At 39.0% G+C, this 239746-nt stretch overlaps 3 protein-coding genes across 3 annotated transcripts; 1 reads left to right on the top strand and 2 right to left on the bottom strand.

Annotated features, from left to right (window-relative positions):
- Nucleotides 1–36839: 36839 nt before the first annotated feature.
- Nucleotides 36840–141375, bottom strand: aacs (acetoacetyl-CoA synthetase). The gene is made up of 18 exons (XM_039771573.1): nt 141168–141375; nt 137261–137364; nt 136268–136388; nt 126139–126252; nt 107368–107465; nt 101499–101613; nt 101149–101230; nt 100801–100951; nt 98388–98468; nt 95731–95855; nt 77543–77607; nt 76373–76495; nt 60882–60995; nt 60445–60570; nt 46838–46907; nt 46416–46474; nt 43717–43919; nt 36840–39321 (listed from the first exon to the last, which is right to left on the bottom strand). The coding sequence occupies exons 1-18, from the start codon at nt 141286–141288 to the stop codon at nt 39184–39186; spliced, it is 2010 nt and encodes a 669-aa protein (XP_039627507.1). The 5' UTR covers nt 141289–141375; the 3' UTR covers nt 36840–39183.
- A 16381-nt stretch (nt 141376–157756) lies between these two features.
- Nucleotides 157757–166261, bottom strand: LOC120540639 (bri3 binding protein). The gene is made up of 3 exons (XM_039771570.1): nt 165937–166261; nt 163999–164101; nt 157757–162264 (listed from the first exon to the last, which is right to left on the bottom strand). The coding sequence occupies exons 1-3, from the start codon at nt 166126–166128 to the stop codon at nt 161849–161851; spliced, it is 711 nt and encodes a 236-aa protein (XP_039627504.1). The 5' UTR covers nt 166129–166261; the 3' UTR covers nt 157757–161848.
- A 2256-nt stretch (nt 166262–168517) lies between these two features.
- On the top strand, nt 168518–239141 carry ppil2 (peptidylprolyl isomerase (cyclophilin)-like 2). The gene is made up of 20 exons (XM_039771565.1): nt 168518–168698; nt 169077–169126; nt 171109–171154; nt 173370–173432; nt 173780–173831; nt 191529–191580; nt 194027–194118; nt 194757–194846; nt 196040–196115; nt 197442–197602; nt 202620–202695; nt 206836–206942; nt 211380–211469; nt 213458–213491; nt 218329–218446; nt 221196–221252; nt 226479–226551; nt 227560–227622; nt 234435–234577; nt 237468–239141. Exons 1-20 carry the CDS (start codon nt 168667–168669, stop codon nt 237577–237579), a joined length of 1587 nt encoding a protein of 528 aa, XP_039627499.1. The 5' UTR covers nt 168518–168666; the 3' UTR covers nt 237580–239141.
- Nucleotides 239142–239746: the final 605 nt, after the last annotated feature.

Here is a 239746-nt window from a genome sequence, read left to right as displayed (position 1 = left end):
GTGTATCGAGGTGATCACCATCGATCAAAGAACTGTCACTTACCGAATGGTTTCCATGCCCGAAGATGGCACCTACCTTTTCTATTCTCTTTGTTACATATTGCAAGGCCATATCAGGCTCACTCTTGATATCCGGAGGAACATTGTGTCTTATGTATTGAATGACTGGGACAGGTTCAAGATGTGGACTGATGACGGTACAGGAGATAATTATACTACACAGGAGCACTAGAAGAGTGAAATGCTTAAGCCCTTCACCTATGGTTCTGCATGTGAGTTGATGGCTGCCGCTGAATTGTTAGGTTGTCGCTTTCAAGTGTACCAAGATGGCCAAATATTTTATACCTTTGGACAACCACCAGTGCCTCTTAAACATCTTAGATTGACAGGTGATGATTTCAATAGTGGACACTTTGATGTTTATGAATGTTTAAACTCTCAAAAGCTGGATGTGAAGTTATCGATGAAACTGGTTGTATACTTACAACGCTTGACAGATGCCGAATGTCTCTTCAACACAAGTCCTACAAATACTGTCGTAATTGAAACAAACCATGAAACTCAAACCGATTATGACAGCGGCAATCAAAACTGTGAGATTTGAAACATGATTACTTTTCACATGACTGCTACTGTACGTTGTATGCTCAAGAGTAAACTCAGCGCACAGCTTGGTCATATTACATCCGGAGGGCTGAACTCACAATGTGGTACACAAAGAGATCCTTAACAAATAATTATTGGTATATTTTCCCTCAGTTTAAAAAGGTTTAATTTTCTTCTTAATTAAAATTTTAAGGCAGTACTTCGCCGCTGCGAAGCGCGGGTATTTTGCTAGTTCTTTATAAACCTTATGCTGCAATTCCCCCAAGATAATATTTGTTGTTATACTTTAGGGATCCCCATCTCTACTAAAAATTAAAATTTAAGGTTTGGTTTATTTTTGAATTTTATGTAAAACAATACTACTATATGTATATATCAGTATTTTAAAGCTATTGCTACTTTAAGTAATTAAATACTGTTTTAGAGAATAAGACACAATACTGTTCACTTCAAAAATGGAGGCACTTTAATGAAAAGCCATAAAATAGAACTAATGTTTTTGTAGTGGTATCTTAAACTTCACTGGGATTGAAAACAAGAGTTCTTTTGCTCTTAGTCACGGGGACAGAATCACAACAAATCAGGGTCAGTGTTCATTCATCCCTAACAGTAACTGTACCTTATACTGCCTTAAAATTGAAAACTTTGCTAACAATATTGCAGTTGTGGGTCTCATATCCATTGACAATGACATCTGCTGCCAAAGACAAGTAGACTTTTGTAGCATGGCGTGACTGTAATAATTCAGAACTCAAGCTCATTAAGGCAGACACCCTCCTGCTTGTCCCCATATGGAATTCAATGGCTGGACAACGACCATAAAACAGTCATTTAAGTTTTTCGGGACCTCCTCTGAAGTGGGATAAGAACATCACCTCTATAATATATTAGGAAAGTAGATCAGAAACTGTTCTTCCTATGGAGGTTTAGGAGTGCAAACATTTTTGATCAATCATAAATAATTTTTATCCAGCCATTGCCAAGAGTGATTCTGAATAAATCACAGGCTGGTTTCATTCTGCATCTTCCTGTTCCTTGACCAGGCTATGGTGAGTGGTTCACTTTGCTGAAAAGACCACTAGCTGTCAGCTTCCATCAATAAATGATTTGTTCATTGCTAGGATTGAAAAAAGACTGAGGAAGACAGCTACAGACAGCACTCCTCGCTCCTAAAGAAATGTATTCCACAGATTATCAAAACCAGAGGCAGCATAAGTCCATTGCCATCTGAGTGGCTTCTTCTCTGTAAGCATTCAGCTCCTTAACAAACGTATTCACATGTAACCCTTTGTTGGATGTTGTTACCATAGCCCAGCATGATTGACAGCCTTTTTATTGTTTGGTATTTGATGTCACAGCACTGAGGGTAACGTTAGTTTCCGCTTGGTTGATATATTGCCAATAAAGTGTTTTGAGCCTAAATTTGATATTTAAGGGCAGAAGAGAAGGAATGCCTGATACAGACCGTGCGCAGCTTGTGATCAGTTCAAGACAGCAGAATTATGTCCAAATTAAGCCCACCACAGCGCTTGTCATCTTTTCAGTAAGGCAATCCAACACAACAGCCATGGATGCATTTTCTCCTTCATAGTTTGGTCCCAGAAAACATAACTGACTCACATACACCTTGCTTATCTCACAGATTATGCGATTTCGTTGCTAGGAAGCAGCATGTGATATACAAAGAGAAATGGACACAGTCCTTGCTCATCCCACTTTAAAAATAAAAAACATTATCTGGACCACAAATCAAGAAAACTAAGAAAATATCAGGTGGTAATAGAAAGCTAGCAGTGACAGCAATTATAACAAACGTACCCATACACATAGAGTTGAGCTTTAAATATAGTAGCTTACAAACAAAATGGGAGGTCAGTCAAGAGTCTCTTGTCATCAAGCAGCTACACTTGAAAAACACTTTCACAAACACAGTCAAATGCTTTCAAACTTTACTGTATGTGCATTTTAGTCAGTCCATTTATTCAAGTTGTAAATCTGCTTTTCCTCATTACAAAGTCACAGGGGGCCAGAACTTATCCAAAACCTGGAGATACCTGATCATCACATGGCACAACATAATAACTTAAAAAAAGACACTTTAAAATAGCAGACTGCTATATTGTATGTTTTATCCTTCTGTGACAAGCAACATCCTTGAAAATATCATCTAAAGGTTTTGCATTAATTGAAGCCTTTTTATTTTTTATTATACAATATTGCCAAAATATATTAAGAGATGCTAGACTTCCTAGTACTGCTTTAGAGACTTATAAAAAGCAATATAAATATGTACTGTACTTGAACTCTTTGAGTATGTGTGAAATTCATGTACAGTGATTTTTTTGCTTGTGATGATCTGAATTGAAATTTCGAAATCCTTTCCTTATATAATTGGGGACTGATATTTTCTGTCAAAAATAGGTAAATAAACCTTATGAAAAACAAACAGGTTAACACAATGTGACAACAAATGAAGATTACTGCCACTGCTTCACAGCTCCAGGCTGAAGAAAGCCAGAGATCATTAATATATAGCATTCCTCATTTTGACTCTCCAAAACACTCCCCATAAACAAATAAGCATTTATGTACCTAGGAATAATTAATAGGCATAATTAAGTTAATTATAAAGCTTCGCTATAAATTATAACTACCACAGCAACTCACAATCTGCATTTCCCAGCTTTTCATTTTGTACTAAGAGAGTAATAATCAACTGATTATGCATACTGTTACAATATATCTTCAACATGCAAAATTTGCATTATTGCTGTGTAGCATATTATTTTATGTAATCTATAACATTTCAATGTATTAAAATATTTCCTACATATTTGTGTTGCAACATAAAAAAAACATTACTACTTAGTAAACAATGTCAAATTTTCCAAATTTAAATGTAACGTATCAAACCACAAAAAGTGCCTTCTCCATCATACATTATGGAAACGTTGTGCTATGACACAGAACAGGATATTTGCTTGCAAAATGCGAAAATGTTATTTTCCTGTAGAAATCATAGTGCAGAAAGCTGGAGTGTTACGCAGTAGCATATTCTGAAACAAGAGATGAAGGAAATCAAGTGCAGCTACTGAAGAAAACAGGAAAGACAATCAGACAGGGTGAATAAAAGGCAGAGCAACAGGACGAAAATGGTGCTTGGCGAAGCCTGGAACACAGTCAGTCACACTTGAGATGTAAGTGGCTGAGTCACAGTAATCTGTTCTAAAAGCACAGTTGTCATACACGCGTAAAACACAAGCAGTGGGTGCGGTGTCCGAAGACGAGAGGGAACTACATCACTCACTCGGAAATATTCAGTATTCAAAAAAAAAACTTCCCAGGCTTTAAAATATTGGAGCTCAACAAATTGTGTAACGAAATGGAAGAATTATATGTGGTTTAAAAAAAAGAGTAAATTTTCCATTCTCGAAATGTGTTGTAATTGTGCAAAAAGCATAATCAATACTAATTATACTTGTACAGCAATATTTACTGAAAGAATGTCGCCGAAAATGAATAGCATTTTACAATGGTAAATAACACTTGCTACATTGCATGCACATCCAGAAATGAAATTGTCAGTTATTACTTTAACAGCCTCACATCAAACAGACACAGATACACATACACACATACCGTATATACTCTGAAAGGAGTTCCATCATATTCAGAAATGCCTACAAATGTAAATCCAGTGTAAATTCATAGTCTAAATTTTAGAGATCACAACAACACTAAACGTTATAACTGAAAGATCTGCAAGGAAAACAAAAATATAAAAACAAATAAATGTGTTCACTTCCAAGCTGAAAACAAGATGTACAATTTCAAAATGATTAGAATAATGAATCTATATTCAGAACACTGTTGTTTTGACAATAGTTCTTAAACGGTTTCCTGTGCAATTATGACCTGTTATCATCACAAACGTTACCTTTATTTATGTGAATTGGGAAAGAGAAAAAACTACAGCAATACTTAAATTGCTCTGGGATATGAATCACCTAGCTCACACATCTGTGTTGGTTTGTTTTGTTGAGTTTATTAATTTGATCAAACCAACCTGATGGGCCTCAGGGATAATATCTCATTCTACAGCTGTTGCTAGTAGTGCATCAATCCTACATAAATCCTGCATTTTATGTCAAGATGAAGCACATCCATGTCAACGAACACCAAAGAATCTTCATATCCATGACTGATATTCTTATTCTTTAGTGAAGGTTTGGGCACTGGTGTAAATGATAATAAAGGATTTGAACCAGCGAAACAAAGTACTACAGAAGTTGTTGTACAGGGTGGTCCAGATCTAATTATGCAGATTCAGATCGTCTGGATGACTTTGATTTATGCGGGGACAATTCCAGTTCGGCGCAAAGACGATTCTTCATGTCATCAGTTCTCACACTTCTCGATGGTCCGGGATTTTGCAGGTGATTTTATATGTAATAAACTTAATAAGTTATGCCGTAATGAAATTTGCACAATTAGATCTGGACCACCCTATATAGCAAAATCAATATTCCAGTTTGTATCACTGGATGGTCATTTAGGAGAGCATGATTACACTAAATGAGTAAAAGCAGAGAAAATAGGAATGCAGAGACAGTTTAATAATGAGCAAAAAAATCAAAACAAGACAAAAAAGAAAGGGGCAATCTAAATGTGAACACAAGCAATAAATGCAATGGTGAAAAACTAGAGAGGAAACAAAGAAAACATCAAAGAATTTACTCAATGGAAAATTAAGTTGAGCCGGAATAAAACAAAAAAGTCACTTAAAACAAGCCACAGGTGACCAGAGATGGACGACATAATCAAAATGCAGGATAAAACATTTAAGGGAAAACTTCAGGCCAAAGTAGAAATATCACAAGGCTAGTGAAGCCATGTGTACAGGACTATGTTTGATTAAAAACAGCAACATTAAATGAATATTAATCATGTCTTCACTCACATTGGGCTCAAGTGGCTTTCAAAATGCAGTCATGCTTAGTTACCAGGAGACTGAAATTAATTTTATTTTCAGAAGAACACTGAGCCAAGCAACAGTTGACTCAGCAGCTCAGCCATAAGCAACCACTAATTACATTGTTAAGAGGAAAAAAGCATCCAATTATAAAGATATAAGTCAACTATACTCTAGTTTCAACAAGGAGATGATAATGGAAAAAGATACACATCTTTTTCATTTAAATAATATACAACAGCTTATTTTATAAATCATAATATACAAAATTGAGTGGATAACTTATTGAAGTACTTTCTGATAAAGAAGTATTTGAGTAAAGACACTGTGACATGTTCTCATGGTGTAAGCAACAGTGGCTTCAGTGTTTCAAAGTGAACAATTCTTATTCAGAGCCAGATTCCAGTCTTTTTTTTATTAAAGTGTACCTAAGTGACTACCTTGGCAACTGGCACTGCAACCTACTGAAAACTGATACTAGACTTTTAAACTAGGGAAGGGTTTAAACTATTGAAAATACAATCAATCAATCAATAGTGTCTGCTCAGAATATTAAATACTACGTCAATAATGTACGTTGCAGTGCACTAGGTCCAGGAAATTAAAGTCTTGTGAAGGACTTTATGAACATCAAGCAACTGAAAGAAGCAGTGGAAAACAGGGACGCATGGCGAGGACTGGCCTACAGACTATCCAAAGGCCGGACATGACTGAATGGACAGGAGGGAGGAAAGATGCAACAATCACAGCCCAATCCCCAATTTCTCTTTTCCCAAAAACACTGAAATATGCTGTAATGTCGTCGTTACTCTTACCTGCAACAAATATAAATAAATTGTTATTTAATTTTCAAAAACACTTTTTTTATTTTTGAGATTCCCTATGCGAGCACTAAGACCACCGCACACATATACTCTTATTTTATATTTACTTTTGATATTTCCTGATACTGACAATATGTCACCTACCAACTTCGAAACATTGAAAGTGTAATTTGTTCAGGAAATTCTTACTATGCTTATTTTTAAATTACTGTTGAAGTCACTGTACTAGTAACAATAATAGCAGAAACTGAGATTAAATGTTTTCAATGTATATACTGCATTTCTACAAGCAGACCATTTACATTAAACACTGAATATCTGCAATAGCAGCATCTCACATCATTCTGGGGGACTCCCTGTGAGCCTAAACTGGAAGATGCAAGGATGTCATTTAACAACATATGTAGGAATCAACATGTATTGACACTTAAGAGTCCTTAACAACACGCTTCTAATATCCTGCAGTTAATCAATATCTGAATTTACACACACTCAATCCACATACACATGACGAGAACAGGCAGACCCCCAAACAGACACAGAACACATTATCGTCTGCAGGGACTCATGGCACTGGGTAAGGATAATAATAATAATACATTTTAGTTATATTAGCACCTTTCCTATATTTAAAGCACTTCACAAATATTCAAATGAATATAATATGAGTAAAAGCAAATAGGACATTACTAACAAAGGATACAAACTAATATCAAACATTAAGCACCAAATAATAAATATCTGAAAGTCAAAGGTCTGAACTAAACAAGCACAAAAAAATAAAACAAAGTCGTGAAAAAAATAACGCAATTTTTGTGTGATTACATGAAGGAATATAAATATCTCTATTATAAAAAAAAAAACTCTTGGAGAGAAACACAAGGGCATCGAGACGTGATCTTCACGTTAACATCATGGAAAACATTTAAAAGAAACCGCAAAATGAAAGAGATTGGCCACAGAGCGCCTTGCGGGGACCTTAAACATGAGACTTTGTGCCAAGAGATTGACTCAGGACCGTGTCAAGATGACGTGGAACATGAGATTCTTGCAAGACACGCCCTACTTAAAATCAATATCAAATAAGATTACGGGCAGCAAAACATTCAGTCGACTAAAGGATCTGAGCACACATAGGTTAGGTACATTGGCGATCCTGAATTAACCCCTAGTGTATGTGTGTGTGTGTGTGTGTGTGTCCTGCAGTGGGCTGGCGCCCTGCCCACGATTTGTTCCTGCCTTGTGGCACCGTGTTAGCTGGGATTGGCTCCACCAGACCCCCAGACCCCCGTGACCTTGTGTTAGGATACAGCGGGTTAGATACTGACTGACTGACAAACATGAAGTGGGTTTTGGAAATAAATTAATGGATGGATGAATAGTATCATATCTCATATTAGAACACCATTATAGAACATGGAATCTTTCATTGTGAAACCCATTCAAAAGTATTTTCCACAAAAGAGAATTATTTTCATACCCAGTATCTGCAAGTACCCAAGAGTGAGATGGTTGCAGTGTTCCACTGTTGAGTTAAATCTGGGGCCTTAAGGTGTACAATCAGCAAAGATCCTACATTCTACATATATTTTTTTAGATTCTTATTTTTATTGTAGCCTCGGGCTTGGTTTTAAAATTGGGCACTCAATATCAACATAATGACCAAAAGGGAAAAAAAAATAAACCTGCAAAAACAAATCCCAGTTAACATGTATCTTTTTCAAGCCTTGTCTGTATTTTATAATATCATAGATAAATTGTAAAGCTGTTTTTGCCAGAGCGTTCAACGAGAGGGATACTGTAATCTCTGAGAAAAGTAAGGAGCTTTGCAAAGCTGTGTTCATTTTGTCTCTACTGCAGTAACACACTGTGTGCCAAGACTAATCAGTGAAGTTGTTTGATACAAAGCACTGCACAATATGTAATAAGATGTAAGCAGCCAACGAGTAATCCCTCTTTGCTTTTGTGAAAACATGTTAAAATACTACAATTACAGCTGATACAAAGTAAAAAGAAGAATTTAGCAACACATTTGTGCCCACACATATAATCACATATATTTTCACTCACATTAATCCAATTTTGAGTCACCAACTAAACTAACTAACTGTCTTGCAGATAGGAACAGAAACTGGGATCCCTGATGAAAAGCCACACAGACACAAGAATAACACGTTAATTCCCAGGCTAAAACTGAAACTCGAGTCCTTGAGCTGTAAGTTACACTGTGCTGCCATGTGTCCACACATTAGACATGTAGTCTTAAAATGTGGTAAAGCAGCACTGTGGTTTAGTGTTTGGTGCTACAGCCTCATGAAGATGTGTGAATTAAATTAATTAATGACTTTAAGTTAGACAAGAGTGCTGACATTCAGTAGTAATCATACTGGATCATGAGTATTAGTTGAGATACACCAATTAGTTAGTTAATAAATTAAACAGAATAAATAAGTTGCATGTAAAACACAATAAGATGAGAGATTTTGTTTTCTTAAAGCTCAGAAAGTTGTTTAGATAACTTTCACGACCACATTTCTGTCTCCAGTAACATAACTGTCGTGAACTTGGGATTCCTTGCACAATGTCACAAGATATTGCAAAATGCCCACTATAGGGGAAAACCATCAATCCCTAGCTAGTAATGAGAGGGCAAATTTTGAATCCTTATAAATAAAAATATTTATCATACAAAAATGGCGTATTAAAAAAAGCTTCAAGAAGCACAAGAGGCCAAAAGAGTTGCCTGAAACAACAAAGACAAACGATGTCCTATTACACAAATCCAAAAAAATTGTCAAAATACAGCTAAGGGACAGAAAAAAACGTAAAAGAAACTCACCAGTGCCAAAGGAATCTGAACCCTGACTGAAACATAATAATAACAAAGCAAGAGAAAATGCTATGCATTGTGAGACCATGAGAGATATAAAAAAGGTCAGGTTATGCATACTGTATGTACAATTTTTGAACATCTTGATGGGAAGTTTGCTGTTTTGCCTATTCTTGAAAGAAGGTTTATGTCCAAATCCACATTCAAAGTGTTGAACAGACTCATTAAGTAAAAGGTGGGAAATACTACAACAGGATCTACAGCAACTGATCCGACACAAACTGCAACAGGCATTGGTAAATGAAGGATGAGCTGTCAAGTCAATGTGTCTGTTATCAGAAAGAGTACTGATACTCTGTCAAAATTAACTAATCAATAAGTATTCCATTAGTAAGAAATTACAGAGCATTCACATTTGTGTTATCAAGAAATCAAGCTTTGTCTACAATTACTATTTAATGCATTAGACTTCAAACCACAAGCATGCCATTTAGTTTCCTCATTTGATTCACTCTGTAGGAGATTCAGGGAGTCACCGAGGCAGCCAGTATGTCTTCTACAAATAATGTACAGGTATAAGCTAGCAACTACTGTATATGAGAGGTCTGCACATGTGAAGCATCTTGATATGGTGCTCAATACAGAAAAGCACTGACAAATGAGAAAAAAACAACTGCATAATTTTAACACCCCATCATTCTCCTGGACTCAGGTCCTTTTGAGGGGTCTAAATTGACCAGCCCTAGTAAACATTCCCTAGGTTTATAATTCTACACTATCTGTAATTTTTTTCTCAACTTCTGAACACTGTATATTTATACACTGGAATACATAAAAAAGGCATGATATCAATAAAATATCTATAAAAGAACTATTTTATTCACTGTGCAACAGCTTCTGAACCTACTCCATGAAAGCACACATGCCCTTTTTGTTGCAGAAAGTGTGCCTTGGTGGCTAAGGCATATGACTGAAAACCACAACTATGCTGCTCAATTCCTGACCTTACAATACTTTCACTGTGGAAGTCGGTAAAGAACCCTGTGTATATGCTCAGATATGTGCTCAATTGTACCTTTCCATGCAATACCAGCATTTTCTACATCTATATATATAGTAATTCACTAAGGCAAGACACCCATGGAAAGCACTCCGGAAGGGGCATGGATTCACTAAGCCACAGATAAGTAAGACGCCCATGGCGCACACAGGAAGAAGCCACGCCCACCAGCTCTAGGACCATAGTATACGACGACAACTCGCAGAACCACGCCCACCAACTCGGACGCGACAACACAGGAAAAACGGCGCCATTTATGTTCGTCTGTCGTAGAGTCCACATGCAGCTCTGAGCCACGTTGACTGTTCATAGAGGCATGTTTCTCGCGGAAGTGAATCGCTATATGCAGCGTGTAAAACAGTTTGCGAGGGGTATCCCATGGTCTTAGACTCGGTGGCCGGGTCTCTGTCAGTTGCTCTTGTGACCGGGCACATGACCAGGCAGTGTGTATGCTTCGAGCGCGAGGGTGGACGCGTCAGGACCATCTAAGAAAAATCATGTCGCGGATGTGAATCGCTGAATGCAGTGTGTAAAACAGTTTGTTTGTCGCAGATGTGAATCATTGTATGCGGCGTGTAGAGCAGTTTGCGAGGGGTATCCCATGGTGTTACAGTTGGTGGGCGGGTCTCTGTTAGTTGCTCTTGCGAGCGGGCACATGACCAGGCAGTGTGTGTGCTTCGAGAGCGTGGGTGGACGCGACAGAACTATTTAAGGAGATTCATATTTGTCGTGGATGTGAATCGCTGTATGCAGCGTGTAAAACGCTGAATTGTATGTTGCCCTCTCCAGAGTTACATCTTTTCATTCACCTACAGTCGTATACACAATAAAGTAAGCAGTCTTTAAAATCCGAGTTTTCGGTTACAACGCACGACCGTGTGCACCATAGCAAACTGTTTTACACGCTATATACAGCAATTCACATCCGCGACAAAAATGCGTCTTCTTAGATGCTCCTGCACTTTGTACACACCGCCCTCCCACCTCGCTACTACAGTGGTCGGGTGTCTTGGTTGATTATATATAGAAAGGCAGCCAAAACCGCACAGAGCAATGAAAAGTCTACGTGAGTCACAGGTGCATCTGCACTGTGCAAAGACTCAACGACTCGAGTGACGAGTTGGAGGTGGGCACATGAGTGGGCAGTGCATACTGGACGAGAAATCAGCAGACTAGCATGACGGAGGGAGCGGAGTGGACGTCCTTCTCCTCTCCCCCCCGTTCCACCCTCCGCGCCTGAGTTTATTTTAAAATACAATTCTGAAGTATCTGAGCAATATTTATTTATTAATTTTAAAATACTGATTGACTGATCGACTGTATTATTTGTCCTGTGAGTCTGTATCCTTGTTTTTATGTTTCTGCTGCTGTATGCATGTGAATTTCCCCATCGGGTTAATCTAATCTAGTCTAATATTATAATAATTATCATTATTATATTACTAGGGGGCTTTGCTCGCCAACCCCTGTGTTTGGTTTTCCGGAAACACACTTTTAAGATTTTTTTTTCTTTGAATTGTTGCTATTTCATTAGTTTCACTTTTACTTCAGAACTTCTGTAAAAACAATATTTGAAATCTTTTGAGTCCCAATATGCTGAATCTTTTTAATGAGGTCAGTGAGACATGTGTTTAATGACTTTGTACCATAATTCAGGATAGGTTTCTCTGTATGGAATTTCAGCACAGAAAAAACGACCTACATCATCAGCAGTTAATATTTTTTTTTACAAAGTAACCAATAAATGCATGTCCGGTAAACTCCATTTTTGAAAAAAAAAATTCTCAAGATTCAAGATTTTCTATTTGTCACATGCATAGTTATACAGGACAACGCGCAGTGAAATTCATCCTGATCCGCTTATCAAAAACTGTGCAAAGTTAGAAGTATATCAGATTAACAAAAAGTCATAGATTGAAAGATAACAGTATAGTAGAACATAATAAATAAGTAAAATGATGTGAATAAAGTAGAATTAAGTGTTAAGGAGCAATAGTGCAGTGATTATTGTGCAAAACCAAAGTTAGACAGGTGCATAGTTAAATGAGGCAGTTTGCTTGCGCTACTTTTTTTTATATTTTCTAATTTTCCTACTTTCATATCCTTTAACTTTATCCACATGTGTATCGCGCCAACTTTTTTTTTGAGCCTTTCTAATTCCACTGCTTTCATAATTTCTAACCTGCTCTGCATGTGTTTAACATCAACGTTTGTAAATGTCTTTATGAAGTTCTACTTTGTCTTTCACTCTCTGTCTTTTAATTCTGAGTCGGATCGGACATGTTCTTTTTCAATTCCACTTGTTCCAGGCTGATAATTACTTTCCTTATTTTCTGAATTTGCACCTAGATTATTCTTTTTCTTTTTTGCTCTTTTTTCTCTCCAACACTTTTGAGTATCTTTTCTCCGCGCTGTTTTCTTCTTTGCTTCGTTGTCTACATTTCATTTATAACGTATTGTCCTTATACGCTTTATATGTGCTGAGAGCCCTGGATTTGTGTGTGCTCAAATCCTTTGCACGACCGGGTGTTTTGCTGCCCGTGATCTTATTTGATATTGATTGTAAGTAGGGCGTGTCCTGCAAGAATCTCATGTTCCACAACATCTCGAGACGGTCCTGGGTCAATCTCTTGGCACAAAGTCTCATGTTTAAGGTCTCCGTGAGACGCTCTGCGGCCAATCTCTTTCATTTCACGGTTTCTTTAAAATGTCTTCCGTGATCTTAACGTGAAGATCACCAGGACAGCTACCACACTTTCTAGTAAATTCTGAATATTTGTATTTCACTAACAACATCAGAATTAAAAATAATTACTTATATCCTGTAACTCTTTAAATACTGCTTTCTTCACTCATTAGGCAATAGCTCAAATATGTACACATATGTAGGCCCTTATAATATTGTGAACAAAGATGGAAAAGACCAATCTAAAATGGACAGTAAATAGACCTAGGACAGGAAAATAAAGAGGAAGCAAACCCCAAGACAGTGGGTGAAAAAACAAGCACGGATCTGACATAACAAAGTCAGGTCGAGCCTGCAAATAACAAAACAAAAATGTTAATCAAAAATCATGAATCAATAAACTGAAGCTAAAAGTCCTAAGCAAAAATCAGGATTTGAATCAATGACTATTTTAAAGTTTGGAATAGATTAGTTATTGTTTTTAATTTTTACAAAAGCTTGGGTGCAGAACCACATACACCACCATCTTATGTAGGGGTAATACAATGACTAACAGCAACTGCCTGTCACCTTGAATTGACAACTGAAAAAACAAAAGCAAAATGGAGACACGAAAACAGTAAGGAAAAAAATATCAAAATATACAAAAAATTGGGTAGTCATAACACATAGAAAGTGCTACAAAGGCGTATTTATGTTTAATGGCAGAGCTAGTAAGCTCTTTACTTCACATGTACATATGGTTCTTGCAGACCTACATTTAAAGCTAAAACACTGCAAGCAAAACTCAAGTGGGACAAAATACAAATAGTTTTCCTTTACTAAATAAATGTTGGGTATAATTCATATGAAAAAGCTAGCATTAAAGAGATATGTGATATTGAACATAAAACTAAGATGGGTATAAACAATTATATTTCAGAGCTGTTGAGATCTTTTTGTTTAAATTTCAGATAGCTAAAATATAAGACTTACAATAATGATACACTATACCTGCAGGAAGTCTTTTACAAAGGAGGTGCTGATCTTAAGTATCTATTTTTTGAGGTTCTTTTTACACTCAGTTACATAGTAACATAGTCTGTTCAGTTGCTGCACTGCAGTTTACAGTTTGTAAAACTCATTATTCACTCTCAGTTTGATCCTGAAACAATCAACATAACCTTCATGTTTGTGGTGGTACACTTTTTTGACTACTGCACATTTTATTACACCTTAGGAGAACAGACTTGGTAATAAATATACAAGCAGAGTAATAAAGTGCACACAGCCTACAATGAACACTTAAACCAAATATAATCATCTTTATTTAGAGACAAGATGTCCCTCCGCCTAATGTAAAGTACGGGCTCAAGTCAAAGGCGCTTGCAAACTGAAAACACACAGGATGCACCTTGAGGTGTTGGACTGGCTCCCTCAAGCCTGCAAAACAAATTCATACAAATCTAAGCAATGAGAAAATCTTTGGCCCTGATTCCTTCATCTCCATTAACTTTACAGCTGATCAAGTTGTATATCTGCCATTTCCCAGATTCTTTAACTGGTAATATCAATTATCAAACAGGCCTTTGACAGGGAGGAGTGGGCTTCAACTTATCCAGCAATCACCTCACTGTTTTCAGTCACTGGGCATTTTCTTCAGTGCTGGTCTCCTGTAAATTTTTATTTACTGAAATATGACTATTTTATTTTTGGTTGCCATTATACCTGACCCCTCCTTTGCCTTGTGGATTTCACAGCCCTTTGATTTATCCCAGTAACCTGAATTTCTCCCTGTTCCTAGAGCTACTTGTATCTATTTCAATAAAGCACTTTGTTGAGTTTACCGTTTCCTCTCTTCTGTCTGTGACCTTGATTTGTTAATCCACAACTCCTGGTAATGCAGCAGAAGGAATCACTTCTTCAGATCCTCCCTTTACTCTTAAAAGCATTAGTCCTGTGCTCAGACTCCTTCCTTTGCAGTTTCCTTTCTCTAATAAGGCAGCTAACATGGAGCAATGCATGGGAAGTAAGTTATAAAGAGTGTATGGTTTCACAAGTGAAAAAAAACAGAAATTGTGATAAGCTATTCTACTTCCCTTAAAGCTGGACGGACACTACAAGAGTAAAATTTAAATTACTATTATTAAGGCTATTCAGCTGAGGATATCATTTCTTTCATTAGGATAGAATTCATTACTTTAGCAATGAGCTCTGCAGTCCAAAAATACTAAATGGCTGCATAGCCAGGACCAAGGAGTAGTTAAAAATAGCAGTGAGCCAATCCATTATCAAAGCTAGCTGTGCATTCTTTAATATTTTGAGCTCTTATGAAAAGACATATCTGCTCACAATTTTATTGCTAACCGTCTACTTTAAATATGGAATGCCTGTCAAAAAACAATGATATTAATTCAGAAGGCAGCTCTGCATGGTGCATTCTAATGTCAAGACTGACTGCCATTCCTGCAGCTTTCACCCTGGAGAACAGAAAATCCCAGCTTCCTCATTAGAGCTACTCTTTACGGATTAAACAGATATTTTAGTGAAGTGCACATTTACTGCTTCTTCACATTGTAATGATTACATTATCCTCTTAATATTTCTCTTTGCAAAACAACACTCTAATTTAGACCAAAGGTATAGGACATTTTGTGCAGTACAGTACTGTAAATATTATACAAACAAGCAGTTGGACCATTAAATTATCATAGGCACAACAAAATTGTTACCCTTATCCTGAAAGGCACATCCAAAACCATGCAGTATAAAATCTGTATGGCGCTGAAGATATTCAAACTAAACGCAGCTGCTTTATAGAACTCGACTTTACGGTTTTGGTATGTCTATTTCAGAGAGCTGATTTAACTTCAACCATTTATGCTTCTCTCCCTTAATAACACAGTAATAAAGTGCTTACTTATCAATAACTATTTCTTTTTTGCATTAGTGCAGGGGTCCTCAATTACAGTCCTGGAGGGCCGCAATGGCTGCAGGTATTTGTTCTAACCCGATTAATTTCATGGCTTGTTAGAGCTTTAATTCTGCTGTCAGGTCATTCTCATATTCTAGATTTTCTTCCCCTTTCTAAAGATATCATGCAAATGATTTGAAGGCTAAAATGGATGAGTAATTCTCAGTCCTTCACTTTTTTCTCTTCACTTTCCTTCCAGGTATTTTATTAAACCCAATACTGCATGATAAATACACACACAGGTGTAAATGGTAACAAGCTAAATGGAGAAATGCTGGTCTCTTTTGTCATTTGCATGTTATTGGTAATTATGAGCAATTAAAAACCAAGAATACAGCTGTTTAAGACTAAAATAAGCAATAAGGGTTCAAAATCTTAATGAGCGAGACAATTAAAGTGAAGCACAAGTGTTACTTGAGCAATAAGTGCTTCTTATTAAGCAGTTGGGTTGGAGCAAAAACCTGCAGCCCTCCAGTACCGTGATTGAGGACTCCTGCATTAGTGAGTAGCTGTAGGGTGCAATTTGTGGTGGACACATGCTACAGAAATGCCAGATAGACTCTCCAAAATGTTTCCAGGGCATGATCCAACCTGCGAACGTTGCAACCAAGTCCCAGCCTCACTGGGTCACATGTTCTGGGCCTGCACCAAATTAACATTATTCTGGACAAAAATTTTAATTACCTTTCAGACAGCCTTGGACTCACAATCCCTCCTAACCCATTAACAGCTGTGTTTGGGGTTCTTCCAGAGGGGCTTAAAGTGGAGAAAGACAAACTAATTGTGATTGCATTCACTACACTGTTGGCACGCAGACTTATTCTGATAAACTGGAAGAACCCAAACTCTCCTCTTAAGTCAGTGGGAAACTGATGTGTTATATTATTTAAAATTGGAAAAAATCAAATACTCAGTTAGAGGATCCGTACAGACTTTTTTCAAAACATGGCAGGATCTAATCAACAATATTTTAAAATAAGTTCATAAAGCACAGAGAATTTATTAATTTAGGTATTTTTACAAGCCTTAAATTTTACGTCATTTGGCTTGCTCTCTCTCTCAAGGGTGGGGATCGATCTGTTCTTAACTCAATTTTTCTTTTTGTAAAAACTTGATTGCTTTGTATGGATTGTAATAAAATTAATAAAAATAAAAAAAATAAATAAATAAATAAAAAAGAAATGCCAGATAGTGTTCTGGGCATGGACAAATGGGAGACACTGGCATTGCTGTGTGGGCCATTATTTAATTAATTCTTGTTTCCACTGTCACACTAGCGAGAGACAGACAGGGACAGTTTGGGAGCATACACTGATATAGGTAGGGGTGGCTATATCCTTTTAATGTTGACATAACCACAATGTAACAGTTTTCTTTAAGGTAACTACTACCCCTTTTAACTGGATTCCTACCTTCATTAAGCATGCTGTAATTTAATACTTTCTAGTCGTTTGGTGTCAAATGTTTTGTAAGACTACAACAATTACATCTGTATAACACCAGCTCAAATTAGATTCTACTGTCTTGTATTTAACATTTTCAAGTCACTCCTGAAATTGTTTTGGGCATTTATTCATCAAGTTCTTAATAACATGAGGTGCTGTCCCATAAGTTACCAATTATATAGTATTAATTTAGGGAAACCTCAAGTGATTCATACACATTTCTAGTACAAGGTCGCAGGATATTCGGGAACCAAACCAATCATTCTGGGCCTCCTGACAGTGAACAATTCATCAAATGTATACATCTTGTGAGAGCGAGAATAAAATGAGAATAAAACCTGGTTCTACACAGTGCTATTGCCAGTGTTTATCTGGATCCCATAAAACATATTAAAGTAAGACACTCTGCCTAAACAAGGCAGTACTAATGGATCATTTACAGGGGAAGAAATATAGTAAAACAAACCAAACAAACAAAGGTTTTATTTGAGCTTTACTAAGCAGGACTATTCTAGCAACCTTTGAGGTATCAATCATTCTTCCCCAGACGCTACACAGTCAGGCCATCTCAGGCTGTGCCATCTTACTCCAGCGTGCTACTTTCCACCGTAAGATGCAGTAAATAACATGCTGGAGTCACTACTAGGGCTCACAGTCACAAATGCAACAATAACGTCCATGGGATGTAAAAAAATGACCTCTCTGACCCTCACATACTCTATGGATTCACCTTGCACTAATATTTCAGAGAGCAGATACACAAAAACCCATGTCTATTATGTGCAACTCAATCCAGACATGGAGAGACATCTTTCCTTGACATGGGTTAGGATGCTGCAGTAACGTAGACCCTTAATTTATTTATTTTATTAAGCCACTGCTCAACTCATGGTCCCAAACATGCCACCAAAGCAAGTTTCACCCATGAGGCTATGACACCACTCCTACTTAAATAATAGCAGATAAAGCCTGACTGTCATAATCCCGAATTATTTGCTCCCAGCTTTAAAGTTGAATGCTTTGGAAACGCCACAGCTGGAAATATTTAAAAAAAATTCACAAACACAACACACAGGCCCTTCATTTTTCAAATGAATAGTGTACAATTTTTTAAAAAGTTATGTTTATTTCTTTTCAGCAAAGGGAGTAATACTTAAAAGTTTTAGTCAAGAAAGGTACTTCCTTTGAAGTTTATCAACATTTAAATGTGCAGAGCCCTTCTTTGAAGTGTAATTTCAATTTAGATGCAAAAAAGCCTGCAGCACATCCAAAGTAGGAGAAAAAGGACCTACTGGCTCTAAATAATTTCAATACCATCATTTCCTCAGATTTGATTAGAAATGTCCTTTAATCAGAATGTGTGGACTTGAGGAGGGTATCTATGGTGTTACTGCAGTTATCTTATTCGGCTGATGAAAGTGCAAAGCTCACAAAGAAAAAGACAGGGAGTGAATAGGCATGGACTCCAAGACTGCGAGTCTCTGCATGCTAACCTATGCGACACAATATTAGTCACGTCACCACATCGACTTTTACAGACATTTTTTGCTCCTTATTTCAAATACAAGCCATAAACTCATAATGATCAAAATAACATGTGCAATAAAACAGACTTTTGTGAATGCAGTTGCTCATCTTTTAAAAAGAAGCTCATTAAACTCAAATAATGACACTTTTTCCCACAACACAAACACATATTAGTTATTTTTTACCTGCAGTCTAGGCAGATCAGGTAACTTCAACAAGTCTGTGAAAGAGAATGAATTTAAGGCACTGAGCATTGGACTTTAAAAACGGTTTAGTTTTACAGAACATGCAGGATACCTTAAAAGAGTACTTCACCCAAAAATGACCTTTTTAAATATTATTTACCCTATGTGTTTTGTAGTGATGACCAGGAACTATTTTCAGTCTCATGTTTTCATGAAGAATAGACAAAAAAACGTTTATTATAAAATACAAGCCAACAGTGACCCATGCTACACAACAACAAACAATATGAAACATGTCCATTAAATAATAAAATAAATGCCATATTACTCCTATTGTAGATTCCAAATTTCAGTTTATGCAGCTGTTCGCTTACAACATACAAAACCATGCATTTTTTCGTAAAATATTGTTAGATACAATTGATAAAAATCAGCACATATAACAAACAGGAAACTCAAGTAACATGGTACTGAGGTTTAGAATTGAAGATCTACTTCTCCCCATCATTTTTTGGTCAAGAGCCCTGTCTTAAATTTACAACCTCAGCCTCTATGAGCATAGCGTTTCCAGTTTAGGCCCTGTGCTGATTTAACTTGAGGTTTCCAACAATATTTTAGCACATCATGCATGTGTTTTGCATGTTGTGAACAAACAACTGGACAACTGACATATGGATTATACAACACAAGTAACATGAGATTCCACCCATGGATGTTGTGGTGATTAGGTGTTATGAAAAAACTACCAAAATTGGTGTAAGGCCTCCAAAACATTCCACAAATGCAGGCCAGCTGCTTCACAAACCTGCCCAGAAGGGGCCCAGTCCAATTTGGCCTATTCCAACTCCTAACTGCTGGTTGCAGGCCTCAAAACTGAGAATTAAACTTAAATAAGTATTAGAGTCATAAATATATCAATATTGGGTTGTGTACTAAAGGGCAAACAAACTATAATATATATATATATAGGACGGTTCAGATCTAATTATGGAATTTTCATTACGCTATAACTTATTAAGTTTATTACATAGAGAATTCTCAAAAAATTATTTTTGTTGCCGATTGATGGCAGCACCTGCCCTGTAATCCAAAATGGCAGGGAGACAGTTGTCAGTTGAACCGCAGGTGCGATGTATTCGCCTTTTCATAATTGCATAATTAGATCTGAACCACCCTGTACATACATATATATATATATATATATATAAACAGTATATCCCCTATATATATATATATATATATATATATATATATAAGATTTATAAGAAATAAGATATATATATAACAGATATATTAGAAACAATAGAAAAATAAAAGCAAAATGCTCAAAAGAGTAAAAATAGGCAAAAGGAGTTGCTTAAAAGATAATTCAAATGTAAACAAGTTAAAATCACAAACACATAAGATGTAATCCTTAAACATAAGAAAGTCACAGAAACAAGTAAATCCAAAAAATAGAAATACTTAGAAATATTTCCAACATAAGCACAAGCACAATGATTTCATGATCTGAGTTTACTCAACCCAGGCTATTAATAGTGATGTCAGGGAGGCCCCTTCACCTGGGGCTCCACCCACAAAGCACAAAGAATGGAGGCACAGTTAAAGGGACAATACCCAATTACTATACCCAGAGGCGACTGGGCGGTCTCATGGTCTGGAATCCCTGCAGATTTTATTTTTTTCTCCAGCCGTCTGGAGTTTTTTTTTTTTTTCTGTCCTCCCTGGACATCAGACTTTACTCTTATTCTATGTTAATTAGTGTTGATTTATTTTTCTTACTGTGTCTTTTATTTTTCTATTCTTCATTATGTAAAGCACTTTGAGCTACATTTTTTATATGTAAATGTGCTATATAAATAAATGTTGTTGCTGTTGTTGTTATGAACACAACACTAAATACATAAAATTTTGAAGCATAGTAATTCAAAAATGACACCAAAACACAACATACACATGGTGGTGGGGGGTGAACCAAAACATTTCAGGAATTATTAAACAAAAAGCCTTTAGTACTTTAGCAATTCCCTCTAAGTCACCCTCAAAATACTCTTATACGGAGTGAGATCTGTCAAATACAGGAGGTGTGAAGCAAAAACCACATTATTAGAGGTCAAAACCTCTTTGACTGACAATGTAGTATATGCATTGTCATGGTGCAACATACAGTTTTGGGTGTGCCACTTCTCTAGATGTTTTCTTCCCAATGATTTCCAGTAGATGCCTAAGCAGTTTCACGTAATGTCACAGATTAATTGTCTGTCCATAGGGAAAAAACTTTTTATGAACAAGACCTCTCCATTGTGCCTACGTGACCACACTGTAATACCCAAACTATTCTGAAGTGACATTTGCACTGTTTTGTGTTTTTTGTATCTCACACTCTCATACACCTTTATCGTAAGAGCATCCCTTATCTACGATGGAGCGTTTGATCAGAAGAAAATATGAAGCTGGTTTTAAATTAAAAGTCGTTGAAGTGGCGAAAGAAATTGGTAACTGCGCTGCTGCAACAAAATTCGATGCATTTGAGAAACTGTTCCGAGATTGGAGGGGGCAAGAAGATGTAAGAAAAATATATAAATAACTTAAGTGTCACAATTTTGAACTGGCGTATAAGTCGGGTTTGATTTTATGATCAATTTTTCGGGTTTCAAGAAACGACTTACAGTATATGTGAGTATATACGGTATATTATTTTTGCCACAACAGAGCTAAACAATGTATATATGTTAAGAAAGCTTGGAAAAAGAAAAAAAAATTGACATATAATGCATCTAATTTATCATTTACAATGCATCTAATTCATGTTGCATTTTCAGAGATGTTAATTCTTTCATTCACAAACGTCCATGCATCTATTTTTTAAATTTAGAATATCTACCTTAAATACACATTACTGTAGACTGAATAGTTCTTCCTCAACCTACTATAGTTGCATATGTTTGGAGACAGAAAGATAACAAGAGTTCTCAAACATGGAGCGAACAAGAAAACTCCACTGTCAAAATTTAATAAAATTAACAGCAAAAAAAGAGCATTACATGATACTTCAAACACTTGATAAATACAAACACTAGGAACAATTCCCAAATGTTACAAGAAAGTGAATGTCTATAAAAGTTGGGTTCACAGCATTGATTGCCAATGGCAGCTTTCCTTTAAACCAGTGATGTTCATCTCCACTGAGCATATGGGAGAAAAAAAAGTAACATTATACTGTTGTAAGAAAAACAAATATCGTGGGTCATTGTGAATAAAATCATTGATTAATGATTTCACGGTGAAACCCAGAGAGATATGTATCAAATGATGCTTTAGGGAAAAAGACCATGTGCTCTCCATCTTCTGCTGCATGTCTCAACTCCTGAAATTTTCAAGATCTTATAAGGGACATGGCCCCTCACTTACCAAACTAACACATGGCATCAGAACCTTTGATCATTCACCTTAATTTGTCCTGCCAGGGACCAGTGCTCATCCCCTAAATGGTTACATTCAATGTGAACATAACTTCTAAATTTGTAACAAACTACAGAAAATTATGAAAAGCACAACAAAATATCATCATGCACAATTAGGTTATGAATTAATTAGGTGTAAGTGCTGGCCCATGATCGCTGCATTATCTCGAGCACAATGAACTGCATGATGTAGACAGATTGCATTTGAAGAAGTGGGTGTTTTTTATATCATACAGAATTTAAATAAAGCTCTGCCTCAGCCAACTCCAAGGTTGTCACAGACTTGTGGGAGCATAACAGCTCATTACCTCTTAGCTGTATCATATTTAGTGGATGTTATTGCAGCCTTATCAGACAGCAGAGCAAGGAATGGTTCAACACTTAAATCACAAACGATAAAAAGAAATAAGTGGGAAAATATCCTGCCTGCAATACATATTTTAAAATACATTTTTATTTATTAATAAGAACTAATTGTTAAGAAACGTCTCAATGGTTTACATTAAACATAAATACTAGTAATACTTCACTTTAGTTCACACATCAATGTAATTTGCTTTTGAGTGGTTTCTTCCTTGTTCCTGATGCAGCTGAGATAGGTTCTGTCCTACCACAACCCACCTACCAGGAGGGGACACTCACTCACATTTTCCAACTTATACACACCAGGGAGGAAACCCCTTTGTCATCCACCATCATTCTGCAAATCCTCACTACTCATCCTCTTGCTAGTCTAGCCCTTAACCCAAACGCTTTTCCCAACTTCATATTCAATAGAGTTCTTTAGATGAGGTAGCTTAAAACCTTGCTCTAGGTTCAATGCAAGCAAACCTTTGATCCTGGGACACCAGACTAGAACTCCCCGAAGAGCCCCCAGGTGTCCCTACGTCTCTGATCCTTATAATGCCCTTTAAAGAGCTGGGTCTCCTATGCTGCCTTATCTGCCAAAGAGGGAACACAAGCCCATAAATTGCAGGCTGGTACCAGGTGCCCTTTTGCAGGCAGTAGGTGTTGTAAACTTTTGCCTTCCTTTCCAAACCTCCTACAGATGACTGCCTTACCTAAACATATTTAATTTAGTAAGCTGAACATGAGGGATGTACAATGCTGTACAAAAACTAAGGTGTGCTAAAACAATAATGCCTACTGACTTCTGACAGACAGTGGTACTGCCAATGAGAGCCAAGTCTAATTGCACAAGTAGAAGGACATAACAAATGTGAACAGTAATTTCCTAATGCACCACAAATAAAGACATTTCAATTTCCACGTATGTATAGAGAGACCATGGGCACTATCTCCTCCAAACTTAGGCTTTTCTGATATAATTAGGACTACTTCATCACTTGAGGAACTGCTTGTCTCTTCGCACCAACCAGAGGGTGCCCTTGCCTCCAACAATCTCCTGCCTGTCAGGTGCCCCCATAAAGCCAGAGAGAGCTCAATGCTGCTAGCAATTCATCAGATTTGCCCATACCTCCTTGGATATTCAGAGATACCACTTAAGCAGGCAGTGTGCCTTCAGAGGCTGACAGTAAATCACCACCATAAAAATAAGGAAAGTTAAAAGCAGTTTATGTTTTAAAAATAAACAAAACTGTTGCACAGAACTATTGCCATTCTTGTTATCTTGTTTTTCTTGTTAAATATGGATCTACGGCATTTACAAATGTCCTGGGGGATTTTTTTTCTGGCTCATAGGAAAGGGGCTGGTTAGTCCTTCAAAGCTCTAACAATGAGCCAGACGTCACCAGCTGCCCGCTCCAGCTGATCACATTTACACCAAACAAACAAAATCAAACAAACTTGTACAGGAATCCTCAGGAAGTCATTCATGCAAATGCAATTCCAAGTTAGCAAAGGATGTTTGTTATCTAAAGAAACAGTTTCATTTAAGGAGATGTGTTGCCACGATCCTGGAACGCTAGAGCATCTATTTTATTTCTATTCCAATTATGCCTTAAAACAATATTTAATATATCTGACACTTCTTTTCCAAGCTGACTTCCATGCTGTGAACACTATTTGATTTACAGAGGACAACATATATTAAACCATGACATCATGTAATGTTAGAAAATTAGGATTTTTTTGTTATTGACACTTAAATTGACTATGTCACTGTAGTTCAACTGAAACAAATCCCCTTTCAGTAGGCCTAAGTAAAACTATCAATTTTCCGATTAATTGGTTCAATATCGATTCTTAAGGTCTCATGTTCGATTCCTCTCTGAATCTCTATCCTCCTGCTCAATAACTATATGTAGACTTTTGCTTATCTTTGTTTTTGGCATTCAATCCAGTAGATGTTGCTAAAGCATGTGTTAAGGATTTCTACAGAGAAAATACTTAACTACCTCACACAAAATAGTGTGTCCTCCTCAACTGAAATCAGCGCATACATTTACATTTGATGTATGGACCTACTGCGGATTCAAACAGTGTACTGGTAAAGAACGACTGGGTAAAAGCAAAGCCATGTGTAAGCTGTGCAACTCAGAAGTTCAGAATTGCTGTATCACAACAAAATGCAGAAATCATTTATGCCAGCATCACCAAGAAACGTATTCTCAGTTGACATCCAAACAATCCTAAACAATCTACACTGAAGACGGCGTTCATCTCCAAGCTTCCATTTAATTCTCATTGTGCCCAAAAATAACAGAATCTACAGCACTCTTTATCTGTAAAGATATGAGACCCTACACTGTTGCTGAAAACTAATGCTTTTGACAAACTATCAAGGTTTTGGAACTACAGCATTCTATACCAACCAGAAAGTTATTGTACTGAGGCGCTAGGAAGATCTTAAGCAAAGCATCACCGTGTCTCTCAGGCTGGTGGACAAAGTAGCATTAACTTACGACAGATGAACATCCAGGGCAGTAGATAAGACAACTTGGCACCTGTGGTAGGTGTGTTGCAGACAAGAGCACTGCATGCCAATCTCACCTCGAGCAACCTCACGGTCTGTATGCCAAACTGTCAAGATGGCTGGCTGTTGTCCCAAAAACCTTTCTATCATCTTCAATGCATTGTTCCATTGTGTGACCGCATCAATCCCAAGTTTATGTGCTGGCAAGTCTAATAAATGTTTCGTCTCTTTAATCACGTGACTGTTAACTGTTCATTATTAATCAAGTATTGCTTCTTAAATGTCATTCCATGCTTATGCATATGTTATGAAGTCACTACGTAGACAACCCTTCAAATAAAGTGTTACTGAAATGTGTCAGATTAAATTAATGTTTGCTATGCATGGTTAAGTAATCTCTAAAAAAGTCAGCGCATATATCCATGCATGATAATTCAGTCAAGATAAAATCGATATCAAATCGGGACATCAGTGCTACTGCCCAGCCCTAACAGATGGGTCCTTTGGCCATCTTGCAGGCATGTAAACAGGTGCAGGGTAAGCAGCTCAGCAGGCAAATGCCTCCCACAAAAAATGAAGTAACAAATAATTTGTGCATCTTTGAAGTATGAAGCAGGTTCATAGTGAAGCAATCCTATTAATAAAGTACCAAGTGAGCAACTCTGTCATTATGAAGATTTGAACTCCACTTATCCTGATGACGGCCAAAGGTCACAATCTATAACGGAGATCTCAGCCTTGCAGACAGACATTGATATGCACAATGAGAGCCTGTACTAAAATGTAACACGTTTGTTTCTCTGAAGAAAAGAGTTGACCGATCACCAACTCCCAGAAAACATATCTATGCTAGTAGCAGAGGCTCACCATGCGACTTGTACTTGTTGCAGCGGTTCACACAGACCTATGGTGTATAATGTCGGCAAGGTTTACCCCACCAATGTGAACTGTGTAAACCAGTCAGCAATTGGATGGATGCTTAAATATGTATCTGTGACGTATTCAGGGAGTGAAATCAAAGTCTCTGACCCTTTCTAAGATCTTTGTAGAACACGGTACTAAACAATGATTCATCATGGCAGCATTTTGACTCCTCTAACTGCACTGAAATTCTCCGGTCTTGAAGACAAATCATTTCTAGACATGACTTTTGTTTTCTGTTCAACATGTGGTGCTGCTTCTTCACTATCATAAGGCATTTTATATGTAGCTCTTATTTATGTTTTTCTCACATATTACTGTGTATCCTGGAGTAATTTATCTACTTGCAGTTATGCATTAGTGCAGCACCGACTGTCTTTTGGTACTAATACTGAAAAATGGCTATGGCCATCATACTTTTGGAACATTAGTATTGACTGCTACTGAAACTATTGGTTCTTCTGACATCCTTACTCATGAAAATGACGCCATGGCACTTGAAATCAAGCCCTGACCAATAACACTGGGATGACATTTTGTCTCCATGTATGCATCAGTGTTGGCTGAACCTGCACTAATATTACGATGCTGAAACTCTTCCAAGCATAACATGTTTTTAAGGTTGTGTCCAGTGTAAAAGGCCTCACTTTGAAACAACCGCTACCCTTGACTGAAATGTACAATAATGGTAACAAATTGTTAACAGTTAAACAGCCATTCATTTATCTATTTTTTGTTACAATTTACCTGTTAAAATGCTGTATTCCATGTTTGTTGTATGGTTCCTCAATGTCTGCATCCCTACCAAAATGGCCGCTGCATGTTGCACTGCAAGTGGGCAATAGGATTTTACTCACTAACAAAGACCATCTTGGTTTCAAAGGTCAGAGTATCTATCCAGTCAAAAGTGCAGGAGTTTGCTTTCAAGAGGTTACACGTTGGTCTCTGTGTACTGCAGTGAATACTTGATAGAGCACTTGCACTGTGAGAGTTTGCAGATTAGCAGCCGCCACTATTACAGCATCTGTTTCCTTCTTGGAGTGTCATGTAGTGTCATGTCATTGTTATTCAGCCGGGTTTTTGAAATGCCCAGTCTGTCAGCTTTCGAAAGAGCAGAGGTCTGGCTTCCTGCTGCATATAGAGTTGCCGCCGTAAACTGCAGATGATTGCTTGATAAGACAGTTTATCTGTTAATAAATGCATGCCAACTGTGTTTGTCCACAACTCAGTAGTGCATTTTCAAAATGGCAGTTCCTTCTCCAAAGTATTTACTTAAATCCTTTACTCTCAAAAGAACCCGCACATGTTACTCAGGAATGAAGCACACATTTTATTAGCTTGCCCAAAATACCTTGCCAGCTATAAATGTATTTGGACTGTCAAATAAACGGTTGCTTCTTCGTGTGCACCTAAGACATCTTCATTACATTACAGAGAGTTGTATAAAAAGAAAAAAAAAAATTCTTTACCCATCCTGTTAAACTGTTTGAAAAGTTGTTAAACCAGCTGAGTGTGTCAGACTTCTTTATCATAACATGTTTTGAACAATAAAGTTTGTGGAAGCAGAAAACTGCAGAAGTAAATAAGGAAAAAGAAAACTTGGGACCATCGATGAGCAGTCCAAAGGTTTTTAGTGAATCAAGTCAACTGACTGAGCTCATGAGACAAACTTGATCTGTCTGCGCTTATTCAGGACAAGTACCATTCACAAATATCAATAAAATGATCCAATATTACGATTTATGACTGGTGCCCTTTTATGCTATTAAAATGCTACTTCTTTTGCAGTAATTACTCACCTTGTATTTAAGACTACCATCTTGGCTTATTCTCTTCCCTGCTTTTTTGGTGTTTACCTGTAGAATCTTCTAAGTTGAGAGGCAAGTGGGAGTCTGGGAAATATGCAAATGTAAACATTCCAGTAGGCTACCAAGTCTAATAAAGAGGTACACATTCTTTAGGCCAGCCTGATATGTGCAAAGCAAACTGGTAAGAAAAAGTAAAAATAAATAAAGAAGGCTGGATATGTCCAAGGAAAGCAACAATAATCTACATTAAATAGTACATATTATATGCAGGTAAATATATTTCAATATAATTCATTAATGCATGTATCTCTCAGGTTAGATACTTATGTGGACTAATGAATTTATTCATTTGTTAATCCCCTAAAAAATCCTTACATCATATTATCGTCAGAAGAGAATGAATAATGAAGCAACCCTGTTGTCAGTGAAGTTTATTCTTCATATTTAAGCCAACATAAATTGAAAAATGTTTGTGTGAAAACATTATACACCAAAACAAGATGACAGCTAAGAGGCATCCTTTCCAGAGCTCAAAGGCCACACTGAATGGACTCAACTTAACTCTCCACAACTCTCACTATACAAATACAAGGACCAACAAGCACAAGCAGCAGCCCCCCAAACCTCATACTCTTGAAGCACCTTCCACAAGACACCATGCAGATACATCTTAAGGTATTTCCAATTCCACAAAGTATATGTAGATGGGGATATCAGAACAATGTAAATTCTCAAATAACGGTGCAAGAAAAACCACAGCAGAAGCCACATTGCTCTTCCCGGATTTGAAGCTCAGCTTTTGAAATGAGCCTCCATTCCAGGAGAGGATGAAGAGCGTGACCCCTTGGTGGATGGAACACACCTTCTTATTGCCATACCGGCCTTCCACATAACACCCCGCATTGTACAGCACATTCAGCAGTTTGGGACAGCGCTCGTCCTCACTTGTACCCTTGCCATTAGGCAACTTTATAACCACCACAGCAGCTCTCGCTAATCCTCATGGCACTACCATATCCACAAGAAGCAAGTTTCTGTCAAGGTGCTCCTTTCACCTCACAACCTTCTCCTCAGGTGAGGTTAATGTATCCCCACCCTTGTAGAGAACAGTTTAGGTCAAGGCCCATTAATGCTTTCTAGTTTGCCAGCACATCTCTGATGCCATCTGAAAGTCTTTCTCCCTGGAGTCACTAAACTCCACCCACACACTGGCTATCACTTTGACCACTGTTATAGTTGCTGCCTTTTTTCGGGTCTGCCAGTATGCTCGGTCCAATCTGGAACAATCCTGCTAACGTTATACTTAAGGCCACGGTCTTCAACTTGACTGCTCCTTTACCACTGATGTCTTAACAAATGGAAGTCTGGTGGCCGCCACTCCTCTCTGTACACAACAGGTGCCTGCATTCAAAACAGGCTTAAGGTACAAGGGCCTATGAGCTCTGACAAAGCCACAGGTGTTGCTTTTATGAGGTATAAATATAATAAGTTTCTAAAGAGACAAAAAATGTTTATAATTCCGCTGGTTAAAAGTAATTATGTAAACAGATGCAAAAAACATATAGCACCTATATATAAATAGATAGGACTCAAATGATACAGCCAAATATATATCACATAGTTGCAATCATGACCACTGCTATGACTATGTTAAAAATCTACACAATTATTTTGTTTTCAAACAAATCACTATTTTAACTCAAAAGATAAGACGACTCGGATATCCTGACAAGAACACAATCAAAAATCATATTTCTAGCTTTAAGTTGAAAACAATAAAACAGCGTGAAGGGAGGGGAGATGTAGTCCACCTGGTCTAGTTTAAATTAAAAACTGTTTAATACATATTTTAGTTCAATTTACACCCATTTTATGGACAGATTAAATGATTTCAATCTATTCATTTGTTTAAAAAAATAAAATTATTTGCAGAGCAGAGTAAACCAGAGTGAAAAATAGAAGTTTTCAGATCGGTTTTGTATAAAGCAATAAATCTGATAAATACGTATGTGGCTTAAATGTGACCCACTTTGATTGCTTGAATTGGAATCTCCCTGAAATGTATACACCTTTACTTCATTGTTTATGCGCCCATCAGCATACCTGTGTGTTGAAAATCAGATGGGCTACATAGTCTTGTGGAGCTGCTTCGTCACTGGTAGTCACTCCTATCGGCATTCCGAAATGGTCATCCCCAAACAACCCCCCCGTTCAAGACGGTGAGCCATCACTCCACACAGTTTAACATTTATTATACATATCACACACAATATGAAGATACATTAAGCACAAAGGAAATACTCGTACATGCTGTGGAACTTTAACAGTTTTATCAACAATAAAACAATTTCATTTGTCCAAATCATAATGGAAAAAAGAGAAAGACGGTAGTACTACTACTACTACTACATTAACAACACACAAGTAATATGTCAGTTATTTCGTAGATGTTATCCAGCAAAGGAAAAATGCAATTAAAAGCACTACCGTTTTGCGGGTATATTCAATTTATGCAACCCACCGAGAACTGCGCTTCTTCAGTTTTGTTTCTCCGAAAATATACAAGGCAAACTTTAATACTATCTTTTTATAACAGAATTATAAAAAACAGAATAGTAAAGTGACATAAACTGGACGTAATTAACTCCGCGCTCACATTTCAAGTTGAACCATTATTTGAGGATTGCTGCTTAATGCCCGGCGACAATCCCTGAATGCGCTGCTGCGGCTCTTCACGTGCGCGGTTTAACGCTCCTTGTCCGTTTGCCAATGCTGTTCCATTACCAGTTTGTTTAAACCCCTCGGTGGTCACGGAATGAACGCTCTGTGGCTGTTTAACGCCACTACATGCTCGCCGATTGTGTCGATTTTCCAATTAGTTTCTAAATATGCCATTTTGTCTTCAGGGCAATTAAAACACCCAGCACGTCGTTGTTCCTCTTCATTTGCCTCTACACAATCGGGCTCCGACCTATCGCACTTTACAACCGAATACACATTGCTCTCAATTGTAAAATTCAATTAGGCACTGAAAATTTACTAAATTACCACCACTCGAATACGAAGCCTAAATCACATACCCGTACCAGCTTCCGACGAAGCGTCTCTCGCGCTCTTTTCTAGACAAGCAGTCAAGGGAGGCGGCGAAGGGGCGTGGCCTCCGCCTGTCCATTACAGGTCGCGGTTTGAGTCAAACTGTCAAACGTGCGCGTTGGCGGTCTACTCGTATAAAGCCCTGCATTTTAGATACAGCATGTTCGTCGGTGCGACCGAATGTTTTTTAAAAGCGCACGTAAACAGCTGTGCATATTTACACCGACCAAACGTAAAATACTCGACGGCAGCTGAAAATATGATGAGAAATCATATTACGACTACTTGGGGATCGCCTTCAAAAGTCTCAGTAAACGTTGGGGTAGTGTGGACGATTAAAGGCAAAACAGAGACTAACATCTGTATTTTTAAATGAAAAGACAGTTAGACGGATGCAGCTTTAGATGTGGTTATGAGTGGTGTGTTTGATTTTGTTTTGGAAATTTACAGTTTGAACAGATTAGTCAAGTCTCTTTTCCTGCATAATGAAATTCATACTTGTATGTTTCCTCTTACAGTTGATCAAAAATCAGTGCAAATAAATACATGCAGTATATTCATACGGTATCTTTACAAGTATTATATACTTTTATACACATTCTTATTTTATATGCCTACTTATGGTGTTTCTTATACTTTGAAAGGGTGAATTTTCGTTTCACAAAATGTCTTAGGCAAGAAAAAGTGTAAAAGTATTTTCAAGGACTGCAAGTGAGAGCCTCTTCTTAGACCTGGGCCATTTCTGCTGGAGTCCCACCATTGCTCGATTCCTGGCCTGCCCTGGACGCGGCCCTGTCACACCATCCTTTAGTGATAGATTTGCACTTCTTCTGCCCATGAAGCTCATAAGAGCTAATCTTCCTCTGGCTCATTGTCCCTTGACTCTCTCCCAGCAGCACTTTTAATAACCTTGGCTCTGCTCTTCCCATTCCAGCCAATAAGTGGCCTCAGGAAGGAGCGGGTTAACAAGGTGCATCTGATCAGGCCCCACAACGCTGACTAATGGAGGGCTCCTGTTACATTAAATTTTATGAAGCCACTCTACTTTTAAATATTCAGTAACCACAAGGAATCTGCAATCAATATTAAAGAGACGTTTGCAGATCAAGGGTATAGCGGCTGTAAAATTTGATTTTTTTTATAGCGGAACCTTCAACAGGGCTCTGTACACTGCAATTCCTAAAAGAGGTCGTTTTAAAAAATGTATATCTCAAAAAGACATTAAGTTTAAATTAGAAAAAAATTTGGTGCGTAGACTGCCAAAATATTTTATACAAGTACCAATTATAGTCTTTTTTTATAGAGTTGCCAAGGTTAAGCAATTAGATCCAGTGTACTAAATAATCCCTGAGTCAATTTCAAGAGCTGTCCTTTTTCAGCCAATATTACCCTTATAATTCATATCTCAATTTAACAGACACCCGCTGCTGGCTCGAGGATGTGCTTACTGCTGACTTATGCTGCGCCGCGTTCAAACAGAGTTTTGGCAGACCATCCGAGCCGTAAAACACGACTCATTCCAAAATGTTAAAAAGTTGTTCGTTCTGGACCAGAGGCGACGCCTTGTCCCAAGGCCTTGCCCGTATTGTGTATCCTGACTTGGCGGGTCTCCTGGAGGTGGTAGATGTATAATTTGCCTAAACGCTGCTGCCTTCCATGTTAGTGCAGACTTTGTTTTTTGTTTTCTGCTCATTAAATACATGTATAGCCATAAATAACCAGCTTCTTCCATCCATCCATTTTTTGAGCCAACATATTGAGAGCAGGCTACTTGGACCACTGGGCTCAAGACGAGAACCTGCTCAGAGCTGGGCACACATGCTGCGCCATCATTTTTGGACAACGGGAGGAAAGGCACAAGAACAAGCAGACTCCATGTTCCAGCTCTGAACTGTCAGGAGGCAATGCCAACTGTTCCACCACCACATAAATATGCACACAGACCTCAGACATCTATAAGGTTCTATATTAAAATATTATTATTGTAATTTAACATACTGTGGTGATGGTCCAGGTGCATGGGCTCCACTCCTGAGTTGTTCACCTTTTTCAGGAGATTTGCCCATTGTCACTGTGACTGTGTATTCAGGGGTCCTGCCCATTTCCACAGATGTGCACAGACCTTCCAAGACTGGAAAAAAGAAAGATAAAACTACAAAAGGCAGCATCATGCAGGCTACATTTGTCTTGCCATATCTCACACATCCAACTCCTGTTTTGATCTAGTTTTGATCTTGCGGTCAGTTAGCATTACAGTGACATGAAACATCTCAAGCTGATCATCCATCCGTTCCTAAACTTGCTTAATCAAGCCCTGTACGGCAAACACGCTCATGGTTTCTGGTGAGAGCGACATGAAGGTCAGTGGCTATCTGCACAAGGAAGTAGGGGAAGAAGAGTTCAAGTGAGAAGAAGATGCAATCAGGTAGGAATACAGGGTGATTCAAAATGAGCCGACACTTTCCAAAGGAGTCATGCGCACATGTGGTATCACCAAAATGTTAGTGCTGAAGGAAATTAAGGAGCATGTGGTGGCAGCTGTGTCAATGGCAATATGCTACAAAGGGTCTGGGATGACTTGGACTACAGGAACAATGTGCGCCATGGGTCACAAGGGCAAGGGCAGCATATTGAGTGATTTGTAAGGTTCGGGAAAAACTAAGAGAGTTCCTTTAGAGTACAAATTGGTTTAGACGTTGCGATCATATGATAATTAGTCACCGTGTAATACATTTGTCCAAGCATTCAGTTCTTTTTGAATCACCCTCTAGTTAACAGCAGAATGAGACAATAACAAAGTCAAAAAGTTATAAGTAACACAGAGCTGGAGAAAAGAAACAACTGAAGTGTCTCAAGAAGTACATGAACATGGCCGCCACCACCATCACCATGGCCTCAGCGATTGCTGTGCAGGGTTCTACTGCTGGCACCAAATGGAAGTAGAAGGGGGGCAAGGCCAGCCTCCTGACCACTGCACTTTGTTGCCCTTTTTCTAGTTCCTCCATTACTTTCTTTTAGTGTTTTCAGTTCCCTCTCATTTCATTAATAAGCTTCAGATCCTCCTTTCAGAGGTGTGGGAAGATCACTCCTTGATTGTTCAGGTGGGCAACTTAAAACACTTTCTCCAAAAGATGTGAAGAGGCTTGTGGGATGTTTACTAAGTCTTTCAATAAGCTGGAGAATCTTGTTGGTTTGAGATTTTAACACTGCTAGATGCAGGTAATAGAAGGATGGATGTTGTGCTAATTTTAGTAAATACATTTGATTTCCCCTCGAATCTCACCCATGAATATTTCAAGAATGACTCTTTCTCCATTTGTAAGCCCACAATGTTATTTTAACATTCACTGCTGATTGAACTGGTGATGAAAATTAGAAATATGTCCAGGTGATCAAGAACAGCAAAGAACACTGAAATGACACGCTGCCCATGAGGATCAGAGCAAATCTCGTCCTATGAACCCCAAACTCAGTTCAGCTGACAAAACAAGGGACACAGTGGACTTACACATTTCAAGAGTCCAAAGAACGAGAGGGAAAAACATTCAATAAACAAGATGGGTCAGCTGCTTTTCTATTTGAAAACATACATCATCTAAAACATTTCCTGCCAGGCAAAGGCAATACATGAAAATTGAAACTCAATGAAGTCAGACAAGGCTGCAGTTCCGCACTGTGGCCACCGTCAGTCAGCCCCATGCTGGGCCACAGCTGTGACCGTCCTCCAAGTATCTCTGTCCTCGTATTGTTGCCCTGAAACATCAATATCACCGAAAGGGTCAGCAACTGCTCTGGACACTAGAAGGCTTGGAAAAAAAAAACTTTAGCTGGCCGACACGTCCTGCAACGTTAAAAAGGGAGCTTTATTATATGTTATTCAATCGATAGCTCATCAATATGCCACACGGCATTGCTATCAATCAAACCCGGAGACATTAATGTATTACCAGGATATTAAATCAATTGTGGGTGCTACGATCAGACGTAGATTTCTGCACTGATGGACAGCCAAGGTGTAATTTGTCTTTTAATACCTGTCAATATGATGCATGTGCCAGACTTTAAAAGTTGTTTATCTGTTCCTTGGGTCGGTGAAAGCTGTGAAAGAGCAGCATAAACAAGTGGGATTCACTAAATACCTTTATAGAGATAAAGCATTACTTTAAACAGTGGGAGACATTTTCATTTTCTTGAATTTCCAATTACAACCAGTAGCTGACCAGCAAAGAGGCGATAAACGAGTGCAATTGTGAAATTTAGATTTGATTGCTGCTGCTAAAATTCCTAGCTAAGAGACTCTATGGGTCAGTGATGGCTGACTGCAGCGAGGCAGGAGCCTCCTCCCGATGGGACAGCTGTCATTTGTCAGTTAAAGCAGGAAAACGTTACAAGGGAGACCATAATCACACCTCAAGAGCAACTACGGTGTGGAAGACGTTATTTATGTGTCTCATTGACCCAAAAGTTTCCACCTGTTTAATCTTTCTATATTATTTATTGTATATATGTGTGTGTGTGTGTATATATATATATATATATATATATATATATATATATATATATATATATATATATATATATATATATATATATATATATATATATATGTGTATATATACACATACACATACACACACACACACACACACACACACACACACACAGTATATATACCAATCAGCCACACCAATACTGTGTAGGCCCCCCTTGTACCACTGGAAGAGCTCTGACCCCTTTAGGCATGGACCCCACAAGACTTCTGAAGGTGTCCTGTGGTGTCTGGCACCAAAGATGTTAGCAGCACATCCTTTAAGTCCTGTAGTTTTTGAGGGTGGGTCTCCATGCATCAGACTTGTTTCTCCAGCACTTCTCAGGAATGCACGATTGGACTAAGATCTGAAGAATTTAGAGGCCAAGTGAACACCTTGAACCCTCTGTCATGTTCCTTAAACTATTCCTGAACAATTGTTTGAAGTGTGCCCGATATGTATGTTTATGTATATACTAGCTATGTGTGTTCTTCAGGACAAAAAAACATTCCAAGACTCCTAGCAGTTTTCCTATATTTGTGAACTTGGAGGGGTGTCAGCTAACTCTTTTAAGAGTTACTCCGTGCAGAGGATGTGGACCCACCTGTGCTTGCTGCCCCACTTATCTCTATCCTGGCATATGAGTTCTATTAATCTTTGTCTCAAGAAAATACCTCCAGAGGGACAATATTTTTAGTGAAAACTTCACTGAGGTGAGGCGGTACGGTGGCGCAGTGGGTAGCCCTGCTGCCTCGCAGTAAGGAGACCTGGGTTCGCTTCCCGGGTCCTCCCTGTGTGGAGTTTGCATGTTCTCCTCGTGTCTGCATGGATTTCCTCCCACAGTCCAAAGACATGCAGGTTAGGTACATTGGCGATCCTAAATTGTCCCTAGTGTGTGCTTGGTGTGTGGGTGGGTGTGCCCTGCCCGGGATTTGTTCCTGCCTTGCACCCTGTGCTGACTGGGATTGGCTCCAGCAGACCCCCGTGACCCTGTGGTTAGGATATAGCGGGTTGGATAATGAATGGATGGATGAAGGTGCATAAAGTTACTGTGAGGGCCCTTTAGACTTTAGTTCCTTTATTGCCTTCTTGACAAATATATAGCAAATGTTTCCAACTTTTTAAATGAATTATTTAAAAATAAACAAGCTTTACATATCATTCACAATTATAGTAACAAAATGCAGAAACACAGAAAACACCTTCACTTTAAATAAATTGTGATTTTCCATTTAAAACCAGTACAGTAATAGTTCTACTTTGTTAAGAATATAATGTGAGCCTTAAAAAAATAATACATTCTACATACCACATTTAAAATGATTCCTTTTTTCTTAATATTATGATGTTCATCCCTAACTAGGACGACATTCAATGGAATGGATGGTTTATACATGCAAAGACAATACAGAATAAAAGGCGGCCCTGTGCTGGTCCAGTGCTGCTCTGTCTTTCTCTGGTAGTCACAGAGCTGTTCGAGTAACCTTGGCCCTTACTAGTCAACGCCTGTAGTTTGAATTTTGAACCACTTAATTTCACTTACTTTGACTCTCCCACAGTTACTCATGAATAAATACAAGCTTCGACTCCTAGCCTAGAAACTGATTAAGTCAGGCGTCACTCCCTAAAGCCTCGAGTCTTACCGGTGGAACTTACCCAGGAAGGTCTTACCAGCCAGTCATGGTGCAGTCCTACTGATATACACGGACCAGCTTTAGAGATATTCTTGTCAGAAAAAAGTGGCCTTGACGTAGAATCACTTTAGGAGGATTCAGCTTCTGGGTAGATTTGTAGTTATTCTCAGTAATCAAGCTTCAGTATATTGGCTCAGGTATAGGCAGGTTACTTTCATCTTACTGTGGATCAGGCAGCTTGGGTTAACTTCCAGTGTGAGTTAGATCCACTTAACCTTTGTCTATTTCATAGTTCTTCTCTAAGTCTGAAGTGGGTAGGTTCAAACTGGGTCAAGCCCTGAGCAGCCAACATTCAGTTAGACCAAGGTTATTTTGATCCTTCTTCACTTAGAAGCCTTTATCAAATTCATATAACACAGGGAAAGCAAAGCTGACTCCACAGCTGAGGCAGCCTAAAGTTCCATACAGTGTACAGACATCTTAAAGACACAGAACAACTACATGATTTCAAAAGACAGATGTGGTAATTGAACAAATACTAGACGATTAATGGAAAGCCTTTCACCCCACTCGGTGTGCGCCTCCCTAAGCATCAATCGGTCACGATGTCATTCGGCTACGGGTAACCTTCAGTACGGGTCAAGCTAATGAACCCAGGGAGCCTGAAGATCTTTATGGGCACTAAAAGACAGATTGCTTTCTGGATAATACTAATTTGAAAACGTGTAAACACTCAGAATTTGGGAAAGGGCAGAAACTTGAAGCACAAATCTGGGCCCCTTATTGTCTGTCTGCCCTGAGCAACTCCCCTGCCCCGTACTCTTTAACTGCATTTGGATCTTAAGGTTACAATGCATTAACTTTCACTGGTCTTGTCTTTTTTTGCATTCACAGCAAAATTCTGCACTCTACTGAATCTTTAACACTTGTCCTCCGCAAGAAATAAACTGCTTGGAAAGCTGCCCCCTGTTTTCTTTTCTGTTTGAAGGCAGGTATGGGATGCCAAAGTGACTATGAGGTCTCAAGTGTAAAAAGGACATACATAAAACCATTAGATATTCTTTGCGTACAAAGGAAATATGTCTGACTTAAACCAGTTGACACGAGGGTTTCCGTGAGCATGAAAAAAACACAATAATTATATTCAGTTCTGGATGATGGTGAGCCTGGCAAAGAATGGGCCTTCAATTATAATGTGGTTATTCCATCTAAGCACTGGGGAAAGGAAAAAAACATATATATTTATAAATATCTCAAGCCTTTTCTCAGGTGTGTTGCTGGCAGAAGGCAGAATTTCTCACAAGAATCCAGCGGTTCAGGATAGAGAGGGAAAATAAATCTGTTTCTTGAAGCCACTTAAGAGAATGGCCAACAGCGATTAGGAAAGTCAGCAATGGCCTCTGAAAGTAAGGGTACACAATCACAATGGCTTCTTACATCTGCTTACATCCAGGGATGGCCATATATATATATATATATATATATATATATATATATATATATATATATATATATATATATATATATATATATATATATATATATTGTCACTTGTTGTCTTCAAGGAATTAAAGCTTATGTAGTATGTATACATGTATATATGTTGTCCCTTTTTAGTGCCTTCCAGGGTCACCTCAAGACACCACGCCAGCTGTGATGAAATGTTCCATGGTGCGCCGTCCCTCCTTCTCCACATACTTTCACTTTTGTCCACAGTCCTTCACACTCCATCCTTACCACCCCTGAGGATTTCTCCCCACACGGCCGATCTTCAAAAGTTCTGCAGCTCAGGAATGTTCTTATACAGGTCCAGAGAGTCAGGGTTGGAGAATGCACTGCGCTGTGTCACCTCTTTACCCGCCACAATCTGTTTTACTGCCACCTCAACCTTCTTCCCACTTATTGTGTACTGAAAAGAAAAGAAAAAAAAAAAAAAAAGAACATGACCCATGATCTCCTGAGGAGTTCAGTAGTACAAAAAAACAACGTTAGAGCAGGACCTTTTGTTGAAAATCACAGATCTAACCCATTACCTGACTGCTGCTCAGTAACTGCCAGTATATTGGGGCCTCTGATCACTCCCTCCAGACATTATTTTATGTCCTTTGCAACTTAAGGGTGTCATTCCAATTGTCAAAGTTCTCCACTCATTTTGTTTAGTCACCATACAGCGTCACACAGGGTTTGGGCCTAAGCTGGCAGTATTGTTTATAAGACAGAAGACGCTATTGGAGGGCCACCAGACGCACTGCTCTTCTCAACTGTGGTAGGAAAAACAACGGCACAGCAGAAAGCCCATGTGAAATAGTTTTGAGGAGCAACTCACAAGCAATTTGTCTCAGTGAGTTTGACAAATGACTTGTGAGCTCAAACTAATCAGTTCAGCAGAGTACAACAGCAGTTTGTTTCACAAGGAGATGTTTGAGGTGCGTGTGTCAGTACGGCCCATCTTGATTTAGGATTCTTGTTCACATCTTATATGACGCTTTCCAAGTTCAAACTGAATTATTCCCGGCAAATGAGAACGCTGTCACTGATGATAGTTTCATTCGTCACACTACTACAATACAGTAACAACACATTTATATCATATCAATTGTTGTTTTGCACAATTTATTACTGAAACTGTTTTAAACAAAATATGTACACATAATATCAAATTGCTTTGTACCTCTAGCAAATTAGTCACACAAAATGAAACCTTGAAAATACTCTTATTTCTAACAATTGTTTGCCTTCAACTCGGTGTCAGTAGCAAGACTGAAACCCAACACCTCCGAGTTTGAAGTGAAAGGCCTTAACCACTACACCACACCAAATCAATTCACTTAAATGGGTAGATTGGATAAATGAAGTCAGTAAAGTGAATCAAGAAGGCCATTACTACCTTGAATCTGCGCGAAATGTAAAAGCAGGTACCAGAGCTGGATGTCAAAGCAGGGCTCAGGCTATGTGAGCCGCACCTCACTGCTGTGTCCCCACTCAGGCTGCCAGACTGATGCCTTTAAGCTGTTCTTGCCCTCTTCTCACTGCTTTTTAGCAGGTTCAGTTTTCCTAAGCTGTATTACAGAAAAGCACAAAAGCAGTTTGGACAATGGCACATAACAGCCACCCGACTGGTGCTGGGCTGTATTTTAACCTAAAAAATAGAGCTAGTGGCCCTTCACATTTGAACATTTGCATAACAGTCCAGCCTTCTTACTCAACATGCTGCACAGAATAATCTCAGTGAATTTGGCCAGAAAAATAGCAATGTTACAGGACCATCCACTTGCCAGCTGGCGGTTTAAAGTTCTGGATTTGATTCTCAAAACTTCAGACGGGAAATGAGTGCTTCAAAAAAATTAATTTGGTAACTGCACAAGTAGCACATCGTGAACTCACCGGGTTCTGAAAAAAGACTACAAAAATCACAAGGCAGAGAAACCAAAGCCTTTGATACATCTCAGCAAAAAGCATCGTCCTAAATCAATTTGGCCCAACTCCACTACAAAATCGCTTTCACCCATAACTGCTAATAATCTGCTGAGCTGATTAAATGTGCCACCAATAGGCTCAGCGAGGAGGTTCAGCCACACGGACAATGGCGCCACAAATCGACCGCCACTTGCTTTCAGACCATTAATTGACAGATCAGGTGCAGCGTTTAAAAGGAAAGGCAGGGTGCGCATTATTTTCCACGAAGTCTGCTTAAATATTTCTTGGGACAAAAAGTTATTTTATTGATGTTTTATCAGAAGAGGAATTATCTAGCTGAAATTAGTTATGGATTTTTTTTTCTGCTGTGTGTCTGAAGCTGATTTCTAGCATTGGCTCAGCAGCAGGCACTTTATTGTTGTACTGAAAGTTTCTTACCAACCTAAGCCCTTGTGTTCAAGGAGATGATGCCCCCTGGCTGGCTGGCACACAGCTATTTCAGACATTTGCTTATGACATTTCATAGATGTGGGATAAGATGGCGGATCAGTGGTTACCACTGTTGTCTCACTAAGATTTAACTTTCATTCCAAACAGGATCACTTGACTGTGATGACTTTGCAGGTTCTCTCCATGTTTTCCTCACACATGCCGCTTACATTGATGGGTGACTTTCAACTGGTCTGGCGTGCTTCTGTCCTTTGATGTGCTGGTACTCTACCCATAGTTGGCTCCTGCCTTGCACTCACAGTTATCAGATTAGGCCCTGTCTCCCTGAGACCATGGATTGGAATAAATGGGGTTGTGAAATGAATGGAAATTCTAGACAAGCAACAAGAGGAATATTTTCACCAAAGTTACAAAACGAGGTCACAGGTTCAATTTCAATGGATGTCTGTTAACTCGCCATGAAAGGCATGATACAAAGTAAAAAGGAGTAAGTCAGAAAATTGGGTTAAGGGAAAAAAAAAATGACATAAATAGGCTAAGCTGGATGGAGTGGTGACTAAGACACTGTGTCACAGAGTTGGGAGTTCAAAGGTGACCTGCTCACCTCCTGTATGAAATATAAATGTTCTCCAAGTGTGTGTGTGTGTGTGTGTGTGTGTGTGTGTGTGTGTGTTTGTGTGTGTTTGTGTGTGTTTTTGGGTTTGGGGGTATTGGGCTTTATTCAGGTATTACAGTTTTCCAATGTTAATTAGCTCTAAATTCCATATGCTTTGTAGTGAGAAGTGAAGCAAAATGGCACCTTTTATTGACTAACTAAAAAGATTACAATATGCAAGTTTTCAAGGCAACTCAGGCAAGATGTAACCAATAAAAGGTGTCATTTTGCTTGATTTCTCACTACATTCATAATGGCTAACATGGTACAACACCCTAGTACCCATGTACTTTGCAAAGCCTTCTGCACAGTCTTACTGGAAACAATTAACTAGATGAACAGGTTACAGAATGGAAGGGTGGCATTTATAGGTTTGTGTGTTTCTTGTATATCTGTCTTCAACACTGCCAGAGATTGCTTTATTTTCTTCAGTTCCACTTCCTGTGTGATCTGTCACATCCAGTTCCAATCAATTGTAATTCTTTACTGGCTGAAATGGCATAATAAGGAGAGTCAGCTTTCCTCACCACCATCTGTCAGAGTCTGTGTACAGAATTAACACTGAAACACGGGCATAAATGGGCAAGCCTGTAAACCGGTGTGCGGCTGCAGGAAACTCTCGGAAACAGTTGTGCTCTCAATGGTGCCGTCACCAAGGCTGACCCCTCCTTGCCCCCTATCTGATCTCCTTTTTTCTGCCCCTCTGTGAGTTGATGCTAGGCATTCGGAGATGTGGGATGTCGGACTTCAAAGTTGTCTTGAAGAAGAGTAGCAGACTTTTAATAAAATCGCAGAACAAAAGGGCTAAAAGACCCTTCTCGGCATTTCTGTAGCCTTCTGCGCCTCACCAGAGCAGTCATGAGCACTGCTAATATTATTCATATTTATTCAAAGGCTTTTGAAAATACTCCAGGGCCATGTCAGTCAAAAATGTGACATTATATATGCATAAGAGTTGCTTGGCTGGCAAAAAATTGCCAGAAGCAGAAAAGGCACAGAGGTAGTATGAGATGAGGAAAGGGACAGACACAGGTTATGTCAAAAGAGAGGAGTGTGCCATGGTGCCCAGTAGTTTCTCAAGGGGCTCCAGAATACTCTGGCTATGAAAAGCAGTCCTCCTGTCATTGGTCATTTTCATTGCTTATTTGTGCTACAATAAGGAGTCTTTTATGTATTAAACAAAACTGAATCCTGACCTCTGGGGTAAAGTGTATGTTATAGGTCATTATTTTTATGTAGGGTGAATCGTTTCCAAAAGTTTAGAAGTAGTCTTCGCCCAGGATATTTCTGTAGTTCTTGTGTTCTAGCTCGACAAGTCTCATGTGCCATGACTCAAGGATGCAATCCTAATAATGTGATGGCAGCTCTACTACAGTATATGGAATTACAAGGGATTGTGTGCTACTAGATGATGAGTGGTATCGCACTAACAGCAGCTGTAGGTCACAGAGGTCAGTACTGATAAGAACACAAGAACCGAGAGGGGAACACTCAACCCATCAGGCGTGTTTGGCAAGTTCATCCAGACACTCAGTTCTTAAACCAGATTATGTTCTGGAGAGTTCTGCTCCAAGTACTTGCCTTTGTACTTTATTCCCGATTCCCAGGTTCTATAGTGTAAAGGCACACTCTGCCTGACGTCCACCTTAAATGAATCTCCCTTAATTTCCAGCTAGGTTCCTCAAGCACATGATTCACACTTTCACTGAGAGATTTGCGCTTTATCAGTTCTATCACTGCATAAATGCACTCAGGTACTATGTCACTGATCTATCCACTTACCGGAATATCTTTGGTTTCAAGGATGAGGGCTGGTACATGGCGAGCAGAAAGAGCAACACGAATGGCAGTCCGAATTTTGCCTACTAAATCTTGAGAAAAAATCTGCTTAGGCCCCATCTTCAAAAAGAGGATAACTCTTTCCTCTCCATCTTTGTTGTACTGGGGGATGCACAGACTGTCGGACACCTCCTCAAATGCTTCAACTGATAAAACAGCAAAGAAAGACACAGAAAGTGAGATGATTACAATTCTGCACGTTAAAGTTTTTATTTAATTTGTATAATGCTTACTAAGAAATGCGCTATGTAAATCCTGACCATTAGGATTTCTAAAGCCACTGTATGATAGTGTGCTCTAAACACAATGCTGTATTGAGTGTTTATGGGCAGTTTGTGAATCTTCTATATATACAAAAGCCAAATACCACTGAGTCACTCGTCACGAAATGTCCCAAACCATGAGGACTTGGGACTTGAAATTTGGAATGTAGGTTACCCTTGGCCCATAAGTGCTTGCTAAGAAACGGTTTTTAAAAATGTTGTGGTCCAAGCACGTTCTGTCTGTATGTCTGTCCGCTTTTCACGAGAGAATTACTTAACAGATTTAGATCTGGTTGTTTTCTATAATTTGCTTGAACTTTCCGCTTGATTTTGTGACCAGAGTTCGCTTGCGGTACCAATGTATTTATGCAAATCCAACATTTTCTTATGGCATCCCCATGGATGACCAAGTACAAGGGCAGTGGGGGTAAAAAGAGCTGGGCGGCAATCAACCAACTTCGGTAAATTCAGAAAATGAGACATAGACTAATAATGATGACGATTAGGATGATGATCTGTTATATAAAGCATTTTAGTAACACATGTCTCAGTGAACTTCTATAATGGGCCACTACAAAAAACTGTGTAGGTCTAATTGGAAAAAAACAAGAATGCTATATTCAATGGTTACAAGCAACTTTTGAAGCTTTACGGGCACCAAGAATATAATATTTAGATTTCCTCAAGGCTGAATGTGAACAACTAAGACATGCAATGAGGTCAGCTTAAAAATCCCTTGCTAGGAACCATCAATTTGTGAAAAAGGCTGGAAAGGGAATGTGGGGAGCAAAGATGAATGAATGACTCATTTTGAATGGTCCTTTACAATTTAAATAGCCGTTTACTGCTTACTACAAATGGAGCGATTGAAATCCAAATGAATATAGCAATACTTGAAATTCATAATGATCACAAACTATTTTTCTGCCTTGAAATTATTGTTATACCATAAAATGTTGAGAGTCAATAAATGCTTTTTTGGAACTTTTATGACTATAATGAAATTTTTACTGAATGGAATGCAATTCATTTCTCTTGACATACTGTAAATAAAACAGCTCAGAATCTCATCGTTAAGTCTGGCACAGAGACAAACGTGAGGACCGGTGCTGTTGTGCAGCATTATGTAAATGGAATTGGTTTACAAGTGTAAAGGCTGCCATTAGAAGAAAGCTCTCTCATGTTCTTCACTAATTATACAGTATGACTGACATGTGTCACAAGAACAATACTGTAAATAGATATTTATTAAATAAGTGTCATAAGAAAACACTCTCAAGCCTACTTAATCTAATAAAGGGTCAGTACAGCCAAAAGAATATCCTGGCAGCACTGGACACAAGGCAAGAAGCCATCCTGAACAGGATATCAGTCCGCTCAGTGCACATTCTGGAGACACCAATTATTCTAAACTGCACAGCGTTGGGAATGTGGGAGAAAAATCAGAGAAGCCAGAGGACGAGCACACAGACATAGAGAGGAGGTGTAAAGGCCACAAGATTCAAACCCAAAATGTTGCATCAAATGCTGGAAGTAGAAGCATTATCAACGGTGTTACTGTATCACCATTTTAATGAAATAATATAATAATTAACAATTTAACCCTTAAACTGCCACATACTTGAGGTTAATGCACCCCTGGACGTCAAATACTTTTCTGTTGCACTTTTTAAGTCAACATCACAATTCACCAAGTGAAATTGTAAATAAACACGTATTTTTTCATGCAAAGAGCACCACAATTACTGAAACACTGATTATTTTACACACTGCCAACGAACTGTAAAAACTATTAAAAAAACTTTTTCAACAATCTCTTATTATACGTACAAGGTGCAACTGACGCCATTGATGAAATTCAGTAAATCACCGACTGCGCCTGAACTGGCCGCACGCAAGCACACAGAGGCCAATGCTGATACTGGCAGGCTGGTCTAGTGCAGCGGCTGAATCCCAGGGACATTGATGCTGCAGGGGGCCGCAGTGGTCATGAGCTGGCTGCTCAATGAATGTACGGCACTGACTGATCGTCTCCGGCGTGTTGGCAAATTGCATTGTGAACCAACTATAGCTGGTTGTGGCGGTTTACTGGTTAAATTATGAGCTAGGGTGAGGGGTTGAATTTTGGATGGACAGTAGCAGCCCCCTAACCTGATTTCCTACCATGGGAGGAACTGATGGACTCGGCATGAGAAGCTGTAAGATATACGTTATGTGCGGGAGACTTGAGCAGGGAACACAGAACACAAAGCGTACGTGGAAATGACAAAGACGAGAATGACTATAAGGATATGGAGTGGAGTAAACTTTACTGACATTGGAGTCCAGAACAACACATACAATGCACAGCTTTTTCATTTCACAAAAACTGATAATTACCAATGTTATAAATTTCAGAGCTTCCAAACCGAACTCCATTGGGATTCAGGGTTCCATCACTGTAAAATAAGAACAAAATAAAAAGCCAAAAAGTATAATATGCACATGTGGAACTTCTTTATATCATTTATTTAAGGTTTGGTGCTGATACTTTCCTAAACAGATGGGATGGCTGGTCTTTCCTACATCGACTGGCACAGAAAAACCTTCTGCACTATCAACAAGGTGATTTGCAGCCATTTCACTCTATCTTCAGCCCTCTTAGCCAACTGTTGGACTTATTACCCCCTCAAAACTACATAGAGAGCGCCTTACCAGTGAGAAATATCAAAGAAAAGGTACCTCTGGAATGAGCTACAGCCTGTTACAAGAATGCTATGATGGGATGGTAAACAGAGAGGACAGCAAACATCTGCACCAACCTTCTTCCCAGCATGACTATTCCTCCAGTCTGTGGGTTGATTTTACAGTAATCTCCATGTGCCCAGAAACCTGTAAAGGAAATGGAGAGCTTAGTCATACTTGACTACGCACAAATGGGTGTGAAGGTGCATCGTTATAGTGACATTTATATTTCAGCTGACACTTTCATTTAAAGCTGCCTAAAACTCACAACTGGAAGAAAACAATTGTTTCTACACTCCAATGGTGTGCCCTCTCCCAGGCAGGCTGAATGACTTGCTCAGGGAGTCACTGGCAGTCACTGATTTTGCTATTTCACAATTTACAGACCAAATCCTTAGCCACAAGCTCACTTTGATTTGGACAACATAAAAGACAAGTGAGGATGTACTGCAGTTATGTCCGTAAAAGGACAATTTAACCACTCAGAATTCTCTGGACCTGTGTCTAGACAGGTAATAATGAAGTGTGAGCCATTCTTGACAAGCCTCTGTGTGTGTGTGTGTGAAGTGTTTCATATTGTTGGAAAAGTTCTTGACAATAAACTGTAATAGGGTCTCCTTTCGTGGTATTAATGGTTTTGGAGTGCAGCACATATGAAAGTAAAAAAAGACATGTGCCAGAGGGAAAACAAAGAATTTTACCACTAACACCCCTCTGTGTACAAGGGTTTGCTCAATTTCCCTCACCATTCAAAATATTTTACATAGCTGGCTATTTTTGTCCAAGCAAATCAGTGTGTATGTGCTGAAAGGTCACATAAAGAATAAGGAGTTCCATGATCCACTAGAAGGCCACACTGACCCCCATAAGCATTTTCAAACTTTCAGGGACTCTTCTCTGTATTTCACCTCCCACATCTGCTGGCTCTGCCCAAAATCACTTTTCTATGAACTAAGACCGAAACTGCATGGAGTGAGAAATGCCCTCATCTGGAACAGCCAATTGCCCATTTCTAGGAGAACTGCCAACATAAATTGCATCATCAGTGTAAAGGAGCACATGGATATTACACCTTCTGACAGAAAGAGAGACAAGTGGAAAAATGGAAACGGGAAAGACAGGAGAATATTAAGAAAAGCAAAAGAAATGAGTGTTTTAAATTAGGCGCCATCTGTAGAAGTGCAACTACATTAAGGGTCGCCAGCCTCACGCATCAGTTCTTTTTATTCTCTTGTGATATACGGCCATCATTTCAGGAACATGGCCTGTCCTGTTTCACTGGCTCAGGCTCAAGGCTTCTCACCCAGTAAACTGTCAGCACAACACTTTGTATTTTCATGACACAAGGTCTCTGAAGGCGCTCTTATATAATAAAGCTGTCTTTTTATTGGAATCTTTATAGGGTCATCTGTAAATAAATCATGTGAAAAAGCTTAAGGAAAGAAGTGGAGCTACTCACTCTAGGTCTGGCAGTTAAAAAACGCTACTACGCATTCACACAAATACTGTAAATAAATCCATCTATTCTTCAACCTGCTTATCAAGTGCCAGGTCAAAAGGGACTAGAACCTACTGCAGCTGCACTGAGTGTAAGGCAGGAGCCAACCTCATACAGGATAGCAGCCAAATTAAAGAAAAAACAGAATACTTACGACAACAGTCTCCATCCATCTACTCATTTATTCATTTTATATACAGTATAGTATACACATTCACTAGCCCAGTAAGTCAAAACATCTCTCCGTTATTTTAAAGGAGGCATGAGTCACCATATTCTGCTGTGATAAAAACAGACCAATGATGACGGTTATTCATCACTTTAATAGTATAATAGATGTAGTAGGGCTCACTAAATGTGCATGCCAGGCACAAAGAGGTAACCCCACCATGTGCCAGGTCTTCACGCTCTTCTAGGTAATATATTTTTCCTCCTAAACTGAGTGTTCAGGTTTAAGTGGGCATGAAGGATTTGTTGTAGCACAAGGGGATGAGAATTGTAAGTGGTGGTATTCACATGAAATAAAGGACAAAGAGGTAGGTTCACCTTGCAAGGTCAATATTCTGAATTAGAGAACAAAACATACGGGACTAGGTCAGAATATGATCAGGGTCATGTAAAGCCTCCTCCATTTCAATTTAGTAAAAAAAACTATTACAGAAAGACAAGTCAAAATCATGAATATTTGACTACAGACGAAAACAAAACAAAGGCTGAAGGTCAGAAAATTATCAGGATACTGATGCAGAAGACTCAAGATTTAGAGAGAACCACAATAATGACATACTTGTAAATATGAAGGGCCTGCTTCTACCACTACGTGTCATCACAGGACTGTGCTTTAACTGATGTTATATTACATTATGAAGAAGAAGTCGGGACTTTTTATGGAGCAGTAGAAGACCAATCTTTCTTGCACTAAGTCTTCAGACTAGGACTGCCTCCATTACTTCTTAGCTTTTCACCTTTTTGGTTTTTCATTCATCTTGCTTAAAATGGACCTTTCTTAGATCAGCCCATCACTGCGAACTGAAAGATAATGCAAGGTTGACAAATAGACAAGAGAAGAATGGCAGGTTTAAGTCAGGGTCTTCTATGGCTAGGGCTGCTCAGATCTGCATGTGGCAACAGTATGGAAAGTATGTCACATTTCTGACTTTTAATAAGTAGGCGCTTATTCAGAAAAGTCTAATAAAGCACATCACTTAAAAAAATTCCCTTCTATTTGTGAAACATAATAGTGACAGTATCATATTATGGAAATATGTCCCATTGGCAAGGCTATTGTTATAATTTGAAGTCAGGACCACAGTGAGGCCTCCTGAAGGCTACATAAGCTCAGCCAGAACAGCTTAAACCCCAACTCTACTGGCCTACTTAGGTCCAAAAATGGGATACAGATTCAAAAGTATTTTAAATGTCCCAAAATCTTAAAGTGCCTTTCTAGGGAACAGAAAAAAATTGGGCTTCAGAAAACAGTCCTCAAAATAAAGTTTATCAATCAAAATGATTATTCAAAACAAGAAAATGTAACAAAAATGCTCAAAGAGCAAAAAGGAGGCAAAAAGAGGTGCATAAAATTTAATCCAATAGCAAACAAAAGGTATGAAAAAACACTCAAATAATATCATAAAGTCCAATACATGTACTTTTTAAAAATTCAAATGAGCATTTTGAGACACAATATTAATGCCAGCACTGTCCTAAAATACTTTCTATTATAATAACCTCCTGGTATTCTTTGCTCCTTATATGCAGCACACTTCAGTAACATATACTTTACTGTTTCACGATAAATACCTTTTCTGTAAATCCCTGAGTCACGTTTCTCTATTCTAAACAGTGAATGATTTTTTAAGCCTGCGTGCCCAAGATGTAATCTTTTGATTATGATTTCCATCCTCTTACTTTGCTCTTCTCCATCACCTTCTGAATTTCATACACCTGTAGATGCCTTTCTTTCTCATCCACTCCTGAGCCCTCATTCTTTCTGACTGAAATAGCCAAAGGGACATCCCAGAAGCGGTGATATCAGGGTACCACTCGTAAAACACAAAGGACATAGGACAATATCACATAATTATTAAATAGAACCCTATTAACACAAAATACACTATTGCAATAAACATATGAAAAACATTTAAAAATAAATCAAGAAGGAATAAAAAAGGAACACAAATAGAGGCCAAAGAACACACCAGATATGGGTACTTGAGGCTAACTAAACCCTCCATTACTGAAGGAAGTGGCATGCTCAGAGCCATCTCTGGAAGAGAAGAATATAGAGATCTCATGAAAGAAAACCAGCTGTCATAGACAAGAAAGCCAAAAGGGAACAACTTAAAGCAAACAGCCAAAGCCACACTGAAGTGACCTGTGTTCAGGCTTCTAAGTTGCTTTGGATATAAGCCATCTGATAAGCAAATAAATATCCTGGTTGGCATGGGCAGACACACTGTCCAGACCCATTCACTGGAAATGACCATCTATCTTCCGCAGTCAGGTGTTACATGAGCATCCCCTTGGCCTGTTCCAGCCACCAAGGTCCTCAACAATGACGATATTTCGAGCCAGATGACCCTCGGGGAATCGCACTTCATGGCTGTATTGCTGTAACTGACACAATGCAGGTAATGTGCCTCTTTCGGGACTCCGTGAGCAACTGCTCATTCGACACAAGGTCAAACCAGTGGTACCCAAGGATTCTCCAAAGAGACACAGTACCAAAGGAGTCCAGTCTTCATCTCAGGTCACTGGATAGTGTCCATGTCTCGCAACCATATAGCAAAACAGGAAGCACCAGGACTCTAAGGATGTAAACCCTTGTACTTTTGTAGAGATATGCTCTCCCAATCCGTCTACTGACCTCATAGGAAAAGTCACCAGAGACATGAATGTGGCTGCCGTGGTGAATAAACCTTCTGACGAGGTTAACACTCTCTCCACAGACAGACATACTGCTGATGGCTGTGCCCAAGAGGCCTGGATCTTGTTTTTTATCCAGGACACTCGGAAGCCCAGACATTCAGGCACTTAGTGTCTTGAGAGCCCCGATCAGAGCCTCCATTGACACCGCAAAGATCACAGCATTGTCAGCAAAGTCAAGATTCTTCGCTAACAGATGTCCCATAGCTGCTAGACGCAACACTCAGTCCATGTAAGCAATGAACAGAGTAGGAGCAGAACACAACCCTGAGGAACCCCAAAATCAACTGGGAAAAACACAGAGGTTCTGCCTCCACTCTGCCCAGCACTCACAGTATCAGTGTACAGGCCGGCCATAGGGGAATCCTAAATGTCTCAGAATGTCCAACAGGGCAGCTCGATCAACTGAGTCGAACACTTTAAGAAAATCGACAAAAGCTGCAAAGAAACTCTGCTAATATTCACGCTTCGGTCACTGGTGGTTGAGCAAGTGATCACAGATCCTACTGAGGATGACCCTAGCAAGGACCTTGCCCAGCACCGAGAGCAGTGTTATCCGCCTGTAGTTGCTGCAATCCAGGCGTTCATCCTTCCCTTTCCAGATAGGGATGACAAGTCCTGTTTTCCAGTCAGTTGGGATGATGCCAGTCTCCCAAATAGAAGTAAAGATTGCTTGCAATGCCAGGAGGACAGTCTTACAACCAACCTGGAGAAGTTCACCCCGGATACCACAGACCACTGCAGCCTTTCCCCCCCTCAGCTGGTTCAGCACCTGTGCAATCTCAGTGAGATTGGGTGGTTCACAGCTAATTGGAGGATCAGCCTCAAGAACCGAGAGATATCCAACGTCCTAGCCGGAGGATGAGCTTTGAACAACTGCTCAGAGTAGCCAGCTCAGTGGGTCACAACTGCAGTGTCATCCATAAGTACCGTTCCATCAGCCGCCCTGACTGCGACTCTTCAAGGAACAGATTCAGATGTGCGTAATGCTTCGATTTATCTGTAAGCAGGGCGTAGGTCACTAGACCACAGGTGGTGTGTCACTTGCTTACAGATTCCTCTAATAAACATCCTCTTATCTGTTTTCATGGCCCTTGCAGCCGTCCTTCTCAGTTCCCAGTAAACAACGGAGTTGCCATCAAGCAGTACACTGCGACTCCTCTCAATGATATCCAGGGTGCCCTGTGAGATGAAATACCTATTCTGAAGCCTACTCGGGGCCATCTTTAATCAGACTGAAAATGTTTGGTGTGACTTGAAATTTTTAGTTCATCTATTGATTATTTTTGTAATGAAAAATGATGAACTACTCCCACATAACAGGTGTGCACAGGCAGCACGGACATCACAGCAGAAAAAATCATCAGATTATCACATTACTTTTATATTTATTTTCTTCCCCATAATCTCATGATAGAGAAGCACTAATACCTCTACAGTATCTGCAACGGAATGTGGCAATGGAATCCTATATAAAACATTACTAATTTACTGAAGTTACATTTGCCTTTTACATTTTTTATGACGTTGCACAATTAATTGGTCAGGGATCAGAAGGTACTTTAATAACCGTCTAGTGATGCTACCCTCATCTCAGAACAGTCCCATCTCTGTCATCAAGAGCAAACAACCAGCAGGGGACAAAGCAGACACATAATATATTCCCAATAATCATAAAATGTATTGCATAAATTGTCTTTGAAAACGCACCAGAGCAAAAAAAAAAAAAAATACTAAGGTGTCTCATAATAAACCAGTTAAATACTCACTTTTAATTAATCTAGCTTTGCTAAATGACAACTAAAGAAAGTCTATGAAATAAAAGGAAGTATAATACATTTCTAAGGATAACAAATATTTGTTTATACACACAAATTAGAGTCAGGAAGGCTATCATACATCCAGACTGTCACCTCACATTTAACTGAGCTTTGTAATGAGCATAAAATAAAGGTCAGGGTTATACTTCTGGAATCCAGCCTTGTTTGACTGCCAATTATATGCGGGATGCTCCAGAGAATAAAACTGATTTATATATTTTATACATGAAATGAACAAACAGTTATTATTGTATACAAATATGTGCTGTTATATTGCAGTTCAATTTGACACATGAAATGTTCTGAATTAAGACATTCGCTACAAATTTTTTAATTTGACCTCTCCCCTTAGCTTACTGAAAATACATTTTCATGCTTTTCAAGATATGTGCATGTAAACAAAGAAATGTCTATATATAAATATTTCCACACTTATATATACACTCAACCACACTCACTTGCACTGAGCCAAATAACCTGACTTGTAAAACTATGAAATAAGGGAAAAAACCCAAGTAGTCAAAGAGACCCCACAGAGACATGGAAGAACATGCAGTCCCCACACCAACAGTATTTGGGCCCAGAAATAGAGTTCAGGACTCCAGAACCATGAGGCAGCTGTGTTAAGCACTGCACCACCTTGCTGCTTCTGGATAAAAGTAAATATATTTAATAACTCTGTAGCAATGCTATTAATAGTTAGAACTGCATCTCCCAGCAGTCCTTGCAGGGGCTGTTGGGGTCAAAGGTGGCCAGAGGGGTTTAAAAGGAGGGCAGGTGTCAAAGAAAGGAAAAGTTTTTTTGTTTGTTTTGTTTGTTTGGTGCATTATGTATATCTGCTGGACAGCTTGCCGTTAATTCTGCCATTTAGCATCATTTATCATTGTGTCCTGGATTGTATTGTTTGTTGGGGTCTGGATCGTCTGTCTACCTGTCTACTGTCTACTGAGGACTGTGTGTGGATTCATTGGCTTTCCCAGAAGAAGGAGCGCTCCTGAACCATCCATCTGTCGTCATACTTATAGCAACTACCGGTAGGACTGTGTTTTCCATTTCGTCATACAGACCGCTGGACTTAACTTCACCACTTCTCATTTCATCCGGTTTGGGTTTCCATGGACTTTGCTGTGTGTTTATTGTGTTTATATGTTAAATGTAATATTGCCGAAGGGATCAGGGGTGGTATTATTGTTTTATTATACTTTTTATCATTTAAACTCCCAGCGTGTTCTTTTTTTTGTCTCTGTAGTATGTGTGTGTGTCGTTCCAAGGCTGGGGTTGTCCCTTGTAATCCTCCAGTAAAATAAATAAATCACCGCCTCATTGACGGTGTGAATCTTAGCGTCACTTGACTGCTACAACTCTGTATGGTAGAGTGGACTCACAAAGTATTTAGACTTGTTCACATTTTGCTATGTTGCAGCCTTGTGCTAATTTACATTTACTGATATGGCAGACACATTTATCAAAGGCAGCTTACAACATTAATTAACAATCGGTTACATTTCCTTTGGTTTTCCAATTCGAGCGCAGGCAGGTTCGGTGACTTGCCCAGGGTCACACAGTGTTAGTAGAGGGGTTTAAACCCACAACCTCAGGTTTGAAGTCCAAGGCCCAAACCAGAACACCACACTGCCTGCCTGCCATTTAACCTTTTGTGCTTTGTGTTTTCCATATCATGCAACACTCAATACCCCAAAATCTCAAACCTAAAAAATTATTGTGTGTATGTATGTGTACATATATATACTGTGTGTGTGTATATCTATACTAATAAAAGGCAAAGCCCTCACTCAAACACTCGCTCACTCACTCACTCATCACTAATTCTCCAACTTCCCGTGTAAAAGGCTGAAATTTGGCAGGCTCATTCCTTACAGCTTACTTACAAAAGTTGGGGAGGTTTCATTTCGAAATTCTACGCGTAATGGTCATAACTGGAACCTATTTTTTTTGTCCATATACTATAATAGACTTCTGCTCGATGCCCGTGGGAGGCGGAGTTACACCTCCCACGTAATTTAGTGCCTGCCCATATAAGGCCGTCCGTCAGCGCAATCCAATAGAAACACTGCCGCTAAATATTCACGGGTGAAGGACTGTGCTTATGCAGACGAAGATGAGATGGTCAGGGTGGTGTTTGGTACAAACTCAGCGAAACTGCGAGAGAAACTTTTAAGTACCGGGTCTTAGCTAACATTAAATAAAGCCATGGACATCGCACAAGATGGCACCAGCACAGCTGGGAACCTTCAATGCATGTACACCGAGTGGCTTGCGTGAACTGACGCACTGCACAGACAAAAAACAGCAGTTCTAAAGAGTGCTGAACAAAAACCGAATTACACAATTGAAAAGGCAGCAAAAAAATATGAAGCGTCTGATACATACAAGCATATTCATAAGTGCAGCTACTGCGGAAACAAAGCACACGGTGGAAAAAGTCAATGTCCCGCTAAAGGAAGACAGTGTAAATAAAAACCCGTGCATGCAGTGTGTCAGGTCTCAGATAAAGAGGAAGACGAGCTGTTTATTGATGCAGTAAGAAACGAATCGATGAACGAAACCTGTTATCTTTACAACGACTGAGAAACACGGAATGTGACTTGAACACAACACATCCTACAAATACGAACCTGATTGAAAGAAATAATGATAATCAAATCCTTGATGACAGCAACATTCATAACACTCACAAAACAATTACTGTATATTGACAATCATGTTACGTTATTTTTAAAATGTTCCCTTTTCTTTTTCATAACTTCTTTAACACACTACTTTTCCGCTGCGAAACGTGGGGGGGCTTATGCCTCCTCCAGACCGCGAGGGGGCGTCCGTCCTGGTTCTGTTGGGAGCCACGGGTCGAGGGCATGGAAGCCCTACCCTGTAGGGGCCCGTGGTTACCGCCAGGCGGCGCCCCGATGCCGGTCTATCCCGTACGGTCCTTGGCTGAGGCTGGAGCCCGGCCGGGACGCCTTGGAGGACCAGAGGAGGGCGAGTGCCTCCTCCAGACAGAGTGGGGCGTCCGTCCTGGTTAGGCAGGGGCCTCGGTACAGGGCATGGAAGCCCAGCCCTGTAGGGACCCGCGGCCACCGCCAGGTGGCGCCCCAGTGCCTAATTATCCCGGGAGCCCGGCACTTCCGCCACACCAGGAAGTGTCGGGGGGAAGACTTTATGTGGCGCCCGGAGAGCTGCCAGGAAGGCAGCCGACACTTCCGACACGCTGGGGCGTGGCCAAGGAACAGATGCCGGAAACACCTGGGGCTCATCCGGGGGCATTATATAAGGGGCCGCCTCCCTCCAGTGATTGGTGGAAGTCGGGAGGAAGTGGACTGAACGAGAGGAAGGACTGGAGGCGGCCAGGAAGGCACAAGAGACTGTGGGCCTGGACTTTGGGGAAATCGGTGCGAGAAGGCACTGGGGGTGCACGTGAGCACAAACTTGTACATAGTGTATATAAATAAATAGTGTGTGGATTGAAAATGTGCTGTCCGTCTGTCTGTGCCGGGGCCAGCGTTCACAATATGTATATATATATACCCCGATCTACATACTCTCAAATAGACAAACCACACGCCATGGCGCAATGGTAGAGGCTTCGCCTCTAGCACCAACGACCGAGGTTCGATTCCCGAGAGAGGGTGCACTGAGTATGTACGCGCGCTTCCCGATTCATTTTACCCTCGCATCCCCTTGGTTTGAGATGTATGAAAAAATATGCAGTTAACGCAGAAAGACAGATCACCAATTGAAGCTTTATGAATAATGGATACTTTATTCGTCATCAATGATTGTTTTGGTAAAGCCATACTCAGTGTATTCATTAGATGAACGGTAAAAAAGTAAGAGCGAGGGGAGGCATGCAGGCGAAACCACAATAGCATGCGGGCTCGATGTGTTGGTGCGCGTCAACTCGATCTAAATTGTGCGATCACATTCGAAAAAATATATCTTTTCAAGTTCTATTTAGTCAAAACAAATATCTTTGGTTAGAATGTAAGGCGAATTTACTCTTTACATTTGTATGGTGAAGAAAAATTTATGCAATGATGCCTACATTTAATTTACATTCCTACCAAAGATATTTCTGTCGACTAAATAAAAATTCCTTCTATTTAAAATTTAAATAGAACTTGAACACATACGATAGTTCATAATATCCACGCAGACTTGCACGTAAGAGCGGGAGTCATCTGTTTTAACAAACAGCGTATTGCACTGATACGAAATAGCCTGCCTATTTAATTATTTAGGAATGGATAAATAAATTAAGATTTTGTGCAAATAATGTTTTTCATTTTTCTTCCTTGATGGATTCTGGCACCCCCAGCAACAGTTGCTCGCACCTGTGTATGTATGTATATATATATATATATATATATATATATATATGTGTGTGTGTGTGTGTGTGTGTGTGTGTGTGTATGTATATATGTAGATATGTATGTATATGTATATATATGTTTATATATGTGTGTGTGTATGTATATATATATATATGTATTTGTGTGTATATATGTGTGTGTATGTATATGTATGTGTGTATATGTATGGATATGTATATATATATGTTTATATGTGTGTCTGTACAGTATGTATACATATATATATATATATATATATGACAGCAACACTCATCACTCACAACAGTGACAAAACAATTACGTTGACAATCACGTTATGTTATTTTCAAAATATTTCCTTTTCTTTTCATTACTTCTTTAACACACTACTTCTCCATGAAGCACGGTATTTTGCTAGTATATATATATACAGTATATATATATATATATATATATACATATATATATATATATATATATATATATATATATATATACATATATATACAGTATATATATATATATATATACACACCCCGATCTACATACTGTCAAATAAAAGAAACACACGACGTGGTGCAACACGAGAGGCTTCGCCTCTAGCGCTGACGTCCGAGGTTCGATTCCCGAGACGGGGTGCAGTGAGTGTGTACGCCTGATGAGCCCAGAATTAGGGCGAAACATGTGCCGCGTATTGTTTGCATTATTTGACAGTAAAACTATTTCAGTATATTCAATATATATAAATCAGCGCTTCCAGATTCATTTTACCCTCGCACCCCCTTGGATTGAGAAGAAGTATGAAAAAATATGAGGTTAACACAAAAAAAGAGATCACCAATTGAAGCTTTATGAATAATAGATACTTTATTCGCCATCAATAATTATTTTGGTAAAGCCATATTCTATTTTTTCGCGACTAGCCATGATTACATGAACGATAAAAAAGTAAGAGCGAAGCGAGGGTGACTTATCAAGTCAGGCAGGCGACAGCTCAATAGCTCGCATTTGGATATAAGTAGGTTCTATTTAGTCGACAGAAATATCTTTGGTAGGAATGTAAGTTGAATTTACTCTTTAAATTTCTATGGTGAAGAAAAATTTATGCAATGCTGACTAAATTTACCTTTCATTCCTACCAAACATATTTCTGTCGACTAAATAAAAATTACTTATATTTAAAATTTAAATAGAACTTGAACAGATACGATAGTTCATAATACCCACGCAGCACTACAGTAAGTGCAAGTAAGAACAGGAGTCATCCGTTTTTTTTTTCATTTTTCTTTCTCGATGGATTCTATATATATATATTGTCACACACGTGTGCATGGGAGGCAGCTGAAGGGCTTAGAGAGGACTGATTATACATCTGCCCGGGGGGGCGGGGTACGCTAACGCTCTTTCTGAGTTCTCGACAGGTCTTTCCCGGGAATTCCCACCAGGAGCAAGAGCTGCTTATTGATGCAGTAGGAAACAAACAACCCTCTGACGCTGAACAAGCCTTTGTTGACATATCAATAGGAAAACAAGGTATAAAGCTTAAGTTTAAATTACGTTCATAGACACGCTGCCGCTAAATATTTGCAGGCAAATCCACAACTTAATACTGGGAATGCCTGTTGAACATCTTAGATTCATGAGTACCGATTTGGGCAGTCAACACTTCGATGAATGAAACCTGTTATCTTTACAACAGTTGACAAACACGGAATATAACTTGAACACAACACATCCTCCAAATACGAACCTGATTGAAAGAAATAATGATAATCAAATCCTTGATGACAGCAACACTCATAACAGTGACAAAACAATTACATTGACAATCATGTTATGTTATTTTTAAAATGTTTTCTTTTCTTTTTCATAACTTCTTTAACACACTACTTCTCCGCTGCGAAGAGTGGGTATTTTGTTAGTATATATATATTGTTGCGTATGGCCAGGGCCCTCCCCTGGGACACTAGAGGTCAGACCCCAAGGGTTGCTGTGGCTCCACAGAGTCCCATAGAGCATACTGGAAGTTGGGGTTCGCTGCAGTAATGTTGGGCTCCTGCAATGCCACCAGGGGGAGTTGTCAAAACAGCAGGGCCCGAATGTCACAACACCTGAAGTGCTGCTGGAAGGGACACCTTGAGAACTTCCTATGGCCTATAAAAGGAGCCAGCTGTCACTACTCAGGGGAGCCAGAGTTGGGAGGGAGAAAGATAAAGCTTGTGGAAAGAGGAGAAGTGGAGGTGAAGAAGAGAAAGTAAGAGACAGAGAGAAAAGAAAGTTCTGTGATTAGTGCTTTAATTGGTGCATTTGTACTGTGCTGCTATGGAGAGCGAGGGAGAAGCGTTTCCCACTGATAATATACGTGATGAACTTTGAACTTGTGCCTGGTGTTGATCTGTTTTGGGTTTGTGCGGTTGGTGTGCCCCCTGCAGGCCACATAATCTTTCTTCAAGTCAGCTTGAAGTTAGCAAACTGGCCTATATTAATAACAAAAGAATGTTTGTCTGAGAAATACAAGAATACTGTACATGGCCAATATTACTATTATAAATTCATTATTGTGCTATATAAATAGTGTAATATAAAAGTCAACCAGGCTTCTAAAGCAAATTATAATAGCTGTATGAAAGGTATAATATTAAAATATGCATGTTCTGTGCAGTGAGCCATTTTTGTTCAGCTCTGTTAGAATGGTTATGAGTCAGCACATCATTTTTGAGACACTCTGACTGCCCCACTTGCTCTTAAATTCTCTCTTGCCTCCTATCCTACAAGCAAAGGCTCTGGTGAAACAAAAGGTCTAAAAGCTGATCTTATGCATATTTCAATTAGGACCCACGCACCAAATAATTACCATATAAACTGTGCAAATATAAATAAACAGAAAAATATGTAATAGTTTTATATAACAGATTATTACTGCATTTTGCTAATTTTAACTCCACAGGCTCACAGCCTGCTATTTTGCTTCCAGAATCAGCTTTGGTTCCCTAAACCTAACGAACTCCACTGCCAACCCTCTAATAAAATAAGCAGCTTAGAAAATTGATGCATGGACAGGAGCCAAACGGCCCTTTTTATATCTCAGTATTTACCTGGAAATGATGAAAAGTAGGCTTTATGATATTTGCTACCATTATCATCATTCCAGAAATGTGTTGGCTGACAGGGCATTGGCTTTGTGCAAACAAGCTCTCCACTCTCCCCCCAAACTGGCTTTCCTATAAAGACAAGAAAGAATGGTTACTGGTCTGGAATAAGAAAATAATACAAAAGAATCAGTTCTGCCTCGGGACAGTTGCACAATATTTTTTTCACCACATCTAAGAAACCTTCATGGGTTTCATTTGTCTGCAGAAGAATTTCATTATTTGCCTTAAAGTAATGTTTTTTAATTCAATGTGTACTCTGCTAACCCTACCTTTTAGGTACAACAGCCTCATTCTGGGCCAATCTCGGCTTCTCTGAACACCATTTTTATTGATAGGCTGATGATCCCTCCAAAATGACAATGAACTTGTCAAGTATTTACCTTCACAGCTCCAGGCTTCCACACCCATCCCCAGGTTTCGGGCTTGGATCTCTCCCCGGTATACTGGTACTGTGAAGTTCTGGCCCATAAAGCAGGAGATGATATCAGTTCCACCTGTTAGGAAACCAAACATAGATTTTGGTGTCTGTCTCATGGTCTCTGCTTGATAATTTTATTGACATGGATTTTTTATAAATTGTATTTACAAATGCAAAATGCAAAAACTAACAACAAATTTTAATGTCCGGATATAAAGATGCATACACACTGTGACAGAAAAGTGTTTTTAGGAACGATGAGTTGCTTTACATGACAGCAAGCAGATAGAACAAATAATATGAGTAAAAATCTACTTCACAAACAAAGCAAAGGAACAATCCAGTAGTCCTAAATGGCCTTTATATAGGGGATCACTGTTACAGGGGTATAATCTAAATCTGGTGACAAAATGAACAAACAACTACTTCAGAGAGTCAGTGGTCCATGGTGGAGTCCACACGAGCCTGAGACATTCTTTATTTGAGGTAGGAGTCCAGGGATGGGTGCTAATATCCCATGAGCAGTTCTAGGTGATGGCAGCAGTTTTTGTTTTTTTAGGTGAGTCTCCTCAGAGTGTCGACACAAGCTTCTGCTATCAATTATGGAGAAGTGGGCATTACAGGAGACAGAACCAAACATCATGTCTTGGTATTTGTATTGTTTGTGCCATTTCTACATGTGCATCTTGTGGACATTAACACCAATAAGGAAAAGAAACTGAACACCATGTCACAACAGTTCAGAGTCCTCACACCTGACATGACTCCAAACTCAGATGAGTAAAGGGAGGTGACCAATGGAAAATATCATAATGGACACAGTGATCGTAGTCACGTTTCTGTGTTGAACCATGAAGACTGTGACATAAAGAATGATCATATCCTTGCTGTTCCACTGGACCTTTTGGACCCATCCTGCAATTACAGTTGAAAGCAATGTGCCACTGTCACATTCGTACGAACATCATGTGCTGCAACACAGGATGAAGAACAGCCTTCAGTCCTTATTAAAGCCAATCAGTAATTCCTATGAAGGAGATGTGCGTATTTTAGTGTGCTGAAGCAGATGAATTCCCCATGACTCCAACCTCCAACCAGCTATTGCCTATTTATGGTGGACCCAATTTACATACCTTACCCTGCTCATCTCTGAGGTGGTCCAGTGGACAGCAGCTGATCATTGCTGGTCCAGTCCCTGTTTGTGTGGAGCGTGCATGTTTTCTCAGGATCTCTGTAGATTTTGTTCATGTGCACCACTTGCCCCTCAAATGTTAATGACTTATAAGTTTAACAGAAAACTTTAAACTGAAGCTCGATGAGGAAGAGTTTCCCTTACAAGGCAGAATTAGTGTTGGATTCCAAACACATCTGGAGCAAAAGCCAACAGATGTGCTGATAACAGTGGGTAGAGTTTGACACCACTGATTAAAGGACTTAAATGCTTTATCTGTTAAAGGCACTTAAGAGATGAACTGAATAACTAGAGTACCTGATGATTGGCATTTATCTTATTTTAGTAAGCTATAAGATTAAATATTATTTTTATCCCTTATAGTGACACACTCTCATACACGAATAAGCAAGATCAGAAAACGATTAACATAATGAAGTCTACATGCCGACAAGCAGACTGGTCCTATCACACTTAGGATACCATTGCTTGAATTCCTAGGTCACTTATCCTGGCAGCTGCCCCTTTCGTGAACTCGTATCCCACTGTTGCAAGAGGGGGACCCAGCTCTGAGAGTCAAGTCCCTGAGCTGCGCTCTCACCATTTTGCTGTGCTCCCTTTAATGTGCCTGACTCATCTCAAACAAGCATACTGAATAGAAAGCAAATAGCCATTTATTTAATTTTCTATTTGTAAATTTTACCTGTAATTTACTCCCAGCGCCACAATTGCTGTTCATGATTTTCAGGCCAAGAAAATGGTACATCACATTATTACAGCTTTTCTTCATAATTATTATTATTATTATATATTTTTTTCTTGCTGAGATTCAAAAAGCAGACTCATCAGCTCTTTATATGAAAGAAATGAGTTTTTCACATTCTGTTTGGCACCGCAAAACATGCTAGAAAAATGACTCCTTCAACACTTGGTAATCTAAACTAGGCTTCTCCCAATCAGAATAATTTTCTGTTTTCTTTACAACATGTGTCAGATTTGACTAAATGCTAATGATGCCATCTCAGGATTTCAACAGGATCTATTCAAAATGACACAAACACCATGCAGCTGACAAAACAAAATACATTAATTTGCCACTTATTGATTTTAAAAGTAACAAAAAGAAAATCCATTCTAAAGGGTACATGAAGTGTTGCAGCAGTTTGAATGACTTCATCTGGAAGCAGTTACTGTTGGCATGAGTAATTCCAACCAATGTTTACTCAGATTTTGCTTAGAGACTGATTCTATCACAGACAACAGAGCCTGCGAGACTGATCTTATGATAGCTCAGTTCTTGTAGCTGAATGGCAGGTCTGATCCTACAAGTTCACGGTAACCACTGGTGTGTCCAGGTACAAGTCCCCTGTCCTGCCCCTTCACCTCCTGCCCCTTCCCCTCCAGTCTATCCCTGGCTCATTATTAATTCCTACTAGGATTGTGATCTTGTCAGACTTCCAAAAATTTCAGATCTTACCTGGCATCCTTTTCAAGAGTTCAATCCTATCACATCTTGCCAACCTGCAGTTACATGACCACTTGACCTACCATTCAGCTACGGGAACTGAGATATCAGAAGATCAGCCTCACAGGCTCAGACATCAGTGGATTTTTGATTTACAGGAAAATTACTTACATCAGACCCTGAATTGAAACTCCTGGCATTCTGTGGCCCTGCTTTTTAGAGTCACATCCCATCAGATCTGCTTTCCCAAGAGAGAACTCTGAGATCTCTGTGAGAACCATTCTGTCGTCATACCTCAGTACTGTTCATCTTTACCTCCCGGGCAGTGTAATCCCATCAGATTACCACACCACAGGTAACTAACTCTATCTGGCACCTTCACCTTAAAAGAATCTGCTGCTGTCACATCTCATATGCTCCTCAAGGTGTTAGATCAGTGTCATGCAGTTAAACAGGCAGCTGCAGGTCACATCTGACTCTGCCAAAAATGAGCTCAGTCCAGCTTTGCTTCTTGGGAATCTGAGCCAATGCTAAATATTATGAATTTACTAACCACATATAAATGAACATAAAATATAAAACGGCTAAATGAAACATAGCACTAATGAAAAATACGAGAATCAAGTTTCTAGGAAAATAAAATGAGGAGATTGAAACAAACTCGAAACAATGATTTATGAGCTACTAATATCTTTCATGAATCTACAACTACCCACACATTCATTACAGCAAACAAACACACACCGTCCTACATTTTGATAAACACGTTTCTATCAAATATGAAATAATACCTTAATGATTAACAGGGTAATTGTATTACTGTGCCAACTCTAAATGCTGCATTCCAGTATAATTAGGAAAAGCATTTAAAAAGACACAGGCCATCTTGAACATAATGGTCAGTACTCGTGGTGAAGAGGTGTACACCACTATAAGATAAAATACAAAGCCCACATTGAAGATTAATGCATGTCAAATTTCAGAACTTCTTAAATGTAACTTTCAGTTTGAAGAAATTGACCAGTAGAGTGGTATTAGTTAAAAGCAAATCCAAACATGGAGAAGTCATAGAAAAAAAACTCTATGAAACACTCACAGAGAAATGTACTGAGATGAGCAGCCTGCTCTATCTGGGGAACAACAACATGAACGTTGCATCCTGTCATAGGGCACCGTTTGTGAAATCTAGCAAAATGAGTGTAGGTGGGAAGCAGCAAGGAGAGGTGCGGTGTCATCAAAAGCCACACACTGAAGAGTGACCTGAGCCACAAGGGCTACACAAATGCTGTTTGAACTCAAACCAATGCTTTGTTCTCTTTTGGGTTCTGTAGGTGGGCAGGGAGCAGCAGCACATGGGTTTATAGTAGAGAGGGGTCCGCTTCAGCAGACATGATGTGACTCCACCACTGTTTATTAAAGGAATGAAATGACTTAAAGGAGCAACTGTTAAAATAATTCCAAACTTTTATATTAAACATATCCCCTGACACTTTATTATGATACTGTATACAATGATATAATATAAATAAGAGGTATGGAAGCCACGTAAAGGCAAACAGCTCTTTATCTTAAAGAAGAACAATGCAAAGTATTTTCCATCATGCAATTCTACTATTTATTGTGGATCAACAGCAGGATGACTGTCTCTCTTGACCCAATGTTCAAACATCGCTAAGCACAACAGTATTCTCTCATGTACAACTTCTCTTTTTTAGACATTATATTGTACCACTAATTTCCTCTTTGCAGAATTACATACACTGAAAGTCTAAGGGAATGCAGGGTGGGCTGGGATAGCAATGGCTCTGAGTGAGTGCGACTTTTACATTCAGCTTAGTCCCATTTGCGACTTCTGGAGGAAGATGTGTCCCATCCAGGCTTGCTGCTATGTATCTGAATGGCCAACCAGAACAAGGTGTCTTTTGAGAGCTTCACTCACACGGTGACAGAGCTCCAGTGTAATATACGAGCAGCTGCTTGGGCTATTGTAGCCAAAGTTTCCTTATTATTTTTTGGCCTAGCCTGCAATTAAATGGGTTTCACACCACACTGGTGCCTGAGCTTACTCCAGAGTAGTATGTGTTCTCTGTCAAATGATTATACTTAGTTGATTAATTTCTAAGCAGATTCACATTAATTATTCCATTATTGCATTTACTCAGTTTCTTAAAGATAATCAGTATAATTTTTGTTATTTTGCTGTGTATAAAAATTGTTCACTAGGAAAAGCATTACAAAAATATTGATGGATTACATTTTCTTTGTTAACTGCCTTGACAGTTGAAGCACTTCTAATTTACTTTATTAAAGACAAACATATCACAAATGTTGTTTATTGGCTGTTTTTGTAACAGTCATATTCAAAAATAACAATGAATGGAATGGAATTACATGCATTAGTAATTGTATTAATACACTAGTAATGTAACAATACAATAGCATTTTACTATATTTTCTGGTTAGAAACTACACTGAAATAGGATTATAGTCATGTAGAATTTTTGATGCCAAACTTAAATGTAATCAATCTCATACAATATATAATATAATGCATGTTTATGTTGTGTGTTTAATTAGGGTAAGTAATAATTAAAATCAAATCAAGCCGTGTTCATCAGATCCCGCACTAAACATGCCTTAATTAACAGCTAACAGCAAACTCATTACACGTCACCGAGAGTCTACTTGGGGCACAAATGGCTTCTTTCTTTCTATGACCCCACATTCATCGCATAAAAACTGAATGAAATGAAATGATCAGTAAGAGCAAGAGATGTGGCAAAAGGCTTTCCAGTGAAACAGAGAAAGCTGTAATTCTAGTCTCATTAGAAACATGTACACTTAGGGTAAGTAGTCTAACATTATTTGTTAATAATTATCAATATGGGTTAATGTTTGAGATAAATATATAAATTTATAAATATCGGCAAACATTTGACCACATTAATGTGACCACCAAGTCTGGGTTCTGCATATCTTTGTTTGTTCTCACTCTTTGTTATAGCCAGACATGGTATCGTTATCTCATTTTTTTTATTCGTCATCTATACTTGGCAAACAGTTGCCAGATGTTGATGCCGAATGAGTAAAATGGCCACAAGTCACATTGTTGACTCACTTAGGTAAGCCATGGAAGTTCTTCTTCTTCAGCAGTGGGGTATTAGTGGAGTCAGTGGTCTCGTCTTAACGGGCTCTATTCAATAGCCTAATAGCGCAGTATAGTTCAAGACGTGATATTTATTCTTTTAGATCATCTTGATGCTGACTGAGAACATACAGCTGTGACTTGATGACCCATCATTTGATTTCATTCCATTTTTAGGCAGTTAACACAAGGTCATGGAAAGAAATGCAGCGAGTTTCATTGCATGCCATATTGAAAAGCATCATTTGACTGATTTCTTTTTATTATGATACCAAAACAATCATGCCAAAATGAAGTGCACACCACGAATGTGCATTACATTCCACTGTATTTTACACAAAGGACGGCATTTAATTTTGGCATGTTGTAGGGGGGCCTATGGCTAATTGAGGACTTTAATACTTAAAAATAAATTATTGAAAGACGTACCCAAAGAGACAAATTCTCTGTTAAAGTCCACATGTGCAACCAGCTGAGCTGACAGCGAGGTCCCAGCCACGTGCTAGCAACTCAGCTGGCATTTCAATAACTTGGCCATTTGTTTTGCTCTCAGCAGCAGCTATTAGATGTGTCAAAGAGGAAAATATACCAGAGGCAAATTTGAAAGAGTGAATTAATCAGTAATTGAGGTCTACATGCACTCGGAGGTTTCACAAAATGTTTCTGTTTTAAGATAGATGATTTTGGAAATGTGTTCGATCTTTTTATATGGGAGTTTTTTGAAAATGTAATAATTTGTACATAGAGAGAAGTCAAGCAAAATGACACCTTTTATTGGCTAACTAAAAAGATTACAATATGCCAGCTTTCAAGGCAACTCAGCCCCCTTCTTCAGGCACGATATAATACAGAAACTGGAGATCCCTGTGTTCATATAGACACCAGGACAGAGACAACATTGGAAAAACTTTGAGTGAGACATCTTAAATGTAGAAAATGAACAGACCTCTGCAGGCTAATATTCATTAAGCAAGAGAGGAGAACAATGTAGAGTCGAGATCTTTGGACAAGATAACTGTCCAACACCTGACAAAATTCCTTGACAACAAACTGCTGCAAATTTCAATGGAATCTTCCCAGAGGAGCCAAGTTGTTTCATGTGGACCTACAGACTGATGGACAGACACAATGATGACCAATGCTGCTTTCCTGTTTTATGCAACACACCTAAAAAAGGTAAAGAGTCGCTTAGAAATTCTGAGTTCCCATTCACAATGTGGAGTGTTAAGTTATTTCAAAGAATAAGTACATTTTCGATTGGTATTCTTTGTTGAGGCTGTTATTTAAAATAAAAATTGGTTCTGTGATACGTTTTAACATTATTGCCCACTATTAAGTAAATATTGGTTTTCTTGAGAGGTTATTATTGGGAATTTTTTAAAAGATTCTTCTAAGCCCTTTAAGATGTGAAAGCTGTTATAAGAAAAAAAAAAAACACTATTTTTTTTAGGTATTTTCACTGTTAGCCAAATCTTGGAGCACAGACACAAATAAAATAATGAATTAATTGGAATAAAGACTAATCAATCTATGTTCTCCTCTACAATGTAACCTAATTCATCGCTGATGAAGTTTCAATTTAAAAACCTCCTTTCATATAGCACACAAGTACCAGTAAGCCAGTCAGACAGATGAACTCTTAGTCAGTGAGGGATGGCAGACTTTCTATGACACACTGATTCATTACCAAGATGGAGACCAGGCACTCTAGACCATGGCAGCTCCTGAGTGAATGCTGACCAAGATGCAGACAGGCTGCACTAGACCTTGGCAACTCAAGAGAAACTGTGGCTCTGTGGCGTGCTGGGAAGCTTTGCTGTACTTGCCTCACAGGATCAGAACATTGCAAAAAAAAAAAAAAGAGAAACAGCTTGTGTGTGAAAGATGTATCCTGCCAAGAGGCCGCAATCTGTCCAAGCCTGCTGGCACTTGAAGTACGGGATCCGTCTGGCCATGCTTCTTATTGCCGGTGACAGCACTTGGGGCTGACCTGATGCTACTGAATTACAGCAGCGTGCTCTGTCCCCGGCACTACACAGCACTCTTGGCCTGTAGCCGGTCTTTGAGCTTTGCATGACTGTGAGAGAGAGAAAGTTAAAAATCATGCAGAGTACATGTAGACCCTTGGTGTTTAGGGGAGTGAAAATGACGTGAATGAACTACCCATATACAATCAGCCAAGAAAGCCAAGACCAATATATAAAGCCACACTGGCACACAACATGAGTGGGACAGAAAGACAGATGTCAGTTTCCATTGCATACAGAGGTTTACACAGGTAACTCAGACAGACTCAGAGCTTGGGAGTCAGGACTGACACTAATAAATGGCCCAGGGCTCGACAGCCGGGGGCCTACAGAGCTGCGTCTTTTATACTTGTGGTCATCTGAGCCAAGAGCACTACCACTTTTGAACAGCAGGGGGCAGCTACGCTAATACAGCCTGAAGAAAGCAGAAAAGATGTGCGCATCCAAAATCAAACTTTAATATCTTCTACAAATAAGTTAAAGACTACATCTAAATGTTGACACAGCTGAGCAATAAGACAATAATGGAATGAGAAACAAGATTTATGTATTTTTTTTACAGCTGCTGGGAAGATAAACAGATATAGAAAAGTATTTTCATTTTTCATGGATGTAAATCTCTCTATTACAAAAAAAAAATCCTGCGACGACACAAGATCTTTTGAAGAGAGACAGAGAGACACTTTCACGTCCTGCGAGACGGTCAAGTCACGTCATACTTACAACCTTTGGAAGCAAATTCCAGTGGGACAGTGACTTTTGCAAGTCACACCCTACTTGCAACCATTTTCAAACAAGACCACAGACATCTAACCTCTCAGGTGTTGGAATGCTTTTGGCAGAAACACAAAATTCTCAAAAAAATGATAGAAAAGATTGCATTAGCGCAAACAAACGGAAAATATTACTTGGTGAAATAACGGAACAGCGAAAGGAGATTGAATAGTGTTTCAGGATGTCTGGGAGAGAAGAAAGACAAGGCAGTGAGACAAAAGGACAGGTGCTGTACAGGCTTTTAAATGTTTGAAGCGCCGCACACAATGCAGATCATGCAGCACGGCAGCAGCAACAGCAATCCAGCAGCTGATCGAGCAAAGAGGAGGTAAAAAAAAAACAGCTGTTATTTGTTTCCCATTGTATCACCGTTTAAGAGGGGTTTCGGAGGAGCAACCGCCATCTCCCTGAGGTGCTTTAAGCCCTGAAGCCCATGTGGTGCCCATGTGGTGCTAGCTGCTAAATACACGCTAATGCTTACAGGGGGCTAACCCATTCTCAAGTAGGACTTGTTTCATGAACAGAGTGCACCTGAACCAACCAGCCATTAGATGGTTTTTGTCATTGACAAGTGACAACACCTCAGAGGCACACAAAGGTTTGTCTACAATACCAGAATATATTCTCGTGTTTTGCTGGATTATGAGTCCAATCAGACTGGACTGTATTTTAAGTGGCAGAAATACATAAAGTAACCTTTAGGGATGTAGCAAGGGGATAGCCAATCAAAGCAAGGATCAGCAAAATGGAATACGGACAAGCCAAGACAGCTAAACCAAAAGTCAAATATAAAATGAAAAAAAAAAGTCTGAATTTGTTTAAGCCACCCTAATTCGCAGTGTTCTTCAGACATGTTATGATTTACTTAATGACACAGAAGTACATAATAAACAAGAATAGTCTATTGATATATTTTGAATATTAAAATGTGTGCTTCAATGTAAATGTTTAAAGTCAAAATGTTCCATACTGTAATAGAAATTTGTAATTTTTCACACTCTGGCAGAGGTCCATAGAGGAATGAATCAAAATCAAAAATAACATCACATTTGTAGTCATTGACTTTGAAAAAGTCTAAATGATACACCACATGCTCGTGTTTGAAATTGGCAATTTGTAAACTTATGGAAGTGGATCCTTAAAGCAGAGGCTCAGGATCAGCAATAAAGAATATTAAAGGACACTGCACACGTCTATTTTACTGATTCACATTTTTTTCGAAGTTCTGTGAAAAGGAGCAACTCTGACCCCTCATATCTCATTAGGGTCAGTTAATTATCACGCACAACTTCAAGTCTTTTATCATTTTTGCTGCAGACACCAATTGGTTTACTTTGAAATGATTTCAAAGCATTCATAAGCAATTCTAATGAACACAAGAACTCAGAAACCAGAATAATTTTTAGTAAAGCTATGTCTTGTTTTTGGAGAATGTTTTGCCTAAAAATGCTTGTTAACGCCATCCTATATATTACGGTCACCATTATGTTACGTCTCGTGGCCAGTCACAGAAAGTGGCATCACCCATGAAACCAAGAAACGCAAAAATTGCAATTAAAATATTAATCTCAAAAATAATAATTAATGTAGTACAAAAATGATTATTTTAATGAAATACAAACATCTCTAAAATGTTGAAAGCCCTAAAACCATTGTCTGGTTGGTGGCTGACACAATGAGAAGCCTGAATGCTAAGTCATAAATGGCAAAGTTGAGAACTTAACCATGATAAGCAGAATAAACTTCATGCCGTGCTTTATTTTAAACCGTTTTTCACAAACTCAGCTCCTTGAGGGTCTTCACCTTCCCGATTTCCTGAACTTACTGCTAATTAGATGGCTTATGCTGGCTCACCCTGCAGGCTACAATTCAGAAATTAGCTTCTCATGTTCATTGATTTTACAGCACTTGACTCAGCCTCTATATTCTAATTTTTTGCTTCATCACAGTTCACTTAAACACTAAAAAGTATTTGCTTGTTTTTCCAAAACTGCTTATTCCAACAAAGGGCTATGTCAGGTCTGAGCCTATGGGATTTCAACTCAAACGTCTGTTGTTCTAAACACTGTTTTTCTTAATGAAAAGCTAACTTTGAATTATTTGCAAATGTGTGTGTATTTCTACTTGAGTAAGATTACATTGTGCCTGAAGAAGGGGCCTGAGTTGCCTTGAAAGCTTGCATACTGTAATCTTTCTAGTTAGCCAATAAAAGGCGTCATTTTGCTTGACTTCTCACTACTTGAATTTTACAAACAGAATATAACAGTTCAGTGTCGGATCACAAAACATTACATTGATTTTCTCAGGACCAATTAAAAGATAAACAAGTAGGCATTCGAAATACAGCAAAGTGCCAGATGACAAACTCATCTGATTAAAAATGAATTCAATAATTATGAAGAAATCCATCAACACAAGAACAAAGCAAGACAATCTTGTCTTAAAGCTTATTATTAAGATTAAATATTGTAGAAACATTCAGTAGCTAACATTTTGACAAACGTTTATAACAGTCATGAGCTACGAACTTAAAAGAATGTAATTGTAGTTAACAGATGTTGACATACTTTTATCCCTCCACCCATTTTTTTGTACCCCCATCGCAAACAATTCAAGGTTGTATGAGTCAATATTATATATATATATATATGGAGAAGATACCAGTTCATCAGGGCACACTCATGCAAGCACCCATCACCACTGTGACCTGGTCAACTCAAAGCTAATATTCATGTTTGGGAAGAAAAGTGGAAGAAAAAACCCACATGGACACAGAGACAATATGCAAACTCCATACAGCAAGGACTTCAACGTAGGTCTCTACACCATTTAGGTAGCAGTGGTAACTAGTCCACCAGCCATGCTGCCTTCATCACATATTAAATTAAACTTAATTTACTATGTTTTGACATACTTGGTAACAACTAACAACTGACCAATATAACAACTGGAATTAATAATAGCTTTAAATCAATCAACAGTGAAGGTAACACAGCTGAACTGGGCCTATATTTGTAAGTAAACATAAGAACATGATAAATCTGACAGATGAGAATACATCAAGCCGGTTTGTTTAGCTAATAGCTAAGATGTCCCAGTATCTCAACCAGAGACTTCTTACAGGTCGTCAAGACTTCTGCTTCAGCTTCTCCTTAAGTCTCCACTGGTGTGCTCGAACACGTCATTCACCATTATGTTGAAACCCTTCTAGCTTATCAATCAATGCCTTTGAGGATGTGAAAGCCGTGGATTAGGCCCCTCACAGTCTCCTCTGCTCACTCTAAACAGGTCACAGTACGACGTGTCCTTAACTTCGGAGATGTGCCTGCTTGCTTTGTGTTTATTATACTCCAGATGTCGTCTCACAAGTGCATTATATAAAATCTAAGCATAATGTCCCTCCATTTATATTCAACAGTTTTTACAATACAACCCAATGTTTTTTTGCCTTTCTAATAGCTTCTGGACATTGCTTAGAGGATGATAATGCTGTGTTAACATAAACCCAGATGTTGCTTCCTGTAGGACAGTGCCTCCTATCATATTTATATATATTATCTATTTATAAATTGACATTCCTGTTGCCCACATGTAGCTTTATTCTACTTGTTTGTAACAGACCACAGACAAAGAATTGTCAAAATTTTATCTAGGCTATAACGCACAGAAAAATGCAGCACGCTGTGAAAAGTAGGCAAGAACAGAAAGAGATTAGTGATTAGCCCAGACAGATGGACAAATACACAAGCAAACAGCAGCGGCTTGTAAGTTTCCAATAAACGGCCCAGCCTGTCAGCTTTTAAATCACATTGAGTGCCTCAGCCACAAGGCTGGTTCAGAAACTCTGTCACATCAGTCAATGTAAAGCTCATTTGAGGCTCACTTTTTGGTATGGGAAACCAAATCTTGAACCAGTATTAGCTTCCCCTGCTGTTCCTCCTGGCCAAAAAGCCCATGGCACCTACATTAGAAGCTTGATTGTGTGTGTGTGTGTGTGTGTGTGTGTCATAATACAGAATGTATCCAGGTGTGACATGTGACCAAGAGTATTAACTCACGTCAAGGATGTTAACACCCTGTAATGGAGCTAAATCCGCCATTACTGAATGCAGACAGCCAATGGCATAATCAGAGCTAGCTGAACGTCTTACAGGCCGTCAATGCTAAATGTTTAAAGTTCACTTCTGTCCTTTTCTAACAATCATTCAATTAACAATGCTTCTGGCTCTGTCCCTTTACAATGTGCTGTATTACGTGCCTCTTGGGAAAGCGAGGGGGTGCTGCGTCTTTTATTTGTATTTACCCTTTTACTAAAGATGAGCCCCCCTTTACTGCCCTAGTCCATCATTTTCCCAGTAGGTCTGGTCAGCCTGTGATTGTGGAGATGCACGCTGGGTTCCCGTCTTATAGGTGACACTGGCACTGGCTTTTGGGAGTTCCCCTCAAGAAAATATCTAAAGTTCATTGGTTCTCCAGGGGAGAGAAAATAACTGGATATCATTGGCGACTCCAAATGAGAAAGAAATAAAGAAAGAAAGAAATGCAAATGGAGCAGCACATTCAGAACACAGCCATTTAGCAAAAAGGTCAAACTGACAAGACTGCGCTCTTCTGTTAAAACAATGAGATGTGTGACCTTTTTTCCCACCAGGGAGTGCAGAAACGAAGAAGGCGTAGTCAGTGGAGGATATACCCCTTGTTCTCCATGGGAACAGATGGGGAGTGGATTTAACAGCAAGAGGTGTGCATTGCTGTGTCGTAATGATGCACCCACCGTACTTCATCTCGCTTTTTAAGGAGATTTATTTCATTGTGTGCCAGGGAACGTGTCTCATCTCTGCAAGCTATGCACCCCATTGCTCAGGTGGCACAGTCAAGGTCACAAATTACCATCAAAGGCCTGCGTATGTGTCTCTAGGCTGTGGATCTGAACATTCACCGGCAAACTACTGAATATGCATATAAATGAGAAAGATTATGGTGTGATAATTAAATTAATTACAAAAAAAGATCCACAGATGATAATGCATGATGATTTTTTAAATTTTTCCAAGAAATTTTACTTCAAATAAGCGCAACACTTTGTAAATTAAAGTCTTACTATGCTGATGGGAACAGGGAAAGGTAACAAAAATTGTGTTTTCAGATCCGAGCATAATTCAAAAATTCAGAGGTCAAAATAAGTCTGAAAAGCTGTAGCAGAGTCCAGAGTGCCACACAAGTGGTTAAGAGCCGTGGCACAAACCACAAAGACTGCCGTTGAACCATCTTTGGGACACATCTCTGCAGTGGCCAAGGTAAAGCTGTCAACAGTAAGGCTTTAGAACACAAGGTGGTCCGGCCAAGGAGAATCCCTAGAAGCAATAACTCGGCTGTGCGTTCTGTCTAAAACCCTTCACCTACCACACGGTACCCTTTAAATGACCAGGACAAAAAAATGGGGGTCAGCTGCAAAGCTGGGATTAGGACTGTGAGAAAAGGATTTAAGTCGTTTCATTTCCTTTGTTGACACCAACTTAGACCAGGGGCACACTGGTAACTGAGGATGAGCTAAAACTTGAACTAAAGGGCTCCCGAGTCAATTCCTTCCTGTGGCCTCCTCTTAGCTCGGGGCTAGGCAGAGAGATAATGGCTGAGCTGGGACCGGACCTTTATGACACTTACTCTCAAACCGTTTACCCTATGGTGCTTCTAAATCAGATGAGGTTGTGCAACTGAAGGATACAAATGGAGTCACAGCTAAGAGCAGATGTATGAGCCACTAATGAGTTTATTGAATATGAAGTGATGAAGTGAATGAGCTTAAAGAGGCACATGGGACGGTGAACATTAAATGGTAAGCTCCCACTTTAAACCCTTTTAACTACTTTTCCATACAGCTGCCAAGTGAGATGAGGTAACTTAGCCTGTGTGCACACTGGGAGTCAACGACTGAGCACAGACTGGAAACAGGGTGCTAGGGTTTGAAAACGTTTTACCTCTAAAGCAAAGAATACCCTCTGAAGGCACCAAGAGGTGGATAATTGGGGTCTAAACTGGAAACTTAAATGTGAGGCTCATGGATTCAAAGCCTTCGCTGTTCACAATGGAGTGTGAGGGGCCTGCTTACTTAGACTTGTAATCAGTTACTGAAAATAAGATTGGAATTAAGGAGTCGTATGGCCTCCGAATCTTCACCCATTGCATCACATGGATGAAGAAGGTAAACAAGTTCACGTCTGAGACACACAGGGATATAAATTCCAGGTATTCGGTTGATTCTGTTAGCTTATTTTCGTGTTTTTACAAACTTTGTCTTAAACAACTTCAAATTACAGAGCAGTTACACCAAACCCTACTGGTTTTAAATTTATAAATAATTTAGGATAATTTGTAGAAAAGTGTTACAGGTTCAATAGGTTGACATTGACACTACTATCGTGTGTACGGAGTGCATTTATATTCTTACTTGCATGTGCCAATCACACTTTCTGGTGCCTTGATTAGCATGTAGAACAACTTCACTATTTAACAATGAAAGGTTACTCGAGTTTGTCTCGGGGTTTCGTCCACAAGTTTTCAGGTCGTGGGAGCACAAAAACAGGAGTGAGGAGTACATCAGACAAGCTAATACATTTTTACGTTTTTATTTATTACGGCACTGGAGAGGGGCAACGTGTTGCATGCTGGGCTTGAATTTCAGCACACTCTGAACATGTGACAATACTACCGCTACTACTAGCATTGAGGAGCCACCAGCTTCATTAAGGTTCTGAATTTCAGCTCATGTATGCAAACAGGACTTTACCACTATAATGGGAAGCGTCACACAAAGGATGAAAATAATGCAGAACAATTCAACTCACATTTACTTCCATTTCCAAACACTTACCACTGATGGATCCCAAAAGAACATTGCTCTTGATGTGTTTGTAGACATAGTCATAGCTCTGCGGTTTGAGAGTGGAGCCAGTGGACAGAATCGTGTGCAGGGTCTGCAGGTTGTGGGTTTCAGCTGTGTAGTCAGAAGATAAGAGAGGAAAGAAAATCAGCACAGTAAAACAACAAGAAGTGGGTATCTCTCAATGCATTTCATGGACTTTGGTTCAAAATGAGAAAAATAAACCTCACAATGACTTGGTGTAACTGGCACTGCACTTGTAGGGTTAGAGCCCATTACAGGTTCACCGATTTGCACAGCAATAAACAGCAAATCAGCCATTGGGAATGAACTGCCTTCTACTTGAGGGGAAAAAATTGCAAATGTTTTTCACTTATAATTCAGGAACATGATGAAGCTTCTCAATAAGAGCTTTAATTATCATAGCAATAAGCATTAATTGCTCTTACTGTTACTATTATTGAAATCAGTTTGATGCTTAAACTGTTTTCCTGTTCCCAGCAGGCAACTGTGCTCCTGTGCTGCCATGGCCTTTCAGTTTTATTTATTTTCATTTGAATAGACTAGATAATGGGTTAGCTGCTTTAAAATACCACTAGTTAATGACACTGAACTGAATAGAGGAAGCAGTACCAGATAATACTTAAAGAACGCCAGCCTATTTTGTGAAAACAAAGTTTTATTCTTGTATGTGTTGTCTTTGTTCACTCCTGATCAGAAAGTAACCTCTCCGTCCGTGAACCTGCCTCACACAGGTCTCCATCAATGAGCTAAGCTAAGGGTGCTCTCCATCTACTTCCTTATACCTGCAGATGTCTGCCTCCTTACCTCTCTTATCAGCAGTGAGCTTTAGCTTTTCTAACTTATAACTCTGGGCTCAGGTTGTATGTTGCAGCAGACAGACACACCTTGTATTCAAATAGTCGACAAGTCATTGTCCTAAACTAGTACATTAAGTGTCTATCAATAGAGCAACACATGGCCCCTCTGATATAAGACATGTCTCCCTCACCTGAGCTGTACATCTTGATTCAGTGACATGCAGCCAACCCTATGGATGTGATTCTGATAGCTTCCACTGTCACTCAAGCCCTGCTTTCAACCAAACTACCGCCCGATGCAGGTCTCAGTCCCAGACTGCTCTTGGGTTGTTCTACTCACATGGTTTCAGGTTCCGTTCTTCCAGGACTGACAGCCACTTTGCACCTGTCCCAAAGATTGTTATCCTTAAAAAAAATAATAACAACTTTTCATTATTAGCAATAATCTCTCATGCCTTTCCCTATTTCAAACATTACTTGTTCAGGATATTCTCCTAGGAAACACAAGGTTAGTCAAAGAATTCTGGGATGTAGATTTGTACAGCAATCATGTACTAATGAAACAAAAATGAACGTGTAGCTTTCATGCTGCCAGAATCTGAAAGCAATGAGCTGGTAGGTTTTTAAAAGCACCTCATTGGTCTCTCCCAATTTTTTTTTGCCATGTTCAGTTAAAAAGTGATGTGGGTCTGCGTGGCACGATGTACCAGGATGGGGGAATACATGGTAGGATAATAACAATTATTAGATTTCACTGGCTGCTCTGCTGAGTGCTCAGCTCATTTCTCTTCTTTAAAATCTAATAACTAGTAGCCGGCGCTGACAAGCTGAGTGTCTGGGGAAGCCATGTTTGAGTGAATGAGTGCGTTTGTGTGCAGAAGGGGTGTGGTGCATGTCAGAGGGTCCGACTCTCCACCGCTCTAGATATCAGCACAGCTCTTGTCTACTGTTTGCTTGGTGGTCTGTCTTGAGATCCGTCGACACTGACTAGATTAAATCAGCATTACAGCAGCAGAAGAGCCATCACCAAGCATTCTGATGGTAGTGCCTTTTAATTTTGATGCAATTGAAGACAATTCTGAGAAGTGAATGAAAAGCCATATATACAAGCAAGCTACAGTATGCATGACCTTTGGGAAGAGTGGAATGCCTAAGAGGCTCTTAAGTGCACAAGGCTGCAGGTCCAGGCGCACACAACAAGAAGTCTGCAAGTTAAAGGCAATGACAGCAGTAACATTGGGCTCAACGGGCTGCTCCTCTTTAAGAGCAAAACTGCTACAATTACAGGTGCATTTGTGTTGCAAGATGGACTTTAACACTCAGGGCAGTGTAAAAAAAAGGAAAAAAGAAAAAAATGAAAAGCTGTGCAATCTTACTGGCACATCTGAATGATGGGATGGTGGCAGATGCTCTGTTTGTTTGCTGATAGGGAATCCCATCTTAACCGGGCACAGTGTTTCATCGCTGTATGCCATCTTTTTAACTTGTCATTATGGGCAAATAACAATGTCTTTAACTGTATTATTGTCACTGTGATGAAAGTGGAACTAGTTGCTCTCCAATAGATATTTTTATTAAATATTGTTTTCTTGTAGGGATGTTTTTGGGTCCTTAGGCTTTGCCTCCATTGAAATGTTCACTATCAAAATGCAAATCATCTCCATTCAACAGTTCAAGAAAATAAGGCTGCTCGCCCAGTCTGTTATTATTTATATCCAAAAAACAACAAATGAACCATATATGTTTATAGATCTTATACTAGACTGGTTTGCATAATGCGTCACGCATTGATAACAAAAATAAGTGACTGAGAGGAAACACAGAATAAATATAATGACCAAGTCAAATCTGCTATGAGCTGTTTGTCACTTGAGGTTGGATTTTGAAAAACTCGGCAAGGACTAGATGGTTGTAAGTTATGTCCTGATATGTAAAGCCAAAGAGATGACAACGGGTAGACTTACTTTATCATGTGATTAATATTATATAGACTACAAATAATAGGATCCTCAAGTACATATTAAGCAAAAAAAGAATACACACCCGACCTTGCACAGATCAGTTGGTTCTGATTCTCAAATCAGGCAGTGTAGCCCGATAGCTAAAGAGCTGGACTACAAAACATAAGGTTGCATGTTCAGCCCCCTCTGGTGACTTGGCTATATCTTTCACACTTGCATGATTTTATTGGTAAATTACTGATATAATTTATTGATAAATTACCAGGATTTGCTAATGTTTGAAAGAAGGACAGAGTGTGTGGTCCCAGAAAATTTGGCCCAGTAAGAGTGAACTGGTTCAAGTATTCAGAATGTACATAAGGCACTCTTGACATTAAGGAGAGTGAAGCAATCAAAAGAGACTCCAGCAATCGCGTTTTATGTGAATTAGCTTGAGAGCTTTCATAAACACGCACAGAAAGTCAAAAACATGTCTGAAAATTGAAGCCACCAAAGAAATTATTATGCAAGTTTCTGGAATGATTAAAAATATTCCGTAGTATACGCATATCCAAATTTGCATGCACCTTAATATATGTGGTACAGTAAGTTATAAATAAAACTATTTGTTGGTTGTAATTATGTTTTTATTTAGTGCAACTTCAAGGATCCCTTACTACTTAAGTCATTCCCAGCCAGGAACTGTCACATGTGGAAAGTTTCACCCCAGCTCAAGAGACATGTGGTATCCCTGGGACAGCTAGCTCAGTAATGTCAGGTAACCAGCTAATCTACTGGCCTGAAAATACTGGAAATATGGGACACATGCACACCACTACCCCTGTGAAGTACAGCGCGGTAGCACAGCGGGACCCCTGTGACTTGCGCCAGTCATCCCACGGCATATTTATGCACCAAACCACATCCACTCACTCAGGCCAAAATAAAATGGAGTGCCTGCAGAAAAGGCAAACCTTCACAGGCACTGGGAGCGCATGCAGACGCCACACACACACACACAGGCAGAGATCTAGCCAGTATCCAGCCTCAGTCTTCTGCACCCGACAAGCATTTTATAAAACAAACATGGATTTGTTGTAAATTCATTGGTAAATTCTGAAATTCTTCACGTAGATAATGAATGGGATGTTTTTTTCCAATTGAACTGAAATTACCATTTTGGTCAGAGACTTGAATTTCAAATTTCTGATGTGGACTGAGGCATTTCATTATTTTCACTGTATTCATCGTACTCTCCGGTATGCTTTATGTATCTCAGTAGTGCTTACTTCACATCTTATTAAAATGACTGCTAAGCCAGGGGCTCAGCTGGCACAGGAAAAGCAGGTCACATAAGGCTTGTAGACTAATGCATTCTCTCCAGATCGATATTACGAGTATTATTTCAAACGGCTGTATAATAAAATAAACAAATGATGTTAAAATAATTAAAAGGTTCCTTGAAACCACATTCTGGGTATGGTCATGGTTTTTTCGCAATACAAATCTATGTGCTAAACTGCATATTTACTTTACTGCTATGCCTATTAAAATTAAATGTATATCTTCTACTATCTAGGTGATTTTCAGCAGTTTCAGCAACTTGAAATTTCAAATCTCAGCTAGCAGCAATGAGATCGTTTCGCTCAGAAGAACAATTAACTTTGCATCACTTGATTGACATGCCCAGTATCTAACCACTTGTCTGTTTTTCCATTCTAATATTCTCAACATTGACATGACTGTATTATGAACAGCTACCTGAAGCCATTAATGGATGAGCCTGAAGTTCTGGAGCAACACTGCCTCCTGGAGGAAACACAGTGTGAGCGCTACATTAGCAGGGAAACACCAATCTGCAAAAGGGGTAGTTTTGAAATAAAATTGAAGATCAACTATTTTGTGATGAAAAGAAGGTTTTCTTTTTTGAAATACCTGTCATTCGTAGTAAATATGATTGGTTTATTTTTTGGTTTTGTGATTAGCCGCGGCTGCTGGACAAAGGGAGTGGAGAAATATATCATTTGTGTCACTGCAGTTCTTTCCTATATTTAAAGTATACCACAAAAACTACACCCATGTGTTTGTTGGTCAAGCAGGCCTCACGTGAATTTCCCATCATCTTTTACTGATATGATAACATGATAACAGACAATCCTAGTATAGCAGGACATCAACATATTTTGTATTGCACTCATCTCAGTGTACAGGCATGGAGCCTGCGCCCAAACTCACATCTGCAATGTTATTAAATGTTAGCTTAAACATGAACAACATTCAATAGGCTCAAGTCAATCACTGTTATCTTGTTAACATGTTGCACTGTCAAACCAAGTAGACTCGAGGCTAAATCATCCATCCATCCATGTTCAGAGCCACCTGTCTAGTTCAGGTCGTATGGAGCAGGCGCCTGTCCCAGTAGCACTGGGATTCAAAACTGGAAACAACTGTAGACAGTGGTGCAAAAACATTGTAGTGCACTCCACATTTGTTATTATTTGTGACAGGATTAAACAATTTTAATATGTAACAAATGAAATGTGCAAATTCTACACAATATAGTGGTGATCATAAAAACTTTGAGCCCTCTAGAGGTGCCTGTTCTGTGGCACGCTGTGCCAGGCTGTTTTCAGCCTTGTGACCAGAGCTGGCAAGTTAAACTCCTGCCTGCCTCCCACCACCCAGAATTCAATTGCGCAGGGTTGAGAATGTCACATTTCTGCATGCATGAAGAGACAAGATACATGCAGCAATAATATCAACTCCTTTTAAAGCTCACACACAGAAAAGAATGCACATTGACCATACATAATAATAATAAAGTAAGCATTACCTAACCTCAAAACAGGTAGAAATGACTAAAAGGAAAGGATAATGAAGATAATAATACACATTGAAGTGAAAGAAAGCTTAGGCTGCAATTGTGTAACTGCAAGAGGGTATTTCTTTCATCATTTCAATTTTTTTTTTTCTTTTGTTAAAATAATTGGTATATTTAACTGCAGGTCTGCACAACAGACTAGCCACAGCAGATTAGCATTCGGCTGCCCTCAAGTCCCAGAGAAGCTAAAAGCCGCTATGTCCTGTCGGATTTCCATTCCTTCCTTTCTGTTTGATGTCTCCCGAGCTTTATAATGCCTTCATTTTTAAAGCACCTAATATTGATAATTGTCTCAAAGTGCTCTATCCATCCATCATCAGTCCATCTATTTTTTTCCAGTGAAAGCTACAAAGACTTAGAAGGCAATGTGCACAAGGCTGGAACTACCAGCGGATGGGACACCAGTTTACCACATTTATTTCTGCAATCATATTGGATTAACTAACAGACTGAAGGTAACCAGAGAAATGTTCACACTTCTGTGACACCGCCAACACCACTGAAGAACTTTTAGCCTTTCATAATGAATCTGACTTTTTTATTTTATTCCTTATTTCCATCAATGCATTTACAACTCTGTCAATCCGTCTTTATATTTGAACACAAGCTAAATAAAAATTAAAAGGCCGTCAATCAGGCAGGTGAGGCTAGCCCCATAATGTCACACAGACGAATATCTCCGCTAAAAATACATGCGTTGGTACTGCCTGTTATCAAGGGTACTGTGCTCCATTGCAGTCAGCAGTAAAATACTGGGCGCGGGGGAACGAAAGCATCCACTGAAGAAGACCAAAAAAAAAAAAAAAGAAAAGAAACGTAAATCTAGGCAGCACCCTGAAAGACTCACAAAATGGTAAATGTGAAAAGGGCAAAGAAAAAAAATTAGGCTGGACAAAAAACAAAGAAAGACAGCAAATGGAAAAGAAAATGTGCATTAAAAAATCAGACCAAAACAAAAGGCAAAAACAGCAAGCACAAGTGACATGGGCTGCTTAGAATTTCAAAGCGCCAGTCGGCCTTATTTGCAAGTAACTAAAGCATAGGGCAGAATAAATCTGATTGGGGAATTTAGGGGCTGCCTAGAGAAATACATTGTAATTCAGATTATTTAGGAGCTCTAAAATTGGCCCCAGCGATAAGGAGGTTTATAGCATACAAAGGCCCAGTAAACCTAATTTCACTGAAAGCCTCCCTTATTGGCCCTCCCCTGCTTCATTTCGGGTGCCTCATAAAATGTTTTCAGATTTCACTCTCAACAATATATGCCACTTAATAGTATGGTGAGGACGTCCGCTTGAAAGTGGCAGTAAAACGGAGGGGCACCTTTTACGACAGAGACGTTAGCAGTCCGGTCACATCGTCTTCATCGGCTTGAGCTGTAATTTGTTTCTCCCGCAGCCCATAGCCCATTGCTATGGGCACTTCAATAAAATATGAGAGAGATCAATACGTGAGTCCATGGAATAAATTCTGCCATCATTGGATTGCTGTTAGGAAGTGCCACTCTGTAAACATCAACTCTGGTACAGCTGGGATGCAGCTCAGAGATGTGCCGAGCTTCGTTGTTTTGCACATTATTAAATTACATTATTACTGGGACTTACCCACTAATAAGAATTCTGCATTAATAACAATAAAGCGGAATCTAAAAACTGCATGAATATTTGCTTTACTACTGATGCAATACAATCTCTAAGTCATTTTAAACCACCGGGAGAGACCACATACAGAACTCCGCAGGCCAAAACAAGTGCGTGTACCTAGCTGCTGTGACACAGCTTACAAGTACCGAGTTTTAAATGATCGAGTTAATATAAAAAAAAGTCTGATAAATTGCATGCCGTCTTGAAAACAAAGAAAATCGATCCACTGCAGGATTCAGCAGAGCAATAAACAGAGCCAAAGGAGTCCAGCGCAATTTAGAGAGCCATCTATTATATAACCATATCTGGATAAGAAAGAGAGGGGCCAGAAAATAAAACCAGCATACACTTACTGGTTTATCTGCCTCCCAGCTCCAGGCTCTCTCTGCATTACATCCTTCCATTCATTAATCTTCAACACTACCCACCTTTCTCATTTCTGCGGTCATGGAGTCGTGCTTACAATATATTATATGTGACACTGCTTTCCGCAGTGAAGTCTTCAGAAATGTGTAATTTAATATTTCAATTTGGCACAGAATGTAGATTTGGCCGCATTGTCTATGTGGTGTTCATCTTCTCCCAGAGTCTGTCTGGGGTTTTCCATCCACAGTTTAGACATTTGGTTTGGTGGATAAGCACCTCTGATTGGCTTCTGTGTGAGTAAGTGTGTACGTGAATTCACCCCGTGACTGACTGACTGGCCTCCTGTCTTGCTCTCATTGCTGCTGGGCCAGGCTATCTCTTCTGTCTGCCTGGGGGTTTCTCCAGTTTTCCCACCACATCGCCAAAGCATGTGTGATAATAAATGGGCTCCAATGTAACAATGTCTTTTTGTGTGCCCTGCAATGAACTGGCCCGCTGACACAGGTTGTTGCCCACCTTGTTTCCAGTGCTGATGGTATTATCTCTGCCTCTGGTGACTATGAATAAAATAGTTTAAGTATTAGAACTAAAAGAAAAAAACAAATACCAATTAGCTCTGATAACTGAACTTCATTTCTTTACTGAACTAATCAATTATGTGTGGAAATGTTAATTAATTACTCTTTTATGTTGTACTATAAACTGAGATCATTCTTATTAAAATGGAGTGCATTTATTCATTTCATAAAATGAATTGTTCTATATCAGCGTAGCAAAATATGAAGCAGCGACAAATATAATAACCAGAGAATATACGGGTCAAGTAAAACGTTAGACTACATTATGATGGTACCTTTTAATCCTTTTAATGGTACCAATGTTCCTCAAGCCGCTAAAGGATAGGATGCTTTACACTGTGGATGACAGACAGTCTGGCTCTCATCATTACAGCTTTGTGGAAAGGCGATGGACAAGAACAGCTGGCAACTGAGAAAGAACGGTGATTGGTTACCTGGGAAGAATATTAGGCCCAGGCTTAAAAGGCCCACTGATCTCAGGATCTGGGAGCTTGGAGTCAGGAGAGGGGAAGGAGGCAAAGCCTCACCTGCTAGGAGAAACAAAGGCCTGTGGTGTTAGAGAGGGAGGTCAAGAGCATCCTGTTAGGTTCTTGGCCTGGGAAAGTGGACCAGCCAGCCCATGGGTCAATCAAGGCCCTCTTGTTTTATTTATAAGGTCTGGAGTTGCATAGGTTTCATCTTATTTGTTTTTTATATCTCTTTTCATTTTAACAACAAAAACATTTATGTATATAGCACATTTTCATACAAAAAAGTAGGTCAAAGTGCTTTACATAATGAAGAAAAATAAAAGACAAAATAAGAAATTAAAATAAGACAACATTAGTTAACATAGAATAAGAGTAAGGTCCGATGGCCAGGGAGGACAGAAAAAACAAAAAAAAAAACTCTATTCAAAGATGGCTGGAGAAAAAAATAAAATCTGCAGGGGTTCCAGGCCATGAGACTGCCCAGTCCCCTCTGGGCATTCTACCTAACATAAATGAAACAGTCCTCTTTGGATTTAGGGTTCTACTTACCTTTGTGTATTTATTCAATTTTTCATTTAAACATTTTATTTTATTCCACCTGAGCTTCCCTGGTGATACTTTGACTTAAAGGATGTCACAAGTGGCCCTACTGTTTGCACCATGTAGCTTAAAAATCAGCCTTAATAAAAGGATAGGTGTCTGTGTGTCTTGTCTGCGTGTCTGTCCGGTTGGTATGTCTCTGCATCGCAAACATTTTTAGTAATAAAATGAGTTGCATTTGTTATTCCAATAGTTGGCACATCACAAACACTGATACTGCTTTTATGAATCCCATACCAAATGGAACATAACAGAGACTTATGCACAGCATAGTGCACTGCAAATGTGAACGTTGGGGTCTCCACTGATCACATAGATTTCAGCCCGTCTTAGATAGGCAGCTTAACTACTGCATGTATAAAAATGCATGACAACAAAGTAATAAAACTCTTTTGTTTACCATTGTCCACAGTTCCAGCTCTCCTGAATTTGGCGAGATTAGTTAAATGGGAGGATAGTTGGACCGTCCTTCAGGAACAGTTTTCCATTAAGTATAGAAAGTGAATAGGATTGAATTGATATTTTGCTAATTCTTTGTTTGACTGATCATCTATATTGGTTGGCACCTTGGCACTCGGATGACCGAAAAAACATACAACACAATCTGTTGTTTCAATATTTGACCATTACTGTCCAAAGAAATGCTGGATTGAGTGACTAAAATGTTTAAAACTAGTTGGACACTTTTGCATACATTTGCCCTTTGAAGATTGGCAGCCAGTCTACAGTTTAAAATTTAGATGGACAATGTCTCGCTTGAAATCCCCTGCTCAGAGTGACATGTGTATAAAAGAAGGATATACTTTTCATTACTTTGTTTTGCAAGGGGAGGTTAAGACAAGAGTAGGGTGAAGGTCGGCAATCTCATTTATACATATGGAGGTCTTGGGTCAGGCCTTGGTCACCATGATTAAAAAGAAACACCCAATGGCTCTCATTACAATGCTGACTAGAATGAGTTGCGTACTCATTTTCTATCTGCTGGATTCATCTGAATATGTGAGCAATTAAAATGTATTGCATCTCGAGACTTCCTTAGGGGTGTGGGAGGGTGGCTGTCACAAATAATCAAACTAAATAGTAATTGTTTTATTTTATCTTGCAAAATTGTCCTCATTTACGTTGGCTTTATGACAATCATAGTGTGCACCTTAAAGTGCACTAAATAACAATAAAAAATAATTAAGCCTTACAGTAAATGTCCTTAACAAGGGCATGCAGAAGCAAGACAAAGGACAGTGCTTTTCATATTACATATTCACAGGACCTTCTAAATAACCTACTGTATATGGAGCTTAATAAAACAGCTGGCAGACACAAACCTGCAGTTACCTAAGAGTAGAAATGCCAGCCATCTCAACGAGAATGACACAACAGAGAGTGGGAGCGCCACCCTAAGCGATTTTTCACCAGTGACAGATATTCCAGTCTTTAGTGTTGCTTGTGTCACTAGATAAACTTTGTCACCACCACGTTATGTGACACAAAGTCATGTGACAAGCTAACCAAACTAATTTAATGTTGTTTCTCTGTTAATTTAACATTTCATATCTTCTTATGGTGGTGGTGGTCAAATCAGAATGTGTAGGAATTGCCTACAATTGCAGTCATTTTTGCTTTACTCTGTTTTTACCGTATCCCTCCTTGCACCTCCTGTATGCTGAACTGGAAGAGGCGGGTATCAAAGTGGAGAGATGGATGAATGAAAAGTCCTAAAAATGGAGCTCTGGAAATTTAAGTAACTTGCTCAGTGACTCTGTGGCACAAACTGAAGAAGCAACCTTATGATTTGTTGGCCAATTCATTAGCCACCAGGCTAATGGCTAAATGAATGGGATAATATTGAAAAGATTGTTCTAAAAACCCATCAAGGTCACAGGTCAGTCCAGATGCACATGCCCACCACGAGTGCCATATAATTGACTGGACAGTAATTTCTACACGTGGAAACTGACAGTGCTTGAGAAAAATCCATTCATTCTCTGCTAAGCAATAAATGTCTGGAAAGACCAATATTCTTTTGGCAAAGGCCTGTAGACCAGTAATGAGAACGCAGCTTTCTTTCAGCATCTGTCTAAGCCTTCTTTCGTGCTCGCTTAGACAGGATTCCACACTCTTTCACAGCAGCTCAGTTAACAATGCCTAAACTCAAATCAGTTCCATCGACTCCAGGGGGCCTTGTGATTTAATGACGCCATTTGTCTATATTAGCCATCCACACAGATGGAAAGCCTGCAAACGTCGTCCCAGGGGCTCAATCTGCCCATCCTTCAAATTTACAAGCCCATTTATCTAATGACGAAACAATGGTTTATTGAACAAATGGAAAGGACTCTATTATAGAGTCTGCAAGAGGAAGGAAACGACCCACCTGTCAAAAAGCAATCAAAACTGTAAGTCTGAACTTGTTCATTTGTACAGGCAGGAAAAAAAAGAAATATGTTAAAGTATTATTTTTCTGTATCTTTTGGTATAAGTAAATGATATGGCAAGCTGGAGAACTGAGGTGACTGCTGTAGGCCTTTCTATACACATGTGCCACTCGCAGTCCAGCGTCATTACTCCAGCAAAGTCACAATCCAATGGTGCCCCTCTGTTTAGTGTCACACCGCCTAGTGCTGATTTAATTTGTACATCATTCCACAATGTATCAGAATAAATGGTAACCATTTAAACCTTCCCCAACAAAAGCTATTTTGGGGTGTTTTATCCTGATATTGAGAACAACCATGGCCTTAAAGCCTTCCTGGAACCTGCTCCTGAAAGGCCTTTCTATGTAAGCATGGATCTCCTTGGGACCCATTTAACCTTTCTCTCAAAAACAAAAGGGATGAAATGTAACCTTTAACATTAGATGCTTCCTTCACCAGCCTGCCAGTCAGCAAAATGTCAATCTTAATATCACAGGCGAAGCCTGCCATTCTTTTAGGTAATTACTCCCAAGCAGCCCTTTCAAGTGTAATCAATGGGGAGCTGTCTTCTCACTCTTTCCCCCAAGTTAATAGACGCTTAAATGAAAAATGAGTAACAAGTGAATAGGTTAGTGAGGATCAACAGAAGACTTTCAGCTTTGACTAATCAATCAAAATGCATTTTAAAAAGCAACCTTCATAGGAAGCATGTGTTATGGAGTATCATTCCAGTAAATGTACCCCGACACCAAATCTAGGGAGACCGGTGTACAAGTCCTAAGTCTTCATCAAGCAACTCTCTTGATTTGTCCTAGTTGGAAAAGAAAATGTAGGAGTGTAGTGAGGGGTTTTGAATAATCTTAGGTACTGTTAACCTTTTCCCTTATTCATAAAAACCAGAGATTCCCAGCAAGATAGAGCTGATACCCTCATCATATTAATAAAGAGTGGGGTCAATCTCAGGCTAGCCTGGAGAGCCTGGTCCTTCATCTAGCTGCCTGGGTTTATACCCACCAGGGTATTGCTCTCTGATGGTGACAGACGTTTTGGCATCACCCAGGAGTGCCCTCTACAAGAGCTTGGAGCTGGGGTGCAGAAGACATGTTAAGTGTGGCCCAGGTTCAAAGACACTTGGAAAGTGAGTAGCTGTATGCCATTAAAAATGTAGTCTGTTTCCTAGTAATTCTAATATGATAATCAAACACAAGTTTCAGCAAAATAAAATTAAGAGCTTTAGAATTGTGATCAGTCAGACTAGGGGGCTCTGCCCCCTGCTCACTTTGCTTGCCAACCCCCTACACGCTAGCCACTTCGCGGCTCTGCTGGTCACGTATGGGGATGTGAATGTACAATTTAAACAGATTTTTATTTTCAAAAGAATTCTTACATATGCATAATAGACCTATTTTACTATTTAATCAACCATAGTAAAAAATATTAAAACATAATAAATTGAAATAAAATTATGTTTCATGTTGCATTAGAGGTATTTGTTGCGTTATACATTTTCGGTCAGTTTGTCTTTGAAATTAACACGCAAATATTTTTTTTTAAACTTACATTTTTGCTGTAAAAGTTCAGTAAAAACAATATTTGGAATTAACTTTTCGTCAAGATCGCATTGACTTTTGATTCCGTGTTTAGACTTACATCATGACAGTGCAACGTATAACTGCCCGTAAGTGAATATCGTTTCTTTCTCTCTAATAAATAAACTGACTTTTTCAAATGTTTGTCCCTGTGATTTGTTAATTGTCATAGCAAAAGATATTCTGACGGGAAACTGTAAACTTTTTAATATGAATGGCATATGAAGATCTCCTTTTGTGTCTAATGTTATTAACTGAATATGTACTACATTACCTCTCTTGTTGCCTGTTAAAATTTTATATGTCAGAATTGTTCGACCAATTTTGAATGCAACTAATCTTGTCCCACTGCATAGCCCATCACTCAGACATAAATTCCACAATAACATTACGATACATCCTTCTTTCAACAGTAATTCATGCCAGTGGAAGACCGGACGGTGTTAACGGTTGTAGTTATTCTACGGGATATTGTAAGTTGATGTTTCCATCTTCCGCACCATCACCACCAACTGTTTCAGCAGAATCTATTGATACGCATTTAACAAATCTGCCATGTAACCGATCGACAATTTTTGCGTTAATTCGTTTGACTTCATCGTTTCTCTGTGCTAGGATTGCCCATGAACTCATTTCTTCTGTTGATATACCTTCAGGATGAAATTCTTCAATAAGATTTGGACATAATAAATCTTCTTTTATTGGGAACTTAAAGTGAGGAAAAGTAAAAATTTATAAGAGCTGAAAGCGCAGGAAATGTGTCTGTCAAAAGCATTCACACAATTGAGAGGTGAGAGGACCGTGTTTGTGGGCCGTTAACTGGAAATGGTTGGGTGGAGGGCGGGACTTGAAAAAAATCTCTTGGCAATTTTCTTGTCTCATCTCAAGATTTCCTTTTATAACAGAGAGAAATGCAATAAATTTAATTCATCACAGAAACAATGTTTCTAACATTTCTAAACTTGCATAATCATTTTTTTCAAGTCCTTATTGTAATATTTCGCATCATTTTTGGAAAATCATGTATGTCCTCCAGTTAAAAAATTTGCCTGCTTGTATCCAATGTGGTCATTGTGAGCCACAGTATTGTCATGTGTCTTGAAACTGTCTCAAAGTAACCTGGCATGTCCACCATAGATTTTTCTTTGAAGCACCAGACCATTTTATGCATTTGTGCAAATTGAGGAACATCTGCATATAAGTCAAGCTGTAAGATCAGATATGAGCCACAAGAGGTGCACATTGTATTCATGTGGTCTAAAGGTGAGGAAGTGAGCATTTGCTCGTCATTAGAACTGCCATATAAAGACATTAAAAACTTGGACATCAGCAATGGTTATACCAAAGAATGGTGGGAGGTTCTGGTGCTTGTTTGACACACTGAATGTTGAAGGGGATGCAGAGTCACTGATGTCAGCAAGGGTGAGACATACCGTATATGGAACATTTATGGAGCTGTCCTACTACTGATATTATGGGGTAGAGATGGGAAAATGGAGATAAAGGAGTATAAATGGGATAAAGGAAGAGCAATCCATATATAAAAGAAAAGATTGGTATTGAAGTTATGTTGTAAGTAGAAGTAAACTGGGGTGGTTTGGGAAATTAGAGTGAAAGGACAGAGGTGCACCACAATGATGGAGGAGAAGGAGGAGATGAGACCAGGAGTGACGCCAAAGAATTTCTGGGTGAAATGTCATATTCCAAAAGAAAGCCAAGACATATGAAAATATTCAAGGCACCTCATGGACAGGCATTATATCTGGGTACACCCAGAACAAGGCTGTTTTATATATATATTTTTTGGTCAGTTGTAAAGGTAGTATAACCCAATTTTGAATAATAATGTCTACCAGTTCTTCTTAATAATATCTGTACAACCTGAAATGGAGGAAGGGAAGAAAGACCTGGAAATGCAGTAGAGCAAAAGCAGAAAAATAGCTAGTCACTACTCAGTTCAAGACAGATGCTTTTATGATCCAAATGGACTATTTCAACTGTATAATGTGTTTTCAAAATACTGAAATCTATCACAGTGAAAAGTATTCCTGAATAGTTACATGCTAAAAAGGAAATTAATGCAAGTGTTGATGAATGAAAAGCGATGCTCATTATGATCTTACTAACACTAAATGCTTGTTGAGGTTTGGAGATCCTGCTTACCGATCTCCTTAGATACCGTTAACACTTCCGTTTCAATAAACAGTATGTATACGAAGACCCAAGTGTTCCCTCAAACTTTTTTAAACGGCATTGCTTGACTGGCAACACAAGCTCTAACCAGTAGAGATACTTTTTTTACTAATTTAAACTAAAACAAACTGACTTGCCTTTCCTTGGGCATCAATCGTGTAAAATCATCGACATGCTTAAAAGTGTTAAAAGTTCTCCCTCAACTTCAGATAGCTGAAGGAATAAATAGTTTTGCCCACACTACCATGACAACCTGCTCACGTTAAGAAGTGTGCAGAATTCTACTGACTAACCATTAAGCCAATTCATTTAGATTTTCCCCAATTTATAGAGCAACTGTTTGTCCCCACTCAAATCAATCAGACAATCTTCATTTTACATGGGGCCTTCCACTGAAGCACACCACAGTGATTTACCAGAATTGAAATTCGATTTGTGCTAGATAGGGAGGGGACTGCATCTCCCTTTTATCAAACTTAGGAAATGTTGTACTGGGGTGGAAAAAGAATATTGACCGATTTTGTGAACATAACTCAGGCCCCAAGGGCAAAAAAAAAAGTAAGTAAAAAAATTCTAAAAACTAAAAAGATTTTTGCTTAGTACTAATGTGATCCAATTACAAGTACACATAATTCAAATGTATTTATATTAACAGCATTGTTTTAAAAAATAACTTGAATTATAAGGTATAAGTTGTATGCTGGATAATTTACATCAACATTATGAACATTATCTGCGGTGGGCTGGCGCCCTGCCTGGGGTTTGTTTCCTGCCTTGCGCCCTGTGTTGGCTGGGATTGGCTCCAGCAGAGCCCCATGACCCTTTGTTAGAATATAGTGGGTTGGATAATGGATAGATGGGTGAACATTATTGGATGTATTCAGACAACATTTCCAGTGTTACACAGAGGCCAGTCTTGAACACAAACGTGGACATCTGAAATCCTCAGAAGGCCGCGAGAGTTCCAGTGATCTGAGTACTGTTCACCCCAATATAGGAGAAACCAAAAGCATACCACTTCAGTGTTGTGTTTGAAGGTGCTGGAAAAAATGATCTTAAGGGAATTTTCCAGAAAATGTGTTTCAGCTTCTTAAAGTGTTTTTTTTTTTTTATCATTTTCAGAAGTAGAGTGATAGTGGCAGTGGTGAGCAGCCTCTCAATAGTATGACAATTTTCAGATCGATGTGAACACTTTCAGAGAATGACCAGCTTTATTAATAAAAGAAACTAAAAGGGCCGCACTGTGGTGGGCTGGCACTCTGTCTGGGGTTTGTTTCCTGCCTTGCGCCCTGTGTTGGCTGGGATTGGCTCCAGTAGACCCCCGTGATCTTGTAGTTGGGAAATAGCGGGTTGGATAATGGATGGATGGAAAAGGGCCGCACTATCTGCTTACATACTGAGCAGCGTCAAGGTCACTATAAAGACACCGCTGGGGTTCAGAAGGGTGCAGCACTACTTCATGGATACTCGGGGATGAACTAGTATCCAGCCACCTCATTCTGCTAAACCTGCCTACTTTAGTACAATGTGAAAATTAAGTTGTAGGTCATGTAAAATTAAAGGAAATGAAATGCACTGGACAACACATTTAATATGGAACTGAGAAGAATTTATGGATTTAAAAGGTCTATATTGAACTTATACTTTGAAATCAGTAAAATGTATAATAAAAACAAGCTAAGAAAAAAAAAACATGACCACAGCATGGCCAAAAAACGCTTATCATTGCAATCGTTACTGTTACTGAGATTAATTTAAAGTTTGAATCAAAAGTCTGCTAGTGACACATAAGCTATTTGTTCAACACTCTCAAAAAATATTTATGCTCCTCACATAACGGGTAGCTGTAACGGGCTTGACATCTTCTGATGCTTTCTGTTTCACTGCTCAAATTCTGGTTAAGCAGCTCTCTTTGAACAGTCATAGAGCTTTGTCGTCACTCTTTTCATCTCTGGGACTTTTCTTCTGAACACCGGCCTAATCATTGTCCCTTAATATAAAGTTTTAGTAGTCCTCCATGTTTACTGCAATAATAATGACACAACTCTACCACTACTTTGCTCTACTCTACAAAACGTACATGATTCTGAACTGCCAGCTCAAAAGTTCCATCCAGAATTTATTAGGTTAACCCTGTACACTACCTGCGTCACCTCTCTATTATAATTATATTTCATTTATAAAACTCCTTTTGTCGATACCAGCTGTGAATCTGTCAGTACTGTACATCAAACCAAGCCTGATGTGCCCTGCCTCACACCCACGGCTGATAAGACAGGCCCCAGCTCCTCACAAGCAGTGAGACTAAGCAATGGATGGAGGCCGGTAGCCGTCACAGCTGAGCTACACAACTGCAGCTTGTTTTAGCTTATGGAATACATTCAACTATAGTAGGTTTAGTGGATGCATGCGGCCTGTTGTGTTTGGTAAGCTCTCGCGCTCTCAGCAGCCTCTCCCCTGTGGTGTATGTCAAAGTTCTGTGCTTGGCTTACTTTAAGCTGGTATCCACATGCTGCCACTGGAATACTTTCCTCATTGGCACAACCACATGGCACCTTACTTATGTAGATAATACTCAACTGTAAGTGAGGATCACACATCAGATATGGATAAGCTCACCGCCTGCATCAGTGCCTTCCATGCATAGATGTCTGCTTCCTTCCTTCAGTAGAAGAAACACAACTAAATAACTTTTTGTTGGGTTTGAGCTTCAGTCTAAAGAACAAAGTCTTTCTTAGTTGATTGTGGAAAATGTATCCATTGCTGGTTGCCACTGGCCTTGGAATCATGCTCACGCCAAGTAAAAATCAATCAATCACCCAATCAAATGACTTATCTGCTGTGGTTAGGATGCCTTTGTACCACTACAAACTACTGACCAATACATTTGATTTCGATTTCTCTCTCACCTTCATCCACTCTCCGCGAGATTACTGCCAATTCGCTTTTCAGTAGCCTTTCTGCAAATCTTTTCAAAAGATTACAGCAAGCTCAAAATGCTACTGCTGGAGCTCTGACACCGAACAAGCAGAATGAAAGCATCACCCTTGGGATACTTTGGCCTCTTCTGAAATATTGTATCAGATAAAAAAAAAAAAAAGCTGTTACTGAGAAACAATACGCACCTTACCTGTCACCAGAACTTGATTTATATGCATTCTGCAAGACAAAGCGACTCTTCTGATGCCAGTCTTCTATTTCTGGGGCTTATTACTAAAATGTTGTTGAACATTCAGGGGTCGTCGCTCCTGCTCTCTGAAACTGCCTCCCCCAGGTCTGTTTGTGGAGCTCCACCGAGGGTCTTGTTCAAATTACACACAAACATATCTCGCATTGCATTTAAGTCAGCTGTTCAAATGATCTTCTTATCGAATTTGAAGCTTCTGTGGCATCCGTACTAATCTCGATTCTAAGGTAACGTCATTTTACGTCAATGATTAACACTACATGTTCACTTATGCCAGCTCTTCAGTGTTTGTTACTTAATAATTCATGTATTGAATGATCTTGTATTTCACACTGTTACCTAGTCTTACTTGTTATTAGAAAGAGTTGTATGATGTTGTACTCTGTGAATGGTGTTATATAAAAGATGGAGTGATTGATCTAAACCAAAAATAGGTGGCAAACACACAGGCTTTATTTTGTCTTAAAGATGTGGCTCACCAGTAATGGTGTTTTCTTCATCTAGATGACCTGCTCTTCTTCTTCTCTACTGTGTGTTTCCACTCTCACCAAATGCTGTGATTACCATCCCACTCTTTTAAGCTACTCACAATATTAAAACAAAATGTTAACCTTCACAGTACCGATTCAGGGTGGAGCAGATGTACTCTTTATATTGCAGTTTTCCTTACCCCAGTCTGTCAACCAGGTCCCAGAGAACATTGGGGGATGGCATCAGGGGAGAACCGTCATACAAAACCACTGAAGCACCAGTAGCTAAGGATGATATTAACCAGTTCCACATCATCCAGCCAGTCTATGAGACAGAGAATTAAAGAAAGAATAAGCAGTCTGCTCGCCGGGTAGCATGCCAATGCAATATAACCCAAATAAGCCAAGCCTTCCCATGCCCACCACCTTCCTAACAAACATTTTCTGCTGGCCAATTTCTTCAAGTTGCTGTTATTAACAGTTGATGGGTGGTGTGGAGATCTTGTTAAGGTCACAAAGTTGTGTCTCATGGGCCAAACCAGTCAGCCTCCACTAATTAATGAGAATGCTTCATATTGTAGAAAATAAGAAATGGCTGACTTTAAATATGCACTGCAAGGACAGGAGGTCAATGTAAGCAGGGACATCGATAAGGACCCTCAAACATTTCATGTTTTGGAGAATCAGTTTTGCACAGGTGGAACTCACAGAACGCAGAACAATTGCTTTAATAACAATATTTAAAAAAAACATGGATTCTGATCCACAGACAACAAAAAAAAAAGGGAAAGCATTGTGTCATATACATTCTGATAAGGTAGCGGTCCTTGCAGAGTAAAAGCTGCTCAGCCCGAGGACACTTGAGCTCTGGCGGAATTCTGCTGCCGCAGGCACTCCTAGCCTGCTCTCCAACAACTCTCCTTCAAGCTGCTAATTGGCCACAACTGTGGATTTCCAATCCAGGAGGATTTCTTGTTGCCCTGAGGCTTGGAGACAGCAGCGGCAGACAAAACGAGAAAGAACACAGACATCACGCCACTTCAATTTGGCTCGCTTCACTTGCACTGAAATTTTATCGAGACCTCACAACAAGTTCTCCAGACACAAATGTGGGGCCAACCCTGTTTCAGTAATGCATGCAACACTAGCCCCTTTTATGTCTTGATTTATAATGCATTTATATCCAGAGAAAAGCTTCCAGGACAGAAAAGCACCAGACGATTTCGAGCAAAGGGGATGTTTCTGTAACCAGAGTGCCACCTTGTGGATGGATCTTCACGAACGCCCATTCAGTTAATTTAACAGGTATGCAAGACTAAAGAGGTGGTTTCTGAATGTTGCTCTTAATTTACTTACAATGATTATTAGATCAACGCATCACCTTTCAAAGTAAGCACAATGCAAATCATATGATAAGTTAAAAAAAATCCAGCCCTACTAATTAATAATAATAATTCTTTACATTTATATAGCGCTTTTCTCACTACTCAAAGCGCTCAGCAATTGCAGGTTTAGGGCCTTGCTGAAGGGCCCAACAGAGCAGAGTCCCTATTGGCATTTACGGGATTCAAACCGGCAACCTTCCGATTGCCAGTGCTGATCTAAAAAACTTCAACATATACACTTCTACATAGCACAAAGCTCCTACTTTGTAAAATACATTGTGATTTGTAATTTATAAAAGCTATTTAGACAAAAGTAATCAAATTTATAACAGGCCTGTGCATTAAAACAAAAATGAATGCTTAGCATTGTGAGTCCAAAGCAATGACACTAAATACATACCTGTATGTTCATTTATTGATTTATTCATTTATTAGACGGAGTGGTGGCTCTGAGGCTAGGAATCTACACTGGCAATTGGAAGGTTGCCGGTTCAAATCCCGTAAATGCCAAAAGGGACTCTGCTCTGTTGGGCACTTGAGCAAGGCCCTTAACCCGCAATTGCTGAGCGCTTTGAGTAGTGTGAAAATCGCTACATAAATGCAAAGAATTATTATTACAAAGAACTATTATTTCAGAGAAGAATAAAACTGTTTGGGTCTAGGCTTCTCGATGATAACGAAGTTTAACAAAAGCTAACAATCATTGTTTTTAGTGATTTAACGTGGGTTACTAAGAAAAGTTAAAGCATGAACCCCTAGTGGCTAAAATGTTGGTCCATCAAGTACACGTCTCTTGACAGTACTTTCATTTTGTCTTATTCTAGTCTGATTCAGGTCATGTATTGTGCAGAACCATATCTACTAGACAGGTCATATCGTCAGAATGTTAAACTACTAGATGAGCCTGGTTCAGGGAGCTGGAATGGCCAAAGAAACCACCCTAAAAGCCTTCCTGACAAAAGGCCAGCTCAACGTCACTAGCTGTGAGATCTAGTGTGCCGTGATTCCTCAAGCAGCACATCCTACTCTATCTCTGATTAGGTGGAAAAAACTGGGAATTAAGAAATGGGGGAAGGAGATCCCTAGTGTACAGTGGTCACTCCCAAACTTAACCTCTTGGCCTCACTGTACCACGGCTTAAGGTTTGAGGAGTAAATGCCTCAGATGCCTAAAATCCCGTGTAACCTTCATCAGGAGCAGTCTCACATCAAACAATTGAAACTACTGGAAGACAGAGAGAGAGAGAAACCGACACGTTCCTTTCTATGTGACCTGCTCAGAGTCAAACAGTGAAATGAACTGACAAGTGATCTCCTCTGAGGGTTTATGAGAAGACAGTTTTAGAACTGGGCTCAAGAGAAGACTGCGTTAGTTCTGAACACCCTTGGCCAAGGCAGTATGTTTGAAACCCTTGTTACCAACTACTATATAAAAGAAAAAGAGGGGTGGCGGAGGATTTGCAGCTTCCATACCGTAGTGTAGTAAATGATGACATCACTGCTGGTCATGTTGCCATGGAGAATGTGTTCCTTCAGATGCTGAATGAGGGTACCCTGTAGGGGCAAACGGAGAGACAGTGAGAGGGGGCGAGGCACATCAGCCCCTTTCATGTGTGGTCTAAAAGCCTTCCCTTCACTCTTCTTGTACCAAAAGCTTTAAATGAAAGCGGTGCATTTCTTCAGTGCAATAAGTCTTTGAGTGGGCCTTTGATCTTGTGGTCTGAGCTGGAAACTCTGCCGCCAGGGGGATGTGCTCTAAGTAACAGTAGCCACTAACTCGGGGGAAATTTGCTGGCTATTATTGCTATAAAGTGCAACTTCAAACTATTGATGGTCATATAGTGCCTGTAATTGGGAGACATCATCACAGAGCACTTTGTGTAAAAAATGTAAGAAAAAAGTTTTATTCCAATCAAAATTGGAAGAAGGGTGTAAATAATAGAATAGTAAAGTCCACTAGTGAATGAGCACATATCAGATGGATTGTGCCCTGCACATTCAATCTAATATCATGAAATTCTCCAGCCTGCTATGCAGTATTACAAAAATGTCATAATTAAATTAGGCATAAAATCTGAAGCAATAAACACAAGAAAATAATACTGAACATAAAAAATGCTATTGCAATGTGTACATATACAGGTGCTGGTCATAAAATTAGAATATCATGACAAAGTTGATTTATTTCAGTAATTCCATTCAAAAAGTGAAACTTGTATATTAGATTCATTCACTACACACAGACTGATGTATTTCAAATGTTTATTTCTTTTAATTTTGATGATTATAACTGACAACTAATGAAAGTCCCAAATTCAGTATCTAAGAAAATTAGAATATTGTGAAAAGGTTCAATATTGAAGACACCTGGTGTCACACTCTAATCAGCTAATTAACTCAAAACACCTGCAAAAGCCTTTAAATGGTCTCTCAGTCTAGTTCTGTAGGCTACACAATCATGGGGAAGACTGCTGACTTGACAGTTGTCCAAAAGACGACCATTGACACCTTGCACAAGGAGGGCAAGACACAAAAGGTCATTGCTAAAGAGGCTGGCTGTTCACAGAGCTCTGTGTCCAAGCACATTAATAGAGAGGCGAAGGGAAGGACAAGATGTGGTAGAAAAAAGTGTATAAGCAATAGGGATAACCGCACCCTGGAGAGGATTGTGAAACAAAACCCATTCAAAACTGTGGGGGAGATTCACAAAGAGTGGACTGCAGCTGGAGTCAGTGCTTCAAGAACCACCATGCACAGACGTATGCAAGACATGGGTTTCAGCTGTCGCATTCCTTGTGTCAAGTCACTCCTGAACAAGAGACAGAGTCAGAAGCGTCTCGTCTGGGCTAAAGACAAAACTGCTGCTGAGTGGTCCAAAGTTATGTTCTCTGATGAAAGTAAATTTTGCATTTCCTTTGGAAATCAAGGTCCCAGAGTCTGGAGGAAGAGAGGAGAGGCACAGAATCCATGTTGCTTGAGGTCCAGTGTAAAGTTTCCACAGTCAGTGATGGTTTGGGGTGCCATGTCATCTGCTGGTGTTGGTCCATTGTGTTTTCTGAGGTCCAAGGTCAACGCAGCCATCTACCAGGAAGTTTTAGAGCACTTCATGCTTCCTGCTGCTGACAAACTTTATGGAGATGCAGATTTCATTTTCCAACAGGACCTGGCACCTGCACACAGTGCCAAAGCTACCAGTACCTGGTTTAAGGACCATGGTATCCCTGTTCTTGATTGGCCAGCAAACTCGCCTGACCTTAACCCCATAGAAAATCTATGAGGTATTGGGAAGAGGAAGATGCAATACGCCAGACCCAACAATTCAGAAGAGCTGAAGGCCACTATCAGAGCAACATGGGCTCTCATAACACCTGAGCCGTGCCACCGACTGATAGACTCCATGTCACGCCACATTGCTGCAGTAATCCAGGCCAAAGGAGCCCCAACTAAATATTGAGTGCTGTACATGCTCATACTTTTCATGTTCTTACCTTTCAGTTGGCCAACATTTCTAAAAATCCTTTTTTTGCATTGGTCTTAATTGATATTCTAATTTTCCGAGATACTGAATTTGGGACTTTCATTAGTTGTCAGTTATAATCATCAAAATTAAAAGAAATAAACATTTGAAATACATCAGTCTGTGTGTAATGAATGAATCTAATATACAAGTTTCACTTCTTGAATGGAATTACTGAAATAAATCAACTTTGTCATTATATTCTAATTTTATGACCAGCACCTGTAGATACTACAATACTAAGAAGATTCAAATTCAGTTTCCGTTCAAAGAGCTAAAAAATGTGTTGGAGACAAAGTAAAAAAACAGCAATGAAGCTCCCCACACCCTTAATGGACCACAACAAGTCAAGACCATCCGGCAGCCTACCCCGGCAGAATGAACCATGCACTTGGGGGCGCCCGTAGTGCCAGATGAATACATGATGAACAGTGGATGACAGAAGGGAAGCTGCTCAAACTCCAGCTGTGGGTCCTGGTCTCCTTCTTTCCCGAGTGCTAAGAATTGCTCCAAAAACATACTGGAAAAAACAAAGACATTTGGCTCAACAGACCCCTTTTATAAAAAACAAAATCCAACTACATGCAACAATGAAGACCCGGGAACAAAGATTCCTGTACACAGTGAGTGGTACAGATCACCTCTTTCGGTACATGTAATCACCATCTTACAAACTCTCCATTCCAGTCAGCAGCTCCCATCCATTGTTATGCTCACCTGTTGGGTATTTTGGAGATGTCAGTCTCTTCCCTTGTGCGGACATAGGGAATGACCACCACTCCCTCCAGATCAGGCAACCCTGTAGTACAAACCACAAGAAACAAGTTAGTGGAAGACTCTGCTATGAGGCCAATGTAATGTAACATTATGAAGAAGAAGACTACCAACAAAGACAACAAGGTGTAGGTTGAACAGTAACTGAAATAAGGAGTTGAGAGATGTGGCTAATAATACAAAAAAATAACAGAAATACTGCACCCCTAAATAACTCAAAGGTGAGGACATCTGGTCTTATTCATCACCTTCAGTGAAAAGCACAGAGCCATCTATTCTTCCTGAAAACCTACCTTTGACTACATTCTTGAGCTTCTCCATGTGATCATGTTCCTTGCCATTGTACACCACAGAAGACACTGAGAAGATAAGTTTGGGCTGGATCTGAGAAAAACGGTCTAGGACACCCTGAAAAAGGTACAAGAAATATCTAAATAAGAAATTAGGTTGTGAAGAGCTCCCAGGTGACCGACCACGAGGTGTCAGGAGGGTGCAGAGCAACAGTCCAACTATAATGATCTGTTTCACAGGAGAGAATGGCTTGTGCTACTTGGTTGTATTTGGTTGCTGGGATTGGTACAGGCATTTTGAAGTGGACAGCGGAAGTGATGCGCTTAATGCACTGTATGTTACATTGGGATGCGTGCCTTAGTTACTCTGGGAGCCGAAAACATAAAAAGAACAGTAACTGCCACGTTGTGAAGAGTCCCTACGAGATTCTGCACTATGTTGTTATTATCGCTGATGGAACCAATGCATCCCATAAACAGTTGCTCCAAATAACTTAAAAATTAGAAGCTCTGTTCGTGTCCACCATGTTTTGTAAAAACACAGGGCCATTTCTGCAACTGACTGAATCCAGTTTTGGAAAATCCTTACTTTATTAATTTACTGTATCTTTGACACGGTCTACTTTTTAATCATTTACTCAATAAATAGCCATCTCTTTGTATAGACAAATATTTTGTCATGGAGTGACCTGCCAATAAAAGGTTCTAGAAATTATAAGGAAGAAATCCCAGATAGTTGGACAGAAAGGTGCCAACTGTTTAAAAAAAGTCATTCCAAGAGCCGCTACAGACACGAGGGTAGAGGGTAGGAGAGGGTAACAGCGTACCCCTAATGGACATACGGCGTGTGTATTGTCTGGCCTGCACCAACACCTCGGGTCTCTCCTTACCAGACATCTGAGCACACTGTCACATTGACTGGACCAGTATGCAGAGACTCGTCCAGCGACAAGCACAGCAAATCATATAAAATTTATGTTGACATACATTGTGGCTTTCAAACACAGGTTCAAGAAGTTAACTACAACAGGGTCATTTTGTTTCGTAGGTGTGTAGGGTCAGCGCTCAGTTTTCTACATCAGGTCTCGTCCCTAACGTGTGATCTCTTTTTACGTATTTTCTACATCATGAACACGTGTTACGGCACGCAGTGACAAATTAGCGGCTTCACCACTGGCTGCTTTTATTTGCACCTCACCGTTTAGTTCTCAGCTTTGCCACTAGTTACAATGAAATAAACTAAAACTAAGAAAAAAAGACTAAATTAAAGTCTGCATACTAAAAACTATGACTGTGATAAAAAACCTTTTAGAGGTAATTTTTGAGATTGGCGACAGTGATCAGCCTTTTAACAAAATCACACGCTCAATTAAACACAAAAATTGGATAACTATTAATTATTGAATAAAAAAGTAGAACAGCCAGAGCTTGAGACCCTTAATGTGCAGGGGGAGTATTAAAGACCATCTTTTAATAATGATCAAGTAACGCATGACTTCTCTGACGTATATCCACATAAAACCCTTCTCTACGCCTCAGAACTCTGCGGTTTTCCAAGTGGAATTTCTTGCTGAAGGAGGACAATGTTGAAATAATGAAACTGTCACCTGCTTTGGATTACAAGATGACACATAAACGGGTGTTTTTATACATCTTTTACATTCGAAAAAAGTTTGACACTTTTTTTTGAATGACTGATTTTTAACATCTGCTGTTCTGAACAAATGTAATAATTTGGGGAGTATACTTTCAAATAGAATTGCTTTAGTAGTATATTTCAGCAGCATAAAAGCCAACTTTAAAGATATGAAATGTACACTTTGGTGCACTGCACCCAAAATAACATACAACTGTCCAACACTGGGAGCCCATTAGTATAGAAAAAAACATTTCCTGGTACTGCCTTTCATGTTTTTGGTTTTATGAGGGTGTCCTCATAATCTTCTTGTATGTGCTGCAAAATCTTAGTCAAAAACAGTCATCAGTGTCAAGGTTATGAGAGCGATACATTACAATCGTATACAATATGGAGAAGAACTGTGAGCACCAACTTGACCATTCATGTGTTTTAAAGTCCAGTTCTCTTGCCATCATGATACTTTATCTACTTAATAAAAATTATCATCATTATCTATCCCATCAAATTCCAACGTTTTGTAAACAAAGATATGCATAAAAGTGATAATGCTAATTTGGTTCTGTATGAGTGTACGTGGAAATGTGAATGTGAGTTTGTCATAAAATGGACTGACATCCCATCTAATGATGATGGTTCCTGTCAAGTGCTTGATGATATCAGGGTAGGACGTGTCTTCCTGCAGTGATCTAATGGATTAAGAGGGCCCACAAATGTATGTAGGTAATATCATTATTAAGACTGGGGGAGGATGGTGGGACACTAGACCCTCTGCATGTCATATACAGCTCAATGAGTGTCTGTGTCTCAGTGCGACTGACTGTAGACCCGTGACCCAAGAGGACCCCTCAAATGTGACTGGAAGGACTTCTGCAGTTGATAACACAAGCGTATTTTAACTCCATTATGCACGGTGGAGACCTCTGGTGGCCAAAGAGGGTCAGGCCTTCCAGCTCTACTATTGTTCAATACAATGTACTTCTGTTAGGTTTCAACATTGACTTACTTTAGACCCCGAATTAGTTTAATTTCTCTAGAGATTTTGTGGAAAATTTTCTAAATGCTTTCAATTAATTAAAAACCTTTCTTGACATTCTTAAATGCAATAATATTTGAACTAACTTGAACAAATGAGTAGGATAACAAAATTAAAATGTGGCCACGTCTCAAATATCTGAATTTGGGCAATTTAAGAGTTCCATTGCCCAAGAAGGCAGTTGTTTTTTAGTGAAGGTACTGCAGTCAGAAAGTGACCACCACTTTAGTGAAGACTGGTAGTGACATACTGTATATGTTGACAGAGTTAGCCCTTTTCATTTTGTACTAATTTGGCCTTACTCTGTGATTTCACTGTTGTAATTTTATTTTGTTGCAAGGCGCTGTATCCAGTATACGCTAGGACCCATGAAGGCATTTTGCTTTGCACAAGCTTACTAGCATTCAGAATTGTGAGGTTCTAGAGACACCCTCCAAAAGCAGCATCTTTTCCCAATTATTGGAAAAAAGAATTGGAGTTTTTGCTTATTTCTAGGACCCCACAAGTGCATACCTGTCCTTTGTCAGAAAATTTACAACAATCATTCTTCTAGAGAGCTTTTCTGCCTGTTTCCTGGCCTCTTGCTTCCATTCTTCTAAAACTGGGCTTGTCCAAATAGATTTCAGGTCACAAAAGTGGCTGTAAACTGCATTTTGACACAAATGAGCGGCTATAGTCGTGGGCAGCAGGGCTGCCTGTCATGGTAATTGGACCCCGGGTCAGTATTCATTAGGGGAGCTGTTCTGCGTATTTATAAAGATTTTCTTTCTAAGTCCAAAAGCATGATGCTGATGTTTCTTTGGTGACTCCAAAATGTTCCAGTGGTGAGCATATGTCAGTTCCATCACTTTATATCGTGCCTTCACCTCCTTCAACATGAAAAAGGTGACATGAAGCTAATGTTCTCGTAATTGAAACATTTCGTCAGTGAATGTCAGCTCAGCATGGCAAGAAAGAAGAACAAGAGCTTTAAACAGTGAAGCACCTTTCTATTAACCATTGAGTAGAATTGACACTGGAAGTGCCAGCCTTCAGGACCCAGTCTGTGCCATTTTCAGCTTGCTCTCTTAATTTGGTGAAAAACTTCCATTTGCTAAATTACCCGTCTATTTTACTTGGATTTTGATTTGCCCCCACAGTCCAACTGTTGCCGGTTGGTGCATCGATAAATCTAAATTGGTGCTGAGCAAGTTTATAGACGTCTCAGGGTGAGAGTGCCCTGTGAGAGCTCAGTGTTGGTTTTCGCCCTGCTGTCTCAATAGGCTTTAGCTCCCAGGGACACTAACCAGAACAAATCATCTAAATAATAAGATGACTGAACACACATGTGGAGCTGGAGATTTCACACAGGTCCACCTAAGCAGCTGAGATTCTCCAGCCTGACAGTAGAGGGCAGAAAAGCCACACTTAATACAAATCAGGCTGCTACTGAAATCAAAAGACCAGAAATACAGGTGCCGGTCATAAAATTAGAATATCATGACAAAGTTGATTTATTTCAGTAATTCCATTCAAAAAGTGAAACTTGTATATTAGATTCATTCATTACACACAGACTGATGTATTTCAAATGTTTATTTCTTTTAATTTTGATGATTATAACTGAAAACTGAAATGAAAGTCCCAAATACAGTATCTCAGATAATTACAATATCAATTAAGACAAATGCACAAAAAGGATTTTTAGAAATGTTGGCCAACTGAAAGGTATGAACATGAAAAGTATGAGCATGTACAGCACTCAATATTTAGTTGGGGCTCCTTTGGCCTGGATTACTGCAGCAATGTGGCATGGCATGGAGTCGATCAGTCTGTGGCACTGCTCAGGTGTTATGAGAGCCCATGTTGCTCTGATAGTGGCCTTCAGCTCTTCTGAATTGTTGGGTCTGGCGTATTGCATCTTCCTCTTCACAATACCCCATAGATTTTCTATGGGGTTAAGGTCAGGCAGTTTGCTGGCCAATCAAGAACAGGGATACCATGGTCCTTAAACCAGGTACTGGTAGTTTTGGCACTTTGTGCAGGTGCCAGGTCCTGTTGGAAAATGAAATCTGCATCTCCATAAAGTTCGTCAGCAGCAGGAAGCATGAAGTGCTCTAAAACTTCCTGGTAGACGGCTGCGTTGACCTTGGACCTCAGAAAACACAATGGACCAACACCAGCAGATGACATGGCACCCCAAACCATCACTGACTGTGGAAACTTTACACTGGACCTCAAGCAACGTGGATTCTGTGCCTCTCCTCTCTTCCTCCAGACTCTGGGACCTTGATTTCCAAAGGAAATGCAAAATTTACTTTCATCAGAGAACATAACTTTGGACCACTCAGCAGCAGTTTTGTCTTTAGCCCAGGCGAGACGCTTCTGATGCTGTCTCTTGTTCAAGAGTGGCTTGACACAAGGAATGCGACAGCTGAAACCCATGTCTTGCATACGTCTGTGCGTGGTGGTTCTTGAAGCACTGACTCCAGCTGCAGTCCACTCTTTGTGAATCTCCCCCACAGTTTTGAATGGGTTTTGTTTCACAATCCTCTCCAGGGTGCGGTTATCCCTATTGCTTGTACACTTTTTCTACCACATCTTGTCCTTCCCTTCGCCTCTCTATTAATGTGCTTGGACACAGAGCTCTGTGAACAGCCAGCCTCTTTAGCAATGACCTTTTGTGTCTTGCCCTCCTTGTGCAAGGTGTCAATGGTCGTCTTTTGGACAACTGTCAAGTCAGCAGTCTTCCCCATGATTGTGTAGCCTACAGAACTAGACTGAGAGACCATTTAAAGGCTTTTGCAGGTGTTTTGAGTTAATTAGCTGATTAGAGTGTGGCACCAGGTGTCTTCAATATTGAACCTTTTCACAATATTCTAATTTTCTTAGATACTGAATTTGGGACTTTCATTAGTTGTCAGTTATAATCATCAAAATTAAAAGAAATAAACATTTGAAATACATCAGTCTGGGTGTAATGAATGAATCTAATATACAAGTTTCACTTTTTGAATGGAATTACTGAAATAAATCAACTTTGTCATGATATTCTAATTTCATTACCAGCACCTGTAAGCACGGGTCTTATTATTTTTGGTTTTGTATTTTTAAAACTGTTTGATATTTAAAAGGGTCTGAGTACACACAGTCTGCACTTTGATACAATGAGGTCTTGTAGGGGAGAAGAAAGTAAAAACAAAGCAAAGCAAGTAACTCACATTGACCCCAAAATCAGGGGAGGTAGAACTCCAGATAGCCCCAATGCTGGCAGCCGCAAGCATGGCCTCCACCGTGTGAATACTGTTGGGCAGATAACCTAAAAAGAAACACTGCTGGTAAGAAAAAGTTCCTTTTTACAAATTGTCCTGATTAGTGGCAGGCACTGTCGCCTCAAACTTGTGACCACAAGGCGACAGATTGTGCTGTCATACCTGAAGCAGATGCCAAGAAGGGACATCTGAGGCAGAAGGGTCTGGGTGGTGGAGCCACAAAGTGAAATGCTGTTGTCACCATTCAGTCATACATGTACTACCCTGCATCCAGGACCTTTTGGTAGCAATTACACAACAAGATATTACTCTGTGAGTCAGAGAACCTGGGTGTGACTTCTGGATGGCATCACACTACATTCTTATCTGAAAACTACTGAACTGCAAACAGCATGACTTCCACATCTCCACCTAGTTAAACACGACACCTCATAGTACACTTGGCTTTTAAACTGGTACTGTAGCTTGTTTACAACCAAAATGGCCACCAAAACACTCTATTTACTACTCTATTACTACTATAATAAGATATCCCTTGTAAACAACCAGAGGAAGAACAAAACAGCTTTTAAATGCTGGTCAACATGAGCACGCTAGGTTGGGACTGGATGACCAGATGATCGAGTAGATTATAAGTTGCATAATTACTGGTAGTCACTGATCTGAGAGGTTTATTTTATCAAGAATATGGACAGATTAAAAGTTTAGTTTTTGTTTTCTACGTTGCCTTTCTAACATAGTGTAACATATCCATTGCTAGAAATGTGATCTGCGGTGGGCTGGCACCCTGCTCGGGGTTTGTTTCCTGCCTTGCGCCCTGTGTTGGCTGGGATTGGCTCCAGCAGAACCCCATGACCCTGTAGTTAGGATATAGCGGATTGGATGATGGATGGATGGATGGATGGATGGATAGAAATGTGATTGCTCGGCTTGGAGGATCCTTATTGTTGAGGGGCCAAATGCCTGGACCAGGCCAAGGGGATGCCCACGTAACACCTGACTGCCTCAGGGTCATTTCCAGGGGGTGGGACTAGACTGTGTGTCTGCCTGGGGGGCTGCCAACCAGGATCCTGACCTGTTTCATTGTGGGTGGGTGCAGCAACACGCTATACCAGTGCATGCTCCCCAACCTGAACCTGACCTGACCTAGAAATGTACTGTATGTATTTAATACACTTCTGTACATACAGCATGTCATGACGTTTACTGCGCTGTACTTATAAATTGAGGTGTGCTTTGTACAAAGCATCTGAGCTGAACAAGGTGGCAGCACTGCTGTTTCATGTCCTGTGTACATATCTCCACTGTCTTTGTGGAGTTTGCATGTTCTCCCCGTGTCTCAGATTTCCTTGGGTACTCCAGTTTTCCTCCCACATCCCAAAGACAGCCATGTTACATTAATTGGTGATCCTAAATTGTCCTGATATATGTGGGAATGTACTGTAGATGTAGATGTACAATGGACAAACAGCCTACCCAGGGTTGGTCCTTGCCTTGCACCTCTTATTGCCAGGATAGGCGCAGCTCCTTGTGACCCTAAACTAGGATATGAAAATTTAAGAATATTATGTTAAGTTACAAACTGAATATGCAAAGTACTCAAGCTTGATTTTAAACAGGGTCTTTTTTCAGTCCACATAAAGAACTACGCTAAACAATAAAGAGCACTAAAACTAGAAAAGCTGCAAAGCAACAAGACTTCATTTAATGTGGCAGTTTTCATTGTGAGTAGAACTATTGTATCAATCGTGACTAAAGTTAACAGTTATATATACAGTAAAACATCTAATCTTGACTTTATATAGTGCTTTTAACACTACGGAGTAAGTGCACAGTGCCTATCATAATGAAATGTTAACAAAACTCTGTAGAAAGAAATTGGCTTTAATTGTGTACATTGTATCTCACAGTAAGCTCATGATATAACTGCACTCACATTAAGCAGAGCACAGAACCTCTCTGTCTTTTTTAAAAAGCACCATTCATAGCAGCATAAATTACAAAAACGGTCTAAAAGAAGCACGTCTTTCATAGTGAGGCTCACCAAAAGCTCTTCATAAAACTTTTTTAATCAGTACTGCACACACTGCCTCTCACAGCAAACGCAGCAACAAACTGACATAGAAAGCCAACCACATTTTTCCGCACTTTCCCTCCTTAATGTTACCTGACTTTCACAATAAGACCATCACGTAACACGAGTAGGCTCTACTGATTCACGTGACGTAACACAAGTGGGCTCTAATGATTCACGTGACGTAACACAAGTGGGCTCTAATGATTCACGTGACGTAACACAAGTGTGCTCTAATGATTCACATGACATAACACAAGTGTGCTTTAATGATTCACGTGACGTAACACAAGTGTGCTCTAATGATTCACGTGACGTAACACAAGTGGGCTCTAATGATTCACGTGACGTAACACAAGTGGGCTCTAATGATTCACATCACGTAACACAAGTGTGCTCTAATGATTCACGTGACGTAACACAAGTGGGCTCTAATGATTCACATCACGTAACACAAGTGTGCTCTAATGATTCACGTGACGTAACACAAGTGTGCTTTAATGATTCACATGATGTAACACAAGTGGGCTCTAATGATTCACATGAAGTAACACAAGTGGGCTCTAATGATTCACATGACATAACACAAGTGTGCTTTAATGATTCACGTGACATAACACAAGTAGGCTCTACTGATTCACATGATGTAACACAAGTGTGCTTTAATGATTCACGTGACGTAACACAAGTGTGCTTTAATGATTCACGTGACGTAACACAAGTGCGCTTTAATGATTCACGTGACGTAACACAAGTGTGCTTTAATGATTTACGTACGGCTAGCATACACTCATTCAGCACTAACCTAATCTAACCGAGGGTCACCAGGCCTGCGCCTAACTTTGTAACACTGAGTGTATGGTTGGAGCCAAGCCTGGTCAGGGAGAAAGCCCACTGCGGGGCCCAATCACACCGACTCCCCCACTGACATACATTGGGCCAATTTAGATTTGGAAAGGAAACCTTTGTAGAAGGAAAAACAAGCAGACAAGGACAGGACAGACTCTACACAGACAGTGCTTAGGCATTGGGTTTAAATCAGACAGTGGATCAGTGAGCCCTCAGGTGATATTGAACACAAAACCTCTGAGAGAACACACTAAACAAGCCGTCAATACTGCATATAGCCACTCTCATGGTTGCCACTGTAATAAGGATCTGTACAAAGTGCTCAGTCTGGACTTCACATAGTAACTTCACAGTCAAGAATGTTACAAAGCACATCCTACAAGAACTCGGTCGACAAAACACCTCACAGCACTCACACAGATTAGTGTAACAAAGAGCTTGACAAGGCAGTCACTGCATCTAAACACCTGGATGCCTACCACTAAACACTTAAACAAAACTAAACGTGTTTAGAATATAAATAGCTCCTCTCACAGGGAAAAGAGATGAATGTAAATCAAATGTTTTAAGATATGACTTTTTACAGAATTTTTCATAGTGAGGCTTAACATAAAATGCTAAACAAAATCTGGACAAACATTTCATTTGGCCACCAGTACACTGAATGATTATTTGATACATAATCCATCCATTTTCCAACCCGCTGAATCCGAACATAGGGTCACAGGGGTCTGCTGGAGCCAATCCCAGCCAACACACAGGGCACAAGGCAGGAACCAATCCTGGGGAGGGTGCCAACCCACTGGAGGACACACTCAAACACACCCACACACCAAGCCTAATTTAGGATCGTCAATGCAGTTAACCTGCATGTCTTTGGACTGTGGGAGGAAACCCACGCAGACACGGGGAGAACATGCAAACTCCATGCAGCGAGGACCCGAGAAGCGAACCCGGGTCTCCTAACTGCGAGGCAGCAGCACTACCACTGCGCCACCGTGCTGCCCTTGATACATAATATAACAACAATCCATCTTTATCTAATATAGTTTATTTAATAAAAAAGTAAGTTAAGTTACGTAATAGACTGGAAGTCTATTGTCAGTTTAGCAGCAGTGGCACTGGTGACGGTACTTTATTAGTTTAGATACATTCTTCAGTGATTTCTGCCCCTGGGCTTCATAAAACAGGATGATCCTCAACTTCATCCTCACCCTTGCCCTCGCCCAGATTTTGTATACACATGGCTGCCTTTTCATTGGATACAGCAGATGAAACAGCAGGTGCCTGATGAATGAATCACCTCCAGCTGCAAAGTCTTAAAACTGTTCATCAGAAATACAATCAGCAAGACAGGAGATGCTAAATGAAAGTGCACATGTCTGATGAATGAATCACCACTGGCACAAGGTTGTAAAACGTCATCAGAAAAACAATAAACGCTGTACAGATATACACGCCTCTGACCTACAAACCTCCATGCAGGTAACAGCACTCGACTCTGGTGATGGTCTCCATGTGGACTCTCTACACTGAGCCTAACTTAGGACTCACTTTGCAGATTCTTCTGAGATGTCCACACTGGTGCCTTGTCCTAAGTCATGGCTTCTATTTCACTGATGCAGATTACATCATCTAATGAAGCTCTCTGTGTTTCTCCACACCTCAGATCTGGAAGATCAAGGAAATGCTACACTTGCAGGTCTGCCTGCCAGAATCTTGATCACATGACTTACTGACTGACTTAACTCTTCAGGTTAATTCATTAATTAACAACTGCAAGTTTCAAAGCTATGCAGCATGGAGACAATATCAAGATCTTCAGAATGGGAAACTACAGGGATGAACACGGCCTTCGCTGCACTATGGCTGTTTATTGTAAAGCATTTTAGAGAACCATTCAGTAAGTATTCTCTCTTACCATGATGGACAGTGTAACCAAGAGTGACAAAAACTATCTTGATCCTATGTAGTGTCTTTCACAGTGAAGCCAGATACACTTGAATTCATTCATCCGTTTTTACAAATCAAATAACCCTGGGTCATGGTAATCTTACTGTACTCTGCCCATGTGATAATACTGACCCTATAAACCTATGAATATAATATCATACCCCACACTTCATGTTCATGTGAAGTAGTGCCTCTCACAGTAAGGGCGGCCAAAAGGATTTTACAAAACAGCTCACATTGTTTCAGGCTTCTGTGCCGCACACAAAGATTCACTGGTCTCACCCTGGGACTAATCCTGCATACTGAATATGCACACTTCAGTTTGCTAGTTCAGTGCGGCGCTGTGTTTAATGATTCTGATGCACAGATCTACAGATCAGGGTTCAACTCCTGTGCAGCTCCAAATTTTACTTAATGATTACTAGGGAGATTTGCCCCCTGATCGCTTCGCTCGCCAACCCCCCTGCCTGCGCTACACACCAGCCACTTCGCGTCTCTGCCACTCACATACGTGGATTTCACTTTCACCAAACAACAAATCTTTTAATTCTCGCGGATATGGCTCTTCATTGTGTAGAAACGCTATTTTTCCCTGATGGCAACATGAATTAGACGATCTACAAGTCTCTGACTTCAAGTTTAAAGCCAAACAATATCTACATACTTCTGTCATATCATCTATGTCCATACTGTATATTCAATCTCTTTTTGCTTTTACCTTTTTCTCAATATCGCATTGAATTTTGATTCTGCGTTTAGAATTACATCGTGACAACGCAGCATATAACTGCCCATGAGTGAATATCATTTCTTTATCTCTACACAGACTATGTCGGACAATAGTTTTCACACAAATGAGAAATGATTGAACCGTGTGTGAGGCCGTACATGTTTTAGATGTGGGCAGAGCTTTTCCAAATCTTTTTACATAAAGTTTTGTCTCACGGGGCTTGAAATTTTCTCTCGTGGGATTTCACTTTCACCAAACAAAAACCTTTTCATTCACACAGATAGGCCTCTTCATTGGAAAGAAACACTTCTCCCTGATGGCAGCACGAATGAGACAATCTACAAGTCTCTGAAATCCGAACAACATATTTGATCTCTTTTCACTGTTCCGTTATTTCACAGAGTAATATTTTCTGTTTCTTAGCGCTTATGCGATCTTTACTATCATTTTTTTGAGACTTTCGAATTTTCATTCTTCCATAATCTCTAACCTGCTCTGCATGTATATCACGCCAACGTTTTTGAACCTTTTTACGACGTTCTACTTTGTCCTTTATTTCCGACCCCACTTGTAACTGTATCTGATAATAGCATTCATACGAATGAGAAGTGAGTGGACGGTGGGCATGGTTGTCAATGTTTGAGAGGAGTGCAGGACTTATCCAAATCTCTTGGCAAAAAGTCTCGTCTCATGGGACCTGAAATCTCTCGCGGGAGTTGAAATTACCTCCGAGAAAGTCTTGTGCCAGGATTTCTTTTTATAATAGAGAGACATACTTCGCTGTGCTAAGCGTTTTCTTTACATTTTTAAAATGCAGCACAATGCTCTGTCATCATGCTCCACACAGACAAATGGTGATAGTGGGGTCCCAATTGAAACTTTGCAACATATTTCCACATTGTAAACAACATATCCATTTTTTGAAAAAGTACAAAAATAAATATCACATATGGATTAAATTCTATCATCTGACAACACAGTGAACACAGTGACAGGTCAGCTTACCAATCTGCTTTCACAATTTAACGAGAGTACTTTTGATTTGTTTTCTATCAGAATGACAAAGTATCTGTGGAATGAAAGAGTCGATTCATCAGCTTCACTACAAAGAATGGAGCAGAGAGCAGGCCAGCAGACCGCTGAGCCACAGACAGGCTGCCAGTCCACTCTGCCACCCACCTGCCTCTTCAATCAGACACTATAAAGACTTATCAGCTGCCTACATAATGCCACTCCTTGAAACTCTACAAATAAAGAGTCATTAGAGTATAAAAAATGAGCAATGACACTAAAAATAAACAAGTGCCAAGTTTCCTTCTGCTTGCTCTCTACGTGGGATTGGCTGATGTAACACCTGGAATGAAATGATCGCTCTCTGCTTGGACTTTTCTTTTCTTTAAAATACTGAGAGCCACTCACTCCATGATACGAGCCCACCGAGACACTGTAGGGTGAGCCTTTCATATCACATACTGTACAGGTGGGCAACATGTTACATAATGCAAAGTGGTCACATTTTCAAGAGGAAGACTTCATCATTTCCCAATTACAACATAAGGAATAAATAATCAATAAATAAGCAAGACCATTCATGCAGCCACCTGTTGAACCTCCAGGGTAAGAATGTTGGCACTGAAAAGTGACAAACCTGCTTTTTGGAATGGACTACCGACATTGGGTGATGCCACGTAACACCTGGAGAAGTAAAACGAGTGAAAGAAAAGAAGGGGAAATAAAAAAGTCATAAAACAAACCAGCAGGAATGCTGGCTACACTTTGAATGAAGCTGAATGGAGACTGTGGCAACAAGCTCATTCCTGGCATTTCATGAAGGACATAATAATAATAATATATTTTATTTATATAGCGCCTTTCCCAAGCTCAGGGCACTTCACAGAGTTTAAGAAAGAACGGCAGGGTATACAGTTTATAGCATTGTACTAAACCAGATAAATAAATAAAGAAGATTAAGACCGTTAATTCAGAGAAAAGCCTAACAGACAACATAATTGATGGTCTAGCACACACACATACAGGTTACATGAGGATCTTGACATAGAGGTAAACTGAGAGAAGGGTAGTAAAGTCAAATAGAGTTAAAAGCCTTCCTGAACAGATGAGTTTGGAGTTGTTTTTAAAAAGAATTCATGGAGTCAGCTGACCTGATTAATTTCGGTAGGTCAATCCAGAGTCTGGGCACTATACAGCTGAAGGTCCTGCTGTCACCCATGGAGTGCAGATTAGTGTGGGGCACAACAAGATTGCCAGAGTCAGAGGACCTTAGTATAGTGATGGAGAAGGTCACTGATGTAGTTTGGTGCAAGGTTGTTAAATGATTTGTAGGTTATTAGTAGAGTTTTATATTCAATTCTGCAAGACACAGGGAGCCAGTAAAGGTGAATCAGGATGTGTGTGATGTGCTCGCTGCTGCTGGTCCGTGTAAGGACTCTTGCAGTAGAGTTTTGAATAAGCTGGAGCTGTGATATAAGATTAGAAGGGCACCTGCCAGTAGAAATTTCAATAATCGATGTGGGATGTGATAAAAGCATGGACAAGTTTCTCAGCATTAGAAAAGGAGAGGACGGAGCAAACACGGGATATGTTATGGAGGTGAAAGTAAGAAAGTTTCTTAATGTGATTTATGTGGGCGGAATAAGAAAGGGAGTAATCAAAAATGACACCAAGATTTTTTGCAATAGAAGCAGGTCTGGTGAGATCACCACCAAGATGGACTGGGAAGGAGATCATTTTATTAAGTTGCGCTTTTAGTCCCAATTTGCAGGAGTTCAGTTTTGTTGCAATTTAATTTTAAAGAGTTCTGCACCATCCAGGTTTTAATTTCTCTGAGGCAAGTTGTGAGCTGAGAAAGCTCTGATGAAGTTCCACTTTTAACATTGAAATAGAGTTAAGTATCATTTGCATTAAAAATGATAACCCAGTCCAAAGCTACAAATAATATGGCCAAGGGGAAGCATACAGACACAGAAGAGCTGAGGACAGATGGCAGGGCCCTGAGGAAATCCTTGTGTGACTGGAGCTAAACCAGACCTGCTGTTGCCAAGACTAATAAATTCTTGCCTATCCGTCAGATAGGACTTGAACCACTGGAGGGCAGTGCCAGAGATACCCAGCATGTTTTCCATTCAGGACAGTAGAATGTCATGTCTGACCTGAGTGTCAAATGCTGCACTGAGGTCTAACAGAATTAATGTGCTGGTTTGTCCAGAGTCTCCTGCCATAAGCAAATCATTGGTTACTGCTGTGCTGCACCCTGAAACCAGACTGAAAGGGTTCCATCAAATTATTAGAAGTTAACTAACTGGTGAGTTGGGAAGCTACAACACGCTCAAGAACTGTTGACAGAAAAGGTAGGTGAGAAATAGGCCGAATATTTTTAAGATTGTCAGCATCAAGACCAGACTTTTGTAACATTGGGGTTACAGAAGCGATTTTAAAAGTGAGTGGCACAGAGCCAGTGTGAAGGGATGAGTTTATTATTGTTGTAATAGTCAAGATTACGGCATGAAGTGTAGAAGGAAAATTTTTTATATTAACAGATAAAAGTAAATTAACATATACAGCCATAAAAAGTAATTAAAAGCGTCTAAAATATTAAGATCAAGTATAAATTAGAATGTTAAGCAAATAAGATAGGTCTAGCAAATAGTTAATTAAAAAATCAGTTATATTGCATTATTTTTTAGGCTTACATTAAAATTTCCAAAGTAAGAAAAGAACAGCAAAATTGATACACCGAAACTAGCTTTGGACAGGATAAGAGTTTGAGAACACCTGTGATTCAAGGCTAGGAAGTGATAAAAGCAGAGTAGATGCCTCAAAAAGCAGCCGGGCTGATGAATCATCAGAAAGGCTTTTGCTGTAAGCAGGGTCACGCTGACCTAATGCATGAAGAGAAAATCTTAGTAAATTCAGGCATTAACAAAAATATTAGAAGAATATATTAGCAATTAACTTTAGTGTAGAAATTAAGATAAATCAAGCATGCCAAGCAATGATTAAATGAAAGCACATACTATACTTCTTTTTTTAAAAGCTTAAGCTTCAGGTTACTACTGTAAAAAGTTTGGAAGGCTTAAGAGAGTAAATGATTGGAGGAAACCCATATATGGAATTGAGGCTTTGGCCAGTTAGAGAAGATGGGAACAGCATAGAAAAATAGAAATTCCATGAGGGGGCCAGTGATAGGAAAAGTAAGGAGATGATAAGGGTTCCCATTGAAACTCGAGATTCGGCCGGGCAGGAGTAAAAAGGAGTCAGAAAAGATGGGCAAGAGAGCTCATTCAAGCAAGGTCAAAAAAGATCGGAAATTATATAGAAAAGCCCAAAGATGGTGAGAGGAAGCCATCCACCCAGTCTTAGACCAATCAAAATAAGCCAAACAGACACCAAGAGGAATAACGGACAGTAAAACCAGGTGCAGAATGAGCTAATTGAATGAGGTAAAAATGATAAGAAATTGTTATAAAAACTTCAATGGCTGTAATGATTGGCGCTCAATCTCATTTGGCTGAATTGGGTTGAGTCCGTGTGGTTAATTTATTGCAATAAAGCCTTAAAACTCTGTCTGTCTATTGCGAGTCCTAATAGCCTTTATTTTTAGGTCAAAAGCCTTCTGATGATGAATTTTTCGCCACGACAGAAGGCAGGATTTAAGTAGTGTGGAGGGGATGGGGTCCAGTACACAAGTAGTCGGCCTCATCTTACAAAGCAGGTCATTATAACAAAAGCAGATGTGACTGGTGAGAAGGAGCTGGATGGAGTGGGAAAACAGGGAGAGATATAAACAGATGATGTATTTGTGTTAGTTGAATTATTTAGATCTTTAATTTCGTTACGGAAAAAGTGGAGGAATTTCTCATAGACTTCAGTAGAACAGGTAGTTGGACCAGATGCGGGTTCGATTAGTTTATTAACTACAGAGAACAAAACCATGGGGTTATCATGGCCACTTTCTATTATTCTGCCATAGTGGGTGTTCTTAGCAGCAGTTAGTGCTTCTCTGTAGGCTCTTTGGTGGTCAGAGAAAGCCTGGATGTGCACAGTGAGGCCAGTCTTACGTGACATTCTCTCAAGGCCAGCTGCTTTCATGGATCGCAATTCTGAGTTATACCAAGGAGCTGAACGCTTAAAAGGAAACCTCCTTATGTTTTAAAGGAGCTGTTTTATCTAATGCTGAATTGAGGGTTGAGTTATAGCTGTCAACAAGGCTATCTAGTGTTGACGGAATAGGTGCAGACAGTAAAAGATCAGAAATGGATCCAGAAAGGACAGAGGGACAGATATTTTAAGGCTTCTGTAAGAAATTAGTCGTTTACAGGTAAGAGGAGGGAAAGGCAGTGAGACAGTGAAAAATACTGCTGTATGGTCAGAGAGTCCCAAATCAGTGCTGTAAATGTTGGCAACAGATAGTCCAGAAGTGCAGATCAGATCCAATATATGACCACCAGAGTGAGTGGGACAATCAACATGTTGTGCCGAGTAAAAACAGTCCAGTAAGGATAGGAATTCATTTCTCAGTTTAGATGTAGTAGTGTCAATATGGATGTTGAAATCACCGAGAAGGATAATTCTCTGAGAGTGAGAGCTTAGGTGGGTCAAAAATTCAATCAGATCGGATAAGAAGGATGCATTGTATTTTGGAGGACGATAAAGAACTATGAGTGAGACAGGACCCGATTCCGTTATTAATTTAAGAGGCAGACACTCGAAAGACAATGGACAGTCAATTGGGATTCTTTTGATGTTTAACTTCACTCTGACAATTACTGCAAGTCCTCCACCTTGAGCTAAGAGACTCTGTGAGAAAGTGTAATGGGGCGGTGTTGCCTCCGTGAGAGACGTAAATTCATTTGGTTTCCATTAGATACAGTATATCAAGTTTGGTGTCAATGATGAATTCTAACAGCACCAATGCTTTGCCATTAAGAGATCTCGAATTAAACAATACAATATTAGTTAATGACGTTTCTTTTTGCACAGAGCAAATGCCGCCGGTGATCTTTTCATTCACAGCCTGCGATGTACATATTTTGAGTGCCGCAAAATACCGATGTCTTTTAGGATACTCCAGTCAGACCATTTGCTCTGGACAAACTGTTTAATATGATGGAGTTTTTCGCGAGAGTATTTTAGCATGATACTGAGCGATACTTATCTGTTAACAGTGGAGAAGCAGCAGAACGCAGCGGAGCCGGTTTGTATTAGCGAAGATGAGCGGCGATAGCAAAGCAGTGGAAAGCATAGCAGGAGGAGGTACCAGGATTTGGAGGTTCCAACATACAGCCATAAACTGCAGCGCTGGGTATTACAGACATGATCACCCCTGAGCCATGAGCCAGGTGAGTATGAAAATCAGATCAGTTCTTAGTCATAAAGCACAATAAAATGAATCGAGAGCAGACCAGCATAGCAAATATGATCAAGGAGACAGATCATCTCAGACTCTTAGATCGCTGAAGTACAAAGAGATGTTCGTAGGTCTCATCCCGTGATCCACAGATTCAGTTGTTCCCAATCAAAGTAAAGTCCATAAAATCTGTAAAAATGAAACCAAATCCATGCAATTCGAGTCAGCTGCATCCATAAACTGTACGTACAGAAAATAAAACAAGCGTAAGAAAGTGCAGGATTAAGGCAAATTTTTGTGAAAACTGTTGTTAATACGGAGGAGCAGCAACAGCATGTGTGTGCCAGCGTCCCCTCCTCGGTCAGTGGCTACTCGGTGGCATAAATGTGGCTTACATATGCAAAGGTGTATTTTTACTGAGATTTCTATTTTAATACAATCTTAGGAGTCACTGGTGCCATGTTTGCTGAGGTCCATGTGGCTCTTAAAGTGTTTACTAAATCCAGATTATCTGGCACATCTATTTCAATTTTGTGTTTTTCTTTTTCATGAGGCAACTTGAAAAGTGGAGACCTTCTTTCTTAATTTTTAAGCTCAAAACAGATCACTGCTCTTGGACAGTTCACAAACTGTGTATACAAATTGCCAAATATGTGGATATTGTGGCACGGTGCCTGCCACGACTGAAACAGCAATCTTCAAGCAGCCTCAACACAGCTGGCACGGGTCACCTGCTCAGCCAGGAGAAGAACACTTCCAATATAGCAGCTTATGCGACTTGCACCTCTGTCCATCACTGAGGTTTGGTTATCTGAGTGGCTTGGGCTCGCAGTTAGGAGCTAAACTCAAAACAAATGAATTTATAAAAGAGAATGAACAAATTCAACACTCAAACAAACATTCAGTATAGGATCAAGACATTTAGCTACTCAGTCACTGATTACAGCTGCGGTCAAATGTTCTGCTATGTCAGACCCTCCATTAAACAGACACTGGCTGGGTCTCAATTTAAAAATATGTCATAATAACACGTGAACTAATTCATGCTGTCAGGGATGCCAGGGGCAACGACCCGGCCGGGATGCCGTGAGGGACCGGAAAAGGGTCAAAGCCCACCCTGGATCACGTGGGGGCCGCCTTCCTGGTTGTTCTGGGGGCCACGGGTTGAGGGCATGGAAGCCCTACCCTGTAGGGGCCCGTGGTCACCGCCAGGAGGCGCCCCAATGCCTTGCGGACCTGTTGCCCCAGCACTTCTGCCACACCAGGAAGTGCTGGGGGGAAGACTTTGGGAGACACCCAGAGAGCAGCCGGGAGGACAGCCGACACTTCCGCCACGCTGGGGCGTGGCCAAGGGAGGAATGCCAGGAACACCTGGTACTCATCCGGGAACTGTATAAAAGGGGCCGTTTCCATTCATTCAGGGCTGGAGTCGGGAGGAGGCAGGACAAAGCACAGGAGAGGTGTGGAGGCGGCCCAAAGAGAGGCATTGTAAGGCCAGGACTGAGTATTTGGGGGTTGTGCACTGTTTGGGTCTTAGTGACCATTGCTGGGGTCTGCGTGACCCGTTTATGTACTGTAAATAGTGTAAATAAAACGTGTGGTGATTGGAAAACAACATGTCCGCCTGTCTGTGTCCGGGCCAAGTCCACAATGCACTTTAGGAGAACCATGAAGCTGACAATCCCAGATGGCATGTGGATCTGTGGTGCTATTGTCTTACTGTAGAAAATGAGACAAAAACAGACAAATGCTAAGCTTTGGAAAGCAAGCAAAGTAAGCGATATTTACTTATATCAACTGTGGACTATGGCCGGCCATTCATCCCGGCCAATAACCCCAGGCCACCAGAGGGAGCCCTCCCTGCAACATGGAGATGACCCCGAATTCCAGTAGGCCATCATGGACTATATAGTTGTAGTTCACAACCCTGCTCGATAACCTCGGGGCCACCAGGAGACGCTGCAAATAAAAGTAACGTGCATTGTCATCAACTTATTAGTGCCAAGCAAATCATTTTGTATTACTTTGAGAATAATGAATTTCAATTGTTAAACAGACTTATTACTCATCTGGGTTTGCGTTGGATACAGAAACCTTGAGGACGTTATTCCTAACCTACAAGACCACTCATTTCATTTTGGTTTCTTCAGCATGTTCATTCTGTTTCAGCAGAAAAGGCCTCTTGAAGCCGTTTATTTTATGTCACGGTGCTCCATGCAAAACTCATTCAGTTTTAACCTTCTCCCTCCTTTAATGTATCTGTGAAACTAAATCCATTACCCAACCCACTCAACCCAGCTTATGGTATTGGGGGCCAGAGCCTAGCATGGGAGCACTGGATGCAGCGCCACACACACACACACACACACACACAAACTGGACCAGCATTTGAACCCAGGACTCTGGAGCTGTAAAGAAGGGCACTCACTGTTATGCTACCAAACACAATCAAATGTAATTTACAGCGTGGCCTCCTTTTTTTCTGTACACTGCACGGTCACGTTAGGTCTTTTACACTTCAAATCAATTTTTGCTTCAGATTTGTATTTCTTTATTTTCCCGATCCGATCCAATTCATAAATTGTTCCAAAGTGCCACAAGTTGATAATATGGGTATTAATTCTAAATACAAGATAAGGAACAAGGAACCTACAAAAGGATGTAGGCGTTTCTATTGATAAATCATTTGTTTCCTCCAGGCAATGTACAGAAGCAAATAAGGAGGCACATATCGCGTCAGGCCACATATCAAACATTGTATAAATCAAAGGAGGTACTGCGGAAACTCCTCCAAGTGACGCTGATTTCAGAGCACGGTTGGCACATCTGCCAGCCTCAGCTCCAGGAAGATGCTGATCCACCGCAGGGGCATTCCTGGCCTTCATGATGTCAGAGGTGGCTGGGGTGGCGACCCGGCCGGGACACCCAGGAGGACTGGAGGAGGGCTTGCGCCTTCCCCAGACCATCTGGGGGCGACCACCCTGGTTCCTTTGGGGGCCACGGGTACAGAGCTTTGAAGCTCCACCCTGTAGGGGCCGTGGTGCGCCCCATGCCTTTGGAGCCCTGGACCTCAGCACTTCTGCCACACCAGGAAGTGCTGGGGGGAAGAGGAGCAGGGACACCCGGAGTGCTTCCGGGGATGCAGCCGGCACTTCCAACACACGAGGGTGTGTTTCTGTGGAAGATTGCCGGAACCCACCTGAAGCACATCCGGGTGTGGATAAAAGGGGCCGCCTCCCTTCATTCAGGACGAGAGTCGGGAGAGGAGTCGACTGAGCTTGCTGGAGGAGGCAAGGAGGCGGCCTGAAGAGGAAAGTGAAGGCATTGTCTGGCCAGGACTTTGGGGGTTTTGTGGTGCACTTGTGACCTGGTATTGTAAATAAACATGTTTGGGGGTGACATGAACGTGTCTGCCTGTCTGTGTCCGGGCCAGCCTTCACAATGGGTAATTACACTGTGACAGGCTAAGGGGATACAACCACTTGACTCTCAAACAGAGATGGTAATGGATGACTCTAACCCAGGTATCTTCTTCCTACTAAAAAGTGAAAGGTTTGTGTGAGAGCACAAGGTGGTGACTAAGAAGCAGGGCATACAAGATGGAAACCAAAGACACCGCTCTGGATCAGCCTGTAACTGCCACGTCACGGAGAGAAAGCACACACCACGGGGTGGATGAAGGATTTTCTGGGACACTTAAACCACTGGGAATGACTAAGTGCTTTTTTTTCTGATCTAAAACGTCCGTTATGTTCCAATTGATTACTAATACATTAATGTCATCCATTTGTTTTTAACCCACTTTTCTAACACAAAGCAGTGTGGCGCAGAAGCATCAGAAATGAGTGTAATAAAGGGACATGTACTGTAGAGCCCCTCGACCAGAGACCAGGCCACTGCAGGTGTCACCGATCATCTGGGATTTTCCATTCGTATTTTGTGGGATATTGTTATTCTGTACTTTCCGGACATTGTCGGTGCTGTTTATGCTGTTGCAGTGATCACGTGAGTGTCATCATACCAGTACTATAACTGTGGCAGTGCAGGGGTTATAGCATAGTTTGTACAATCGCTCACAAAGTGACACTTATTGGGAACTTGAACTTGTTTGGTTTTGAACCTTGACAGATGTACTTTGCCTCTTCCTTTTTGGTTTTCTTATTAACGGCCTCCTACTTGTGCAGGCACAATAGCAGGGCTCAGTAATCCACAAATGAATGAATGAATGACCTAAAGAGTAAAGTCATTCATTAGGCAGCCATTTAATGAAACGTTCTAACCAAACAACCAATTTATTAAACGAATCGTCTGTTTTCTGTCGTGTGCCCTGGATTACCTATCCACAGCATTCGTGGTCTCCTGTCATTTCCTATCCTTCCAAATTCAAACTGACAAGTTGCTAAGGGCAGGTTGATGCTAACAATGATTATTTTTTTAGTATATTTAAAGAGGTGCCAGCGGTGTATATAACACTGACTTTACCACGTGGCCTGGCCAAAGGTGTTTTGAAATAAAATGTCCCTGACTGGACACGTGAAAAAAAAAATACTTTAATAAGCGTCTCAACATTTAGCATGAAACTTACTTGACTCATTGTTTTGATTTTTTACTGTTATCCTCAAGATTGTCAGCATTGTGCACAGCATTAGCAGACGATGCAGCATAACTGCCAGTGTAGATTCGAGGAGCCAGAGAGGCCATGCAGAATGAAAACTGGGCACACATGCCTACAAATACTGGCATTGTCCTAATCTGATCTCCTGGCTGAGAAGACAATGATGAACACACAAGTTCTGCCAAATATTTTGGAAGCCAGCAAAATGCTACACAATCCTGTCATGCAGACCCTTCTGGAATTCAGGTCTGTTCTCGAGAGAGTTGTCTGGCCTATACTCTCCTGTCCTGCTGCCAAGAAACGTTTACTGTTTGCTGGGGGCTTCACCACACCAGCCTGTCCGGCCAACGGGTAGAAATACAAAAGGCCTCTGGTCAGTTTGGCCTCGAGAACAAAGGAGAATGCTGGTTGGCGTTCAGTGGTGTGTGACAGACAGTAAAACCAGCATGCCAGGCGAATGTCCGAGTCAAGTCAAGTGTGCGGGCCAGCAGCAGTATAAATGATCCCACCTACCTGCTTTCCCAAATGAGATCCTGAATTCCTGCTTAACTGCTAACACCGTCTGTTTACTGTGTGAGGGCGTATTAAACGTCAGCAGGCCACTGGTAAGGCCGCCCCAGCTGCTCCTTCTGCTGTGAAAGCATCTCAAAGTGCACCTTGTCATCATAACCAGCACCATTTAAGCGGCCTGCCCCTTCTTTCCAAATTCAACAGAGCTATGATAAATGATCCTGTCTACCATTCTTTGTGTATATGGCGACACAAACTGTGACATGCTGGCATCTTCTCTTAAATGGTTTGTGATTTGCAGAGACATCATTCCCAGTAATGACCTATATACAGTATTTGATTATTTTTTTTTTTTTTATTGAGACACCATTTTGATTAGCAATATTTTCCAGTTGCTGACATGACTGGTGACATCATCATGCCCACAGAATTTGGGTAACTGTAAGACAATCCATGACAGCGGGTTTTGTTGTTATAGCACATTTATGTTTGCTCTTTGATTTTGACCTCATATTTAGTTTAGATTTTATTTATCTCATATCATCACTTGTCCTGTTAGCCATTCTTTTGCCTGTTCCTGTAATCTCGCAATTACTGTAACAATTGAGTCCAATTTTTCACCTTTTTGGCCAAAACACTTTCTCTCAACTGAGTGAGACCGGAATTAAATGTACGCCATCTCCCAGTTTAAAAACACTGCATAATGCAGGAGGACATAAAACTAAAGTTGTGCTATTCTGGTGTCCTTTCAATGACAGTGCAGCAGGACTCACGTCCAGGAGGCTACGATTCTATTCAGAGAGTCATTTTATTGGCCATTTGCCACTCTGCAGTTTGGTTTGGAGTGATATTAAAATGAACAATGTCCCATCTGTCCACTGCAACCGCTCGGCTTGCCCTCTTCCTCCCAGTGTCTAAGTATCTCATCAGTAATGATGAATGCTGCTTTTAGCTGATTAGCTGTCACAGTAATGGAGTCGCTGGACGGCCGCCAGCCTTTTGGGGAGAGGGACTACGTCACAGCACAAGTGACCCACCTGACCTGTACGGAGTGGGCCACAGCTGACATGAATGGTGATCTCACGAGTGTCTTCAGCTACAGTTTAGATGTCTTGTCAGATAACACAAAGCTGTGCAAGTAACCTGTGCAGCAAAGACAGACACACATCTCTGGCTATGTATGTGCAGACAGTCAGCCCCGGCCTGCAGCGTTAATCTTATTAAAATGCTGAATGGTTTGTGTTCCAGATCAATCATTGTAATTGTCTCACTCAGCAATGTACAGTTTCTAAGTTAACAAGCAGCAGTAAGTCAATATGGAGGATGACCTTGGAGAAAGCAGTTTAATTCAGGCATACAACACAGAACTGACCTGCCCACTTCAAGAAAACCTCACACAGGCCTGGCAAACACACCTTTACTGTAAAAGGAGCGCTCGCAGAGAAAAGTCGGAAGTGTCGTCCAACTGGACCAACAACTTCTTCAGAGATCACTTGCGAAAATGGCATCCTTATAGAAAACATACACGCCCAGGTTAAAGAGTGCCAAACAGATAAGAAGGAACAATAAAAAGGAAATCAAACAATGCATTTCAGGAAGTCGAGCAGAAAGGAGGTGCTCACCTACTACCCTGTCCCCGGTCTTTATTCCCATTTTCCTCAAGGCAGCAGCATACAAGGCGACATGTCTCCGTAGCTCTCCAAATGTCACCTTGGTGATCTCCTCACGGGCCTCAGCTGTAAAGGACATGAAACACAGGGGCTCATTAGGGGGCCACAATAAGTGGACGTCATTCATGCAGAGGATGGATACACTTTGGATCATGTAACGCATACAGTACCTTTCACAAAACTACAATAAGATAACACAGTAAGTTTAGAAACAAAGATGGACAGGATGACGTGGATCAAGACAAACAGCAGGACAACCGAACAGGCTTTAAGGCTTTATTTCAATATGGTGTGTTATGACAAAGACAGTGTGACCCAGTAATGTTTAAGGGACCTTTCAACCAGGTTTACTTTGCTCTGATAATAACAAGTGTGGTGTCTAAAGCACTGGGCATTCACCCACATGGCTGCCAGTTCAAAGCCCACCTCAGCCTCACTATGCGGCTCGAAGCAAGTCAAGTAACCCTGTGGTGCTCCAAAAAGAAAGAAAAAAATCATCTGTAGGCAGTGATGTATTCGGACCTTGGAAGTCGCCTTGGATAAAGGTGTCAGCTAAATATTAAAGATATTAATGCGCCGCAGGGGACTTCACTTTGAGGTGCACTTAATGAAGGACACGAGGCTTCACTCCAAATCATTTTACTGACACTTCTAATGCTAAGTAAGGCGCTCTAGCTCTAGTATGGAAGGCGCTGGAGCTGTGAAGAACAAGTTTACTGCCAAATGTACAGAGCGGAGCTAAATTCTTACGTCCACCATGCACAATGTTACCACTCCCCAGACTGTAGACAAGATGAAGCTTGAACAGACACAAAACACATCAAAAAATCACATTCACTTGTCCTGAAATTGTCATTTAAAATCCCTTTTCCTTATAAGAATGAAACAGACAGGGCAATTTACGTAGCCTAGCAAATTACCAGTGAGTACCTTTTAAGTCACTCATTGCAATGACTGCGTACTTCCCTCAAAGTGATAATATTCTCCGCTTGAGTCACTAAGGCCTCTGAATCAGCCAAGCATGTAAAACACCCGGAAATATTTTGAAAGGAGAGGTTGTTTCGTCGCCCATTAGTAATTCCAGATTTACAGCATACCACAGTAACTGATCTTCATAAACCAAATGCAGGTGGCTCTTTATACAGCTGCAAGTCTACTGCTGCATTGCTGTACAATATGCAAAGTTCACCGTTTTTAAAGCCGATGGCACAATACACAGCGTTCTGTAGTCACTGATCTCATCTCTGCATCATCTCAAATTATACAACTGAAAGCCACAGCTCATGTCCCATGTATAGACTAAGTGCCAACCTTCCAGCAGTCATGCCCGTCGTCCCCTTTACTGACAGTCAATGGCATGCTGTGTGAGAGCGCCAGTGCCACTCAAAGGCCCAACAGCGGGCAGAGCCATTTATTTATTTATTCCTTTCTGTTGTGGTATGTAAAACATGAGACATGAGGCAGACGAGCTTCTCTTCTGTTCGTGACGTTCACTGGTCCAGTGTTGCCCGACAGAGCTGGTGTGCTAAGGGTTAATTAGCAGTGGTGTGTTCAGCCACCGTCTCGGCCCTTTTTTGTTTTTTCCATTCTGTTTCAGTACATAAAACATGAGACATCAGACAGACGAGCTTCTCTTCTGTTTGGGAGGTTCAAAGCACACGTGTTCTTTCTTCCTTATCGTTATATTCTACGCACTACACTTCTGCATGAGCATTCATTGGTGGTCAGCTCTCCTGCGTACACAGCCCACCAGTTAAGCAGGTTGGATTTTATCAGAGGCAGTCACAGACAAGTGGTCTCAGTCGTTAGGTATGTCACACGGCTTCACGAGAGCGGCTGGTTACGATTATGTAAATGATGGCTACGACTGGAAATCGCAATTCCAATGTGACATTGGCTTTAGCTGAAAATCAAACTGCACCTCCACCCTGCTTCTGAGAATTCAAGGCCAAATTTAACATTTCAGTATTCCTCTGTGTATCAGCTCAGAGCTTCCAAGTACCTACAATGTGGTACATCAGTTTGGAGACACTTCACACCATATGTTAAAGAATTATTTCCCTTCATATATTATTTTATGCTGTCCTACTGAAGGAACATTAGGACAATCTGGACAAGAACAGGCCATTCAGCCCAACAAAGTTCGCCAGTCCTATCTACTTATTTCTTCCAAAATAAACATCAAGTTGAGTTTTGAAAGTCCCTAACGTCTTACTGTCTACCACACTACTTGGTCGCTTATTCCAAGTGTCTATCGTTCTCTGTGTGAAGACAAATTTCCTAATGTTTGTGTGAAATTTACCCTTAACAAGTTTCCAACTGTGTCCCCGTGTTCTTGATGAACTCATTTTAAAATACAAGTCTCGATCCACTGTACTAATTCCCTTCCTAATTTTAAACACTTCATTCATGTCTCCTCTTAATCTTCTTTTGCTTAAACTGTAAAGGCTCAGCTCTTTTAATCTTTCCTCACAACTCATCCCCAGTCGCTCTTCTCTGGACCCCCTCTTGTCCTCTTTGTAGCCTGGAGACCCAAACTGCACACAGGACTCCAGACGAGGCCTCACCAGTGCGTTATAAAGGCTGAGCAGAACCTCCTGTGACTTGTACTCCACACATCAAGGCGCTATATAACCAGACATTCTGTTAAGAATTACTGTTACTCTACTCAGAACCAATGGTCAAAGTGGAAAAAGTCCTCTTGTGCTACTCTCTGTCTTGTGCCATTCCATGACTTACCTCCTCCTTCTCTTGAGTGCTGGTCCAGTGTGAAAATAAGTGGGGGTGCACGGTATGTGTGAGGGGCTTGGTGATGGACTGGTGTGAAACTCAATTTCATCATACTGGATTACTTTAAGGTGGGTTATGTGATATGACAGACACACAGACAAAGGACCAGCCGGCTATCACAAGAACAAGACAGATGGGTGTTTGAGGACCAAAATCGGAAATTCCTGAAAACCCTCCGCTCCACGGTCCAAATGCATTAATCTGGAAGCAAACATTAGCTTTAGGGTTTACATTTCAGCAAAGCACAGCCAGACATTTGTAGGTGTGCCGTGTGTTTTCATCGACATTGTACTAGACTGCATCATGGCACACACATATGCTGACATTGACTAAAGTGAATTAGAGAGGTTAGTAACACGCGCTGATACAGCACATTGCCACACCCACCGCATGACAAACCAACTCAGGATCCCAGATTAGGACCTGTGTGGAGCCAAGCAACAAGTGACACCTCAGCACCACACTAGTTCAGATGAAATGGAACCATTGTGAGTTTTTTTATGGTGACTGGAGGGCCAATTCTGCCAGCAACCCCCAGGCTTTTCCCTACTTGCAGGGCTGGATGCAGATTAACGTCATACCCAGGGCAGAGCAATTGCAGGTTAAGGGCCTTGCTCAAGTCACTTTTGACGTTTATGGGATTCGAACCTTCCGATTGCCAGTGCAGATCCCAAGCCTCAGAGCCAAAGTGAATACAGTAAAGGCTTCAAAACAAAATGGATGATCGCATGTTAATTGATGATGTTTGTTGTATTTATATATCTTTGTGAAAATCATCTCATTGTTGCTCCATCCTCTCCAACTACACCAACTACACCAAAAGCAGTTATGGTTTGAAATAACTTGTCATCTGTTATTACAAATGAAGGTGAACAACACTTTGAAATTATTTTGGTCATGCTTTTATCTTTGCTTAGCTACATTCTCTATGACAAACTTCCTAATTCTTAAGAAATACACAAGGAAATGATGATGTAAACCTTACCACACAGGAATGCTTTCTGCATTGCGAAAGTCTTCAAACCTGTGAACATTTCGTACATTCTGTTGTCTACCCAAACCTCTGGAGACAGCAAAAACAAATTTGGAAAAATACTTAAATAGGGCAAAGTGCTTCAAGGACAAAACAAAAGATGGATGACAGGGACGTGCTAGGCTCAAATACACAGACAGAGTTATCTGCTGGCTAAAAGCGCTCAGTGTGTCAGACCGAGGATGTGCTGCCTTCGTCATAACGGCACTCCGTTTTGCCCCAATTCTCTCCTCCAGTACCACCTCCAGTAACTAAGCCTTCCAGGCCAGCACACCACAGCAGTGACAACCACAATGGCTGTAACAGACTTGTACAACATGCGAAGGAGCTCACTGGCCACATAACAAACACTGCGGCGTTCCATGGCAAATCAAGTGAAAAACCTGACAAAAGAGCAAACGATGTGGTGAGGAAAAAAAAAATCAAACTAGAACTGAGGAAGGCTAAAAGGGACCTGACTCCAAGTTTTCAACACAATTTATCCATAAGAGGCACACTTTGCACTAACTTCAAATAAGGAACAGCTCAGCTAAATAAAAGACAAAAAAGTCACAACGAAACAAAAAAATCAACCTAAATCCACACAATCGGGAACTGCATTGACTACAGTGAAGATGAGCACACGGAACACAGCAAACAACTGGTGCATGTTCAGGGGAACTGCTTTCTGATTTTCTGTTTTGAATGAACAAAAAGGATCCTGAAAACTAAAAACCAAGTCACGTGTCTGAAGGCAAGAAAAATGAAATATTCACACAACTTGGCTGCTGTGAGCCCAGACCACTAAATGGTGCCGTTTAACTTTAAAATGTTTTGATGCTGACACTAAAAGCACAATTTAAATTGCAGGACACTCGTATTTCATTATTACTTTACTACACATTGTCATACACTGCAGACATGTTAGACGAAATCATGGAAAGCACAAGATTTATTTTAATAAGGTACGGTCTTCAATTGTATGTGAACTCTTCCCGGAGTCCCTTCTCAATAAAGCCGTCTCTTTCAGGGTAAGTGGCAGTTTAGACTTTGCGCAGAGGATTAGCTGCCCCTCTGAAGTCTCTGTTGCCGTTTATGCTTTAAGGTCACAGTCCTGCTGTCTCCATTCCCAGCCCTTCAGTAGAATGGAAAAGTCCACAGTCTGCCTGCAACTTACGTCACCCAACCTTCCCTTCATCTTCACAAGCCTCTCCACTGCTGCACCTCAATAATCCGAAATGTTCTGCAACTGGGAGTGGGTGCCATGTTTAACTTACACCATCCACACCAGAATTTAAACATTCTACTTTGCTCTCATCAATTGAACAAATGTTGCATGCAAAAGGGAAAAAAAATAATAAAACATCTTTACGTTTGCGTACTGAACCGCTAACAATGGGAGTAGCACAATGAAAAACGAATATTTAACAAAACTAGTTGTACTAACACGGGAGAAGAAGCACATCACATAAATCAATCTGTCATCTTCATTAAGTAGAATTCACTTCTGCATTTTAATAAATTCTTGCTTATCATGACACCAGAGATTGGCAACACGATAAATGTTAGTTGGATGGGCAAATACGAATTTCACTGCTAGTAACACCAACAGCTTGTGCTGACCTGTCTACAGCCGATGTCTAGTTGTTGGGTACGTCAGCTGACGGCCCATGTCAGTTCACACAAACGTAAAATTACCAGGCGCGTCTACCTTTAGCTGCGTGATAGCAAGCTGCCTGGTTAAGGAGTCACGGATGTGCGAAGGGTGAACAGGCGCAGCAATCTCTACTCTTGGTTGTTTTTTTCTTTCTTTTCTCTATTCTGTATGTAAAATATGAGACAGCAGAAAGACGAGCTTTTCTTCTCTTTTTGAAGTCCAAAACTGCCACATTTCTTGCTACATGTTATACTTCTGAATCCACCTTTGTTAGTTGTTAGCGACTGAGCACACAGAGCCCACGCCCCAGGACTAAAGACAAACTCAAACCTGTGTGAGTAACGGACACGTTGGACTGGTCACTGGGACTGTCACATGGCTAGACGGGAATGCAACACTGACTGCCTCCTACTCGCTAACATTACATAAACGACTGGAGAAATGCTAGAAACGTTGTCTACTGTGACATTAGTGAGCAGCCTTTATACATTCCCTCCCAACAAAAACCTTCCCCTTTACTTCCTACTACTCTGCCATTGTTACTAGTTGGCTTTGTCTTTTGGCTCTGAGATCAAAACACCACGTGCCAAACCTTGTAATCACCATATTTCCCACCCTATGGATGTTCCAGCAATTTCCTGACAAACTATTTCAACAGATTCAAATGGATGGAGCCTATGAGATACCCACTCCCTTTGCAAGTTACATTGACCAGCGACTTCTTTGTACCCCATTGCAGTCAGGCCTCACATGGATTTATCTTGTGACCCTCATACAAAATGTAACACTCTTAAACCTGTTTGAGATACCATCATAGCACACAATTATTTAGAGGATGCAGGTTCAGAACTGGTGGAGTTCCTAACAGTGGAGAACATGTGAGTAATGGTATTCCTGTTGCAACGGGTACCAAGATCCTCATCAGACAACCAGGAGACATTGAGGAGAAGGTCAGAGAAAGAGAGAGAAGTTCAACTGACAAGTGCAGAGCTGGCTGGAGGCATCACACCATGAATGGAAGGGTGTTAGGTGGGATCAGCAGCATGATTGTGAGGGGCAGCACTTCCTGGCTGCTAGAAAACACAGGGCTCCAGAAATGAATTTGTGGCACCATGCCATTCCTCAGTTGGGTCAGACAGCTGCAGCGCTTCCTTCATGGCTTTGTACTTTAAGGGCAACTGTATGCTCAGAGATAAATGGACCCCTTTTGCTAATTGAGGGTCTTCTAGCCTGGTGAGCCACACTGCTGAATGTGGATGGGATTCTGGGCCTGGCTGGGAGGTGCGTTGGTGTTTATCATTTGCAAATTGTGGTTTGTGCTCATTGCCTAGTCATCTCCCCTTGCCACTGTGATAAATACATTTCCCTGACTTCAGTTCCTGATGGTACAGCTGGCTTACAAAAGTGGCTTACAGTATAAACACAAAGCTCTTTGTGAAAGTTAAAACAAAAACTGTCAAGCAAGGTTTGTTTTACCAAATATTTTTAGGACATGATGTCTACTGGTGGGTCAAACCTTTTGATTTCCAGCCTCAGTACTAGAATTAAACAAGACAAATTTATAAAACTCCTCCTCGTTAGTCTTTTAAACTGAATCCACTTACATTTAAGAATACTTTGAAAATCCTCTTTCTAACATCATCCATCAATGACTGATACCTCATTACCTACTGGACTACATTACAGTCATCAGACACTGTAGGAGGTAAAGCCCCCGTGACCAGGATCTCCCAACTCTCAAATTATCTGCCTGCCTGCCTGTCGGCTGTCTCACTGGCCTTGGCATCCAACCACAAAACCCAGTCTAATGAGGGTGGCAGCTTTGTATGTTCAGAAAATGAAAATGTCAGATTATTTGGCATAACAATTGTTGAGGTAATCATCACAACTGCTGGTTACTAGCCCTTTGCCATTCTCTAGTTTTTCCTCTGCATCCTTCTGTAGCACTTGGTGCTGTCAGCTGTGATGGATACATTACCTGGATGGATAAATGGATGGATGGATGGATGGATGGGTGGATGGATGGGTGGATGGGTTGATGGATGGCTCGGGTGGACACCTGTATAAGCACAAAGACTTTGCCATCACACAAGAACACCAAATATAAAATTAAAGTAACTACCTTGATTTGTCACAAGATGGAAACCATAACCACTACACCTCACCCCAAACTCCAGAAGCACATAAAGCATTACAATAAATCTTAGTCACTCTGCGTGTAAGAAAGTCCAAATTTTACTATCTTGTCACTTTGCTAGAGTGAATCCTAACCTTAACTTTGCAGGATCCAGCAGGTCAGAAACACACGTTAAAGGATGTGCGAGAAGCTCCTGCATGACATCAGCTGGCAAGTCTACAAGAGGTTTCTATTTTCAGCCAGCCTCAACCTCATTAAAACAAGATGTGTCCTGAATTAAACAACAGTGGGCTAACATCAGTCTGGCGTCTTCTCTAATTGACAGTTTCATGGCAGGTGAAATGAAGCCTTGAAATAAACTAACCTGGTGACCCTTCCAACGGTGCAGCTCTACCATTTAGAAGTGCCGATACCATACAGCTTGAAATCACATTATACAGCTTTCATATATTCTGCTTAATCTAATTCTGCCAAGAGTGACGGCAATGCTAGCTCAACTATGGGAGACAAACTGCACGACTATCGTTTCTAATTTGACGGCATGTTTAAAATTTCTTAGCAGGGAATTTAATTACTTGCGGACAACAGGACCCGGCTGGTATAAAATAAACACTGCATGCACGTTAATTTAATCTACGAGGGTTGCATTTATTCTCAAAGCTGGCCTTGTGCAGTCAATAAACTGAAACCTCTAACTAAAACAAGAAGACGCTTTTTTAATTGCTCTGGTAGGGAGGACAGTCCATCCTTATTTGTGCTCTTAGTGTTCATCCATTCTGTTACATCACTTATTTGGGAAAGCACGACACTCATGTCAGCGCAAAAGAGAAAGGCTCCTCAAACTTTGATTGATAGTCTGGATAGTAAACTGCAAGAAAAAGTAGGCCAAGGAAACTACCTTAAGAGGGAGTCTAACAGACTTTGCAGCATCACCCGATTTCCCTTTTCCGCCCGTTAACCCGGAGTTTTTTGTCAGCATAATTAGTGACATATCTATCTGCTCCATGTAACAAGCGTTGTTTTTTTTCTTAAAGACATCATTTTCCACTTACATGCTACTAATCGTGCAGCACATAACTCTGCAATTCCACATCACCATTAAATAATGATAAATTAAAGTTGATCCTGGATAATATGAAGGCCACCTTTGCACTGATAAGCAGAAGATTCAATTCACAGAAACAGAGAGGCACATCCTTACAGGTAATGCTTAGCAGGAATTGTGTACTCTAATGGTTTATCTACTAAGAAGGCTGTTGAATTCTTCAGAGCTCACAACCAGACTGAAGTACACTTTGATTGTGAACACAGAGGAGTGCAGGTAACTTTGATCATTGTTACGGACATTTTAAGAACACAACTACAAAAGGCTGCAGAAAATGTCATGGAAAAATGAAGCTGTTCTCACACAACCCACCAAGAAAAGTTTTTTTTATTTTTAAATTATTATTTTTCAGGCAATGTTTGCTATGCTTGTTTATTATTTAATAATAAACGCCTACGCGTGGAAGTGTGTGTGTCTGTCTGGCCCAAAATTGAGAGGTGGAGTCGGGGTAAGGGCTCCGCCTCCGATGAAACAGAAAACTCGCTTAGCCTTTAATAACAAGTGAGACCAGCATGTCTGCAAAACGAATCCTCAGAAGAAAGACAAAGTCGCTATGCCACTAACATCAGCAAAGCGGTATCCCTTTTACTTTTCCTCCCGCCACTATTGCACAAGCGAGGCGAGCACGTCCAAAACGAATCCTCCCAAGGAGAGAGATGCCCCGAGTAATTCCTTTCAGTTACCTGACATCTGTACATTTCAGTTTTTTTCTGACAATTTCAATAGTTTCTTGGACCCGGGGCTTTTTACAGCACGGGCTGACACGGCTAGTTATTTAATAATGAAATGGTTCTGTGGGTGGAGCCCCCAAGAGGCAGGGCCACTCTAACATCCCTCCCCCTGGCTATACAGTGATTTGTAGAAAGAATCGCAGCAGAGGATCGTTTAGTTTGTCTTACTGTATTGTTAAGTAATGTTTTTTTATTTTTATTTTTTTAATTTGTTCTTACTGTAACAGCGAATGTTTCACTCAATTATTGATTTGTGTTCATTGGACTTTCTAAAGATTTAGATGACAACAGGCCATTAAGCCCAACAAAGCTTACCAGTCCTACCAAGTCCAGTTCTGACTTTCGACTTCGATTTTAAGTAGATTTTTAGGCACTTAGTCATTTTTAACTTTTAAATAAATGTTGGTATGTATAAAGAATATTTTGAGTTGTCCAATCAAGGCAGAGATTCACAGTTTCCCTGGCCACTTTTGCAAACTTTTGGACATTAATATTTTGAACTTTTCGGACCTGTGTAGACCAAAGCTTGCAGGTAGCAACTGGGGACTGGCTGACCTGGGATGAGCCGTTTACTGTCCTGTTGGGGGCTTCTCACCCCTCTCTCTGATCACGTTTGAATCTCCTGCATACAACACCAACAAACACTCACTTGCTGAGTAAAGAGCCACTTTGTCCTGATCCTTATGCTTCAGAAGGTTTTCAGCATAGTTCATTCGGCAGCCCCTAAACCATTCGGGAACATCAGACACCCTCTTGGTGTGGTCCACCACCTGTAAACACAAAGCACAAACACTTTAGGTTGGATTTCCAGGCTTGGCCAGGTCACGAGCCACTGAAACAAACAGAAAACTGTAATTGAAACGCACACAGTAGGTGGCAAGGAAAGGGAAGTGTGAAGAAATACAAACCATCTAATAACTTCATATAAAGGAGATAACCATCAAGAAGAGAATGGCCTGAGGAGTCGTGTATGAAGTAGCTTCTTACCTAAAATGTAAAGCTCGACCCGCTGTTTCATTCTCATTTCTTTCAGTGCAGAGATGCTGGCTTGCCTTTAACTTGTCAGCCAGAAACACTTTTGCACTAATTCTCCATCCTCCTGCACACATCATGATGGCTTCATTTTATAAAAGTACAGTAAAATTAACAACTGTATGATTCATGAATTTCTCAGCTGCCTTATCCTAGGAGTTCTGAGCATCATTTATTACTTGGCGTGTGCAGCACTTGACATCACGGCATTAAAGAAAATGGAGGCGTGATGTTGACAAACACTAATCAATCAAATAAAAAGCCATTAACTTAAGAAAATAAATGCAGTCTTATTGACGCGGTGGTACAGACTGACTAAACGAAAAGGACTTCATCTATTAAAGAAGTCATAAATTCTGCCCTGTCACTGCCTGTGTGGCGCCTGCACTGGTTGGTTGTGTGATGTTGAGTAGAAACCTTACACGTCTGAGTGTGGATGTGTGACTACTGACGGATTGGTGTCCACCCCATGATGTTGTCCACTGCTGGTGAGATTTCTACTCTTCTTCAAGATGTCCTTCAAATGTAAAGGTGTTTGAGCTTACCAAATATTCTGCACATGGGCTCCAATGGAATCGCTGAATGATTGGCCTGAAACTGCCAGACTCACCTCCTCATACATATGCGAGCAGGTGATGCCACAGAACTTGAACACCTCAGCCCAGAACTCAGGATAATTCTCGACAGACCACTGGTAGAGATCATTGTAGTTTGCTGTGGTGACGTAAAAAAGAATCAGGTGTTAGGCCATAGCAGACTTCTACAGAATCCAATTTACCAAACTTCCTAATAAACACGAAAGAGGTGGCGATCGTTAAGGCCAGAAATTGTACAAAACAAAAATCACCAACAAGACACAGAAAGCATTTTTGAACCCTCAATGAGAAGGTATCTGGACAACCATCAGCAGCGAGAAAGGCCTGAGGTCACCTAGCTTGATCTCCACCATCAGCAGCGCCAATGCCTCCCTTCAGGCCTGGCTGCTAACGCCAATCCAAGGACCAGGCCCTGTAATGTGACAAACCAGCAAGACTACCTCTCTGTCTGGGGCATTCTTGGGTGGGACAATCACTAAACTGGAGCATAGCCCCTCCTGCTGGTGTTCCTATGAGCCCACCAGAGCACCTTCGCCCTTCTTCTACCTTTTCACTTATGTTACAGTCACAGTTCCCACCTGCCTGTCCTCCACAGAGTGTCGCCCCCTATTGTTACCAAATGTGAACTTAACAAGTACACAATCGGCACAGCGCCCAGGTGGCTAAGGTGATGTGAGACCTCCGTCTAGATTACGTTATCACCTGGTGTCACCAGACTCCTTGTAATAACCACCGGCAGCCCTCAAACAAACTCCTTTGTCAATTGGGATAATGAAGTGCTCTCCTAGTGGGACCCTCTGAAGCTCATGTCTGCCTGCTAGCATGTGACCCTGAATACGTCACTGATTTGATTATCGAGACACAGAAACAAGCGCTTGTGATCATCAAAACATCCAAAACATAAAGAAAAGAGTAAATGGAGCCAACTCCCAGCAGGCTTCACAAAATGGAACACAAACTGAATGAGTAATGGGGGGATCAGAGCTCAGTGGGCGTAATGAGGGGCTCAGCCGGGGCTGAAGTGAGCCAAGCAGGTCTTAATTAACTACGAGCCGATGAGGGTCCCTACCCGAGACAACAGAAATGAAACCACGGGGCAAACTGCAACATTTCTTCTGGTTAGTAAATCATATGTGACGTGTAAACAGAGAACACAAGCTCGACTTGACTGTAGTTAAGCGCACAAGTTATGATAAACTTCATTTGAAGAAATAAAGCTTCAGATTACCAAAAGCTGAAGATACTTTCATATGATTCTACGATTCCTTTAAACAGATCTGGCTGCTTTAGGCATTATTTTGTTGTTCAGTGTTTTAGCTTGGTGGATTTGACATGGAAGACAAACGTGATGCTCTTTGCACTGACCTACAAGGTGGAAAATGGAAAGAAATACATTCGAAAAATGATTAATGTGATAGAATAACACCGCTAAAACGTCTGGACCGTCACAAGATAGTGAAAAGAGCGGGCCACAGTCAAAGAGCGGGACCCCAAGGTCTGTCAGGGTCTTTGGGTAAAGAGTTTTACATTCCAGTCTGATTGGATGACCCGACTCTGTGGAGTGACTGGGACCACAAACAAATGGGCTCCGTAAACTGGCACTCGTCCAACTCAAACTAATCAGATTCTCAGTGACTACAGTGGCAATGTGACCACAATAGACTTAGTCTTCACGTCGTCAAACAAGAGATCACAAAAATAAATGTAAGAAATCAGGTGGTCAGAAAGTGCAAGGAGCTTTAAGCGGACAGGCGCGGACTCCCCAGAAGTCAAGATGAGAATAAACGGTCAGTCCGTGAGCCATTCTGAAACCTGCTTAAAATAAACCAGGATCATTGGGGGCAGCAAAGAGGAAAAGGCAGGAATCAGCCCAAAACAGGGTGCCAGTCCAGCACAGGGCACACTTAAATAAAAAACAGAGGACGGGTGATAATGGAGACCCCATTCGCACAAAGGCCATTTACGGAATTCAACCCCAGAATGCTAGATCCACAAATCAGTAGCACCAACCACAGTCTACGGTGCATTTTAAAATTGAAATTCATGGATGTGACAGGGACCACCTCTGAAGAGGTAAAAGGGTAGAGGAGCACGATAACAATAAGCGATAACTATGAGCGAGTGTGGCTGTGAGTGTAAAGGAGTCCTGGGACGGAGGGGCGCTTCCTCCACAGATGGCCCCTGCTTTGTGCCGAATGCCGCCAGTCTGGATCTGGATAACAAAATGAGTGAATGATTGACTAAATGAACTGAAAACGCACGACTCTGTCAAATGACACAACTGTAAGGCACTTTATAAAATGAACCTTTATTTCTACATTTAGAGAATCAAAGTACTAGGGGTAACTCGGACTACTATGATCGCTGTCAGAGGTGTTCCAGTGGTTACTCCTGTAGAAATGCAACATTAGCATGTAATATAAAAGTCGCTTTCCAAAGACACATCAGCTAACTGATAACAAATGTAAAGCAGAAGGTTTCTGAGATCAGATGGGGACATATATGCAGTCGACAAAACTACAGGTTAGTGAAATCATCTTCATGCTCTGAATCATTTTATTCCATGGGAAGGAATTTAGGTTTACTTTGTGAAAGATCCTATGTGAAATAAAAATTAATTGAAAGAATCAGCCAGCAATAGTAATAAATAGGCTGAATTGTAACTTGTAAAGTTACCAACTACTGACACTTTGTGTGACCTCAGTGGGCCACTTCATCTGCCAACACTCCAACTGTAAAAACACATCAAGATTTGTAAATCATTTTGGATTTAAATTACAGATAAACAGATAAATACATCTGAAATGGGAGCTCGTTGAGACCTAACAGCATCGGAAAGGATGAGGACAAAACTACAAGACTGCCCGGGCGGAAAAACCTTCTGTTAGTAACTTCACTGCAAAAAAATGTTTTTTTAAATAATATTTATTTACCAATTTGACAAGAGCAGGTACAATTACAGGACGCTGAACTCTGACAGATAAACAATGATATATAAAACAATGACTGGCTGACAAGTGAGCCACAGTGATGCAGCGTTTAGCCTGGCTGCCTTTCAGCTCCAGAATTCTGGGTTCAAATCTTTGCCCGGACAGACCCTCTCTCTGTGGCATCTGTGCATTTTTTTCTTACCCTTGTCAATATTATTCCAAATATTTCCATTTTTCTACAGCATTTTGAAGACATTAACATTGGGTTTATGTGGAGGCGTTGTCTAAGATGGGCTGACCCAGTAGTGCTGGAACAGTCTCCAGACCCCACATCCATGACCTGCAATATACAAGTTCTGCAATGGATGGATGAATGACCTGAAAGCTCAGAATCGGAAGCACTTTACTTAAAACACTATGGGAATCTGGAACAAGCTACCAAGACATGCAGGTGAAGCATAAACCTTGACAACCTTTCAAAAGTGTCTTGGTGAGAGACTGAAATGCTTATCTATTAGCTGAACAAACAACCTGGAGGGACTGAATGGTCTTCTCTTGTTTGTAAAATGTCTTATGTTGTAGTCCTTGGAGGCACAATCTCGTGATTCTGAAGGTGTATGCGAAACAAAGACTTACACACTTCTTTATCTGGACCAGGGAGGTACAGTGGCGGGATGCTGAGAATCTTAACAAATCCATATAGTCATATCCGCAGGACACCAGATAATGGCAAAGGCCAGCCTGCTATGTCTATATGTCTATGTCTGCTCAGGCATGCTCACTGTGACAAACAACACATTCTGACAATCTCACTCTCATATTAATATCGACACAAAATTATTCATATAACATTGTATATAATCCATTGCCTATTTTATATTCCAGCAACTCGCTCCGTCTGTTTAGTCCGCCTGCTCAACCAGCCCATCCCGCGTATCTTAAGCATCCCGCCCTACCCAGGCAGCCCCCGCCACACCAGCAGGGCACTCACCCAAACTGACAGCGAAGGCCCTGTTGATGTGCGCTCTGAAGCGATCCATTTGCGTGTTCTTCTTCGAGTCCGGGTACCACATCACCTTGGCCTCCAGAATCTCTTCGGTGTCTTTCGACATGCTGGCGACAGTGGACGCACTCAGACAGCGTGCAGGAGCTCTGCGGTCACACAGCCACTTCCTTGACAGTCGCTGAGAAGCCCCGCCCTCTTTCCGCCCAAAACATGCGGCACCGCCCATGGCGCCACCTGCCCGGATCAGTGAATGTGTGCTTCCGCGGCAGAGACTAGTCCACGCTGTGCTATTCGCGTAGCGATGGAGTGGTCGAGAGGCTCACACACAGGACGCGCGTGTTACGTAGATATGAGTGAAATACTGGGTCGTCCTTCCCCTCTTTTGCAACACACAACCCGTTCAAGGTTTAGGAGTTCCTGGAATTGAATGAAAATAAAAAATAAGTCATCCGTGAGGTGAAATTTCATCAGCTTTGGCAGACTCGCCTAAAGTAACGGCGCCAATCACTTGAGGTTGAAACGTTATGGATGTGCCCTCCGGTGTGTCGTTCCTGCTGCTTAACTTCACTCCAGAGAAAGCCTGGCGGGCATTGCATACTGTACCTTCAGTTGCGCTATTCAATTTATTTTGCATATAAAGCACGAGCTGATGATAAAGTGACAATCGATCTCGCGAAGGCCTCAGGAAATAAAACACTATGACAACGTTCTTCAAATTGCCTAGTGTACCAAAAGACTGGAAACGGGGTGCTGATCAACCATAAATGCGGTATAAATGACAGAAAAACGACTACTAAGTGTACTAGCAATATTATAGACTCTGTGTTAAAAGATAACATAGGATTACTGAATCACACACTGAAGTGCCGAGAGCGCCAGGACTGTCAGCCTTCACTGTCAACGACAAGGCTCAGCTTCAATGCTAGAAGACCATGTGAGACAATGTATTAATCAACCTTCATTCGATTAAAACCCTTCAGGAAATTGATACCGATATTTGAATAACAAATCGGTATTATTTTCTACAATACAGAAGAACTGCACTACACCATAATGACAACTCACTTGTTTAAAACTCAGCAACAGCTCACACCCACTCAGTGCTAAATGTCCCCCAAGGGAAGATCAACCTCATCCACTTTGTACATCAAAAAAGAAATACAATCAAGATTGGGGACATTTGTTCGCCTTAACTTTATCCTCACAATGTTTGAATGTTTTTGCCTAAATGCAAATTACTGGGCTCGACCTACCTGTGCGATTCGTCTTTAAATGCCTTATTTATTCAAAACGCAAAATCACACAAATATGAAATTGCAAACTAAATCTCACGCGATTTGACGTGATTAGAAGCTGGACAACTGACATTAAAATGAGTGACATCTGTCGAATGAAGATACACGGGTCACAGATGGATAAAAGAGGTTCAGGAATGAACGGCAAAGCGTCCCAGAAGACGGCCGGCCGGCCAGCAGAACTGATGAACAAACAGAACAATCCAAACTGCCGGAATAAAGACAATGTCTAAAGTGTGTGACGGGCAGAGGAGCCACACCTGCCGTTCGTAAATAAATACCGGGAGCTGGAAATTGTGAAGGAAGTTCCGTTAATTTTTGTCTTGTAAAAGCAAAGTGTTTGAGTTGGTAAGATTTGTGACATTTGGTTGTTCTTCGTCTGGTTTATGTTGGGTACCATTGTTTGTGTGTGTGTGTGTTTTTTTCTGAGTTTGCATTGTTCAGTTAAGGCAGAAGAGCAATAAAACCTTGGTTTCTGGACTGCTACAACCACTTGCCTGTGTGGTTTATTTCTCCCGTTTGGAAAGGGACGTTAAAATACTATTAAAATAAAGTTCTATCTAATCCAATCTACGGCCACCATTTGTTGTTAAGCGCTTAGATAGATAGATAGATAGATAGATAGATAGATAGATAGATAGATAGATAGATAGATAGATAGATAGATAGATAGATAGATAGATAGATAGGATAATACCGGCAGACATACCAATGGGGTGGCTCGGTAGGTAGCGCTGCTGCCTCGCAGTTAAGAGACCCGGGTCCTCCCTGCGTGGAGTTTGCTCCCACAGTCCAAAGACATGCAGGTTAGGTGCATTAGCGATTCAAAATTGGCCCTAGTGTGTGTTTGGTGTGTGTGTGCCCTGTGGTGGGTTGGCGCCCTGCCCGGGGTTTGTTTCCTGCCTTGCGCCCTGTGTTGACTGGGATTGGCGCCAGCAGACCCCCGTGACCCTGTAGTTAGGATATAGCGGGTTGGATGATGGATGGATGGACATAATGAATGCTGTCCAGCTCGCCCCCTGGCGGTCTTCGGAGAAATCAGGCGAAATACAGCATAGAAAACCGCGTGTTTTATTTATTGACGTTTTCCACACATTTACGTTGTTACTAATTTCTTTATGGACAGACAATGTCTCGATTAACTTTGTGCGTATGGTTAAAAGTCTCAAAGTTCATGCCAAAGGACATTTAAATTGCTTTTTTGCAAAACTGATGATTCCTTGATAACAATAAACATTCAAGTCGATTATGCAGCAGCATTCAATGTCAATAATTCATTCGAAATGAATTTCGGGATGCCATTCCTTTAAGATACGGAGAAGTTGGCATTCTCCTAAAAGTCACCTCAGTGGGCCTCTTACCCTCGGAGCTATAGTCGCTTTGCTAAATGCGCAGGCGCAGACGCTCACGGGGCTTGGCACTCGCACAGAAGGCGCTGGCCTGACAAGTGTAAACTGGGATGCGTGTTTAAAGCGCTTCGGTAGAAGGTTAGACCGATAAAGTAGGTGATACAGTATCAATCGATTTACTCTGCCCATATGTCCTAATCAGGGTACACTAGGATGGACTGGCAGTCCAAACCAGTCCTGAATGGAGCACCAGGGCACACTCGCACTCAGTTTGCGATTACAATTCACGGTTACGCTGACCCGTTAAAGATGTAAGTAATGAAGTGTACGTTTCCAGAAAAAAAAAACCCACCGCAACTTGGGAAATGTGCAGACTCCACGGGTTTACCAGGCGCAGCACTGTGCTACTGTATACCACCCAAAGGTATGTGCTAAACCTATAAATATTGGAATTATTCTATGTTTGAGTGATATCTTTACCCAAGGTGTATATATTGTCACTACTTACATGTTCTTCTAGGTTAAGTGATTCAGAAGCAGTCTAACTCTAATGGTCTACCGTCCACATTTGTTCTTTGTATATCTGAATTAATAACCCTAACCTACATATACTTAGAGAATTGGAATAACCAAAGAAAATCCCACTCTGGACATGGGGTTAAGGTACAGACTCTACACGGAGTGTAACCAAAGCAAATGTCTGGGAAGTGGCAGTGCTTACCTCCAAACTCACTGACCTGGGAAGAATCATTATTGTTGTCGTCCATCTGCATTACAAAGCAGGCCTGTCAGAGTGAACACAAAACTCAGTGAACCTAATCTAGAACTGACAAAATGCATCAATACGAGCACACAGTCCTCTTTAAATTTTTAACTTTTATCATATTACAAATGTACACTTATACCCAGTTAACGGCTTGAACGCAATTGCATAATTGGGGCATATATTTCTTTATAAAACTTCTATCAAAATAAACTGACAGCATTTCAAACTTTACTAACATATGAACCTACTTAATCCAGTTTAGGGTCACACAGCTCAGAGCCTACTGGCCACAAGGCAGGAACAAGTCTGGATGGATGGATGTCTGGTCTAATTTGATATTTCACTGCAAGTTTGTGAAAGGCTTATTAAATCATCAACATGAAGACACTTGTGATGACGGTGGTATCATCTTAATTATATACAACCTTTGTTATATACACATTTGGGTAAGCTGAGACAACTAGAAAGAATGCTAATATATTGAGGAGACCTCTGTGCAGTGAGCTTATAATTAGGAGAGGCAGCAATGATGAGCAATGGCTTGAAGAGATGAGACCTACACACTGAAACAGCACGCTGTCCCTGACCACAGTCACACTGGGGAGGAAGGCAGTGTGATAGCCTACCACGGCAGTCATCGGGTGCTGGACAGGGGAGCAGCCCTTCAATGACTGCCAAGGCAGGGTCCTGCTGTCCTGTGACCCTCCAGTGGATAAGCAGGTTAGTAAATGTGAGGGAGTGAATGACTGTAACGAGGTGAACAGCAGCATCCACAGATGTTCCACAAAGTATGTCCTGACTAAATGTGGCAAATCCAAATCTGGTAATAGTCTCTGCACTAAAAGAAAAGTAGTTTCTAAAACAATACACAAGTTTGACAAATTAATAATAAATCTTATAAAACTTAGATTTGAATTTATCCAATAAACAAAATATTTTATGGGATGATACACATTTAATTAGGCACAGGTATTTGGATGTCAGGATCATCCTTGAAAGTGAACTAACAAAAACTATTAATTTCTGTATTAGCTGGATTAACACTAACTTAATGTTTAAAAAGGCAGTTTGAACAAAAATAAAAGTTACTTGTAAATTTATAATACTTTGGTTCAAAGTAGCACTGGCATAAAACACAGCACCATCAAAACAAAGAAAAAATGTATGATTATCTATCCATCCATCCATTATCCAACCCACTATATTCTAACTACAGGGTCACGGGTGTCTGCTGGAGCCAATCCCAGCCAACACAGGGCACAAGGCAGGAAACGAACTTCGGGCAGGGCACCACCCCACCGCAGGGCAATGATTATCTATCATCATGTGAAATTTCAGGTATATATAGTGAATAGAACTAGACATTGAAATATAGCATCAGTTTTATGCAAACATTCAGATTTTATGACATCAACTTTAACATCCTGAGTTAAAAAAGCAATTGTTTAACAACAGAAAATGACGATCAATAGTTATAAAGGCTTTAGATTAACCAATACAGAGAGATGCTCAGCATTTTGTATTATAAAGTGTTAATAGCAGCTGTTGTTGCCGCATTATGTGTTGACATAAACCAAACTCTACTGGATTTAAATCTGAAGGCCATGTGTTAACTACAGATTGACTCTAAAATCCTAAAATCAGAAACTGGTTTACAATTATTTAAATGTGTCGGAGGCAGAGTGATACCTTAAAGGACAGACAGCCCAAAAGCTGACTGTAATGCCAATGCAGACCAATAAATAGATCAAAAGCTCAGCAGAAAGTTTCAAAAGAATGAAATCTCAATGAACTACCCAATAGGTCAGTAGCCTTTAATACACAATACATTTTAAGTTTAAGAACCATGAGCAACGTTTGAGGTAGAGCTGCCGCCTCACTCTGCACACTCCATCTTCTTTCCACATGTCCCAACAGCGTGTGTATGGGTGTGCACTCTGGGGTCACGGCCTCGTGCTTGAGGCCTGCGTGACATTGGAATATGTTTGGGATTGTAATATTACATCATTGGAGATATGGGATTCTTTCTTTTTCTTTCTTTTTTTTTTTTTTTACATTGTTCATATTAGTGGTGGAGCAATTTCCAAACTGCTCTTGGACTCACTGTAACCGTAAACAATACCCTTCACAATGCTCCTGCCACCTAATTCAATTACACATAAAACAAGTCAATTCCTACGTGTTTTACATTTTTTTTCCTTCAATTAGAAAAACATTTAAAGTGCATCCTTTATAGGCCATTTATCTCTTATTCCCTTATTTCCTCCTTGAAAGATTTCCTTAATGGTTAGCACCTTTGTGTGTTTAATAATTTTATTCATTCTCTTCAAAATGCTTCTTTTCCTATGTGTTGTGTTACCCATTGTTTTATTTTCAGTGGAGCAGCTTCTATCTATCCATCCATCCGTTATCCAACCCGCTATATTCTAACTACACGGTCACGGGGGTGTGCTGGAGCCAACCCCAGCCAACACGGGGCACAAGGCAGGAAATAAACCCCGGGCAGGGCGCCAGCCCACCGCAGAGCTTCTTTCACATTTTTTAAAAAAGTCTGTAATTATTTAACGACCACTAAATAACAGATTATTTCTAACCTACTATTCTTCACCCCCCTCTTCCTCCACTTTACACTGCCGAAATATATACACCACGTTTTCCTATTCATCGCACTGCACTCAGGGGTACTTTCATCAGTTTCTTTTTGCGCCATGCCACTCTTATTGGCAGCCCTTATTTTACAGCTTAATACATCCTTTTGGTTACTTGTCAATTATTCGAATGAGTAAAAACTTTGCTCTTATCGCTAACGATAAAGTAAATGTAACTAATTCTCTACGTTTTCCTGCCTACTATCGCAATATGATTCAAGCTGAAAGAAGGCGCAAAAGAAAAGTAAGTTCCTTTCAACGCTGTTTAAAATTCCAATTATGCTGCTAATGCAAGCGGGGGAATCAATAACCGAATGATGCCATAGAGCCATACGGACTGGTAAATACTTTATTCTCATTCGTCAAGCGTATTGACTGTTTTACATAGCCGCTCCCACAACCCGGCCCCAGGCAGGCCAGCTCACCTAGCAGCGGAGGGATTCTGCGAAGCACTCGCCACACTGTTCTCGCGGCTCTGATTGGCGGGGCATCCTCTGGTTCCACATCAGCTGAGCCCCGGCACAGTGTAGCATTACGAATGACAGGGGTGGAGGAGGGACAGAGCCAATGATAAAGCAGCTTTACTAGATCAGAATGTTTTCTTCCTAGCTATACCCTGAGAAACTAAAGTGGGTGTGACCAATCAGAGCTCCTAGTTTGAAGGAGGTGTGCCCAATCAGCAACGAGTACAGAGAACTGGGGCGTGTCCAAGACGGCCTAAGGAGGCCTATGTTTTTTTTTCTTAAGTAATGGGAGAAAAATAAAAGAACACATAACCCAGAATAGAAAATGCCGTGGGACTCGCAGTTGTTTAGTCAATTTAAACGATTAATGCTCTTAAAATAGGACACCTACACAGCGAAATTAAGTTTGGGCGTTTTAAATTGCATCCTAAGGTATATATAAAAACGGGAAACTCAACATATATTGTAGTGAAAGGTATCATTAAGAGATCGAAGAGAATATATGCTCTATAAACCTTTACACACACACTGTCCTGCCTGGACGGAAAAAGTATGACAACCTTTGCAATATTTCATGTTATTTTAACCAATATTGAAGCTGAACAGTCTACAGTACATGTATACACAAGTAAAATACACATTCCATTAGTATCCTGTCCATAGCATAGGAGAAAAGGGTCACTAATAGCTTATAGGTTCTGAATAGGATAGAAAGTATTTTAAACTGGAGCGATTCCTGTTCAGTTTCAAGAGAAACTGTTGTTTGAAGGGAAACTAGTGTGGGTGCCCACTGCAGTCAATGAAGGGATACAGTGGGCACGGAGTCAGGCAGCCTCTCATTCAGAGACTAAACTGTGTACGTATCTTTGACTCACTTTTAAATTAGACATATAATTATCCAGTTTGAGTTCATATCGCAAATTCCAAAGACCTTTTTATTATGGCCTTTTCTCCTGAACTTAGCAAACCCGGTGGCTGGTGCTGCTACTTTACAGCTCTGCTAGTAAGACTCTTGACTTGGCTATCTTGTGAATGGTGTGTGCCCTGTGGTGGGCTAGCACCCCGCCCGGGGGTTTGTTTCCTGCCTTGTGCCCCGTGTTGGCTGGGATTGGCTCCAGCGGTCCGCCGTAATCCTGTAGTTAGGATACAGTGGGTTGGATAATGGATGGATGGATATTTGGGATCTTCCCGTGTGCATGTATGTTCTCTTCTAAATTCCAAACACATGTACGCTGGGTTAAGTAACAGGCTGGTGTCTTCCCCAGCACACACTGTGTACACTGCTGCTGAGATATGCTCCAGGTTCCAAGACCTTAAAAAGACTGGTGAAGCGAGTTGAGGAAATGGATAGACAGTTCAAGTTCTAGTCAAAGAATTCTAATTCACAGAACGTTAGTCTGCTTCCCTGTCATATTACCTGTCAATTCGCCTGTCATATTATACTCCTGACCCATTTTAGAACAATGGAGGAAAACAATGTAACAATCTGTGTGTCTACTTTTACCTCAGCTTGAGGCTGTTCAAAACAAATTACCCTTAACTTTGGAAAAAAAAAAAAAGATGAAAATATTCATGAACTCCTTAAAGAATAAGTGCACCCATGTGAAACAACTTACTGCAAAATTAATACATTGCTTCGCCAAGTTCCACACTATGCGATAATTTGAAATTCACAGTTTCAGGACAGAATAAAATAATCAAGCATTCAGATTAACATTTGAATTCAGCTATAAGTAAGAGTTATCTTTTAATTAGGGGAGCCCTTATTTGTTAAGCTTTTAATCTCTTTGTTCTTTATCAGTATCACTGTCTTTTACAAAAGGTTCACAGAAAGAGAAAAAAGAACTAGAGGTGGGAAAGAATGGTCAGCTAGCCTCTTGCACAGATGAGCCACTGCTGGGTTCATCCGCTATGGTCCAGGAGAATCGCTGTGAAGGAGTTTTGTTCTTTCTTATTCTTAAAAGTAAGTGAGCTTCTTTAAAAACATCTCTCTCTGTGATTCTGCCTTGATTGTAACAATCTAGGAGAGCAGTTTTTGTCCAGCGTTAACACAGTTTAACAAGATTCTTAAATGTACACAACAGGATGAAAATGCTCTTTTATTATCGGTCACTAGTTGGATGCAATTATCTGACCCAACTTTACATAAAAAAATGAAATGAACAAAAACCAATGGCATAACCTATTATAAATATTTCATTCTCACAAAAGTACATTTCACCATCTGGCTAGTTTTGGCACTATTTTCCATCTCATCTGGTAACATTATGATCACTCAGTACTATTTTTTCTCCATAAAACATTACCTTATATCATTAGCGAGTTGGGTGTTTTTGTGTACAACTCTCAAAAAGTACCAGAAGCAGCTTGCTTGTTGGCTGAAATGTTCATCAATTTTACACTCAATGTGTGCTTTTGTGACAAGACACACTAACAAAACTACTACTTTGTACCAATTTATTTAAGAATTACTTGAACAGATACTTGTGAGATGCAGTCAATTAAGCCTCAAACACACTGGTAGGATGGTGTCCTCGACTAATGCTAAAGCCATTGGAGCCTGGGGAGTGCACAAAACCTACGAACCAATCAATTAATAAATAAAGCAATGAATGGGGACATCAAAAAGCAGGTAAATCTATCAGGCAAAACTCCCAAGTCATTGTATCTTGTTTTACATTGGTTCTCAACACCCATGTGTCATGCACACAAGAACAAAAGAGAATAAAGACTGAATAGTTGGGCTGTGTGAATTTATTTAGGAAGTGATTTACAAGCTTGCTGATATGATCCTTAGCATGACTTCCTATGTGACCTCAAACATGTCTATTAAAACTGAATGTGGAGTAACACTAAAAGAACTTTAAGATATACTCTGACCAGAAGAGAGAGAGGTTGGGAATCCAAGTAAATAAATGGAAGTCTGGTTTATTCAAAAATGTATGCTCAGTTTTGAGCAAATGTGAGCGCACATACAATATTGATCTGTTTTACATTACAGCTAAAATACTGCTTTCTCTACAAGAGGACAATAAAATAGAGACACAAAATTCTGCAGATATTGTTGCACGGTGGTGTTACAATGGAAGCCAACATCAAGTTTGTACAATAGTGACTTGAGCCAAACTGTGCAATAGTCTGCAACAGGCAATCTTCAGCACATATTGCTTAACCAATCACTAACCACACAGGTTTCCCCACCCTCTTTGTGTGAAAGTCTGGCAAGGACACCCAGAATCCTTGATGAAATCACAATGTGCTTGTTTTCTTTTTAACTGCCTTCATAAAAAGTCAGTGTGTGGAAGACTACCTAATTTTGAAGCAAGTCTTTTGCTTTACACATACAGCTGATAAGGCTTTAATGTTGCTTAAAATGTCTAAGTAGGATTGGGGATTTTAATGTAACCTTTCTCCTAAACTTACTTTTTATCATTTACTTATGATATATTAAGCATAGCTTTTGTTGCCCCAATGAAATGTCAAGACACCTTTACCAGCCTTAAAGAGAGCTTCTGTTTCTTTCTTGAGGAGCAGTCATTCAGTGACTATTTGTGTTACAGTACATGGGCAGACTGAAACCTATATTTCCTCATACCAATTCAATTTCCACACCTACATATCAGTATCATCCAACTTGTAAGCCTTTCCCTTAAGTGGTAGGGGGACTCAGTGCTGCCCAAGGCTATGAATGAAGACCCACCCAACTAGAAGGTGCTCAAGGGAGAACACAAAGCCCAGGCCAGGGTCCAAGCAGTGGTGCTGGTGTCTCTGTTCGGAAAGAGAGGATCAATCAGACATTTCTGCAATTCTTGTGAGAACTCCATCCATCCATCCTCTTCCACTTATCCGAGGTCGGGTCACGGGGGCAGCAGCTTGACCAGAGAGGCCCAGACTTTCCTCTCCCTGGCCACTTCTTCCAGGAGAAGCCCAAGGCATTCCCAGGCCAGCTGGGAGACATAGTCCCTTCAGCATGTTCTGGGTCTTCCCCGGGGCCTCCTCCCAGTTGGACGTGCCCGGAACACCTCACCAGGGAGGCGTTGAGGTCCTGATCAGATGCCCGAGCCACCTCATCTGACTCCTCTCGATGCGGAGGAGCAGCGGCTCTACTCTGAGCCGCTCCCGGATGACTGAGCTTCTCACCCTATCTTTAAGGGAAAGCCAAGACAACCTGCGGAGGAAACTCATTTCAGCCGCTTGTATTCGCGATCTCGTTCTTTCGGTCACTACCCATAGCTCATGACCATAGGTGAGGGTAGGAGCGTAGATCGACTGGTAAATTGAGAGCTTTGCCTTACAGCTCAGCTCCTTTTTCACCACGACAGACCGATGCAGAGCCGCATCACTGCGGATGCCGCACCGATCCGCCTGTCGATCTCGCTCCATTCTTCCCTCACTTCGTGAACAAGACCCCAGATACTTGAACTCCTCCACTTGGGGCAGGATCTCTCCCCAACCCTGAGAGGGCACTCCACCCTTTTCGGCTGAGGACCATGTCTTGGATTTGGAGGTGCTGATTCTCATCCCAGCCGCTTCACACTCAGCTGCGAACCGATCCAGAGAGAGCTGAAGATCACGGCCTGATGAAGCAAACAGGACAACATCATCTGCAAAAAGCAGTGACCCAATCCTGAGTCCACCAAACCGGACCCCTTCAACACCCTGGCTGCGCCTAGAAATTCTGTCCATAAAAGTTATGAACAGAATCGGTGACAAAGGGCAGCCCTGGCGGAGTCCAACTCTCACTGGAAGCGGGCTCGACTTACTGCGGCAATGCGGACCAAGCTCTGACACGGTTGTACAGGACCGAACAGCTCTTATCAGGGGTCCGGTACCCCATACTCCCGGAGCACCCCCCACAGGATTTCCCGAGGGACATGGTCAAACGCCTTTTCCAAGTCCACAAAACACATGTAGACTGGTGGGCAAACTCCCATGCACCCTCCAGGACTCTGCTAAGGGTGAAGAGCTGGTCCACTGTTCCGACCAGGGCGAAAACCACACTGTTCCTCCTGAATCCGAGGTTCGACTATCCACGGACCCTCCTCTCCAGAACCCCGAATAGACTTTTCCAGGGAGGCTGAGGTGTGATCCCTCTATAGTTGGAACACACCCTCCGGTCCCCTTTTAAAGAGGGGACCACCACCTCGGTCTGCCAATCCAGAGGCACTGTTCCCGAATTGTGTCAACCAAGACAGTCCTACAACATCCAGAGCCTTAAGGAACTCTGGGCGTATCTCATCCACCCCCGGGGCCCTGCCACCAAGGAGTTTTTTGACCACCTCGGTGACTTCAGTCCCAGAGATGGGAGAGCCCACCTCAGAGTCCCCAGGCTCTGCTTCCTCATTGGAAGGCATGTTAGTGGGATTGAGGAGGACTTGAAGTACTCCCCCACCGACCCACAACGTCGAAGTCGAGGTCAGCAGCGCACCATCCCCACCATATACGGTGTTGACACTGCACTGCTTCCCCCTCCTGAGACACCGGACGGTGGACCAGAATCTCCTCGAAGCCGTCCGAAAGTCGTTCTCCATGGCCTCTCAAACTCCTCCCATGCCCGAGTTTTTGCCTCAGCAACAACCGAAGCCGCATTCGCTTGGCCTGCGGTACCTATCAGCTGCCTCCAGAGACCCACAGGACAAAAAGTCCTATAGGACTCCTTCAGCTTGACGGCATCCCTCACCCCGGTGTCCACCAGCGGGTTCGGGATTGCCGCCACGACAGGCACCGACCACCTTGCGGCCACAGCTCCGGTCAGCCCCTCAACAATAGAGGCACGGAACATGGCCCATTCGGACTCAATGTCCCCCACCTCCCTCGGGACGTGGTTGAAGTTCTGCCGGAGGTGGGAGTTGAAGCTACTTCTGACAGGGGACTCTGCCAGCCGTTCCCAGCAGACCCTCACAACACGTTTGGGCCTACCAGGTCTGACCGGCATCTTCCCCCACCATCGAAGCCAACTCACCACCAGGTGGTGATCAGTTGACAGCTCCGCCCCTCTCTTCACCCGAGTGTCCAAGACATATGGCCTCAAATCCGACGACATGACCACAAAGTCGATCATTGACCTGAGGCCTAGGGTGTCCTGGTGCCAAGTGCACATATGAACACCCTTATGCTTGAACATGGTGTTCGTTATGGACAATCCATGACGAGCACAGAAGTCCAATAACAAAACACCGCTCGGGTTCAGATCGGGGGGGCCATTCCTCCCAATCACGCCCTTCCAGGTCTCACTGTCATTGCCCACGTGAGCATTGAAGTCTCCCAGCAAAACGAGGGAATCCCAGAAGGTATGCCCTCTAGCAACCCCTCCAGAGACTCCAAAAGGGTGGATACTCCAAACTGCTGTTCGGGGCATACGCAAAAACAACAGTCAGGACCCTTCCCCACCCAGGCGGAGGGAGGCCACCCTCTCGTCCACCGGGTAAACCCCAATGCACAGGCTCCAGTGGGGGCAATAAGTATGCCCACACCTGCTGGCCTCTCACGGGGCAACTCCAGAGTGGTAGAGAGTCCAGCCCCTCTCAAGGAGATTGGTTCCAGTGTCCAAGCTGTATGTCGAGGCGAGTCCGACTATATCTAGCGGAACCTCTCGACCTCGCACTAGCTCAGGCTCCTTCCCCTTCAGAGAGGTGACATTCCACATCCCAAGAGCCAGTTTCTGTAGCCGAGGATCAGACCGGCAAGGTCCCCGCCTTCGGCCACCACCCAACTCACATTGCACCCAACCTCCTTGGCCCCTCCCATAGGTGGTGAGCCCATGGGGAGGTCTTGTGAGAACTGTGACTGGTAATTTAGGTGTTGTATAAAGCAGAGGGTCCCCAACTCCAGTACCGAACGGCCGCAGTGGTTTCAGGTTTTCATTCTAACCCTTGTTAATTTGTGACCTGTTTTGCTGCTAATTAACACCTTTTGAATGAATTTTAATCGACTTGTTTTTTCAAGATTTCTTCCTCATTCCCCTGAATTGCTTCCTTTCTTTTCCTAAATGGCACCCAAACAGAAATGAAATGTGAAGTGAATGAGCCAATAGAAGACCAACTAAGTCAGGGTTTCAAGCTCCACCCAATTTCACTCCAACCATTGCTTAATTAGGCACCGATTATTATTATTAATTAAACCCATTCTTTAATTTCATGGCTTGTTGCTGCTCTCATTGGGCAATAGCATACCTTTATGAAATTGTCGATTTTCTCTTTTCGAAGAGCAGATCAACATTCCAGAGACCTTTCTCTTTCTTTATTTTCGCATATTCTAAGACGGTCACAGTTTGCTGGTCATGTTTCGACTCATCTTGTATCCTATTATTGTTTGTCTGCTAATTAAGGAAAAACAAACAATTAAGGGGTCTGAGTCTTCACGAGCAAGTCAAGTAAAATTAACTCAAAATAAGTTAATTAGCAAAAACAGGTCACTAAGAGAAAGGTTAGAATGAAAACCTGCAACCTCTGTGATCCCCCAGGACTGGAGTTGGGGACCCCTGCTGTAAAGTGTTGAAGACGCTATGCAGAAAGCTTCAATTCATTGTGAGGGTCATGTATATAACCCAGCGGCGTCAGTCACAAGGAAGGAACAAGTGTAGATGGCCAGGGCAGAAAACTTAAGAATGAGAAAAATGCTTTTTCATAATGAAAGAGAAGCTAAAATAGACTAAAAAGGAGATCTTTCTCCGTATATATACACATATATATAGTATTATATAAAACTCATCTCTTTCTAATGCATTTGAAAATTAACAAATCCTTCTGAAATACTTAATATAAGGATTTTAGTAACTAAATATTGTAATAGAATTTAAAATTAATATTTCCTCAGTAATGCTTCAGCATAATTAAATCCACCTCAACTATATACCAGTATATGCACAGAGAGCGCTGCTGCGCCCATGGTATCAGTTCTCCAACACACTCTAACTAGACCCGTGCTTTATAATTCAACTTTAGCAGTTACTTTCTACTACTTTACATGTCAGGCCCCAGTTTATAATCTTCAGGGTTAGAGCAGTTATTTATTGGTAGCTCAGTCTTCTTAGCATATAAAATGTCTTCCATCTGCAAAGATCAACATTAAGTATATTCCTCCCAGTGACTTATTTCATTTTAAATTTACTTGGTGCAATATATCACCCAAATGACATGAACTGTCATTAAAGGTATTGGTGCTGCAAAGGCACATAAGAGTTGGTGCTGTCTGAGCCTACAAGCACAAACTGAACATTATTATCTCCAATTCCAAATTGGTCAAAGTTTGTCAAAAAAGAACATTGTCTCAGAAACAAACTGTGTGACTCAAATTATTCTGCAATTAATTAGAAATGTCATTTTTTCTTAGAACATATAAACGTATTATATACTTACATTTAAATTTGCAGAAGCCTTAGTGGTGCTGCCTCGCAGTTAGGAGACCTGGGTTCGCTTCCCGGGTCCTCCCTGCGTGGAGTTTGCATGTTCTCACCGTGTCTGCGTGAGTTTCCCCACGGTACTCTGGTTTCCTCCCACAGTCCAAAGACATGCAGGTTAGGTGCATTCGCGATTCTAAATTGTCCCTAATGTGTGCTTGGTGTGTGTGTCCTGTGGAGGGCTGGCGCCCTGCCCAGGGTCTATTCCTGCTTTGCGCCCAGTGTTGGATGGGACTGGCTCCAGCAGACCCCCGTGACCCTATGTTAAGATATAGCAGGTTGGGCAATGACTGACTGACTTACGTTCTTAGATGTGTTATAGTTTTGCTACAGGAAGAAAGCTTAGCATCTGGACATTTGTAAAAACTTACTTAGATTAGATAGCAAAGCGCAGCTTTGTATATTTATTCCCTATTCTCAATTATTATTCATGAACTAAGGAGAATATACTGTATTTACACTTTAGTTGTTGTGAAACATTAAAGTGCTTGCAAACACTAATGTAAATTACGAGAAAATACATACTGTAATTTATGAATCTGATTCCTTGGGAGCTTGAATAAATTCTTGTGTTACATTGATAGAAACACCTTGTGGACTGGCAAGAGATGGCTGGATGAGAAATTGGAACCAAATCATTATATTAGTAAAGAAGTTTGACAGATCAAATGACCAGGTCATTTGTAGTCTCTATATTGTCTTTTACTATGAATGTGTAGCTTAAACTTCCATTGAAGTTAAAAATCTGCTGGCAAAAAAAAAGAATTTGAGCTTATTGCTTTCTATTAAGAGGGAACAAAATAAAATTAAAGTAGGTAGTAACTGTCTGTACACCACAATCCTGCCCAGCAACTGAGTGGGATGGAAGCTATAGTTCAACAATATAGCATAAGTATATTGTCAGCTTCTGAACTTGAACACTGCTTTGTTACCCCTCCCCACCAACTTGCTTAATACAGTGATGTAATTCGTATGATTTTGATTTACAAATTCCAATTTAGAAATTCCGCTTAACTAATTTTTGGAATAAATTCACATCTCAAATATTTACTGTTCAAATAATCTGCAGACATAAAACGTACTGAGCTGAGCTCCCTGCAGCCAAGAATTATGAAAGAGCAGTGCAATGTCCTTTTTTATAAACCGGCTGAACTTATATTGGGTCACTGTTATATCTCAAGCCCAGGGCAAAACATGCAATCTCATGATCTAATGGAAGGGAGTAGAAAGCACAAATTAAATCTTTTCAGTCACCTTGATCAACCTTAAAAAAAAAAAAAAAAAAATATCAATCACATGCAATGAAGAGAAAGCTACTCTGATTAAATGAACTGCATGATAATCACTTAAGGTAAGCGTCCAAAGTGGTGCAACCACGAAGATGAAGTTAATTACTGAAAGACACAAGCATTTAGCAGCTGGGCTGGAATTTGAACCAGGAACTTTACTCTTTTAGACTCTTCACCCATTTGGCTACATACCGGACAAGAACAGATTGATTAGATGGACATAAAGAACCTGTGTGGACTGAGAAACAGATGGGATTTTCACAAAAGACAGACAAATTACATGAATTATTTAAAATATACCTAAAACCTTACACATCAATATACAATTGTTCAAGTATGAGAGGTAAAAACATAGCAAGAAAATGTTTTAAATCAATATAATGGCTTTATTTTTTCAACTGCTGATCAATTTTGGAAAAATGACACTTTGAAATTTACACATTACAACCATCCTTTGAATGAACAACATTAACTGCATGTACACCAAATGTTAATCTACAAGAAGGATATTTATATATTAAAAAAGCATTAAATTTACCATAAAAAATTAAAGCACATTAAGGAGCATAGTCTTTCCAACTATGATGAACATCAAAATAGAAGTGGTCCTGCAAGTGAGATTAAGATTTATAAAATACATATTAACGACTCTGAAAACAAAACTGTTCTATAAAAAACACTCACTTCCCTTTGATTTGTGCTACTACAAAAGTTGTTGCTTGTGTCTGTGGATCTGAGACCCAGACAGAGGTCATAAAACAGAGCACATTGTTTTGGGCAACTTCACATTCATTCTTCCCCCTAATAAATATAAACAAAATACCTAATGCTACAAACACAAACAAGCTTTATTATAATAATAAAAAAAATATATATAAATAGCATGCTGATATAAACTGAAGAACAAGTCCTTTAGCCACTGCACCCAGACCCTTCTTCACAGGTAAACTTTAAACCACTGTATTTCACATGGCCTTTGTTAGTGCATTTAAATTAAAAACACAAAATGCCCAATGTAAACTACTTCCCTACAAAAGGTTAAGCTTATACTGGTAACATGCCAATATCCTAAATGAACAATCCCAGTTATTACTGATCTTAAGCAATAACATTCCTAAATTCATTGTCAATACCAACCATTGCCCCTCCCCCCCCCTTAAAATAAATTACACTTTTATTCCCAATTTTAAAAATATACATTTCCAGTGATTAATTATTGAGCAATTAAAAACAGTGGCTACAAAAAAGTTGCTCTGACTCAGTCCCACCCATTTTGAAAGGATTTTCATCTTTGTTCAGAACTTACCATTTAATAACGAAATTATACTAAACTCTCGAGAGGCAGATTGAGTCAACTTTCAAGGAACAGAATGTTGGTACTTTTCACTTTTGCTGATAAGCTTCCTAATACTACCTTCACAACAAGATGTAACAGTAGTCATTAACACATTGGAATGTATATGTGGCAAGTATGCAAGACCCTAATACTATGTTCAAGAGTTGTAAAAGGCACTGAAGAACTCAGCATCCTCAGCAGGCATTAGATGTGTCTACCTAAAACCTCAGGTGAAACACAGAATAGTAGTCATGTTCACTTTTTCAAACATGTAAGATGCTGGAGGACAGAGGAATTGGGCCAGCAATTGATCTGCAACATCTTACACTAGGTATTGCACTGTGTGGTGGCAGCAGAGGGACAGGCAGGCCTGTGTACCACTCGCTCTGTGACATGATAATCATAGATCATTAGCAGCCAACAGGTGGAGACATAATCACACTTGCAGAAAAAGAAATCAGTCAGCTGCCATTTATTTTCAGGAATACAAGCGGTTTTCATTGGATACCTCTCACCTCAGTTCCACCTCTGGTTAACATTTCTTTATAAAACAGTTAACCAACATACACAAAGCAAAAATGCTTAGGTCCCCAAAGGGCAAATAATATACCACTTCAAACAGTGCCTGAGCTAATTTACCAAGTGTTTTCATGATATAGCCGATTAATCTCCATTTCTTGAGACAGGAGAAGAATGTTACTGATCAGTTGGTATCAATTCCATCGAAGGTAAACAATTACACCTTTCCCTTTACCCACTGTTCTAATGAATGGGGATGGAATTGGACATACTGTACTTGAAAATGTCTTATAGTTTTGCCATATTTTAAAATGTTAGGCCAATTTAAAATATTTATACTGCACAGATACCAGAACTGATTCTAATAAAAATGACTGTTTAATTCAGCTTAAAAAAATACAAATCACACTTTGGAGTTTCAAAACATAAATTAATGTGGTCCAGTTCAAGATAAACAAATGCCAACAAAGCCATAATGGGAGCAACAACTTCATCACAAAGTGGGCCTTATAAAAGAGGTCTTCCTAATAAAAAGCTGCTGAAAAGAAGTGGGTGAGAATTTATTTCCAACAATTTGTAAATTAAAGCAACTGATTGACATTCCGGCAATAATGCAGACTTACAGTTATCCCTACCTAAGGATTAAGGGGGTAGGGTCGTTATCTTATTTATATTTAATGAATCAAGTATTAAACATTCTTAACAATAAATGGTTACCATTTTACCTAGAATGATAATAAAACTAGCTTCTAAATAATTCACCAAATCGCCCACTTCACCCCTCACACCTAAGTCTAGATATGTGAAAAATATTTCGATACAGCTTCCCATCAGAACTTGAAAATGGAGGCTACTTTAATAGTTCTCCTGTGTTGTCGCAACATACCTCTAAAACCTGAGTTTAAAAAATAAATAAATTAAACCATACAACTCCCAGAAGGTTTACTTAACAGCAGCATTAGCACTGTTGTACAGTGAAGTTTAGAGTTCCCTGTTCGTCTAATAAAACATTTTGATGAATACCTGCTAAGAGAAACACAACACTGAAAAACACAACATAGCTGCCTCTATAGGCTACAGTAGATGCATGCTTCCATACTAAGGAAAATAATTAAAAGCAGTGTTTTGTGCATATCCTTCTTCAGTAGAAACATCACAAGATAAAAAACTTTTCAATAGTCACACATGCAGGTACATGGTCTGTTTATTATGTTGGAAGGCAGTTGCTTTGTCTCAACAGAATTGTGGCCCTGAATGTCCAGCTTTCTTTGCAAGAATCACAATTGGTATTTTATGGCAAAAATGCCCTGTATTTTGTTGTCTCCCTGAGTTACACTGCTGTCTTCCAACATTGCTACAAGGGTCCCTTCCTCCAGATAAATCCACTTCAAATATTAAGTAGTAATAAATTACAAAAGAACAATATAGTCATGAGCTGTAAAAGTACTATTGCTTTACTGGGATTAATGGTGGTCCTGCTATTTCTGAAAATTCTCATTTAAAAGTTTAAAAAGTCATAAAAACCTTTATGGGAATGTCTCACTCTAATACACCCAAGGTTGTTACTGACAGAAGAGAGAGAGGTGCAGTTTAATTGCACAGTGACTACCCTCTTGCCTGAGAAAACCTACAAAGGTGGAGCTAATGAACACAACCAAAACTCAACAAGCATGGTTCTTTCTAGGGATTCTGTAGCAGCCTTTCTACTTTGATCTTTTTGTAATAAAAATACAGATTCCATCGCAACTACATTTATGATCAGATATGACTGCACTGCATTCTATGATTAGGTCTTAGATAAAAAAAAAAAATGAAGTAAAATGTTACTATTCTGGTGCAAATAATAAAAATCCTGAAAATGCCCATGTGGAATATCAGTCGATATCGCTCAGCATGGAGAAGAAATAATCAAACCACAGCCTTGCTCTCAGGGTCCGCACCACACAGTGCATTCATTTTCTTCTCTGCTTCCCTTTTGGCAAATAACTCTCTCAACTCTTAAGCCTTATTAGGCACTAAGCATGCATAGCAACACTGGTACATTAAAAAGAGGACATAGCTTTAATTTCCTAAGTGCTTAAACAGACAACCCGAAGCAATAGCCTGGCTCACTACATCATAACTGTTAAGATGCTGCCTGGGCACACATTTGACATTTTCAGGTCACTGAGCTTAGACCGATGTCAGTGCTACAAGGTACAGCATTCCCAGAAAGGCAGCAATTAAAAGAGAACTTGGTGAAGGGACAAAGGTAGATCCAATTTCTTGCAATCAATACTGATTTTTTTTTTTTGTATGTGACATCACTGATTCTAACTATTATTAAACAAACAGCCAAACACACACTAGACTGTGATTCATGCAAACTCTTCCAGCTGGTCAACATCCTTTAAAGTCTTCAATCACAGATGTGGTCTATTACAAGGATTTTTACAAAATAAACCAAAAGGTCACAATAATAATGATTTCTTCTTGGTGGACATTAAATGATTACAAATGAATGTAACAATTTGCTTCTGGATGGTGCTTCACTTGATTTGCTGGTGCGAGTGGACAGCGTAACAAATGCTTCCATGGCACCCTGTAGCCTCCCACGCAGTCACTACTGCTCACTCGATCTGTCAAGGCTTTCAATTATTCTGCTTAGACGAATATTTAGCAAACGGATCTGGCTGTCAAGGTGGTCGATCTTATCCTCCAAAGTGCTGGTGGTTTTCCTCCAGTAAGACCCCACAGGACCGGTCATGAAGTAGATGGCCATAACAAAGCAGAGCGGCACAACAGCACGCTCAGGATCCCCCTCAAACTTCTGTAGGATGTACAGACATGAGAGCGCAAAGAGTGTGACCCGCACCAACCAGAAGAAGCGGCCAAATACCACATGCAAGAGGTAGAAGAATCCACTCAGGAAGAGTGATAGCAGCCAGTATGAAAAGAGAACAGCAGCCACCAACAACAGGGCACGGGCTGGAGAGTTAGCCACTGAAGCTGGACTGAAGTAATGGCTGAGGTTTGATGCTAGAAAAAGAAACAACATTATTTTTATTATTTTTTTTTTTTTTGTTGATAAAATGCAGCAAACTTTGCATTACATTTCTAACAGTTTCTTACTCAACAACTTACTTTCCCACTGGGGCCCAGTTCTTTTTTTCAGCTTGTCCTACACCCCCAAATTCACTTCACAAATCTTGGCTACTAAGGAAAGTAAAACTAAAGCTGATCTAATTAAACCAGCTTGACTAAATGATACCTATAAAAGACTACTGTCCACGAACTAGCATACATGTCATACTGATTTTAATAAAGCCTGTTGTTTTTATGAAAAACAACAACAGGAAGAAAAGCTGCACCCACACTTCAACTAATTAGGTCAAAGCAATCACTATTTGCGGACATATGATCTACTTTCCCATACCTTTCAGCTGACCCCCCAAAAACTCCTTCCTTTCAACTCCCATACCTATCTCGATGCATGCTGTCCTCTCTTCCTTCTGCTGATCAAATATATATCTTTGTCTTAACCCTGACTCCAACATTAACTGCCCAGTGAGGAAGAGGAGTCTTTACACTCTACACCAAGGTTACTTTCAAGGCAATCTTTGGAAAAACTTCCCATACATCTTCCCAGAGCTTTCTCTCGTGGCAACAGATATTCCCATACTCTTAAAGCCTAGCCAGGCTTATGTACCCACTGAAGAGTTCTAACTTACTTGCTTGGTTGTTATCCATGTCCTGCAGTGCCCTCACCATTTGTCAAAACACCAGTCACCTCCTACACATCACTACAATCTAAGCCAACAAAATAATGTACTTCATCTATTTGTTTAATATAATTTTACTGCCAAATAATGAGCTCAATCGTTTACGGACACTTTCAAATTTTGAGCTGCTACTGTGAGAACTTGCGTATTAACAGATCAACTAAACATGATATGCCATGCTCTATCCTTCCCCACGACTGCTTTAGGTTCTGCGAGTTAAACTGCACAATCGCAGAATAAAAAAAAAAAGGATCAGTTGGTGATTTTTACCACGCTTCTTTTAACTTCACCTGTTTGTTGTCTGGTACAAATCTCATTATCGATATTAAACCCACTTCCTATTGTCCAAATGACTTAAAATTTTGCACTTACTTCCGATGACAATACAGGAATCAGTAATCAATTTCACTAATTGATCAATTAATCCATGTTAAGAAATTAAATTTTCATATGAAAAATAGTTCAAGATTTCACCAATAGATGCCGCTAGTAACGAAGCGAAATATTAAAGTGTTAAAATATAGATAACAAAATTATACTAAAATAAACCCAAGACTAAAAAGTTGAAAATATATAAAAAATACTTTTTAAAAATATATTAAGTTAAAAAGTTTAGTAAAATGTAAAAAATAATAAGTCTCTCCTACATCACTCGTAAAATAAAAGCGTGGGCGCTTTTCATTAATCAAATCTTAGCAAAAGCACCCACGCTTTTATTTTATGAGTGATGTAGGAGAGACTTATTTTTTTACTTTTTAGTACACTTTTTAACTTAATAAGTTAATAAAGTATTTATATATTATTTTGTTGTGTTAAGTCCAAAAGACAATCAGAAGAAACAAAACAAACAACATCCTGCACATACTGTATTTGATGCTGCTCCATAACTTACTGCAAACTACGTTTTTATCGGCAGTGCTCAGTTGCGTAGCTCTTATTGACATAAGCATTCCAAAATGACAGTAACAATGAGGATATAGTTGCAACTTACAATCAATCCCCAATACATCAAGCAAATCTGTCCAAACTTTCCAGACAGTATCCAGCAATGTATCCACACCATGCACAAATCTCTCTGTTGTTTTAGAGAAGAACTAAGGGGGGGAAATACAAAAATAAACAGAAATGATTAGTGACAATGACGTCATAAAACAAGTGTATGTGAATTTTTCTACTTCATTAGTAAATCTATAAGCCATGTACTGCAAAATTTAGAATTTGCACTAAAAATGCCCTATAAAATAACAGAATTATCTGAGTAAAAACCTGTTTTTCATAGAATTTGATCAAAGTACATTTTATGCTGGCATATAGAATTTTTATTTCAGACTCAATGTTAGATTTGTTATTAAAAACTAACAATAGAACATTAAGCAACCTGTTTTATATTTCAGTTATGCACAACACCCACAGATTCAGGGTTTGTACATTATTATTCATATAGTACATCATAGGTTAACATGACATGCTGCTCCAAGTAGTTTTGGTGCTCCAGGATTTTTCTTCTTTTTTTAATTGGCTTCACTTCTATAGTACAACACATCACAACAATGTCACCTACTGGTTAAGAGAAGTGGCCTCAAAAACAAGAGGGTTTCAGATTCAAAACTGAGGCAACCGTTCTCAAACTATTTTCCTCCAATGTCTCCAAAGCCAAAACAAAGATCCACATAGCCCCCTTCCTCTAAATCAATAATTACTTTACCCAACCTCCTAATGTAAAACTAATCGTGTCTAAACAGGACTTCCAACAAACTGATTCAGTTTTGTGCCATGATTAAGCTCTGCTTATAATAAACTGAAAAACAAGCCACCTTCCACCATACAAAAGTAAGAGAACCACAAAGAGAAAAAAGGGGACACTACAAGAAAAGAAGATTAAAAGCCTTATAAGGGGTTGCATTCCTCATATCCTTCAAGACTAATACTGTACCCCAAAAATTTCAAATCAAACAACTTCTTTAGAAAGCACTGTACTACTCTGCCTTCTTGTCTCGCCGGTAAGGTTAGATTTGGTACATAAAGTGTTTAGAGAGACAGATTGGAGCCTTCACTCCTTCACGGTGGCTGGCTATTCTTAAAAGGACTGTTTGCCGTTGCTGCACTAAATGGAATTCTGATTGTGACTTTGCAGCCTAGTTATTTTTTACAGGCCCCCCTACCACAGGCTTTGAGACTGCTCCTTTCAATGATGGAATGCCCGCTAATACTTTTAGTGACTCGTTCTTTGCTGGTGCGGCATTACAGTATTGACCCACGCATGAATTATATAAATTAATGTGATGGATTGTAAGGATTAAGACATAAATTAACTCCTGCATTAAAACAACTATTCTGACTCACTTTGGTGACATGAAAAGAACCATAAAAGTTAAGACGGATTGATATCAGGCACTTTTCACCTTCCTATTTCTAAAAGCATATATTCTGCCCTCAGTTTCTGTATTTCATTAACCAATCTATTTTGCAACATAACGCGAGCCGTCTTAAAATGTGCAGGTTGAGAAATTACCGCAATAACTACTTCAAGAAGCTGCTTCTTTCTTCCTTGTGCATTTATAATTCACCAATTTAAAAACGAGCAAAAGGAACGTCACAATTTCCGCCTCTGTGCACTCTTGCTGTATCATTTAAAGGACAGAAAAACTACGGCTATATATATGCATCGTCTTTCACAGCAGCCTATCAGAAAAAAAAACTCAAAGTATCGAACAAATTATAAGTAACATCAAGTTGAACAGAAGGAAGCGAGCACTCGTTTCCTGGCACCCCTTGGCGCCCACTTCCCGCCTGACCATCGACCAGCCCGCTGCTCGCCGTTATTCTACAGTGCATTATAAATAAGCAGTCGCAAACATAAAACGCGACCGCACGGTTTACAGCGACACCTCCCGGAACGCCTGCCTTTGTTCAGCTTTCGGCCCCTCACCCGGTGCAGCGCCCGCACGTTGTCCTCGCCGATCAAGTTGCTCAAGCTCTGGTAGAGCCCACTCGCCGCCCGGCGAAAGCTGTTCTGACTGTAGACCGGCTCCCTGCGACTTCGCGCCGCCTCAGCCCTCAGCGTGCCGCTCAGCAACACTGTCACCACCGCTAACACTACGAACGCTTTCTCGCCCTTCATGTCTCTCCGGACGGTGAGCTAGACAGTGCAACAAAAAAAAAAACAGCAGGAGCAGCGGCCGTAACCAGTAACCCGGAAGAGGACGTGATCGGTGCCCCCGACTCTCACCGCTGCAAGATAGAACATCACTTCCGCCCGCCCAGGTATTTCGTCCCATCGTAATTGTGCACGCATGCGTAAAAGTAACGCGCATGTCCGTATGCACGGCGCAAATTCGGGCAGGCGGGTGTTTTCCTGTTGAGCTTTCTCCGTGCTTGCTTGAAAATTTTGGAGGAACATCCTAATCATTGCAATATTCTAGGTGTGCTATATTTCATCCGGTTCTGATGGTCTTTTAGGTGTTCCAAGATATACATAATGCGTTTGCAATTCCATTAAATCCCTATTCTGATCAGTACGTATCGTGAATATTATCCCATAAATATTTCATTAGCTCTCTGTACACCACGGCCATCTCTGCACTACACAACCAAAAAATAATTCTTGAAATACTATTAGAACAGTTGATCTTATTAAGAGTTAATCAGGGTAACAAGCAACCTCCTATAAGTGCAGACTGGCAGTACCAGTTCCTCCTAACTGAATATCAACACGTACATCCTACAACATATTGTACTGAACCTTTTGCTGTACTATTTGTTCACCTAAATCTGTGTGGGCAAACATAGCTTTAGATTCATCATTCAGTTTTCTGATGACACCATCATCATAGATCTGATCTTCAAACACAATGAAAAATAAATCATTTGCCTTTTCCCAGAGTGGTGCTAGTAAAATAATCGATCCTTGTCAGCAAAACCGAGAAGGTCCACTGTAGGAAGCATTAAGCAGACCAAATTCCAACTGTGGAGATGGTGAGGCACAAAAAAAGAGAGAAAAAAGTTTCTTTCATTTTCATTACAATCTTAGCTTTCTCATTTTAAACTTCAGTTACGTTTTTTACTTAATATGTTGAACTTACATAGACTTCACTTCAGTACATCTAGTGGAGGTGAAACTGCTTGCTTTCCATCCCTTTAAAACTGCAAGACTGATCATCATGAACTAGTCACTATTCAGAATTACAAGAAATACTGTAATTCGACTGCATTACTTGGAATCTCCATCATCGCCGAAGACGTGAAGTAGCCACAGTACGTCTTGGACTTTGTCTTGCAAGCTCACGATCCCCTTTGCTTTCTCAGATGTTGATGGAATGCCACATGTGTTCATCTGTACTGACCAACTTGTACAAGTGTTTACTGGAGTCCACATTCACTGGCCACATACACTTTTCATATGGCACCTGTTCAACTCATTTTCAGCAAAATACCACAAAGAAGTTGAAGCAAAGATAAAAATAGCATCGAATATCTGTGGTACGCAGCTGCCATCTAACCAGGACACATACAGTGTAGCCCACGCTGGATTAGAAAGGCACACGGTACTGTATTATGAAATCCCTTAGCAATCCTGCACAGTCAGTTGTCTCCCTAAACCATTCTAGCAAGTGGTGCCGCACGACCGACGCACAGGGACAGTTCTTATCCACAGGTCATAATTCTCCTCGATTTTAATTCTTTATAAGCACTTCACTGAACACACGGCACTGTATTCAGTGTGTTAGTGGCGCTTGACTATTGTCATTCATTTGTCAGAGTGGTGCTAGGAAACACTCGACAATAAATGTGAACGCAAACTTGAATCGCTTCAGCTGATACCACGTGAAGCTAAATTAGCATGGGATGAGACTGTTTACATTTGAACGTAGTTACAACCCCAAATCATAACGGATGTGCAGGATTTATTCATTGTCTTTGTAATTAATTTTAAACACTTTTTCATTTAAAATATTGTTGGTTTTACAATCTTATTAAAGAAGAAAAGGTCAAACATGACGTCGCAATTCTGGCAGTTATATCAACAAAAGACAGAATTCCGATCCAGTTTGAAGACTTTTGAAACCAACTCTACATCAAGTGTTCAATGAGTCAAAATGTCCAGACACACACAGCAGATATTTAGTATATTTCATCAAAATGTGGATTGGCATTCCAGCCACTGTAAAAAAAACCTGACACTTCAGTGTGGTGCTGAGGTGTCACCTGTTGGACGGCTGCCCTCGGATCTCAGTCAAATGCATTTAATCACGCTCTACTCTGATTCCATGATCAGCCGAAAACAGCATCAGCATAAAGAGCTTTATTAGACTTTACTTTGGCGAGATTTCTCCTTTAATGAGTAATAAATGTCAGATGATACTTCAGTGAAATCTTAGGTTAAAATCATCGTTTACTATCTAAAAGAAGCCTTGTTAGCTGTGCGCTGTTCTTCTGCCCATCGTTTCTCTATCTGTGTTACTGCAGCGACTCGTCCGGTCGGAACTGAGACAGAACGGGTTCATTGTTCCATGAAAAGTCGGACTGTTTATCTCGACGGACCGAATAATGTTTTCCGCCTTATTTGTGTCGTATTGCTGTTCCATTTGTGCGTTTATTTGAAGTTATTTTTTTTCTCAAACTTTATTTTTGACTTAAAGACGTTCCGTACTGTGACAAAATGGGGAAGAGACAACATCAGAAAGACAAAATGTGAGTTCTGCTCGGGTTGCACTCAGTGGAAGTAAGAAATTGCCTGAACTGCCCTAAACTTGTAAATCGCTGTCTTTGGTTGTTAAATGTAATTCTCGTATGTCTCGATGATGCCCGGTATGCTCAGCTGTTGTAATTTTTTCAGTACAATGCACATAGGGCTCGTCTTTTTGTGCTGTATTTAATTTGCCGGTTATGGCGATTTGTTTAGAGAAGTGGGTTAAACCATAAGGCGGCAGCTGTGGTTTGAATCGGATAAACAAATCGGCATCTAAAAGTTTAACCTGCTCGGAGCAACTGACTGTCTTTAGTTTAACTCTTGAAGGAGAATATTTCTGTTTGCTGTAACTGACACTGGCTTAAATTGTCCTTTTCAAGGTACATCACCTGCTCTGAGTACACGGATTACTATGGCGGCAAGAGAGCAGGTAAGGGTATGAAACGTAACATTTGTCGTGTACATTATATATATATATATATATCTATATATATATCTATATATATCTATATATCACTGCCAAACTAATGCTTTCTTTTGTTTCAGCACTATGGCTTGGATGTTAACACTCTAAGCCACAAGGGGAGGAAAGTCCTTAAATGATTCCAAGTATATGACCGTGAATTCAGCCTAAACCAGAGGGCTCTTTAGGTTACCGGATCTAACATGGGTGGGGTGGGGTGTTTGCGGGGCTATAATGAGCTATTTAAAGTAGAGATGCTGCACTGGATAATTTTACATTTGTGCAGTACATTTGAAATTCTCTATGCTGCCTGATCTTCATTTCTTAACAGGTTAATTTGTCAGGTTAATTTTTGTGCAGCTAATCAAGGTTTGGGAGGTATAGAACACAGCCAAAGTGTTGTCAAAATGTTTCTAAAGACACTAACTGCCTAATAGCAAATGAGAAAGCAACATGTTTTATATAAAGCATCATGCACAGTTCATTTCAATATGTAATATAATTTGAAGCTGATTGTGGGATGTACCTGTACATCATGCCAAAAACACTTAAAAAAAATAGTGTAGTGAGAGGTGAGTGTCATGAAACTGAGAAAGAGAGAGCGCGACTGCTGCTTCTGCTAAGAAGTATCCGTGCAGTTAAAAGCCCCATCAGCCACTGTAGTCAAGGGAACTGTTGATGATTATTCTGTAATCCAAAGACAGTGAGTTGTATTTGTGTTGCTTATCAGGAACAACAAGCAGAAGTGAGTTGCCCTGAATGAGTTTCTTACCTGAGATGGTTGGGCATGGAAAGGATTACAAATCGATTTTGAAAACAACATGGGTGTAGTAAAAATGAATATTGTTCAAGACTTAATTTTATCTTCCTAGTAGTGTTTTTCAAAAGACAAGTCAATGTTGGACATATGGCCAAAATATCTGGAGTAAGTGTAGCTCTGCATTCCATACAAGGACCCTTATACCAATGGTAAGGCATGATTAAGAATGCCTGGCTTCACAGTATCTAGGCAGCATGTGATATTGGATTTGGATTCATATATTCTGCTCTGTATTTGAGGGTTTTTCTTGAGAATGGTGGTCATGCATCTATCAGCTTAATCTCAATGAAGGTGCTTATTGCTGTAAGATGCTGATCCAAATCACACAAACACGTGTACATCAGAAAGTTAAAGATAGTTTTTAGTATTGTTTGGAATAACCCACATTAAATTTCAGAGCTAGATGCCAATAAGCTGCTGTGGCAGGACCCAAGCAAAGTAGTTCAAAATCAGAACCCTTAGCAAACTGCTGAATTGAAGCAGTTCTGTTAGATGGAGGGTTACATGCTCATAATTTTCTCTTCAACTAGAGGAATGCATAGCCGCCTATTATAGTGTCTGGGGAAAAGATGCCCTACAAGAGAAAATTACATTTTCATTATAGTGTGTACTGTATGGATATAAAATGAACAAAGAAAAAAAAAATCAAAGAAAGATATAGAATATGGGTGCAAAAGATCTTTGATGCAAACTGGAACGATGGTGAGTTTAATTTAACCCATTTGTTTTTCAATCCTGCCATCCCTTTTTAGGTCTGTGGTATTTGCTACTATTTATAAAATGTTAGTAGCTTACGACCAAGCCTGGAACAGGCAGCATTCAGTCCCACAGCACACTCTTAAAGTCAGGCCAAATTAAAATTGGTTATTAAGTTAACATGCATCTATGTTGTGAGTGTCTTGAGTGAGCCCATCTAGGTACAGAGAGAGAGAGAGAGAGAGCATGTAGCCAGCCCAGGCACTCATGACTAATTATTGAGCGTTTGGCTGATCATTTACATCTACAGACTATACAGTACATAGTGCTTCACTTCAATAGTGACATATGTTTTACATAAACTCAACTGTTTTGATTAAAAAAAAAAACTTATATCCAGATTTCCCTTTTTTTTTTTTTTTTTTTTTTTTAGTGATTCCTCAGAATAACTTCAGACGTTTACCCTTTGACCATTGCAGGTAAGAAGATAAAAATGGAAATGACATGTACAAAGTGATTTCTTCCTTTGCCAAGGGGCAGAGTATATTTATTAAATATTTACTATTAAGGGAAAATAACTATGCAGATTAAGTTGATTTTGGTACTATATTTTATTTATATATGTATTTCTGGGATATAAAAAAAATACCACACACTGTAGTCCATTTGTCCATTGTATGGATGCATAGATAATAGATCCAAGAATCTATTGTATTGCAGGCTTGTTGTGAGCTTGAGCCTGTCATGTCAACATTGGATGTAAGACTGTAACAAACACTAGGCTGGATGCCAGTTCATTGCAGAACACAGTTATTCTCATGCAAACTCTCTGTCATGCTAGGCCAAGTTAGAGTCCTCACTTGGTGTAATATACAAGTCTTTGGGGTATGGAGGAATGTCAGAGCACCTCTAGAAAACCCACACCCATGTGGGGAAATCTGCACTTTCCATAGAGACATTGATTGGGCCAGGTGTCAAACTCAGTTTCACTGAATTAAAAGATAATAGTGTTTAACTGTGCTTTGTCATCCTCTCATGTCACTTACTGCCCATCATAGGCATTCATAGAATCTAGTTTTTAGATAAATGTCCTTTGATGTGCTTTATTGTTGTCCTCTTGAAGCATTTTCATGTATGTTAGCTCCGGAGTAACTCAAATAAGCCATTTGTAAACCTCAACACCAGATGTGATTATGTGAATTAGTAGCATTTATTTACTATACTGATTCTTTTCCTTCCCATGACTTGCATGGCTTAATTTAATTACTGATTACTAGCTTCCGTACACCACAAATTCAAGAAGGGCAAGCTTAACGTGGATTCATTCAGTGAATGTTTTTGAAAAGGTGAACAGTTCAACAAAATAGACACTACAGTGTCCACATATGTAATTAGCAAGATTTTCATATCTTGTCTGCATGTTTTTATTAAAATTACCTCTTTTTTTTTAAAGCTGTTGTGGATTAAAAAAATCCATGCATTTGAAAAAAATTTAATGGTAGATAAAGGGATTTTTATAAAGATTTTAGTCTAAATTTAGAGACTAAATACAGAACTGCTGAAACAGGTAGTTTAAGGAAATTAATTTCAAAACAATTCGCATGTGATTGAGAGTTGTTTCAACGAAAAATTACAAGTAGTATGGACTTCACCCCCACACTAAATAATGTTATGATATGGAGAAATGAACCAGATGACTTGAGTTGTAATTTGGTTTTCCCATAACAGGCAGGCTCCTAACTCCCCAGCTGTACTTTGTGAAACGCTGAAGAGCAGCACTCCTCTCATAAACTTTCTGTAGTATTACATTGGGCTTTATTATATAAGAGCCGATGAAAGAAGACCATGCTTGTTGTTAGCAAAGCTAAGCAATACATTTCTGAGTCTTGCTTTATCAAGTACACCGTCACAGTGAGCAGCAGACAGTCTGGGCAGTTTTTAGTGTAATGCAGAGGTCAACTCGCAATGTAACACCATTGCAAACTTCATAAAGCAAGAGTCCAATTAAATTGGTGTCCTATTACTATAACCCTGGAGTGCTGTCCTTCCTAAGGTAGAAATGTCCTCATATACAGAGAGAGCGAGAGAGATGCAGATATATATACATACACATGCTGAATTATATACATTATTGTTCATGCAAGTTGTTTTTCTAGATAAAAGTAAAATAAACACACCAAAATCTTTATTATTGTGTTACTTGCATGCTTGTGAAAAATTAGAAGCAGATATATGGTATACTGCATGTATTTCAAAACTGGGCTTCTTAAAGTTTATGCATGTTATGTATAATTCACTAAGAATAAGACCATTTCGTCCTGTGTCACCAAATGGTTCAATAAGTATGAACCATGCCATTCTCAAACCTGCTTAATCCAGTTCAGGTTCTAGGGGGCTGGAGGCTATCCTGGCAGCCCTGGGTACAGTCAAGAAAATCTCTTAAAAGAGCATCAATAAGTATGTGCAGCTGATTATGTTCTTTAGTCCTATCAACTACAATTAAAACTGTGCAGGCAGCTCCATCTTGTGTCAAATGGTGTGGATTTTTTTAACACAAACATTTGGACACTTTTGTACTGAGAAAGATGATGGGTAAACATTATGGTTACTTCATTATTCTAGTAATGGAGGTTGTTTTTGAGTATGATTTAAACTGAAGAGTTATAAAAATGTGATTTTTTTTTTTTATTATAGTTTATCTCTGCAGCCATTCCAGTATCCAATGTGCACGCCTGAAGGAGTTCTATTTGATCTCCTGTGAGTATTTATTTATTTATTTAGACTTGGTAGACATCTTTGCACCCTTGACTGCAAGTGGAGCGCGAGAGAGCACACTCCGGTTTTAAATTTCAATACCTAAAAATAAGCAGCATAACATTTGATACAAAAATAATTGGTCTTGACATGGGAGCAGTAAAGTATTAACAGTGATGATTAAACTGTAGGTCTTAAGATGTTTGTGAGATACTGTATATGCAGCAACTTTATATTTGTAGATAGTGTCTTGATCATCCATTACATGTTATTTATAGAAAAAGTAATGCAATCTGAACTTTTTATTTTTAAATAATGGTGTGTTCTTGTTGTTTTTTTTTATTTTATAGGAGTATTGTTCCTTGGGTAGAGAAATATGGGACTAACCCAATCACAGGCGAGGTACAAATTACTTTAAGCCATCTTGAAATCACAGTACTGAGTATTATGAAAAAACTTGTTTTACCTTTTCCTTGTCCTGTCTCATTGGTAGTATGATAAGTTAGTAATGTTTGTGTGTGCTTAAATATATACTAGGGTGAATTAAAAAGTAAAGGCAATTTGAAAATTACACTGTAACCGTAACAGGTAGAAGCTAACCCAGTACTACACATTCACGATGACTTATGAACACACACAATGCAGCACTCTGCCATTAGTCTAGTTGTAGCAAAGGTCAATTGAACATGGATGCATCGCTGTTGGATTGATTGTGCCATTGCTGAACAATATGCTGTAGTGTGTTTTCTTCAAGCACAGGGGGGAAATTTGCTGACATGCTCCAAATAATGTTGGCTTGTGCAGATCAGTAAGCTGTTTTTGTACCCATCTTACACAAACTTTACGGTAGCCCAAGTCATCATGCACCAAGGCATGTGCAGATCCATAGTTGATATTTAAATGTGCAGCAACAGCAAATAACGCAATCAGTCTGTCTTCTCTGATGATGGCATTCACCTTCTTAATGTAGGCTTGTGTGCTCGATGTTAATGGTCGATCAAATCGAGCTTCATCAGTTACACTTGCTCTTCACACTCTAAACCTTTCTACCCATTCATAAGCTTTGCTTTGAGTCATGCTGTTTTCACTTCTTAAGGAGCCAATATTCTTTGGTGAATTTCAGCAGGTTTTGCTCCCTCTGCCCAAACAAATCTCACTAAGGCGCATTGTACAACTAAGTTTCAATCCTGCATCGGAGCGTCCATTTTCATTTGATCTTGGCTAAGCTATCACGATTGTATTGTATTGCACTATCTTCTTCCCACTGTTTTCGAATTGATTTTACTTTTTGATTTACCTTCATACTAAGCTATGTTACTTTCAAGTGTTATACTTAACACTACATTTGAATTGTGGTATAATAGCTTAATTGGTTTTCTGCACAAGTATATCATTTATGATGAGAACACTATCATCATATCACAATATCGGTCTTCTTCTAGTCTTCCAGTATCAGTCTTCTAGTGCACCAACTAAATTTGGGAGCAAAACATAGCCTGTGGTGTTCTCCTGTACAAATGAGGAGATGGGTGCAACTGTGATTTGTATACCAGACAAATTCGCATTCAGCTTTATGGTGTATACTAGACTACATGTCATACCAATTAAGTAACTGAGAGATACAGGTCACTTCACAGCTGTATGCAACATTTTACATTGAACCGTCTGGGATATGAATTACATTAAAATAGTTGCATGCAGACATTCCACAACCTCTGTGTTTCAGATCTGAACACCTTTTAAAGAACTCTATAGACTAAAAGTGGGCTCTTAAGAAGGACATACAAGACAGAGGCTACCTTGTGTCATTTCTACAAAATATGTTCACTTAAATATATGAAAAGTAAATATTGGATCTTGTGTACCTTGTGGTATAAAACAGCAATTATCCTGATAAGACTGATTTATGTCACCAACTACTTTGTCACTATGGAAGCATTATGTTGGAGTACAGCCTACTAAATTACATCTGTGAGGCCTTGTTGGTTAGGCTTTGTGTCACTCTGTGCATTTCTTATAAAATAATTCATTGTTACTTGTTAGGTCTCACCTAAAAATTGCCTTATTTAGTTTAGTAATGATTGCGAAGGTGTACTTGGAAAGAAATGTTTTATACATCTATACATGAACACCCCTTTTTTATTGTTAAAATTAAAAACAAGTGCCTTTTTGTTGAGCAGAATTACTCCCATGGGGGGAAAATTGACAGGCCAGCAATATTTTGTGTTGTCCCTGAACTGACCACAGGAGGGTGCAACAGCTCCAGTACTGAAGTCCAGATTGTGAAATACAAAGCTATGTTTTGTAAAGTTCATTATCTGATATGGCTGCAAACTAAGCCATATGGCTCCTGATGGATTAGGCATTAAGTATTTATCAGTAAAGGGGTTTTCTCCTTATAACAATACCTATGAAGAGTGTAGATTGGATGAAGTGACTGTAAATCTTTAGTAAAAGAAAAAAAAACATAGTGAACATTCCAAGACTATCAATTATTTTATCAAATCAGTGATTGAGGAATGAATGCCACGCGATGAGAAGAAATGTTGTATGGTGTTAGATTGCACCTATTCTAAATGACATGTAACCTTAGTGCTGCTGTCAAACTTATAGGTTTAACTGCATTTAAAAAAAAAAAAAGTAGGCAAAAGATGCTTTAGTGGCAAGAGTGTTGAACTATAAACTTGAGAGTCACTGGTCTTCAAACATGCCAAATAGCAGACAGTAGTGCTGCTGCTGCTGCAGAAAAAGGATACAATAACATTAGTCCTCATCCTGCAGCAGTTGTAATAAAGAGAAAAAGGCTTTGAAGTGTTGGTGATTAATATTGTAGCAGATGATTTTCTGTCCTCCCATTAATCACCACATAAGTTAGTATAAAACAGTGCAGTGTTAAAGACAGAAGCTACATTTGTGTGTGGCTAAGCAGATTAGGGATTTAATTAAGTCTTCGGCTAGCCACATTTCCATTCTGTGCCATGGCTCATGCAAAACACTAATAGACTTTGATTCAAGCCATTGAATCTTTGCAAACCATTCATGTCATATTAGTGTCTGTAAATGGTCTAAGGTAGCGCACTAGTGGAGTCAGTCAGACAAACTTTCATAAATATTTTTACACTACAAGCCTACAGTTGTGTGGTAACAGCTTGTCTCAGTGAAATGTGAAGCTATTTCAATTCATTTTCTATTTTAAGAAAGATCAAAATGCATGAATAAAGTTGTCCGAAGAGAAAGAAAGTGGCAGTAGTGATGTTATTCATACCTGACACGTGAAGCTTCTTTAGGCCTAGACCTGTGCTCCTCAGTCTTTATTCAGTTTAGACACCCTGGATTGTGTTTGAATAGGACTTTGTGTTTGAACCTTTTCTATTGTAAACATCGGATAGTTTTGATTCTATGCATTAACTTTGTGCAGTTTGCTCAGGTCATTTGCAGTATTTGTTCTTTGTAATTTAGAATTGTTTTTTTTTGTCTATATAAACTAATAGATTAAAATTTTTGCCTAAAGCCTATGATTTTTAAGTCAACCACAAAGTGAACAAGTCTTCTTATTACAGTGGCTGTTTTTTCTCCTGTTTTTTGTCTCTCTCTTACTTTGTATATCTGATATTGTGTATAGATACTTATTTCTATTTTTTCTTTAAACTCTGCCCTTTGCTGCTGTCCATGTCTGTGCACATTCTTCTGGCAGAACAAGTCTGGACTAGTTGACTTTATTCTTTGTTTCTGACGCGCAATTTCAGTTTGCTCCCTAGACTGCAATGTAAATAAGATCCATCATGCTGTCTGTCTGTCTCTTTCAGCCCACCCATCAGTTTTATTATGACAACAGACTACTGGATGTAAGCTGCTACAGTATAATTGGAATCCTCCGTTTTTCCACTTAGGTCACAGTGCTTTAAGGCCTTGAATGGTAGTTGCATTTTTGTCTTTGTCTTTTTATATCCTTGTAGGAAATGACTGTTTAAATAAAGTTACTAGTAACTATAAGCAGAATCTCACTGGAAATTTGCAGTTTTGGTGATCAGCTTATTTTACAAATAAATTGATTCTGCCAGTTAGCAGAGTGATTTTTAAAATATCACTTAAAATTAATGCATGCTGTACAATCAAACTGTAATGATTTAGGAAAGAAAATTAAATGGTACCATTTACATATTAAGTTGCCAGCTTTTCCAAGGTATAAAGGAAAAGGCATTTTTAGGACAGATATTAAAAATAAGCAAAGTTGAAAACAGGTTGCCACTCCTTATCTGAGAGAGAGCTGGTGAAAAGTTTGAACTTAAAGCCCCACTTACATTTGTGCTGCCCTAGTTACTTCAGGACACATAATCTCAGTTATGTCAGGGTCAGATGTAAGGCATAAATGAATAAACAAATCCTAGTTTTTTTGTTAGGCTACCCTGTCTAAAATTTGTGGTCCTAACGAGAAGAAAAATGGCAATACCTAGTTGTCATTGGTAACGTTTGGTAATTGTGAACCCTAAAAAAACAGTAATGCTAAGTCTGTTTTATTCATTGACTTATGATTTTTTTGGTACATATTATAGATTTCCCACAATTCTTTATTGTACACTGATAGGTTACCTCATTTGTTCAGGGTTACACTGTGAGTCAGCATTGAGAACCAAACTGTACCTTTTATTTTATTATGTAAACTCTAGGACATTAAGACATACTGCTTGATTGTATTTTTGTTACTTTCATTTTCTACTTCTTATAGCTGTTGATAAAGTGATGAAATTCTGTTTTCATTTTTACGTCACAAATGGTAAATAATTAGATTATGTAAAGGTTAAATTCAATAATTGCCAGTGCAAGTGAATTATACTGTATATACCTTCTGTTCTAAGATGTATCATTTGTACTAATTGTTGTATACTTGGTATAAGATGAGAAGTGGAGCTTAGGAGCTGCAGGAGTTTAAGCACTGAAGTTTGTCTCAAATGTTATGCTGCATGTTGCCTTGAGCTTGCTGTAATAGTCTGTACCTACCTGTTGTTGCTGTTGTGTTGAAATTCTTAAAAACAAACACCATCAAACAAATGCCCAGTGATATTCAGTTCTTATTTCAGGCAAATTTGTAATTGTGGTCAGATGTATGATTATAATTGAACCGTTAATAATTATGCAAGTAGGTGTTAGTATCATAAAAATTGACACAAATGCTGAAAGACAGCAGACTATAGAGATCATGTTTTTGGTAATTGTTAATTTAAACAGGTAGAAGAAAAATCCCAAAGGTACCTGACCACTTTCTGTCTCCTTGTTGTATTCCTTCAGTTCAAGAAGTGATGATGAAGACGTGTATCCTAGTAATGTCTTAATGTACCATTCTGTACCCGAATCTATTTAAAGCCATGTCACTGTTGGACCAGAATTTGCCCTAATTATTGCTGTATGTCAAACCATTCATTTAGATCTGTGAATCTACATTATGGACCAAAATTAAAAGAATCATAAAGACTAGAAACTAATAAATGAGCTAAGATATTAACTGTCCTGTGCAGAGTTCACGTTCTCTGGTCACTGTTGTAGGTATTTTATTGAAGCCTGATTTATTGATGATTAATTACACCTGACAGTGCTGGCGACAAGATTAGAGTGCTCGAACTTGCCTGACATCTGTGAAAAAGTAAAACCGCTCCTTGTCAGCAAGCAGACGGCTGGCTGTACGTAGATGACAATTCTTTAATTAATTTTAAGACAATAAGGTGCTTGATGATGATGTCTTTTACTGTACACTACTTTCTCACAAGACAGACTTTATCAGTTAAGTGTTAAAAAAAAAAAAGATTTTTAATAGTCTGCTTTTTCCTGTTAAACCCTAAAATAAACTTACCCAGCTTTATGTGCCTCATAACAGTATATTACCTCTAAATATTTACAAGCGTCTAGCTTTACTCTGCTCATTAGCAGAGGTCTGATTAGATCCAGTGAGTTAGACTAGCTGCAGGAAATGGAAAGAATCATCCAGAGAAGGTTTGTCTAGTTTACCTTCAGTACGCTGGTCAGAATTGACTAATGGCCAATAGCCAAGTGTCATTATAGCTCCAGGTCCTATGGATCCTGTCAGCAATAGCTTAGCTGTCTGGAGACTGCCAGGCCCACAAATTATAACTCTTAAGTGTGAGGGAACATAACCAACAGTTTAGAGTTGTCTTGCAACAGTGCTGCTAGCTTTTTCAGTTGTTGTGATAATTCATTCTATTCATCTTGAGTGCTATGATTTCAATTAACAAACATCTATAAATGTTTGGTTTTTTTTTTTTCTTCTCCTTTGGATGGAACAGACTCAGAACATAAACTAAAAAAACAGCTATAATTGTATGTTAGTTCTTGCAGATGAAAATTCCATAATAATTAGGTTAACGAGAGTAAACATCTGTGTGAATAAATAGCGTAGTGCGATTTCCGTATGTATACAGAATTTTCATCAATAAAGAAATGTTTTTTTTTTTTTTTTATTTATTTTGCATCAAATTGAGATTAGGACAATAATTAGTCAATAGTTGGAGAAACAAAGGGGACTAGTAAAGTTTGAACAAGTTTGTGTGTGGGGGTGCATGCCTTTTCAAAAAACATGAAAAGCTTCTCATGCCCTTCAAGCTCACAAGGTAACTGGATGGAGTTACAATTGTCTGAAGTTCTGCATTAATTTTATGAACAGCTATGGTTGTATGAGGTTTCAAATGATACACCTAAACATGTGTTTTTTTTTTTTTTTTATTAATTGAATTAAGCAGGTGAACTGTTTAGCTTTTCTAGCATGCACATGAAATGGATGAATTCACAAACTTTAGTGATTTCTGACATTCGAGCCAGGAATAACATTGTCCCAGTGTCCAGTTAAATTGAGAGAAGAGATGCTGATGATGTATTGTTGTTCATTTTGGGGACATGTAAGACATGCTTTAGCTGGCTAGTGTTTAAATGTCTGCCCTAAAGTCAATACCCAGGTGTAACAGAGTAATTGACCAATATAAAGAGAGAAAGTCTGTTCTGAATGAGTGTTTATGCACGAGTGGCCAAGCAGGATGGACTAGAAGGATTGGAGTCTTAAACCCAAGACTGGTTCAAGCCATGCACCAGACATTGCCAGGATAAGCTTGGTCATCTTATGTCACTGTTTTGATTTTAAGTGGGTTTTGAAGTATGTTCGGGACAGTAATCTGGCGAGAGACCACTTTGTGGCAAAGAGGAGAAAAGCATAAATTATAGAAGGATTTTAACTCTTTTTAGAATAATTGTATTATAAATATAAATTTATAAACTTTGAAACTGTCATATTTATAAATTTGAGTTTTTATTTTTTGAAGTGCTTTATAAATTTTGGGGGTGGGTTATATTTGGCTGTCTTTTTTAAGTGTGGAGGTGCCAAAACCTGGCAACTAGTAATAATAAAAAATGTAATCTGAGAGCTGTTAACTTGGCTATTATGGTTTTTGAAGATGTAAAATTAGCATGTTCCAGTATTCTCTGCATCCCCCAGTCTGCCACACCATTGCAGATAAACTTAATGTTTGCTTGAATTCAGCATTGAAATGATTTACATAGCAACATCTAGTGAACGGCCATTCTACTGCAAACTGTCTCTCGATAAAAAGCATTCAGTTCAGTTTATTTCAATTTATTGTCGTTACTCCAAGATGTATGTGCATAAATGCCATACACACAATGAAAAATATGTATGCACTATAAGTCAATATAGCCAACACAAGCATGTAAATATAATGAACAATAGTCAGTACTTTATAAATTCCACTTTGTTTTTACCTTTGGAGAATTCATGTGCTCTCAGTAACAACCTATATCTTAAAGTGCACAAATCCTGTTCCAAAACTCTGTTTTTAAAAACAAATAAAAGTGCTAGTTCAATTCACATTTAGTATATGGTGTCCCTAAAGAAATACTTTACCTGTTGCATTGTGTCTGTTGTAACTGGCCAGGGTGAAGCCTGGCACGATGGATGGAGGCAATGTGATAGTGGAAGCAAAAAGGAACCCCAGTAGTCCCGCTTAACATTTTAAATTACTTAACATATAAACATACCAACTGTACATGTGACAGTCAAATTGGGCAAGTGCAGAATGGGAATAAATGCAACCAACCATGGGTGAAATCTAAAGTGATGTGAAGGCTCAGTTTGAATAAATAGCACAAACGGATTAGGAGTGTAGGTAGTGTTTGAACGGAAGACTTCTGTCACAAGTCAGGTCAGACATATCAGCTAGTGTGAGTTAGCATCCTAATAGCATGGGGGTAGAAAATGGATAGGACCAGGTAATACTGTTTTCTAGATGAGAAAAGGAGATTGAGTTTTTTTGGTGTGCATTTCTTGGTCATAAAAACAGCCATAGATCGCAATTGCACCATTTTCACTGCCATGTGATGTGCCTGCAGTCTGAATGTGTACAGCTGCTATACCATAGTGTGATCACCAAGCTAATATCCTCTGTCCATCAAAGTATCCAGGGGAAACTTGAGTTCCCTTTCTGTCTAATACCATGTAAATGTAACATTTGCCTCATTCTGTTAGTCTGCCTTCTTGTGGTGGGTAATGTGGAGGCTTCAAGAGGTAAAAGTGGCAAATGTTATATTTCAGAAAGGCTGACCTTTCCATTCTATAAGCCTACAGTGGTAAATGGAAAATGCATCAATGGTTTGTAGATTTCTAGCATGCTTCCAGAGACTGACTGAGGTGTTTTTTGATTGTAACCTGTTATATTATTGGGGTCTCTCAAACTTTGTCCAGGTTTTTTGCATTGAGACCACAAAACTTGGGAGTGAGCTGTTTTAGCACCCTAGTATGTTTACCCTGATGAATGAGATAATGGACTTTGACATTTACTTAATTTTACATATGAGCTAATTCATATTTACTTCTTTTTAGCAACATGCATTCTTTAAGTAATGCATAGAATTTGTGGATATAAACAGTTTTATAAAAATAAAGATTGCTTTTTGATTATTAACTTTTGAAACTGCATTGTGAATAAGAATACATTGCAGATGTGTAGGTTGTAGTCCCAGGAAACAAATGGAGTCAATTTTTAATGTGCACATTCTTATGATCTGTTCATTTAATTGAATAACCCCATTTTATTTGCTTCAACATTTGTTTGAAGATAAGCTTTCAGTAGTACTACTGATCAGACCTGATGTCCTTACCTTTGTTCAAAGTCCTACTGAGCTACCTAGGTATTCTTTTAACAAAAGGAGATCAGCAGCAATAATATGGTACCATCCGGTACAGAAGGTGATAATCTGAATGCAGACACCTACAATTACTAAGATAGCTAAAAATAATAGCAGCAAAATGATGCTGCTATAAAATTTGAGTCAATTATCCTGATTCCTAACAGTCCATATGAAGTGTCTGAATATAAAGACTACATGGATCTTTTGATAACAGCTAACCATGACAAATCAGATTAAAGGAGATTTGACCCTCTGGAAATATAAACAAATGTTATGTTCAGCAGTTTACTAATCTACATTAATTGGGTATTTAAACTTATAATGATCTTATAATGTCATGGAAATATAAATAAGTAACAAAAAGAGTAAACTGAGAAATATCCTGACTACTTTTTTTTCTAGATGAAAAAATATGTCATGGTCTGCCAAAGATAAACATGAAATACTGACTATGAGCTTTTCAAGAGATGTTGGTTGTTTTCATAGCAGAGAAGAGACTTGAAGAAAATTAAAGAGGAGGAAGGACAGAAATGTTGATCCAAATTTTTATAAAGTACACAGTCAAGTGGCAAGAAAATGCTTAGCAAGGATGCTCATTGCAAAATGAGTGAATGTGAAGCAATAATGCCTGATAACTACAAAAATAAATCTAGCAATGTTGATGGATTATTAATTACTATTACAATGCAAAACCTTTTCAGACATGTCAGATGTGAACAGTTTAAGGACTAATGGGATTAGAATTTATTTTACTTTCAAACAGTTTTAGTAACGATGATATTGTAAAGCTTGTAGCAGACAACAGCTGCTACCTTCTTGAAATGGCAATGACAGTGTGGCATTCAGATTAAAGCTTCTAGTAGACGGAAAGAAGTATTAACCTAGTGGTCCAAATATAGGACTAGGAAATCGGTCGTGGCTGTGGTACACTGATGCTGTGCGGATCAAAGATGATTCTGACTGACAGTATCTTATGTTGTCATCACTACCTCAGAGCACCAAAGGAAAGGGCTTGAATGCTGACCTGCTCACTGTCTGGGAAGTTAACATATCACACTATGTCTGTTATCCCAAAGATGATTTCTTTATTGTCTCACAATTGGCCCCAAGTGAGTGACTTGGTGTGTTCTGAGGGTGTTTGTTTATACAGCTGGGAAAGATGCTAAATCTGGCAACAACTCTACTGTAAATTAGGCAAGTATTCAAATCAATAGACACATGATCATGGTCTTACAATAGTTACTTAAAAGCTTTCTAGTCTAAAGTGTGCACTAACTGAATAACTTTTAAGGTCATAAACTGCAAGCATGCGTTTATATTCTAACGAGCCATGTCAACGTGATAAACAAGTCCGTGCTTAGCCTGTCATTTACTTTGATTGTTGAAATTCAGTTTATATACATTTAGGTCCATAAATATTTGGACAGAGGCAACTTTTTTTTCTAATTTTGGTTCTGTACATTACCACAATGAATTTTAAATGAAACAACTTGGATGCAGTTGAAGTGCAGACTTTCAGCTTTAATTCAGTGGGGTGAACAAAACGATTGCATAAATATGTGAAGCAACTAAGCATTTTTTTTTAACACAATCCCTTCATTTAAGGGGCTCAAAAGTAATTGGACAATTGACTCAAAGGCTATTTCATGGGCAGGTGTGTTCAAGTCCATCGTTATTTCATTATCAATTAAGCAGATAAAAGGCCCGGGAGTTGATTTGAGGTGTGGTACTTGCATGTGGAAGATTTTGCTGTGAACAGACAACATGCGGTCAGAGGAGCTCTCCGTGCATTTGAAAGATGCCATCCTTAAGCTGCGAAAACAGAAAAAACCCATCTGAGAAATTGCTACAATATTACGAGTGGCAATAAGTCTACAGTTTGGTACATCCTGAGAAAGAAAGCAAGCACTGGTGAACTCGGCAACGTAAAAAGACCTGGACATCCACGGAAGACAACAGTGGTGGATGATCGCAGAATCATTTCCATGGTGAAGAGCAACCCCTTCACAACAGCCAACCAAGTGAACAACACTCTCCAAGGGGTCGGCGTATTGATATCCAAGTTTACCTTAAAGAGACGACTGCATGAAAGTAAATACAGAGAGCACACTGCAAGGTGCAAGCCACTCATTAGCCTCAAGAATAGAAAGGCTACATTGGAGTTTGCTAAAGAACATCTAAAAAAGCCAGCACAGTTCTGGAGAAACATTCAATGGACAGATGAAACCAAGATCAACCTCTACCAGAATGATGGCAAGAAAAAAGTATGGAGAAGACGTGGAACAGCTCATTATCCAAAGTGTACCACATCATCTGTAAAACACTGTGATGGAAATGTGATGGCTTGGGCGTGCATGGCTGCCAGTGGTACTGGGACACTAGTGTTTATTGATGATGTGACACGGGACAGAAGCAGCCGAATGAATTCTGAGGTGTTCAGAGACATACTGTCTGCTCAAATCCAGCTAAATGCAGTCAAACTGATTGAGCGGCATTTCATGATACAGCTGGACAATGACCCAAAACATACAGCCAAAGCAATCCAGGAGTTTATTAAAGCATTTCACTTGTTGAAGACTAAACTTTGGACAGAAAGGCCCACAAACAAACAGCAATTGAAAGTCGCTGCAGTAAAGGCCTGGCAGAGCATTAAAAAGGAGGAAACCCAGCATCTGGTGATGTCCATGAGATCAAGACTTTAGGCTGGCATTGCCAGCAAAGGGTTTTCAGCCAAGTATTAGAAATGAACATTTCATTTAAAGTTATTTAATTTGTCCAATTACTTTTGCGCCCCTGAAATAAAGCGATTGTGTTAAAAAAAAAATGCTTTAGTTGTCTCACATTTTTATGCAACTTTGTGTTCAACCGACCGAATTAAAGCTGAAAGTCTGCACTTCAACTGCATGTGAGTTGTTTCATTTAAAATTCATTGTGGTAATGTACAGAACCAAAATTAGAAAAAAAGTTGTCTCTGTCCAAATATTTATGGACCTAACTGTATGTATAGCACTGCCTATTCATGTTTACTACTGTAATACACTAATTGCTACTAAACCATATAACATTTATAAACGTAAACCCACGAGTTACATTGCCATAACGCCATGGAAATCTTAAAGATTAATGCAAACAGGTATGAGTAAAAAGTCAATTAATACAGCAGCATTACTGAAAAAACAAACAAAAAAAAAAAAATAAACCCAAGGTTTACAGTCATCATTACAGTTCAGATGATTTAGGCCACCTGACTATGCTTCATCTTCTAGGCATTCCCCAATATCGCAAATACTTGCCGAACAGTCCAATACAAACCATGTTAACACCTTGTGCTGCAGAATTCTAAGGCTTTCCTGCGGTTTTGCTTTCTGTGGATAGAAGTGATAGCTTGGCAATGTAGGAGTGGCGGTAAGGTCCACATCAGGAATACCAAAAAGAAAGTGTAGGACTGTCAGTAACAGTTCATAATGATTTCCAAGATGTTATTTTTGAGTGAATGACTAAGAAAACATTGTAAAATGAACTTTAAATCTAATTATGATATTCTAGACTAACGTAATGAGTGTTCAGCCCCAGATTTACATACAGCAGTGTGCAAGCAGGCAGATCATTCTGGAGTGTTGGGGCCTTATAGCTTAAGTCTTGCTGCTATCTGTGTAGTTCCCAAAGTTAATGCCATTTCTGTTTCCAGTGTAGTCAGTAGTGTCAAATGCTGTGCTTTTATCTACCAACTATAGCTGTTCTTCTGTCAGAAGACGTGAGAGTGCTAGGGACTACATAGTGCCATTTCTGTACTGTGACCAGTGTAGAAGCCAGGCTAAAGCTTTTCAGTTAAACTACAATGAACAAGATGATTGTGAAGCTACTAATTTTGATGTACAGTATATTTCTGCCTAGATCTGTTGGTTTTTTTTTACTTGCTCAAAATAATAGTCTGACAATAGATACTTTTTAAGGTGTCAGTAAAGCTCTGTTGATTATGTAATAAAGTAATACATGGGCAACTATATACTTTTTTTAAATAACATTTGGCATATGCATCAGCTAAATGCAACAACTGCCTTAACAACCATTGATTTGGTTTTCTCAGGTAAGCTGCTGCCCCAGTTCTTTCTTTCTTTCTTTCTTTCTCTGTCTTTGTAATCTTGAGTGTCTATAGTTGATGCACATTGTTATGTACCTAGCCTTGCTCAGCCTTTTGCCCACCTCTATATGACCTTTCCACTCCTCCCTCTTAGCTTTGCTCTTTTCTTTTTCTTGTGTGCTGAAGCTCTATGCATCAACCTAATCTTTCTTCTTTGTGGGTTTTCTAACTTTGCGTTGTGTTCCTTCTTTATGGTGTGTATTCCACTCCTATATACCATATTTATCCTAACAGTGCTGTAATAAGCTTTTTCCTTCAATGCTGGAAAGATGTCTTTGGCAATAAGAATGGGTCACATCTTGCATAAATCCTACTACTGTCATCCCAGCCTTGCAATAAAAGCTGATTCTTTAACTTCATTTACATTCGATATTTTACCTCATTTGCAGAACATTCACATTTTATTTCAAATAAAGCCCCTTCAGATACAGTATCTAAGTTCACACTAACTAGCCCTCTATCTGGCACTCCTCACCTGTGGTCTCTCCCTCTTATCCTTTTTTTTTTTAACCCATTTTCAGCAACGTAAAAATATATAGTGTTGATCTCTATTGCAAGTTATATTCTTGGGTGGAGAGTTACAGTAAAAGAGGTTATAACCCCCTTTCACAGATAGGCATAGTGAACTTTAGTGTTAAAAAAAAAAAAATTAAAGGATACTGGCATCCAATTACACTTCTCCAAAAACTGAGACAATAGTAAGACACCTGCTCTGCTCCTATTAGAAAAAAGACATTCACAATTGGATTTCATAAACTATTACATTTGTTTTAATGGTTCTTTGGTACACTTCGAGTTACTCTGAGTGAAATTCATTGTTGGATGGCACAACTCTATTACTTTTGTATTTTATGCCAGCCTTTTAGTGTGTTCATTTTGCATGCATTTTCATCTCATTTTTTGTTAGAAAGTTTCGTAGCTAATAGACTGTATGGCTTTAATCTGTCAGCTTGTTTATTTAGACATGAAAACATTTAATTACAGGCTGCAAGATACTAAAATAAAGGTGAATTAAGAAAAATGATTTCAGGAAATATGGTGATATATATCAGAATTTGGAGACAATTGTTCTGAGACTTGAAACGTCTGTAAAAATGGCTGTAGTGAAATTGGACTGGCTCTTAGGTCTATACGCACTGCCAAATCTATATTTAAAATACAGAGATATATACTGTATATGCATGTAAAGTATTTCTTTTGTGTGTGTACATGTTCATATAAAATAGTAGGTGACAGTGGTGGGATGCCTTTGAATATTCTTTTTGCACCCTGTTAATCTATACTAATAAAAGGCAAAGCCCTCACTCACTCACTCACTCACTCACTCACTACTAATTCTCCAACTTCCCGTGTAGGTAGAAGGCTGAAATTTGGCAGGCTCATTCCTTACAGCTTACTTACAAAAGTTGGGCAGGTTTCATTTCGAAATTCTATGCCTAATGGTCATAACTGGAAGGTATTTTTCTCCATTAACTGTAATGGAGTTGAGCTGCAATGACGTAGGGGGGCGGAGTTTCGTGACATCATCACGCCTCCCACGTAATCACGTGAACTGACTGTCAACGCAGTGCGTAGAAAACCAGGAAGACCTCCAAAAAGCGCTTAAGAAAACATGCATTATATAATTGAGAAGGCAGCGAAACAATAAGAAGCGAGCGAGTGACATATACTACCATATTCATGAGTGTTGCTGCCTCGGAAAGAAAGCAAGGTGTAAATCTAAACTTTAAATTAAGTTCATAGACAGGCTGCTGCTGGCGTTTCTCATGCCCACGGGTAATGCAGGATACAAGTTTAATGAGAGGACGCAGGATATAAACGAGAGTTTTGATCACTTTGTAACTAAGTTAAAATTGTAGGTGAAGGGGTGTGTTTATGCAAATTCCGAGAGACTGTGTTTGTGGGGGATTGACACTTAAGGCGGGTGGGGAAGTCACGTCATCATCTCCCCTCCCATTTACCTCATTTCGGTCTGAGCTGAGCTCCGCGCTAACGCCGTCTTCCGAAGCAACTTCGTCACACTGCCACCAAATACTCACAGAAAAATCCACAAGTTAATACACACGCTGTCTCTAGAGTTTCTTCACACTGAATCCTCCAGGCACTACTTAAAAAAGGTTACATTGACAATCGTGTTGCGTTATTTTTAAAATCTTTCCTTTTCTTAGCACAAGCACAGCTGAGAAGCTTCGATGCATGTGCTCCATAACACGTTAAAAAATAATGCATTTAATCACACTTTGCATTACAAGCACAGGGGAGCTTTTGTCAATGCATGATTTCCTGGTACACCAATTACTTTGATCAGCGCATCCCGATTCATTTTACCCTCACACCACCTTGGTTTGAGAAGAAGTATGAAAAAATATGAGGTTAACACAGAAAAACAGATCACCAATTCAAGCTTTATGAATAATCGATTCGCCATCAATAATTGTTTTGGTAAAGCCATACTCCTTCCATTTTATAATTTTTCCGCCATTAGTAATTATTAAATGAACGGTAAATAAAGTAAGAGCAAAGCGAGGGTGACTTATTTAGGCAGGCATATATATGACAGCAACACTCATGACAATGTCAATCATGTTACGTTATTATTAAACACACTACTTCTCCGCTGCGAGGCGCGGGTATTCTGCTAGTAATAAATATACCTTAAAAACATATTAATAACAACAGCACTGTGATTTCTGCATGTTTATGCATATGTTTAACAGCTTCAACTCTGTTGCCTTGGGATTTTTTGTGCACATTTAGCCTCAGATTTTTTTTAATTGACTTCATTTGATATTGTCTGTGTATCTGTTTTGGTGATTATATTTTGCTATTTGTACAGTTCTGAGATAATTTGATCAAATCAGATACGAAAGAGAATGTACTTGAATGCAGTGTTTGGTGTAACCAATTTTAAGTTTGAGCAAGAGCAAAATGACCCCCACATAAAGCTCCTGTGAAGCAGTCTTTTAACTGGCTGACTGTTTATGCCAAATTAAACAATTATTACAGCATTTCTGTAAACTTCAAAATATTTGATGCAGCTAACCACCTTTCACAAGTGGTAGCTTAGGTTTAGGGGGTTTTGCATATCATTCCTATACATTACAAAATAATCCTAATTGTAGCCATTTGGGACAACTTTGTATTGCGCTTACAAATTGGACAATTTGTTGCAGATTTTCCAAATCTAATAGATCTGTACCATTTTCCCAAAATGACAGACAATAAAGTAAAAAATTACAATCCACCTTTACACACATTATATGGTGTGGAACTGGAATGTTAAAAATCAATAGGAATTCCATTTAAATTGATCAAAACTAATCCAGGGGGGTCCTCAGGTTTACGTTTCTACAACGGTGATGTAGCCCGAATTTTGGTGTAAGTTGAAACACATCCTAGCCTAACTCACTTATCTTTCCTAACACAGTTGCAAAATCATAATCTAGAACATAAAAACACAACTAAGCCACAGAAAAAGGAAAGGGACATAAACATACTGTACTGTACACTGTACTGTAGTAACAGAAAAAATTAGGGGAAAAAAATCCTTACCTTTTTATTCCTTCTCATGTCTCAATTTTTTAAAGCTTTTATGGGAGTGAACGTTGTAAACTCGAAACGTTGTATGTTGAGATGTTGTAACCCGAGGACCCCCTGTATACAACTTGAAAAAGTATTATGTATGAAGACGTTTTTTATCAGAATTTTTTCTCCCTTCTTCCACCTCACAGCTCTGTCTGCACGGCATACTGTACTGTATGTCGTTGTTGTCTTTTTCCCATCTAAGACACTTCGCCTTCTTCACTTGTCAGTCCACCTTGTTGCTCAGTGGTGCTGTTTATCTATACCGCTCATATGCTGGAGACGTTCATTTGCATACAACAGTAAACTTCAAACAGCTACTCTTTCTCTTTGGCTTCTGTCTACACTTTGCAGCACGTTAGCAGTGTACTCTGTACAGTATTATTGTGGAAAATTTAAAAGTAAGGGATGGCTAATTTTCAATGACATCACAAAATTTTTAAATCAAATCCATTAAGCTATTTTAAAGATTTTGAGGTATTTATTTGTTCAGGGGAATTATCCCTAAATATTGATATATTGAAATGTTTTTCTTATCAGATGGCCTCCTGGCCTAAACATACCATCCTGCCAAATTGCAGGTTTTTAACTAAATGGGAATTAGTGGTTTTATTTTTGAGTGTCAAAGTTGATCCATTTTGCATTATATATACTGTATACAGAATAAGAAATAATATTTTAGACATATATACACGCATTCATACAGCCTCAGTGTTCTGTACTCAGTTGTATGTGTGACTTATTTATTTATTTTAACTTTTAAACTTTGAATAGTCTTTGGTTATTCTTAGTGATAATAAGGTTTTAAGTAATTAATACATTTTGTCTTAATATGCATCTTATAAAGTGCTTTTTATAATGAGCAGTATTTAAGGGTTTCAAAAAAATACTTAAGATTTCAGCTGAATTAATTTGTAAACAGCTCAGTTAAGTGATAACAGCGGTGCATAGTTTTGAACAAATGGAAATTTAGAGTGTAATACAGAAGTGGAAAAATATCATTGATTAAACGTGAGAGTGACAGGTTGTAAATCCAAGGCTGCTGTTTTATTTGGGTTTCAGCAGCATGTCTGCCAGGATGTGACAAGGTGAGCCAAGAGTCAAAAGGATGGAGACTTGCTTTTTGAATGCATTTTCTCAAGTTTTTTTCTTTTTCTTTTTCCCTCTCTCAGAAGCTTGAAACCAAATCATTAATCAAACTCAATTTCAGCAAGAACAGTGAGGGTGAGTATCATTCTTTGTTACTTTATGTAGGCTGTTTCCAAAATAATAATCATTATACCAATATAGTTCCAAGTAAATGTTTTATATTGTCTGTAAAGTGATAAGATCTAAACTAAGAAATGTCTTGTGTAAAAATCTTTTTTCTTCTCTAGACAGAGCCAATTTGAGAAATAAAATTGATTTGAAATCTCATTCAGTACACTGTTATTAATGCTTTGCACATCTTCTAACTTCATATTCTGTAAGTCCAAATCAGATAATTGGTTAAAAGTAAAACAAGAAGCAAAATGTAATTTGGAAGTGATTCCCATTAATAATTTATAATCTGTTTTACTATAACAGTGATTTTCATAATTCTCCTCTGTGCGAGTTTCACAGAGTAATTAAAAATTGATAGATCATTCACTGGAGTATAAAATGCATACTTGCATGCCTTTGTTAATAATGTGCTCCTGTGCAATCACCCCCTCACAGCGCTCTTGTCTCCAAGAAGTAGGTTAGTAGAACAACTTGTGTATGTCGCTGGAAAGCAGAAATTTTCTTCTTTGGGAGACTGTCTGTCCCCGGGATATCACAGGCATAGATAGGCAGCTGTCAATACTCAGAACTTCATACCCAGTACAGTGAACTAAATATAGATAATGTAATCACAACTGACTTGCTGCTATCTTCCCTCTACTGATACCTTGCTTCCTCAACTCTGCTTCAGTTTTGTCTTACTACCAGCCTCTGGTATAATTGTCTCTTTCAGACATTAAACAGCACATGGTAGCTTAGTGGAAAACTGATATTGAGAGTTCGGAGATATGTGGCAAGTATTACTTTACAAACTGACAGAGAACATCTTTGTGAAATAATTTTTTGTAAAGTGTTGTGCTTCATTTTTCTGGAACGCTTATTCCTTTAGTGAATTGAAGGCATTAGTTTAAAAGTTTATAATTTATGTTCCATTTGTGTATTTTATACACGGCATGGTCTTTATAAACGAAAGTAAAGGACTGTGCCTGTACTCATAGAATTTTCATGGAATCCTTTATTAGTTATCCAACAAAATTGGAAACACTTGTGCACTTATTAATTCAGACCTGATGGGAAACCCAACACATGGTGATTTTTGCATGTACTTTGTATTCATTTAGTAGGTAAGCTTGCATTTTACGAGACACAATTTGATTGTTTTATAATGTTATGTTAAAGCAAGGCACAGCACAGTCTTTTAGTAGAATCGCATAGCGAAAACTCCAGCAAAAACATATGGCACAGAGCAGGATTTGCACTGTGTTGAAGAATCATAACTTTTATTCATTTTCTTCCACAGTCCCTCTTTTGTGTGTCTTAACAGGTACTCTGGTTTATAAAAACATTTGCCTGGCTGATATACTTTAAAAACCTAACCATGGAACAAGTGGACACATTATACAGAAAATAGCCCTAGGCGAATATCTTCAAATTCCAGCATTGATGAAGTGAGGCCATGAGTGTAGTAAATATACACCAGAGTTTCCTGTACAAAATCTGTAATGCGGTGGAGGCAAGTGTGTCTGTCCCTGGGGTTATTAGACAATTTGTGTTTAGAAGAGATCTGGCTGACAGCAAAAGTGGCAGTTGACTGTTCAGCACCATTTTTTTCCCCCAGTAGCAGTTGATTCACTCCTGCTGAGTGCATGCGCTGAAAAGTCATGTAGTCAAACTGTTCTGAAAGTACTTGTGTTTAACTGAAATAAGTACATGCGATGCTGTTTTCTGGTTTTTCTCTGCTTTTTAATGCTGTTTTTTTACAGTTTATGGATATTTGTTTTTGCATTCACTGCGACTTGCATAACAGTTTTAGTTTTATTAACTACAAATTAACTTTAGAAATTCAACAACCCATTTATTAGTTTTAGAAAACTCTTTATGAAATTTGTAAAGTGGCTTGCAATTGAAATAAGTCGTGCCTACTCCTCATGAAAGATTTCTGCTTAAGCTATTGATTGATCATGCGCGCAGAGATCTCGCCAGTATTTATTTAAAAACAGTTTTTTAATAACCTTATTAAAATCATGCATCCTTCAAAGTAGTGTTACAAAGGCATGCAAGATTATAATTATATTTATTTTTTTAAAATAACTGTACTACAGTCACAACATTAGTACTGATAAGTTCTGGGAGGACAAGATGGTTCATAGCTTAGACTGTTTTTCTCACTTATTCATGCGTTCTCTTATATATCATATGTAGATGTATGTGTGTGTGCGTGTGTGCATATACATGCAAATCTCTTTAATTATTGTGCGATTCTGCAACTGTTTATAATGCATATTTAACTTTATGGTTTTTGTATGTGATGTTGTGGTCTGCTATAAGCAGCTACAAAGGTATATTCCTATACATTAAGTACTGGTAAATAAAAGTGATTGTGATGTGGTTTCAAGAATAAATTAAAAATGTATTTTTTTACCTGTAGGAAAATACCACTGCCCAGTGCTGTACTCTGTATTCACAAATAATTCACACATTGTGGCCATTAAGAACACTGGAAATGTGTTTTCATACGAGGTATGTGAGGTCTTGTGGTGTGTGGGTGTGTGTGTGATTTTTTTTTTTGAAAAGAGTCAATGAATTCTGTGGTAAGATGTGTAATTTATTTTGAAGAGAATATTGTCTAGGATCAACATTGAAATTTATAGTGTTTACCATTTTTTTTTTACCTTCAGCAAATGTTTTCTCATTGTAGCCCGAGTTTTCTCCTCTCTGTCCCGAAATACTATTTTTAAGACTATCTCTGTTTCTTTCAGAAACCCTTTCCAAAAACAAATTCATTTTAAATGTGTCTGTTGTCCATACTGCACACACTGTACATTCTACACTATGAGACTGACTACTTGGGATGAGGGTTTTCTTCTTTCGGTTCTAGTTTTGTACATTAAATGGTTATCTTTATTACTTTGGTACACTGAAACCATACAGAATCATGCAGAAGATGTCCTCATACGTCAACTCAGGAGGTATCATAACAGAGAATTCATGAGCTACTTTTTTGTACTCCACTTGTTAAATGCTATTCATGGGTTTATAAGATGTCATTGTTGAGTGAAGGTTTAGAACTCCATATTATGCCAGTGAATTGATATTCTTCATGGCCATGTTTATAGGACACTTTGCTGTGTAAAGTGATTTCTGTTTCCTCTTGTCAGGCAGTGGAGCAGCTTAATATCAAGACCAAAAGCTACAAAGATCTGCTCACAGATGAGTCATTTACTCGCCAAGACATAATCACACTACAGGTAGGCACTAATTTGAATGCACTTTTAAAAAGCTTCTGATGGAATATCTCTTGACCATTGCTGCTTCATACATAATTTTAGTTACAAATGAAAATTCTTCATTTTCTTTGTAGATTCATGTTCTAAGCTGGACTTAAGGCTTTTCTGTTTGTGTTTCTGATATTTCAATTTAGTTACATTAAAATACAGTTGCATAGCAAATGAATCATGGAGATTAGTTTTGATCAAATGATCCTGGAAGGAATGCATGATAGTAGCATCTAAGCCATTCTGAGTTTAAGGAGGAGGCGTTCCCATACCAGAGAGAGTCAAAAAAACAAACTAAAACTGTATAGCTTGGGTAAGACAAAAGGATGCTCTTTCTTAGTGGTCCACACATACCTTTTATTTCATTTTATTCCAATCTTGAGTAGGTGTTCTCTCTGTCTTTCATTCAGCATTCTCCCAAAAGAGATTCAGGAACTGCAGAAACTATAGCATTCCATTTCTCTTGGATTATTTCAAGTCCCGATTACACAACTTTTAACAGACAGTTTTAAAGTAAGAACTATAAAATCACAAAGAAAAGTTTTATATGTTCATGTTGCCCACTCACTAGTTTGTAAATTATGTTTTATGTCCATCTTTTTAATTTAGCCGTACTAGTCTTTTATTTATTTATAATATACTGTATATATGTATGTAATTTGTTTTTATACATATGTATATGTAAAATTTCAGAAATAAAAGATAAATGTAGTAATTTCATATTAACACAGTTTTTGAAGAATAATCAAACATATTGCAAACAGATTTTGTCTTATAAAACATGCCTTTCCACTATCAAGTGTAACAAAGCTTTACAGACCTAACAGCTGAACCCAGAAATAGTATGAGACTGTGAAGCTCAACAGTATCAGCAGTAAACCTCTTCATCCTACAATTAAGAGCCATGAAAACTGTTCTGCAGTAAAAAGATGATCTGCTTATACAACCTGTAGCCAAATAGCTAGCCACTTGTAGAGATGGTAGATGAAGACACACTGCTCAGGTAAACACGGTGTGTTTAAAAGCTGGTTTTAATTCTTATTTAGTTTATTCACTAAGGATTGAGCATAGCTATATAGGAATAGCATGAATGAATGTGTACTTTAATTTTGCCTGTGTTAACACTTGATATACTAATTTGGTTGGCATTTTTTTTTCTTCTGCAGGATCCTACAAATCTTGACAAGTTCAATGTCTCAGATTTTTTTCATGTTAAAAACAATTTGAAGGTTTTGAATCCAGGTGGGTAGTGCTTTTTGTTTACAATTTTCTTTGTTCTTCTGACAGCTTTTACATTTTAATAGCCCTGTATGCTTTGATATAAATTATCTTGATTATTTAAATACAATACCAATTAAGATGCTAAGCAGACATTTTACAATTTGACTGAATACAGTGTGTTAAAAGGGTGATTGTTAGAAGATCAGCTTGTCCTAGCCTAATTATCACTGCTGTTTAATGAAAATGTTATAATTGTGGACTATTCAGTTGAGACTTTCAATGTCCACATAATATAGAGAGGAAGTTAATCCTCAATGAAGAGCAAATCAGCTGGAAGTAACTGCAGTGATTTAATGGGGGCACCCAGCTACCTCTCATGGTGCTGAAATGGTAGGAGCTTAGAACATGGGCCTCCACAGGGACTCGGTCTTAGAGCTCTGTGTTGAATCTTCAGTTCACATTGCTCCTTTGTGTGGAGCAGTGAATAGGCAGGCAATTCTGATTTGTGTAGATGGGGATAATAAATGTTCAGTGGGATGTTGAAAACAAAATGTAAAATGGCAATGCAAGTCATTTGATGTGTCCAGCAGAGTAACCTGAATTTTCTGGTGTGCTCAATACTCGTTTGGCTTGACTTTTATATTTAAAGTTTGTAAGCAGTTTTGCATGTGACATACATTTTGTTTGGTCTCTGGGTACAGGTTTCATAATTCTTTAATATCCACCACAGAAATTTTGACAATTACAGTACAATAAAAGAAGCTGCCCTGCAGTATGATGGTGCAGCAATAAACTTGTGTGTGAGAGTTTTATTTAGTATTAATAGTTGGATGATCTTTTATCTATTTAATAATAATTTTATAGTAGTGGTTGTCATCCTTTTAATGATATATTCTGTTACAAGGAATAGGAAAAATATTCATTGTGGTGAACTGCGATTCTCTCATTAAAACTTATTATATATATCTTAGATGAAAAGCTAAGTAGTGTCTGGATGCACAGAGTTTTTGTACTTTTTTTTTTAAAGCTTTAAGCAGTTATTTTTCTCTTTTTATGTATCTAAAAATTTCATATTGCTTCGTTTTCTGAAATATGTACTTTAAAAATATTACATCCATTTTATATTGTATTAAAGGCTGGCCAGTGTTCTTGGCTCAGTGATGGGTGAGGTGACCTCTAAACATGTCTTTAAGTATGTAGACACTGATGTAGCCAAACTGCTAAATATATATTGGATCCAACAAAAAAATAATGCTTCTTTTTTTTAGTCAACATCTACTGACAAAATGATGTTATTTATGGTTTCTTTGTGAAAATGTCTCTTAAATGTTTATATGTTTCAAACAGATGAAGAAAAAGCAAAGTTGGATCCATCATATCACCTGAAAACAACAAACCTTGAGACCCAAGAGACATTAGCTGAGCTGTACAAGGAATATAAAGGAGATGAATTGCTGGCCTCTACCATGAAAGTTCCAGAGAAGAAGAAAACTGATAAGCTCAATGCTGTACGTTTTTCATTACATTTAATTTTTACCCCACATGCTGAGAGAAGTTTTGCTATAAAAATAGTTATGGCTGTGTCCCAAGTACAAATCAATTTTTATAATTAATACAACTGTTTTTAGTAGCATTTGATGATTCTGTTAATCCTAGTACCAAAGTTAATAGTATGTCAAAATTCAACAGGACAGCAAAATCAACCATTTCTTTTTTTTTTTTTTTTTAAATCTTCAGTTGCTGTGTGTTAGGAAGTGGTCATTGTTTCATTTGCTACTCTATAATTTTTGGAAATCTGATGCAGCAATTTACAGTAGAAATGTTCCGCATTCTAGCATGGCAGATTTCATAGCCTTAAGTTTAAGAAGCTTAGGGAAAAGCGTTACTTAGAAAAGCTAGGAAAAATGAATAGCCTCGAAACATTCACGAGGCACAGTCAATGCTATTACAAGTGTGTACCTGCACATATAAATGAACTGATATGTAAATTATTATTGCTGTGGTTCAGGTTCACAACACCAGCTGGCAGTAATACATTTTCAACATGCAACATAGAGCTATGTACTTTTGGTTGAAATTAAAGTTTTGGTAATGTTGGATGTAAAATGCATACTTATTTTTTTCAAATTTTGCACCAAACATTGAATGCCATTTCAGTGCCTGAGGTAATGTGCAGATGTATAGATTTCACCACAATTCCGCATGAGGTAATGAAAGTAAGCTGAATTCAGATAGTGGAACTATAGCTGTGGCTAGTTTCATTACTGTTACTGTGTAAAGCATTTCTCATGGCCAAAACAGAGGGAACATGATTCTTCTGAAAGTATAGCTGTGGATCATTTGTTGTTAAATAAACATGCCCAATATCCATCTTTATTCTCATTTGGTGTGTGGCCCTTGGTCTTTTCATCTCTGTGCTCGCTACAGTATTTTTCTTGATGTTGTGAAATGGCAACAATTGTATGCAGCTTAGCATAATTTCATACCATATTATGTTTTATTTGTTCTTTTTTTTTTTAATCCTCCTCCTCCTCCTACTACTAGTTCTTCTTTAAATATTATCTTTGCGGTGAAGATGTATTAGCATCAGAAAGTTTCAGAATGTCATCATGATTTCTAAGGAAACTACAAAATGCCTTCATGAGTGTCATTTTGTGGCTCAGGGTGTCATAAAATCGTGAAGTTATAAATTCTCAAATGTGAACTTGTACTTCTAGTTGGGAGTGGGTGTAGGATGCTTTATAAATACCACTCATGTCCTACTCGGAGGTAGGACAAATTTTTAATCTAGTCAGACATTTGGTGTAATTCTGAGATACCTGACAAATACAGGAACAGATCTAACTGGCAGACTCATGCCAGGACTGCATGTTTTGAGCTGCCAGAAAAGTGTTGAATCTTTTTCATTTAAGCTAATAAAGTATAGGAGGAGACCTAATGTGCATCTAAACCTTATGAATAGAAATAGTGTGGTAGTTGCCAGTTGTTACTTTTAAATGAGTTCTTGAGGATAACATTTGCAGTAATATTGAAGTTTTTCTTCAAACAAACAACAAACAGATACATGGAAATTTGCCCTAATTATGCAGTATGTTAGTAATACTTTGGGGTCATTCTAGCCTTGAGAAAGATTTTAAAGACCTACATAAAAAGGTGCCGAAAAAAGTAGTCAAGGCTACAAAAGGCTGTCCTCCTTGAAAGTTTACTTTTCTTTTATATTTACTGCTATATATGACCTATTAATACATGATAATCTTTTTTATTGTTTTGGTTTGTACTACATATAATACACTATAGTCTTGTATTGAGTTTTATATGCAATGCATGTTTAGTTTTGTATTGCAAGCTAGTTATATAGTGTAGTAAGTAAGAGTTTTATTATAATGTGTTTATGAAAGGCACACAAAGGTCATGTGGAAAAAAGATAATTTCCCCTTGGGGATTAATACAGTGTACCAAATACCAAAAAAAAAAAAATAATAGTTTGCCTCTCTGGATCAACAATTAACAATAACGATGCATTCACTGATGGCCATAAATTCCCAAGAACTGGTGACTAAGACACAAAAGTTACTTTTACAAGTTTTGTGTGCATTTTTCATTATGTAACAATTAGTGCTTTTGTATTTGGAACTGTTATTTAGTAAAGTGAAGCAAAGTTTATAAAGTATTAAGTGGCTGTTTGGCTTAGGTTTGGAAAAGGTGTTCTGCTGTTCCCTATAGTTTTAACAAATTATAGACATTCTTGCTCTGTATGTATTAAGAAGAATGGAATCATTTTTCTGTTGAATCTCACCCAGTACTCCTGTTTTCCCTTTTAAATCATTAGTGACCAGAATGTTCCCTTTAGGTTTTAGCACACATATATGATTCTGTGTTAATTATTTCATTAGGATAGGCTTTTTGTTTCATAACCTCTTATGAACTTTGGTCAAGAATATACAACTAAACTGTTTCAGACTTTGTGTAAGAAATGTAAGCAAGCCAATCTATTCAAGGCATATCTGAAATACTTTGGCTTGCTAATAATCTAAATTTATAATCCAAATGTCTCTTCAGAATGTTAAAAATGCATAAAGTATACTTGATTCTGGAGGCATCCCAGAAATCAAATAAGTGAGTGGATATTTGAGAAAATTGCACCCACCATTGTTTTAACCATTTTGTGCACTGCAGGTTATTTTGATTACATTTGCATCATTCTGTTATGGAGAAATTTCATGAGTCATAGTCAAGGGAAGTCTTTATATATTTATTGTGTTCTCCATCAACTACCCTGATCTAAGAATCAAAGAAACAGCATTGACAATAAAAGGCCTTTTAGCACTACACGATGCACTGATTTTTATTTACCTTGTGTTTCCAGAAAACACCGCGTAGAAATTTAAATCTCTCCATGCTGCTATTTTCAAACACACTGCTAGGTGGCTGGTTCCTTGCGTTTTTTTTATAGTTTATGTATGAACATTTTGTTTGTAAAATCGACTGTCTAGCTGTGCTGTTGTGTTGGTGAAGCCTTCACAAAGTAACAGATGGAATTATTTTATAATACCTTTTAAGCATGTCTCCTCAAGTCTATTTTCTAAAACCAAGGTTATTCTATCTTTTATTGTGACTTAGACACTTGTAAGGTTTTTTTTTTTTCACTATTGTACGATGTGTTTTTGGTGAATTCCTGTAGTGGATAAGGTTTATAGTATCTTTGACAGCACTGAATGTGTAGCAGTATTATGCAGCCATAAAGTAAGAAGGACAGTATCAATGAATTTACTAAGTGAGCAGGAATTAGTGCCAGATGAACTGCTTTGTCTTGTAACACATTTGTGCTAATTTATTAAAAACTGTACTGGCTTACAGTTGCAAATCAAAATGATTTGAAGTCATGTGATGGGGTTGAGAAAATTTGATGTTGGGGAATTCCTTTGGGAAGGAGTGTCTTGTTGCCTACATGTATGGGTGAGCAGCTAGTCGAATTTGGGGAATTCATTATTGAGGTTACTAGAGGACTCTGCCCCCTGCTTGCTTCATTCACCAACACCCCAACACCCACTGTCTTGAAGCTGAGCCACTTGAGGGCATTGGGGCACTGCTCTGTTGGAAAAAGCAGTTGTATTTAAAGAGATGGTGTATGGAAGAATATGTGGGAGGAAGATGGTTTGGTGCTCAGTTATTATAGATAGAAAATGAGTCACTACAACTGTCTATTTTAAATACCAATGAATAATACAACATAGTAAAAAAAAAAAAAAAGATATTAACGCCTTGTCAAAAACAATTATTATGAACTACGTTATCCTGTAACTTACATTTTATTAAACATTGCTTTTTTGCATTTCTATTCGCATATTGTTCAGGATATTTTTCTCTTTTTTGTTTATTGGATGATTCTCTTTGTTCTTGATTTTTATTATATGCAGCTCTTCTTTGTTAATTTTCTTTTTTTCAACTTTATCAGCTCTTGTAGCAATTTTTCTATCACAATCTAAAATTCAGTGTTCTTGAATAGATAATTTGCTGTTCTGCCTTGCCATTATAACCAACTGCATTGTAGGGCGACTTAGCACTGAGAGTGTCGCAGGGTGGTATGGAGAGAGGATGTAGGAATGATGATTGGCTGAGCGATGTGGAGGGGAGTATTCAAGGCTGAATAGCGCGGATGTGACAGAATTTTTTTTCTTTTTTTTACTAGAGAGCGAGATGACTGAGATTGACCAGTGTACTAGTGCAGCAGCTGTAGTGTCTAAATTGTACTGCAGTATGGTGGTGAAATGGAAGTCTTCGGACAAAGCTTTTATCGATCCAATGTTTGACAACGCAGTCAATGCAAGGTTCCTGTGCATAGTTGCTAGGATCACGTTTCAATACATGGTGCAGAGCTCAACAATACTTGTGGACCTCTAAAGGCAGAATTAGCACAGGCTTGGAAGGCTTATATCTCATGACTGGTCTGGGAATTCCCCAGGAGTAGCTGGAGGATGTTGCTGCAATACAGTGGTGGGGTCTTTTTTTTTTGAGGATGGATTTACAGTTCCCATATTGTTTTTCATTTTGCAGATACACACTGAAGCGGTCCTACTCTATCCCAATAGCTTTAACTTTTTGTCTTGAATTAAACAGCGTTCTAGATTTGTAAATAAAGTTCATGCTAAGCCATGGTTTTCATTAGATCTTCATCATGTTACCTGAATTTAGCAATTGCTACTTCTCTCACCCTTACTGGTATGGGTTCAAGCACATTGCTGGTCATTTGGAGTTGGAACAGGCAGTGCAGAAATTGGCCAATCAGCTATTTCATCTCCCACATGGTCTTGTAACCAACACGTTACACAATGGTTAGTTAAAAGGGTGTTTATATATTCTATATGTGTATTTTATTGGAACCAACCTGAATATATTAATTTTTAGTCCGCTTTAGTCCGTAAACTGAAGTTAAGCTTCAGTTGGTCTCAAGAGTATTCTCGTTTGGCAGATATCATCTGTACTAGTCAGCCAATTAACTAACTACCTTTCCTATCCCCCCAACAGGCTCACTACTCCACTGGCAAGGTTTCTGCATCTTTTACTTCGACAGCAATTGCACCCGAAACAACACATGAAGCAGGTATGAATGTAATGCTGTATGCTGAAATTTAATGTATGTAAAAATAGCTGCTTCACAAAAACTATCTTTGACTTAATTTGCCTTGAAAATGCAGGCAAGCCTGACAACAATTCCTCCAATGAAAGAGATTATGTTTACTGATTGTTAAATCCTAAATGCACTTTTCAGTATGCTTTCTGTGTGATTCAGACAATGAAAAAGTACTGCATTATATATAACTTTAGGTGATTTAGTACTTTGGTATCACAGTTTAAACTTTTAACCTGTTTGTAGAGTTCTTGGTTTTGCTAGCATCTCCAAACAGTGAGATTTGTTTGCAGGCTATCCATTGCTGGTTACAGAACTGACTGCTCAAATTTTTGTGTCTGTTTATGCTGATAACAAGCTATGCAAACATTTAATTATATAATATCCTTTGCACAGTTTTTACAGACAGTAAAAGAAATTAAGAAATATGGAAACTATGGTTGACCCAGGTTAGTTAAGTGAAAGGGTTGTTAATGGATCTGCTGCTGGAGTATGTGAATTTCCCCTTGGGATTAATAAAGTATCTCTATCTATCTATCTATCGATCTATCTATCTATCGATCTATCTATCTATCGATCAATCGATGTTTCCTTAGGCTGTGTTAAAGGAAAACTGACCATGCATATTTATCTTATTGAAATCTCTGCTTTCTGTGTTGTTTTTATTGGATATGCTGTGGGATATAAAACCTGGCTTATTGCTAAGCCTAACTACTCTTTGAAAGGGTGGCAGAAAGGGTTACCTTTTTTTAGATGGGTGTAGAAGGTCCTGGCTAAAGGCCTTTTGAGTTGGCTAGCATGGAGAAAGAATAGTGATGCCTTCACTGTATGTGAAAATGAAGTCTCCTTTACTTTCAGGCTTGAAGGTGTTGAAATAGATATTGGAATATGAGGAGTCACCTAGATGTAATTTAATCTTATAAATGACTAGAAAGAATTATCATTTTAAGTGTTCAGTTTTTCCCTTCTCTTCTACAAGCTTATGTTTTGAAACATTGTTTTGTAGATTTAGAAATATTTTACTCTTTATTACCCTAAATTAGATCAGATGACTTTAAACAATAGATGGTTGTATTTTTGTTTTTATTTACTGCAGCATTTGCTTCTAATTACTAAGCTCTGATTTGTATTTATTTATTTTTAAAGACTAGAAGACTTTGTGGTTCTGCTTGGTAGCAAATACATGTAAATCATTTTGTGATGTTTTAGGCTATATGACTTAAATGCATATGACTTGGGCAATGAGCAATTCAACAAACACTTCTTATTAACTCTTATCATTTTTAATGTGATTTCAAGGTGCAGGTTTTTTTTTTTTGTTTGTCTTTGCTCACTCAAGAACAGAATATCTACAGGCCAGCTCTATCTATCTCAGGTTTGTTCTGATCTCATCTAGCTTAAATGCAACACTCTTGACAGTGAGTGTAATTTGGGAGTGTAGAAGGCTCTGTTGCATCAGAACATGCAGATTTAGAAAGAATAATTTTAATGCTAAATTCTTATAATTCTGAAATGTGTCTAGGTTACATTGACATAGAGATCACTTTAATTTGTGGATACAGGTAAGCAGATTCTGGTATGTAAGACAGTATCCTCAGTATACATTACAGCATTATGGTCAGGTAGCTGTGATGTACTTAGGCTTGTGGTGTTTTTGTTGAAAGGATGTTTTGCACTGTTTCTTTGCTTCTCCATGGAAACCCCCCTTGATTTTCCAGAGGATAATGCTTTATTAACGTATTTGGCTCTGTCACATTTCCTTGTCCAGTTCAGTTGCCACAATTTCACCCTTGAGAGAACAGACATATCCACCCTCAGCCAGTCATCTATTAACTACTTCACAGACATGTGCTTAAAAAAAAAAAAAAGCTGTATGGTCTTTTAACAATACTCAGAATTGTTAGCTCTCAATGTAATTTAGGCTTCACTTATTAATACAGTTCATAAGGTCCTAGTTTTAACCCTGGGAGATGATGATGGGAGTGGGTCATGATTGACTGAATACAGGAAGGAAGGGTGGATTTCATTCACATATAAAGAGGAGATCTTAACAAAAATAAATCCTATCCATCAAACTGGATTTCCCCTAAGAACTCCTTTTAAGCAGCAGGATTCCAAATTTTTAAAGGCAAATTAAGACTACTTTATTGTACCATATATTTTTTTTTAAATTGAAGTGGTAACGGAATGTTTGATGATGGTTAATGGATGGCTACAATATGGCGTGCTCATTTATAGAACAGAAGATAGCCCAATAGATGATATCTTTGTATATATGTCACTAGTGGAAAATACCAGCCACGAGTTAAGGAGACATTTTGAAGAGGAATCAAGAAGGTTATGTCACATGTAATTTTTAAATATTTCTAAAGTAATACAACTTTTGGCAGACTACATCACACATTTCTGTTTATGTTTTTTAAGAATTATGTTTGGTCTCTGCTTTTTTTTTTTCGACTTAATCACCAGGGGCCTCATGTATAACGGTGTGCATAGAACTCAAACTATAACATGATGTAAAAGCGGGAATGTGTGTACGCACAGAAAAATCCAGATGCAGGAATCTGTGCATACGCAAACTTCCAAGTTCTTCCGCTACATAAATCCTGATCAGTGTGAAAAGTAACGATTGTGCCCGCTCCAACTCCTCCCAGAATTACGCCTCTTTGAATATGCAAATCAATATAAATAGCCCTTAAGCTTAGCCTTATGTGAAAAGACAATGGCAAAAGCACAGGGGAACATATAAGAATTTCAGCGAATACCAAGTGGAGGCAAAGAAAAACGTACTATTTGTTGGTTTAAACAGTGGTAAAAAAAACAAAAGGAAGCTGATCGAGTGACATAGTGTTGGAGAAACTCGAAAGGTCAAATTCACAAAGTCACACAGTGCCCTAAATAAAAAAGAAGTTGTCACTTATCAAAGTCACTGTGAAAAGGCGAGTCGTAGCCCACCTTCTGAGTGTGATATGGGTACAGAGAAAAAAAAATAGACACACAGTGGGGAAAAAAGCATGAAATGTCAACTTTAATCTCAAAGTTTCCACTTTAATCATGTAGTTTATTTTGTCATTAAAGTAGAACATCATAAACTTCATCTTAAAATCGTTTAATTTACTAGTTTCTCTAATCTTATCGTAGCTAAAGTTAAATACTTAGTTTTGTATTTGATCTTCTATGTGCTATATGTGTGTGAATCACTATGTGCTTCTTAAACCGGCTTTCTCTACCTCCAACAGGACACAGAATCCATTACATTCATGATATTACAGCTCTCTGAATAACTAAAATACTGAGATGTATACGTGATATCTTTTTCATGATGATAGGAGTTAAAGCACGTTATTAAACATGGGAATACGATGGCGCAGTGATTGTGCGTGACCTTCGATGAAATTATTGCAGCAGTACTGTCTCTTTCAAACGTACTAACCTCCAATTCCTGTCCTTGCTTATCTTTCTCCAAATATCCAATCGCCAAACAATCAGCTCTGTAATAGACGTTAAGCCATCTGTAAGCTTACAACGCCGATTCTTCAAAACTTTTAAAGAACATTGAAATATCTTCGTAGTATGTGTTTAATTATTCTATCCATCTATACTTCCAGTGTCACGCCAGCCCAGCAAGAATACAGCGCGAGGCAGGAACAATCTGTGAACTAGCTAGCGCTGTGGCGCCATCTCCTCACATGTGTAATTATTAACAATGCAGATTATTTAAATGAAGTTAAAGTTTTATCTGTATTAAATAATCAACATATTGTGCTGCGGTGGCATTACTTTATCTGTAAAAATCTGCCAAGAGCTATAGCTTAGTCCTCGTTAGGAAAATACCTTTCATTGTTCCTGTGTAGTCCACATCTAATACATTTCTAATAATACTTGGTTTTTGGGAGAAGTATATCTGCAGCGAACCGTTTGCAATGGTAAAACCTTACTGACCTTTTGCTTACTATACTGCTCATTCAATACTATAAGATGTACGGAAGACATAAAGTCATTATGACAAGCCAAGAATATGTAAGCTTGACACTGTAGGTGTCAATCTTTAGCAGCTTTATGCCTTGACTTGTTAAAATAATCACAATTACATAGTATTTTATTCTGTTTCAGATTCCATTGAGGAGGATGTTGTCCGTTACCAGTATGTGAAGAAGAAGGGTTACGTCCGGCTACACACTAACAAAGGCGACCTCAACCTGGAGCTACATTGTAACATGGTTAGGAATCTGTTGTTCACTTGTGCTTTTGCATGTGTATTCCAGAGCATAAGTTGATTGGCACAGTAGTACAGTGAGGAGTGTTGGCACCTTGTGTTGTACTCGTGTTCAGCTGCTAGCTGTGTGTGTGCAATTGGCTTTCTCTCCCTATGTTTTTTTTCTTCTTTCTTGTCAACTTATGCTATACAAAGGTTGCTGGTAGATTGGCATCTGTAAATTGGACAGAGTGTTTGCCCTCTAAAGAACTGGCAGTCTGTCAAGTGCTTCTTTTCTGTGCCAGTTTTGCACCCATTTGTGTAATTCTCCTTGAAAGCCACCTCCTGAAGTTTCTTGATTAGCACTCCTAGTGTAACCTATCAAAAATCAATAATTAGGGAAGCTCCAATCAGGTTTTTTAAGGTTGATACCGATCACCAATTTCATGTTACTTGATCTGTCTATTCCAATACCCATTTGGGTTTTATTTTCTTTTTTTCCCCCTTTATACATGAGGTAAAAAGAAAATAAAATGATCCTCATAATTACAAGCTGTCATATTGTTTAATTTTCTTCTGTAATCTAAAGTAGTTTTCTAATTGGTATTCACAATTAAACACTGCTTATATGTAACTATACCTACAGTTATAGTTTTTAATCATATTTAGTCATTAATTGCACTACAGATGTTTTTCTGTTAAAATATATATTTACTATATTTTTAGGCATGTTTTTTTAATTCATCAGCTAGACATTCATAATTCTTGAAGTGCAAGTTTCTTACCGAAACTTATACTGTAATACACACAGCAACAAATAATAAACACAATACAATTTTTTAAAACCGAGGCAAATTTATCAAATGTTAATGAATAGTTTATCAAGAAGGCACACGACTAACATGCTTAACAGGTTTAAAAGTAAAAGACCTATAACAAGACTGTGGTTAAGTAAGCAGCAGTTTTAAATTTGTGTTTATCTTTTATTTTTCCAATTGAAAAGCTGAGGCACTTAAGCTTGCTGTCCAAGCTCAAACAGTATTCATTTTAATTAAAGGACAAAATAATAAAGTTTGAATTCATCAAAGTAGGTTTTCTTGCCCTTTTAACTGCACATGACAACTTCTCCGATTCCTTTTTCTCAGTTTATTATTCCACTTTCTTCAGTGAAAAGGCTAATAGTCATCTCTCACTCTCTTGTATAACAAGCTTTGACTTGGAAGAAACAAAATGATGTGTGCTGGCTCAATTACTATAATACCTCACGTAAAGGAGCACTGCAACTAAATTACCATAAAGCCTAGAAAAGCAGAGTCTGAAAAGATTGTCTTTTGTGATCTGCCAATTTAACGATCACCGATGGAGTGTATTTCAGTGAAATTTGGCTGATTTAGATCGGCAGCCGATCAATCACAACATCTCTATCTATAATATCATACATGCTACTGTATACAAATGCTTGTGTTGCTCGTTCTAGAACTTGAGCCTAGTGCTGAAGCATGATCTCCCAATCTGGGCCCATGTTGACTTCCGTGAGCACACCTGCTTTGGATACCCACTTCTTTAGAGAAAATGGATGGAAGGATGACATTGTTTTTTGCCAAGTATTTGTTTAGGTTAACTGAAAATAATTTATCAACTGAAGTATTGACATTGAAGAATCATCATTATGAGAATTTGTGTATAGAGTTATCATGTGCTTAGCGTTTTAAGAGTGTTGTCTCCTGTTCTTTTGGTCTTCCCTTTGTTTAAATGAGATAAAAACTGGTTGTATTGCTACCCTGTAGAAGCTGTTGGACAAGACAGGCTGGTCCTGTTATATGTGTGTCATTTTTGTTTTTTCCTTTTTGTAGTTGGTACTACTGTGAGTTATGTAGGACATATATGTTAACTTGTGTTACAACACTATTTGAATATAGGTTTATAGAGGCCTTACTGTCACAAATGCAGAGTACAGTGAAGTTCTTACTTGTATGTGTTAACGTGAAACACACTGCCAGCGCCATGACTCGTACAGGGAGGCTAAATTGAAAATTTCTCATAATCTGTTGCTTTCATTTTTCTTAAGTATCCCAACTGAAGAACGCTCAACTGTGTGTGTGTCTGTGTTCATTTGTTTTTGAACAAAGAGAGTGATATGAATAGTCCTGTATATTATTTGTACTTGCATCAGTAGGTGATTTATATAGAGAATTGCTAAACAAATAAAAAACACTTGCAAAAGATTTATGTGTTAAAAAAAAATAAAAGAAGTAATTAGTGTTTCTTAGTAAAGTGGTGTATATATTTTTGCCTGTTTCAAAAGTTGCAGGTTAAATTTACATGAAAAATGACATATTTCTGGCATTAAAAGAAATAAATTACTTCTCATTTACAAATGAGTGAAATTTAAAAACAAACCAAAACAAAAGATATTGTGGCCCACATGGACTTGGATTATGAAGCAGTGCTTTAAACCATTTTAAAAGTGCAGTGGCCACCAATCCAACTAAAAGTATCATTGATTGAACAACAGCTTCAGTATAAAATGAGAAGCTGCTTAATCAGGCTTAAGAATGATGCACACCATTTGTCACTACAAAGCAGTTTAGTAAAAAATATATATATTTTTGGGTAGGCGAAGAGGTACTGTATGTTTGATTGATGTATAATGTATGCATTGTAATGTTGCTTGGAAGTCAACAAAAATAAGGAAAAAAATATATTAATATATGCCAAGTAAGAATTGTCTTGCATGAGATGTCAGAATAGTTCTACATTTGCCTTTTTAACCCCCTGCTTTGACAACTGCAGGCTAGAGATACAGTTGTGAGCTCCTTTTTTATTCTAGTCAGTAGCATGAGGAGAGTGCTCTCTTTTCAGTATGAAGACGTCAAAGCAATTCACCACCCCCTTTTTTACACAGAGAAGAGTATACAGTATATTTCACACAAAGTCTTTCAGTAAAAGCTCCATCAAATAGTGCCAATCATGCTGGACTTTGCAAGAAAAAAAGCAAAAAAGAAAGACACAGCATTGTATCTAGGATGTCTGGCTTCATGGTACAAAGGTTCTTCTGTCAGGCAGCTTGTTAGGTCACTACGCAAGTGTTTATTCAGTTTAATATTAAGCAGTCAAAGGCCTTTTTTATTTTACAGAAATATCATATTTCAACACAAGGTTTGTTTTGAAATGGCTGTAAAACCTTCCCTGCAGCCATGGAAACAGCTTTATCCTTTCATGTCTTGGTTACTGTGTGAAGAATGTTTCTTATTTTTCATTGGCTGCTTTTATGTCCAATCATAGGAACAGAAAATGGAAAGCTTGCTGCCATTAAAAAAAAAAAAATAACAGTCCTGGAAGTAGCACATAAGTGGCCCACTTTTCATGCAAGAGTAACATTTACATGAACTATACAGTTCCACAGTGGCTATGTAGTTTAATTGTTACCCTTTTTTGCTAATACAACAAAATGAGGTTTCTTTAAAACTGATATGACAGAGGAACCCAGGGACAAGGCCAGCTAAAAATAAATGCTAGTTTTTGAATATTGAACACTTAGCTGGTTAAACAGCACTGTTCATAATGAAGATGGTGCCAGTTTGTAGGGCTGGTGAATGAAATGGATGAATAAAGTACCCACCTGCCAGTTAATGTTCCCTTAGGTTATTTTGGAATATTCAGACATTAAACAGTTGAACATAGTTTGATCGCTTTGACTTCAAGAAACAAAATTTTAACAGTCATGAACAAAGTGTAGTAGTGAAAAGCATTGAAATGAAATACAAACAGAGGGTTTGATATGAAGATTTGGGGATTTTCAATGTCTCTTGTCTCTTTAAATACAAAGCAACATTTGTATCAGTTTTACAAGATGTACTTGTACAGTAGGTTTCAACATCTAATAATATACAATGTGAATTCTCTTTTGCAGCTGTATAAGCAGTGGCGTTGCTTCTGCCTTTTCTTGGATCCTTGTTGAGGGAGTGGAGAATGAACACACCAGCCTGTTAACCCTATAACTCTTTTCCTTTTTTTTTTTTTTTTTTTTTTTTTTTAGAGAAGATTGTACATATTCTCAGTAAAACGGCACTGAAGCACTAACTTACTGCAGACATTTTTATTGCTTGTTCTTCATTAACACACTGTGGAGCTTGTTGTTTGTTTCTCTTTTTTTTTCCCCCGGAAAGTTACTCATAGGAGACATAAAACCATAACACACTAAAACTCACATTTTCCTTGCAAAAAAGCTAGAGGAGTGTTTGCCTACCCTCATACTTCATACCTCTCATTACCACACTTATGGTACATGGCGGTCAGGCTTAGAGATCTAACAACACCAAAACATGCAAGCCAATAAATGCAGTTAATTGATTAAATTATTACCTTTTAAATGCTAAAATTGGGTCAAAAGGTAGCTCACTTTTAAGGCTTAGATTAGTCAGTATTACCTTTATAATAAGCAGATTGGTTTTTCTTTTAGGTTCCAAAGACATGTGAAAACTTCATCAAGCTTTGCAAAACAGCGTATTATGACGGCACAGTTTTTCACAGGTCTATTCGAAACTTTATGGTAAGTAGTTGGAGAAAAGAAACAAAAGTACATCAAATGATTATTTTATGTAATTGATTGCTAATGGCTGTGATTGAGCAATAAGGTGTGTATGCACATGGATTAAAATTATAGATTCCTCATCCAGCTGTGACATATTAGCCAAGAATAATGGAATAAAATCCAGTACACCTATATTAAAAGACTCATGTGTTCCTTTCCTCCTTATTCAAGGCTTCCCAGATTTCTGGGGATCTAAGCTTTTATGTCCCAGGCATTGACAGTCAGGCTTTTAATAGTTGGGAGATGGGGATGTTCTGTTTTAGGTGGAATATAATATAATGATTATTAAGGATTATTATAATTCCTTAACCATGATGGCTACTTTTCCATTGTGCTGCAGTGCGTCATAAGGTGTACTAGAATTCATGCTATTTGGGAAATGAACTCATCTCGGCATAACAGTGATTCATATTGAGTCATTTATTTGAAATGAACTTATTTACTTGCTTTAGTTATTTCCTAAACTCATACTCATTTGTTTAATTCTGGGTATAAACTGATTATATATGGCTTCTAGTCACATAAAAAACTATGAGATTAAATTACATTAAAGAATTTTCATGTTATTAGGTAACACTCTGTCATTAATACACTAGAACACAAACTCCCAGATAACCGAATGTAATTTAGACTGGCCTAAGTAAATGCAAAGGCGGATACTCAAGGCATTCTGTGTGAGGAGAGTTCGCATAAAGAGTAATCTAAAGAAGTAGAGGCATTTTGATCACAGCCTCCCTGCATGACTCTGAATCTGATTACCAAGACCCCAGGGTACTGCAACCAACAGATGAGATAATATACTCTTGGTGCCAGGTGTTTAACACTGGACCTTGTTGCTTCTGGTGTTCATGTGAATAAGGAGTTCCTACACTTGATTTCAAAAGACAGTTAAAGAAATTGCTGAATGGTAAAATGTAACCGCATTCTCATTGCTTTTATGGCACATGCCACAGAGGTCCAGATCTTGTGCAGAGTGTCAGACGCATCTCTTTTAGCCATATGAGGCAAAAGAAACTTAGGGTTTCTCAATGCGAGGGGCTGTCTTCCTTACAGTGAGCTTCGGAGGCATTCTTAGATATTTAAGGACCAGTTGTAGAATGAATTGTGACAAGTAATTAGTAAAAAAAAAAAGATCTGCAGCATGTCCAAGTTACAGAAAACGTAGTACACAGCCAAATCTGAATAAACTACTTGTCCTGTGTCATGTTTTGAGTCATCTGACTTGTTAGACTGGCTATTTAATAAGATGTCTACTTAGTGTAAAACACAGTAGTCTGACAGAGATTGTGCTGTATGATGTGCTACATACAAAAGGCATGTAAATAATTCAGGTTAAAGAGAAAACAGTCATCTTGAATATACAGTAGCTTAAGTTAGACAAATAGAGCAGTGTTAAAAAGCTCACAAATATGAAGAAGCTTGTTGAGGTTATTGATTCTTAACTGATTAGTCAACTGCTACAGTGAAAAAATAACTAGTAGACAATAATGGAAAAAATAAACCTTATAGCCCCATATTTTGCATTGGCAGGGTAAAAGTCACCGCTCAGACCACCAATATTGAAGGCCTCACACTATGTAGCATGCTTTAGTATTACTGCCAAGAAAGGCGGAGTTTTAACTGACAACACACCGATCAGCACTACTGATATGCATTTATGCAGAGAAAACAAAGATAGATTGATGTATTCTGGACCTTTGCATGCAACAAGAGTTTATACATTATGTCTCACCCTGAGGTTTAGGCTAGTAATTTTTTTTTTTCTTTCTTTCGTTGCAGTTTAACTCTGAATGAACAAAGCAAATACTGTATTTAAAGGTCATAACACATGAGGTAGCCACCAGACTCTCCATAGGCATCTGTCACAGTGTACATTAAGATATTATTATTTACGCTTATTTTGAATTTTTTTAATCTTGTTCAATTAATTCTGTATTTTTTATTAGATTCAAGGTGGTGACCCAACAGGAACAGGAACAGGTAAAGGAATGTCATGTGAATGGTTTGTGCCTTTTGTTGTTCTTGTGCTATTATATAATGTTGACAGACTCCTCAACCATATTTCTTTGTTAGTTTGATACTTGTTCAAAACATAATGTTGAGCATGACAGTGGTGTGGCAATATTATGCAACAGGAATCTATTGTCACATGCTGGGCTTTACAGAGTATTTTGTTGTTCCTTTTTTGAAATATGTTCAGTGTTTTCTTTTTCTAATCTGATGAACCTCAAAAGGTTAATGGATTTTTTAAAGGTTTCCTGTGAAGTTATGACTGATTCAGAAAATAGGCACTAAGCAGTGTTTAAAAGTAAATCTATACATTTTTTTAAAAAGCTTTCATCTAAAAATAGCTGCACATTTACATTAAAATTGTAAATCTCTAGAAGTAGCCACCCAGGCACTTAGAGCTCTGAAGGTTTTGTAAGTTTAAAAGGATAAATGATTAACAAAGATTGAATTCAATAATGTATGACAGCAGCTTAAACAGGGAGTGGTGTGATATTCTATTGGAAACTCAAGCATTTTATTAAAAATTCAACATTCGTAACAATTAATTGATAAAAGATTAGGTTATCACTAGCGTAAAGCAGAAATAAGCAAAACAACAAAAGACTATTAAAGGCTGAAAAACCTTTTTTTGATTGCATTGCACCAAAGATAAAAGAGAGGAAACATGAACCAGGAAATACCCTGAAAAGCAAAACCATAAGCTGTGTATATGGTTCTTCTTTAAAATAGGGCCTTCTACTCACTTTAAAATGTGATAAAAATTCACATAATCCACCATTCATAATCTGATTTTTCTTTGGAAAAGAACAGCAATGGATATTTGGATGGATGGTGCTGATCCACTCTTTCTGCTGAGGGATTTTTGTCCACCTTTTTGTCCAAAAAATAAAGAAAGGCCATCAATCTGATACATAACTTGTAGGGCCCTTATCCTCATAAGACGAAAAAAGACACAAACATAAATGACTTGATGGCTTTGAGTTCAGGATTGCATGAGGGATCCTTGTTACAATATACAGGGAAAGTTAAGAAATTAATGTGTATTTTAAAAGTATATTAATATAATACACATGAAATGTTAAACACCCCCCCACCATATAGATTGGAATGGTGATTACCATTTTCCCCTGTCAGTACAGTGTGTTGCATTCAGATCACATGGCTGTTTTCTGTGCGTTTTTCTGTCATTTTCCTAAAGATATGCATGCCAGATTAACTGGGGAAACTAGTGTCTGTGATAGTGGACATGGTGATGGATTGATCAGTGCCTGCTTACTGACTGAATATATTAACTTCATCCTATTATGCTGCATTTGGATTAAGTCATATAGAAGAAACTTGTGTTGTGTTTTATTTTTTGAGGATACTTCTTAGGATCATTTAGCAGCACGCAGCAAACAGCACAGCTGAACACCAAATAAATTGAGAAGGAGTAAATCAGTCAATCATTCAGTAAAATGATATCTGATATTATGCCATCCTCCAATGCTTTGTGATGTGTTTAATTGTTACTGCTGTGTGATAATTAGATTTAACAACCAATTTACCAATGTACAATTAACTGGAGCCGCATCAACCTGTGCAACCCTGATGCTGATCAAATATGGTAGTTTAAAGATTGACCAGTATAACTTGTTACATCCAGCAATTATTTTATAGTATTGGAATTTGAAAGCACATCCACTAAAAAAATGTGCATGTAGAGTAGTAAAAGTACCATTTATATACATTCAGCCAACCAGACAATCCCCAGTGTGCCTCATAACTGCATACCTTTATTGGTACTCAGTTTCTATCCTGGCGTTTGTGCCCAGAGTTTAAAGACTTTTAAACATGGAGCTTCACTGTTTAAAGCCCAGCTGAGCTACTGTACATGCTGACTGCTTTTGTTTTGTGGTCAGTGATATTAATTTCTGTGACCACAGAGTCAGACTCAAGAGGGCTCAGGTTGCTTTAAGCTGATGCATTTAATATAATTTTGTGTCCTGTGTTAAAATGTTTGCCAAAGGAGGCATTGAAGCAGTATGGTTAAAGCAGCATATTCTAAGAGAGCTGACATTTGGGTTCTTTACCAAAGATTGCAACTGACACATTTTCGCTAAACAAAATCCATTAGATGATTACCCTTGCTTTCCTCATAACCTTTTGCATATTTCTTAGCACCACAGATATTTTCTTTGAAAGAATAGCAGGGGATAAGGCTACAGTAAACTACATCAGTAGATGTGCTTTATTAATTCACTTGTAATTCATCTTTGATCTAAATGTGATTAACTCTCAAGTCACATGATTACAGAACATAAATAAATTTATGTAGAGTACTTGGTGTGAACAGAAAATGTCAGACTTGTGATAAATAATGCAGAAAGGGCAGCTGAGGAAGGTTTATTGTTGTCCTGCTGCTCCTCTGCTCAGATTGCAGAGCTGTAAAATGTCTTGCTGCGTGGATAACTTCCGAGAAGCCAGCAGTAAATCCATCTTACCTTGTGCCATCTGCACAGACACTTTCCTATTTAATCGGAGAATTTTATGCTGTATAAACAGTATGAGAAAACTTAATGGCTGGTGTGGAAAAAGCATTTGCTGTTCACTTTTGTGTAGTAGCTTGCGTCATCTTGTGTGTATAGGGCCACAGTGGTGATCTAGCGGTGTAATAGAGTATGGCACTGAATAAGCTGTGTTCAAAAGCAGTGATTATTTGGCGTCTGTTAATTATGGTTGTTAATGACTTGTCAATTTATTTAATAGCCCTTACTTGATTTTACTGTTCACACAAATACCACTCAAAAATCACATTCATTCTTTGTGGAGTAGGCACAGATGGATTCAGAAAAGACATCAGTACAAAAAGATGTCAAAGTCTAATACAGATTCACAAATGGCACGATTTCTGCTTGGATTATTATAGACAATGAGCCGTAGAATGATGTCAGCAAAGACTTGTAGGCAAGATACAGAGTTGATTATAAAACAATTGACCACCTTTTATGTAACAACTTTCAAACCCATATTAATCCACCTGGGGGTAACCTAATGCACATCTGTGAACATGTCCAAGGCAAACATGAGTATCCAGAGAAAAACCAACACAGACACAGGAAGAACATGCAAGCTCCACACAGACAATAATGGGATTTAAACGCAGAACACCTGGGTGAACTACTATGGTACCATACCACCCCAATTTTATTTGTTCTTTTATATCAAGCACACCTCAAATATGACATTTATATTTCTTAGTTAATTATAGCATTAATATTTTGACAAACCGTGCACTGCTTGTGTAAGTACTACATGAATGATTACTTCTTGACTGTATCTTGTTCACAGCAGGCCCTTGTGATTGGTGGCGAACAACATGACACACATATATACAGACAACCTGTGCTTCTCTGCCAAGATGAACAAGTAGCGACGCTTTTCTTCTTCTTTGACCTTGTTAAACTCCAACAATTTCTGTAACTGCTTCTTTAGTCTCTTTACTATCTGCCTACTGCACAGATGTCTATAAACCAGCTACTTCTCCACCAAAAGACAACATAATAAAAAAAAGCAAAAAAACACAAAATGCTTATATTGTAAGTTTGAAAATCTTCAGGTGGAGGCTGATTAACTTTCCCATTGTAAAGATAGGTGTCAGTCTTATCTTTCATTAGAAAGCAGCCTTGGATCGGGCACGGGGTTATTGCTGCGTACACTAACTACAATTAATTGAACATGCACATCTCTGGGATTTCTGAATTTTTGTCTTCACGTCTGGTTACACTAGTAGCGAAGTTTTATCTATAACACATTTAATTTGTCCTTTCAATATGCACAAGACTCTTCTGAAAATTAATAATTATTTTCACATTTCTTTTTGGAACAAGTATTTGCTTTTTCTAATGTTCCATTGTTTTCATTATTTGAGTGTTGGGACCCATATCTGAAGTCGCTTTGATTGGCCCCACACATACAAGGTTTTAAAAACAAATTGTTTATATATAAATGTTGAAAGGGGCTGCCTTTTAAAGCCTTGTTTGTGGACAGTAAGTTTTGAATATGGCAAGTTTTGCAGATACTTCATTTATTAAGGCTGTTGGTGGCAAACTGGTCATCAACTCAAGTCTAAATAAATTTTTGGGAAGAAGCTGTGATAATTGTGTGATACACCACCCTGTGGGAGATGATTTATGGTTTAACCGTTACATTAAGTAAGGTGTACCAAATTTGTATGCATGTGGTGATTTGCTTTTCTCAGTTTCTCGTTTATATTTGCCTACCCGGTTAGAGTAGTGCAGTCCTGAATTTGATTTTAAATGGGTAATATGGAGTTTGGGAGGAGGTGGAATGTGGCTGTCTTTATGTAGGATTATTGAGTTCTGGAGCAGTTTCATTTATTGTTCTGTTACAATAGTGAAAAGACCTTTTGAGCTGCTGCAAAACAACAGCCTACAGCTATGGGACGTCTGCACTGAGACAGCCGCCAGAAACCTGTGACGCTTGAACTCTACCAGAGCATTTGTCGGATTTCATTGCTGACATCCAATTTTATTTTTTTCTGCATTTTTATAGATTTTTATCTTGAAGGTCTGCAGAATATATTGGAGTAATTAGTGCACTGCAGTGACGTTTACCATTTGGCTACCTGGCCCCAGGGCTGCAGCTACTCTACCAATGGAGATTGAATGAGGAAACAGTTACAGCCAAAAGGGCTATCAGCAATTCAAATCATACTTTGAAACTGTAACTGCAGTTTTGCTTGGTCCTGGTCTCCCTTGTGACAGACTTTAATATGTGACTTTACTTCCTCCTCTCTCCTGCCTAGGTGGGGAATCCTGTTGGGGTAAGCCCTTCAAAGATGAATTCAAGCCCAACTTGTCACATGCAGGCCGTGGGGTCCTCAGCATGGCAAATTCTGGACCAAACAGTAATAAATCTCAGTTGTGAGTGTCTGTCTATGATGTTTAATCTATATGTCAAATGAATTTTGAAAGCATGAATCTATCCTGTTTTACCGTTTGCTTTTCCAAAGTGCCTTAGATCCCTCTTTTATCATTAATAAATTCTGTGAATCACCATTTAGTTAGTTTGTAATCACATCTTTTTAATCGTTCAAAGCAGGCAGGTAATTTGTTTATATGAGACAGAGTAGTTTGTGCAGCTGCTTTCATCTCATGAGAAGACCTGCATATTCTGTGGTGCTCTGAGTAATTGATATTCACGCAAACATATCTCAGAGCTTTAGCTTATTTATTCCCTAGTCATCTTAGTGTTTTAGTCACAAATGTAGTTTCTTTATAAGGTTTGCATTCTAATAGGAGTGATGTAAAGTAAAACTTTAACTGAACAGGACTGACAAGCTGTAGCCTGTATATGTCTAGCAGTTATATGGTATTCTGTTAATCCTTTCATTGAATGTGCAGTGCAGCACTATACAGAAGCAATTTTAACTACAGTGATAGAAGATGTCATGGAGAAGAAAGTATCTAACTGTAACATCAATAAGACATTGCATCCTAGAAACACAAAAACATTCTTTTACAGAAATGTTGTGCTGGGACTTCCCAACAAGCTCAGTTATTAAAAATATCTACAAGTCCTTTTTCCACAATTGCTGTGATCTGCAGTAACTAACCTTAACACTTTAACATTTCGGTTTTTCCACTGCTTTCTCTTCATGGCCTAGCAGAGTTTAAAGGTGCCTGGGTGCAGGAGCCAGAAATTACTGGTAATTATTAGTATGTGTATATTAAAAGGGTGGGGACTGAGCAAGGAGCATACTTCACACCTACATGACTAGATGTTTTAAAATGTTTTTGTGGATGAATCCAAACTTTGCCTACACATACACACCTTTCTTGGACTCTGTGCTGTCACTTTGTGCATTCATGTGATGACCCTTATCCAGAAGTCTGAAAAGTAAACTGATCCACCTACAAAATTTGAAGTGTGGGTTAAGAAATATATTTTATTAATTTAAAAATGTCTTGTAGATGTACAGTATTTCAAATAATCTCATTTTATGAGGGATGCAAAATGCAAACTGACTTTAATAAGTGCAGATAAACCATGAGCTGTACTGGAAACCAAAGCCAACAGCCATGCTAAACTCCAGTTTTGCCAAATTCAACCAAACAGTATGCAGTGTTTTGAAGAACTGCGTATACAATGTGTTTTATATATCAACAGGTGTCAGAAATATGAGAATCTGATCCTCATTTCCAGGTTAGATTACATCAATGACTTAATATTCCAAATATTCAGTAAGTAAAAATGTTCCCCTTGGTAGCACACATTTCAGGGGTGTACTTACTAGGACAAATCAAAAAGAAAAGGCAAATTGAAAATTACACGGTAACCACAATGAATACAAACTGACCCGATACAGCACGTTCACAGGGGCTTATGGGTAGTTCAAATTCTCCCAGCTCTGTGCTCCACCATTCGTTGAAGCCAAGATCAAATGAACATGGGCACTCCTCTGCAGGATTGTACCTTTGTTTAACAATGTGCCTTAGTGAGATTTCTTTTGGCAGAGGGAGTGAAACCTGCTGAAATTTCCTGAAGGGTGTTGGCTCAGTTAGAAGTGAAAACGGTATGACTCAAGCTTTATGAATAGGTAGAAAAGTTTAAAGCGGGAAGAAGAAGTATAACTAACAAAGCTCGATCTGGTCAACCATCAACATTGTGAACACAAGCCTACAACAATATCTTCATCAGAGAAGACCAAATAAGTACATTGTTCTCTGTTGCTGCACATTTGGATATCAGCTATGGATCTGCACATACCATAGTGTATGAAGACTTGGGGTACCATAAAGTTCGTGCAAGGTGGGTACTGAAACAACTTACTGATCTACACAAGCCAACATCCCTTGGTGAACTTCAGGTGGTTATAATCCGTCTGCCCAAAGGAATCTCACTATGGCACATTGTTTATCAATGGCATAATTCTGCAGTGGAGCATCCATGTCCATTTGACTTTGTTTACAACCAACCCAATCGATGCCATAAAAAGGACCTAAGTGAAGTGAGCCACATTCAGGGTGACTATATACAGTTAAAATGTCTGAGACATGACAGTGTGGCTTTAGCTCAAGTAGGTGATCAGCTTGTCTTTTATGAAGTCTGCAAAGAGGATCTGATGTTTATAAACTAGAATTGACAGATCAGTAGTAAAATGGACAGCATAGTGGAGCCAAAGTAAAGGTGAGGCAAGCCTGTAACAAAGTAAACCCAGTACTGAGTCAAAAGATGAAGAGGTTTATTTTATTTATTTGTGTATTTATTTATTTATATACTTTTGTGAAATACTAAATTCAGGTTTAAGTCTTGAAGTGGGGTAGACAACTCGGGCTAAGCATGCTTGCTGTCCAAAACTTGGTTACACAAATCTGTTATGTGTAATTCTTACATTTACATTACATGTCTCATATACACTGCCATCTACAAAAAAGACAGCTAGGCATTTCTCTACAATTTACCCCTTAATCACATCATCCAATTCATTTTTGGGTTCTCAGAAACAATTGTGTGTCAGTCTTTCAAATGCATGTTATGTACTTGTGTACCACTTCTTGATCACATGTCTCTAAGTGATACCTCTGAATTCCAATCTTAGCCATCTTTAGTAAATAAGTATTTTTAGTTAGTAAGATTTTACTAAGTGATGTTTCCCACATCTTTCAACAGTTTCATTACATTTCGTTCCTGCACTTACCTGGATAGAAAACACACAGTCTTCGGAAGGTAAGAGTTCTTTTAAGATTTACATACCCACAACTGTTGTATTATAGTTATAAATGTATAAAATAAATGACAGCTTATGCTAAACTTTATGGAAACTTAGATTTCTAAATGTAACATTATGAAATATAACATTCCGCATCTTTGATTGTGTGTGGTGGACATTTTGCTTTGTTACACCACACTAAAGAGTAAATAAAAACCACCCTGAAAACCAGATCTTTGCTGTTATCTTAAGGAAAATGAAGATAGCAATCCCCTACACTGGTGTAATACAAAAACTCCATTAGTGTGATGTGTGCCACCCACATCTCCCCATTATACTCAAAGCAAGCTTCAGGGTTTAAATATTCATAAAGCAGCAGCTGTGAGGGATGAAAGCATGATACAGTTGAACACAAGATGAATCTTTTGTGATTGTGAAGCAATTGGATATTGTCTTCATGTTTGTTTTCATGGAGATGAGGGTATGATTGGTGGATATCTCTTTTTTTATGTCTTATTAGATTCACAATAAAAACGGGATATGGGGATGTTATGTTTTTTTAATTGCTTTAGGAAATTTGAAATTTAGAATGGTGATGAAGTTTTGTTCTGTTTAACTTTCATTACGTATCCTCTACCGATAGTACTGTATGTATTTCTGTTTCTGAAAATACAGTGGGGGAATTGAGTCAAATAATAACAGTTCTTTGTGTTGTGCCCTTTCATTACAAACATATTTTGAGTCCTAAGTGTCAGGTGGAGGTTTTAAATCAAGCCATATTCAGAGAAACAAACCCAACCTTCCTATATTCCACAGCTTTATTGATATTCACAGTGTATTAAACAAGTTTAAATTCTGCTTAAATATACTCTGAATATTTTTTTTAATTCTGTTTATGGTTAAAGTCCAGTACAGTACACAAGTGTTTTATAAGGTGTTTTTATGGCAATGGTACAGTCACTCACTTGATATTTTGTGGTAAATCTAGAACAGGGATACCAGTATCAAATGATGGGGATCCTGGGCAGTTTTGAGCACCTACCAATAATTACCTTTTGAACCCCCTGAAAATGTGAAAGCAAAAGTGTAGGATGTCCCTGAGAATAAATTATAAAAACATGTTATGGTGTTAAAAATCACTTAGTGCCCATGACTAGGTAGCTCTCCACAAAGGTGATGGGAAGGTCATTTTTGTGAGTGCAGGAGCGAGTCTAGCAGGGAGGGGGTGCTTATCCTTTGACAAGCCTCAAGTTGGTCTGGGTAAGGCAGAGACTTTGTGAGGGGGAAAGAAAAAGAAGCCCCATGTTGACAATCATGCCTGCCTTGGTTTCAGTGATACAAAAGAGCATGATGGTGAATAGCAGATAGTTATGTGGACTGCTGATATTGTGATACCGACGTTATTCATGTTGCAAAGGGACTGCACTTTTCATAGGAAATGACATATTTCTGCCTTCTGTACTCTCAACTAACTAGAACTACAGTGCTAATCTCTGGCAGAGTGATGATATGGCCATGGTATGCAATTACTTCAATGATAAAATAGCCATTTTAGAGTTGCACTTCATGTCTAATTGCATACTGTCTGTCTTGTGAACAGTGGCTGTTCTGCGTGATGCTGCTCAGAAGTACAAGATAGTGTTGATTTTGTGGGTAGATTACATATTTGTTTATGATGTGATTTGTCTACTTAAGATATTCATTTCTTAACTAACACCTTTCTCCACAGCTGATTTATTGTACATTCAATATCACCAGAGAAAGATTTCAGTGTTCAGCCAATAATGGACCCTCTAATTAGAAAAGATTATTTTGCACACTGACGAGGGCTCAGTTCAATAGCCAGGCATTGTTACTGATTAGAGATTTGTGGCCAGGTGACACACACAATCCTGTCTCTTTTATTCTAAATATGATACTAGGTGCTGAATTGTGAACTAAATAACCACATGACTAAAGGTGGGGAGATTTGGTTTATAATCAGCCAGGTAACAGAGGTGTATGAGAAATCTGAAAGTGTTAAATCCTGATATTTGGTTTCAGGCTAATGGGATATGAAATGAAAACCAGAGGTCCCAAAGGTTAGTAAGTATCAGCTGTATGTAGTTAGATTAGAACCAGCTTTGGTTCTTTGACCAAACTACTCGGTTTGTCAAGTATCTCCACAAGAGAGGCCTTGATTTAAGGGGAAATACTTGCAGTTGGAAACTGTGCAAGTGAAAAAGTGTGTTATCTGAATGTGACTTGCATGTATATGTGTACCTAATATCTATTTAACATAATTCAGATGGTTTTTCTTAATAAATAGATTCAGTAGATAAACAGCACTTCTAAACCTGAGGTCATTGTTGCCATCTGCAAAAGAGCTCATCATAAGCTTTGGACAGTAACCAAAATGAGGTCAGCAGTAGAAATGGCCAGAAAGCTTTCTGGTTTCACTCTTTGTGACAGGGTGAGTACTTTGGTAATCCTGGGACACCATGATAAAGAACTCTTCTCCTCTGCACGAAGAGAAACCATTTAATATGACTGGGGCATCTGTTGAGCATTCCTAAGGGCAGATTGGAGGGAATTATATTTATTAATAGCTCTTCTTTGAAGGAGTTGGAGCTAGTTGACTCTGGTTTAACCAGCTCAGTCCGTTTCTATCCTGAGCCTAACAAGAAAAGGAACACTTGAAAGGAGATAAGATATTAATGTTGCACATATCTAAGAAAACCCCTCGTTCTTTACTAAGTCTAAAGGGCGTGCAAATTGAGCAATTTTGTGACATGATATGAGCTGTTAAAAAGGAGGAGGCGTGTGAACTTACAGCTCACACACACACAGATGTCCACAATGACCATGTGTGTGACTTTTTTTTCCCCCCTTCAAACAGGCATACTAATTGCAAAATGTAGGCATGACTGATATGCATTTAATTTTTCCAGACATGTTACTGTATATACTTCCAAAGTGGGCAGCATCACACAAGTTCAGTGAAAAACGACATTAATAATTGTTTATGGAGAAAACACCTGTAAAAAGTTTATTCCACACAGATGCACAGAACTGCAGCAATAAAAGAGTGTTAAAATAGAGTCGCTGCAGTATATTTATATAGCACATTGCAAGGTCACAATGTGGCCAGAGACTATCACAATTGCTTTTGATGCAAGATAGCAGCCACATTTGGATGGAACACCTATTCATCACACAGTAGATTAATGCATTCTCACTTATAGGGCTAACTCAGAGTCTCCCAAAGAGCTATCTTACTCAGAAACCTCAAGTTTCCTAATGCCTGTTTGTGAAGAAAACACATGCACTTCTACACTCATAGTGACAGTCCATAGTTGAACCCAGGACCCTGAAAATGTAACCTAATCTCTTTCAGGCTATGTTCTTAATGAAATTTGTCATGAATGGTAAAACTGTCATGATTAAGGTGTATGCAAACGTTTGTAATATAAGTGTGTTTGTATGGTGGAGGTAGAGTGAGGGTAACTTCCTTTACATTCTAAAAATGTTTTCACTTCCACCTAAAAGAGATAATGCTCGCATGTCAGTGTGCTTTTTGTAACAGTGCACATTTCCTGCCATAATACATATATTTTGAACTCTTTGGAAAGTAATTCACTTCACCCAGAAGATGGTGTAGTTGATCCCAGTGTACCCTTCTTTTGAAAATCAATTTGGCTGATTCAGAATTATCAGTATCAAGAGGACCATTCAAGCAAGCAGGTTTTCTGGAGAAGCAGAGCGGAGGAAATGATGACAGGTTATTTACATAAATACAGGAGATGGGTAAACTTGACAGAACTCTTTTGAGCACCACTTGTGGAAACAGTGATTGTTGCGTTTTTTTATCACCTAATTTCCATTTGTAGCAGGCGAGGTTAATGAGGCTGTTCATTGCATTTCTTGTTTCCATGGCAACAGTGTAACAGCAGGACTTACTGGCTAGGATTTTATGCTGTGCTATCTGCAGGCTGCGTGGGGAGATGCAGAGATGGAGGGTTGGGCTTTCCTTATCAGGAGACAACAGATCTCTCATATGCTGGGGTTGTCATTGGGATTTGTTGTGAAAATGTCTAAAATTTAGTGATAAAGTAGGTCCTTGTCAATTTTGTAATTAACCACTGTAACAATTAAAACAGAATTAGGAGATGTTTCATAAAGATCTGTTTAAGCAGTGTGAGCTTGGTCTCCAGGAGTGCAGTGTCTACGCCTGTTTTGACATAGACTTCATGTGGTTTCCAACCATTCTTACTGGGAGGAGGGGGAATTTAAGGATAGCCAAGAGTCACTTTTAGTGCCTTTGTCCCTGGAAGAGAAGGATCAGATCTGAGGTAGTACATAGCAGGTCTCTGTCCTGGCTTATAAACTGTGAACTAATAAAGACTCAATTTAGCATTCACGGGTTTAGTGTATATAGGAGTGATCCAAGGGATGATGACACCTATGGGGAGCTCTCAGTCAGTTACTTCACTTTAATGTGTAATCCATCCTTTTTTTTTTTTTGGTGACGTGTACCGAGAAAATGAGAACCATCAGCAGTTTGTGCTAGTTAGTGGCTCCTGGAGTCATGGGTATAGTGCATGGGCCTGTACATCTATAGCCTAATGAGTACTGACAGGGTCATTACTCCCATTGATTAAAAGTATATTCTAATGAGAGTGGTCAGGATCAGAGTCCGGGGTAAGCAGTCATAATGACAGCTAGCAAGATAAGTGTCCAGGAGGGTAAATCTTCATTTAGCTGGGAATGGACACAATTAGAGTACAGGTGACCGAAAACTGACAGGATCAGGTCCAGAGATGTAAAACCTCCTTTTGTTGAGAACAGGGTTTGGTTCACAGGAGTAAAAGTGAGGACTGTTATTAGAGCTCAGCCAAGTAAAATTGTATCATAATGAAAAAGATAGGATTTCAGGGAAGAAAGTACTCATGAGAAATGATAAGATTAGACTCCATCTGAATAAAACAGAGTTCAGATGAGTTAACTTAAAAATTAGGTATGTGCTGGACTCATATTCTTTAACATTTTAATGAGATCTAGCAGCATAATAATGAAATCAATAAACTATTAAAAACCAATAAATAGCATTTGAGTCCAGAAAAAAAAAAGTTGCATTTGAGTCCAGAAATAAAAAGTTTTTCAAAAGAGAAATGAGAAGACTAGGGCCCGAGAAACTCGAAACATGTATTTCATATTACGCCAGGAATATTGTTAGTCACATGTTGTCTTTTTTTTTTCTTTAGAGTTGTTGGTGGCTTTGATACCCTAACTGCAATGGAAAATGTAGAAAGTGACCCCAAGACTGACCGCCCAAAGGTTAGTTATATGCTATCTCTGTAGTTCGATCTCTGTATTCACATTCAAGAGTTAGGTTGGCTGTGGGTATATTGGGGCTACTATGTAACTTCTTTTTTGTATATATATGAATATTCAATATGTAATTTTTACTGTATGACATAAATGTGTCACATATAGAGTTGAAGAATCCACAGATAACATCATTTACAATTAAACTCATTCAGAAAAGGCAACAGTTTTTAGAAGGCAAAACATATTGACTTTTTCTTTCTGTTCACTTTCCTCTGAAGGCTTTAATCTGCACGTCTTCATTTTCTAATTAGATGATAATATCCAATCTTTTCTGACATCCCATCAGTCAGGATGATAAAACAGATTAAAATATAGAACGCTTTCCTGGCAGCACTTACCAATCTAGGCACTGTTATGCTTGAAAGTTGCAGCTTTGCTTTTCGAAATGCTTGTCATATTCAAACATTAATGTAAACTCACATTGAAATTTAGTTCCAAGGATTTTTTGTCAAAACAAACATGTTAGAGGCTCTATGGACAATGCCATCATGCATTGTTTTTTGTTTTTCTTTCTTTCTTTTACACATCAAGCTGCATGGTTACTTATTTGTCTTTTCTTTTCTTCTTACTATATTAAAGGAGATGCATTGACATTACTTAAATGTTGTTCTCTTTCAGGAAAAAAGCTGATAATTAAGTGCAGCAGACATTGGGGGAACAAATTTATAAAAGTGGAGTTTAATATGGCATGTTCATCTGTTTAGGTTTCTACTGTATTAATTGCTTTGAGTAAATAGATGGGAAATAGTTTAGTAAATTTTCCTAATTTTATGTGTTCTAAACATAGAGGTTTAGTTTGTTTTTTTAAATCTGTTCAAGTTTTCCCAATTTCAAAAATATATAGTATGTGTTGATTTTTTTTGTAAACCAATTATATATATTTATTAAAATGACAAAATCAAGCATATTGAATGTGCACTTTATTCTAAACCGACTGGTTTTTGTGTTTCCCAGTCAGAGATTAAGATACTGAATGCCACAGTATTTGTGGACCCGTATGAGGAGGCTGATGCTGAGGTGAGTGAACAGAGAGAGTACATTTTCTTTGAAAGTGCTGCTCACAACACCCAGTGATTTTATAATCTTAAGATTACACTCAGTGCTATTCAGCTTATTGTTTGTGACAGACTTACAATAAATATCTCAAACACTGGACCTGCTACAAATTTGAAAATTTGACTTCCCATGCTAACTTTAATAGTGCTATGAAACATTTTCTGGTGTAAGTAGACTTATCTAATTATTGAAGGAGACTAAAACAGCAGCAAAAACCAATTTTACCTGCATTATGATGAAGACCTACACAATTACAGGATAGGAAAAAGTGCTACTGACAAGACTGTAAAGTCAAACAATTTCTAAGTACCTTTTAAAGGTGCTACACAGAGTCATGCAAATGAGTCAGCTATTGTTCTTTACAGAAGTTCAGCTTGTACTTTGTTTTCCACTTAACGTTGGTTCAAAATTAGTTTATTGATTATTGCTGAAATTGGATTCACTAAGTCAGTGGTTCTCGACCTGTGGGGCGGGGGGCACGAAGTAACAAAAAGGGGGGCGCAAAGATGTGAAAAAAAGAAAACAAGAATCAAAAATATGAAAAAAACGTCTGTTGAAACCAAAACAAATTAACTTAAACTGCATTCTGATACTAGAACAATAAATATAGAGTTAGATAAATGTTGATAAAAGTTAAGTAGGTATAATAAAATATGCATCTGCATTTCAAAAAAATGCTGGGGGGGGGGTGCGATTAAAACTGTTAGGAAAACTTGGGTCGCAAATGCTTAAAGGTTGAGAAACGCTGCACTAAGTATTTTCTCCACATTAAGGGTAATTAGGCTGCTTTCTTGAAATACCATGCTATTGCCAAATATGATGCTTTGAATTTCATGTTCCTAAGTACTCGCCAGGATAAACCCCAGCCAGTTTCACAGATGAAAACAAGTTTGATTTTTATTTCTGTTCAGTGGTAAAATTCACTTCTTTAAGTTACAATATCAGTATTAATAATAATAATTCTTTGCATTTATATAGCGTTTTTCTCACTACTCAAAGCACTCAGCAATTGCGGGTTAAGGGTCTTGCTCAAGGGCCCAACAGAGCAGAGTCCCTATTGGCATTTACGGGATTCAAACTGTCAAACTTCCGATTGCCAGTACAGATCCCGAGCCACCACTCCGCCTACAACAACAGTACTTTTGATCAGTGAAATTCACTTAAGCGTTTTTCAGAGTATTTGCTGTTTTCGCCTCTGACTTTGTTCACCAGATATTCTCCTGGAAAACCACCATGCGGCTGACTTAGACAAACTTTTTTTTCCCCAGCACCCCATGGTGTTTGGCAAGGCCAGCGTGACATCACAGAGCTGTAGTTACCAGTATTGGTTAGGAGAGCCCCCGATAATATATAACTGTGATTCTGATATCGGGCTAAAAAAATATGGGAAACTTGTGAGTACATTTAAACACACACTCAGAAAGAAATTGGAAATTTGTTGGTGTCTTAAAAGTAATACATTTTTTGTATTAACTTATATGTTAATACAGACTGCTGTCACTGCCCTGCTCCACTGTCACACTGAGGAGATTGTTCCTCCCCCAGACTATGCAACTCTTTAATTCCACCCCTTTGGGTAAACGTTAGTATTATAAAAAGTTATTGTCTGTTATACCTGCATTTTTATCACTCTTTAATTAAATATTGTTCTTTATTACTATGCTGCTTCTGGAGTACAGGTGCTGGTCATAAAATTAGAATATCATGACAAAGTTGAGTTATTTCAGTAATTCCATTCAAAAAGTGAAACTTGTATATTAGATTCATTCATTACACACAGACTGATGTATTTCAAATGTTTATTTCTTTTAATTTTGATGATTATAACTGACAGCTAATGAAAGTCCCAAATTCAGTATCTCAGAAAATTAGAATATCAATTAAGACCAATACAAAAAAAGGATTTTTAGAAATGTTGGCCAACTGAAAGGTATGAACATGAAAAGTATGAGCATGTACAGCACTCAATATTTAGTTGGGGCTCCTTTGGCCTGGATTACTGCAGCAATGTGGCGTGACATGGAGTCGATCAGTCTATGGCACTGCTCAGGTGTTATGAGAGCCCATGTTGCTTTGATAGTGGCCTTCAGCTCTTCTGAATTATTGGGTCTGGCGTATTGCATCTTCCTCTTCACAATACTCCATAGATTTTCTATGGGGTTAAGGTCAGGCAAGTTTGTTGGCCAATCAAGAACAGGGATACCATGGTCCTTAAACCAGGTACTGGTAGTTTTGGCACTTTATGCAGGTGCCAGGTCCTGTTGGAAAATGAAATCTGCATCTCCATAAAGTTCAGCAGCAGGAAGCATGAAGTGCTCTAAAACTTCCTGGTAGACGGCTGTGTTGACCTTGGACCTCAGAAAACACAATGGACCAACACCAGCAGATGACATGGCACCCCAAACCATCACTGACTGTGGAAACTTTACACTGGACCTCAAGCAACGTGGATTCTGTGCCTCTCCTCTCTTCCTCCTGACTCTGGGACCTTGATTTCCAAAGGAAATGCAAAATTTACTTTCATCAGAGAACATAACTTTGGACCACTCAGCAGCAGTTTTGTCTTTAGCCCAGACGAGACGCTTCTGATGCTGTCTCTTGTTCAAGAGTGGCTTGACACAAGAAATGCGACAGCTGAAACCCATGTCTTGCATACGTCTGTGCGTGGTGGTTCTTGAAGCACTGACTCCAGCTGCAGTCCACTCTTTGTGAATCTCCCCCACAGTTTTGAATGGGTTTTGTTTCACAATCCTCTCCAGGGTGCGGTTATCCCTATTGCTTATACACTTTTTTCTACCACATCTTGTCCTTCCCTTCGCCTCTCTATTAATGTGCTTGGACACAGAGCTCTGTGAACAGCCAGCCTCTTTAGCAATGACCTTTTGTGTCTTGCCCTCCTTGTGCAAGGTGTCAATGGTCGTCTTTTGGACAACTGTCAAGTCAGCAGTCTTCCCCATGATTGTGTAGCCTACAGAACTCGACTGAGAGACCATTTAAAGGCTTTTGCAGGTGTTTTCAGTTAATTAGCTGATTAGAGTGTGGCACCAGGTGTCTTCAATATTGAACCTTTTCACAATATTCTAATTTTCTTAGATACTGAATTTGGGACTTTCATTAGTTGTCAGTTATAATCATCAAAATTAAAAGAAATAAACATTTGAAATACATCAGTCTGTGTGTAATGAATGAATCTAATATACAAGTTTCACTTTTTGAATGGAATTACTGAAATAAATCAACTTTGTCATGATATTCTAATTTTATGACCTACACCTGTATGTGAATTTCCCCTTGGGATTAATAAAGTATCTATCTATCTATCTATCTATTCTGTGAGTTCTCTGCTTTCCCTTTTAATAACATTGTCCAGAGTGATACGCAGTTGATGTAAATCGGAAAGAGTGAAGAATCCATGTGTTTGCTTATTTTATTATCAGTGGTAGTGAACAAATAAAAGCGTTTGGGGTGGGGAGGGGTATGATGTACTTTTTGTTTTGAAAGAGAATAGTACCTGCTATGGAATCTGTGGCATTAAAGCCTTCCTGCCTACCCCGTTCTGATATTTAAATCTATTAATTTTATCTTGGGAAAGCACAGTGATTAGCACTGCTGCCTCAGAGATCATATCACATTTGTGGCCACAAAAATCTGTCCATCATAGCTGGCAGACATTCATCATTATAATCCACTCAATACTAGTTCAGCTTCTCCTTTTCCATTGACTTCAATTCATTTTGCTAAGTTTGGCGAAGTTTTCAAACACAAATGCAATTTCTCTAAACTTGAAGTGAAGCAAATTCAGCTCGGTTTTCTCATCGCTAAATATCTGGTATGGCTTTTGTATTCAGAGTGTCTATAAACAGATAAGTGAAGGTACTGAATAGCCAAAAAGAAAACTGTCATACCTATGGATATTTTACATAAAAGTAACTATGAATTAACCAGGTTCTCTTTATAGCCACTATTGTTTGCCTCCTCTTATTTTCCATTATCACTCTTTTCTTTCTGTCCTGGAGGGTTACTCAACTAGCATCCTATCGCTTTAACACAGTGAACACAATGCACTTTAAACTAAAGCTTTGATCCCAGCCCCATTCACCTTGTAACTGAAAAAGACAAATGTTTTATTCAATTTTATTGTAGCTGTCTAACAAATAAAACAAAATGTCCTAGTTCTGTATGTTGATTCTAAGAATAATTTCCAAAAACAAACATTTTGGATCCCTTTCAGTATTTTGAAAAAGTCAAAGGTGACATGTATTTTTTTAGTCATTTGTTTGCCCTTCAATATTAAGAACAGAGGTTGGCACTGTATATTTCATCCTAATTAGATTCTGACACTTCCATGGTAATTACTCCTCTTTTGTTCGACAAGTGTCCAGACTTTGGCTCAGCAGTTGTAACCTATGCAGTTAAATTTTTTTTTTTAGTATTAGAGCTAAGCCATGAATCTGCTGGTGCAATATGTGTATGTGTTAACCTATAACAGCTTATCTGTAATGGACATGCTCTAGAGATGTGATCACTATATGTAATAGCCTCCATTTCTGCCTGTGCCAATTTGTTGCAGACCATTTGCAGTGAAAAACTGAAGTGCCACAGCAGTTTCTAGTAGCTCCAGGCAGAGGTTGCCAGTCAGCATAAACACATCAGCCTTGTGCGTGTTCTGCCGATTGGCAGTCATGACGTTGTTCATCAGTAGGAGCTGCAGGAACAAAGTCAATGCAGCTTATTAATTACATCCCAGCTGGTGACAGCAGCATGTTACAGCCTGAATGTCAGACTTCAACAGGTTGAGTCAAACATTACAGGTCACAAAAAGAAAAACATAACAGCTTCATGCCATGTCCTTGCACTAATAAATGTATAGCTTTTAAGAAATGCTTCGGACCCCTAAGAGTTATGAAGTTATAGAAATTTACAAAGGAAATAGGAGGCTGATTAGCACATTTATTTACAATTACATAATTAGTACAAATACTTGTTTATCACTCATTTGTTTCTTTAATGACTTGTTTCTTTGTATCAGTATACTGCTGCTGGATTATGTGAATTTCCCCTTGGGATTAATAAAGTATCTATCTATCTATCTAGACATTCATTGAAATAAGTTTAACTAGGCACTATGTTAAAGGCTGTAGAGTTCTTTTGCCGAAATAAATACTTTATGCTTTTCCACAATGCTTTTTTCAATTGTTTTCCCACAGTGTATTTGGCTGCAAGTTTTAAGTGTGTCCTTTTACTTTTCTGCTATTTCCTTTTATCAATTGTCTACTAATTGTCATTCATAAAATTAACTATAGATATCACGGGAACAAAATACAGCAGCCTATGGAGAAAGCAAAAAGCCAAGAAATGTCTTGATCAAAGAGTGGGGAGAATATCACTGATGCTCCTGCCACATCTAATGTTTTATTGCCCTTTAGTGCAATTCAAATATTAGTTGTAGTCATTCACTACACTGTAGTATAGTCTGCATAGCATTACAATGAAGTCTTCCTAAGTCCATAGATTATACCTACTGCCTTGTACATGATGGGCCCTATTCTTCTTGATGCCTAAAGTTAACAAACAGTTTTTGAAAATTTCATTTTATTCAAATATGTATTATTTCAAAAGTAAGATTTTTTTCAGCCAGTGTGAAACAAGGTACTGTATAGTGCAATTGTTCTCATCTTCAGGCTTGGAGGGCCTCAATGGCTGAGCCAATTGTTTATTTAGAAGTTGATCTTTTCTACTAATATAACTTGTTATCTAATGTGTGACTTGTTAGTTTTTTGTTTTTTTTCTTTTCTCCCACACTGACTCATTCTTATACTGTACATTTTTCATTTGTGACAATGTCATCCAAAGGCAGAGTGGTGGCTCTGAGGCTAAGGATCTGTGCTGGTATCCGGAAGGTTGCCAGTCGAATCCCTGTTACAGTTAAGAGACCCTACTCTGCTGAGCTCTTAAGCAAGGCCCTTATCCTGCAATTGCTCCAGGGGCGCTGTATAATGGCTGACTCTGCATTCTGACCCCAAGGGGTATGCGAAAACTAACAAATTCCTAATAGAAAAAATTATATAAGCCAAATAAAGAACAAAACAAAAACAAATAAAAAATTGTGTGGCCAAGAGCAGATTAGTAGTTCTTAGTCCTTCACTTTTTTCTCTTCTTTTTGTTTCCAAATTGAAACATTATACCTAAGGAACATGCATAGCTGTAAGTGGGACAAAGTTAGATGGTGAGCTCTTTGCTCCTTTGCATTTCCTTATCATTGTTAATAGGCAGTTAGTTAAAAAAAACAGTTAAATCAAATAATGCATGTTTAAGAGTAAAATAAACAATTAAGTGTTGGAAATCCTGAGAAGCAAGTTAACTAAAATGAAGCACAAAAATGCAGCTGGAGCCGTAATTGCTTCATGAGCAAAAAGTATTGTCTAAATAAGAAAAGAAAAAATGTGGAACACTGGACTTCCAGTGATCAACTTGGAAATCCCTGGTATAGTGTCTTACATAAGTATGTTTTACATTGAAATCTAAATTCATTAATAAAAACAATAGGCATTTGAAATTTGTAAAGTAATACACAGCTTATGTTAAAAAAATGAAATTTGTTAAGGATTAGCTGATTTTATTAGATCACTTTAAAGAGGTGTAGTCTGCTTTTTTAGTTGTAGTTGACATCGGCTTTTTTAAATGTTAATTTTCTTGAAGGGAGGTTTTGTTTAGGAGATTTGCTTTACTGATAATTTGTTTTATCAATTTTTACCACACCCTCCATGGTGCAGATTGCAGCAGAAAGAGAAAAGGCTCTCAAACTAGAAGAAGAAGAAAATGCAAAGGTTAATGCTGTTCTCCCAAAGAGCAAGGCTGAAGAGATGCCGAAGACTTACCGTGCAGGCGTTGGGAAATATATTAATATGTCACAACTGTAAGTTGATGTGGGCTCTGTCAAAAACACAGTGCCTTATTTGAGAGTTAGCAATGCATTGACATGATGGTAGTGGAATGGGCAATGACGGAAATTGTCTCTGTCGTTTTATTAAAGTGGATAGCCTCAATAGCATGGCCATTGTTAATCGAGAGTAGCTGCTGAAGTTTTAGTGCCAAATTCTAAGTTTGGACCTTTACAAACAAGTGTATGTTGTAAATATACCAGCTCTTGGTATAGTCTTTTAAGGGAGATCTCAAAAACAGCAGGGGATATGCCTTTCATTAATTATACCAGGCTATGCTTTTGTTGATTTATACTCTCTCTTTGTCTCCTTTTTAGTTTCTTCTATAGACTCAGAATGGGGCTATTTGTCTTCAGTGGGATGGCAAATGTGTGTTGAAAGATGAAACTCAGATTATGATTACTAAGTAATCATCTCACATGTTAAAACTAGTATTATGCTCTAAAACTCAAAACCACACTCAGTCTTTTATCTTCCTAATTGAAATCATCCTTCCTAGTCCTTCACAAGTGAAGAAGATCAAGTGTATTAAGAAAACCCCCGTACAAGCCATTTTTTCAAAAACTTGGCCCATGCCCTACTGCCATCAATCCTTTATTCTAATGCATTTTTTTGCAGTTTTAAATTTATTTTAGAAAGATCTTTCCTGCATTGATCATCTCCAAGTAAAGATTTGCACATAAACATTAGCTCTTAGTAAGCATTTGTAGTGTGAACTCCTGAATGCAATTGTCAGCATTTGTACTCCTTGTACTGATTTGCAAAAACTTGTGCACTTTTATGATAATTAGACAATGCTTCATTTGTTAAATGTGCCCATGTACATGGGTTATTTGTGATTTCTATTAAATAAAGTAGAAATTTTGTATTGTAATATCTTGTTTATCATGTCACCAGAGCGTAGCAACATTTTGCATGTACTGTAGATTGGACAGGTAAGTAAAAATTGCACTATAGTTTGTACACATGACAGTACTACTACTACAGCTAGTGTTATACACTTTATGGAAGTCACAAAGGACACAATCATTTTTTTGTGTCAGCCCATCTATTAATTAAATAAATATTGCATACGGCAATAAAGAATGCCCAGAAACAAGGGATTTTTAAAAGTATTCAAAAATATGATTCATTGTAACAGTATCATTTAAATTCTTGGTTTTAAAAAAAAAAAAAAAAAAAAAGGTTACTGAACACTGACAAGAGCATACAGATGTCTGGCTGTGGCTGGGTGAGGGGCTGGATAGACTGATACTTTCAAATTAAGATGCTGCCAATAAGAGTTGATGAATGGCATAGTTAATTCAACATTAATATGTTACAGAAAATGACATGGAAAAGAAATAAAACTTAGACTTTGTCTATCTAAATACAATAAAATGTGGTATAGTGAATAAGATTTGATTTTAAAATATCTTACCCTAGACAGATGTATAGGAGAAGATATATAAACCACGGGGATAGAAAGTATTCAGACACCTTCACTTTTTTCTCACCTTTGCAGCCTTGTGTTAATCATTTAAATTAATTTTCTCTTTGTCAAGCATCACTCCCAGATACTTAAAGCAAAATCTGGATTTTATTGTATTTTTTTCAAATTTATTAAAAAAAAAAAAACTGAACTATCACTTGGACACACATATTCAGACCCTTTTGTTATGACACTTGAAATTTTGCATCATCAATGATCATCATTGAGATGTTTTCTGCACTTTATCTGGAGTTCATCTGTGGAAAATTCAGCTGACTGGACAAGATTAAGCCAGACAGAAGCCTTTCCTCCTTTAAAAAAAATGTTTGAGTCATGCTTGGAGTTTGCAAATGTGCAAACTGCAGACTGAAGCCAAGATTAGTGTCATGTCAGGAAAAAACACAGGCATTGCTCATCACTTCTGCAGTACCATTCCACAGTGAAGCATGATTCACAGCAGATCAAGGTGTGGGTTATTTCAGCAGCATAAACTGGGAGACTAGACAGGGTTGAAGGAAAGCTGAACGGAACAAAGTACAGAGAGAAATCATTAATAAAAACCTGCTCCAGAGTACTCTAGATCTCAGAATGGGCTGAGTGTTCACCTTTCACCAGGACAGAGACCCTAAGCACAAAGCAAGGACAACACATGAGTATCTTATGGACAGCTCTGGTAAAGTCCTTGATTGCCCAAGCCAGAGGTTGTAATTGAATCCAATTCAGCATCTCTTCAGAGACCTGAAATAACTGTCTATTGATAGACTTCGTACAGCCTGATAGAACTTGAGAGGTTCGGCAAAGAAGAATGGCAGACAGCCCTGAAGTCCAGGCCCAAACCCAAAAAGACTCCAATCCAGAATACTCAAATCAATGTGATATTTCAGTTTTTTTATTACTAATAAATTTGCAAACATTTCTGAAATTCTGATTTTGCTTTGTCATCCTGAGAGTATTGAGTACTGCTTAATGTGTGGAAAAATTAATTTAAATGATTTTATCATAAGGTTTCAACATAACAAATTATGAAAACAGTGAGAGTCTAAAAACTTTCTGAATCTGCTGTAGTATGATCCACTAAATACTAACTTACTTTATTTGGAAACTGAACGTTTTTGTTTAAATGTCAGAGTTCCTTAAAAAGCCAAGTACAATGAAACTATTCTAGTTCAGCTGTTCAAATAATGTGTACTATTTTGAATAAGGAAGTATTCAATAGTCTCTTGAGGCTGCTACAGTGTTTGATATTCATGAACACACAGACTCACACCTAAGACTTGTAAAGACATTGATAAACCTGTTGTGAAATTTGTACCAATGGAGTCTACTATTTTCTTATCACTGTGTTTTGTTATAATTTATGAAGCTCTGACTCCCATTTTCTTTTACCTCCATAGAAAACGTGCCAACAATGGAGTGGATGATGAGCCATCAACAAGTGGAGCAGGTCCTACAACAAGCAAAAAACTGAAAGGAAAGACAGGCTTTGGCGATTTCAGTTCCTGGTAGCATGGCAGCATTTGGGGGAAAAAAATAACTCCTGACTATTGCAACACAAGAAGATGACGAATTGCCATCCAAAATATGCTTCTTGTGTTTCTTTCAACATAATAATTACTACTCCTTTTAATTCCCTTTTGCCCTCTGTACTTGCCCCATTTTTATTTTGTTTCTTTTTATATAAATGCAGACTGAATAAAATTACAGCAACTGTAAAGCTTCTCACCACATCACTTGCAGTGTCTGGGCCACATTAAATCAGGCCCTACTTACATCCTGCCAGGGTGGCGTTTGCTGAAGTGGCCCCCCAAGGGAGGGTCTGTATTTTCCATTGCTGGATTGGCACGCTATAAAAGCTTGTGGCAAGCTCAAGGCATTTTCCTGCCACCAGAAGAGCTGCACCCAGACCTCAAGGAAAGAAAATCGATTTTAGCTTCTCTTCCCTCGTGCACTGCCTCCCATATTAAATAAAGACTGAGATCCCAGGAGACCAATGAGCAGAAGGCAGGAACAATGACCTCAGGGCTAGGCCCTGGCAGTCACATAATAGGGAAAAAGGGGCTTTTAAATGTTGCATTAGTGTCTTAATTAAACTGCACTGATAGAGAACCAGATGATTATAAATAATGTATGAAATGTAGAAGGTTTTAACACACAATGGTGTTGACAAATGCTTTTTCATTTAACTGAAAAATGGTGAATACCACTTGATTTGTTTATTGTGTTGTTTGTATGACAACTTTTTAAAGATGCAGTTAAAGGAAGGATGTCTTCCACTTTTTTGTAGGAACTATAGCAGCTGTTCCTGTTATTGTCAAGTGGGCTATGAATTAGTTTTATTTTGGTAACTTTTTAAAATTAGCTTCCATGTGGTTTACATTTGACTAAGGTGTTTTTCACTACTCCCCACCATCTGGGCATTTATTTATTTATTTTGGCCTGTGCTTAGTGATAAATCCCACCATCTGTTCATTTAAAAAAAAAAAATAATAATCTGAATAGTAGCATGCTATGAGGTGCTGTCATTGGGAGTTCTAGACTTGTTTGCAAGTAATATCTACTGCTGATAAGTCATTTAACAGTTTATTTTTTCTGATAATGTATTTAATGGGTAGCTGAGTGTTGTCACTTTAAACCTTTTAGTAAAAAACAACTATTAATGCTTGGTACTCAGTGCTCTTTAGGATTTATGCTGATGGGGACTGGAGGTGTTTGTCCCTCTCTGAATGCCACAGTTTACTCTATTCATGTCACAGTATGCACATCTCCTACATACACCACCCCAATATCAATATCTGGAGTAAAATATTGTTTAAACAGCTGTCTCCCCATCACTGCCCAACAAGTGAAAGCACTTTCCTATACAACCAACTCTCAGATCATACTTTACCATGCACAACAAATTGACAGCCATGTTCCTTAATGCTTTGCAGGTGCTGTGGCATATTTTGATTGTTAGTAAGTCAAATTTTTCTTCATCCAGTTGGCCCTGAAACCCACAAACTATAATTCTTTCAGAAGGTTTAAAAACTTTGTAATAGTTTTCTTTGCATAAAACTATTAAAATGCTTCATTGTTATGTGATGTTTAAAGCTAGCCCCTTCCTATATTTTTTTGTCGCTCCTTAGGAGGACACTTGAGTTGTGTGAGAATGGCAGACTTCTAGCAGTCCCATGGTGCACAAATACTTTCACGAAAGGGTTTATCAGTGTCAGGAGCGAAGAAACGGGGAAAAAAATGAGTTAGGTTTTGCTTTTGTGGGTTATTTTTGAATTAAAGCTACATATGTGCAATGATTTATATGATTCTCTAACTGTCTAGCCTGCAGTAAAAACAAGAAGATCCTTTTTCAAACACTGATCCTGACATTCAAGCAGATATAGCATTTTACAGTACTCTAGCATTGTAGGCTAGTGGCCATAGTTATTTTTACAGACCTCTTTCTTAATTTTTAGACACTTTAATGCTGAGTCAAGTCATAGAACTCTGACAACCACTATTGGGTGTTGGAATAATGCAGATTAGTGCAAATATTTTCTCCAAAAAAAACAAACATTCTTTTTCAAATTTAAAAATTATTTTTAAAGTGATTCACTTACAAGAGGCTGCATGTTTTTTTCAAAGCCAGCTCTTAATTAGGAGCCTATTTTTGTTTTGAATAGTACATCTTGCTTAG

Source organism: Polypterus senegalus, chromosome 12, assembly GCF_016835505.1.
Source record: "Polypterus senegalus isolate Bchr_013 chromosome 12, ASM1683550v1, whole genome shotgun sequence".
Lineage (NCBI taxonomy): Eukaryota > Metazoa > Chordata > Cladistia > Polypteriformes > Polypteridae > Polypterus > Polypterus senegalus.
This window is presented reverse-complemented; position numbering and strand designations above follow the sequence as displayed.

Bases quoted from the DNA above. Each gene is read 5' to 3' on its own strand.
- LOC120540639 (XM_039771570.1), bottom strand. From the start codon at position 166,128: ATGAAGGGCGAGAAAGCGTTCGTAGTGTTAGCGGTGGTGACAGTGTTG. The intron at 164,102-165,936 runs GTGAGGGGCCGA...TCCCCCCCTTAG, and splicing joins ACGTGCGGGCGCTGCACCGG to TTCTTCTCTAAAACAACAGA. The intron at 162,265-163,998 runs GTAAGTTGCAAC...TTCTTTTTCTAG, and splicing joins TGATGTATTGGGGATTGATT to CATCAAACCTCAGCCATTAC.
- aacs (XM_039771573.1), bottom strand. From the start codon at position 141,288: ATGTCGAAAGACACCGAAGAGATTCTGGAGGCCAAGGTGATGTGGTAC. The intron at 98,469-100,800 runs GTAGGCTGCCGG...TTGCCCCTACAG, and splicing joins GCATGGTTCATTCTGCCGGG to GGTACCCTCATTCAGCATCT. The intron at 46,908-60,444 runs GTAAATACTGAG...TTTCCTTTACAG, and splicing joins CTACTTTTCATCATTTCCAG to GTTTCTGGGCACATGGAGAT.
- ppil2 (XM_039771565.1), top strand. From the start codon at position 168,667: ATGGGGAAGAGACAACATCAGAAAGACAAAAT. The intron at 191,581-194,026 runs GTGAGTATCATT...TTTTACCTGTAG, and splicing joins TTTCAGCAAGAACAGTGAGG to GAAAATACCACTGCCCAGTG. The intron at 218,447-221,195 runs GTGAGTGTCTGT...ATCTTTCAACAG, and splicing joins AACAGTAATAAATCTCAGTT to TTTCATTACATTTCGTTCCT.